This window comes from Rattus norvegicus, chromosome 11 (assembly GCF_021556685.1).
Source record: "Rattus norvegicus strain SHRSP/BbbUtx chromosome 11, alternate assembly SHRSP_T2T, whole genome shotgun sequence".
Lineage (NCBI taxonomy): Eukaryota > Metazoa > Chordata > Mammalia > Rodentia > Muridae > Rattus > Rattus norvegicus.
In genome coordinates, this window is record NC_141544.1 from 68,265,106 (window position 1) to 68,510,645 (window position 245,540).

The following is a 245,540-nucleotide window of genomic DNA, read 5'->3' on the forward strand; positions in this document are numbered from 1 at the left end:
AAAGCACTTTATTGAATCCTCAGCCCAAGTTTTTAAGTGAAGAAAATGGGTGAGCTTAACTTATAGAGCAGACCACCTGGATATAAAAACATCACTTCTGTCCCAAATCCTGCTCCTCATACTAAGTTACATGCAAACAAGGCTTTAACAATAATTGAAGACTGGGGAGGTGGCTCAGTGGGTGATTCATGCCATCAAAGCACGAAGAATAAATTTTAATCCCCAGCACATACATAAAAAATACTATTTCTTAAACCAGTTTAATATCAGTATTTATAACCATGTTAATACCAGTATTCCAGAATTGGGTGGAATGTCAAAGGCAGGTTGATTCTCTCTGACCAGCCAGACCAGCTAAATTAGGGAGCCCCGGGCACAGTGAGCAATCCTGTCTTAAAACATAAGGTGAAAAGCAATAAAGGAAGAAATATGATTTCAACCTCTGGCTCCCTACATGTATGCATAGATCTGTGCACCAGTGTACACAGTTCACACATATACTGTACATATATACACAGCACATACAAAGAAAATAGAAGGAAAAAGATTTGCATGTTACAGAGAAAAACAAATAGTCCATGATACATTTCTCAGATTAACAAGCATTTGTAGCCTAAAGTATTTTCCAGACATTTTTCTCCATATTTGGAAACTAGAAGCAGGTAGGGCATTCAAGCTTCTAAGACTACTGACATTTGGACTTACTCCATTTCCTTTAACCTATGGTTGAAAACAAACAAACAAGCAACAACCAAAAAAAATCCCACAAGCATTTCTTGTCTGATGTCTGTCTTGCACTGAAAGCATTTAAGCATTGAGAATAATCTGCATAATTTTACTCTGCTTTTTCCAACCATGTTCCTTGCTCTTCATCCGCAGAGGCATATGTCCTTTTGCAAATGATACACGACATGTTCAGCCATGCAGTATCAATACTATATGTGTCTAGCTTGCTGTATACTTTGTCCCATCTCAGGCTTTCACTGAGTCAGCATTATATTTCAGTGTGGATCTCTGTGTGAGACAGTATTATAGGTTAACTGTAAACCAGTAACAGCAAAGTAGCTGTAACTAATGCATTACAAATTAGAAGCATGGGTAGGGCACAGATCTAGTTTACTCAGACACTCAGGATGGTGTTTTTCTTCCTTCTCATGATTCTAGGATGTCATAAGCCTTATATCCATTGGTAGACTTCCTATATCAGATCGCATGTTATCTGGAAGTATATCATACTATCTACATTGTATTGGGAAAATCTCATCAAGCTCTACATCAAATTGCAAGTCAAGGTGGAAAATGTTGACTGCCAACATTGTGAAGCAAAAGAGGAAGTGAATCTGAAGAATCAGTTCATCATTGTACCAAGTATGTCCTGAGGTGTGAGGATGCCATCAGTCGTGTCCCATGATGTTACGTAAGATTGAGCATAGCTACAGAATGGAATGCGCCTCACTGGTAATGGACGTGAATCAGTCAGTGTCCTTGACATAACAGAGTCCCAGATTTCCACTTTGAGTTTATACTGAGTAAAATCTGTTGAGTACTGGAAAATCACTAAAAGTGAGAGATACTGCACTGATTCCAATAATAAACTATTATTCAAGTCTTATTCTGTAGAAATTGATTTGATCGACTTGGCCTTCTGGAGAGGAAATAAAGGAGTCCGTTTAAACATTTATTCTAGAAAATACCCTCCATGATTTCCCCATGACAGAATGTTCAGCGTGGAATTCATTGTCGTTCCTATGTTCTTGCATATACATGTTAAGCAAGAGATGTAGGAGTCTAAATTTAAAAAAAGAAGTCAGAAAAAAAAATTGGCCTACCATGAACAGAAGGTGATGTTCCCTGAATATATAGGTGTCATATGTACTCTGTTAAACTAAACAAACTGGAACCCATTTCTGAAGATTAGGCTTGGTTCACAACCACCTAAGGAAGTCTTAATGAGTCTAGTTTGCTAATCATTGGTCATTGAAAAACAATGCTGGCCCTGATAGGAACTAATTTGATGTTAGCAGCTCTGGATTGACCAGGTACCATAAGTCTTTGACTATCCCTGTGCTTTGAGAGCTTAAGGATACAGATATGATGGAGAACTCTCCTCCTACTTACATCTGTTTGAAGTCCTGAATTGTCTCCTGTACTCTCTGATTTATAACCTAAGCCTGTGAATTCTTATAAATAATTAAAGACACCCTTTCTGCTTCCTACAGAAGAACGGAAGTCTCTTTATGGGACTGGCATGTTTTAGAAAAACAAAACTAGCTTCTGGTCTGGGGTTCTCTCTATGTGAGGTAGGGTTAGTGGCTAATGCACTAGAAGCAAGCTACAAATTTGGAGCATTGCCTGCAGCACATTAAATAAAGTGAAAGGAAAATGAATGTCTTTGAAAGAACCCTGATCATGTCTTTTAGTGCTACAAGAGAGCCACTGGGTTAGTAGGAAGTTAATGTTTAGTCCGCATCAATCCATAAAAGATGGGGGTGGAGTCACAGGTTGAGTTTGTCAGAGATATTTGCATATCCTCCATTTTTTCAAGTTGGGTACAATAAAATGGCTTTGTGTGGTCAAAGGATCTACCTGACTCTTCTTTCTCTTGTTCCACTGCTCTTCTTTATTATTATAGGAAGAACTTTGGATAGAAAGTCAGAAGAACTGAACTCTTATTCTGGCATTGTGTTTGCCTGACTGTCACCTTGTGCATTTCACTTTAGATCTCTGGGAATATTCTCAATGAAGAAAGGTAAGCCAGGGCATTTCAGTGGTCCCTTGCGATTATAATATATTGCAAAAGCTCTTGGTTATTTTTGCTGCCTCCAAGATATCCTAAGTGGGTCTGCAACAACGACTATCTTAAACAGAACCAAACAGAACCATGATGGGGGGAAATGTAAATATTTTACACCTTTAAAGATCACAATCTGCAGGAAGGCATTCCAGAATTGTTTGTAGGCTTTTTTTTTTTTGTTGGGGCAAAGAATTGTCTTAATTTCTATAACCAAGAAGTTAAAAGGATTATGGGCATTTGCAACATAGATCATGTTTAGAAACTTCTTATGACATTAGAGTGCTAGTGCCCATTTATTAGTATTCTGCACAATGTAGAAAAGCCAGTCAGGGACAATTCCTCTGGCATGAGGTGCCAGATCATTTTCAGAGCAGCAGCGAGAATTAGACCCCTTGTCTTTCCCATCTCTTCAAAATATAAAAATCTCAGGCTGCCCTTCTACTAAGAAGGTAATCCTTCAAAGGAAACTGAGGAATTTCTGCTAGCACTTGGGTATACAGAATGAATAAAGAGAGCTGGGGTGGTGGGGGTGGGGGTGGGGGTAGGACAGAGAACACTCAAAGGAGAGTGGCCCGTTGCTCAACTTCAGACCTACTTGCCATAACTGTCTAATTAAGCGTGCACATGGTTGTGCTGAAGGACCTGGGCATTTATGGAATTAGAAAAGCCTGAGATGGGTTATTCCTTCATATACCTGAGCACTGGCCATTTAAAAGCATTTTGAGGCATATTCTGGATGATTGTACAGTGTATCACAGACACCAGTATGGAAATATGCAGCCCAGCACCTAGGAGAATTGTCTAGTGACTTCCTTAAAGAAACCGGACAGAAGGCAATTTCTCATTCCTAATAATTGAAATGATCAATGATCAGGCTTTAGAAAGGAATACAGGCATCATATGGAAAAATGGTGTCTGTTTAACCTTGGCGTTCAATCTCTAGTAGATAGAGTATAAAATTGGGAGAGGGTAGGAGGAAAAAGACTTACAAATAGTGTAGTTGGAGATTAGTTTTGCACAAAATCATACTCGATTTGAGACCAGCTTGTGGATAACCCTGAGTGATATCATACTGGTTCATGAGCTTGGTCTGGTAATACTTTCAGAAGCTGGATTAAGTGTTGTAGGAACTAATGCTAGGGTATAGCAAGAGGTCTGGAATATGAGTTAAGAAAGAACAAAATATATTTTGGTGTCAGACTTAATCTACAGGAGTCACCATGCAGGTTTCTAAGACTTACTATCTTCAACTCTAGAATGAGATTCCATTTTTATTTGAATTACATGCTTTGCCTCTAACAGCCTAAGGGCAGAGATATTGAATTACAAACACACTTGGCGGGGCCATGGTGTGTATTACCAAGGAGGAAGTTCCATTTGAGCCATAGCTCTATTGTTGAACTGATCGGTGTCTGAACACAAATAATCATTAGGGAGATGGCTGGCTGCCGCTGTGCATCACTGATAAAACAGTCTATGCTTTCCCGTCTTCTGTCCCTGGGGATTTTGCCAGAGGTACTGAGCAAGTGTTTGGGTAAGCAAGTGGGCTCTGCTCTCTGCTTCTGTTCACCCTCATGGGATTCATTGATTCTCTCATACCTGTAACATCAGGAATAAACACAAGTCTAACAGACCAGGATAAATAGCTGTGTAGAGTCAGTTCTGCCATGCTTTCTGTTGATAGGGAGACCAAGAAGAGTTTTTAAAAATGAGACCATTTGCATTGTCAAGATGGGAAGTTTGGGGGACTTCTACTCATGGAGGCTACTGGGAGAAGCAAATACCATAGAAATGATGACAAGGGAGGTGCCTTTTTCTACTCTTATGCTTATAGAGACCGACTGTTCTAACCACCAACAGCATTTCAGAATTTCCCTGCAAGACAGAGTCTGGATCTATGTGCTCTAACCAGCTTTTCAGTCTTGTATGATCAAATTTCCATTTCTTTATGATCATATAGCAAGCATGAACTTAACATGTTCAAGATGGGCACAGCTTTACTCTGGAATTACTCTTGCCTTTGCATTTTCTTCACAAATGAATGGAAGCACAATCCATTTGTCCTTGAAAGAGTCCTTTACGTAGTCACACACATGTCTGGAAAGTATTTATCTGACTGCACTTTTTGTGCCCAGCAATGTTTACTTGCTATTACTATAGTGGATAAGGAAGGAAATCGGGTCCTCAGGACAATGCATATTGATGAGAGGAGATTAATTCATAAGTGTGGTAAAAATGGTGATAACAATAAACTCAAACTAAACAGACATATAATAAGAAAATCCCAAGCAATAAGACCTAGAAGAACAATGAATAAAATAGAAGGTGAGGTGTGGATGTACAGACAGAAGATGTTATAGCCAGGGTGTCAAGTAATTGATATTGGAGTTAATGATAAAACTCTGAAATGTAAAATGAGACATATGTGTTTGTTTAGGCACACCAGGTGTATGTGTGTATATACACATACACACACACACATACACACATACATATATACATATATATACATTTTACATATTGACACATGCCTATGTGTTTGTATATCATATATGTACATATGTGACATGGAATGCTAGTTACATGTACACATATATTTTATGCATTATTCATATAGTACATGTGTTTGTACATAAATATTCATGAACAAATAACCTAAGTAAATGGGAACAAATGAAGATAAACTAACAGTGATTATATTAATGATATAATAGCAATATTTTAAGACCAAAGCCTTGTGGGTATGTTGATAAGTAACTATAGTCCCAACTATTTGAAAGCCAGAAACTGAGGATCTTTTAAGCCCAGGGGTTCTAGCCAGTAAGATGAGATCTTTCCTTAAAACCAAAAGTAAGACCAAAGACAACAGTCAACTTGAAACTATACTGGTGAGATCCTTACAAATGAAAATCCTATCTGAAAAAAATTCTAGTAATTGGACTGTTGGTATGTGCACTTGAAAAGGATAATGTTTAAATGTACTTTATAGGTAGCTAGTTTCCAATCACAGGGTATCAGAAAACATAGTAAGTGTAGGTTGAGGTCTATTGCAGATGAGGGCTGGCATGATAGGACAAGGCCATAATTGGACAGTAAAAATATAAGGTGGGGACAAAGCTTTTGTAAGGCAGGAGAGAAGGGGAATGAAGAGGAGAATCAAGATGGAGACAGAGAAGGACGACCCAGATCCAGGTGGTCTTGAATGGCCCTAAGTAGCTATGTATATTTCTTAAGGGATAGATTTCTGTGGGTAAATTTATCTTACCCAGGTGGGTGGTTTATATCTTTATCAATTGGTTCTGAGTTTATTGTGTGGATGTATTGTGGATTGAGAATGTAACATATAAATCTGATTGTTGTGATGTAGTTTGTTGAGTCTTGATTTTACCAGGTAGTTGGAACCAGAGAGTTCATGGCTAGTAGAGAACCACCAGAAGAGATACTAACCAGAGATAAATTATGGATAGTTCCATATGACCCCATGCATGCTGGAACCAACTCTAGGGACCAGTGTGGCAAGGTACTATGCTCGAACGGCTCATGGATCTGGGTCTGAGAGTATTTGGGGGGCAGCGTGAAGCCACTTTGATAAAGATACCCCGCAGTGCCATGTGGCCCTATGGGTGCTGGCACAACGAGGGATAAAAGGTTCCAGTATTTTTAAATATTTACCGCAACAAGTAAGTCTAAGGTAGTCTAAAATATTGATTATTATTGGGATGATTAGCTTTAATTGTTAACTTGGTCCGACATAGAAGAGTTGTACCTGAGAAAAGTCTCAATGAGGGATTGTCTAAATTGGTTTGGTTTATGGGCATGGCTGTGGTAGATTGGTTTATCAAGCTAATTGATGTGGAAAGACTTAGCCTACCATGGGCATCATCATTCCCTAGGCAGGAAGTCCTGAACTCTGTAATAGTGGAGAAATCAAGATAGACACACAGAAGAAAGCCCGTGATCATGCTCACTTTCATCTCTCTGGGCTCTTCACTGTGCATGCGGTATGACTAGCTGAAGTTCCTGCCTTGATTCACCCCAAACAATTAACTGTAACCTGGAATCTTAAGGTGACATAAACTTTCTTCTTAAAACTTCTTTCTTAAAAAGGAAAACTAGACTATAACACAATTTTAAAACTTATGGGTAAACTGAATTGTAGCTTTTTCCCCCTCCTTTTTCTCTACTTTGTAGGTTCTTGTCTCCTACCAATATCTTCTCTAGCTCAGCCCAGCTTCTCCTGCCTCAGTTGTCACCAACCGCCTTCTCTTCTCATTCTGCTTCTTGACCCTGCCTTCTGTCTTCTTGAACCCTGAATCCAACCTCTTTTCTCTCAACTTCTACTTGCTTTTTATAGCCTCTCCTGTTCCCAGAATTCCAAGAGGCAACTGACATCAAAGGACACAGGGTCCTTTAGAGGGCCAGGCACACAAAATAAACGCTGCTACACTTAGTGCTATGTTAATTAGTAAAATGAATCTATAAGTGAGGAATCATACTTTATGTTCATTCAGGCAGGATTTATTGTAAGTCTAATATACCTGGCACTGGATTGAATCCTGTGAGGTATATGAACACAAGTGAGAGTAATAGTCCTCCTTAAACAAAGTCAAGCAGAGCACTCCTGTAAGCTGTGGATACAAAAAGATTCTGGAGACTTATTGGCAAGCTAGTCTAGTGAAAATGAGAGCTTTGGGTTTACTGCAAGACCCTGACTGAGAAAATAAGGTGGACAGTGAAGAAGACATATTACCCTCTGACTTTTATATACACACTCATACATGTATATGCATACCTCCCCAAACATATGAACACACATACATAACACACACACACACACACACACACACACACACACACACAGAGAGAGAGAGAGAGAGAGAGAGAGAGAGTCAAAATCTAAGAAAAAAAAGGAAGAGGAAAGTTTTCTAAGTGGATATAATTTTAGATAGAAATAAACCTCTTAAAATTTTTATGTGGCTCAAAGGAGGTGCAATCAATTCTGTGTAACAAAGACAAGACTTCATGGAGGGCATGGCTTTGGGACAGATTTTATAGGTTTAGAAGGATTTGAACATGGACAGGAAGGATGGCTTTCCAGGAGACTGGAGCCATGACAGTAAGAATATGCAGGGCTGTGGCAGTCACCAGCCCACAAAGATACTCTGCTGGAACCTAGTCATGTAGTAGTACTGTGCAACTCTGCCCACTGGAAGTTCACCAAAGCCTCATGGCTAACTTTGCTGAGCTTACTGATGAGAAGTCTGAAGTAGGCATATGCACAAGGGAGATGCACATTATTTTGTGCAGGAACTACATACATACATACATACATACATACATACATACATACATATATACATGCCTCACCTAAGTGCTGACTAGGTCTGGGGATCATTGAAGCATGAACAACGATAAACAAGCATCTGTCACCCTATGTCAGTGAGCCTTGAAAGGGAGCAGAGTCCTCCCTTTCTCATAAACCTTAATAAAAGTGTCCCTTAAATAAGCGCTATTTAGTAGCATATTATTTCTAGTGCATCAAAGGCAAAAACCATATATGTAGTTCAATGTGACATATGCTTCAGATACAGGGAAAAGTGAGTTCACAGTGACACTGGCACATGAATGATGACAGCAACTCTGAGAAAGCTCCAGTCAAGGTTAGAGGCTCAAGATAGAAAGATATTTGCTATGTCACCAATAGGAGTCCTAGAATGCAAAGCAGGTAAGTGGGAAAGAACAGGTTCAGAGGCTTACAGAATTATCTATCTAGAAAGCCTATCAAATTATTGGTAATGACAGAGCCTTAAATATAAAAAGGGTGATATTATCTATCTACAAATTTAACGACATAGTATTTTAAGAATCATTGTTCTTCCATATTATTACTAGTGATGTATGTAAATTACAGAATCTTCCCAGGGACTATGGCATATATATGTATATATGTATACATATATGAATATGACTAGCCTTTCATTTACTTCAGCCAATTAATACCTCTGCCAAAAAGTTACTTCCTCACACCCATTCAGGACCTGTCCCACATGTGGCCCATACATATACAGCCACCCAATTAGACAAGATGGATGAAGCAAAGAAGTGCAGACCGACAGGAGCCGGATGTAGATTGCTCCTGAGAGACACAGCCAGAATACAGCAAATACAGAGGCGAATGCCAGCAGCAAACCACTGAACTGAGAATAGGACCCCCGTTGAAGGAATCAGAGAAAGAACTGGAAGAGCTTGAAGGGGCTCGAGACCCCAAAAGTACAACAATGCCAAGCAACCAGAGCTTCCAGGGACTAAGCCACTACCTAAAGACTATACATGGACTGACCCTGGACTCTGACCTCATAGGTAGCAATGAATATCCTAGTAAGAGCACCAGTGGAAGGGGAAGCCCTGGGTCCTGCTAAGACTGAACCCCCAGTGAACTAGACTGGTGGGGGGAGGGCTGTAATGGGGGGAGGATGGGGAAGGGAACACCCATATTGAGGGGGAGGGGGAGGGGTTAGGGGGATGTTTGCCCGGAAACCGGGAAAGGGAATAACATTTGAAATGTAAATAAGAAATACTCAAGTTAATTAAAAAAGTTACTTCCTCTATTTCTTATAAATAGAGTTATTTTACTTTATTTTAAAGTTGATGACATCAACCAAATACAGTGCATTGTGGAAGATTATTTTTTGCAAAGATTTGAATGTGCCTCTTAGACACTCAGGGAGAGCTGGAAAGCCAGGCTTGGAGAATGGCAGGAATCTGGGATTTCTGGTGTCTTATTTAGTAGAACAGCCCTTCTTTTAAAATGCTGCCAATCATGCACTGTGGCTAGAAATAACCCTGCCGTTATCTCCTCTAGGTTAAAGTTTCAAATTTAAAAAATAAATAGAGTTGTTTGGATCCACCATACCGTGTCACACGGATTAGCTCTGGTCTGAAGGCAGGATTCTGCACCTTAAATATAAATATGCAGCACCTGTTGGGGGGAGCAGTTGGTTCCCAGAAAGGAGTTCTTGGATGGGCAATTTGATATGTGTCCTAAGGGAATGTTCAGAAATGAGAACAAGGGTGTATGCAGAAGCTGCTTGTCTCAACATTATTTATAACTGCAGAAAAATGAATACTTTGATTCCCCCCTGGAAATGGCAACTTAGTAAAATGATGCCCAAATATTAATTAAGCCAGTAAAATTCTATTTCTGTACAGTTTGGTGATGCAAGTAAATGAAAACGACATAGTTAATTGTTTTTTTTTTCTTATAAAAATATTTAACAAATACTACCCACCCAAACCTTCAACTACAAATTGAAGTCTCATGCGAGTGGTAGCAAAGATTATCAAGTGAAATAATTCATTTTCTTAATTTCTCTAAGTTTACTACAGTGGGTGCATATGACTTTTATAATCATAGTTTGGAATATTCTAGAGATGAATTTGATAGGAGCAGTATTTTCTAGTGACTGACAGTCCAGAGTTAAGAGTTTTGATCATTTGGTTGGACTGACCACTTTCACCAAGAGGTTTTACATATAAAAGAAATTGTTTTTAGCCTAGGGCTTTGCAAGCATTGTGCCTATGTAATCCCTTAGCCCAAAACTGTTGAAAAGCTGATTAAAGGTGGCCCTTGTCTAAGTCTTTTCTATGTCTAGAGTTATACCTTATATAGGAGCCTTAGAGGTCCTCTTGGCTAATGTTTCAGTTTGTAGAGCAAAGTAGACACAAAGATGCTAAGTGATTTGCTCTGACCCTGTAGCTAGAAGTAAACTAAGACCTGAATATTTTGATTTCTAAGCTTCTGTTCACTTTATCATTTGCCCTGCCTTGAACGTAGAAGGCAGTGCATTTTATGCCTGGTTAGCAGCTAATTTTCACCTGTAAGGTCTCCTAAAGTCTATAAGCCAAGTGGGTCATAAACAGAATGGAACAAACAGGACACAAATGCAATTTATCTTATTCTCCTGCTTCTCTAGTCCTCAGACAATAGCTCTCAGTCTGGCCTTCGCATTAGTAACTTCTGGAAGATTAGTTTTCAATCTATTAAATATTACTGCAGCTCTCATTCTAGGCTTATTAGTTAAGAATCTCTGGATAACATATGTCTTTAAACATTTTGGAGTTGATTTTCTGTGCAATGACAATGCTGTATTTAACTTGTTAAGGAAACACCAGATTGTTTTCCCCAGTGGCCGCACCATTACTCATTCTGAGCAGCAAGATACTGGGGCTTCCATTTCTCTGTGTCTTCAGCAATGATTGTTAGCGTCAGTTTCTGTGATATTAGCATCCTATTTGCTTGAAACTGTATCTCACCATGGTTTGGTTTGCATTTCCCTAATGAGCACTAATGAAAATTTGTTCATGTGCATAATGGCCATCATAAGACATTTTGGATATATGTCTAGTAAGATGACTAGCCATTTTGAAACAAGTCCCTTATCATATATATCATTTGCTTGTAGTGTCTTCCATTTTTCTGGAGTGTTTGTCTCTCATTTTGTGATAGTGAGTTTTGAAGATGAATTTTTAAAAATTCTAATAGCCTGGCATTAGTGTTTTGCCACTTGTATTTCTGCTGCAATATCTAAGAATCTGTTTATGTTCCAAAGGTTTGACATCGTGGTTCCTTCTCTGAGCTTTATAGCTTTATCCCTTTTACTAAGGGTTTTAATTTATTTTGAGTTAAACTTGTATGTAGTAGAAGCCCTACTTCATTCTTTTGCTTCCTTTTGGCATATGACCACATAATTCTTAGTAATTGAAAAGTCTAATCTCCATGCATTGGATAATTTTGATCTTGTTATGAAAGAATAGATTAATTTGGAAATCCACTTGTCAGGAATTAGAGGGCAGTGTTGATTGTGAATATATCAAAATTTCAATGTATTTGAAATTTATTTTATGAAATGCTCAATTATATTTCAGTGAAAATATTTTACCCATCAATTCAGATTTACTGACCTTCTTGAGCAAGCATCTCAATCTGGTAGATTGATTCTTCTTTGAATATTTATCTCTTAGCAAGAATGCTTTCATAACCTGTTATAGCTTCTCATATAATTATTGGTGAAGTTCTCAAAGGTTTAAAGGGTGTGAGTTGAGAAGGATGTTTTGTATCCAGAATATCTATCCACAAAGGCTCTGTACAAGCAGCATTGCCATAGAGAATTTTCCCAACCCATGGTCCCAGTCCCACTATTCAGAAATTCTACCGTCAGTGTTCCAGAGTCAATCAAACCTGACATAAAAGCCCTAAGCTCACAAGAGTAGGACTATGCACCTGGAATGCTATTATATTAATTTAGAATGATATCTGTTGACCAGAAGCCACATGTGGTCCTTTTCCGTGTATGTACTAAGTAGAATAGTAAAAGACAAATTTGTCTGGTCAGTGCAATGCTGTGATCCAAAAGCTTGACACAAAATATATTCTTGTCAAAGAGGCTTCTCTGCAGGACTGCATCAGACAACACAATTGAATAGCCTTTGTGCTGTGGCTCCCTTTCATCTAAGAATTGCTTCATACCCATCGATCTTGATTCACAACCAGGAAACATTCTATCTATAACCTGACGTTTTACAGACTTCTGATCAAGCTCCTACTCGTCCCTCATGTGCTGATTTTGTACATTTATCCTAGAGATCAGCCTTTCAGTAGCCCCAGACAAGGCTTGATTTCCCCATGAGACAGTGAACCCTATAAGACAAAGATTGATTAACTGATCCTTGAACATTTTCCAGGACCCAGAATAGACTTGCATGTTAGAAGGAAAGTGAGCTGAACCTTTTGCTCATTTATCATCTTCAGAAGGACTTTTTCCTTTGCGTTGGTTTGTTTTGACAATATCAGAGATTTAATAGTCTGGCAATGTAACTAATGTGAATTTCCTGAATTGGAACGATAATCTGTCTCTAAATGAAGTCCATTTATTCTGAGGAATGTACAGTTGCCTTATGTAGAGCAATTCAAATAGTTATGACTCAGAAGCAGTTACCACATGAGCACTCTCTTTTTATTTGAACAATAGTAAGTATAGGTTCAAATCCTTTCAGGGGGTTAATAATGCACATACATGAGCCTCACCAGAGCATCTTATTCATATATCTGGGATAAGAGACACAGGATTGATAATCTGACAGGCTAGTTCTCAGCTAATAATGATATTAGTGACTGTGCACATGTGCAGAAAACCACTTTATCTTTCTTAGTCTCCCAACACTGAATCCAGAGTGTGGACTCTAAGCCCCTGGCAATGGCAGCATCTGACAGTTTGTTTGAGGTCAAGGAGGTTGAGCACCACCTGTGGCTCCTGGGTCAGAATCCTCAATGTAGATAGGTCCTTGGTGATTTATGTACTGTTGTTAAAATTAGAGAAAGCACTGGCTTAGAACACTGGGAGAGGTCACTCTCAGAACAGGACAGAGAGGACTAAAGAGAATGATGATGTAATTATGACAAACAGAGACCACACAGGTGTGCTGGTTTGTGCATCTTTGGAGAAAGCTGAGATGCTAAAGCAAAGTGGCTGAATTGAGCAGAGTCCTACCCAAGACACAGACAGGACCACTCAAAAGTGAACAAAGAAAAGGCTTGGTTTTTAAAAGACACTACTTGCAATGGTGTGGGCAGAATCAAACCTTTAACGAGCAGTAACACAGTTACCCACTAACAACACCAATAGGATCAGGAACGGACAAAAAAATAAAACATCCAAATTATTATGTTCTTTTCCTCTTTCAGGATACCTATGTGTCTTCTATTGGCCAAACCCACCCAGAATATCTAAGGCAGGAAGCCTAGCTAATACCATCTATAGAATCCAGTCTCCTGGGGCATACAGACCAACATCCAGTATGGTATAGACTCCTTCCTTTGAAAAAGATACTTACTATGCACATGCCAGTCAGAGTAAGTCAGGTTGAAAGTTATGCCGTCCATAACTTACTCTAAAAATGAAAGCTTGTGAGAAAAAAAAATCCCAGACATAGATAATCCTAATGTTCCCTTCTTACTTTTAACCTCGGGAGCCTCTAATGACTACCACTAAAGGAGAACGCACTAATGCAGTAAGAAATGGGAAATTAAATTGTGGGCTATGCACCAGTTGACTGTTCTTGCTATTCAAGATGCATTCAGGGCTCACCTGATGTTCCGGTTAGTCTTTGTTGTCAGCTTAGCACAACCTCAAGTCACATGCATGGGAAGAAGGAACCTCCACTGAAGAACTGCCACTGTCATATTGGCTTGTGGCCATGTATGTATGAGACTATTTTGACTGATTATAGACGTGGGTGGTGCTATCCCTAGATAGGTGAGTCTAGGGTATAAAAGAGAACTAACAGAGCCACTGATCAGAACTTCTCCATGATTTCTGCTCCAGTTTCTGCCTTGGGATCCTACTCTGACTTCCTTCAAAGATGGATTATGACCCTGGGAGTTGATTTGGTCATGTGTACATCACAGCTACTAGAAAATCTTATAAAATAAAGGGGTCATGGGTAAATGATCCTTTCAGGTAATTGACCATATCATTGACTAGAGAAAACATTGATGTAGGTTGAAGGTATGGCTTCCAAGTAATTATACCAGTAAGAAATACGGTAAAAGACATGTACAATGTCAGAACTAGGTCACAATAAAGTTGAAAAGCCAGTCAGTTACAAAGGGTATATGTGCATCCTTCCTCAGCAAGATGATATCAACTGTCCTTCCACAGTTTAATCATTCTAGGAAGGCCCATACCAGATGAAACTATTCTACTGGTACCAGATTCTAGCTTAGAAGCATCCTTATTGCTTCAAGAATGAGAAATTTCCTCTATTTTCAAGATTAAAACACCCTTAGAGCATTCTATTTTAATGTGGTACCGATTAAATTTAGAACAGATAAACAGACTGGAGAAACAGGTTAGTAAATATTTTACTGAATTATGGTAGTTTTGTTCACGGCACCAAAATATGTATGTTTTATTTCTTTTATTGTTGCTTTTTTTACATTTTAAATGTTATCTTCTTTCCTGATTTCCCTCCAGAAACCCATAATCCCATTCCTTGCTGCTATGAGGGTGCTCCCTCACCCACCCACTCACTCCCTCCCACTTCCCAGCCCTGACATTCCCCTACACTGGGGCATTGAGCCTTGACAGGACCACAGGCCTCTCCTTCCATTGATGCCCAACAAGGCCATCCTCTGCTACATATGCAGCAGGAGCCAGAGGTCCATCCCCATGTACTCTTGGGATGGTGGTTTAATCCATGCTTGCTTTGGGGGGTTCTGTTTTGTTGATATTGTTGTTCTTCTTATGGGGTTGCAAACCCCTTCAGCTCCTTCATTCCTTTATCTCCTCCTTTGGGGACCCTGTTCTCAGTTCAATGGTTGGCTGTGAGCATCTGCCTTTGTATCTTTCTGGCTCTAACAGAGCCTCTCAGGAGACAGCTATATCAGGCTCCTGTCAGCATGCACTTCTTGGCAACCGCAATAGTGTCTGGGTTTGGTATCTGTATATGGGATGGATCCCCCAGGTGGGGCAGTCTTTGGATGGCCTTTCCTTTAGTCTTTGTTTCACTCTTTGTCTCCATATTTCCTCCTGTGAGTATTTTTCCCCCTTGTAAGAAGATGTGAAGCATCCACACTTTTGTCTTCCCTCTTTTGAGCGTCATGTGGTTTCTGAATTGTATTTTGGGTATTCTGAGCTTTGGGGCTAATTTTTGCTTATCAGTGAGTGCATAGCATGTGTGTTCTTTGGTGATTGGGCTACTTCACTCAGCATAATTTTCTAGTTCCATCCATTTGCCTAAGAATTTCATAAAGCCATTGTTTTTAATATTGAGTAGTACTCCACTGTGTAAATGTACCACATTTTCTGTATCCATTTTTCTGTTGAAGGACATCTGGGTCCTTCCCAGCTTCTGGCTACTATAAATAAGGTTGCTATGAACATAGTGGAGCATGTGTCCTTGTTTTATGTTGGAATATCTTTAGAGTATATGACCAGGAGAGGTATAGCTGGGTCTCAGTTAGTACTATGTCCAATTTTCTGAGAAAACACCAGACTGATTTCCAGAGTGGTTGCACCAGCTTACAATCAGACCAACAATGGAGGAGTGTTTCTCTTTCTCCACATCCTCTCCAGTATCTGCTGCCACTTGAGTTGTTTATCTTAACCATTCTGACTGGTGTGAGGTGGAATCTCAGGGTTGTTTTGATTTGCATTTCCATGATGACTAAGGATGTTGAAGACTTCTTTAGGTGCTTCTCAAATACTCAATATTCCTCCGTTGAGAATTCTTGGCTTAACTCTGTAGCCAATTTTTTAAAAGGGTTATTAGATTCTCTGGAGTCTAACTTCTTGAGTTCTTTGTATATATTGGATATTAGTCCTCTACTGGATGTAGGATTGGTAACGTTCTTTTCCCAATCCATTGACTGTCATTTTGTCCTATTGACAGTGTCCTTTGCCTTACAGAAACTTTGCGATATTGTGAGGTCCCATTTGTCAATTCTTGATCTTAGAGCATAAGCCATTGGTGTGCTGTTCTGGAAATTTTTCCTTGTGCCAATGTGTCTGAGGCTCTTACATACTTTCTCTTCTATTCCTTTCAGTGTATCTGGCTTTATGTGGAGGTCCTTGATCCACTTGGACTTGAACTTTGTACAAGGTGATAAGAATGGATCGATCTGCACTCTTCTACATGCTGATTGCCAGTTGAACCAGCACCATTTGTTGAAAATGTGTCTTTTTTTTTCACTGGATGGTTTTAGTTCCTTTGTCAAAGATCAAGTGACCATAGGTATGTGGGTTGATTTCTGTGTCTTCAATTCTATACCATTGATCTACCTGCCTGTCTCTGTTGCTCTGTAATACAGCTGGAGGTTAGGGATGGTTATTCCCCAAGAAATTCTTTTATTGTTGAGAATAGTTTTCGTGTTATTCCAAATGAATTTTCCATTGCTCTTTCTAACTCTGTGAAGAATTGACTTGGGATTTTGATGAGTATTGCATCGAATCTGAAGATTTCTTTCAGCAAGTTGGCAATTTTTACTATATTAATACTGCCAATCCGTGATCATGGGAGATCTTTCCATCTTCAGAAATCTTCTTCAATTTCTTTCTTCAGAGATTTGAAGTTCTTGTCATGCAGATCTTTCACTTGCTTGGTGAGAGTAACACCAAGGTATTTTATATTATTTGTGACTATTGTGAAAGATGTCGTTTCCCTATTTTTTTCTCAATCTATTTATCCTTTGAGTAGATGAAGGCTACTGATTTGCTTGAGTTAATTTTATATTGAGACACTTTGCTGAAGTTGTTTATCAGCTGTAGGAGATCTCTAGTAGAATTTTTGTGGTCACTTATATATACTATCATATCATCTGCAAATAGTGATATTTTGACTTCTTCTTTTCCAATTTGTATCCCTTTGACTTCTTTTTGTTGTCTAATTGGTCTGGCTAGGTCTTCAAGTACTATATTGAATAAGTAGGGAGAGAGTGGGCAGACTTGTGTAGTCCCTGATTTTACTGGGATTGCTTCAAGTTTCTCTCCATTTAGTTTAATGTTGTCTACTGGTTTGTTGTATACTGCTTCTATTATGTTTAGTTATGGGCCTTAAATTCCTAATCTTTCTAAGACTTTTATCATGAAGGGGTGTTGAATTTTGTCAAATGCTTTCTCGGCATCTAATGAGATGATCATATGTTTTTTTCTCTGAGTTTGTTTATATAGTGGATTATGTTGATGGATTTCTGTATATTGAATCATCCCTGCATCCTTGGGATGAAGTCTACTTGATCATAATGGATGATCTTCTTGATGTGTTCTTGGATTCTGTTTGTGAATATCTTATTGAATATTTCGGCATTGATTTTCATAAGGGAAATTGGTCAGAAGTTCTCTTTCTTTGTTGAGTCTTTGTGTGGTTTAAGTATAAGTGTAATTTTGGCTTCATAGAAGAATTGGGTAACGTTCCTTCCCTTTCTATTTTGTAGTTTGGAGAGTGCCTCTGAATTTTATTTCATTTTTCCAAAAGCACTTATAAAGATATTGCTACAGTTAGAGAATCATTAGTGAGTAGCCTAAAAAGAGTCAATGGTTCAAGTTTTGAGTGGCATAACACTAAAATGTCATATTTCCTATTACACCAGAACAGAACAAATCCAATGTGGTTTGTATGGAAAACAAAAACCAAAAAAGCACACAACAGAAAATCCATGCAATGATCCATGAAGTTGACACAAATGCTAATGTACCCATCACAGTGATAGAGGAGAACTCCCAGGCTGATCTTATGCACAGTTCATCAGAGGCCACATCTGTTCTCCTCGCCACTATGTGACTTTGCTGTGGTCTGCTCAGCTGTCTCAAGATTTTATAGCCCTTTTATCCTTTCCCAATATAAATAGCAAGGGGAGGTCTTTTGACTTCACATTGGGAACTGTCAAAATCCAACAGGTGTAGACCTTTGATGACCTCTGGGGGCCCTTCAGCTCTCAAGGAGGGGACTGTCTGCTCCTCACCAAAGGGATTGCCCACAACCTGACACCACAAGATGACAGCTGGCTTTCCAGGTGACACACAGCCATGAGGAAACCTCACATAAGACAGCAGAGAGTAAGTCACACCAAGCCAACCTTCTTCGTCAACTACTCACCAACGGGGAAAACCCAATAAACAAACTAAACTGCTAAACATACTGGGCTTCTTATAAAGGCAAATAGATAAAAGTGAGGGATTTCAGGAGTTACTTGTACCCTCAGGAAACTCAATTGCTTAGATGTAAAGTTAATGTTTTCTTTTTAAAAATAAAAATGCAAATCAAAGTTGTTTAAAAACAAGAGTTCTTGCAGGAATACTTGAGATGGAAAGGCCACCTGGGTGTATTAGTTCTGAGCTCTTGGTCCCCAAATTAGGCATGCTAGATCATTCGAATGGAAGAGAGGTTGCTCAGGGAATCTAATTTGAGGTATCTCCTGACATGTGGGAGGGGCCACAGGCTTATACTAAAAAGCTGTCTGTTGTGCTACTTGAAATGCAAATTTAACTGAATGCTTTATATTTTGCTGAAAATACACGCACTTCCAATTCCAACAACCTATTTGGCTTCCTGATTGCTGATTGTCCTTCTTGAAGCCAACAGCATTGCTTAGCTGCCAAGTGAAACTTTATTCCAAGCTTTTGAGAAAAAACAAGAACCCTTAGCTACAGGATTCCAACTATGTAACTGGGGTTGCCCCTCTCTGTCAGACTTCTCACTCCTACTGCTTCTTCTAATTTTAATATGGACATAAAGAACTCATCTTTTGTTTTAGGCTAATTGATAACAAGAATCATTTTGTCCTGAGTCCTGTGAGAAGGATAGTATATCATATTTAGTCTAATTTGATCACTATCTATCCCGGTATGAGATAGGCATGATTTGGAAGGCAAGAGGCTAATGAGGAAGTCTGTCAAGAATGCTTTGTTACTCTACCTTGGATGGGCTATCATTACACAAAAGGTACAAAGAGAAAACAGTGTGGCTTGTCAGTCAGCACAAACTCATAAATACTTATTGCTCATTTGACAGCATCTTCTGTACTGGGTGCTGAAGATAAAGCAGTGGATAAATCATTGCCCCAGTGGTGGTCCTCTGAGAGGAAGTACATAAGGAAGAAAAGTTAAATTTAGCTGATAACATCCAAAAAAGGTTCAAAGATGAGGTAAAACAAACAAACAAACAAACAAACAAACAGAAGAGAGTTTGTCTAGGATGACAAGTGTCAGAGCTGGGTAAGAGATAATCTATTATCATAGGATCATCTAGAATTTCTAGTTACCTTGTAGGAATAAAAACCTTGCTGTTGTACTTGCACGTAGCCAACATTTATTGGTACATTTTCAAAAATCAATGAAGCATATAGAGCAGGGAATCAGATAATCTTTTCTCTGGCCTAAGAATGGGCATTTAGGAAGGTACAGTTTCCACCGGGATGTTTATAGCCTGAGAGTGCTCCTACCAAGACAAGCTCCAACTGCCTCCTCAATTCGGATGTAAACAATAAATACATCCATGGAGGTTCTGGTTTGCGGTTGGTGCCTCTGGAGTAACACAACTCACTTCCACATTTTCTCCCCATGTCTGGTTTCTGTCTTTCTTTCATTGCCTTTATATGCCAGCCATGTTTCCAGGACTAAGCCAGGCAGAGCGAGCCAATGATAGATTGAAATGCAGAAGCAATAGCCAAGTGAACTCTTTCCTCATCAAGTTGTTTTGCTCAGTGTTTTGTCCTAGAAACCAAAAGCAAACTAGAACATGCACAAATTAAGTACATTTATAAAATTTAAGGCAATATACCACGTATACTTAAATGTACCCTTTGTCCTACTTTTAATCGTTTGGATTTTCTTCCCTGCCAAGGGTATTCTTGTTCCCCTTTTAAAGAAGGCGTGAAACATTCACATTTTGATCATCCGTCTTGAGTTTCATTTGTTCTAGGAATCTAGGGTAATTCAAGCATTTGGGCTAATAGCCACTTATCAATGAGTGCATACCATGTATGTCTTTCTGTGATTGGGTTAGCTCACTCAGGATGATATTTTCCAGTTCCAACCATTTGCCTACGAATTTCATAAAGTCATTGTTTTTGATAGCTGAGTAATATTCCATTGTGTAGATGTACCACATTTTCTGTATCCATTCCTCTGTTGAAGGGCATCTGGGTTCTTTCCAGCTTCTGGCTATTATAGATAAGGCTGCGATGAACATAGTGGAGCACGTGTCTTTTTTATATGTTGGGGCATCTTGTGGGTATATGCCCAAGAGAGGTATAACTGGATCCTCAGGCAGTTCAATTGTACATGCCACTATTATAAAAGAAACTGTGGGGCTGGGACCCTGGAGGGGTTGTGTCTTAGAAGGAATCATCCCATATTTCAAAAGGATGGTAACAAGGTAGGCAGGATATTGACCATGGATGTGAGTTACTGTCTGGACTGTGGCATTAGCTGTAGTGGGTCATAGGAGCTTTGATATCAAGTTGTGTAATGAAAGAAGGAGGAAGGGAAGGAGGGAGGAAGGAAGGAGAAAGGAAGGAAAGAAGGAAGGAAGGAAGGAAGGGATATTGAAAAGTAGGTAAAGAAAAGTCATTAAACACTTCACCTTTAGACAAAACTATCAGTACTGTAGGCTTTCCATGGTTGGCCATTGGCTGGAAACTAGGAACCTAGATATGGATGCCTGGGTATTGTCTGCCATTTGGGCCTCTGTACAGTAGAGGGACCCTGGGTGGCCAGCTCCCATCAAAAACCATATGTACTGACTCTCCTGTCTGTGTCCCCAGTATAGTAACATTTCACATGTGTCATCAGAATTTGTAGCTGGAGGTATCAAATAGGTCCAGATCACATGGCAAAGAGAAGACTGTGGGAAACTTGGGCCAGATTCTACTACACTTAACTTTACAACTCCTCCCTTTGCTGATGCTTTGTACCTTTTGCATTTACAGGTGAAAACCACACACATGACAATATGCTGACTCCTGAGAGTGCTAATAGATCTCCAAACTTTCTATGGTCAGAGGCAGCCATGACACATTAGCTAACTGCCATTTTTAAAATAACTAACTCTAGATTTTACAATCACACCTCAACTTTATAAACTCACCAAGAGACATTTTAATTTGTCTTGTCTGGACTCATCTATTCTGAGTTTGCTTGAAAACTGAGATGAAAAGACATACCGTAGAAATATTTGGAACACAAGACCAGTGGGTGCTGTTAGAATTTTCTGGTTTGCGTTGCCAGTTAAACAGTTGACAACCAAAATATGAAGAGTGCAATGCCAACTGACCAGCAAGCTGAAGGTGTCAGAAACTCGGATGTGATGTTTGGCTTCACTAATTCTAATTTTCTGTCACATCTAGTGAAGCCTCAAGAGACGCCATTTTAATACCATGTTTGCCTACAAAGAATGAGCCTACCCACTAGAGACCTGCACTGTTCCAACCCTCTAATCCTCAGCCCAGTCACACTGCAAAGCTACTACTGATATCCCTGTAGCCAGCTTCAGGAAGCGGGTGGAGGCTAACATCCTTTCCTTTGAACAGTAATTACTCAGGTAGAGTAACTGAAGTGAAAACACATGACCATCAACCACGTGACCATGAGAAACCTCCTTGCTTTGCCCATCAGTATGCCTCTCTGTGCAATATATTAATTTAAAGATCTACTCTTCTCTACATTATTTGGCATTTGTCAGAAGTCTGCAGATAATATTGTGAAAACGCTTTGCAAATTTGCACGGTCAACACGGAACACTCCCAAAGCTCTGCTCTGATTACTTTTTTTCTAGGTGCCACATAGATTGCTTGGGTTTCCCATAGAAAGAAAGTGACAGGATCCTGAGATCCACTGACCCAGGAGATTCTCTGCTATGGCATTCTTTTTGAAAAGATACAGACCGAGACCTGGTGTTCATTTATAGTCCATAATGTCTAAATAATGAAGTTGCCTTACAGCTCTAGGTAGTCTACAGACAACGGAATCATTGCCATGGTATTTAATTGCAATAACAGATACTATCACGCTTTCTGTACAACAAAGCAGCACAATTATGTGGAATTGATTTATTGCTTTGTTGTGAAAACTTGGTTTTTATTGATTTTTTCCCTCATCAGCACTTTTCTTCGCTAATTGATTGATTTGATTGTTAGAGCTGTGACTCCTTCTCTGAAGATGGAGTGGAATAATTATTGCAGCCTGATGTTTAATCATTCTGCCACACAATTACCACCACTATTGTGCCCTACGCCAGCACATTATCAGCTCCAGTAATTGTGGTGGAGTTTAATAATTTAATAAGACACCTGGAGATGATCGCTGGGTCGTTTTTCAGGGATAGTTTTTATAGAACCTGCAGGCTTCTGAACAGATTAGAAGCTCAGGACCTTTTAAGGCGTACTTCAGCAGTCTACCCTCAAATCAACTGGGAGTTTCTAGAGTGGTCCAGGAAGTCATTTGTTCAGCATCCTGAGCCTGGAAGGTGATTAGGAGGAAGGATGAACTCGGTTCTTTGCTAAGTGCTAAGCATCTTGGTGCTTCTTTGATAAGCTTGTAGAGATATTTCATTCCTTGAAGTTCCTTTCTGTCTGAAATTAACATCAGCAGAGCTAGTTATCTCCAGCACCAGGGGATGTAGAATCCTTCTAATGCCCTCATCTTGATACAGAGATGGGTGAGTTTTCTAGTCATCCATCATTCTTGCACCAAAGTTGACCTTCACACTTCCTTTGGAAAGAGGAATGGAGCATGAGGCCTGGAACACACCAGGTCAGCTCAGAATCAGTCTATGCTTAGTGTTTGGCTTTCAAAGTAATGAAGACAACTGTGCTTGGTTGTACAGATGTTTGAGGTTTTCACTAAAAGGCATTGAGTTGCATTAATAGTCTAATGTATCGCTACTGCCTAGATTAGAAGTTGATTCTAACTTTCCTCTTTGTTCTCTACTTTAATTGAAACTATGATATTCACCAAATCAATTGAAATGGTTTTTAAGAAGTATTTCTAATAACCCTCCCCTCCCCAGCATTGACTTCATCATGTATTCCAATCACCCCATAGAACAGTACTGTCAAATTTGAAGTCTGATTTAGAAAGGTGACTTTCTTGCAAACAGCAAAGAATAAACTTCCCAGACTTGCTTTGGTATTGAGAACTGTAAGGTCTGTTTCACTTTGATTTTCTTTTTGGTTTCACATTGAACTATAGGAAAAAATGAAATATAAGATTTTTACAAAAACTCCTTTAAAGTAACATAGAAGATGTTGTCTTTGCAGAGTTTCTTTTAAGGCTAGAGTCTCTTGCTGATTTTTGGTATGCTTAAAAATCATTTTGCAATCAAAATTCATCACTATTGAGAAATGAATGTTGATGGGAGCACAAATTGATAAATTTGTAAGAAAATGCCAGAAACCTGGAAACAATTTGTAAACAGGACTATAAACCTTTCTACTCCCTCCCTTTCTCCTTCCATTCCTTTTTCCCTTTCTCCATTTCTCTCTATCCCTTCCTTCCCTCCTTCTCTCTCCCCTTCTTCCTGAAAGAAACAGAAACCTATCATCTCCCAGTTTCTCTTCATCAATAATGTGGGGCACAGGTAGATATCACTGTGATTTCACTATGTGAAGAAGAGAGAGAGGACAAACCTGTCTGAGCACCTGACCATGTCAGGTAGAGGCTCAGTAATTGTTCCTTCTCTGTAGTGAACAACTATTTCCTTTCTGGAGATTTTCACCAATCTTTAGAAAATATCACTGACTCTATTCTAGGAGAATACAACATGTTCTTGTCCTGTTGAGTGAAGTACGACTCTCAAGTTCATTCTCCTTTACTGTATGCTTTTAGTGAGGTTTTCTACGTCTGTGGCTATAGACTGCAAACAGTGTTTTCTAGAGGTATTATATATTCTTATTGGGCATTTATTTTGTGTATTACTGGCAATTACATACACCACTCCAAAATTCTAAAGGATTTTATTCTCCCAGTACCTTGATTTCAGTCCAGTAAAATCCATTGACCTCTTCTAGCCTCTAAGACTAGAAGAAAATAAAATTGTGTTGTCTTTAACCACCAAGAGAACGGAACTTTATTACAGCAGTGTCAGGAGAGGAATATAACTGGTTCAGTAATAGGAAATAAGTATTTTTTATTGGTTATTTTTTATTTACATTTCAAATGTTACTCCTTTTCCCAGTTTTTGCTCCAGAACCCCCTTCCCAATCCCCCATCCCCTTTCTTCTATGAGGGTGCTCCCCCACCCAACCTCTCACTCCTTCCCATCTCCCTGCCCTGAAATCCCCTACACTCGGGTGGGGGGCATCCAGCCTTGGCAGGACCAAGGGCTTCTCTGCCCATTAGTGCCCAACAAGACCATCCTCTGTACATAAGCAGCTGGATCCATGGATCTGTCTATGTGTACTCTTTGGATAGTGGTTTAGTCTCTGGGAGCTCTGGTTGGTTGGTATTGTTGTTCTTATGGGCTTTCAAACCCCTTCAGCTCCTTCAATCCTTTCTCTAACTCATTCAATGTAGACCCTGTTCTCAGTTCAGTGGTTGGCTGAGAGTATCCCCCTCTGTATTTGTCATGCTCTGGCAGAGCCTCTCAGGAGACGGCTATAACAGGCTCCTGTCATCATACACTTCTTGGCATCAGCAATATTGTCTAGTTTTGGTGACTGTATGTATATGGGCTGGATCCCCAGGTGGGGCAGGCTCTGAATGGCCATTTCTTCAGTCTCTGCTTCAAACTTTGCCTCCATATTCCCTCCTATGAATATTTTTGTTCCCCCTTTTAAGAAGGACTGAAGTATCTGCACTTTGATCGTCCTCCTTCTTGAACTTCATGTGGTATGTGGATTGTATCTTGGGTAATTCGAGCTTTTGGGATAATATCCACTTATCAGTGAGTGCATACCATGTGTGTTTCTTTGTGATTGGGTTACCTCATGAAGGATGATATTTTCTAGTTCAATTCATTTGCCTGTGAATTTCATGAAGTCATTTTTTTGATAGCTGAGTAGTACTCCATTGTGTAGATATACCACATTTTCTGTATCCATTCCTCTGTTGAAGGACATCTGGGTTCTTTCCAGCTTCTGGCTCTTATAAATAAGGCTTCCATGAACATAGTAGAGCATGTGTCCTTGTTGTATTTTAGAGCATCATTTGGGTATATGCCCAGGAGAGTTATAGCTGTGTCTTCAGGTAGTGCAATGTCCAATTTTCTGAAGAGCCTCTAGACTGATTTCTAGAGTGGTTGTACCAGTTTGAAATCCCACCAACAATGGAGGAGTGTTCTTCTTTCTCCACATTTGATTTGCATTCTTCTACATGCTGATCACCAGCTGAACCAGCACTATTTGTTGAAAATGCTATCTTTTTTTCCACTGGATGGTTTTAGTTTTCTTGTCAAAGATCAAGTGACCATAGGTGTGTGGGTTCATTTCTGGGTCTTCAATTCTATTCCACTGATCTATCTGCCTGTCTCTGTACCAATACCATACAGCTTTTATCACTATTGCTCTGTAATACTGCTTGAGGTGAGAGATGATGATTCCTCCAGAATTTCTTTTATTGTTGAGTATAGTTTTCACTCTCCTGAGTTTTTTTGTTATTCTAAATGAATTTTCAAGTTGTTCTTTCTAACTTTATGAAGAATTGAGTTGAAATTTTGATGTGAATTGCGTTGAATCTATAGATGGCTTTTGGCAAGATGGCCATTTTATAATGTTAATCCTGTCAATCCATGAGTATGGGAGATCTTTCCATCTTCTGAGATCTTCAATTTCTTTCTTCAGAGACTTGAAGTTCTTTTCATACAGATCTTTCACTTGCTTGGATAGAGTCACACTGAGGTATTTTATATTATTTATGACTATTTTGAAGGGTGTCATTTCCATAATTTCTTTCTCAGCCTCTTTATCCTCTGAGTAGAGGAAGGCAACTGATCTTTTTGAGTTAATTTTATATCTAGATACTTTGCTGAAGATGTTTATCAGGCTTAGCAGATCTCTGGTGGAACTTTTGGGGTAACTTAAATATACTGTCATATCATCTGCAAATAGAGATACTTTGACTTCTTCTTTTCCAATTTGTATCCTTTCAACTTCCTTTTGTTGTCTGATTGCGCTAGCTAGGACTTAGAGTATTATATTGAGAAAGTAGGGAGAGAGTGGACAGCCTTGTGTAGTCCCTGATTTTAATGGGATTGCTTCAAGTTTCTCTCCATTTAGTTTGATGTTGGCTACTGGTTTGCTATATATTGCTTTTACTATGTTTAGGTATGGGCCTTGAATTCCTAATCTTGCCAAGCCTTTTAACATGAAAGGGTGTTGAATGGATTTCTGTATATTGAACCATCCCTGCATTCCTGGGATGAAGCCTACAGAAATCCATCAATGTAATCCACTATATAAACAAACTCAAAGAAAAAAAACCACATGATCATCTCATTGTATACTGAGAAAGCATTTGACAAAATTCAACACCTTCAGGTCTACCTAACTTAGTAAGTCTGGGTACATTTGGAGGAAGCTACATTTATTGTACGGTCTTAATGAATAGCATTGGGGTGGATTTAAATAGAAAACTTTAAACCCAGTTTTTAAGGAATCTCTGTTAAAGTCTTCAAGGAGGATGTTATTGAGTGATCATATTGACTGGTCATATACAACGGTTTTCTTTTGCCTTTACATCCATAACTTGAGAACATAATAATCCTGCATCTCTTGGCTAATGTATGTTCCTGTCATTAACAAGTTGAATTATGTTCTCCCCAAAATGTTAGTCCATGCATGTGATTTTACTTGGAAGTAGAGTCTTCACATTTATTACCTAGTTAATATGGGTTAACAAAAGTGATTCCTATTCCAAAATGATTGATGGCCTTTTTAAGGGGAGAAGAAAGTCACGTGATAACAAATAGACTGTAAAAATACAAATGTAGATAAATGCCAAGGACTGATGGCTGCATATATATGTATAGACATATATATGCAGAGTTAAAAAAGGGGAGTCTAAAAACAAGAAAGGGGAGTCAGGGAAGGAGCTTGGCCTTGTTATACATTTTGGACTTCTAGCTTTCAGAACCATGAGAGCATAAATCTCTTCCTTTTAAGTGACTCATCACTCACTTTGTTACAATATTCCTGGGAAATCAATATACTATCATTTTCAGAAAAAAAATGGAGATCAATGGGACCAAATCTAGCAGCCTTCAGAACAGATGCAGAAAAAAATGTTTTCGTTCCATAAGCCATAAAACCTTCCGGGCTGGGGATTTAGCTCAGTGGTAGAGCACTTACCTAGGAAGCGCAAGGCCCTGGGTTCGGTCCCCAGCTCTGAAAAAAAGAACCAAAAAAAAAAAAAAAAAAACCTTTGCAGGGTGACTTCTATATTAGTCACTGTTCTATTGTTCAGAAGGGACACTGTGACCAATGCAACTCTTATAAAAGAAAGAATTTAATTGGAGGCTTGCTTATAGTTTTAGAGACTACTATCGTCATGGCAGAGGCATGGTATGGTGGTACTCATATATATATATATATATATATATATATATATATATACATATAGAGAGAGAGATAGATAGATAGATAGATAGATAGATAGATAGATAGATAGATAGATAGATAGATAGAGACTGGACTTGGTGTGGGGTTTTGAAACCTCAAAGCCTATCTCCAGTCACATACTTGCTCCAACAAGGCCACACTTCCTGATCCTTCTAATTCTATCAGATGGTTCTGCTCCTTGATGAGGAGCATGCATATATGAGTATATAGGGGCAATTCTTATTTAAACCACCACAACCATGGCTGCCATTTTACTAATTTACATGTTACAGTGTCTTAGCTGCTTTTTTTTGATGAACCTTGTTCCTGACTTATCCATGACTCTCCTCTGTACAATGCAAGTGCCCCATGTCAAATTAGCTATAGCAAGGAGGCTCTCATGTTTTTCATAGCATCATTTACATTTTTCATTTCCATAGAAACATCTCCACTGACTGAGAACCACCTCTTAAGGCAGAGATATTTATTTTTCACACCGTGGAATATTTGTGACACAAGATAGACAGAAATCAACTCTTCCCCTGCAGCCCCCCAACATGGAAGACTACTCTTTCAAGGAATTTGTGACAGCCTACCCTTAGGTTATTTATTTACATTTTCTTTCATGACCACTTTTCCAGTAATGAGTTTAAATATAAGCAACATAAACCCATCTGGAAATAAAATTATGCACTAGCTTCATGACAAAAGATAATTACGTTATAATCAAACTGTCAGTTTGGAAGATAGCAGGAGATGAAGCATGCTATAAACTGGCATGGAAAGTATATGCAGTGTTCCTTTGAATTCCTTGCACAGTGGCTGGGAGTACGAAGGTTCCTAGTACAGAACATCAAAATTGTAACTGAGAAATTCCTAGGTGTTGGCGAGCATGCAGTTTCTGAGAGCAATGGTGCTTGCACCTGGCACCTAAGGCCTAAAGACTTTGAACTTAGATTGGCTGCAATAAAAACTGCTTCCAGCACAAACTGTGCACCTTAATATTTTCATTTTTTATAAAGCTTGTCTTTACCCTTAGGCTATTGTTTTACATTTTAGTTTACTAGGCACATGGCACTGGGATTTTTCTAACAAAAATATGAATGGTTGGATAACATGGCAAAGGAAACTGACATTTTAGGGAGGAGAAGGGCTGTCATTGATGTTATTTTCTACCACTTCAAGCTCAGTTTTCCCTTGCAAGAATACGATGGTTCACTGATTTTTTGTGTGATAATTTTCCCCCTTTAATGACTCTGGATAAAAAGAACTCTTTCTATGTCCAATGGTGAACTTGGTTAACCATCAATAAGAGGAGAATGGCAACAGAGACAAACACAGAACAGAGGCCATCCTGTCAGAAGAGATGAAATGAATGTTGTCTTCTGTCAAAGATTCTGTGACAATGGAGAATCCACAACCTCCCAGCAATCTGATGGTTTTATAATCCCAGGAGAGTAGGTGTTTCTTGTTTACTTTCCTTGAGTCGCTTCCTCACTGTGCAAAAGGATCAGCTTGTGCCCTGTGAGGATGTCATGGCTATAACCCTTCACTCCTGGGACTCTAATCTCTATCACACACACACACACACACACACACACACACACACACACACACACACACACACATGCACGCACACACGAACAAGTCATAACATTCCACTGCATTCTGTTGCCTCTTGGAATTCTGGAATTGGATCTTTTTTCAGTTTTGAATAGGATTCCCTACCCCCAGTCCTCATTCCTATTTCTTGGTGAATCCCCCAAAAAAAGTAGGAGGCTCCCTGCTATTCAAAAGGTAGTCCTCAGCACAGCTGTAAACCATTATTATCTGAAACCTATTAGAAATGCAAGTGACAGACACAGAGATGTCTAGCTATTGTCAGAATGAGTATTTTTAACAACATCACCAGGCAATGAGTGTGCACACTAGGGTCTGAGATGCAGTGGTGTAGTGAATATATATACCAGATATAGTAAGACTTGCTGAACACTTTCATTAAGCCAAGCATCGGGTACAATGGGACAGATCTCTGTACACTGACTTGTGGCCTAAGTTTCTACTGCACCTAGAACACTACCCAGAAACCCAGGTTCTTTGATGGCGTCTGACCTGCATAGTTCATCACATTGTCCATGGTACTGTATTTGATGGTCCCTCATAATAGCCAGGTGACTAGAGACAGTAGCTGCCACTTAGTGGTCTTCTGATAGCATCTGCCATTTGTTGCTCTTCTACATGACTATCTCAAAATTGGTGTGCCTTTTATTTTGATAGCTGGTATTCAATCTCAGCTTGTCCTCATAACATCATGGCATTTTGGAAGGGTACTACTTCTGGTTATCCTGTGTTAATGGTCAAGTCAATATCTTCTATATAAAATCATGCTATCCTTGCTTCATTTTTTCCTAGAGCCAGAGCAGTTAATATGTCAATAAGCCTCACATTTATTTCTACATGAGTTTGGGTTGCTAATCTCCTGTAAGTCTATTGTCTTCAAGTGAAGGGTGGGAATATCTGGCCTCTGTAGCAGATTGATAAATATGTATTCCATTATGTCTTGGGAAAGTGAGTTTGAAATAACCTTTGGTGTAAACTATTTTACCAAGCGACCCCTCTATATGCATTATAATCAGTAGGTAAATGCTATTAGGACTAATGGTGAAATGATAAAATAATTTAAATGAAAATAAAATGAGAATGATCATTAGGGTCAAACTGTCCTGTGGTTTCTTCTTAACATCTTTTTGGTTAAAACAAGGTTGTGGGATTGAAGATATGGCTTATTGGATAAGAACACTAACTGTGAAAGCAAAGAGACCCGAGTTCAAACCTTCAGGAGCATATGAAAATGCCAGGAATGGTTGTTTATGTCTATAACATCAGCATTGAGAGGTAGATACAGGCAGATCTCAGGTCCTGGCTAGTCAGAAACCAGAAATGGTCAACTTCAAGTTCAGTGAAACAAAAATTAATGTAGGGAGTGATAAAGAAAGACCTCTTCCTGCCCTGCTGAGACTCTCCTCTGGCCTCCACATGCATACGCGCAGGTGCATGCAGTTCTCTCTCTCTCTCTCTCTCTCTCTCTCTCTCTCTCTCTCTCTCTCTCTCTCCCTCCCTCCCTCCCTCCCTCCCTCTCTCTCTCTCTCTCTCTCTCTCACACACACACACACACACACACAGACACACACACACAGAGGGGCGGGGGTGGAGGGAGGGAGAGAGAGAGAGAGAGAGAGAGAGAGAGAGAGAGAGAGAGAGAGAGAGATGGAGGGAGAGAGAGTTTAAGAAACAAAGAACCTGGGGGTTGGGGATTTAGCTCAGTGGTAGAGCGCTTGCCTAGCAAGCGCAAGGCCCTGGGTTCGGTCCCCAGCTCCGAAAAAAGAAAAAAGAAAAAAAGGAACAAAGAACCTATTAATATGTTATGAAAGTCCTATCCTGGGTGACATTCTACATTTCCTTAGCTGTAATGTTTTAGAGTGAGATGAGGTGAGGTGGAAAGAACCACACAGCCTCAGTGTCTTCCAGAGAAACTGGTGAGGATACTTACTATATTAGCACAGGATAACAAATACCATGGCTGACCCCAAGGTTTCTATTGCTTGTGGTTCTCGTGGATAACTCCTCATATTTTATTAACCTATCATGGCTTCACTGGTGATGAGAACTAAAAAGAGAAAGAAAGAATATGCTGGGTGAACAAGGTAAGTTTTTAAAGCAGCCATTTAAACTGAAAGAAGAAAACGCCAAAAGTTCCAGTGACTGAACACAAACACATTTGCACACACACACACATACACACACACACACACACACACACACTCTCAAACACCTACACACATATAGACACACTCTTAAACATACATTCAGACAAAAACACACTCACAAATAAACACACATGTACACACACAAATACACATACACAAAAACAAACACATGCACACAGACATACCCATACACATAGACACATGCATACATATACACACAAAATATACATGTATGCACACATACATGCAAACATATATACATGCAGACATACTTATACACACAGCCATGCATATACACATACACACAGGAATGCCAGTATACAAATACATAACACACAATACAATCATTGACAAACACACAGAAACAAACACATAAACACAAACATACTCACAAAATATATATGTATATAAAATATACACATACATATTAAAATATGTACATATAAGTACATATACACACATAAAGACAAATACACATGTATTTGTGTATATGTGTTATTACATGTATAAGTTTATGTGTGTGTTTGTATATACTTATTTGTGTTCATACATATATATTTATGTGTGTTTACATAAGTACATGTGTATATACATGTATATATTTATTTGTGTGTCATGTGAATCTTTAGTGTGTATATATGTATATTTATGTGTGCATACATGTGTAAAATTATGTGTTCATTCTTGTGTATATTTACATGTGTATGTGTTTACATGTGTATATGTGTGTACATTTATGCATATGACTACATGTATATACTTATGTATGTGTGCATGCATTTTTATAAACACAGATACACATATTCAGAGAAATACATGTATATTTACACATATGCACTAATCTACACATGTACACATATCCACATCCACACATATACAGGCACGGACATATATATACTCACATGTACCAACATACACACAATTATACATATACACACATATCAATTCACACATGTACACACTCACACATATATTATACCTTAACATGTACACAAATACACACATACATGATATGCATGCACACAAACATATGCATAAACAGAGATATACAAACACACATATACACATATATACACAGAAAAACACGCACATGGATAAAAATATACATGCATATACATGCATATACAATTGCACACATGTATACACATACAAACATACATATACACACATATGCATACGCATATATATGCAATGATACAAACATACTCATATGCACATATCCATACTTGCACAATCACACACATAAACAGATAGTCACATACATACATAGATGCATGCATATATACATACATATACACACAAGCACACATAGAGATATACTGACCATAAATACACACAAACACATACACACACACACACACACACACACACACACACACATGAATTACAAATTTATAGGTGGGAATTTAGAAATGATGGGGAGGTGGGAGAGGATGCACTGATTAGCCAGCTCAGGTCTCCATGAATGGAGTACCATGGGGTTGCCAGCCAAGGACTCCTGGCAGAAACTAGGGTGAGACACAGGCAAGGGATGAACCAATCAGTTCAGCTGGCTGAACCACAAGGTGGAGGCTCCTCTTAGTCTCTGTCTTGCTTTCCATTAGAGTTTCCAGGCAGGGTAAGAAATAGCAATGAAACAGGAATAGAACTCTCTTCTAGAGTCCTGGCTTCCAGAAAGGACATGAGGGAGCTGTTGCTTCAAGATTCTGCTCTATCTGACCAACTTCCGTCTGTAGTCCTCCACATACAGACTTAAGAATAAAGTGAGATAACATATACAAATTACCTGGAGTACGGGGTGAACCTACATGTTGTAAAGAATAAAGCATACAAGAAAAGCTAATGTTCTTTCTGTGTCAGCTCCAGACACTCAGCTAGTTAGATAAGACACCTATCAAGATAATTGAGTAAATTTTATTTTTGGACCTCATTTAGCTAAAAGTTCCTTTCTATCTTAAAAAATTGAACTTGCAGAGGATGATCCATTAGAATTGCAATTAAATAGCAGTCGTCTAAATAATTAAACAATAGGGTATCTATGTATAGTAACTACCAGACAGTCTTTCTCTATCTATTTTAAAGACTGGTGGGTACAAGCTATGCAAATGACTTTGCACAGATTATTTTATTAGCATAAATAGTCTGAAATTTAAATAACTTAAGCTATGCAGACACTGTGACTCATAGTATTTTCATTTTTCTTCTACCGTTGAGTTCTATGACAGCTCCTTTTCCAGAACCCAGGAACAATTGGGGCCTTTGAAGAACCCCAGAGATTTGAAAATTCCTTTCACAGAGCCTTGGCTGTTGCCTCAGATGCTTGGAACCACATGGGACCCAACCTCTCTGTGGTGGAATACGCCCCCTCAACTGTGGGGTACACCCCGTCTGCTCTCAGAGTCTAATGAACTGAAGGCATCTTTTCCTGTTCTGCATCAAGCATAAAATTGCAGACTTGCTGCTGCCTGTTCTTCTTACCCATAATACTAGGCAAGAAGTCTCTCTACTTAACTGACTGATAATTTATAATCAGGATTGCTCGGTGCAGAATTCTGATGATCAGGACAGAGGTCGGAATGCAAAGCAGATGCATTTCTCTGAGGCCTCCGAGCAGCGGATGAACTGGGAACTGCTCTGTCTGACACTGTTTTACTGTTCTGTCTATTTATTTGTAGTGATAGTATGACCTATATCATAAGAAGCAGGCAAGGCGACCAACGCACCTAGCCTCTGCCTTTCCTGTCCTTTCTTCCCTTTCTTTGTGCCTTTCCTACAAAAACTTGAATTCCCCAAGGCTTCCTGTTTGGTTGACATAAATTTACTTCTAGAGATTCCGTGCTCTCATGAAACAATTGTTGGTTTACCTGTACTACAAAAAGGGAGTGCAAAGCACAGGAAACGATGGCAGTTTTATACTGTATCAAGCATTTCATTTAAATAACTTTAACAAATACATTGAGCAAATGACAACCCAACGACTCTTTGTAAGCTTCAGCAGAGCTGCCAAAGTTGCTTGACTAGCCTTTTTTCTTGTTTTGCTGGCCCATTCCTTATTTCATTCTTTAGTCCGGAAGTTCTTTGAGGTCTTCCTGCTTTCCAAACTATTCTGTGAGCTGGTTGTTCTAATATTTGTGAGACGCAACGCCATATGTATTAGTTAGTGAAGGTTGGCACAACACAGATTAGAAGGCTTAAACTACAGAAATTTAAGTTTTTACAGTAATAAGAGCTCTTGTGCTTGGTCAAGCCTCTGGCAGATGTGGTCTCTTCCGAGGGCTCCTTTGTTAAAAAGGGATGCTTTCTTTGCCTCTTTATATGGTGATTAACTGCGTAGTCTCTCTAAGTCCCAACCTCCTTTATCTAAGTCCTTTATTGAGTCTCTCTCTCTCTCTCTCTCTCTCTCTCTCTCTCTCTCTCTCTCTCTCTCCCTCTCATATACATATACAATAGTTCAACTTTTACATTTTATCTTTATCTTTTAATTCCTTGATGTTGCCATATATGCATATAATGAATTCTAACCATTTTTCCACTCACCTTTATGTCTCAGACTGAACCCTTTCTTCATTCCAACAAGACTTCTCTCAACTCTCCTGTCTTTTTTGTGTGATCCACTTAGTATAGCTAGGGTTGCTTGCATGAACATGAGTGAGGTGTATTTATCGGAGCACGGGGAATCTTTATAGGTGGCTATGCCACTGAAGAGAATAATACCCCTTTCCCAGCAACCACTGGGTACCAATAGTTCCCCTGCAAGTGGCCTCAGAAGCCCTCTCCCAACCACCCACGATGGGATGTTGATAAACCCAGTCTTGTGCAGGCAACCACAATGGCCACAAGTTTGTGAGTACAACAGTCATGTTATGTCCAGAAGGGATCTTTATGTAGCTCAGATTCCCACCCTCTAGCTTTTACAACCTCCCTATTGTTGTCCTCTCTCTCTCTCTCTTTCTCTCATTGAGTCTGGAGCAGTGATATAGGTGTCATATTTAGGGCTAAGGACTCTAGAGTCACTTAGTCAGGGCAGTTAGGAGTCTCTGCACCAATCCCCTTGCTGCCCATGAAGAAGATGAATGCATAACGCTGCACTTATCTATGGCTATAAACAGACATACTTCCGGGGCAGTTTGACCACATGTCTATTTAGCAAAACAATATCAGTCTCCTTAGGGCCTTTGACGTCCCCAGGCACAGTCTCTTGCCAGGGTTTGCTGCATGCTTAGTTTGCTTTCCACGGTTGCTGTAGTCGGAATGGTGGTCCTAATGTTGACGTGGCAAGCACTTTACCAACTGAGCCAGCTCTCCCCTTCCTGTCACTCTGTTTTTCTTATAGGGCACCCATAGATTTGGGTTGGGCCTACCTCATAGCCTCACCTTAAATTCATCTTCTTGTTTAATGTCCTATTTCTGAAAGTAATCTCATTCTAGGGTTTCTTTTCTTTTTTTTTTTTCTTTTTCTTTTTTTCGGAGCTGGGGACCGAACCCAGGGCCTTGCGCTTCCTAGGTAAGCGCTCTACCACTGAGCTAAATCCCCAGCCCGATTCTAGGGTTTCTGACTAAGGTCTTCGAGGAATGTATTTTAGGCCTGTGCCTAAACACATGGATCCCCAAACACATGGATCTGGGGTGTACAAGACACCCTTGTTTTGTTCATGGAACAATCATGTATGGGTCTCCACCATAGCACTCCATTCTTCCCCTGAGTCTGCGCTCCTCTTTTCCATTTTACCTTTTATCTTGCCCGACTCTGAACATGTTCATATTCTTGTTTTCATTTTGTTTTAGCCCTCATCGCAGTATTTACACCACCAGAGAAGTCTGCTATGCTTGTATAGCTATTTCTTCGTTGATTTGATGCTTTCCGGTGTTTTCTTCCTAATCACCTGTGTCTCTCTCAGTTCAAAAAACCCCCTTTAGCATTTCTGACAGGATATGTTCAGCAATGACAAATTTTCTCAGGTCCTTTGCCTAGAAATGTCCTTATTTACCCATCATTTCTACAGGAAAGCTCCGACAGGCATGGGGGCTTCAGCTCCTCAGGTTTTTTCCTCCTTCATTAACTGTGAATACCTCATTCCATTTTATCTAGTCTACAGGGCTTAGGCTGAGATGTTTGCCATGAGTTCACTCTTACATTTTATTTACTTCTGTGCTTACACCTCTTTTAAACCCTCTTCCTCATCTTCAGCCCTCCATAGGTTGATCGCTATACTTTTAGAGCGGACTTGGTTGACTTGAACCCGGGCTGACTAGTGACACTTTGTGTGATATTAACCTTTCCTATACTGGCATATTTGCTTAGGAAAAGGTCCATTATGATTGTTGTACCTCTTTGACACTCTCCAGAACCTCATCACGCCACCTATTTGTTTTTCTAACACTGTCCCAAGAAGCTGTCTTTATTTTGAATATTTTCTCCCCATGTTAGATATATTTCCAAATTGTTATTGAGCTTGTGAATTCTTCCTTTTGCTTGATATGTTCTGAAATTTATCCTTTCTATCACACTTCTCATTCTATTTAGGGTATTTTTATTCCATTTTAAAGGGTTTGTTTGAATTATTTTAAAATTCAGTTTCACAGCAATTAGTTTTTGTTCCCTGACTTGTTTAGCTTCTTTAAAGTGTTTAACTTCTCTGTTCAGAGACTGTAAAAGTGGCTAGTGGTTAAGGGTGCTTGTTTCTTTTCCACAGCACCTACCTGAGTTCAGTTCTCAGCACCCACACTTAGTGGCTTACAACCTCCTATATCTCCCGCTTCCAAGGATTAGGTGTTCTCTACTGACCTATCAATGTAGGCACCCCGCACACGTGACATGCCCACACAGATATAGTCACATACACATAAATATGAATTAAGATAAATATTTAACCTCTTAGTCCAAGAACTCACTTATATAGATTGCTACATGATTGGCCCCTGGTGCCTTATTTACCTGTTAGGTAAAGTCATATTTCCCTACAAGTTCTTGAGGCTTGTTACAGATGATGACATCGACCTACTAAGAGCTGAGTCTTTCATTCTGTTCTTGGCAGTCCCTTCAGTGGTGCCTGTGTCTAAGGATGCTTACTTTCTCAGGCCCAGTGATGTCTGCCTCTGTTTCTGCACTAACTGGTCTCTAAGTCTCGGTTGTGCTCCTTCTATGGCTCATGTGTTTCTACTGCTTTTGTCTCAGAGGCCTCCAATGCCCATGTTTCTTCCACATTTGATTTTAGTCACATTTAGTAGTGACTAAAAAGACCATTCTCTCCCCACCATGAACCTCTAACTTGAATGGGATCAGCCATCATCTCACGTTCAAGAATCATGGGATTCTGACAGGTGCTGCGCCTCGGCACAGGGACTAGCTCTCAAGTCCTGTGCATACCTCATTGTTCCTCTTTCATATAAACAATGACTATTATTTCTTGTGTGCTTTGCTTCAGGGACAAGTCAAGTGTGAAGTCCTGTGATCACCAAGGCTGGAGTGCATATTTTTTCACCAGAAATCTACATGTCTGCGAAGCCAGCACAGCAGAGAGGCAGAACTCAGGTCTTACACCGTTATGGCCTGTCTGCTGCTGAGGCATGTGCACATGTATGATTCTAGATTGCCATAGCCAGCTACGAGTTATACTAAACAGAGTTCAGGTCTGCCAGGAGCCTTTGGTCTCTGCCTAGCACTGGGAAAAAGTTAGAGGTTCAGTCTTAGTCCTTGTCTTGGATAAGCAGCTGTTGAGGGGTGCTGAGAACTTGGTTCTTATCTTACCAGATCTGGTATTGGGATCAGCATCTAAAGATTAATTTTCTCTCCCATGCCTAGTGAGAGTTGGTGGGTAGAAAAAGAAGGGTGGAGAGGAAGATGGGGACAAGATTCTTGAAGAATTGAGGGGCAACAGGGGCAACATATACACACATACACAATATACATATATACATATGTGCATATGTGCATATACATACATATTACACATATACATCATATATATATATATACATATATATGACCAATGAATAAAAACAAAGAAATGGGAACTATTTCTCCCTCTCTGGTATTCTATAAGACTTTCTGTACTAATAAATTATTTGAAGCGCATTATGGAATTCTGTTGTAAAATATAAAAAATAAAAATGGCTGTCTTTTATCCCCACTAGGTCTGGCACTGCGGTGCCCCCAAGATATCTGCTGGATATTTTAATTCTCAATCAGCAAAGCCTCTCACCCGCTTTGCTCCATCCCATGTCACATTACCGAAGGCCTCTCTCTCTGAGCCTGGCAGCAATCTCTTTAACTATCTAGTTCCCAAGGCAGGTTTCCATGCCAGAAACACAGATCCCAACTCTGTGGCAGCCCAGACCAGCCGCCCCACACTCCATTACACTTAGATCTACACACAACACAATAACCTTTGGCCCAATTGATAAGATATAATTGCCCACCTAAACATACAAAGCCCAGTACCATCCATCCCTTAAAAACATTTGAAACAACCTGTAAAGGTACAGCATGGAATCTTAATGTCACCTGCCATATTCTCCTGCCATGTCTTCTCTCTCTCTCTCCCTCCTGTATCTTTCTCCTTTCTGTTCCAGTCTGCTCCTCTTCCTTCACACTTCTCTCCCACCCATCCTTCCTTCTCCTCCAATGACGGGACTCCTTCTATCCTGAACCTGCCCCTCACCTGTATTTTACAAATTCAATGGGGAGAAGGTTACCTAAGTCTTGAGCACCTGACTAGGGAGCTAGTCCTTGGGGCAGTGGAATTAGCATCAAAATACAGATAACTCTACGGCAAAGCACAACAGAATTCTTTAGTAAAGTTCTCTGAACCTGAATTTTCCTTGTAGTAAGCATGAAAAACCAAAACTCTTTGTTAATCCTAAAGCAACTTTAGGTTCACAGAAATATGCATAAGCTACAGAGATTTTCCATATCTCTGTGTCTCCACCTATACAACACCTCTGTTTACATCCCTCACAATTTCTTATCTCATTGACTCAGTACATTATCACTCCAAATCCATTGTCTATTATCTATCTATCTATCTATCTATCTATCTATCTATCTATCTATCTATCCATCCATCCATCCATCCATCCATCCATCCATCCATCTATCTATCTATCTATCTATCTATCTATCTATCTATCTATCTATCATCAATCCTCATCCTCTGTCTATCTGTCTTTACATTAATAGGACCCATTCCCTTATAAAAGAAATCCTAAAGAGCTATCTTGCTTGTTGACCTCATGAGGACATAGAAGGCAAGTGCCATCTATGAGCTAGAGTAGCCCTCAACCAGATTTGAAATCTGCTGCCACCTTGCTTTGAACTTCCAGGCACCAGGACTATGAAAAAAAGTTTTTGTTTCTTTGGATCAATATGGCCTATGATAATATAGCCATTGAAATAGACTAGCATAGGAATGCATCCACAGTGTTAGTACCATACAGATCATATTTACTATTCTAAACATCCTTTATGCACCCTCTATCTGCCGCGCTTTCAATCCTTTACACACATTACTGATAGCCTCTCTAGTTATCTGTTTTTCAAAATGTCATAAATTTAAATCATACAGCATCCTCAGACTGGATTTTCTCTCATTTAATACAGTGAACTTGAGTTCCTCCTTGTCTCCTAGCAGCTCGTTGGCTCATTTCCTTGTATCTCTGAATAGCATTCTATGGAGTAGTTTTATCGGTTTTTAAAACATATTATATGTTCACCAACTTAAGGACAGTGTAACTGCTTCCACATTTTGAAAAACAACACGATAAAGGAATTATAAACATCGATGCCTAAGTATTAGCATGGAGTAAGTGTTTTGATGCCTTACTTCTAGATTGTACGATAGGAGCACAGTGTTCTTTATAATAATTTTTTCTGGTTTTGCATTTTTATTGGGGTTTATTATGGACAGGAGGAGCTGCCACCATAAAGTATGCCCCTCCCACCAAGCAGGTCCATTCTCATCCTCCTCCCGTGTCTTCTGGGACTTTTTCTTTTTCTTTGTGCTGCTCTTTGTGCTCTAGCAGCAGCTTCAGGCTCCTCAGAACATTTCCTTTGCTTCTTAGGGGTATAATAATTTCTAATTTGCCTTTTAATAGGGCTTCTTTCTTGTGCACTCTGTCACAGATTACTGAGGGCTCCATCATGACCTGATGCCGGAGTTCCAGGTCTTCACCAGTGTAAGTGTGCAGGGTGATTTTACTACTTTAACTTTCATTTCCTTAGTAGCATATGAATGCAGCATCTTGGGCTGGAGAGATGGCTCAGAGGTTAAAAGCACTGACTGCTCTTCCAGAGGTCCTGAGTTCAATTCCCAGCAGCCACATGGTGGCTCACAACCATCTGTAATGGGATCTGATGCCCTCTTAGGATGTGTCTTCAGACAGTCTGAAGACAGCAGCAATGCATACATGAATGCAGCATCCTCTCAATCTTCTCATATACCAATCTGAAATCTATGCATCTTCTTGGATAAAGTGTCTAGTCAGCCACAGTTACTAGATCTTTGTATATTTGAGTGGTAGTATTTTTTTCACATATATCATTTACAAATATATGGTTTAAATATGTGGCTTGTCTTTTCATTCTCTTGTCAATATTTTTTATACATAGCATACTGATTGTTAAAAATGAAGTCCAGCTTTTTAATTCCTTCTTTTGAGGGGACATACTTTCCACAAGGTCATTTAGGATTTTCTCTGCTATCTTTTGAGGAGTGTTATAATTTTGCACTGGATATTTAAGTCTAGGATCCATTTGGATTTTAGTTTTTGAAAGACATAGAATCTGTGTTTAGGTCTTTTAATATATGGACTTATTCTTGCAAAAAATGATGCAACTTCTTTAGCATCATTTGTTTAAAAACTTGACCTTCTCCATAGGGTATTCCCTTTATTATCATCTCAAAAATAATCAGCTATATTCATGAGAATCTATTTCTGTACTATGTATTTTATTTTACTAATTTATTTGTATTTTATCTCACCAATAGCACATTGCTTTATTTTAGCTCTATAATAAATGATTCTTGAGGACAGTAGTCAATGTTTCAAATTTATTCTCGCCTCTTGATATTTTGTTGGTTATTCATTTTGCATCTTGATATGTACTTTAGAATGAATTTGTTAATATCTAGAAAACTACTTACTGAAATTTGATAGCATTGCCTTGAATTTGTTATAAAGTAACAGTAAATGCAAATTTTTATAGATCAAAGTTTTAATAGATCAAGGCCCAGTGTGCCATTCACATCATTGATTTCTGCTTGCGTAAGCAATGGAGCTCACGTATTTAAAGAAACCCATTTCATCAAAGTTGTAAGTTCACATTTCACTACTTCATTATCTATTTGTGTGTGTGTGTGTGTGTGTGTGTGTGTGTGTGTGTGTGTGTGTGTGTGTGTACATGCACATGAATGTGTGAAAGTCAGAAAACTAGAGGGCGCTGGTCTCTCTTCTCATCATGTTGGTCTCAGGTCATCAGGCTTGGCAGCCATGACTTTTACCTCCTTAGCCTTCTCACTAGTACTAAGTGGCAAAGTTCTCGCCACAGAGTGACTCGGAATGTTCTTCTCTATTTTTAGTTCTACAGGCTCTGAAATGGTGTCAGCAACATGATCTTGACATTTATATTTTTTTCTCTTTGCCTTAGTCATTCTGACTTATGGTGTTGGTTTTTGTAATGTTTTCCTGTTACTTGTGTATACTCCAATTTTTATTTATTTTATTTTGATTATTGTTTCATTTCCTCTTTCTTCAGTGTCCTACAGTAGAAGATGAATGCACTGATTTGAAATCTTTCTTCTAAAACATACAAACAGTATTATAGCTTCTTCCTCAATATTCATTTAGTTGTAGCCCCAAATTGTATGTTGTGAATTTTTATTTTCATTTATTTCAAATATTAAGCTCTTTGATGTCTCCTTTATCCCATTATTCACAAATATGTCATGTAATTTCCAACTATTTTAAATACTTTCACGGGTTTTGCTAGTTGCTGACTTTCATATGGTTAGATATTATATCTTGTATGAATTAAATCATCGTAAATTACTCAAGATCTCCTTTATTGCTCACAGTATCCTGTCCATGGTCCATGGTCCATGTGATTAGGAGAGATTCTTTGTGTGTGCTGCTTTGGAAAGAATGTTTGTAGTGGGCAGTTAGACCCCATTAATACCCTGTTAAAATCCACTGAGTCGGTATTGTGTTCTACAAATTATTAATGAAATGTTATTATTATATTTGTTTAATGATCTACTTTCCTTTGCAGTTCTATCAGTTTGGGTTTCATATATTTTGATGTTTTGTTAAGTTTAGACTGATTACATAATATTAAATGACTATATATTGTAATGAAATAGACTTTACCCTAATGATATTCTTTATTACATGTTGTGTTGACATCAACATAGTCAGTCTACTTTAATTTTCTTTTCATTGAATTAGCTGGAATATCATTTGCATCTTTCTATGCAATTTTCATTTTGAAAGATTTCTTTTTATTTTTAGTTGCACATAGGAGTGTGTCTCCGTGTGCAGGGAAGCCATGTGTGGTGTCTGTGGAGGTCATAGGGAGCATCAGAATGCCTAGAACAGGAATTACAGTCTGCTGTAAGCTACTAGACGTGGAGGATGGGAACCAAGCTCTGGTGTGTACTGTTAACCATTGCGCCATAATTTTCCAGTCCTAAAGCTTTTCCACTTTTAACCCATTTGTGTCTTTATATTTAAGTTGGCCTCTCATAGGCAGTATACACTCATGTCTTTTTCTTTTCTAAAATTAAAAAAAATATATCAAATAGTGTTCAATATCATTACCATTTTAAATGATATCAAATGATACCATATTAAATGATATCAATATCATTTAAGTCTTAAGTTTTCAACTGTTTTCTCATTTCACATGGTTTTTCTCTGGTTTTGTTTTGTTTTACTTAAACATATTTATACTCATATTTTATTTTCTTTTGTCTTATCAACTGCATTTTTTACTTTTTTTTGGTTCTTTGTGATTTTTACATCATGCACCCGAATCCTACTCATCTCCGTCCCCTCTCATACCTGCCCTCCACCATTGCAACCTGCCCTTACAACAGAGAAAAAAGTCTTGTGGAAGCTGTAGTGTGTCACAGTGTGTCCTACAGTGTACCCTCTTGTCCACACTTCTTTACTTACAAATGATCGTTGCAATGATTCATTGGTCTCTACAAGACCTCTGGCTTCTGTTACTCCATCGATGCTGGAACCTCAGTGGGACTCCTCTCAGATATTGTTACTCTGTGTCACAAAGATCCTGTAGTTTTTGATCTGTAGGACACCCCTCCACAGACTCCAGCAGTTCATCCATGGGGTAGATGTTAGGGTAGGACAATTCAAAGCTCTGGCTCTGTGTCTGATAGAATGGAATGCCCCCATGTGAGAGTCATCTGACTTGAGCTTGTGCCCACCTGGGCTTAATGATCTATACTGTATAGCTTTGTTAATCTCTACCTTAGAGTGATGTTTACAACTACATAGTGGTTGGAACTCACAATAGCACATTATACTCTGGTTCCGTCTATTGCATGAATCCTGTGGTAGATTATTTTAATTTAAATTTTTGAACTATTAGTGAAACTGCTTTTACACTTATCTCTGGAGTTTCTTGTCTTTCATTTGTATCCAGATTTCCTTCCCATATAATTTCTAGTGTCCAGAAAGATTGTAAGAGACATAAGTCTGCAATGAGATAGTCTTTTATATCTGACGGAAACTCTAGCTATGCAATCTTAGCAATATGGTCACCTACACAAAACCTGTACAACGACAACACTGGCTGACATCCCATTCCTTTATTTCTGAAGAATTTTCTTCAATATCTTCTTTGCCTTGGGTCACTTTTTGATGAATTTTTCTAGTTTTCATGTATTTTAAAACTCTTTGCTTCACCTATGATTTGAAAGATTGTTCTCGAATTAGAGATGGCAGGTTGCTGCTCTTGCCCCTCAGTGATTTGAAGGTATTTTCCACTGTCTTCTAGCTTGCTTGGTTAGGAGGAAAACTTTCTCACTCTTATCTCTCTCCTCTGCACACATTATGCACCCAGTGACTGTTTTTAAAATGTTCGATTTATGACAAGACCTAAACAAGTATTACACCAACAGATATGCTATCATGAAAGGGGGAAATATCATGAATCTCCAACTCTGGATAAGGGACTATAAGCAACTAAGAAATTCTGAGAGCAGGAGAAAATAGTCTTCCCCAAGGAATAGAAAACCCTCTCAATTAGTGATCCAATACCAAATAGTCAGCCCTGAAATCATATACATAAAAGTAACATTATACAAACTTAACAGGTAATATTAATATATTTAAGTATTACTGTACAGTATAGTTAAGCATATCTACACACCATCTGTCATCTATCTACCTATCTATATGTATACACACACACACACACACACACACACACACATACAATTCAAGAAAAGGGGGCAAGTGGCTATGACTTTGAGAAACATCAGGGAGAGGGGTCAATAAGTGTCTAGAGGAAGTGAGACTTGGGAGAATGAAGCCAGTAACTGAGGCAGATTAATGATTGCCTCATGCAAGAGCCAACAATATTGAGAGCACCAAACAATTTATACTCTGAAGGTTAAGAAAAATCACATGAATAAAGTTATCCGGAGTTCAGAATATATATATATATATATATATATATATATACATATATATATATATATGCCTATAAAGCATAGTTATAATATTTAATTGACTAGCAACAGCAAGCAATAATGAGTAATCTGAAGTAAACTCACTCTTATCTGCTACACTGAGGAGAAGGAAAAAAATACTTTCCAAGAAAAATTCTGTGTTTTGAAGAATTGAGAATAACACGATTCCATTCCTAGATGATGTTCCAACCCACAAGAGGATTGGATGGAGGAAAAGGAGAAAGGAGAAAATGATGTAATTATATTTTAACTTAAAAAATAAATTCTGTTTGTGGGTAGTTGTTTAAGGAGCCACATCCATGCAGCTGGGTTAAGCCTGCCAACTTTTCGGAGTTATTCAGAAACATAACTTTCTCTTTTTCATTTTTTAAAGGTTTTTCCGCCTCTGGAGTCTTGCTTGCTTTCCTAGATACCCTGGGCTTTCTCGTTTTCCTGATGATGTTGTACCCTGGTCCTTTCCTCCCTGTGGCACCTTATGTGGAACATGGTATGACTTTTGCTGCTGCTCCTGCTGCTGCTTTTGCTTCCTCTTCCTCTCCTTCTCCTCCTTCCCCTTCCTCTTCCTCTCCTTCTCCTCCTTCCCCTTCCTCTTCCTCTTCCTCTCCTCCCTCCCCTTCCTCTCCTTCTCCTCCTTCCCCCTTCCTCTTCTTCTTCCTCTTCCTCTCCTTCTCCTCCTTCCCCCTTCCTCTTCTTCTTCCTCTTCCTCTCCTTCTCCTCCCTCCCCCTTCCTCTCCTTCTCCTCCTTCCCCCTTCCTCTTCCTCTCCTTCTCCTCCCTCCCCTTCCTCTCCTTCTCCTCCTTCCCCCTTCCTCTTCCTCTCCTTCTCCCTCCCCTTCCTCTCCTTCTCCTCCTTCCCCCTTCCTCTTCTTCTTCCTCTTCCTCTTCCTCTCCTTCTCCTCCCTCCCCCTTCCTCTTCCTCTCCTTCTCCTCCTTCCCCCTTCCTCTCCTTCTCCTTGCCCCTTCCTCTCCTTCTCCTCCTTCCCCCTTCCTCTTCTTCCTCTTCCTCTTCCTCTCCTTCTCCTCCCTCCCCCTTCCTCTTCCTCTCCTTCTCCTCCCTCCCCCTTCCTCTCCTTCTCCTCCTTCCCCTTCCTCTTCCTCTCCTTCTCCTCCTTCCCCTTCCTCTTCCTCTTCCTCTCCTTCTCCTCCTTCCCCCTTCCTCTTCTTCTTCCTCTTCCTCTCCTTCTCCTCCCTCCCCTTCCTCTCATTCTCCTCCCTCCCCATTCCTCTCCTTCTCCTCCTTCCCCCTTCCTCTTCTTCTTCCTCTTCCTCTTCCTCTCCTTCTCCTCCTTCCCCCTTCCTCTCCTTCTCCTTGCCCCTTCCTCTCCTTCTCCTCCCTCCTCCTTCCCCTCCCCTTCCTTCTTCTCCTCCCCTTCCTATTCCTCCTCCTCTTCCTCCTCCTCCTCCTCCTCCTCACCCTCCTCCTCCTCCTCCTCCATTGCCTTCCAACAGATGCTGGGATTTGCCATTTGCCTACCCTCACTTTTTTTCTTAAGCTCAAATAAGATTGTTCCCCAGTTTCAAACCCAAATTTCACTTTATGATCTTTATTCTGTTCACTTTGGCATATCCAGTGATGTCATCATTTTTCACCTCACATATAGACAGTCATTTTGGTGAGACTTTATGGGTGTAGTTATGGCATTACTAAGAGACATAATCTTACAGCAAGCTCCCATATCTTATGACCATTTTTAATAGAAATTTGACATTCTCATACCCAAAGCTGAACTCAGTTGTACCTGACACAATTCCCAGTTCCAAAAATACCATAATAGCTAATGTTAGTGGCCAAAAGATAGCGCTTAGAGACAGCTTTCCTGCCCAGGTTTCTAGACTATACTATCCATATGCTTCCTTAAAGGAGGCCATTCAGACATCTGTTCATGAACTTAAAGTGGTCCCACAGAAGAAACAGAAACACTCCTCCGTTGTTGGTGGGATTGCAGACTGATACAACCATTCTGAGAATCAGTCTGGAGGTTCCTCAGAAAATTGGACATTGAACTGCCTGAGGATCCAGCTATACCTCTCTTGGGCATATACCCAAAAGATGCCCCAACATATAAAAAAGACACGTGCTCCACTATGTTCATTGCAGCCTTATTTATAATAGCCAGAAGCTGGAAAGAACCCAGATGCCCTTCAACAGAGGAATGGATTCAGAAAATGTGGTACATCTACACAATGGAATATTACTCAGCTATCAAAAACAATGACTTTATGAAATTCGTAGGCAAATGGTTGGAACTGGAAAATATCATCCTGAGTGAGCTAACCCAATCACAGAAAGACATACATGGTATGCACTCACTGATAAGTGGCTATTAGCCCAAATGCTTGAATTACCCTAGATGCCTAGAACAAATGAAACTCAAGACGGATGATCAAAATGTGAATACTTCACTCCTTCTTTAAAAAGGGAACAAGAATACCCTTGGCAGGGAATAGAGAGGCAAAGATTAAAACAGAGACTGAAGGAACACCTTCAGAGCCTGCCCCACATGTGGCCCATACATATACAGCCACCCAATTAGACAAGATGGATGAAGCAAAGAAGTGCAGGCCGACAGGAGCCGGATGTAGATCACTCCTGAGAGACACAGCCAGAATACAGCAAATACAGAGGCGAATGCCAGCAGCAAACCACTGAACTGAGAATAGGACCCCCGTTGAAGGAATCAGAGAAAGAACTGGAAGAGCTTGAAGGGGCTCGAGACCCCATATGTACAACAATACCAAGCAACCAGAGCTTCCAGGGACTAAGCCACTACCTAAAGACTATACATGGACTGACCTTGGACTCTGACCTCATAGGTAGCAATGAATATCCTAGTAAGAGCACCAGCGGAAGGGGAAGCCATGGGTCCTGCTAAGACTGAACCCCCAGTGAACTAGACTGTTGGGGGGAGGGCGGCAATGGGGGAGGGTGGGGAGGGGAACACCCATAAGGAAGGGGAGGGGGGAGGGGAATGTTTGCCCGGAAACCGGGAAAGGGAATAACACTTGAAATGTATATAAGAAATACTCAAGTTAATAAAAAAAAAAGTGGTCCCACAGAATTCCCCATTCGACTCCGTTAGTTACTACCCTCTCTTCTTGCTCCCTGACTTGCATGTGTATGACCCTAGGCATGCGCATACTCTCCAGGGTCTGTCCTAAGCTCTAACTCATTACGTTAAATCATTGAAAACTTGCTAGCAATTCAACACCACAAGGCCATGCTGAAGGACTTCACATAGGAAGATGCCTCTGGTAGCAACTGGGAACAGTGTTTATCAACTAGTTATAATAAGCAACTCAAACTGTATTTCTAGCTAAGCACTCTAGCTTGCTATTCTCTAAGCAGTACCACCAACTGGCATCCATGTTTTCAATTGCCAGAGTCTACAATGGACAGACGATGAGTGCAGTCTATTTGTTGCTAGGTTGATGCAATTGCTGGCCGATCCAGAATATGCATTCAATACATTTTTTGAGTGAATAAACGTAACCACTTGTAGGAATGGGTAAATTGATCAGTATAACAGGAAATAGATATCTGAAGCCAAAGAAACTCTACTGTGGACTGAGTGATAGATGGCTAACAATTGAGAAGATTATGCTACCCAAGAAGGAGCCACAAGGATCTAGCTAGAGCAGGAAAGTAGACTGGAATGACGTGTTGGGAATGGAAGGATAGAACACGCCTGGGGACTTACAAATACAAACCTTACAAGCACCAACCGAATGCATACACTCAGAGATGAGCAAAAGGGGAAGGAAGCATGGGCAGTCAAGAAGATAAAGGTGAAGGGAAGAAGACACTTCATTTGTAACCGATCTCACCATCTACACTCGACACCTACTGTCATATAGTGAGCTTGCCAGAAGTTCTGCCACTTTTTGTTTCTGTGCATCAGTCATAAATACAAGAAAGGTGATCATGTCCTCATCTTACTGGATTTTGTTAGCTTTTCCTGAAGCCTTTGAGACAAAGGCCGCGGAGTGATTTATATCAAACAACCCAGTTTCTTGTTCATTCTTAGACATTCAGATGTGTTTCTCCCCCCCCCCCTTGGAAATAAAGGCATAATTTAGCCAAACAAGATTCAGCCCTGGCCTTTCACTCAAACCCTTGAGAATATGAGCTGTGCTGAGTTCCGTGAGATTCCCTTCAGTGGGGCCATGACTCAGTGGCTGTGCTCCTAGAACACAGAGATCTAAAGGATAAGAGCACAGCTGCAAATTCATCCCAATGAGGAACAAATTAGTGATGGCTGAAGCAGCCAACAGGGTGTGATTCTGAAGACTCAACGCCTCAAGAAATGTTCAAATTATTAATTTTAGGTTTGGACAAGGACAAGCACCCCAGACAGACAAAAGATACTTTCACTGAAAAAAAAAAAAATAAGGATCTTAAACAGGGATATTTGGGGAACTGTCCTATGTCAGAATGTCTGACTTTCAATTTCATTTTGAACAAAGATGGTTTTCTCTCTGTGGGAAGATAACTACATAGCAATGGGAAAATAACGGTTTTTTTGTAAATCACCTTGGCTAGCTGTGATCTCAGCCAATAACACCACCAACACCCTTCCTTCAAATGACAGGCACATTATCTGGGAAGGTGCGGTGACACAGACAAGCATGGACAGCTTTGCCCTCGTCCTGTTAAGTCACAGTACTCAAGTCTTTGTAGACGTACCATGGGAGCTGCTGCTGTTCTGTGTTCAATCATAGACCCTGGTTTCTCTTCGAAGAGCAACTTGGATCTCAAAAGAGCTGAAGAAGTCCGTGGAGATCTCGCTAAAGCCCACTCAGCTTTTTCTCCCCAACAGTGTACCATGGGTTCCAGTCATGCTGAGCTAACCACTGCAACTTCTTTTTTTTTTTTTTTTTTTTTTGGTTCTTTTTTTTCGGACCTGGGGACCGAACCCAGGGCCTTGCGCTTCCTAGGTAAGCGCTCTACCACTGAGCTAAATCCCCAGCCCCCCACTGCAACTTCTGATCAGGCAGCATATACCCTTCTGGATTTCCCACACTGTATCTTTTCTGTTCTCTGTTGGGGTTCCCAGCTCCTTTTCCATTCCCATCACAAACAGGCAAAATTAATTAGCCTTGTAAGCCCTTCAGGCACCACCCCCTGAAAGACTATACTTACCAAGGCTTTACTGCTTCCCACTCTCTGTTCTATGCACTACCCTATTGCTTCAGGCAGGATACAAGTTGCACCATTCCCACTGTAGGGAATCTCACGGAGCTCAGCACAGCTCGTATTCTCAAGGGTTTGAGTGAAAGGCCAGGGCTGAATCTTGTTTGGCTAAATTATGCCTTTATTTCCAGGGGGGGGGGGGTGGTGGGGAGAAACACATTTGAATGTCTAGGTGCCCATCAGTAGATGAATAGATGAAGAGAACATGTTTATATGTACGTATGTATGTATGTGCACACACATACAGTGAATATATTAATTAAATTAAAAATACTCAAAGTTCTGAGAAGCTCATCTATAAAAATAATTATGCAACCTCCTTATGTGTAACTGCAAGAATAAGTCTCATTAAATTCTAAAATCAACAAAAGAAATCCCAAACAAGCTCTGTATTCCCCTAGACAACCTCAATTCTTATTTTCGTAATGTATATCAGAAGGCCCTGTGCACGCAGGATGATGTCTTACCTGGTTTTGAGTCTTATTTGTTTAAATAGCCATTCCATAACAGGTACTCAAACGGCCTCCTGAGTGCAGTAATGTCTAATGAGACATTATACTTGGATTTTATTGGATTTCGATTTCTTTTGGCAAAAAGTCTGTTTTCCAGCCCTTCTTTCATAATGCCACTTAATGAAGACAAAGTTCTTGTGTGTAATTGTATAAACTTTAAAATGGAAGCAAAAATGAGTGAAAATAAAGAGTTGGGTACAAATATAGCTTTAAATTCTGGGATCCAAATTTTACTTTATATTTTATAGCCTTGAAAGTCAATTCTGGAGTGAAGACTAATTCAGAATTTCATACGCATCAGCTTGCTGTGCTAGACTGTTCTCGTCATCATGATGACTACGTAGCATAGTTGAGGGGAAACTTCCTCTGTTTGTTAGCTTTTATTGTTAATCTGTCACAATCCCAAGTCAACTGGGAAGAAGGAGTCTCAACTGAGCGGTTGACCTGATCAGATTGGCCTGTGGGTGTGTCCCGAGAGATCATCTTCATTGATGATTGATAGATGCACAGTGGGGGGGTGGGGGTGGCTCAGTCCATTGTGGGTAGCACCATACTTAGGCAGGTGGACCTGAGCAGTAATGAAAAAGCTAACTGAGCACCAGTCAGTGAGCAAGTCAGTAAGCTACATCCCAACTGGAATTCTGCTTCAGTTCCAGCCTTTATTCCTACCCGGATGCCTCAAAGATAAACAAAGATCTCAAAGTGTTAGTTGAGATAAATCTTTCCTTCTACTATATTCTGTTTAGTCAAAGTGGTTTATATCAAAAGAGAGACTAAGACATTCTCAGAATGTAAAATTCTGCTGATTGAAAAATAGTCCTTGGTAGCAAATTGACAAAAGGGAAATGAGCATCTTGGAGTGAGTTGGGGACAATGGAGAGGAAGAGGGGCTAAATCAGCTGGGCCATGGACACAGATTTCCTATCACTTATTTGGAATATGATGTTACAGATTTTTTTAAAGGAATCTAGAGATCAGAGGTTATGCTCAAGCTCTGACTCTGCCACACTAAGTACCCAGTCCCCATATTGTTCCCCTGTATGTGTACCAGACAGAACATCAGGCATTTTACATGTACTGGGTTAATTGTTATTTAAAGTACCTGTAGAGGGGCATATTGCAATTACAATTATACAGATGGGTAGAAAAAAGGTCGCAGCATAGAAAAGCTGAGAACCACAGTTTTAGCTTAATTTCTATTGCTGTGAAGAATACTCTGAGTAAAAGTCATTTAAGAATGAAAAGTTTATTGACTTATAATCCTAGGTTACGATCCGTATTTGTGGCTAGGTCACAGTGGCAGGAGCTTAGGATCGCTGAGCACATCACAGTTACAGCTAAGAGCAGAGGAGAGCGGCTACATCCATGCTTGCTTTTGCTCAGCTGACTTTCTTCACTCACAACGTTCAGGGCCCAGATAATAAGATGGTGCTACCCATATTCAGGATGGGTCTTTCCTTTCACATCAATTAAGGCAACCAAGGCATTCTCCCACGGACACAGCCACCACCTAAACTGAGCCAGAAAAGTCATCAGTTGAAACTCTTCTCCTGGACATTCTTATCAAGTTGGAAGTTAAAACTCACCAGGACGCAGCACCTTGGATATTACTACTCACTTCGATACACGAAGGAAAACTCAGGAGAGGAAGGAATCCATAAACAGACACTTCCCAGAGACAAGCATCACGGCAGTGAAGAAACAGAGACTTGAACCCAGGTAATCATGTGTTAGTTACTGTTCTCATGGTTGGTACACCAAGTGGACTCAGAGGGCTTAAAAAAGTTAAGTCCACGAAACTAGGAGGGAAAAGTGGTTGGAAAAAGGGAGGAATTGACAGGATATTTGATCAAAATGCATTAAATGCATGAAACTTAAAACAATAAAATACGTAAGAAAACTGATGCTTGAAGGACAAGAAAATAGTTGACAAAGAAAGATGCCTTCTCTATTGACCAAGGCCATCCTGTAGAGTCAAGGATGCCTTTCCCAACATAAAAAGTGTAAATAAAAATTGTCCAGTAACATTATCAAAGTCATCTATTTGATCAAAATATGGAATATACCAAGATGACTGCTCACAATAGTTCTTTGATTTATATTTAAGGTGAAAGAATAAAAAATGCAGCCAAGAAGTCAGAAGTTTAGAAATGCTAAAATGCGATCTCACCCCTAAGAAGCCCTAAATATCTCAAATTCCAGACCCTGCTCTCTGCCAGTAAGAAGGTAAAAGGTCACGTTTCTTGAGCCCTCTCTGTATGGAACTAGGTGAAAGGGCATAAGATAGGCCCTTAAGTAAGTGATCCCAGCCTAGTAAGATAACAGGAAATGAGCTGACTAACTGCTTATCTAGCTTCTGTAAACTGCTGGCCCTTGTGACCAGTCTTAACTACAATCTGTCACACTCCCCAGGAGCCCGCGCAAATGCGGACCTCAGAGACTATAGGAAACTGATTGGTCCACGGAGCACGGCTCGGATAATTTGAATTGATTGGCCTAGAAACTATGGAGTGGTACAAATTGATTGGCTTGCACCGCGCGGGCTCTTGATGCTATGAAATGATTGGTTCGCGGTGCACGGGCTTTGTTGTAAACCCTATATAAGCTGTCCCGATTCTGCACTAGAGGTCCATAGTCCTCTACCCCCACGTGGCGAAGGACTGTGGACCCCAGCGCACTTGGAATAAAAGTCCCCTTGCTGATTGCATCGAATCTGGTTTCGGTGGTCTTTGGGGACGAGCAGATTTTTGGTGGTCGTCCGTCAGTCCAACAAAGTTAAAACACAGTTCTCTCATGTCTAAACCTAGGATATTTTAGTGGACTTCCACATTCAAGAAAGGAAATTTTACAATTGTATCTAGCCTCCCCAAAAGCAGAGGAGTATTTTATCACTCAGAAAATGGTATGTAGACTTAAAAGTGAGAGCTGTGTGAAGATGGGGTTTGGCTAAAAAGGGGTGCCCAGAAATACCACCTACCACAGGAGCTCCATGTGTGAGAACCAGCACAAAACATAGTTGAACATAAACACATTTTGTTTATTAATTTCTAGCAGGAAGTACATAGCCAGTATTTCTCCTTGACAGTGCTCTCAAAGTATCTGAGGTCTCTTCAGTGGTTCAGAAGTATCTCCTAGCATCTGCTCTTTAGAGCCAAAATAATATCAGAAATCTCTGGACTTGAAAAAAAAAATCCCATCTTTTTTGTAAGGATTATAACATGAATCTGAAAAAGTAAAACCTCTTGTTTTATGATGTTTTTTTTCTGCTGAGACATGAAGAAATATCCACTCAGCCAACACAGAGCACAGATGATAGGAAAAAAAAAAAAAGATTCCACCCAAGCCTAAGGAACTGGTGAGTTTGTGAAGTTACTTTAGAAGCATGGTTGAACAGTTCCTAACAGGAACACCAGTACCTGAAACACTTGTTTCATCATCATCACAAAGCCCACCTGAGCATGGGTTGAAGACTCACAAAAGCTGCCTTTCTAGAGCTCTATTCATGAGTTGTGAGTGGACCTGTAGGGTTGGGTGGGGTCCTACATCCACTCTGCCTCAGGGCACAGCCACAGGAGAGGCAGGACAGGAAGGACAGTGACTGTGCTTACCCCACACTGTCGCTGCAGGCATCAGGATAAGGGAAGCTGCAGGACACTGCCCTGGAATGGGGAAGCACAGTCTTGGGCACAGGACACAGCTAGAGCTGGCTCCCGGGTCCCCAGTCCTGCAAGGAGGCCAGGGCTGTCTGGTTCGCAGGCTCTAGGACACCCAGGCACTTCTGGAAGCCACAGAAGAGCTGAGAACAGACTAGAGGCCCATGGACTGGGGGCCCGCCGCTGGATCTAGCCTGGGGCCAAGCAGGCATAAAAGGACTCTGGTGGGTCCTGTGAAGAGAATTTTGGCTCGACCGAAGCAGGCTTGGTTTGATTTGGTGGCAGCCATGACTGGGAGTGCAGAGAGGCCTTCTATGGGAGATTAGATGGCTGGCTCTATAGGCAAAGACCTTCTCCATGGTTCCCTACAGCAGATCCCTGTGAAAGAGACAGTTTATGACTTTAAGACATTTATTGTCATTAGGGAACGTAGATGAGTAAAACCATACCTTCTCAGGGTGGTGTGAGTTTAAATACCTTTTGCAGGGAAGAATGTGTGGGAAGAAAAGTTTCAATGGCTAAGCCTCCAGGCCTTTAGGCACCTCATTATAATGAAGATCTGTCTTGAGCCTTTGTGACCCATCCTCTACCTGTGGAGAGGCTTGGGGCATTGCCCTTACGTGACTAGTGGCCATAAATCTATGGAAATCTGTGACTAGTGATGAGCCTGGTTCCCTGGGAGTCAGGCAAAACACCTACCATCCCTTCAGGGTCACCAAGGTTTCTAGCTTTAGCTAAACAGGAATTAGGGTGCTTTTCACAGTCTCATTGGACCAACCCATTAAAACCTCTCCTTCCCAACAATTGTTACTTCTAAGGATAACCTTGGGGTAAGGCCTTGTGAGTTGTGTTACTTTGGGGATCTTCCTTACCCTTGTAAGTTTCCTTTATCTCTAGGGTCTTGTAAGTTCTGTTTACTTCCTGAGTCTTATAAGCTACCTTGCTTCTCTAAAACTTCTGCCTTTTCCTCCTCTGTATTTGCTGAGATTTGCTTTGTTTTATGCTCTTTGAGCTGAAGTCAAATAATTTTGTCCAAGATTTAACTTAAGATATAAAAGGTTCAATTGGTTTTCTTTTGTGCCACTGTGATTACTGTCCTGTGCAATCTGACTCTTGGTATTATTTTATTTTGTATGGATGTTTGGTTGTTTGGGGCAATAGGATAATTCAGAAACAATCTTGGTTAGTGTGAGAATGTCAAGGACATCCTCCCAGACACTACCTTTCAGAGACTTTAACCCAGTCATTGCGCAAACAACTGTGACATAATTTTGAAAGTAAGACCAAGTCTGGGCTGGTGCCTTTCTCTGTAGAAGATGGGATAAAGGAGTTGATATGGAAAATGAATTGTTGTTGGGATATACCTGTTCCTCTGCTGACACTCTGCTGAATAGATGACCCAATCCTAAGAACAACTGTTGAGAAATATGGCTAACCATGTTGGGTTATGTGGCAGGGCCAATATAAGTAAGACCAATTTAATAAATAGAAATACTATAAAAAGTTCAGTGATGGTATCCAAGGTTATGCTTAAAATGGTAAAGAGTGTCACAGTCCAGATAATGTGGAATTGAAATCAAAATAGCAGGACGAATTGAATTATAACATTTCTTTCTAACGTCTCCTGTTTTTTATAGCATAGAAATTCAAGGGTGTGATGTGACGCACTGCATTACCAATTAAATTCTGGAAGCAGGTCTTAGCTCTCTGGAAACTGGCAGGCAATCCAATCCACAGGAAAAGAAATGATTATAGGTCTTTTTGTGCTTTACAAATTTATTTTCAAGATAATTGTAAACTATGCAAACTCTTCTAAATATGTCAAAAGACCTATATGGCTTAGTAAAATTTCATAGCTGATGATATTTATCCATAATTCATTGACTACCAATAGGAGCTAATTTGTGTGTGCTGTGCTCTAGAGACAGTTAAACACTGACATCATTTCTTGCAGTGAGCTAGGATGCCGGGTAATTTCCCCACTTAGTAGACTTTTTATTTCTTACCTATCCAATCTAATATAATTAATGCATTTATGGATTAACTGCCTCAGACTGTGAAACAGTTGGTCTAGAAATCCCAGTAATCACTAATTACTGTAGATTCTTTGGAAAATGATGTTCAATATGCAGACCCAGGGGTTTCTACTCTGGTGAAAGGCTTTTTGAATTGGATGTGCAGAACTTCAGCCAATCTGCACAAGTTGATGCTGGTGCAGCTAAGTGGCCCTGCAGTTTAATCAAAGTGTGCATCACTAGGGACTGACAGATTTATACGCATGCTCTGGATGGGAATAAAAAGAACTGTTTCATTGTGAGCTCCCAGCAGACTGACCTTGCTGGCTAACTCAAACTCACATTGCCACTGTTCTACTCTTATGTTTATTATACAAGTGTATAGTTTGCCCTGCGTCCTGATTTGTGCTCTATGTTTTTCAATTGCTTTTCTTTTTTGTTTTGTTTTTTAATAAGACTCTTTCCTCCCATAAGAGAAACAGAGATCAGGTCTTCAAGGGAAATAAGGCCAATTTTACATTGTGACTATGGGTCAAATAGAGATGTGTTCCTGGTACATGCTGCCCCATGACCAGAAGATGATGTTCTGTCTTCTATGTATCCCTGAATTACTTAAGGAAGTTCTCATCCCAGCCACCAGAGATTCTGATTTAACAGTTCCAGGGCAAGTCTTGACTTTTTAACAAGCTACTAGTTTAATTCTGGTGAAAATGGCTATAGACTGCTTCTTAAGAAAGATTGGAGACCCATTTCTCCCTAAATTCTCACTGCTCTGTAACTTTGTTTAAAATTTAAATGCTTTCCTTTAAAAACTAATATATGCAAATATTGTTATTATAAGTATAATAAATTCTCCTGTCTCTCATCTACATACTTCATCACTAAGAGAATCTATCCAATTCAACAATTCTGATCTTGCAACATCCCCAGAATAAATGAATAATCCCAAGAAAACAAGAGAGATTCAAATTATCTTTTTAATTCTTAATGCTGTGCCAAAATTTATCTCCTTCATCCTTCTGGTTCTATACAGCAACATCTCCCCTAAGGGATGCTTCTGGGTTCTTCCTCCCCATGGAGGCAGTCACTTTAGCACAGGACACAGTGGCTCAGGGAAGGTAGTATAGTGAAATCCAGTTGTTAGGTTACATGAGAACATTTACAGGTGTTTGTGGGTTATGGCAACTGTTTTTGACCTCTCTTTTCCTGTTTCTCCTAGCATTCCTTCCCTCCACATTTCCATAGTGGAGGGAAAAGTCAGGACATGTTTTTTTTCTATGTGTTCACTTTCCCTTAGGTCCCAGGGTTAGATAAGCAGTGGAGGGAAAAAAAGAAAACTACAGATCCAGTGTTTCCTCATACTAAGCCCCATCCTTCAATAACCTTATTAGCAAAAGAAATGATCTTTTTAAATTTCCATATACCTGCACCTTTCTCGTTCACTCCGTGTTTCTGAACTTCTATAATATTGTAATTGTATTTCTATTGCTTTGATAAAATACTCTGGTATAAAGCAACTTAGGGAAGAAAGAGGTTATATTAGTTCACAGTCCATCATAGCAGGGAATTTAGTGTGGCAGGAGCTTAAAACAGCTGGTCCCACCACATCCAGTTAAGACCAGCTAGAAATGAATGCACGCATGATTGATTCCGCTTAGTCTACCTATTCTACTCTTATAAATCTCAGGACTCCAACATGGGGAACAGTGCTGGCCACATTCAGGGTGAGATTTCTATACCAATTAACCAAATTAAGACATTCCTTCGCAGATGTACCCACAGGCAATCCTGATGTAGACAATCCTTTACATCCAATTGACAATTAAAACTGTCCAGCACATATATAGAGTATGGTATATTTATTGATACCTATCCTTTAGAGTCCAGTGTCCAGCGAACTGAAGCCTAATAGTACATTGTTGCCATCAGCCTTACACGATAGCCAATTTCTGATAGCCAATTTCTAGTTCATGGCCATTTAAACTTCAACAAAAATTTTCTGCTACTCTCAAAATATATAAATTACTTAAAATTCTAATGAGAGAGAAAATTTGAACATGGAAAGACTTTAAATTGTTGGGTAAATATGCCTAACTCTACACTCTCCTATGGTAATTTAAACCATGGCACCAAATTTACCTTAATGACATCTTGGCAACCCAAGAAAGAGAGAAGCAATCCGGTCTCTTCCTATTTTAATGTGTATGGGATATTCTCATAAAACCATCATGGCCAGGCCATAGTTGGGCAGCTTTGAGAGAAGAGAAACAGACACTAAGAAAAACCCATTCACCATTCCTGTCACTTGAACCCGTGAAGAGGAATTTCATGTGTGTGAACTGTTGAGAACTTTTCTTAACCTCTAGTCCTCTTTGTGCTAGCCTTTATTCCTTACAAATGCCTTCCTCTCACCCAGACCAGAACCTTCTCTTTGGTACCATTCGACTTGAGGACTTGTCTCATGAACCCTTTCTTATCAACACAGGTTTCAGAAAATGCCCCTGGCAGATTCTATAGCCCTGCCAAGATATGTGTTGTGTGGTATGTTTTATTTCACTCCAGGGTTGGGTTCCATGTCACTTCTCTCCAACAGGTCGCAGGAAAGTGGGGTAGATGCTACACAGGCAGTATAACATGATATTTCTTCTGGGATGTGTATGGGGGAAGTGGCAAACTGCTCAGAGGGCGGCCAAGGAGATCAAGGGAGAATAGTGAGTGTTTTGTCCCCTTGGTATCATGAAGAATGCACAGGAATCTGTGATGGATTAGCATAGCTCTCCATCGTCACTGCAACGATTTTGTGGTTTGGCATTTTTATGTTTGGTGCTCAGGTTGATGACACCCATGGTATTGTACCAGGTTTTGGAACAATTCCTATAGCCGCAGGCTCGGTTGGGAGATAGACAGGTAAAGAATCTGTGCCCTGGGGTCTGGGAGCTACAGTGCACAAGGTGCATGGCCTGAGACACAGACTAGATGTTGATCATTACATTTCATATCATCTGCCTCAGATTGCCTCAGAGCTGTCGCACATGCAGGTTCTGAAAACACGGTGTGCAGCCTTCATGCCTACCACCCCCTCCTTAGATGCTGTAACTCACATGAATTTTAAATGAAAAAAAAAAGTCAAGAAGAGAAATTAAACTGCTTTCTGAATACCCCCTCTCCCAAGCCCCCAAAGCAAGCAGCACACTAGAAAAGATCCTTGTATGATTTGAAGAACATCAATCAGTTTCATGGTTGGAGGCAAAACAGTTCCACTGAGAAGCATTTTTAACACATAACAAAATGCTTGCTTCTCATTGTTAAAAAGGAGAGACAAACTCCAGTCCTGTTCAGTTGCCCTACCTTCACGAGCTATTTCTCTCCTACTCTGTGGCTGCCATGATAGCAAGGAACAAAGACACGCCCAAAGACAATGGGAACCCACTCAGGATTCAAATGATGCCTTGTCTGTCTCTGCTTAGGCCAAAAAGAGCTAAATCCCTCGAGAAACCTAAAAAGAAGAACTAAGGCTATAAATAAGGTATGCCTTTTGATTTCCAAGAAATGGGTCTGTACCTATAGGCTAGACTTTTTCATGTCATCTGCGGGTTGCCTCAGAGCCTGATGTCTCATCACACATCTGGGTTCAAAAAAACATCAACAGCAATGGGGAGCCCTCATGCCTACTCAATTTCTTATCCGAATTGTAAGCCCATGAGTGCAATTAGACACCTCATTGGCAGAGTTCCCCCTTGAGAAGATTAATTTCATGGCACATTTGTGCTGGGTAGTTATACAAACTATACTTTCCGAGTTTAATGTGAGAGCATGGGAAAGAGCAATCCTACGTGGGGAACAAAGAGACGGTGCTTTACATTTCGGCGAGAGCTGTGATGACTATTGTTAACACCATGACAGGGAATGCAAACTCTCCCTTTGAGTAGGTTATGAATGGCACAGTTGTGCACACTCATGAAACCAGGTTGCAATGGAAAGGTTATTTCTTACTGAGGTCACTTTGTGTTAATAAGTCAAAATGAGGCTTGCTATCTAAAATAAAACTTAGTATCACATGTCTGTGTGTGCCTTATAATAGTAATATTTGAGTTGGCGATTTGGGCATAGAAGCTGCTCCCAGCTCCCAAGATTTTAAAAGAGTTCCAGTAATTGTCTCTCTTTGTCTTGGGAGGGAAGCATGATGGAGGTCCTATCTCGTGAGCTTTGCTTCAGCAGATGCAGGAGATTTCTGTCTTATTGGGTCTATGTCACACTCTTCTGCCCACCCAGACAACCAATTACCTTACATCCTAAGCCTTCTGTAAAGTGTTGCTTGACTCCTCTCAGGAACCAGGCTTTGCAACTTCCATTCTCTTTGTCAGACATTCTCTTTTTCCCTCTGTCTCTCTCCATTTATATATCGCTGTCTCTCTCTGTCTCTATATTTCTCTGTCTCTGTCTCTGTCTCTGTCTCTGTCTCTCTCTCAACAAAGATCAATGTAGTTTGGGGGGAGGAGTGATGAATCAGCAGTTAATAGCACTAGCTGTTCTGCCAGAGAACCAGGGTTCGATTCCCAGCACTCACACGACAGCTCCTAACTGTCTGTAATTCCAGTTCCAGAGGACCAGTCATTTTCTTAGATATGTATACAGGCAAAATGCCCATACACATAAGGTAAATAAAATACAATTTAAAACAACAAAAAGATTATAATTTGAAGAGTTTCACCTGGATCGGCCCAACAGTGATACTAGTGGTGATGCGAAGGGGTTTTGCAGTAAAGAGCACCAGCGTGGTCTTGCAAGGTTTTGCAGCATTAAGGAGGAAAGGGTTAAAAGGCTGAGGAGGCTGCTGCAATTACAGATGAGGATCACATGGTCTGTATCCTAAGAAATAGGGAAAAGGGGAGTCCCTCAAGATGCTTTTTATTTATGATGGAGATGTTTAACCTCATTCAAACATAATACTGTGTGTGTGTGTGTGTGTGTGTGTGTGTGTGTGTGTGTGTGTGTGTAAGCATTCCATGGCACACAAAACATATACAAATTTAATGGTTTTATGGATGAGAAGAGGAGATATAATTTCCTTTGCAGAAGTCTGAGAAGGAGCAGCTACAATAGAGCAGAGAAGAGGAAAGAAATCCCCTGAGATAAAAGGATGTGCCAACATCCCATGGTGCTCTGTGCACGGACACTTCCTCTAGTGCCTGCAGAAAATCTGCCTTGTAAAATCTGCCTGTGGATTGGGGTCCTCAGAACTGAGTAGTAGGCTTTTGTGAGAGAAAAAGCTATAATATTGTGGTTGCTTAAAGAGCTGAGGGCAGCCTCAAAGTAGGACTAAAGCTGAGGAGAATGCTGTGGGAGGGCATCCAATAGTGGTCCAGGCCCACTACCACTGTATTTTCTGTCCACCTGACTATCTGTCTATCTGTCCATCCACATATTCATTCATCTACCTATCATTTGTCTCCTAATTGGGAAGGAATAAATACGACTATGAAAACTGAACTAGAATAACTCTTTCTCTACCATGTATATAGCATTTCAAAAATAAGATTTTTACAGCTGTGGACATTAACCCATCAAGCCATGACTTATGTGTATTGAAACAATGGAGGCAATTTCTGCCTTGATGGATGGAGTGTCTCTCCAGGACCATGTGCTCTATATCACTCAACCCAGCGCATGGGCTGCAGCTGGGGAGGCTTCCTTATTAAGTGCTCCATCCCTCCCTTTGTCTTCTGGATAGAGCTTCACACACTTAAACATCACAGCTCTTTCATCAGCACAGTACAGCTAGGGTGCAGTCTTCTATAGTTGGGACAAAGAGTCAGGTAGATATATAGGCACTTCCTAAGCTTAAATTTCAAAAGTTTGTGTATAAATCAATTATTTTGAACTGTGGCTGCATTTTCCCCATTGAAACTATGTTATAAATTGTGTGGGAGACTTCATAAATCTCGGACCTAAACACTCTTTAAAATATATTCTCTTTACATGGTAGGATGGATTGTTTCCCCCCCTCCCCCTTCTTCTGAACTTGGCACACATTTAGCTAGGTCAATGGGATTAAGCCTTGAATATTATAACTCAACCCAGAGAAGGAGATCTTGTAGTAATCTTATGGGGAATTTCTGCCCCCACTCTATTCCACTTAGCTCCTGAGTAAATGGCATAGAGACATCAGACTTTATTAAAAAGCTGTTGGCACTATGCTGGGCAGATTTTGAGCTATTCTAACCTGACTAGTCTGTTAATAACCAAATAAAGATTCCATTATTTGCTGATTGAGTCTTGCTGTGTTTCATGCCTGTCTGTGGGGTGAGCTTCTCTTGGCCACATGTTCAGGGTTCATCATCTTAGTCCATCCCACCTTGTAGTGACTTTCTTTCCCTCTCTTTTGATCTTCTCTCTCCTCATGGTCCCTACCTGAGATTTCCTCACTCTGTCTGCAGTCTAGGTATCCTCTCTCCCCTGCTCAGTCACAGGCTCTAGCCTTTTGTTAACCAATCAGAGATTATCGGGGAGCATTCCTTACAACACATTGGTCAATGCAATGCCCATGTTCAGACTGCAACCTGATCTTGGGGCACAGGACTCAGCATCTGAATACACAGCACACAGCACCACTCTGACACGTTCTTATTTAATAAATAACCTGAGATTGGTACAAGGAAATCACACACACTAGAAGTGGTGCAGGACCTGTTATTCTATATAATCCACCTTGAAGGATAGCTTAGACCACAGTGAGACTCTACCATATCCCACTGCCCTTAACTTACAATTGAATGTAGGCTAAACTCAAGTTCAAGATGCTGTCTGTAAGCAGGGGAGCAATAGTGTGAAAGGAGGGATAGAGACGATGATGGCTCGAGGAAGAAGCTTGATCCTATTATTTGGTCATCTCAGTGTTCCTGTGAGCAAATGATGGTCAGCAGAGTTTACAAAACAGCAATATACAGCTTCCGAATAGTATGAAGGTACTAAAATAGTAGTAGAAAGGTACTAAAAAGTATATCAAGCCTTGGGGTTTTCCTGGAGCTTCTGTTCCTGAGTGAGAAAAGTCATATGGGGATGCTCCAGATGGAGAAGTGACACTCTGAACCTATCAATTCCTACATGAGCACTGAAGGACGAACAGCAAAGGGGAACCATGGACGGTAGAGATTAGGAGGCACACACAGCAGCAGCCAGAATCATGCAGTTTATACACAAATTAATTCCGATGACCATTTGTGTGCGTCCCATAGTGCAAAACCCCTAACATAGGCTTCATGAGAAAAGATGCAGACAATGCCATAGGTTCCGATTCATCTGAAAATCATCTTTGAATGATTGACTACCAATGTTTTCCAGTTAGGACAAGAACGTTGAGGGTTGCAAAGGGAAAAGTCACCTATATTTGTCAGCAATTTTATCTGCCAGGTTTAAAAAAAAATTAAAATAGAGACATCTGGTTATGATATTAACTCTATAAATGCGCATATTCATTGAAATTCTTGACACTGATACTATTTGGGGCTCTCCTGTAAGTGAATAACAGTAGGCAGAGTTTGAGGTATGGAATTCACAATTTCTGTCAAATAGGAGAAAGCTACTGAGAGAACATAATTAGCCCCAGGGCTTCTCTGGAGCTAAGTTTCCAAACTTCTTAACTCTAGAACTTAACTACCCTGGAAGCTGTGATCATGACTGTGAGGAATGTGAGGAAATAGAGCTTTTTTTGGTAGTTTATATATGATAAAAATGCTATTCTTTTCAGCTACATTGTTGGTTCATGTTAAGAGGCCCCCAGATCCAGGTAGTAGTATCTTGAAGAGCTTTCATACAATGCCCATAGACCATGTTCCTGAAGAGTAAGACAATGAGAAGCCCTTTAAAAGTCACTGGAAATCAATGTGATCCGAGTCCATCTGTGAAGATCGGCATGCCAATAATGCCCTCATTTATGGAGGATAAGTCTCTACTTGCTTTAAAGCCACACATTTTCCTCAATACCTATATTTAGATTCCACCCACCCTTGGGAGGCCATGACTTCCCAGGACAGTGTGGGATGGTGCTTAGTCCTGCCAGTGGTCACCAGGCTCACAATGCGTGAGGAATCTTTCCCCAAGCAGAGTTTCAGGCTACCATTGGGGACATAAAGGGTTCCATCTCTTAGGCCCAAGTAAGGAGTGACATGGGACTCTATTTCTCAGGTGTGAGGCTATCCTGAAGCTTCTGTACTTGCTTTAACTAGAGGATGTGGAATAATTGGTAGAAATTACAACCCAGAAAAATCATTTAAAGTCAAGTATCAATGCCACTGTCCTTTACTGTATCTAGTGAACCCCATCATAGCTGTTTGAGCTGGAGTTTGAGAGCAGAATCAAAGACAGGGAAGTATGCAGGATCGGCGTGTTCTTGTGGAAGGGAAGATAACAAAGCAGAAGCATACCTCCTAGAATAATTATTCTTCATAAAGGAAAAGAACCACCACTTGCTATAGTAACTGGATAAACTGAGAAAAGATTATGTTAGTTGTAGTAAGTCAGACACAAATTAACAATTACCTAAATACCTAAAGGCTAAACTCAGAGTGGTTTCCAGTGACTGGGCTTACAGAACTAAAATAAGAATATTTGTTGAGAGGACAAACTTTTAGTTTTAACCTAAGTAAGTTCTGGAGAGATATATACAGAATGATTATAGTTAGTAATAATATACAGCATACTTAAAATGCAGTAAGAGAGTGGCTCTTACATATGCTGTCTACCATGGACAAAGATGAGTCCATGGTGATACTGTAGGTTAATTAGCCTCACTGGAAATCATTTCACAAGCTTGCTTTTATTGCAAGACATGTCATACACCTTAAATACAATGATTGCCAATAAAGCTCAGTCAAAAAGTAATTCTTCTTATCTGGGGGAGGGTAGAAAAGGAGAGTTGATTAGAACACACACCTGCATGTGTGAAGATGTGGCAATGAAACCCCTTACTTTGTATGCTAGCTTTAAATTCCTTTAATATGAATTTTTAAAGGATAAAATTACTATACTTTTCCTTGACGATGAACTTTTTTTTTTACTGTTTCTTTCCTTACACTGAAATGTTGTGTTTTCTTTGCTTACCCTAAATTATAAATAAAAACAGTGGTCTGGGCCAATAAAGTGTCTCTCTTCTTCTGAGCAAATGTGATAAGTTTGTATGCATGCATAAATTTATTTCTTTTTCCTTCCTGTAATAAATAATGAATGAAAACATAATAAATGAAAGAATTTTAATATAAGTGCTTCATACATGTGTGTGTTTTATAATATATATATATATATATATATATATATATATATAACATTTCAATAGGTGATTAAGTATTTCCAATGGCTAAACTAATCCATTTAATTCTTCCCTTTCTTCTATACACAGAGATTTCCTCAAAACATTTTGGACCTAGTGCATTGTAGAAATAAATACTGTCTGAATTCAGAAATGATTTTATAGGTACCAGAAATGTTTATCAATACTGCATTTCACAAAGAAGTTGAAGAATATAAACAGCCATGTCTTAAGGTAGTACCTTATTCCAGTAACTGAGAATGTAACATGTCATTGAGTCCTCATAAACCCTCAGTGTAATCCCCACTGTATGGATGAGGGATTTGGAGCTCAGAGGTATTAACTTATTTCCTCAAAGCAGTAGCGATATTTCATCTGAAACTCACAAACCCTCAACAACATGGGCTTTCACCCTTTCTACCATAATGCACTGTGATAACTTGTCTTTAAAAAGCTGAATACTCCCGAGCCTTGGAATGAGCACTCTGGCCTTTTCAACCTTGAACACCTAATCTCTTACTGAAATTATTTATATCTATATATGCTACAAAATGTATGATTCTGTCATGCTGGGCCAGTTGATTTTGTATATATACTGAGTTTATTTTGAGAAGAGAGAAAACTTGACTCGGTAATTTTTCATGTCATTCAGCCCTAGTTTCAGCTTCAAACCTACTTAGGCATATGGGATAAACGTCCTGGTAACATCTCAAAATGTCTGTGTTCTTTTTTTTTTATGAAAAAGTAAAATGAGATTATTCAAAGTCTGCAAGGAATTTTATGTTGGTTCAATAAGTTAAGAGAAAATGTGAATCCATCCATTTCCTATCTTAATTGAAAGGACACCTGCAGGTTTTATTGATTAGGCTTCTTAGCAATAATTCTGCTTCCTTAATTAGTTCTCTTGCAATTACATGGAGATTAATTTTCACTCTGAGTATCAAATCATAGGAATCAAATAAAAATATTTATTGAATGTCTACTGAGTGTGAGTCACTGTGAAATGAAAATTAGGAAAAGCTAATGAGGTCATCCTGTTGTCCTCTATTTAGGGATGTTGTTTATCCTATCAAATGTTCTCTCTAGGTCTTGTCTGATGTGACTGAGACTAACTAATCCTAGGTAAAAATAGTTTCTGGAGAACTTTGTTTTCTTGGATGATCATGGATCCTTATCTGCCTGCATGGATCCCTCTCACTCTTGCCTTCAAATCTTCCACTAATTCAATACCAATTCCCTTAAATGAACACATGTTCAAGGCACATGTTGCTTTTCTTTTTTCCAATTCTGTTACCTATTCTGGTCATAGTTCTATGGTTTTCCCTGTGAAAATCTGTACATATCATTCCCAGCCAAAGAACATAAATGGGCCATTATGAACGGCACACTCTAGTGGAAGTCATCAAGCCCGAGACAAACTGGGTAGAGCCCCATTCACTGTGAATTATTTAGGCATGAGCATATGAACCACTGGGCCTTTTCTTGGGTTTTACTGGGTTCATCAAGCCTCTTCTTTCTGTTATCATTTCCTCTAGGTCCAGGTCTTCTGGAGGTCACTATGTAGATCATTGTGCGGAACAGAAAAGGCCTTGCATGAGTGGGTAGGGAAAGCCCTGAGAGGAAGCATTATTAACAAGAACCAATGGCACACCTTCTTCTTATTAATGTGTTGATGTTAGCAGTGGGTGTGCAAAGGCTAGTAACTGATTTCTCCTCATGGATGTTTAAGCATCTTCACTAAGGGACTAAAAGGCTACAGAATCTGGAAAATCTTGTGTCAAACCTTTGCTTTGATTGATTATGAGTTTGATATCTGCCCAGACCACCAGAAACGAGGAGTACAGGAGAGGTGTCCTACCTTGGAATCTTCTAAACTGCACAGTCCACTGTGCTTATCCTTCATGAAATAGTTGCAGCTGTCAGGTAAGACGTAATACAGCAAGAATATAATTAAGGATTTTTCACAGAACCAGGAAGATGTTGGCTGCGTCATAGCATAGGAAACCACTTATGATAGTTGTGGTTGAGGTGTTCTTCGCATAATGCACAGTTGTTCAAAAGTTTCTGGTGAATTTTATTCAGCATGATTCTGGTTTAAAGGACTTAAAGCTTTTCTGCAATCATGGCTCTTCTCGCTAGACTCTTCGTTTCTAATCATCAGTGACATAAAATGCTCAAAGTGCTTTGCTACTTGACTAAATGCTAAACAGGAAGAGAAGTAAAGAAGGGAGCTGTGAGTGATGTGAAGGCCGATTGCCAGCACCACAGACTTGTAGACATGGAGAGGAAATAAAAGCCCCTTTAGCCAGCAGATTCAAGATTCCACAGAGGATATATATGTGAGCATGGGGTATGTGTGTGGGGGTACCTGTCTTCGTCTTTGACTCCAGTTACTAGAAGCTCTCCTCCTCAAAGAGGCAAAGCACTGAGTCACTCCAGGTAGTAGACTGTTAACCTGTTAGATTCTCCCCTCTATTTAGACAGGAACACAGGTCCTATACAGGGAGAGGACGCTGAATGAATACCCAGAGGGTGGAGATGAACAGAAATGCTGTGACAACAAAAGCTGTCCCCAAAGGGGATGTCAAATGTGACACAGCCACAGTTGAGCTAATTAGAGACATTTCATCAATGTAAGGCTATACATACTTACATGGGGAACAGGCTCTAAGAGATAGAGGAGCTGGCAGAAAGTGTGAGTCATGAAGCTCACAGCTATGGATACAGGCATGGAGGAACCTGAAGGGAAGGAGCAATTATTCCATTCCATGGCCTGGGAAGCAAAGACAATGAGCAAATGGTTCATTTATTTATTAAATTACCAGAAATGAGTTACTCAACAGCCAGAGGATTGTTCGAGACTCACAGCCTTCTCCAGTCATGATGGGAACAAAACAACAGGAAAAGAGGTCCGTAATCTTCAATAGGTAGCTGCACTTGGGATAACATTCCAGCTATCACATAGAGAGCTCTTCCTGCTTCCTTCGTGGAAGTGTCTACCTTGCCTCTTCTTTTTTTTTTTTTTTTCCATCTTTATTAACTTGAGCATTTCTTATTTACATTTCGATGGTTATTCCCTTTCCCGGTTTCTGGGCCAACATCCCCCTAATCCCTCCCCCTCCCCTTCTATATGGCTGATCCTCTCCCCATCCTCCCCCCCATTACCGCCCTCCCCCCAACAATCACGTTCACTGGGGGTTCAGTCCTGGCAGGACCCAGGGCTTCCCCTTCCACTGGTGCTCTTACTAGGCTATTCATTGCTACCTATGGGGTCAGAGTCCAGGGTCAGTCCATGTATACTCTTTGGGTAGTGGCTTAGTCCCTGGAAGCTCTGGTTGGTTGGCATTGTTGTTCTTATGGGGTCTCAAGCCTTGCCTCTTCTGGACCCTTGCATCTTGTACTTTATTATCCTGGTAAACTACCTTAGAAACTTATTTAAACTGATGTGGCTCAGCTTCAGATCATGGGTGTAGCCTAGGCTCTGCACTGCTAAGTACAGAAGGGAAGATGATACTTCTTTGCGGTTTGTACCAGAAGCAAGAAAATGCTACCATTTAGCCTGCTTCAAAACCAGTGAAGTGCTGGGAGTGGAAAGATGGCTCCGTGTTAAAGTCCTGGACTGTTCTTGCTGAGGACCCAAGTTGAGGTCCCAGTCCCTGCACGGGGTGGCTCACTGCTGCCTGTAACTTAACTCCAAGGGACCTGGTGCCCTCTTGTGATATCCAGGGTCATTACACTAATATGCACCGCTCCCACATATTATATAAATACATAGGAATAATTAAAAGAAAAATCGAAAATAAGTAATTGGCAGGGCAGGATGTGGATCAATAGTAGAGTAACTCCTTAGTATATAGGTGACCCTGGATCAATCTCTAGCAACACAGGTATGAATTCATGCAATTCTAGCACTTGGAAGCAAAAATAAAGGCAGGATGATCTGAAATTTAAAGTCATCTTTGTCCACACAGCAAGTTCAAGACTAGCCTGGACTACATGATAGCCCCATCCTCAAAAGCAAAGAGGAATCAGCTGGTGAGATAACGAAGGAGATGATTCTTGAATTTCATCCCCATAGCCTCTAACAAACTTCTAAGATAGATTGGGGGAGAGAAGGTAGATACGAAATATTCCATGAAATTTATAACTGGAAAATGAAACAAATGCATTCTGGGAATTTTTAACTCTAATAAACTTCTAAGATAGATTGGGGGGGAGAAGGTAGATATGAAATATTCCATGAAATTTATAACTGGAAAATGAAACAAATGCATTCTAGGAATTTTTAAAACTACCTTAATCATACTGTATTTTACCACCATGTCTGTGTAACTATACTTTTAAATATGTTCATTTAATACAAGAGAAGGCCTGTCCCTTCAAAATTGAGGGAAAGTTGTCAACAAAGGTCATCATTGTCAAGGAAGAAACAAGTCACCTCAGAAGAGAGAGGGTGTGATGAAATGTATGATGCATACACATGCACAGACAGACACAGGAAAACACATGCATGCCCCCCACATGCACACACACATGCACACACATGTAAACACATGTGTGCACTAGCAAATACATGCACACACTCATGCATACATTACACTCATGAACACACATGTACACATATGCACATACAGGCACACACGGGCACACAGGTACACACATGCAAACACACTTGCACACACACATACACATATAGACACACACACCACCTTCTGAAGAATACAAATAAACTGATGGTTATGAATCTCTCAGTTTACTACTTTATTTTTATTTTAAAATTAACCAGAGAAGTTAAAGAATAAAAAGAAGGAAGGGAAAAGGAATTCTATGAGGCTTTCACAACAAGGCAAGGACTATGAGTCTTCCGCATTTTGGGACAACAATCCCCACTAATAGAGGGATGTAGACCACAGAACAAAACTCTGCATCATGCAAATAATGTATCTAAATCTTTGCAGACTTTAAAAGACAATAATTAATAGTTACATCCCGCATTTTCAAATTGCTCCTGAGGGCACAGGGATTTATGGAGCCATCAGAAACCAGAGAGGGCTGCAAGGTCTTAGTTCTCTACCTTGATCACACCCACACCACCCCGAGTTTCACTCATACACACAATAGTACATGTGAAAACTGTTAAGAGCAGTCAACAACATCATGGGAGCACTGACAGTTTGGAAGTCCCTCATCCAAATACATTTATTAAAAACCTTTTTCTGCCAGCAATTCCTGACTATTTGTCTTTCCAGCTAGCTAAGGCTAGACCTTTTGTGAGTCTCATCTGCAGATCAGGCCTCTGATGCCCCTCCAATCGTGCCTATGGCCGGGAGTCTTTCTGCACTGGTGCCTACATTCACTTGCGGCAAAGAAGTAGTTAAAGTTCACATAGGTAGGGCTAGGTAGGTACCTGGAGAGACACAATGAGGGCTCAGGAAGAGGGACTTTGGAATTGGACAGAGTCCATTTTCAACTCTGCCCTTCTTCTCTCTTTGATCTTAAGCAAACTGTCTGGTTTCTCAGGGTGACTGTCCAAATATGAGCACACAAATGCTCTTTTCAGAGTTGCTAGAATTCGAGTAAATATAAAGTAAACACACGACACGTCGCACAGCAACTCATATGCCAAAGACCCTCAAAATCTAGCAGGTCTGTTTGACAACGTGTGGCCAGCTAGAAACGCAGTCCAGCATGGGTGTAGATGGCAGTGTGTGTCGCAATGCCAAAAGGTCAGACGGTGCTGGAAGTTTTCGGCTGGTGCTCCAGTGTCCTTCCCTGCTCGACAACCTCATTAGGCTTTCCACACCCCCCACAGGTTTTGTGTGTAGTTCAGACTAGAATTTCAAGTTATTTGAAGACAAGATGTATTTTATGTGGGATGCCTTTGTTAAATGTAAAATATTTGACAAATCTGTCATCATAAAAGACTGGGAGGAAAGCAGTTAGTGTGAGTTTGAAAAAAAAGAAGAAGAATTTGAGGAAAATCAGACACCAAATAGGAGCTTATTATCTACCATAAATTTCAAAGAATCTTTACCAAAATTAGTGTCAATTTTAACTGAGTTATAAAATACGAATGTCAATAATACCTCATTCCAGTTTGAACTATTTTAAGTCCTTAAAAGGAATTCTTCAGTGACACTAGAGTTTCAGAGTCAGGTTGAAGGGGAGCTCGCCTTGATCTCTATTGTCTGATTTTATCAGATGTTTAGATCTTCCAGGCATTGTGCTAAGAGTTTTACCTATCGATTTCACGTTCGCATGCTATGACTCCTTGTGTCAAGTAGTACTGACATCCTTGCTTGACAGGGCTGGACCACCGAGGCTCAGAAGGTGAGGAACTACTTGTCTGTGTCAGCGACGGCAAAGCCTAAGAACCCCGTAGTCCACCTCCGACTCCAGACAAGATCAAGCCACCCCCTGACTTTCCAACAAGGCTTAGTCAGAAAATGCCATCAGCTCTTCTACCTCCTGCAATGGCCCCTCTGTGCCACTTCATCGTCTGCCTCATCTGCTCTCCCATTTAATGGCCATTTGACTCTCGATTGTCAGTCATTTGGAAAGTTAAGGACGGGTGAAGCTATTACTAATTGATTTTAAAGTAGGAGAAAGAATGGTTCAAGTCTGAAAATTGCATCCTTTGCCATAAAAATAATGGCTATCGTTATTGAATTATTTTCTCCAAGTGACTGGGGCGATGCTGCCTTTAGACCGCATCATCCCTGTGGGAACCGAGGATCGTAAGTTTGAAGTGAGTTGAGCGAGGTCACTGTGTTAGTGACTGTCAGAGAAGGACTATTAGCTGACAAAATCTCATCTTGAAGATGAAGCTGCCGCATCTAATCTTTACAACCACACAGTCTTTAGTAGCCCTACTTTTTTTTTTTCTTTTTGACAGGGTCTCTCTACGTAACCTTGTCTGTCACGGGACTTACTGTAGACCAGCCTGGCCTCAAACTCACAGAAATCTGTTTACCGAAATGCCGAAATTAAAGGTGTGTGCCACCAAGCCTGGTGGTGTCTTTAATTTTTTAAAAGAATTATTTGATTGTTGTGTACACGTATTTCTGTCTGTGAGTGTGGGCCCTATGTAGAAGTGCCTGTAGTGGGCAGAAGATGGGATGAGATTCCATGGACCCAGAGTTTCAGAAAACCATAAGCCACCTGCCATGGGTCCTAGGAATTGAACTTGGATCCTCTTCAGAAGCAAAAGAATGATTAATTGCGGAGCAAACTCTCCAGCTCGGTCTTCAGTTTTGTATGGGGCTTAGTTGGAGGACCCTGCTGCTGAAGGTCTCAGTCCACCATGTCCCGACAGCTCCCCAAACTCTGAGCAAAATGGAGGACTTCCTTCTCCCAGAGGCGTTTTCTACTCTCTGCCTGACCTTATTTGGAAGATGCGCAACTGGGCCTGGCTTATTTTAAGAGTAACCCATGACATAGTTCCCTTCAAACACTCCGCCTGCCGCCCATACGATAAAATTAAGCGTTGTACTTCCACCACAACGATGGGCTTGTGCTACTTAATGCAAACGAAGCCTACTGTGGACTCCTATCAGGCAAACCCCCAGCTGCTGCCCTCTTCCTAAATCTTCCCCTCATCCCTGAAATAAAGTTCAGCTGCTTCTCTGAAGCCGAGCCTGTCAGTCTGTCATCACACAGTACTCACAGACTTCTGAATCCTGTCCTTTGACTCTTCTCCCTCAGCTTTGTGGGCCAGTGATCCCCTGATAAAAGGGGAGACCCATAGGCATATATATATATATATATATATATATATATATATATATATATATATATATACATACATACATATATATATATGTGTGTGTGTGTGTGTGTGTGTATGATATATCATATGATATATCATATAATTTACATTTGACTTTACATTTGACTTTATTAGATAAGTGCCTTGAGATGATTTAATTTTTTCTTCTGCCCATTTTTGTTCTCTTTCCTACAATGTATATTATAAAACAAGCCACACAGAAAAAGCTCAGAGTAACAGAAGCTCAACGGTCTTCTTCCAATGAGAGGCTGCGGGTGTTATGCACAAGCGGCCCAATACCACCAATCATGTTTCTTCTGTCCTGATGCATTGTACTGAGGAACTCTCTCTTATGAAGAAGCCCCATAAACCTTCAAATCTTTGCTACCTTCTCTATTGGCCTGGTACTTCATCAGCGTGGGTCATTCTTGTAACTGTTTTGATACCTGTTGTACTGAGTAGCACAACTCTCTTGAATGCTTGAGGTTACTCTTAACGAAGGCTCAAGTTGGGGGTGGTTCTCTATGTGGAAGAATTGTGGGCTATAATCTGTGCCATCTGGTTACTTGTTATTAAAGCCCTCATCAGCAGAATTCATCTTCTGTCTCCACACTGTCTGGTCTGCATTCTGAGAATTTATAAGGTCCTGATCAAAAGGCCAGTGACAGCCAAGGAAACTGTAAGCAGGAGAGCAAGAGACTTTACATAAACTCTGCCTACAGTTGAGCGCCTGTTTATGATAGCCAGTGGCGACTTGCTCGTGTAGTCATACTTTATTTTAATTAGTTTGTTCTCCCTCACCAAACACCTTCAGAGAAACTGGGCCACACCCCAAGTTAAAAACAGACATGGTTCTCAGCATCGTGAAATCCACAGCCTAGGCAACACATGCGCCTTCTTACAGCATTGAAAAATTCACATGTAAAAACATCTCCAAATGATGTGTGTATTATTTACATACTGTTAATAAGTAGAAATTGCCAACATTTTCTATACAAATAATTTCTTCTAATTCTCAAAATCACACAGGTAGTTTAGAATAACAACAATGTTGGCAGGTTAAGAAAGTGAAGATGAAGCATCTTTTTAAAAAGGATTTGCTTTTGTTAGGGATTTAGCTCAGTGGTAGCGCGCTTGCCTAGCAAGCGCAAGGCCCTGGGTTCGGTCCTCAGCTCCGGAAAAAAAAAAAAGATTTGCTTTTATTTTTTTATCACCCCCCTCTGTGTGTGTGTGTGTGTGTGTGTGTGTGTGTGTGTGTGTCTGTGTGTGTGTGTGTCTGTGTGTGTGTGTGTACTTGCATATGTGCAAATGTGTGTACTGGTGCCTGAGGAAGGTTGAAAATAGTAAATAGTGTTAGATCCTCTGAAGCTGGAGTTACAGGTGGTTATGAACAAACAACCTTGTATGGGGACAGAGAACAAAATTTAGGTCCTGTGGAAGAGCAACACAAACTCTTGGTTGCTAAGCCATCTCTCTAGCCCCATAAAATGAAGTTTTCAGGCATAGAAACCTCACACAGGTAAACCAAATGATAAGTGATAGGTATGAATTTCACCCCAGGTCTTCAATAGGAAAGCTCATTTTATTTCTCAGGATTACTATGATACCACGGTAATGGCACCTTGAATTAATATTTATATTGTCACTGGACTTATAACATCTTTTCACTTCACTCCCCATATTGTATAAACACAAATATTGTATGCATACATATCGACACAGCAGCAATTAGTCCTAGTAAACTGTAACGAGTTGGATTATCTTTTGTCTCTCACTCTAGTCCTCCTCCCCATCACCTTGACTCACCACAGCACTTCCCTGCAACCACAAGATGCAGATGCTCATGATGCTATGATGATCTGAGAAGGTATTTGAATCTGTTTTGAAAGATCTTTCTAGTTGAGTTTAGTAGTAAAAGGAATGTAGTCTTCGTTTACACTACACTTGTTTCTATTTGTTTGAGGGTTTTTGTCTTATTAAAATGGTCTTCTCACGATGCTCCGGGTGCTGGAGTAACAGATGTCACCATGTCTGGCTAGATTCATATTAAAAATAATATCAGTGTCATCCAGTGGATGCAGTCCCTTGCATGTGTAAGCAAGCTGCAGAAGGAACAAACAGATTGGCAGCCGATATCCTAAGCCTCTTGAAGGTTCTCTCTGTAACTTGATCATGTCTAGACAGTCATTGCAGACAGTGTTATCATTAAAACATCTTTTGCTAACATAACAGTATAAACATATCTGAAAGTACTAACACAGCATATTTAGAAACCCCAAAATGTCACATAGCAGGAATTACACGACACATCCCACACTTTTGATAATGTTTAGCAGGATCAGAATGAAACAGATTTCTGAAACTTTATATGTTTTCTGATGCAATATGGGAAAATAATGAATTTTAATTTTTTTTCTTCTTGAAGCCTGATTCAGAAGGACATCTTTTAGCTCATTTTTAATCAGTGTTTTCTAATGGAATCTGTTGATCCAGTAGCGTAACTGTTTCATAGTTAAAACATGAATAAATTTTAAGTACTTATTAAAACTTAATAAGTACTTAACATGAGGTGAAGTCAAAACATGAGGTGATCTCAGTTGAAAGTGAAGGGACTTCTGAAGAGCATGCGTTTCCTGTGAATATACTGTTTGCATGGTGTGGTATTTTTTATTATAGCAAATGTTATTTTTACATCCTTGTAAGTATGAATAATATTATTTTCCATTAAATTTTTGGACTGGTCATTGCAGGCACATAGGGAAAAGCCTATTAATTTTTGTTTATGTTTTACAATATGCAATCTTATTTCCATTACTTTTTCCATTTAATTCATCTGGACTGTCTGAGTAGGCAGCCATCATAATCTGAAAATTAAGACATTTTGCCTTCTCCTTTCCAAAACAGATTTCTCTTGAGACAGAGACAGCGTTAAGCATCTTTGGTAATAGCCAACATCCTTATTTTAATGACATTACTGTGAATTTTTTGCTGACTGTTGGTTTAAAATAAAACCTTTAAGTACAGAACCCGTGGCTGGATGAATCCATCCATGAGCTCCCCCTGCCATGTTGAGATGATCCTCACTGAGAAGGAACAGATTGTTCCAAAGCCAGGAGAGGACGTTGCATGGAAGAAAAAGATATCGCAGAAGAAACTGAAGAAACAAAAACTCATGGCATGGGAATACATTCAGCATAAAATAAATGCAGATAAAGTAAAAAAAAACCCTTTAAGTTAAGGAAATATGGGCTCATCTCTAGGTTACTTGGGGATTTAAGAAGTGACAGGTACTTATTTTGGGGGGATGAAGATTTTGGGGCATTATGTGGCTAAGAGATAGACAGAATAGAGCTCTGTGATTGGCCTAGAGTAGAGAGGATGGTGTCATCAAGAGGGCTACAGTAACAGCGGGCATACAGACCTGAGTAGAGGCTCTGATTCAAAAGGCAGATTGATGCTGATGAAGAGAGAGATGTGAGGAGACTAGATTGTATAGACTTGAGCAGAAACATTGAATTTGAATTCTAAGCTCTAGGGACCTAGACTATACCGGGAGAGGACACAAAGGGAAAACTTAATGAATGGTTTGGGGAATTTCTGACTTCTGGTTTTCTTCTAGTCCTCTGTCTAGAAATCTTGTGTGTAGGCCATGATAATCATGGAATATGAAATAATGAAAGTTTGGTCAGTCAGTCACTCAACCACTCTGTTTGGGAAGAGTCTATGCAGGAAGCCAGTCCAGTAATTCCATGAGTATGAAGTTTGCACGGCTGGTATGTGGAGTCAGATCCAGAATGGAAAAACTGATGTCTGTTACATAGAAATGCCAGCCCAAATGATGACAACATGTGACTGAAAGCATGTGACCAAAGCAAGGAGAGCCTGAGGGAAGGATTACAGGATAGTTTGCAAATATAAGAAGAGGTCAGAGAATTGGGGCAAATAAAATCAAATGGACTTCATCAAAAATAGAGAGACAAAAGGTAACTGAGGTAAAATAAACTCTTCTTAAACTGGCTGAGCTAAACTGGAAGGAACTGAACAGAGCCAGCTGTGGCTCAGGAGACAGGTACAAGTTAGACATGCAGATCTGCAAAGGATGCAAAAACTGCAGTAACTCTGCAGCTGGGAGGCAATGCACCTTTCACGGATCCGGCAAGATGACCAAGCAGCAAGCTCAAGGATGCTTTCCTTAAAGGGGTGGGAGTCTTGACTCTTAGGGGAATGAATGAAAGAGGGGAGATTGAGAGGAGAAGGGGGAGGGGAGGAGGGAGGAAAGAAAAGAGATATTCAAAAAAGCCAGATATAAAGGATTATTAATAGAAAACTTTAAAACACTGAAGTGTAGGGAAATTACAGGATTGGAGATGAAGAGTCGATTGCAACAAAAGGGCCAGATCCTGCACTTAATCTGGGAAAGAGGATGGGCACATAAGCATATATAGAACTGTGCCTAAGGTATATACATAGATACTTTGTGGGAGAAGAAAGGAACTGCCTTGTTTCTCTTTAAGAATAAGTAGAGTCGTTAGACTAAGACATGAAACCAGGTATAAGAATAGATGAAAAAAATAGTTCAATAGTGACTTTAATGTGAAATTTTCCAGAGGCTTAATTAGGAGAAGAAAGAATTGCTGAACATTAATTGGAAGCAGCTGCCTGATCCTATCAAGGGTTAGTGGATGGAGAATGAAGGGCACTCAGTGGGAGACCACTGCCTGCTGGTCTCCAGGGCTTGAGGGATCAGGAGATGACTGACTGGAAAGGCAATGGGATAGAAATACAAGGAGACAGGGGCCTGAGGGTCATGGTAACTCTGCCATCACAGGTGGAGTTTTATACTCAAACCTTGGTAAAAATTCAACAATAATCCAGTTGGTTATTATAGATTGTGTCTGTTCAATATTGATATCTTACATATAAATTAGAAGGAGAGAAGCTAGTGTCATTTCTGTAATATTGGGCACTTGCCCTCCCACACATAAGGAATCTGCCCTGCCGTCCACATTCTCAGCATCAGGGGTTCAGCGACCCATGGTTTATGGTTCAGTGTACTTTCTGTGGCACTGCTGGATTTTCCCCACCCACTAAAGTGAAATGAAGGGAAATTGAGCTGGGAATGAAGAAGTCCAGGTGTTTAGCTTTATTCCTGACATAGAAGTGAGCAATTTGGGTTAGATTGTATCGTCTTTTAGATCTCAATTCACAATAGAAAAAAATATATGGGGAGGGAAGGAAAGAGGAAGAGAAATTAAAACAAGTTTTAAAATGTCTCCACCTTCCCTGAGCTCAACAGGCTGTAATCACATGATTTTCAGATTGAATTTTCTTATTTTTCTTTGGGTGCACATATCTATGTCTGCCTGTGTCTGTGTGTGTTTGTGTGTGGGGTGGGGGTGGGGATGGATGATGTGAGTGCCGTCCATGGCGAAGCCAGACGGGGCTGGCAAATTCCCTGGATCTGAAGTTACAGGTCGTTTTGAGCTGTTCAATGTATGTTCTGGGAATAAGATTTAGGTCCTCTGAAGGACAGGACATGCCCATAATTGCTGAGACATCTCTCCTGCTGCACAAAAGTCCATTGGGAATGGTCTTTAACATTCTTTTTGGATGAGTACTTAAGATGCTCTTTTTCTTCAATTTATTCCATGAGAATTGTTCAGCTTGTTTCCAACAATATCATTCCTTGTTCAAAAACATACTTGTCTTCTTTCTCCTCCTTTCTAACCTTCCATAGCACATGCTTAAAAGGATGAAGACCAGGTTATTTTCAGTACGAATTATTTTCATGATAGAAATATTTGTTTTTCTTCCATGGTTCCATATTATTATTAGGATTGTTCTTCTCTCTCTCTCTCTCTCTCTCTCTCTCTCTCTCTCTCTCTCTCTCTCTCTCTCACTCTCTTTGAGACAACATTTCTCTACATGAGAAACTCACTATGTAGAAGAGCTTGGCTTCCAACTCAGAGATCCATCTAAGTGCACGTGTGAGCTGCCTCCTAAAGCTGTGAGCTACCACTGCCAGGTTACATTATTGTCATTTTGGATTTCTAATTTACTTAAGTCTTTGTTTGTGTCATTTGGTTTTCTGTCACTGTGTCAAATAATCTGTGATAGTCAAGTCAAAAGGAAAGAAATTGTATTTTATCCTATGGTTTTAGAAATTTCATTCCATGGTAACTTGGCAAGACTGATTGGGGCCTTTGTTGGGGCAACACGCAAGGTGGTGTTGGAATCTGTTTAATTCCTAGCCAAAGTGATATCACCAGTTGGTGAAGGTAAAAACAGGGGAAGGTCATTTCCACACCCAGTTACATCTGGATACCTCTAATTGCATCCAATGCGATATACTTTAAAAAGATAAGGATCAATGAATTAGGAAGGGGGTGTTTGAGGGGAATTGAGAAAACTTGGATGGGAATCTGGGGTAGATATAATCATAAATATTTTATATATGTATGAAATTCTCAAAAAGAAAATGAAAAGAAAAGTTCTTATGAAGAGAAAAAGAGAAATTATCCTAAAAATGTCACCATTCTTTAAGAGCAAAAGGATAATTCATTTCAAATTTCAACTCTGAGCAAAATAAATAGACCACTGGAACTCAAGTTTCATCAGAATTAAAGAATCTTAAAATTTAGCATGCAAATATGTAAATTATCTGTCAAATCTTCAGCTGCTCAAAGATGAATTAATGAACATAAGTATATGCCTGAATGGTAAGATTCTTACTGCATGTATGAAAGCACAGAACTTAATCTGTCTACAAAATGACAGGATCTAAAGTGAACACAAAACAAGGAACCACATTGTTTATTGATTTCATTTCATTGACTTGCTGACTTGCTAATACTTTATGCTATATTCTCGTACTCCCTAGCTTTTAATATATATGTATATATATGTATATATAATAAATATAGATGTCCTCTGAGTAATAGGATAATATTTTTTCTAAAAACTATGTGTGTTTCCATTCTATGTGCATCTTATCAGCAAATATAGCATAAAGCACACAAAAATAAAAATATATAAAGAATAAAATGAAGTAAAACAGAAATTACTGCCTATAATGCATATTCTTGAGTTTCATCCCTTTTATTAATAGATTCTCATCACAAATTTAAGGATTTTTCTACTAAAAAGGAAAAATAACAAGACATTGATCACAAAGTAGTTTATGGTTATCAATTTATCCATCTCTGAAGAGAGGAGCCTTAAAATTTGTTGTTGATACTTGAGAAACATTTTATTAAAGAAAATGCAGTACAAAATTCTCTGGGAAGCCAGCCCGATATCCATAATGTACACTATAGATCTGATGACCAGGCTTAATATAGATCTAAATTTTGAGTGTCTAAAATAGTGGGTATACTATTTATTTTTAAAGAAATCTTCTCTAAGTATTTTTTTATTAATACATTAATTTTTTCCTCACAAACCTTGAGGATATTATAATCTAATTCTATCAGTTAATACTTAGATGTAGTTTATTAAATCAATAAAGGTAAAAAAACAAATAAGTATAATTCTGTAGCCACTTGGAAAAACTTAAAGGCAGGTGCACAGACAGAGTGACATAATGTTCCTCAGAGGTTGGGAGAAAAAGCATATCACTCCAGGATAACCACTTGTTATCAAAGAAAACAAATGCCAACAAGTGCTGGTGAGGATGCAGGGAAAGGGGAACCCGTATTCACTGTTGGTAGAAATGTAACCTTGTACAGCCACTGTGGAAGTCAGGACAGGGATTCTTCTGAAAGCTGAAATTGAACTCTATGGCTCAGCTTTACCATATGGTTTTATGTCTGCGTATAGTTCTAGAAGACTCTAAGTCAGCACACTACAGAGACTCTTACTATCCGTGCTGACTGCTGGTCTGTTCACAACAGCCAGGAAACAGGACCAGCCTAAATGTCCATCATCAATAGACAAAGAAAATGCATACACATAATAGAATTTTATGCCAGTCTAAAAATATAAAATTGCAACACGTTGAGAAAATAAAAGCAACTGGAAATTATTATTTTATAATCTGGACACAGAAATTTACTCAGCCCCAAGAGTTAAACTATACACATAAGCATACACACAGACATACATGCATATACATATATGTACATGTGTGTTATAAAACTACACATGTATGTATACATACATATATACATGCATACATATATACACATACATGCATATACATATATGTATATATGTGGTTTATGTGTATCTTCGTATGTATGGGTAGGTCATGAAAAGGAGATTATGAGAGGAAAGAAAGATCTTAGAAGAGATCAGAAATCAGTTGGTAAAGGACTATTTGGGAAAGAAAGGAAGCAAGTCGTAAGTGAGATATAGGGGAGGGCAGTGGAGGAGAAGAACAGTGGAGAGCAAAATATAATGATGCATATATATGAAGACACCCCAATGAAACCTATCACTTTACATGCTAACCTAGAAAATTAATGTGTATGGTTTTAAACATTGAAAACTCATACCACATTTGCTCGTGTACTCTTCAGAATATGCCCACCAGCTTTCATTTCTTTTCAACTTTATTTTCTCCATATATACATTTAGCATACATTTTAAGCTATATTTTTTAGTCAGCACACAAAACAATGTTTCAGTTTGACATTTCCATACATCCATATCAATGTGCATTGTATTGTCCCTATACTAACCTCCTCGTCCTTCCTTTCCCTACTAGTACAATTCTTCCTCCCAAATGTATATACTATATAGTACATAGATGTGTATACATGTGGTATATCTGAATTTAAAATTCTGCATAAAAGAGACATTTCTCTTTCTTATTCTCTCCTTAAGTTCCCAACTTCCCTTTTCCTCTTCTACCTCTAGCTCTTTCTTCTCCCCTATACAGTGTGCCTTCTATTTTCATTGCTCTCTCTTGTTCACCGTCTCTGTCTCCTCTCTCATACAACACACACACACACACACACACACACACACACACACACACACACACACACACATCTTTTGGAGGTAGGCCAGTACTCTTTCCTTCTTGCACAACAAGCTGGCTCACAATTGTTGTCTAGTTTTCCTACCCTGACCCAAGAATCAGCTATGTTTTCAAGAAGCTCTTGAAATTCCTTATCTCTGAATCTTAGTAAGATTTATCATCACATAAGTGCCTGGAGCTAGTGCCAATTTGCAGATGGCCCTTTTTATGCATTTGAATCTTCTCATATTCATTTACCTATCACGGTGCCCACAAATCAAGTCTAACAGTGACTGTAGAGCTCATCAGTTATCAGTGTCATGTGTCTCACCAGATGTATGCCATTTATATACTATATGCAGTGTTCAATATTATTCTCTTCTAATCAGAATTCTGGTGGTCAGAAATTATTTAATATCTCTTCTACAAAATAGGCAATGAAACCCTATGGTTCTGAACCTAATATAGATTAGTGTATATTTCTTAACCAGTACTTTCTAAATATATTTTCTAGCTTATCTAGCCTGAAATATGTTCCAACATTTTTAGACTTGGACAGCTGGACACAGCTAAATGCAAGCTATTCCCCACCCCCATGAGCCATATGCTCTGGGAATTACCCTGTTGACAGATTTATAGCCTTTTGCTGTGATCAAGAGGAAAGTAGGTGAGACTCTAAAGTCTGCCTCACATAATCCAGGCACAAGGAGGCAAAGCAAAAATTTATTGCCACTTCTCTGGTCTTATGAATACAAAATAGAAAGCAGATTGTTGAGATGGTATTTTTGAGTGAGTACCTTTTCCTAAAATGCCCCTTTGTTTGATTCACATATACATTTAAAATATTACAGTTATTCCAGGAGCACTGAGTTTGTTTATGGGACTCCAACATCTGAATACTTCAGCAAAATCCTAACACTGAAAACCTTGAGAAAGGGTCTTTTTGCTTTTACTAACCCCATTACCTCTGTACTGCAGTGCATTCTCTTCAGTGATAGGTTTCTTCACTAATGGTCTAAAACACGAGTTTTCTTGTCAATTTTCCTAATTTTAATGGATTATATTCTACTAGAAGACAAGAAATGGATGCATATAAGAGTCCAGATGTGCTGGGGAAGGAGCTCACTCAAAATTATGTCTGAGCATGGAGAACTGCTCTGCTGTTTAAAATCAAATTCTTCAAACCTTTATTTCAACAGTTCTGCTTCTGCGTTATTGAAAAGAAACATCTGATAACCTTATTTTCTGTGTAATCCGAATGGGTCACACTGCTCACGTTTTCCTCCACTTGATCACATACAGTGTTTGTAGCTCCATTGACCCAAGTGAGATAGAGAAAGGAAAAATGAAGGCTCACAATAAAAATTGTAGCAACACTATTGGGTGTCACGTGCCTATCAAATGTTTCCTTGTGTTTTATTTTTTTTAACACACTGAGTCCACTTACCGCTGCCTATATGTGTATGTATGAATACAGGACTCTCTTTTGGAACATGGGTAGCCTTTCAGGGTTTACATATCTGAATAAAACTAAACTAATTCTCTCTTCTCCAGTAGCCATCAATGACTCCTCAACCTAAGTTAGAACATTAGGAGAACTTGCTCTATCCAAGCTGAGATTTTGGCTGACTTTGTCTCATGCAGGTCTTGTGTAAGTAAACAGTAACAATTACTGAGTTTGTGTATGCAATAGTATTCTCGTGCCTAGAACATACTATTTTGTTCTATGTGATCATTACCTTTGTTTTTTACAGACATTTTATCTATCCCCTTTTCTGAAATATTCCCTGAGACCTGGAGGTAGGGTGCGTGCTATAGCTATCCCATTTAAAGCTGAAAAGCCCATAGTCTTTTGTTCTCTGCACTCAGACTACTCCTGTGATTCTCTATTCTAACCATAGCTCACGGTCAAAAGAAGTTTCTCTGATGAGGGTTGAGAGCTGCCCTAATCTTTAGGTACAAAAATAAGAACTTTGGGGGTTAGTTTATTACTATGTCCAACCAACAGTATAGTAGTACTAGGTTCTCACCTTGACCTTTGATCTAACCAGCCATGAAGGTTTAGCCTAGTTAGCGATACTAAGCATGGATTCCATCTTGTGGAGTGGGCTTTAAATCTAATCAGGAAACGGTTTGTTACTGCTACAATGTTCTTGCCACTATTGCACCAGCAGACACATCTTGTCAGAGCATCCACCATTATAGTTCCCAGAGATCACAGTGGACTAAGAAAGACTGTTGATGGTTTCACTCCCCCAGCAGCATGCATAGCAACTTCTGGCATTATGAAAGCCAGCCAGAAGAAAGGGAAACTTTGGGTTTGTTCTACCTTGATCTCTTCATTTTCTGTGATTCAATTATCTGGTGTTTTTAGGAATAAAGTCTTACTATTAAGCTTTGGAAAAATGTTAAGAAAAATGGCAATAGCCTGAAATGTTTGGTGTGTGTCTATAGTATTCCACTGACCAACAACTAAACAACAGGTAATTCACAGCTATGAATAGTATATAGCATCTGGAGAAACACTGTCTTGATTATAGGTTAATGCCTTTAAACTCTGTTGTGTGTGTGTGTGTGTGTGTGTGTGTGTGTATAAACTTCTATATCAGTAGATTTCCATATGGATTTTTTAAAGGTCTTCAGTGTTTGTTTTCCTTCTCCTTATGCTTTTCTCTTTTACTCTCATCTCCACCTATTTAGTTCTTCCTGTGACTTCACTCCTTATTTCCCTTCCATAAGATTTGTATTCTATTCCCCTAAACTGGAAATCTACCCCTCATAGTTCCTTACTAATTCCCTGCCTTGTGTGGAGGATCCGAATTAAACACCCATATCTAAAGATTCTAATTTAGCATCCACATAGGGAAATATTATTTCTAATTACATCAGTTGCCCTGAAATTTTTGTAATTTCATTTTCTTTATAGTTGAACAATACACAGTTATATATAGTGTCACATTTTAATAATCCATTTATCAATTGCTAGATATCTAGGCTGTTTCTATTTCCTTGCCATAGAGAATAGAGCAACAAATGTGAATGAAAAAGTATCCCTGCAGTCTGACATTTCTATGGATTTCTCCCAGACAATGAGTCAAGGAGAAATTCCTGAGGGTACTTGCAAATGTTTAACTTCTTTCACTAATAATGGCATCAGAACATCAAGTAAGGATGTGCCATAAGGCCTTCCTTAAACACGCAACCCATCAGAGGACTTTAAAGGCAGATGGTGATTTCTTATTGCAGATTTGTACACAGGGCATATAGTCAGAAATGATAGAAAAGAAGGAGTGTACAAACACAAGCCTGGGTAGCAGCAACTGCAATGGAAATCTGTGAATGCAATGGCTCAAATATAGAGGCTTTAGAAAGTCATAGTTTTGGTATTACTTTCGGTCTTATCTATCAAGTTCAAAGCCCAAGGAGCAATTATAACAGAACAAATGGCAGAGTGTGCCGTTGTAAAGTTCTCCTAAAGCTCCACATTCCAGCAACACCAGTTCCAGCCAAAGGCACAGTCTGGTGGAGGTATTAGTGTTCAAGCTTAGAGGCTCAGACATTTCCTCACTCCATAGATGAGGACTGAGAATTATTAACTTATTCACTCTAGCCAAACACGTTTCCTTCTGCTGGATTCCTTCCAGAGACCATGACCATTTACCACCAGGTCAATTTTCCTAATGTCTAGATCCAGCATCTTGATATAATTTATATATTTTCTCTTGATCAGAACGAATATACATTATGTAATAGTAATATTAGACTATATAGTAGTAATATGATTGAAAGTAGTATATTCTTGATTGTGCATCTTCCTCTGTCAAGGAAACACTATTGAATCAAAGGCAATAAGATTTTAGAGAATACATTTTCTGAAGTAAAAATACATCTTGCTGATTCAACCACATCAACCCTTTTATTACAAAAAGGACATTTTTGTGTTAATACTAAATATTATAAGTATAATATTATAGTTTTTAAATGTAAAGAATGGGGGACTCTTAGCCAGGTGTGGCAACACCTACCTATAATTTCAGCTCTAGGTAGAGAGAGTCAAGAAAATCACCTTGAGTTTGAGACCATTATGGGCTACACAATGAGCAATGGGATAGCATAAACTATAGAATGAGGTCCTTTCTATCTCCAAACTAATACAAGAGAGGTGGCTCTTTATGTGTATTCATGTACGTAGAATTTTTTAGATGATACTGAACTTAATTGTACCCCAAAAAAGGCGTTACAAAAAAATTTCCCTCTTTACAGATTATTGCTCTGCAAAATGATAGCATTTCCTCCACAGAACAAGGAAGGCTCTATGGAGAAAATTCTGCCTTTGGACAGCTTTCCTGAAAACCACATCAACACAAGGATGATTGGCAACAAATTATCTGTGGATAGAAAAGGCAATGCGACTGTCATGCAAAATGATGGCATAAGTTAAACTTCTTGTCAACAACGTCTAGATTAATTATGTTACTTCGCACATAAGGCCATATGTTATTTAGAATGAAATAAGGAGAAATTTCTCACTCTAAAGATATTCTGCCACATTTGGTTTAATGCATTTGCTAACATAAGTGCTTGGTAACACACTCACTTTCTGGGAGTATCCAACTATGGTGTGGTCTTCTATTGAATTGTTGTTATAGGCATCACATAGTTCACAGATAACAAGTAACTGAAGTACCCAAATGTGGCTGCTTACACTCTTTGATGTCTTGTTAGTCAAAACCCTGGGTACTGAGAACAGTATCCTGCTGGTATAAAGGATGCCTTTAAAGCATTTTGAGTATATTATTATCTTTCAAGTTAAAATTTAGTGTGTGGAATTATGCAGCTGTTGCTGTTTGGCCAACAAGCCTTTTGGACAACATTGATGAATTTATCTTCTTTAACTGCTTCTGTTGTCTTATGTTGCTGGAATTGAAGAAATAGTTGGATGTTATTGGGTTTGATCATCTCTTTTCTTAGATTAAAAAAACCCCAAAAGGTGGTCAAAGTGCAGAGAATATGTATAAATGGTGTGTTCAGCCACAACTATAACATTTATAATCCACTCACTGTAGTCTTATTACTCTAAGCCCAGCCAACTCAGGGACCATCATAGAAGGAGGATGGAAAGATGGTAAGAGTCAGTGGTCAGGGAAGAGCAGAGTAAAACAGTGTGTTCGGGACATGACAGAAACATTGCTTTCATAAACTCAAAGCAATCGTAGCTGCCTGCAAAAGACCTGCAGAGTATCAAGCCAGTCAACATTCTAGTGTGGAATGGGAAGTGGTTCATAAGATTGCACCCCAACTTAGACAGTTAATGTCTTCTGGGGAACAGAAATCAGTTTTCTTTAAGGGTGTGTTTCATGATATGTCTATCATGCTCCAGAGGATTGCCCTACAGCAAGGAATGAAGGCGTAAAACCATCTGGACTGTATGGATTAATTTTTCATCTTTTTTAAATAATTTTATTTTTCTTGGATATTTTATGTAGTTACATTTCAAATGCTATCCCCTTTCCCCGCTTTTCCACAACCCCTCCCCCCTTTCTCTGCTTCTGTGAGAATGCTCCCGTTCCCACCCGTCCACTCCCACCTCAACACCCTGGCATTACCCTACATTGGGGAAACGAGCCTTCACAGAACCAAGGGCTTCTCCTCCTATTGATGCTAGACGATGCCATCCTCAGCCACACGTGTGGCTGGAGCCATAGGTACTTCATGTGTACTCAGTGGTTGGTGGTTTGGTCCCTGGGAGCTCTGGTGTGGTTTGGTTGGTATTGTTGTTCTTCGTATAGCACTGCAAACCCCTTCAGCTCCTTCAGTCCTTTCTCTAACTCCTCTACTGGGCCCTCATTGTTCAGTCCAATGGTTAACTGCAAGCATCCTCATCTGTATCATTAGGGCTCTGGCAGAGCCTCTCAGGAGACAACCATATCTGGCTCCTGTCAGCATACACTTCTTGGTATCAGCAATCGTGTCTGGATTTGGTGGCTGCATATGGGCTCAATCTCCAGGTGGGGCAGTCTCTGGATGACCTTTTTCTTCAGTCCTTTATTTTTTAAGGCAAGAAATTGGGATCTCAGAGGTGTTAGGGAAGATGAGGGAGGGAATTATAATCAAAATATATTTCATGACATTCTCAAAGAACTAACAAAATATTCTTATAAAAGAATTCATAAGTGACAAATGTAGACTCAGACTGAAATACCTGGTCAAATCTCTCACCTTGCTGCTAGTGGAATCGTTTCTTGGCCTTGTGGTTAAGTTCAGGTGTTTGATAGAAAAAGTTCAAAGAAAATTATTTCTACTCCTTTTTTTCTGTTGCTGGTGATTTTTTTTTTTTACCTCTTGCTCTTGTTTTGAGACATAGACTCACTCCACAGCCCAAGCTGTTCTAGAACTTACTGTGTAACCCAGGAGAGCTGAGTGGGCCCTGCTTCAGCCTTCCATGTTCTGGGTTACAAAACAAACAACAAAAGATTATTATACCTGTCATTTTTTTCTTTAAAATGATGATGAGGCTAACATCATTTTGTATACTCTGAACTAAGGCTCAGGAGAGAGCAGGAGGAATGTTGGTTCATATCATTATGAAGGACTACCGTAACCTGCCATCTTAGGAATGTGCGGCTTTGGGGAAGAAGGGGGAGGAAGGGGGAGGAAGGGGAGGAAGGGGGACAGACAATGAGGACTCAGAAAACAGTATGAGGCTGGTCTTTCGAATGCATGCACAGAGGAGGGACCAGTGACACAAGCACTCCTCTGTGGCTGGCAGTTAATGTCTGCCGGTGAGCAAAAATGAATGAATGAATGAATGAATGAATGAATGAATAAATAAATAAATAAATCTATCTACGGGACAATGACATAACCATAATAGCTGGGAAAATGAAGGCATATTTAAAAAGAATAATGGCATCATACAGGAAGAGAAAAATTCAGAGAACTCCTCAACAAAAGGAAAGAAAGCAAGTGTCTAAAAACAGCTCATTCTCAATGTAACAGGGTATCCAGAGGGCAGAAGAATTACAAACAAATCCTCCAAAAAATTGAATTTATGGTAATATAACGTGAGGACATCATCACAAAGGGACTAAGTACTCAACAACCAGGAGAGGAGGAGGAAAGCTGTGCTCTTCAGAAATACATTAAAAAAAAAAACCTTTAGGTAGCAAAAGTTGAGAGATTTCTTGATGAAAACTGCCTCCAGCCCTGCTATCATCGTGTTAGCCTCTATGGTTGGAGATTGAAGGAGTCACTGATACCATCCAGACATCAAAGCAGAAGGTGAATGCCCCAAGTCTGATAGAGTGTCAGACACATGAGGAGAAGCAAAGGCATGTTTTCTGTGAGTGCCAAGGGCACGCTCCCTTGGGTAAAGGGAGGACAGCTGTCTAGTGGCTCCCTGATGGGGTTATCCTGACTTTTTTATGTTTTGCAATCTTCTCATCTTTATTGAACTGTAGGATAAAAATAGCAGTGCCGTTAGGACTATACAATCTTTTTTAATCCTTCACATGACATGGTTTTTAATAGACTGTGCTCACGCTCACCTCATGTGCTCATGTGTTCGTACCATTTGAGCAGCTGTGTGCCACAATAAAATCCACTTTCACTTTGGCCCCAGCTATCCGTCAGTTCAGTGTGATCCCAACTATGTTACCTCCCTCTAGGCTAAAACCTGATTTGGTCTCTAAGCGTCAGCTCTGCTTGCCATTTTAGTGCCTCCCTCTGCTTTTCAACCTTTCTAAGGCTTACTTATTTCGATTTTATGCATATGAGTGTTTCTCTCTCTCTCTCTCTCTCTCTCTCTCTCTCTCTCTGTGTGTGTGTGTGTGTGTGTGTGTGTGTGTGTGTGTGTGCCTGCATGTGTACATTTGTGTAGAAGTTAGAAGTGAATGTGTTTTATCCAAAAAAGCCAGAAGAGGGTGTCAAATTCCATAGAACTGGGGTTACACTGTATTGAGCCACCATGTGGGTGCTAGGAACTGAACCTTGATCTTCTACAAGAGCAGTAAGTGCTTTTAACTACTGAAGTGTCCCTCCATCCCCCTCTAAACATCTACATGAGTGCAAAAAAAAAAAAAAGGGTACATGCTCCAAAGTTTTCTGCCTTGTTCTCTGTGCTTTTTTATACTAATCCCATCATTGAAAATTATCTTATAGCTCTTGAGATATGTTGGACGTAAACTCTAGTATTTTCCTGATTTCCCAATATCTTGGATGAATTCATACATTAGATAAGAAAAATGGGGGTAACCCAATCACAGAAAAACACACATGGTATGCACTCATTGATAAGTGGATATTAGTCCAAATGCTCGAATTGCCCTAGATGCACAGAATACATGAAACTCAAGAAGGATGACTAAAATGTGAGTGCTTCACTCCTTCTTTAAAAGGGGAACAAGAATACCCTTGGCAGGGAATAGGGAGGCAAAGTTTAGAACAGAGGCAGAAGGAACCATTAAGAGCCTGCCCTACATGTGGCCCATACGTATACAGCCACCAAACTAGATAAGATGGATGAAGCAAAGAAGTGCAGGCTGACAGGAACCGGATGTAGATCTCTCCTGAGAGACACAGCCAGAATACAGCAAATACATAGGTGAATGCCATCATTAAACCACTGAACTGAGAATGGGACCCCTGTTGAAGGAATCAGAGAAAGGACTGAAAGAGCTTGAAGGGGCTTGAGACCCCATATGAACAACAATGCCAAGCAACCAGAGCTTCCAGGGACTAAGCCACTACCTAAAGACTATCCATGGACTGACCTTGGACTCCAACTGCATAGGTAGCAATGAATAGCCTAGTAAGGGCACCAGTGGAAGGGGAAGCCCTTGGTCCTGCCAAGACTGAACCCCCAGTGAATGTGATTGTTGAGGGGAGGGTGGTAATGGGGGGAGGCTGGGGAGGGGAACACCCATATAGAAGGGGAGGGGGGAAGGTTAGGGTGATGTTGGCCTAGAAACCAGGAAAGGGAAAAATAATTGAAATGTAAATAAGAAATACCCAATTTAATAAAGATGGAGAAAAAATGGGGGTAAGACTGAAGCAGAAGTCGAGATCACATATCTTAGTAATGCCTGGATTGTAAACTACAATCTATTGAAACTGTCTCCAGTGGTCAATAGTCATCATTTATTTTCAACTCAACACAAAAGCAGCCTTCTACCCACTTTGCATGGGATGGGGTCATAGGATGTTTCTATTTTCAGTTTTGCCAGGAACTCTTTGTTCTTCAAAGAGTACTAACTGCGCTCTCACTGACTTGTGTAAGAGCGTTCTTGGCTCCACTTCTGTGCTGTTGTTTCACTGCATCTTGTTTTGCCTCAGTTGTTCTAGCAGGGATGAGATAACACCCAGTTGCTTTGATTTGAATTTCCCTCATCTCTAACAGTACCAAGCATTTTTTTTCCTTTTTGCCATCCGTATACTTCTTATAAGGATGACTACTTGGATCATTTGCTTCTTTTTAAACTTTTTCGGTTAAATTTTAAGTTCCTTATATATTCTGGATATTAATCCTTTGTTGGACAACTTTTTTTTCCTTTTTTTCTTTATTAACTTGAGTATTTCTTATTTACATTTCAAATGTTATTCCCTTTCCCGGTTTCCGGGCCAACATCCCCCTAACCCCTCCACCTCCCTTTCTCTATAGGTGTTCCCCTCCCCATCCTTCCCCCATTACCACCCTCCCCCCAACAATCACATTCACTGGGGGTTCAATCTTAGCAGGACCAAGGGCTTCCCCTTCCACTGGTGCTCTTACTAGGCTATTCATTGCTACCTATGCAGTTGGAGCCCAGGGTCAGTCCATGTATAGTCTTTGGGTAGTGGCTTAGTCCCTGGAAGCTCTGGTTGCTTGGCATTGTTGTTCATATGGGGTCGGGAGCCCCTTCAAGCTCTTTCAGTCCTTTCTCTGATTCCTTCAACGGGGGTCCCGTTCTCAGTTCAGTGGTTTGCTGCTGGCATTCCCCTATGTATTTGCTGTATTCTAGCTGTGTCTCTCAGGAGAAATCTACATCTGGTTCCTGTCAGCCTGCACTTCTTTGCTTCATCCATCTTGTCTAATTAGGTGGCTGCATATGTATGGGCCACATGTGGGGCAGGCTCTGAATGGGTGTTCCTTCTGCCTCTGTTTTAATCTTTGCCTCCCTATTCCCTGCCAAGGGTATTCTTGTTCCCCTTTTAGAGAAGGAGTGAAGCATTCACATTTTGATCATCCGTCTTGAGGTTCATGTGTTCTGTGCATCTACGGTAATTCAAGCATTTGGGCTAATATCCACTTATCAATGAGTGCATACCATGTGTGTTTTTCTGTGATTGGGGTACCTCACTCAGGATGATATTTTCCAGTTCCCTCCATTTGCCTATGAATTTCATAAAGTCATTGTTTTTGATAGCTGAGTAATATTCCATTGTGTAGATGTACCACATTTTCTGTATCCATTCCTCTGTTGAAGGGCATCTGGGTTCTTTCCAGCTTCTGGCTATTATACATAAGGCTCCTATGAACATAGTGGAGCATGTGACTTTTTTATATGTTGGGGCATCTTTTGGGTATATGCCCAAGAGAGGTATAGCCGGGTCCTCAGGTAGTTCAATGTCCAATTTTCTGAGGAACCTCCAGACTGATTTCCAGAGTGGTTGTACCAGTCTGCAATCCCACCAACAATGGAGGAGTGTTCCTCTTTCTCCACATCCTCGCCAGCATTTGCACAATTTTTGGACAAATGTTTTCTGACAGTAATTTGGTTGATTATTTTCTTGGTGTGTAGGAGCTTTTTAATACAATATAATCCATTTTTTCTATTCTTGACTTTGTTTTTATTTCTTTTGAGAACATATGGCATAGAAATATCATTGCCTAAACTGATGTATTGAAATGTTTCTTCTATATTTTCTTCTAGTACCTTCATAACTTTAGTACACAGTGTTAAATTTTTTATTCATAGTGGCATAAAAAGACACACAGCCAGTGGAATAGATCCCACAAATAAAACCAGGCAACTACTGCCAATTGCTTCTTGACAAAAGTGCCAAGAATATATTTCAGAGTGAAAAGCTGGAGCTGGAGGGATGGTTCAGTCAGTGCCTGATGTAAAGATATGAGGACCTAAGTTCAGAACTCCAGAACCCATGCAAAAGCTGGGTGAAAGGAAATTTTCTATAACCCCGACTACAGGAGACTATGGATAGAGAGTATAAGGACAGAGGGTCCCTGGACTTCATTGGTCAGCTGGCCTAGCCAAGAAACCTGTCTCAATAAATAAGGTGGGGTCTATAGAGAAGATACCTGTGTTACTTTTGTGTCTTTTCTGATAAAAAGAAAAATGGCCTGCAGAAGCATGGGAGATATGGCGGCCGAAGAATGGGGCTGATCCATTGCATTGCAAAATGAGACCAGAAGCAGAAAGAAAGAACAGGAAATAGGGCCAGGTTATAACACTTTCATGACCATCTCCTGGAACTACTTACAGAGTCTCCATTTCCTAGGAGTTCCATGAGTTTCTCAAATGAAGAGCAAGTGCTACAGTGGAATTACACATCCAAATCACATCTGACATTCACTTCTAGCTTCTCCTCTCTCTCTGTCTCTCTCTGTCTCTCTCTGTCTCTCTCTCTCTGTCTCTCTCTCTGTCTCTGTCTCTCTCTCTCTCTCTCTCTCTCTCTCTGTGTCTCTCTCTCTCTGTATGTGTGTGCATGTGGGTGTGTATACACACCCACATGAACATATAAACATAAAACACACATAAATGAACACACTCATTCTATTTGTGTACACACCCACATGAACACATAAACACACATACACACACGCACACACACACACACACACACACACACACTCACAAAGGAAAAGGAGAGCCTCTTTAATAAATGGTGGCTGAGCAAAATGGTTATCTATATGTACCCATCTCTTCCTGCAGAAAAAAAAGGAACTCTAAGGCCAAAATGAGTTTACTTTTTATTTCAATTTATTTTCCTATTAGGTGCTTTTAGACATTGCCTTTCCTTTAAGACTACATTGAAAAACTGATACATTATAGTTACATTTGATGGTAGCATCCTCACAGTTTCTTTGGACACCTCCTTTTTCCCAGTACCCACAATGTCCTCCTGCCCCACAATGTCTACTGCTGTGAGTTCCCCTGGGCATGATCTACCTGGTGATTTTCACTTGCCCCGGGGCAGCATTTCAAGGACTAGATATGCCTCTTTTTATTTACAAATTAGACAGAAATTTCCAGCTTTCTCTTCCCCTTTTCACCTAGTAGGTGATTTACAACTTCTGATTCATTTAAAGTTCTAGCATACATTACGGGCAGATTGAGTCATTTCTAGCAGCACACATTTCAATACAGAATGTATGATAGATGTCTCTGCCTGGTGTCGCAGAGACAAGAACTTGTTCCCTAGCCATTGGGATTTTAAGCACTCTGGCAGGTGATGGCAGCAAGAGAACGCCTTCTTGACCTAAATAGAAAGGCTTTGTCTGCCCCAAAGTTACTCCTGGTTGTGATCAATCAAACTGTCTCTGGTGTTTCATATAATAGGGAGATTTTAAGTGAGGCTTCATGTACTAATCCAAATTTTATTTTCACAGGAAAAAAAAACACTTTAACAAATGACAATCTTCCTTTCAATTTCCCTAGATATAAATGATGTTCACTTACTGTTTCTAGGTTGCACGACCATACGTACACCTATGTATATATGGGGGTATGTAGGAAACTAAAGGCAGGTCTGCAACATTCCAGGGAGAGCTACAAATGGCCAGTTTAACTTCTGTGGTCTGTCTTGGATGTTGGTTGTCTCAGCAGATGTGTGGGACTGTGCACTGTGGCATACTGCTCCTCCCTATTCATGGCTTCCTTCTGTGCTGACTTTCTTCACTGAAATCAGCTCTATCATAAAAGGCTATCAGTAGCCGTCCATGAACTTTACCCACAGTCCATTACCAATCTGAGTTTGCTTCCCCATAAGTATATACAGTACTACCCTTCAAGGACAGGGAAAAGACTGATTCTCCTCTTGACTGGACAGATTCCTATTTTGGAAACTTAGGAGCTTGTGTGTTGCTATTGAATGAAAAGCTATGTTCTGAACTTAAAATTCCTTACCTAAGGTTTCTAGAGAATAATTTTAGCCTCTTTCTTACTAGGGCTACTGAATGAATGAGGACTAGCTATTGATTTCCCTCATGAATTCTTCATTGATCCATCAATCAATCGATTAATTGAGTCATCAATAGTCACAAAACAGACATTAAATGTCACTCACAACCCAAAGAGATGCTGCATTTTAAGATGTTGCAAGAGAATTTGATTCAGTGCCTTTAGTACAACCTCACCTTATGAGGAAGATAGACCTGAGTGAGTCAGTAATTATAAGCACGATGAAAGGTTTTATGGTAAAGTTAAGAAAAAGTGAACAGAAACACAGGGGAGAGGCAAGCTTAAGTGGAGATCCTAGTCTTTAAGGAGAAATCAACATAAACCAACTAGCCAGACACCTAGAAAAGGCAAGTTGGTCCAGAGAAAATTAAGACACAGAAATAAGAGAGAGCAAACACTTTTGAGAAACGACAGTTTACAAGGGATGATTTTTTTATGTGTATGTATGTTCAAGTTGCAGGGCAGCTTGGAAAAGGAGGTCAAGGTGAAGTTTTAAAACTGAACCAGGACCTGCTCAGGATACCTGTGTTCACATATTAAACTGAGATTTTTGTTTTGACAATTTTTTTTTAAAAAATTATCTTTAATCTGTTTTTTTTTTTTTTACAATTCAGTCATTATGCTCTTCCCGGTCCGCCCCTCTGTTCTTCATTCCATTCCTCCTTTCCCCCAAACCCCCACACCCCCACCCTTCTCCAAGAGGATGTTCCCATCCCCACCCCAGCCAGGCCTCCCCACTCCCTGGGGCCTTTCAAGTGTCTCAAAGGTTAGGTTAGGTGTATCTTCTCTCACTGAGAAGACCCAGCAGTCCTCTGCTGTACATGTGTCAGGGCCTTGGACCAGTTAATGTATGCTGCCCTGTTAGTGGCTCAGTGTAGATATAGGAGGTCCAGGTTAGTTGAGACTGCTGGTCTGTCTATGGGGTCGCCCTTCTCCACAACTTCTTCCAGACTTTTCCTAATTCAACCACGGGGTCCCCAGCTTCTGTCCATTGGTTGGGTATAAGTATCTGTGTCTGTCTTTATCAGCTGCTTGTTGGGCTTCTCAGAGGACAGCCATGCCAGGCTCTGGTCTGTAAGGACATCATTGCTTCAGTAATAGTGTCAGGCCTTGGAGCCTCCCCTTGAGATGGATCCCAAATTGAGCTGGTCATTGGACTTCATTTTCCACAGTTTTATTGTTTTTGTTTTTGTCAAGTCAGAGTTTTTCTATGTGGTGTTGGCTGTCCTGGAACTTATTCTATAGACCAGGCTGGCCTCGAGCTCAGAGCCCCACTGGCCTTTGCTTCCTGAGAGCTAGAATTACAGGTGTGTGATCCTACTGCCAATTTGTTGTTACATTTTTTTTCATTTTTTAATTGGTTATTTTTTTATTTACATTTCAAATGTTGTTCCCTTCCTATTCTCCCCTCCAAGAATCCCATATCCCTACCTCTAAGAGAGTGCTCTCCCACCGACCCACTCATTCCAACCTCACTCCTCTAGCATTTCCCTACACCTGCTAGGGCATCAAACTTCCACCAGACCAAGGACCTCCCTACCCATTGATGCCAGATAAAGCAGTCCTCTGCTACATATGTAGCTGGAGCAATGGACAACCAATCCAGGTATGCTTTGGTTGGTGCTTTAGTCCCTGGGAGCTCTGGGAGGTCTGGTTAGTTGATATTGTTGTTTTTCCTGAGGGGTTGCAATCCCCTTCAGCTCCTTCAGTCCTTCCCCTAACTCTGCCATTGGGGTCCCCTGGCTCAGTCCAATGGTTGGCTGAGATCACCCGCATCTGTATTAGTCAGGTGCTGGCAGAGCCTCTCAGGTGACAGCTATACCAGGCTCCTGTCAGCAATAACTTCTTAGTATCAGCAATAGTGTCAGGGTTTGGTGACATATATGGGATGGGTCCCTAGGTGGAGTGGTCTCTGAATGGCCTTTCCTTCAGTCTCTGCTCCAATTTTTGTCCCTGTGTTTCCTTTAGACAGGAACAATTCTGGGTTAAAATTCTTGAGATGCATGAGTGGCTCCATCCCTCAACTGGGGGCTGTACCTATCTACTGGAGGTGGTCTCTATAGATTCTATCTCCCTTTGTTGGATATTTTGGCTAATGTCATTCCCTTTGGGTTAAGGGAATCTCTTGCTTCCCTGGCATCTGGGACTTGCTAGTGGCTATCCCCAGCTTTCCACCCACACTGCTACATATTCTATTTCTTTTCCTGATCTTCCGAAGGACTTCTTTTCTGTCTCTTCACATACCTGATTCTGCCCCTACCTTTTTTTTCCCTCCCCCTCCACTCTCCCTCCCAGGTCCCTTCCCTACCTCACATGATTATTTTGTTTTCCTTTCTAAGTAGTATTGAAGTGTCCATTGTTCTTCCTTCTTGTTATGCTTCATATGGTCTGTGAGTTGTATTGTGAGTATTCTGAGCTTTTGGGCTAATATCCATTTATCAGTAAGTACATAACATGTGTGTCCTTTTGTGTCTGGGTTACCTCACTCGGGACAATATTTTCTAGTTCCATCCATTGTCTTTGCATTTTTAAAGAGCTCTAAAACAGTTTCAAGGAAGAAAAAGACAAACTCATGTTCATCTATTTTATATGACAAATACATGGCTTCATTTCTCTGTAATTCACCTATGGACTAATCCCACCAAGCTTAAGGTCATGTGCAAAAAAAAGTCCAAGTCCTGAAGTGCTTCTCAAGCCATAAGACAAACAGGATCATCTTTAATTGGACAAATTATTACCAGCATCTATGGTAGTATCTTCTTGGAAATCTGTAAATGTTATACAAGACCAAAGTTAAATCAAATTACAGGGAGAAAAATATCTTAAATCAGATATGAACTCTGGGGTTATTGAACCATTTTCCATCTTATTTTTGGAATAAAATTGAAGAGAACATTCTGTATTGTACACCATTTAATTTCTATTGATAATAGTACCCTTCTGGAGATGTCCTTGGCTGACTTAGCATTGTCTACCCAAAGCAGAGAAATAAATAACAAGTTGATTATTCATTAAATGACATTGCTTTTTTTTTTTTTGAGGAAGCATACTGCCATGGGAGGCTTAAAAAAGTTAAAAGTCCTGAATTGTCTGTGTTGTAGTTCTCTCAGATGAATATATAATAAATCTTCCTACAAGTCTCACTGTATAAACAAATAGTTTTTGTTCTAAAAAGGGTTTGCTCCGAGACCCAGAGACTCAAAACAATTTTTATAGAAACTAAAATAATACTGTCAGCTATTATGAATTATTACCTGCTCACAATGACAAAAAGAGTAGTGCTTAGACTTAGACGAAAGCAGTAGCATCTGCGTCTGTACTTCCTACCTACAGGTCCCAAGGTTGACTGTGGCGTTAAAATAAGCAGGATGTCAGGCAGCCAATCCAAGTAAAGAAAAGTGTGGGAAATTCCTAGATTCTGTCCATATTGTGTGCTTGACCCTAGCACACAAGGACTGTGTAAATCTTTGTTAGTACTCAACAGAGCAGGGAGGTACCCATGAGTATGGGAAGAGTTGTAGCTTGATGAAGCAGGAAGAGCTAATCTGTACATTAGATGCAAAGAATGCCAGGAGAAAGCATTTAAAAGTCTTTTGGCTACATTTACTATGTCTCCCATGTCACTATGGATGAATACCTTCATGGTGATGACCAAGTCCCATCTTGTCTTACATAGTAACAAACACTGGTAGGATGTGGTTGCAAAGGAACCTTTGTTTGCCATTGAAATGCACATCCAGGCAACTCTTTTGGAAATCAGTATGGAGGCCCATCAAAGACTTACAAATAAAACTCCCATAAGACCCATCCATACTGTTTCTAACCATGTGCTCAAAAGAATCAGTCTGCTCAGCAGAGATCCTCATGTTTAGCAGAGTCCTGTTCACAAGGACCAAAACACAAAATTAGCCTTGATGCTCATCAAGAGATGAATGGCTAAAGAAAATTTGATATAGATAGATAGATATAGATAGATAGATAGATAGATAGATAGATAGATAGATAGATAGATAGATAGATGACTTTCAATACACCATAAATAATTATGGTTTTGAAAAGAAAATGGGTAGAACTAGAGATCAATGTGTTCCTTGCAACAAATCAGCAAAGGGCCATGTGTTTTTCCTCATTTCTGGAAGATTTGTGGGGCAATAAAAGATAATCCAATCGTGGGGTTTCTAGAGATGGAAAAGAGAAAGGGAGGGAGAGGATGAGACAGACCTATGAATTAGTAACAATGTTCAAAATACTTTGTACATGCTTGGGAATGTCATAATAAAGTCTCTTTGAAAAGGGAACAAAGCCCCATTGGCAGCTCTCAGAGAGTGCTAGAAACTTGATTAATCCATCCTAGAAAATCTCAGGCTATCCTAGTTTGCTTTTCTATTCCTGTGATCAACATGACCCAAACCAACTTGGGTAGTAAAGAGTTTCCTTCACTTTACAGAGCAACTGGGGTAGGAACTCAATAGGAGCCTGAAAGCAAGGACTCAAGCAGAAGTCATGGAAGAATGCTGCTTGTTGGCTTGTTCCTCATGGCTTCAGAGTGGTTGAGGTCATTATACAGGTGAAGGCAGGTACAGGATAGAACGAGGCCTGTAATTGGATAAGAAGGAAAGATGGGCAGGAGAAAAGTTTTAGAGAAGAGTAGACGGAAGCAAGAAGAGGAGCAGCCGAGGCTAACACAGAGGCAGATGTTAAGATTTCTCTCTGCACATTTACAGGTAGTTATGACTATTCTTAAGGAATAGATGTGTACAGGTTTTTGTATGTCTAGATGAGCAAACTATATCTTACCTAGGTGGGTGGTTTATATCCTTATCAATTGGTTGTAAGTTAATTGTGTGGATGTATTGTACATTGAGCATTTAACACATAAATCTGGTTGTTGGCTACTAGTTTGTTGAGTAATGATTTCACTAGGTAATTGGGAATATGGACAGAGTCTGTGCTAGGCTATAGAATGCTTGGGGCTAGAATGGCCTGGGGTCATGCTAGCACAGCTGATGGAATGTGATGGTAACAGGCATGGCAGCAACCCACTGAGGGGACAGTGTGTGAAAGAAGTAACAGAGAAACAGCTAGAGCAAACGGATACTGTGCAGAGTGGGAACTCATGGGAACCAGGTCAGGTCCTTTTTTAAATACACCGCAATACAGTTTGCCTTTTTATATAGCCTAGAATCACCTGCTCAGGGGTGGCACTACTCACAGTGCACCAGGCCTATCTATCTTAATCATCAATTAAGAAAATAGCACACAGGCTTACCTAAAGACCAAATCTGATGAGGGCATTTTCTCAACTGAGTTTCCTTCTTCTCAGATAACTTGAGTTTGTGTCAAACTAAAAACAAAACAAAACAGAAAATCCTAATCAATTCAGTTGTCTATTGATATTTGAACATGTCTTTGAAAGTTTATCCCTCAACTCTAAGAGGTTTATCTGATTCATAATTGCTTCTTCCAAATAATCCAATTGTCTCCAATTTCTCCCTGAATAGGAGTTTTTAGAGCACTTCGTGGCAGTTTAGTGTTCTAGGCAACTTCCATATTGATGGTTCCAATTGTAGCAGAATACTATGTCTCAGAAGAAGCTGTACAAAATCAATAAAGCTTATTCCTATGTGCATGTTTTTATAAGTTTATTCAAATAGCTTATTCATTTGCACTCCTTTTCAGCATAGAAAGGGTGAGTCTATGCAAAAGCTCATATATGGCAGAAGTGAAAACTCAAACTTCAGTTCCAAGAATCCAAGCCATCCTTGATTCATCAATTTCCAGACTTATCAATAAAGCTATAAAGCAAATCCCTGTGCCTGGAAAAATGTATATATATGGAAGGAGAACAAAACCAAGAAAAATAAAAACGGAAACTTTACCCTTAAAGTGGCCATGCTACAAATGAAGGAGGAGTTTCAGCAGTGATGGGATCTTGGCTGATGCTCCAGATGTGTATGATGACCTGAAATAGACTCTGTAATATCAATTTTCATTTGTCATTAGATAACTGTGATACTGATAAAGTCAACTGTCAGACACTGATGCGCAAAGGAAGGAAGATGCATAAATAAAGTGGATATTTGCTGGAACAATCCGTATGTGTTGGGAGCCTCATTAACCCCTGCTTTCCTCCAGACAATAGTGGATTGACAAAGGCTAATTGGCTACATAATGCTATCACCAAGCTGAGCGCCTCACCATATGCTCAAAACCACTTGGAATATTGAACTAAAAGGACATCCGTAGTTAACAAGATTATGAATTCTACATCTTTAAAACATCTAATTTATTTATAAGTTGGCTTTTATTTTAAAATTCAGACAGTTATACCAGGAAAGGATTTGTGAAAGTCAAAATTCTGAATAATTGAAATATGATACACGGGTTTATTTTATGACTTCTATGTATTCATTGTGTGTAGAAATAAAGTTAAAAAGTTCCTCGCCTGCATAGGTTAAATTCTTCCCACATTCAACCAACCACCACTAACAACAAAAACCTGAAGATGCCATTTAGATCCATACTCACAGGAAACTTAAAGAATGCCTGTATTAGTTGTATGTGGAAGTTAATAGTTGAAAGACTTGAGATGCTAATGACAACTTTCCTAATTTTTTATTAAAGTAGTCTTAAAATAAATACAGGAAATTTGTTTTTAAAGCTTGTAAAATCACCGTTAACTCAAGATAAGAGAAACTCATATGCCAAAACCAAGTAGAATGTCAAGCAATTTCATTAGCCCCAGGGATGAGCTTAAGAAATACATTCTTGAGCTGTAGGACACATGAGTCCATCTCTGACCCTGAACAAGACTGATGAACTTGGAAAGGTTGGAAAGACTTTGATTCCCCTTCTATGGAATCACTGAGCTCTGAAAGACAAGTTAGAAAAACAAGCAACCATTCTCTAGATCCAGAGGAACTAGTTTGTAGCCAGAGAAAACTGGAATCTTTTGCCATCTACATTTACCAGGAATGCATACAAGAGAGACACGGGGGATAGGAGAAGCTCATTTATTTTAGTTCAGTCCTTTAAATCTAGACAGAGGTAGGATGGAGGCTAGAAAGGCCAGCGAGTACTTGTAGCTTTTCACAAGATCCACTATGAGAAAGCTACAGATTATAACATGGCTCTTTGCTTACTGAAGAAATTTGATAAATGAAGAAAAGATACAAGGGCTGAGTACATACATGGCACAGCATTAGGCTCACTGGCTGTTCTTCCAGAGGACCTGGGCTCGATTCTCAGTACCCACATGGTTGCTCACAACCATTTGTCATTCCCAGTTCTAGGAGACATTCCAGCCTCCACAGGTATTCAGCATGTACATATGCATAGATTTATGTGCAGGCAAAACCCCCATAGTCATATAAAATAAATTAAAATAAAACTAAACCCTTCTCGCTGAACTTGTCACTAATGGGGTAAATGCCAGGCACAAAGCAAGTCTTAGTAGTTTCAAAAGGATCAAATCATTCAAAGGTAATTCTTTTAAAAGAATAAGTTTTTAAATAATAATAATAATAATAATAATAATAATAATAATAAAAATAGAAAATACCAAATACCTAGAAAATTTTTAAAAACTAGTTTATAATAAACTGTGGCTCAAAGGCATAAGAAAATCAGAATATGCTTTATCTAATGATCATAAAATTTGTGTTATTGGGTAAAGTAAAAACACATACAACTTTCAAAGATATCCAAGCTACTCACTATGACCTGCAATCGGCCCCAATGAGCTATGTGCATTGCCCAAAACAATGTCAAAAGTTTACTTGAAACACAAGATGTTTTCTGAAATATTTTAGTAACTAAACCCTGTAGCTCTCAGGTTTGATCTTTATAGATAACAATGTCAAAAGATCAGACAGGCCTATAAGAAACATAGTCAATAAAGGCTTTCTTTTATGAACACAAAAATGAATAATAATAAATCCAAGTAAAAAATAATAAAGAAAAATGAAGGTTTAAGCAGATGGAGAAGAGAGGAAATCATATTCACGAGTGGTTTATTTTAGTAGATCTAGGGCAAAAACAATGCTTTATAATAGTATTGCTTTCCTTCTTTATTTCACTTGCTTTTCTGTAGAGAATCTGTTATTTTCATAAAATATCCATCACCAACAGCAATTTTACTGAGATGTATTTTATACACTATAAAATTCATCATGTAAGTGAATAATTCAATCATGTTTGGTAAATTCATTGAGTTGTATTATTTCCACATAATTGTTCAGATCATTTTTATCATCCACTGAGGGCCCTTCACATTCGTTTATAGTTAAACCCATTCCCACGTCTAGCTCTAGGCAAGCCATTAATTCAATTGCTGTGTTTATGTTTCTCTATTCTTTGGGGGTTTTATATTAATTATTTATTTTACATCCCCATCCCAGCTCCCCCTGCCTGTGCACCCCTGCACCTCCTATTTCCTCTTCTTCACTCACCCTGCATCTCTCCCCACTTTCTAATCAGTGAAGGAGAGGCCTCCCATGGATATCAACCTCCCTTGGGATATCAAGTAGGACTTAACATGTAGTCGTATTATATAGGACTTTTTCTCCTGAGGCTAGACAAGGCAGCCCAATTAGGGGAAAGGGATCTAAAGCCAGGCTACACAGTCAGCAACAGTCCTGCTCCTGCTTTAGGAGTCCAAAATGAAGACTGAGCTGTACAATTATTACTTATTTGCAAGGACCTAGACCCTTCCCCTGCATGCTCACTGGTTGGCAGTTCAGTCTCTGTGAGCCTCTATGGGCCCAGGATAGTTGATTCTGGAGGTTTTCTTGTAGTGTCCTTGACCCCTCTGGCTCCTTCGGTCCTTCTTCTCCTCTTCCGCAGGATTCTCCAAGCTCCACTTAATGTGTGTCTGTAGGTTTCCATCAGTTGGTTCCATCAGTAGGTTGCATCAGCTTCTATCAGTTACCTGGTGAAGCTGCTCTGATGACAGCTATACTAGGCTCCTGTCTACAAGTATAGCAGAATATCATTACTAGTATCAGGGATGGGTCCCCTCTCTTGGCATGTGTCTCAAGCTTGGCTAGTCATTGTTTGTCCTGTCCCACATTCTGCTCCGTCTTTACCCCTGCATATCTTGTAAGCAGGACAAATTGTGGGGGTAAAGTTCTGTGACTGTTGGTGTTCCAGTCTCTCCAGTGAAAGTCTGGCCTGGTTACAGGAGATGGCTGATTCAGACTCTGTATCCCCCATTGCTAGGAGTCTTAAGTAGGGTCATCCTCACTGATAGCTAGGAATTTCCATTATCCTAGAGATGCTACCCCCAATCCAGTCATTTCTACCACTACTGTCTCTTTCCTGTTCCCATTTCCAGCCCTAACCCCATCCAGTGCCCTCCCTCCATCTACCCCTGATGTCTAAGCTATTCTGCTTCTCAGTGAGAATCAAGTGTCCACCTCTGTCTGGCCCCTTATTGTTTCTTAGCTTCTTTGGGTCTGTAGTTTGTAGCATGGTTATCCTGTTCTTTATGACTAATACCCACTCACTACTGAATATGTAACATGTTTGTCCTTCTGGGTTCCAGTTATCTCATTCAGGATGATCTTTTTTTCTTGTTCTATCCATTTGCCTGCAAATTTCATGATATCATTGTTTTGAATGGCTGATTAACTATACCACCTTTTTCTTTTTTATCCATTTTTTCAATTGAGGGACATATAGATGGTTTCCAGTTTCTGGCTATTATGAGTAAAGCTTCTCTGAACATGAGGACAGTAGGAGAGCAAGTGTCCTGGTGGGATAGGGGAGCATCTTTAGGGTATGTGCCCAGGCATGGTATAGCTGGGTGTTAAAGTAGATCTATTACCATTTTTCTGAGAAACCACTAAATTGATTTCTAAAGTGGTTGTGCAAGTTTACACTCCTGTCAGCAATGGAGGGGTGTTCCCCTTGCCCCACATCCTTGCTGGCATGACCTGTCACTTGAGTTTTTGGTCTTAGCCATTCTGGTGGTGATGGAATCTATGGTACATTTTGATTTGACTGGGGTTCCTAGTGCAAAAGTGGCCTCTGGGAAAATGGAGTCCAGTGGGTAGGGTGAAGTTTAAGACTATTGAGTGTGTTTTAATGGGACTTGACAGCCAAGGGCTTGGAGCAGGGTCTTACCTGGTTGTCCCCCATGCAGGCAGGCCTCTGGGAATGCAGGCAGAGTTGTAGGCTGTGAAATGGAGCACAAGGAAGAGGGTACAGTTTACTTCTGTGAATGTGTTTAAGGATCTTTTTGTCTATTTTTGATCCTCTAAGTCCTTCTATAATTGGAGTTATAAAATTATTGGTCTTTTATGGCTGATTTCTCTCCTTTCTCATAATGCTTTCAATGTCCTTTTTTGAGATGTGTATATATTTTCACTAATTTTCAATTGCTGAGTAATATCCTAATATGTGTACATATCACATTTTGCTTATTCATTTAAAATGGGTGGACATATAAGTGATGACACATTTCAGACAGTTATGAGCATTTCACATGTAAATTTGCAGTACATGATGCTTTTTTTCTTTCTGTCCTGTGGCTATAGGAATTGAGTTTCTGTGCTATGTGGTAAGTTTACGTTTAAGTATTTATTGAACTAAAATTTTTTAATGTGGCTGGTGCCCTTTATATTCCAATTGGCAGTGAATGAAAAGCTGTTTCTAACATTGCACCCCAATGCCAATATTTGTTTATCTCTACCTTTTGAACTATAGTCACTTTAGTGAAGTATTGCCTCACTGTGTTCCACTCCATGACTATTAAAGTTTTATTAGTACACAGCAACATGGACTTGCTTACATATTGCCTACTGTTTTCATTCTGCAGTAGCGGGCCTAAGTGGGTCTAATGAAAACCATATTGCCCACAAAGCTTGAAACATTTCCTCTTTGGCTTTTTGCAGAAAAAGCTTACTGGTTCCTTTTTCTTTTCCTTTTCCTTTTACATGCATCAAGATCCCTCTCATCTTCCTGTTTCATATTTGTAGCAGAAGGAAGGACAAGAAATGCACTTAGAAAGTTATAGAACATGAACACAAGATCACGAAAACATTGGAAGCTAAACACAGGATTGTAGAAGACTTCCCAAAACAGACTTCACACCAGATAGATGGGGCTCCTGCATAACAAGGACAATGAATGAACACAGTACAAACCTTGGATTCTGCCTGACAAGAGATTTCAGGCAGGAAAACCCTAATACAACAGAAAAGAAAACAAAAGCATGAACAAACAAAAAAAACAAAAATTACAGAAAAAATTAACTATTGACACCTGTAGCTTCAGTAAACACAGTCTAATGTGTAGCCAACACAACTGCAAGGTATTTCCTTCATTTCCTCTTTTCTCTCCGTGACATTCAGCTTCTAACAAAAGTTAATAAAGCAAGCCAAAAGATAAATAAATAATATAAAATAGAATCCAAGCTACACAGAGAGATTACGCTCCAGAACCAGGCAGAGATTTCTGAAGTTGCCAGAGCAGAAGCCTAAAATAGCCAAGATCGATACTCTCAAAGCTGTGATGGAAAAAGTTACATCAACAGCACATTGATAACATAAGCAGACATATGGAATGTCTAAGAAAGGATCAAGAGGAACTGCTAAAAATGAAAGCTCTCTGCTGTCTAATTTGGTCAAAGCTTCTCACAGTGGGGAGTGGTAATTGCTGACACCCATAACTGATCATACTTCCGCTGAGAACAAGTGGCTGTTTAGTGCTCAGCCAGAAATGAGATCTCTGTAACACCCCGTCCAAAGCCCAGGGAATACTGCAGGAGAGATACCAGAGAGGCTATAACAGCTAAAGGATGCTGTGGGGTGAGAGAGACTACTCTGTAAGGATGACGTGACCATAACACTCTTGAGCTTGTAGCATTCAAGAACTGTGATTACTGCCCCAAATTGGGCCTGTTAAAATCCTGTGAAGGAGGAAAGAGGGGTTCACAATGCCCCAGCTCCCTACGAATATGTAAGCAGCTAATGGTTGTTGGAGGAGGGAGAGATATTTTCTTCAAAAAGTGTCTGCCACATTGCCGTTAAAGTAACAAAACCCAGGAGAGTTGATGGGGAACTAGTTTGGAAAAGTAGTAAATTAGTAGGAGGCAGGGAAGGAGACAAAGGAGAGTAGCTGAGGAGGACATGATGGAAATACACAATATGAATTCATAACATGTCATAATGAGACCTATTACTATGTATAATTAATATGCCAATAAAAACCACAAAAGTACCCTAATAGCAAAGAAGATTTTGATGGCCCTTTAGTGGACTGGACAAAGCCCAAAGAAGATGAAGATATTTAAACAGAAACTAGAAAGTGAAGAGAAATGAGAGTAAATAGCCTGTCCAAAAACCATGAGACAGTTACACAAGACACATATAATGGAAATATCAGAGGACAGAAAGATAAAAAGTTCTATCTTCATTGGCCACTAATTAACATAGCTTTCCATCTATGAGTGGGGCCTTTGAGATTTTGCCCATTCCTGTTGGCACATTAACTGGTGAAGTCATTTTCCAGTTCTTGTTTAGGCAACTGTATTGCTGCGATTTCCTGGGTATAGCTTTCCTGTTCTATCTAGAAGATGCTATCTCGCAGCACACATCTGGGTGCTCTGTCTCTTACGATCTTTCTGTCACTCCTTGACATTCTCTGAGTCTTAGATATGGTGGTTGTGTTGTATCGGTTGGGGCTCGACCACCTACCACCAGCTGTGTTCTCCTAATTTGGCCAGCTGTGGATGTCTGCAAAGATTTCCTTCTGCTGCAAAAAGATACTTCTTTGATGAGCAGTGAGAACTCTGCTTACCATGGGTGTAGGATAAGAATTTAGAAGGCAGCTAGGAATTATGCTGGTTTAGTGCTGTGGCAGGATAAACTGTGATTTTAATATGGAAACCGAAATTGTGCTTCAAAAGGAAGAAATCTGATCTTATTTTTTTTTTCATCTCTAGAATTTAGTAGCACGTAGTATATAGAGCCTCACAGATTCTCAAGGAATCACAGGAAATCATTTGGGATGAACTAACAAAAGTTATTGAATTGACAGACAAACCTTTAATTAAAAAATGTCATTAGGGGTAAATGTATCTCTAAAATCTAAAGTAATATGGTCTTACCCTAAACAAAGTTGAAGGTAAGGTGGACTAAATGACACGTGGCTGAAGAATAAAGGGGGGATAACGCCCATATGTGGGAAAAGGCATCATTCTAGAGGTTTGCTTTTCCTATTCTTTATCCTTTCCTTTCAGTAGCTGTTTCAACAAGTCTGCAGAGTCCTTGATAACACAGCCTTAGGCTATGCTAAATAAAGGAACAATTATAAACTCAGTCAAGGTCTCTCTGACACGCCATGCTCTCTCCAGGCAGCAGGTGGAGAGGGAGATGGGAAATAACATGATTACATTTTTTCTTATTGCCTCTTTTTCTTTTCGCCCATTGTGTGCCTTACAATCATCCGTCAGGGTTAAGTCACGAGCAGGCTCTTCCTAAAATAGCTGAAAAGTGGCATTGGCTATCACTTACCTCTGTCAGCAAGTCAATTTAGAACTCACTGTCTTCTTCTAGGTCACAAAGAACTGCTAATATTTTTAGAGGGCGTGATGGATTGCACTTAGGATGCTAACAAAAGGTGACCAAAATAAAACATAAACATTATTTTGTGTCTGAATTGGCTGGAAGAAGAATGGGACAGCCTAGATAACATTTCTCAGTCAACCTTCCTTGCCACTTATTTTAAATGAGGGGACAGAGGGCAATGGGGATAAAGTCCAAGCCATCATTTAAATCATACCCATGGGCCATTGTTCTTGATGTGACACAGTTCCATGCTCCTTGATAAAGTTTAAAATGCATTTCCTTTCACCGAGTCTGATTTAAGTTTCATTTTCTGGTCTCCTCCAGGGATGCCCTACTCTTTGGGTCTACATTTTTAAGGAACATGAAGTTGACAAAAATTTTTTTCACAGATTTTGCTTTTATAAATCATAGAGAAAAGAAAAATGGTGATTCGTGGGGTCTGATTCCTCATCCCTCCCCCAAAGCATCTCTCTGACACTCAGAAATAATTGCAGCTGAGTCGGAGCTGTGTTCACTGCTATCCCAGCCGAGGAGCCATTCAATATTTGGCCTTTAACAAACGACCTCAACTGTACCTAGTTAAGCTCTGAGCTTTAGTACCCATTCTCCATAAGTAGCACCGTAGTTTCTAACCTGGTGAGCAGGCAGTACTCAGGAGGCCAGGAGAACAGTAATGAGCATACTTCACAATTGCAAAATCTCTCTCTCACCTAACTTCAGCCCCGAACTCCTACCTTTGTTGGCTTTTTATACCAAAGTTATTCTTAAAGTCCTGCATTGTAAAACTTAGGTTTAAGAAGTTGAAAGACCGCTGCTCTAACCCATTTAGAACAATAAGACATGGATAAAATCATAGAAACAGAGCTGGAGGAGGCAGTCAAGTGCAATCTTCTGAGTACATGAGAAAGTTGGATTGGAGAGGTTAAAAAAAAACACATCTAGAGATGTGCAGTGATTTTTCAGATGTAGATCTATTGATTTACAGTTCAATATTCTTATTGTTCTGTGATGCTGGATGGAGACTCCATTATATAGAGATGTGCAGTATATTTTCCATCATTAACTCTGTTTTATCTAATTTAAAGATTTTTATTGAGTATTAAAATGGATTAGTCCCATCAACCTTTCCATTCTTTGCTCCTCTATTCATTCCACCAAGGAGAATAAGCCCATACTAAAGAGTCGATGCAAGTAATAGACAGTTTTCTATACTACACAAATACTACATTGAATCTATCTAATTCTCAAATGCTCAAAGTCTGGAGGCCAGGATCATGGTGTAATGAACCACCTAGAGTGGTCATGGTCCAGATCCTCTAGTTAGGAGCACACTGAACTAGATAGCAGATGGGCATATTGTATAGGGCTTCTAAGCACGGATTTCTGGGTCCTTCAAAAAAAAAAAAAACAAAAAACTTCAGATTACAATGAGCTAATTTCTGCCTGCATTTTGCTAGGAAAACCTGAATAATAATCCCGCCCTTTCTCTGTCATAAGTGGTTTATGTGTTTTCAGACCACACCCCTTCACCTTGGGATTTTTTGTTACTTTATAACATGGAATCAAACTACAGGTGGAGAAAATGGTGACACAGAGGAAATGATCTGCATTGATTCTAACTGCCTTTCCCTTCATGGAGTCACTAGCTCCATACCAATCCCTCAGTTCTTAGAATGCACCTCAAATTTCAAGCTACCGTTTTCTTATGCTTCTACTGCACACCTACTCATCAGTGTTGGGTTTGAAGAACTCCAATTGTTGTGGACCAGGAGAAGGAGCCCTGCATCAGTCAGCTCACAGACCCTCCAGTGTATCTCCTACTGGGTGCTGTGGGCCACTTGTCACCTCTACAGGGTGCTACATGGCACCAATGCTACTCCTTGGCATAGTTTCTACCTCTCTTGTTACTGCTTCTTTCACAATACTGTCAGGTGCCTTGCTATAAGATATTATGGGTATCTCAGTGCACTACCATGGACTCTGGCTTCCCTTACTTTCACTGGGGTTATTTTTGCATAAATTCTCTTGAAGAACCTAGTCTACACCTGTATTAGGATCTGGAAATCTCTCTCTCTCTCTCTCTCTCTCTCTCTCTCTCTCTCTCTCTCTCTCCTATTTTTACCTTCTCCCTCTTTTCTGAAGATATAACAAATGAAATCAAAGAAGATGAATCATTAACATGATTAAGTAAAAAAATAAAGTGTGGGAGGGTAAGGAGACACACTGTTTTCCCAGAGGAGCACATCATTGTCTAATGCATATTGTGAATTCTCTATGCAGAAGAGCTGCTGGACCAGAACACTGACAAGATTATATAGATAGGCTATGTCTGCTAGAATGCAAGAATGAAAGAATTCCGAGAATCTGGGGATGCTGAGAATTGGAAGAAAACCGCATGTTTACATTAAAGTAGGAACAGATAAAGTTCCTCTACTCATGCAATGTCCAAGCAATGAAAACATCAGTGTCTAACATTTCAGACTCAAGCAGCTGTGGGTTTACACACTACTTCCACATTTCAGTACTTTGTACTGAACACCACATGATCGTCATGCAATTTCTCTCCTCTTCATGGACTAAGGCAAGTTCACAAGGAATACATCAAGAGAGACAAATCTGAAGAACAGTCCTAACATGTATACAGAATTCTCACCTTTTCCTAAAGCAGATAATTTGCCATAAATCTGAGCATTCTCTTTCTCTTCTCATGAGACAAATACTCTCTAGGATTACTCCTAGAGCCATGATGATGCAGTAGATTCCCTTCTGATGTGCGAGCTGCTCACTCTTGCCATAGCCAAGAGGGAACAAAGTTCAAGGTCCACTAGAACCATCTTTCCTTGGTTTCAATGAACAGCAGAGTTGTTCCTCAGGGTAGTGACTCCTGTGCATGGTCTTGAATTTTTGGGGTGCCAGAATAAGTGGACATGTTCATTGTTCCCTGCTCTGCCATTCCAGTTTTATAAATCCCCCAATTAACTCAAAGCAGTTGTTGATGAATCTGCCTCAAAAGATTGCATGTTTCCCAAAGTATCCCAGTTGATTTAAGAGCTGATGTCTGGTACACAGCTTTTGGTCTAATTTGCTTCCCAGAGAAGCATCTGTTTTTTGTTTAATAACCACTGGCTGAGCCCATCTGAGAAAAGGAAGGACACATGGAAAGCCAAGGGGCCACTTGTTCTTCTCCTGAAGTTACACCGTATGTTAGACATTTTATCTTGTGAAAATTTTGCTCAAGAATTAAGCCTTGAAATTCTCTGGCAAAGTAAATCTAAGTTCTCAGTGACCTGACGATTTCCACAGTCCTTTTATAGTTAGAGCCTAGATGATGTCATATTGATAGCAAGGAGCTGTGCTCAGTATTTATTGGATTTCTATCATACATAGTGCTACTAGTTAAGAGGATCACTGAAGACTAGTCAGTCTATAATCTCCACCCCAGGACAAAACACAGAAAAGTGGTGTTTTATCAGCCTAGGATTGAACTAAATCTCTTACATGTGGGAAGTGTCACTCCTGTGGAGTTTGGGGTAGGGCATTCCAAATTCCCATTGTGAATAGAGCAAAATGCTAAGGAAATGGTCTCAGAGTAAAAACTTGGATTCTGATGGGTAAACAATGAAGTTTGACTGAAGAGGGAGAAGTTACTTATGAAGGGCAGACTGCAATGAAGATGCTAACCACACCTTTTCACGTCACCAAACCTGTTCCACAGAGAGATTCTCTCAGCATTGAAGCCTTTATATATGCCTTTGGTAGTAGTTTCTTCTATACCTTTTCAACACCTCCCTCCTTGAATTACTGTAATGATCCCATATCAAAACATTTGAGGCACTTTTACGAAATAGATATGCTTAAGCCTCACCACAGGGTGACTGACATAAGGTCTCCAGGGAGGAACCTGAGGGGATCCTATTTCTTAGAAAGTTCTCTTGAGGAGCCTCTTTGGTTGTACAGGCAGCCAGCCCAACTCAATTGTTCAGCCTGGTCTTGGAAACCACTCTTAAAAATACCTCAATTAAAGTCTGCTGTGGTCCTCTAGTGGGTGAGTGGTTCCTAATGTGTGTCACATATTATGTGTTCTAAAATTTTGGCAGTGAGCCCAATCTGAAAAAGAGATGTCTAGGAAAAGGTTAGTGGATGCTAAACTTGGAAGCCCCTCAAATCTATTTTGATATCATCCATTATGTCTAGACTCTTAGTTGCCACCATCCGGTAGAGCTATTTAGGATGGAGTCAGTCAGACCACTATAGGCAATATGGAGAAGTACTTGGCGCCAGAGCGGTTAGCTTCCAGGTCAGCTCTCAGCTCTTCCATAAATTCACTGTCATTCAGACTGTGTGTTCCCTCTGTTCTGTGATTTTGAACACATTCCAGGTTTAGCTATTTTCTCAGACCAAACACTGAAAACACTCAAACTTTTTAACCTCCAGATTTGTAAGGCACCATGGCTATGTATATATGCCCTGGCTAGTTTTATATCAACTTGACAAAAACTATAGTCATTTGAATAAATGAAACCTCAACTGAGAAAATGCCTCCATAAGATCCAGAATAAGGTGTTTTCATAAGTGGTGACTAACGGGAAGGGCCCAGCCCAGCTTTGGTGATGCTGTTCCTCAACTGGTGGTCTTCAGTTCAACAAGAGAGCAGGCTAAGTGGGCTCTGGGGAGGAAGCCAGAAAGCTACACCCCTCCATAGCCTCTGAATCAGCTCCAGACTTCAAGTTTCATCCCTGTTTAAGTTCCTGTCCTGACTACCTCTAGTGATAAATCACAGTGTGAAAATGTAAGTCAAAGAAATGTTTCCTCCCAAGTTGCTTTGGTTATGGTGTTTCACCAAAACAATAGGTGACATAAGTAGGACTAACAATAACCCTAACGAGGAGAGCATGGATCCTTGATATTGTAGTGGCAAAACAGCATCATGATGCACATAATGCAAGAGTTTCTATCCCTGATGAATCACCATGCATCAGTTTGACCTTGGGTGTTATACCATACTTCTGTAGGGGAGTCTCCTGGTCCACAAAATTAGAGAAACTAAAACATTCTCAATGTCAGAGCCATTTTCATGGATACATTATGAACAATCATGCTTTGTAGGGTGTCATAACATTATTTGCTTTCATGTCTCTGAATATGGCATAAGTGGCCCTAAAGGAGATCCCAAAATCCATTCTTTATTGAGAAGAGTCAAGCTTTCCTTAATGTCCACTGCCTCAGGCTTTGGATTGAGTCATATGCATTTGGTGAGTCAACTAAACACCTCTAAAAACCCGAGAAAATTCTTGTTACAATTTACAAGACCCTGAAAATTCCAACACCAGATGAGACAGCACAGAAGAGTGAAGCCATAACCTGCTGAAGTTCACACAACTACAAATGGCAGAACAAGGAGTCAAGATCCAGTTTTGTGACAGTAAATGCAGACTTCTTGACAGTTCAAATTCAGTTTTAAGCCTGGGGGTTATGGTGAGAGGAAGGCTCCTCTCTAAATGATCTGGTTGCTCTACTTACATGAGTGACATGGGTAACAACACAGGAGCACATTGCTGTCCACCCTGCATTTCATGCTTTCCCCCAGGGCCTCATAAGGCCTTGGTTACCAACTCAGGCTCTCACAGAATTACCAAGTAAATGTCCTTGTCCCCTCTCAGAATGCACCAACTCTGTCTTCTTGAAAGAGAAAAGTACCACTAAAGCACATCAGTATTGAAGCAAAAATAATGCTGTTTTTAACCACGTAGATACTAGCAACAATGTGACACTTAAAATCACAAAGCAAATACAGCAGATCCCATTGTACCACTATGGAAGGAATTCATGCTCCACAGATTAACGAAAACTCCTCTGTATTGTTTAAAATGTTGGATAGGCACAGAATAGGGAGTCATAACTGTACATTTTTTTGTGCATGACAAAAATGCCAATTTTGACACTACATTAAACTGTTATTCACTCCTAGTCTATGAAAAATTCTTTAAAAATGAAGTCTCATTATGAAGGCTCAAAATGTAAAAAAGAATCACATAAGGATTTTATTGACACAAGTAACATTCATAAAGGATGAGAAAATAGCTTGCAATGTCTCTGAGGTCACACAGTAGGGACTTTAGCTTGTCAAACCTCAGCTTGCACTTGGCACATGGCAAACACTTTACACATCTGTGGACCATTCAGCCATTCTTTTGAATAATAGAAATGCCTCATCTGGAATCTTCTTTGGCAGATGAGCCAGCCTTGCAATGCACAGGGGTCAGGAGGAGCACAAGCGTTGTCTTAGGATGTGGAGAAAGCCCAGCACATTCTGGCCTCAATGTCTCTGGCCCACAGCATCCTCTCATTTATTTAATGCTCTGCTCACCTTCCAACACCACCATTTTTTTTAGATATCACTGAGATCAGAGAATTGGGATCAACTACTGGTATCTAACCTGGCCCACCCAGAGCTGATGAACTTTGTCTTCACTTAATGTTAAATGCATGCATGCACACACACACACACACACACACACACACACACACACACACACATACACACACACGGAGAGAGGAGACTGATGAGGAATGATTGGATGGTTGGATGGATGGATGGATGGATGGATGGATGGATGGATGGATGAATATATAGACAGGAAGATAGATGGACTGACAGACATAAGTCGTCATCCACAGATGATGTTGGTTATAAGAAAGATTCCCTCTAATTTGCAGTTTTGAAGTTTATGAGATTCTACATGTATATTCTTTTTCTGTTTTTGTTCTCTAAATTTCTCCAGTTTGGTTTCAATCTAGACTTCTGTCCAGTCAATAAACTATGTATCCTATCACTGGCTTGTGAGAGTAATTGTTTTAATGAGGGGTCTGACAGACTTCTCTTGGTCCCCAGGAAGCATGGCAGGAGAAATCGTGTTTATAATCAACTTTAATCCATTCTAATATTCCACCTTAACCTCATTAAGAATTAAGTGATTGATTTTTTTGGTCTCCTGAAAGAAAATAAAGAGGTCCTGAGATGAAACTTGGCAGCCTTCCAAAGATTAAAGAGACAACTGAGGGCTGGCACCATTTGTACTTGGATGTGAAACTTGTCTTGGCAATTTCCCTCCTGCCATCTCTTAGCTCCTAATTGAACACTAATGTGATGCCAGGTCATGTTTCACAGAAGGAAGACTCTAATCACTTCTTCACCTTGGTGACAGTTACCTGAAGACACATTGTGGGGCCATGTTGTTGTTCTGCCTCCTGCCTCCTCCAGGGGGCAGCTCACACTCTGTAGGGCCTAAGAATACAGCCAATAGATCCCAGTTCAGCATTCTAGGCTATGGTGATGTGTTTTTCGTGTTTACTTCACTTAGGAAGACAATGGCATGTGAGGTGCTTTTCATGCTCATGAAGGTACCAGCCTGGATAGCACTATGCTGTTGGGACAAGAAACCACTGAAGTATAATTCATCTGTCACTCAAACAAGTGTTCATTTGTTAGTTCTCAGTGAAGCTGGTACTGAAATCATGCACTGATGAGTACGGAGAATAATATGGAGCTTCAAGAGAAAGCTGGCCTTCCCTGACCCCACCTCATGTCCCTTTCACCCTAAGCTTAGCCCCATTCTTTTGCCACTGTCTGCAGTTCCATTTCTCCCTTTGTATACAACATTCAAAACATGTCCTCCCTCATCTCTTTGTGTCTGGTCCTTCACCCCCCTGGCATTGTCACCTTGTTTTGCTGTGCTTCATGATCCAGTGAGCATTCTTCTCTGCCACAGCCTGACATCAGGAGCTACTGCTGCCAGCAGAAGTCCTAATGCCATTTTCTCCACAGTCTCAAAGCTGATCAGGAATCTTACCTACGTAGCCTTCTTGTCCCCATTGTCTCAGTCACTAGTCAAGAAATAACTTCTACATTTTCTCCGGATCTCCTCTTCTGCCATTTTTCACAACTAACATGCCAGGGACTGAAATAAAAACTTTTAAAAATTTGTTAGTATTTCAATTTTTGCCACAATCTGTCTTGTGATCTCCCTTTCACAGAGAAAAAGACTTCTGCTAATAGTCTAGTCACTCCATCTGTGTACCGACTCAGCTGCTTCATTGCCCAGATACTTTCCTAAGTATTTTCATTTCACTGCCTTTAAAGTGGGGCAGTCCATGCCCACTACCCATCTCCTATTTACTCACATACTTCAGACCAAGAAATTCACTTTAACAACTCTAGTTATCTGTAGTTTTTGTTCTTAAAGATGATATATATACTCTTACTTTAAAATATTTTTCTTTGCTTCTGAGAATTACATACACAATGATATTTGATTTCTGCACCACCATTTCTCTCCTCCAAGTCTCTATATCCATGTAACACACCCCCCTCCAGATGTTCTGTCCCTATTTTGGGATCACCTACTCGTCCACCTGATGTTGCCCATCTGTGCATTGGTAGAGGATAATCTGCTGGATCATGAGAAATCTACCAGGAATGATTCTCTCAGCATCTATCATCTGCCAATAACTCCTCAGAAAGAGTGGAACTTGAAAGAATGTCTTCCCCATCTATGCTGAAATTGTTGGATGGCATAGTCTTATGTAGGTAACCATAGCTGCAGTGCGTTCCTAAGTGTAATAATCATATCATATCTGGAAGATGCATTTGACAGTCTTCTTCCTGTCTCAGTTAGGGTTTTACTGATGTGACCAAACACCATGACCAAGACAAGCCTTATAAAGGACCATTTAATTGAGCTGGCTTATAGGTTCATCATCATCAAGGTGGGAGCAGGGCAGCATCTAGGCAGGCACAATACAGGTAGGGCTGAGAGTTCTACATCTTCATCTGAAGGCTGCTAATGGAAGACTGACTTCCAGGCAGTTAGTATGAGGGTCTTAAGACCATGCCCACAGTAACACACCCACTCCAACAAGACCATACCTCCTAATAGTGTCACTCCCTGGGCCAACCATACACAAATTATCACACTTCCCCCACCCTCCAGTTCTCACATTATTTTGAACAATATTTGGTTTTATCATTTTTCAAAGTGTGTGTGTGTGTGTGTGTGTGTGTGTGTGTGTGTGTGTGTGTGTAAATGCAGGTGCCATCAGAGACCAGAGATTTTGGATTTCTAGATTTGGAATTACAAACAGTTATGAGCTCCCCAGCATGGGTTCTAGGAATTGAGCTGAAGTCCTCTGAAAGAGCAGTACAATCTCTTTAACACTGAGACATCTCTTTAGCCTCAAGATCTTACGTCCTTATTTGTTCTGCCTTGATGATCCCTTAGCCTTGGCATCAGGGGTTGGGGGTGGAGTGTCTCACTTATGGCTGAGCTCTCAGACTCTTATTCTCAACACACTGACCAGTTATACATTTCTGCATTGACAGTACCCATGCAAATAAAGCTTCTCTGCCATGGTTGAAGAGCAGATCAAGTCAATGGATAGAAACATAATCTTTAGAAGCAAGACCATTGAGCATTGTAACAGGAACACGTTCAACTCTGGGCTATGACTTCCTTAGCATGGACTTTTTGACAATGTCTACAGAAAGTAGAGAGAGGAATGCTAGGGAGGAATAAAGGTATAAGCAGGGAATGGTAAAGGTGTATGGAGGGAGGGGGCATCAGGGAGCTGAGGGGAGGGATAACCCAAAGGAAGAATGTGTGAAAAGCCATATAAATGCATACTATCCCACAATCCAATTGAACGTATATTAGAAGGGTAGTAGGCTACATGTGATGTGAGGGCATTCTGGTGTCTCAAGGATTAAGCCTGGGTGAAGCAGGGAAATAGGGTAGAGGACGCAGTTGTGGATGTGTTATCTAAAACTAAGAATATGAAAAGAAGTTTATGGACACCCACGAGCTTGGAAAGCTAATGTCAAATAATTTAAAGAACAACTTTGAGTGGAATTTTTATTGCATGGATGAACAACACTGCTCCCAGAAGTTAAAGTTCATTAAATACAATAGGAATGGGAGGCCTGGGGTATCACTCTACAGTCTAGTGGTTAGGGAGTCTCCAGAGGTCACCACAACAACTAAAGAAAGGGTACTTGTCATTGACCCTGCACTTGCATTTCCCAGCACTTACATCAACTGCTTTTCTTTTCTTTTCTTTTTCCTTTTCTTTTCTTTTGAAATAGAATCCCATATAGCCTAGGCAGGCCTAGAACTCAATATGTAACATTGCCTTAAACTTCAAATCCCCCTTCCTCTATCTCCTGACTTACAGATTGCAGGCACACATTACCAAGACTGCTTTTATTCAGTGCTCGGGTCAAACCTGAGGTTTCTTGGATGCTAGACTACCAGCTGAGTTACATTCCCAATACCCCTTTCTTCTTGTTAATGGAAGACATGATGTCCTCAGTCTACTAGCCAACTTTAGTACATGCCATCAAGCTTACAATTATAGGAAGAAATCCCAGACTGTGGCCCTCTAATGATTCAAATTAAAGTGAGCATTTTATTCTTTTTATCACACTGAAGCCTTGAGCAAGAGAGATCAAATTTATGTCTGAAGATATCAGAGAACCAACTTGACAACATGTGGACTGTAGCCATATGTCAAACTTGATGTGGGAAAGAGAAATACCTCACAACTGGGCCAAAGGGGAGGGCAAGTGCTAAGTAGACAATGTGGCTATTGTCTGGGATAGGCCATTGTCTGAGAAGATGAGGGAGATAACACGTACACATCCCTTGAGTCTTTCTCAGACACACAACAGTAAATAACATTTGTTAGGACATGTATCATTGTAGTCACATTTTCTTTTCTGCAACCAATTTTCTGAGGCATTCCTGTCAGGTCTCCATAAAGTCCTAATCATCACTAGTACATAAACGCTCAATTGCTTAGGGGACTCTAAAGGCAGAAGAGTCCAAGGTAATTATGTCATCCATTTAAGATGTTTTATGGCATAGACACTGCTACCCAAGGCCACCGCTGACTCCCACCAAGGCAATAAGGGACAATATGTGAAGTTGGGAAGAAATTCAATAACCAAGCCCAATATGAGATTTTTGAGGCCAGTCTAACACAAATAGATTCATTTGGTTTTATTCCTGTTTGGTCGCCTGTTTTGTGAAGAAAGTTATTGTAGCCTATTAGCACTGACTCATCCCTCTCTAGACCCTTATAACAAATATTTTAAAACATGAATATGTGGTGGAGACTGAGTTGGTTGACTATACCCTCCTCTCTACCACAGTGGAAACATTAACAGCTTCTCCAGAATTGCCTAAAGACTCAATTGTTGAGTGCTCTGGGAACAATTAAAATTCTGAATGGGGGAGGATGAGAGAACTCAGTCTGTAGAAGTCTGCCACATGAGCTTGAGGACCTGAGTTTGATGCCCCAGAACTCATATAAAGAAACCTGGCCATAGCAGTAGGCAATTGATTACCCAGGCATGGCTGTAGGCATTCATAATCCCAGGACTAGTGGGACAAAGACAGCATGATCTCTCGGTCTTGTTGGCCAGTCGATCAGGCTAAATCAGTGAGCTCTGTATTTAGGAGACACCTTGAATTAAAAGGAGCTACAGAAGAAGATACCTGATAAAATCCTGTGTCCTACACATGTACCCATTCATACATGTGCACATACAGGAACACAAACATGCACACACAATCATCAGGAGAGAATTTAATGGAAGTATTAACGTTATTCTAGTCTACACTATTTCAGGAAGTAATTGAGGCAGGTGGCTGCAGGCTTTCCAGCAATTTTTTACCCTTTTAATTTAAATATTTTTTTGTAAAATGTGTGTGAAGGCAAATAATAGAGGATTCGAAGTCTCAACTTATTTTTAGAGGCATGATTTCAAAGCAATGAATTTATTAATTCAATCTTAAATTTCTTTTATAGAACTCCTATGTCTAACCCAGTAGTTCTGTGCATAGGGTAGCAATTTGCTTTCAGCTTTTATATAAGTCCTAGTAAGATCTCCCATTAATCCAATCACTACAGCAGGATATGATTAATTCACTCTAACATTGATTTTAAGGTCAAAGAAAAAGCTTCCTTACAGGAGGGAAAAAATGCATTAAGGGATTATAGGCTACAACTGCCAGGGCAAAGGAATTTATCCATATAATTTATTGTAATTTTCTGCTTTACATTGGCTATCATGTGTATATTTCATGGAAATCTCATATTTTATACCTTAATGGCAGACCAAATCATTTAGTGATGACCATTAACCTGTCTTGAGTCAGTGAACTAGAAAGCTATTTTCATTTGTGTAATCTTTAGCCATTTACTACTTTACTAATGAGGAAATGCAAGCCCAGAAAAGTCAGATGGCTTAGCTGTCCACCATCACTGATTTGTACAGAGGCCTATCTTGAAACAATCTTTACCTTTTCCTCTCAGCCTTTGTTCTGTGCATTCATAGACCTTGCTGTGCTATTGCTGGCGGAAGTATGAACCAGACTCTGAACTTTCATATACTTACCCTCAGAGTCTCCACAGCAAACCCAGAGGACAACTATTGTTATTATCCTTATTTGATAGTCATAAAAGTAAAGTTGTGACATGTTGTTCACTGAGGTCATTCACTTAACAGTAGAGCTTGGTTAAAAGTTTCAATAGAAATGAAACGATTGCTTTATTCTCAACATCAAACTTCAAACCAGGTCCTTATAAACATAAACGATTGTTGCTTAGGAAGATAATACTAAAATATTCTTTCTCACTTTGGCCATTTGACACCATCTTTCTTAACAGAAATGGTAATTTGTCTCATAGTAGAATTGTTGGGATGTATGTTAATTTTTTTTTTATTTTGGGGGACTTTTCATAGCTATGCTAATTTACATTCCCACCAATAACAGGTAAGTCCCCCTTTTCTCAGCATCCTTACTAGAATTTATTGAGATTATGTTTTAAGCAAGAAGTGAAAGGAAAGGCCTAGAAAACTGAAGACAACACATGGAGAAGGAGGTCAAGTGTGGATGAAGACAAAGGATAGTGGGTTAAAAGTGAGGAAATAAGGGGTCTAAATGAGTCTTGAGATGGGGATTTTTGTCTCCATTCCTCTGGAACAACAGTATGCATACAGAATGTTACATGTCTGCATATGAAAGCAGAGGCATGTAGAATAAAATTTTCCTGGTGCCTTTGTAAGAGTTCAATTTTTTTTTTTATTTACCATGGAGAAGAGGAGGCCATGGAACATCTGCTCTGGCTTCAGGACACCTCTTGTTCCTTTTCCCTATCAAAAACTTTTCAACCAGAGAGTAAAACCATTATGTCATCACTTCATTGCACTTCTTGCTTATGACAGTACTTTTCACATTAGCCAATATGAAATCGACCTGTTTGCCTTTCCATAAATAGGTAGTGTGACAGATTTACACAACAAAATACTATTCATCCATAAAGAAATGCAATCTTGTCATTCGCAAGTACATGGATAGCAATGACGTTAGCATGAAACTGAAGTTAAACAAGACAAAGACAAATCTGCATATTATCATGCATTTAGAGAAGCCAATAAGTCAACTTTGTAGAAGAAAAGAATTGGATACTAGTCACCAGAGACTAGAAAGAGAAGTGGGAAAAGTAAAAAAAGAAATACATAGACGCGGTCTTTTCGACCATACTTTCTTCCCCAAACTCATCCCATTATCCCAGGCTCTAAGACCAACAGACATTCACTAGGAACATAACAGATACGCTGAACAGGAAAACAGTATCCAGCCTCCAACAGGAGCAGGTATTTGCTGTGGACACATCAAGAAAACAGGCAACATACAGCCACCAGTCTCGTGAAATCAAAAGAGTTGATCAAAAGAGTGAAACCAAGAAACAAAACATCCAACGAACAAAGAGAAATCCAGCAATTATCATCTAGATCTATAATCATCTCACACCCTGACACCTAGATGCCAGGGTAAAAGCATAATCAATAAGAGGCAGTGCAATATGTCTCTACTAGAGCCCAGCTAGCCTATAATAGCAGGTCCTGAATATCCCTACATAACTCAAGCACAAGGAAAGGGTCTTAGGATCAACTCTATGAAGACGGTAGAGGTTCTAAAAGAAGAAATGAATAAATTCCTTAAGGGAAACACAGTTGAAGGAAATGAATTAAACCCATCAAGACCTAAAAAAGGAATTATAATCAATAAAGAAAACACAAAATGAAAGAATTATGGGAATGAAAAATTTAGTAATTCAAACAGGAAATATAGAGGAAAGCTTCACCAGCAGAGTACAAGATATAGAAGAATCTCAGGCATTGAAGATACTGTAGAAGAAATGAGTTCATCAGTCAAAGAAAATGTTAAATCTAAAAATCTCCTGACATAAAATATCTAGGAAATCTGGGACACTATGAAAAGACAAAACCTAGGAATAGAGGAACGAGGAAAATCTCAGTTCAAAGACCCAGAAAATATTTTCAACAAAATCATAGAAGGAAAGTTTCCTATCTTAAAGGAGATCCTACTAAGATATAAGAACTATACAGAAAACCAAATAGGCTGGACCTAGAAATGTATTAAAAGCTGCAAGACAAAAATACCAAGCACAGGGCTGGAGAGATGGCTCAGTGGTTAAGAGCACTGACTGCTCTTCCAGAGGTCCTGAGTTCAAATCCCAGCAACCACATGGTGGCTCACAACCATCTGTAATGAGATCTGATGCCCTCTTCTGGTGTGTCTGGAGACAGATACAGTGTACTTACTTATATATAATAAATAAGTCTTTTTTAAAAAAAAATACCAAGCACATACAAAGACATACCTAGTAGAATTACACCTGACTTTTTAATGGAGACTCTAAAAACCGGAAGGACCTAGACAGATGTGCCTAAGTCTCTAAGAGACCACAGTTACCAACACATATTACTATACTCTGCAAAATTTTCAATGATTACACATGGAAAATTTTAGTTATTACATAATAAAGCCAAATTTAAACAATATTTGTCTACACCTATAGCCCTAGAGCTAGAAGAAAAATTTCAACCTAATGAGGTTTACCACACCCATAAAAACACAGGAAATAAATAACCTCACAGGAAATAAATAAATAAATAAAATCAAAAGTATGTAAGCACACACCCACCACCAACAGACCAACTCTGCCAATAACAAAATAAGAGCGATCAACAATCATTGGTGATTGATATCTCTCAATATCAATGGTATTAATTCTCCAATAAAAAGACACAAACAGAATGAATTATAAAAAGGATCTCTCCTTTTGCATTAAGGAATATACCTTAGCATCAAGAATAGACATTACCTCAGTCTAAAGAACTGACAAAAGGGAGGAAGCATCCCTGAAGGCTTTCATCACCCTGCCATCATCTCTAAGTCAGAATCTCTCAAGGAGCCCGAACAGCTGCGGAAGCTCTTCATTGGAGGGCTGAGCTTCAGAACAACCGAGGAGAGTCTGAGGAGCCATTTCGAGCAATGGGCAACACTCACCACCTGTGTGGTAATGAGAGATCCAAACACCGAGAGATCCAGAGGCTCTGGGTTTGACACATACACCACTGTGGAGGAAATGGATGCTGCCATGAATGCAAGACCACACAAGGTGGATGGAAGAGTTGTGTCAAGAGAAGATTCTCAGAGACCAGGTGCCCATTTAACTGTGAAGATCTTTATTGTTGTTTGTCTTAGTCAGGGTTCTATTCCTGAACAAACATCACGACCAAGACACAAGTTGGGGAAGAAAGCATTTATTCAGCTTACACTTCCACGCTGCTGTTCATCATCAAAGGAAGTCAGGACTGGAACTCAAGCAGGTCAGGAAGCAGGAGCTGATATAGAGGCTATGGAGGGATGTTACTTACTGACTTGCTTCCCCTGGCTTGCTCAGCTTGCTTTCTTATAGCAAGACCGCCAGCCCAGGAACAGCACCACCCACAATGGGCTGGGTCCTCCTACCTTGACTACTAGTTGAGGAAATGCCTTACAGCTGGGTCTCATGAAGGTATTTCCACAACTGAGTCTCCTTTTCTGTGATAACTCTAGCTTGTGTCAAGTTGACACACAAAACTAGCCAGTACAGCGGTATTAAAGAAGACACTGAAGAACATCACCTACGAGATTATTTTGAGCAGTATAGGAAAATTGAAGTGATTGAGATTATGACTGATAGAGGCAGTAGAAAAAAGAGGGACTTTGCTTTTGTCACCTTTGATGAACATGATTCTGTGGATAAGATTTTTATTCAGAAATACCACACTGTGAATGGCCACAACTGTGAAGTAAGAAAGGCTCTGTCAAAACAAGAGATGGCTAGTGCTTCATCCAGCCAGAGAGGTGAAAGTGGTTCTGGAAAATTTGGTGGTAGTCGTGGAGGTGGTTTTGGTGGCAATGACAATTTTGATCGAGGAGGGAACTTTAGTGGTCGTGGTGGCTTTGGTGGCAGCCAGGGTGGTGGTGGATATGGTGGCAGTGAGGATGGCTATAATGGATTTGGCAATGATGGTGGTTATGAAGGAGTCGGCCCTGGTTACTCTGGAGGAAGCAGAGTCTGTGGAAGTGGTGGACAGGATTATGGAAACAGGGCAGTGGCTATGGTGGGAGTGGCAGCTATGACAGCTATAACAATGGAGGAGACAGAGGCAGCTTTGGTGGTGGTAGTGGAAGCAATTTTGGAGATGGTGGCAGCTATAATGATTTTGGCAATTACAACAACCAGTCATCAAATTTTAGACCAATGAAAGGAGCGAACTTTGGAGGCAGGAGTTCTGGCCCTTATGGTGGTGGAGGCCAGTACTTTGCTAAACCATGAAACGAAGGTGGCTATGGAGGTCCCAGCAGCAGCAGTAGCTATGGCAGTGGCAAGAGGCTCTAATTACAGCCAGGAAACAAAGCTTAGCAGAAGAGAGCCAGAGAAGTGACAAGGAAGCTACAGGTTACAACAGATTTGTGAACTCAGCCAAGTATAGTGGTGGCAGGGCCTAGCTGCTACAAAGAAGACATGTTTTAGACAATACTCATGTGTGTGGGCAAAAACTCCATGACTGTATCTGTGACTAATTGTATGACAGGTTATTTTAGTTTCTGTTCTGTGGAAAGTGTAAAGCATTTCAACAAAGGATTTTACTGTAGACCTTTTTCACCCATGCTGTTGATTGCTAAATGTAAGAGTCTGATCATGACACTGAATAAATGTGTCTTTAAAAAAAACTGACAAAAATTCTTTTTTAAAAAAATGGATCTAAGAGGCAAGCTGGTGTAGCTCCTTTAATATCTAACAAAATAGACTTTAAACCAAAACTAATCAAAAGAGATAGAATCAAAAGAAAAACCCACCAAGATTACATTTCAATTCTTAACATCTATGCTCCAAAGAGGACACACACTTTTGTAAAAAGAAATCTTACTATAGCTTAAGTCACATATTGACCCTCCACACTCACAGTGGGAGACTTCAGTACACCATTTCCAGCAACGAACAGGTCATTCAGACAAAACTAAACAGAGAAACAATGGAGCTAAAACATATTCGCCCAAACACACACACACACACACACGCACACACACACAGACACACACACACACACACACACACACACACACACAATACTTTCTTCTCTACATTTCATGGAACTTTCTCCAAAATTGCCCATAATACTCAGACACAAAGCAAATCTCAACAAATCCAAGAAAATTGAAATAACTCTCAACAATCTATCAGACCACACATGGACTATGGCTAAGCAGAAACAACAGGAACAACAGAAAATTTGCAAACTCATAGGAACCGAACATCTCTGTACTGAATGGAAAATGGGTCAAGATAGAAATAAAGAAATTAATGACCTTACAGAATTCAATGAAAATGAATAGACACTATACCCAAACTTATGAAACACAATGAATGCTGTGCTAAGAAGAATGTTCATAACACAAAGTGCTTAAATTAAAAAACAAAAAAAGGAAAAATCTCATGCTAGCAACTTAACAATGCATCTGAAAATTAAAAAATACACCAAGAAAATCTTACAGCTGATAAAAACTTTCAACAAAGTGCCTGGATATAAAATTAACTCAAACAAACAAACAAACAAACAAACAAACAACAGTAGTCCTCCTATATTCAAATGACAAGCATACTGAAAGAGAAATCAGTGTCAACATGATAGACAAAACTTTATCAACACTAACTTAAAGGTGGAGACAGATTGCTCAAATTAGTAAAATGAGAAGTGAAAGGGGGGAAATGACAATGGACAGAAAAGAAATCCAGAAAATTACAAGGACATACTTTAAAAACCTGTACTACACCAAGTTGGAATATGTAAAATAAGTGGATAATTTAGTTGATAGATCCCACTTACCAAAGTTAAATAAAGATCAGATAAACAGTTTACATAGACCTATAACTCCTAGTGAAATAGAAACACTCATTAAAAGTCTCCTAAAAACAACAGCAGCTTTAGGCCAGATTGTTTTCCCTCAGAATTCTACCAGACTTTCAAAGAAGAGTTAACACCAATACTCCTCAAATGATTCTACAAACTAGAAACAGAAAGAACACTGTCTAGTTCATTTTATGAGCCCCCAGTTACCCAGATGCTCAAACCCAAAACTCAACACAGAATTACAGAACAAATTCCCTTATGAACATAAATGTAAAAATATTCAATAAAATACTTGAAAATCTGAGAACACATCAGAAATATCCACCATGATCATATTCATCACACAGATACACGGATAATTCAAGAATTGAAAATCAGCAAATGTAATCCATTATACAAACAAACTAAAAGAAATAAAATGACATGATTATCTCATCATATACAAAAAAGACCTTTGACAAAATTCAGCACCCCTTCATGATAAAAGTACTGGAGGGATTAGGGACACAAGGGACACACCTAAATATAATAAAAGTAATTTACAGCAAGCCAATTGCCAACATGAAATTAAATGAAGAAGAGTTCAAAGCAGTTCCACTACATAAGGAACAACACAAGACTGTTTACTTCATATGTACTCGATATACTACTTAAAGGTTTAGCTAAAGCAATAAGAAAACTGACAGATGAAGAGGATAAAAATTGGAAAGGAAGATATCAAAGTATTGTTATTTATGGATGATATGATAGTATACATAAGTGATGCTTAAAAAATACACCAAGAAAATCTTACAGCTGATAAAAACTTTCAACAAAGTGCCTGGATACAAAATTAACTCAAACTAACAAACAAAAAACAAACAAACAAACAAAAAGGTAGCCCTCCTATATTCAAATGATAAACACACTGAAAGAGAAATCAGGGAAATAACGCCTTTTGCAATATCCTCAAACAGTATCTGTGACCAAGCAAGTGAAAAAAAAAAAAAACATGTGATAAAAACTTCGAGTCTGTTGGGGATTTAGCTCAGTGGTAGAGTGCTTGCCTAGCAGGCGCAAGGCCCTGGGTTCGGTCCCCAGCTCCCTCCCCCCCAAAAAAAAACAAAAACAAAAAAAAAGCAAAACAAAAAAAAAAAAACTTCGAGTCTTTGAAGAAAGAAATTGAAGAAGATATTAGAAGAAAAGATCTCTTATGCCCATGAACCATGAATCCATAGGATTAGCATAGAAAAGATGGTCATACTACCAAAAGCTATTTACAAATTCAGTTCAATCCCCATCAAAATTCCAACATGGTTCTTTGTAGACCTTGAAAAGAGAATTTTCAAATTCATATGGAACAACTAAACAAATAGAAGGTAGATAAAACAATCCTGAACAGTGAACCACAAGAAAACCTGCTGCCCCTGCTGGAGGTGTCATTAACCCTGATGTCAAGTTGTACTACAGAGCTATAGTAATAAAGTTTGCATGGTATTGGCATAAACATAGACATGTTGAACAAGGTAATCAAGTTGAAGAACAAGACATAAATTTAAATACATATTGATGACTGAATTTGACAAAGAAGCCAGAAATGTACACTGGAAAAAAAAAATCTTCAACAAATGGTACTGGTCTAACTGGATGTCTGCATGTAGAAGAATACAAACACATCCATATTTATTACCCTGCACAAAACTCAAGTTCAACTGATCAAAGAGCACAACAGAAAACAAGATTTACTGAAACTGACAGAAGAGAAAGTGAGAATAACCTTGAAAGCACAGGAGACAACTTTCTGAATGAAACACAGATAACAGGGGCAACAAGGTCAACAATTAATTAATGGTATCTCATAAAACTGAAAAGCTCCTGTAAAGCAAAAGACATCATCAATCAAAGCAGCTGTCTACAGAGTGGAAAAATAAATTTACCAAGTCCATATCTGATATGGGACCAGTATCTAAAATACATAAAGAACTCAAGAAACTAGGTATCAAAAACCCAAACAATTCAATGAAAATGGGGTAAGATATAGAGAATTCTCAGTAGAGGAAACTCAAATGGCCGAGAAAGGCTTAAAAGTTCAAAATCCTTAGCCATCAGGGAAATGCAAATCAAAACTATTTTGAGATTCCATCTTATGCTTGTCAGATGGCTATGATCAATAATATAAGTGACAGTTCATGCTTTGGAAGATGTGGAGCAAGGAGAACATTCTTCCACTGCTAATGGGAGTGCATACTTGTACAGCCACTATGGAAATGAATATGTTGGTTTCTCAGAAGGTTGGGAATCAATATACCTCAAATTCCAACTATATCACTCTTGGACTTATATTGAAAGGATGCCCCATTCTGCCACACACACACACACACACACACACACACACACACACACACACACACACACAAAATGAATGCTTGTTCCATTATATTTATTCTCTATTCATAATAGCCAGAAACTGAAAATATTTACACAATAGCATATTGTTCACCTGTTAAAAGTATTACAGGTAATAATTTGCAGGTAAGTGGATACAACTAAAAGTTATTTATGAGCCATGCATGGATTTCCCTGGGAAGAGGGAAAAGCGTAGATTTTGTGTAGACTGGGACAGTTGGGGACAGAAGCAAGAGGGTTCAGGGAAGGCACAGAATACAGAGAAAGACAGAAAGAATTGGGGGTATATGGTTAATGGTCTGAAAACCTAGTACAGTGGAAGCATTCTGGGATCTGTGAAGGTGATCCTAATGAAGACCCCTAGTAATAGGAGTCTTATAACAACGCAGGCCTTCCAATGACATGCCTGGATTGCATTTCCTTGACTTGCTGGCCAAGGTGGTCCCATGAAAATCCTAAACAAACCAGGCTGATACTAAAGCAAAGTTTTCTCTTCACAAATTGACACTGGCAAGGACAACATTCATACATTTCATGTGAAGCAGTCAAGCTGATGACTACCTGGAGCCTTGAGCCCTACCTTCTAGTCTTTTTAGTGTGGAAATGCATGCTGTAAACAAAAGAAAGAGAACTGTGTACATCAACACAGCCACAAAACCTTTGACCTACAATTTGTCCTGCCTGAAAAATATGCAAGGGCAATGGTGGCACAGAACTTGTGGGAGTGGCCAGCCAATGACTGGTTTGACTTAAGAACTATTCTACAAGAAGGAACCCATACCCAACACTGTCTGAGTAACCAAGAACCAGAGACTAGATAGCACAGAGACCTAAAATCAATTAATCAATCAATCGATCGATCAGATGAATAAACAAAAAACGCAAACATTACTGGTCAAAGAAAAAGTATCAGTAAAATGATAATGGCTCCTAATTATATTCTGCTATACGCAAAGATCAGTGCCATACCTAGTCATCATCACAGAGGCTTTTTTCAGCAGATGGGGACAGATTCAGAGAGCCACAGCTGGAGGTCATGTGAAGGAAGAGTTTAAATAGGAGGTCTGCATCTAATCCCTCTCCTCAGAGCTCAGGAAATCCTGTGGGAGAGGGGATAGAAAGATTGTAAAAGCCAGAAGGGATAGAGAATACCAGGAGAACGAGGCCCTGTGAATCAACTAGCAAGGCGCTTATGAGCTCACAAAGACTGAAGCAGCAAACTCAGGGCCTACGTTGGTCCTACTCAGGGTCTTCTGTGTATATATTATAGCTATTAGCTTAGTGTTTTTATGGGAATTCTGACTGTGAGAATAAGTGGGTCTCTGACTTTTGTGCCTGCTCTTAAGACTTCTTTCCTCTTTTTGGGTTGCCATGTCCAACTTCAATATTATACTTTCTGCTTCATCTTATTATATTTTATTTTGTCATGTTTGGTTGTTCTCTCTTGGAAGTCTATTCTTTTTTAATAAGAGACAGAAAGGGAGTGGCCAAGCAGGAAAGGGGAGGTGGGAGGAACTGGGAGAGGTGGAGGAAGAGGAAACTATAATCAGGATGATATATATATATATATATATATATATATATATATATATAAACTGTAACTGTATGAGAAAAAATATTTTTAATAAAACTGAAAAAAGAAATTTATAATTGTACTATAAAAATTCAGTGAGTTATAAACAAGGCTCTGTGCTTTTTTTTTAACACAGTAGAGCATATTTATACAAAATATCTTGAAATATATTTCAAAATGACTGAATGTCCAGTACATAAATAATTAATGGCTAAATAGATTTAAATGTTTGCTATATGATTCAACTAATCCACATTTTAGACACGATTGTATCATGTAACCAATAAATATGCATATTTAAAATACAATAATTGGCACTTTTATAAGTGAAAAATGAAACTACTATGAACATGGATAAAGTGAGGGCAGTGAGTATATATAGGGGTAAAATTAGATTAAAACAATAGCTTCATTTCTTCTATAGAACAGAGGGACAGCTATTATAGATAGCAGTTAATTGGATATTTCCAAATGACCAGCACATATTTTCAATGTTTCAAATATAAGGAAATGATAGACATGTGTGTACCCTTATTGAGTTACTATAAATTGTACATATGTGATAAAGTGTCACACTGTGTGCTACTAACATTAAACTATGTGCTGATCGAAAATTAGAAAAAATTTTAAAAATACCAATATGATCAAAGTTTTGCTTAATTTCTTACTACTACTACTACTACTACTACTACTACTACTACTCCTCAAAATCTGCTAGTCATCTTTATTTCTGTTCCTTTTTAAAAAAGATCACTCTAGCTTGCAAAGCTTTCAACCTTCTCTTTTTGTGTTTAACTTCTTACAATGAAGGGTAAAAGCTTCCTTTTCTTTCATAATTTTGAAAGAATGGATCTCCAACAGCCTGCCTCACTCAGAGCTAGCGAGATTATTGTCCATTTGTTCAAGTAAGAGCTTATCTTAGATCAGGATCCCAGAAGAACCATCCGTTCTGATTTCAATGGAAACTATGCCCCACCTTTCCCCCAGTAGGTGCTGCTGTCTACAAAGATTATGCAACTGCAAGGAGGTGAAGCTTTGCTGGAGGAAGTGTGTCACCGAGGGTGGGTCTTGAGGATTTATAGCATAGCACAACTTCCTGTTTGCTTCTGAACACAGATGCAATACAACAAGATAGTCTCCTGTTCTGTCACCAAGTCCTCCCTGTAACGTGTGTGTTTCCCTCCCATGAAACTGTAAACCTAAACAAACCATTTCTCCTTTCAGTTTGTTGTGTTGTGGTGCTTTTATCACGACAACAAGAGTGGAACACACTTCGTGAGCTTCATGTTCAGGGAACTCACTGAGGATTGCTCTCAGGGACAATACTTAGAAGCAGATGAAGGAAGCAAGATGGGGCGCAAAGAGATCTTGTTCTGTATGAAAGGTGCCACAGAGCCTTATGGTACCATCATCGCTCAGGAGCACGGTAGACACTGTAGTTTCCATAAGCAAGGCAAGTACAGAAGCCATTATGCCTTGGCTACTACCATCCACTTTTCTAACTGTGGGGAAGCATTGACTTGGGAAAGCAGTTTTATACAGAGAAAGAAAATTCTTGGAGAACAGCCGAACTGTAAGCCACATGACTTGCAAAAATGAAGGATTGGTCTGAATTTTAGAACTCCTCTTCATAATCTTATTTCAATGTTGTAGACAGTGTGAGGAGAGAATATTATATTGTTTTAATAGATGGGGCATTGTCTTAGAGTTTTACTAAAAATTATTCATATAGGACCCATTTCAGACCTGTGACTTTTCTGAGTATTGTGGACAGATCGATTAGGGCGGCTTATCGTGCACAATCTCTCCTTTTTTGGTAAAGGCTCACTGCTCTTACACTGTGGACAGCTCTGCCAACTTCCTACATCGACAAGAATAACAGAAATTCTCAACAGGTCTTCTGTCTCCCTTTTTGAAAATCAGAACAATTGATTACAGTCTGTGACAATTTTATACATGTATACAATATATTCTGATTACCTTCTCTCCCCTACTTTTATCATCTTCCCATTCCTATCAACATCTCCTCTGTATGTGTCCTTTTCCCAAATTCATGACTTTGGTTTTGTTCTATGACCCATAGTTTAACCAAGACCATCTATGTGACTGATTTGACCTATCTATTGGTGCTCAGTGAGGACACAACTGAATGCAATGACTTTCCATCTCTCTCAGTTTCTCAGTAGCAAATACTTCAGCATTGAGGTTTGGGGTCCCTAAAGTCCTCTTCTATCCATGCCTGGTTATTGGCGAATCCATTCTTATACAGTTCCAAGGCATTCTCTTATCTATCCTTTCATTTATTCAACTTGCCTATGCCCATCTTGTTCCTCTTTTTAAATGTTTCTTTATGTTAAAGCAATATCACCTTATGTAGTTGCTGGAAAAACAAACAAACATACAACAACAAAACCAAACCTATACTATTTATTTTCCAAGTGGAGAAAAGAAGAGAAGTCATGCTTCATAGCCTACACTTGAAAGTTCTCTGTAGAAGAGAAGGGCACAGCAGCATCATGCAGTGATTTAGGCATAGGCTCTCGCTAAAAGACAATCAAGAGCTACTTTTGCTAGTTACATGCATATCAGGTCTCAGTTTCCTGCACTTCTATAAAAGATTTTATGTCGACAATAATCACCTTAGACTAGTGGTTCAAAACGTGCAGGTTACAACCCCTTTGGTTTTCAAATGACCCTTTCACAGGAATTGTCTAAGATGATCTGAAAATACAGATATTTATATTATGGTTCATAACAATAGAAAAATTATGGTTATGAAGTAGCAATAAAAATAACTTTATGGTTGGGGCCATCACAACATGAGTGTCACAGCATTAGGACTGCCTTAGACATAAAAAAAAAAAAAAAAAAAGAAAGTTCTCTGTATTTCAAACTCTCTGTACCTTTGCTTCTCATCCAGCTACTGCCTCAAACCGCTTTCTCTCTCACACACACACATATTGATTCTGTCTTGAACTTCAGTGCTCCCAAATGTTGGCATCTCCTACTTCCTCTGCCCGGACTCACTCAGCAGTCTCTTCCAAGATGACTTCTGTAGCATAAGGCCAAGTTTAGATTCCATACTTGAGATGATCCTAGCCACTCCCTCTCTAGGTCTCTCCCCCTTTCCTCCTGCAAGTTCTGTGTTCCTCAGGCAGAGTTTTATCTTATCCAGGTGTAACTTTTGGTCAGTTTGTTCGTTTCATTGTCGGACACAAAAGGATGCTCTTTCCTGAGAATAATGTTGAACAGAATGTCAAGTTTCTTGAGAACAAAGCCTGTGATTTTCCATTATATTTAAAATGACCTAGAGGTATGTGTCTTTAGTGATTCCTGAAAGGTCACAATAAATATTTTTTTAATTAACTGAATCTTTAAGTGCTATGTTTTCAAGCACACTGGGAAGTGCTCACAAAAGTTTCATTTGAAAATAATTCATGTGCGTAGGTAAAAAAAATCTGGTTATGGTCACTGTAGAAACCACAAAAAGTAAGTTTCCCTCTTGTTCACCTTTCTATTTCTCAAAGCATCTTCTTCCAACTGAGTAATTTACGTAGGCTGTTTAAAAACTTTGTCCAAACACAGTCCTGGCTTGCTTCTCTAGCAGAAGTGAATGTGTGCTCCAGCTCCCTTCGTAAATAATCGAATTTGTCTCTAAGTTCAAGAAGTTCAAGGTTGCTCTTCGCATCGTGAGACTGACAGCTTCTGTTTCATATGCAGCAGGCTGGAATATAAGGCAGAAGAAAGGTTGTGTTGCGGTTTGGGATTTGGTGAGCAGAGAGGATAATAGGGAAGATTGATATGGCTTCATAGAAGAGTTATTTTTAAGTACAGAGAATGCCTATCCCCCTGCTGAAAGAGCCTTTAGAAAATATTACCAAGACAAAAAAAGCTGTGGGGGCCATTCCCACCACTTGGGATAGCCAGTCTGGTCTGCAGGCTGTTGCTGCCACCTGCTGCAAGCAAGCAGCCATGGAGGGGCTGCCACTTGGGTCTTGCCTCTTCAGAATACCAGATGCATTCAACTAATATGCCTTAGTCATGTGAGCATTGTCTTCTTAAGAGTCTAGATGGATCCCCAGGGAAAACTGGTAAAGTTTGATGGCTTCAGGCCATAGAAATTCCTAGGTGTTAGAATCATGAACCATGAGTGCAATAAATAGCTAGCTAAGATAGATTCAGTCAGCAGCCACCTATAAGTGCCTCTGATGACCCACCCTAGCAACATGCAGGGATTCTGTCACAAGTGAACCTCTAGCTGTAAAGATCACACTCTCTTGTTTTAATAAGACGTTCTCTTGTTCTCTTTTGAAATTTTCCTCATTTTAAAGCAATAAGAGGTGTCTAAATACTCCAAGTCAGAATTCAGTAAATTTGGTTTTTTATTGGATTTTTATGACAGATGTAATGAGAGGTGATAAGTTCCTCTCCAAGTATGTAATCTGTCTTCATCTATTAGGGACACCATGTCGCAGATCAGAATCTTTCTAACACATCCAGCAGGTTTTATTAAGTCCCATCACTGACTTACCAGAATTCTCAGCTTCCATGAAGAAAAGTACCCTGGGCAGTTACATTCCTTTCTGTCCTCCCTTCAAGGATCTGAATTGCTAACCTTCCCTGAAAAAGTTGCGAGGACCAGCTGACTTAACATACCCATGAGTACACTATATAGTTAGTTCTTTATGGGTTTGACTTAGCCAAATAAAGCTCTCAGCCCTCCATCTAAAAAGGCCACTTGCTAGGACAATGAGAAATTTCCCCATCTGGCCTCCAAACTAAGGAGGACATGGGGCAGAGAAGACCCCCTCACTTCTCCCTTCCACAGAAATGTGGATTTACCTACAGGAAACTAAACAATGGATTCGGTTAGATAGCTGACATTACTCCCTGTTATTCTTCAGATTTTATTAAAATCAAATACTTTAACTATTGTTCTTTCACCCTGGGGCTATTCAGGAAAGGAAATATATCTTAAGATTAGACTGAAATGCTACAACGAGAGGTAGCAAGCTCGTGTTTGCTAAATGACTGCGTTCTTGAAAGGAAAGGTATAAAAGCACAAGGAGACCGCTCTACACGATTTCCTTTGTTTCGATTTTAGAAGCAGCTTGACTGACAAAGAGACTGAAAGAGAGAATCTTGGGATATAAAAGTCTTTTAAAGGTGAGACAGGCACAAGGTTTCAGAGAACAGTTTCTACATTGTTCTTGTGAAGGTTATACTTAGCCCTGAACCACACTACTTTCCTGTCTGCATTTCATTTCCTGGGGACTTGCCAAGCGATCAACAGCCTGAGCCCTGTGGTAGAGTTGAGGTTTTTGAGCACGAATAGAGTGGCTAGAGTTTGCTTAGCTAAAGACAGCAATTGCCTCCTGTGATCGTTACAGAAATGCTGGCATGAGCTCTTCAGGAGACCATGGGAAGAAAATGGACATACTGTGTGGTTTACGCCATCATCCAGATACAGTTTTTCAGGGGTAAGACTTCCAGTCACACTGGTCTTCTCAGATGGTTGCTTTGGGACCCTTTGCTCCTTTGAAATGCTTCAAGACTCCTGCAGGAGTTGATCACTAAAGGACAAGCTCTTGCTAAGGTTGTCAGTTAACTGCTTAAGTGACAGCTACGGGAAAGATGCTAGAGTCGATATTGGATTCCTAATGCGCACTAGACTAAAGCTAAGAAGGGAGCAAATGGTTAGTGCCTCCTGTCTTTACCATTTTTCCTCTTCTAAGAGTCTTGAGTTATGAGAAAATTGTGTGTCTTGGAGAGGAAATGTTCCCGGATCATTATAAAGGCAACTTCAAAATGCTAAGATGCCTTACAATTATGTCCATGGTCAGAAAGCCTTGTTCACCCTTTAATCCTCCCTCAAGCAATTCTTTTCTTTTCAAATTAGCAAGTGTCTCTCCTCCCTAATACCTGTGTCATTACTGGCTGGATTTATGTTAAGTCTAACTCAGTCACATACAAGAAGTACTTTGCAAAGCCAATCAGAGTTCTTTATGACCATGAGGAACAGAACCTGAAAGGCCCATTTCAAAATGGAAGGAGAAAAGTTTAGTTCTGAACACCACGGTACAAGAGTAGTATTGAAAGCCTGAATTTCTAAAGAATTATCTATGTATGACTACGATGATTGTAAGAGTTTCTGAATCAAAGACACATTGGAACTAGTGATCTAGATAGGCTCAGAGGCATGCTATTGGAGAATCACTCCTAGGGAGTTACATTCAGATGTGTAACCTCTGTCTACACACACTGTGTGCATCCACAAACCTATAATAATTCCTAACCATCGAGTGCCTTTGTTTCTTCTCAACAACTTGTCATCTTTTTATCCATTCCCTTTGTGAGCTCTGGGGGACTTGTCACAATAATGTATCACTTCTGTAATGGTAAATTCTAAAGGGGCATCTGAAGCATTTCTGAAGACACATCAAAGGCTCAGTGCCGAACAAATTTTGAGTGGTCTGTTCCCTGCAGTCAGGTTGCTGATGAGAGAAGCCTTTATTTCTAGCATTTCATGAGATGGTTAGAGATGATACCCTAGGGAACATCGACCTGAGGCATCTGCTCCTTTCTCCTTGGGAGACATAACTACATGGAGATGAAGGTCCCTTCATCCTCAGAGAGAATGAATGTCAAGTTTCTTACTCTACTGAGCCAGACTGAATGCAGGAGGCAGTTTGGAGTAATAAAGTTCATGTTAAAGAAAAAGTGCAGGTGTGACTAATTGTGAAGAGAATTCATGTTCTCTTAAGGGAGTGCATCTCTGAATACTTCTTTTCTCACTGCTTCTCTTTCCTTTTTGATAAGTAAAGAAAGACAACAACATTATCTTTTGGAGCATGAAGATTAAAAAGATAGCACATATAAAAGCCTCTTTTAAACATAATATCTTAAAATACAAGCCACTTTATTGTAAAAAACTTGAAAATAAAGTTTGAAAAGAAAACTATTATACTTAGACTAGTTATTACAGATGTTGATGCAGAAAGGTCAACAATATTCATGTATTATGTGAACAGCTTCATGCTAAGTTTGCTGAGGCACTTCTGTCTTTAAACAGGCCTAATTTATGGGGCTGAAGAGGGAGTTAAACAATTAAGAGCACGCTGCTGCTCTTATAGTTTGGTTCCCAGAACCCACATCTGGCAGCTAATACCTAGCTGTAACTCCAGTTTCTGAGTTCTGTGGATCTGTGGGTATCTATGTGCGTGAACATTCATGCGCACGCGCGCACACACTCATGCACTCACACAGGCACGCATCGAGACCTAAAAGACCATTCCAAGGGAATAATGCAAACTGATTATTCATATCCTTCCTTTCTAGGAGCATGGGAAGAACTATTCAATGCTGGAGATAACAACGTGTATGCTCTGCCTGGTTCTGATGTCAACTTGACCTGCCAAACAATGGAGAAAGACTTAATGGTTCAGATGCAGTGGTCCAAGGTCACAGATGAGATTGATATGATTGTTGTTTATCATCCCCAATATGGCTTCCACTATATGCAGGGGGTTGCCTGTGAGTCACGAGTGGCTGCGGTAGAAACTCTGAAGGATGCAACGAAATGGACTCTGAACTTAAGGAATATCTCTTCCAGCCTCAGTGGAAAGTATGAGTGCAGCTTCACTATGTATCCAACAGGCACCAAGACTATAGTCTACAACCTCATTGTGGAACCCTGTAAGTATAATTTACCTAAGGAAGGACTTTCATGTACCTTTCATTCATTTAGGAAATACACAAAGACAACAGGCACATTCTAGATTTGGTATTGAACATGCAAAGACTTAGCAGAAAGAAAACTTGTCTGATAATGGAAAGTAGCAACAGATCAAATAATGCCCTAGATAAATGTAAAGTCACAACAGTGGTAAGTGTTAATAACAAGGACTACAGTAGTTGAGAGCATAGCAGAGACTGGGGAAATGGTCACTGTGAAAGAAACACCTAAATTGAAGAATGAGGAATGAGTAGTCGTCAATGCATTTTAGAAAAGGTAGAGGTTGTGAGTGACCTAGAAATGTGGTGGGGACCACCATGGGAAATGTTTTGCAAAGTTTAAGAAAATGAGTTGTGCAAGTATGGATACAGTAGAGACACAGTGAGCACAAGATCATGCCAGACTTTGTTGGCAATGTTCGAGTCTATGACGTCTACATAAGAGTCATAAAAAGAAATGCTTTTTTCCCCAAAAGAGTTTAAGATCACGTTTGTAGTTTGATTGTGTTCATGTTATAAAGAGATGACCCTGGCTTCAGTATGAGAATGCCCTTACAGTGGACAAGAGAAGATGATGTGAACATATTAAAAGATCAATTTCAGCTGTCCAGAAGAAATGTAATGACACTCAGGTAGATATGAAAGGGAATGTATACATTTTATATATTGAGTATAGAGTACACATGACTTGATCATAGAGTGGATGTATGATGAAAATAGAGTGAAGAGGAAGACACTTAAAAGGCAACATTGGATTTCTGCTGTGTGTACCTGTATGGTGGTGACAGCAGCTGGGATACAAGATGAAGGAAGTGGAGTGACTTTGTGAGTGAATTTACTAACGTGAATCGGGATATTTACCATAGGGCGGAGAAATGGGCCATTGAAGCTCCTGAACATTCAGGAACATTCAGATGGTTCAGGTTTCAAGGCCTGCATTCATGATGAAGCCCTGAATGTAAGCTTTATGGCCATTCTGCCTAGAAATGATGCTGGTTTGGAACCTGTCTTCTAAGTTCTCTGAGCCTGTTTCAGAAACTGTCCTTTTAATACCTGTTCTACATGACCCAGTTCTAAAGTAAAATGATTTCTATTCCTACTAATGAGAAGAGATGAATAAATAAAATACAGCAAATGAGAAGGGCACTGGAAATTGAATGTTTGAAACTCAGAAGGGAAATAGCCTGGTAATATAATAAAAGATTAACAAAAACTTGCTCAGGAAAGGCTTGCTGTAGGGTACTATTATCTTGATAATTAAATAAGGTAATTGGTTAAAAGCACTTACTACAGTTTCTATCAAAAGGTACAAGTTTGGCTATAGAGATGTCTCAGCAGTTAAAAGCACTTGTTTTTCTTACAAAGGACCTAAATTCAATTCACAGTATTTATATGATGGCTTATAGCCATCTCTAACTCCAATTTTGGGGGACCTGATGCTTTCTTCTGACCTCCTCAGGCACCAGGCACAGGCAAACATTCATATACATAAAATAACAAATAAATCAAAATAGTAGTAGTAGTAGTAGTAGTAGCAGCAGCAGCAGCAGCAGCAGCAATACAGGGAGTAACTTTATTTCTTAATTCATATTAAAAAGATTTAAAACTTTATGGAGTGGTCTAATTTGGAATTCAATGAGATATTGTCAGACCTTAACACAAGTACACCTTGACTTTAGATTTAGACATAGTTTTGGTATATTGTATCAATCCCAATAGATTATTCTATTACATCTCTGAGGATCTGATCAATACTTCATTGAGAAGTAGCCACATGGTTGTATCTGCTATGACTGTACTTAAAAACCTACCACCATCCATCTTCTGGACAACTGGGGTATATACTGTAAAAGAGATGATATATTATAGTTCCAATGAAGCCAAGAGTGGAAAAGAGGTAGTATTCAGAAGTGAGTGACGTTGACTTTAAGAAAAGAGAGAGCAATACAAGGCAGTTAAGTTTGTAACTACTTCAGCTGTCAATAGTTGGAGAATCAGAGCCAAATTCATGTTTCCTGTGGTTGGAAATTTCTTCTTTCTGAGCTTTTGCTGTTGATCCTCCATATCAGATGGGAAACAACAGTGTTAAATACAAAGTGTTAGTATTGAGTATCCGGTACAAAAGGATCACAATCTATTAAAGAATAAAAACAAAGAAGAGGAGAAACAAAGTAGATATGAAACCCAAGACTTAAAATGGAGCTGAGGAGTTGCTAGAAGAGTAGAGGACGTGCCTGTTCTCCCTGACAGTGTGAACAAGTCCCCACCCAATGGCATGTTATCTTCCCACTGTACCTTCTGCAAGACATTCATGTTGCTACGGCAGATGAGTAAGCAAGCCACACATATGGAGTGTAAAAAACGCATGAAGACCATGAACCAGTGTAAACTGGAGTGATACGTGAGAGACTAGGAGACTCAAGGGTGGGGAGGTTCATCACCTCTTCCTGTTTTCTTTCTCTTGCCATCTGAGTCATTCTTTCTGGCCATTTATAAAACCAGAAGTGCCTAAATCCTGTTCTTGTGTCCCCTGAGGGCTCAAGGAAGAAAGGCAGCTAGTTGATCCCTTCTCATAATATTTTGTCCCCATGTGTCTTAGTGGGTGCAGAAGCTGTGGATATAAAAGGAAATATGATGAATAATTAATTTAGTATTTGCTTCATTTTCATTTCAACTTAATATGTTTCTCCCTGAATCAGGAGTCTTAGAGTTATTTGAAGGAACATAGCTCCCTGAGTTAGTCCTTGGTTTATAATAATCTACGTTTAGAAAATTTGAGTTCTACTCGGTCTATGGTACTTCAGGTAGTACATTCCTAGCATATGAAATGTAGTTATTATAATGAATTGTAAGAGTACAGCATGGCTTAATTTCCCAAATTGCAATCAAAGCCCAGAGGTTGCTAATGTTGCCAAAAGCAAGATTGGTAGAGAAAGAATTAGATAAAGATGTAGCACTAATACACGCAGTAGAAATAGGTGGGTTTGTATCGTAGCTCAGTGGGTGCCCAGCATGGGGGAGGCACGGAGTTCCATCACCAGCATCACAAGGAAAAGAGGAGTTGATGATAGCCATGGATAGGAACGTTCCAACCTTGGAAACATAATGGTGAACAATTGTAGTTGCTTGCACAAGACCAAACCAGTCAACATTCCAGCATGCATGGGGACAGCCGCGCAAGCTCCCACTCAGCTGAGAAGATACTACGGGAGACAGTTTTCTTTAAAATTCTGGGCCTTGATATATAGATCATACTTCAGTGAATGTCTCCACACCTATATGTAGATATGAGAGCACAAATTGGGCCCTTGGTTAGAAAAATAATTTAGAAGAGGGCACAAACATGAGAAAGGATGTGGGAGGTGGATCGGGGAGGTGCAGGGAATGAAAATAATTAAGACACGACACTGTATGTGTCTATAAATTTTGCAAAAAACATTTAAATTTATTTGAATATTAACAAATATTGTTATATTAACATTAACAAATCAATAAAATATTATCGAAAAATAAGTGATCACATAGCAGTTTCAGAACTATAGAGAAGGATCATTAAAGGGTAGAAATGTGGGCAGGCACTAAATAGTGACAGTGTATGAAAACAGGCAAGCCAAAGGATATAGCATTGTAAATTCTAAGCTTATCACCATTTTCCTTTTAAAATATAAAGATGTCAGTAAAGAAAGAAAATTCAGTTCTGATAAGCTAAGTCTTACCTAGGTGGATAAGCTCTCAGTTGACTAATTTGTCATTGAACCTGAATACTGACTTTCATCAGTGTCCTTGTTGTGTGTGGTCTTTGTCCAACACATAGATTTCAAGAGATTATATTGCTGAGTATAAGAGACTGTGGGTTACAGCCAGAATACAGCAAATATAGAGGCGAATGCCAGCAGCAAACCACTGAACTGAGAATAGGTCCCCTATTGAAGGAATCAGAGAAAGAACTGGAAGAGCTTGAAGGGGCTCGAGACCCCAAAAGTACAACAATGCCAAGCAACCAGAGCTTCCAGGGACTAAGCCACTACCTAAAGACTATACATGGACTGACCCTGGACTCTGACCCCATAGGTAGCAATGAATATCCTAGTAAGAGCACCAGTGGAAGGGGAAGCCCTGGGTCCTGCTAAGACTGAACCCACAGTGAACTAGTCTATGGGGGGAGGGCGGCAATGGGGGGAGGGTTGGGAGGGGAACACCCATAAGGAAGGGGAGGGGGGAGGGGGATGTTTGCCCGGAAACCGGGAAAGGGAATAACACTCGAAATGTATATAAGAAATACTCAAGTTAATAAAAAAAAAAAAAAAAAAAAAAAGAGACTGTGGGTTAGATGTGATGATGTGGGATGCGGACAAGAGAGCCTATCTTGAAGCATCTCCAAGCCTAGTAGAACACATATATCAATTAAATGTTAAACAACAACAGTGAGTTCTGGTGTAGGAGCTGTATAACAAAAAGGTGTCCTGGGGAATTCAGGAACCATTTCCTAGGGCCCTCCCATACCTTGGAGCCATTATTAACTAAGACTGGAGGACCCAGAAATTACTATTAGCAAACAGACTATGCGCAGACTCTGTGGTGCAGAAACCACATTAACCATGGGATTCTAAAAAGGATGACGACTAGGCAAAAAGAATGCAGTTAAAGCAACTGAAAGCAAGGCAGGTCAACAAGATTAGCGTAGTCAGGAACCATAGAAACTAATTGAAGTGGATTTCTTTAACACTTTTCTTTTTGCGTTTCAAATACGAGGTGTGTTTTTATTTGTTTTGTGTTTTGTTGTTGTCTAGGGAATGAACTGAGGAAGGATAGTTTAAGTCCAACCAAGTTAGAAAATCGTATAATACCAGAAATGGAGAGGAGGCATGACGGCAACTCTGAGTAAGGGGCAGAGATTGATGGGGAGCAGTATCCAGATCAGGGCCATGTTTAAGTAGCTCACCCATAATATCTGCTGGTATAGTGCATTGTGGCAATTGAAATTCAAATCATGGAGCATGATATTTGGCTTTCAGAATGTGCGACTACTCGTACTCACTGTGTTAGGGGACGCTGGAATCTGACCAGATTGTTCAGACATCATGTGAGTTCTATTTCATATGTTTAATTTAGGTAGTAAGTTGAGAATAAGGACACACACACACACACAGCTGGCTATGTGTCCCTCAACTAGCACAGAAGCCTAAGTCAACCATTTTAGTACATTTTCAAAACATAGGGTACAACTGAATTTCTAGGTGTGAAAGAAACAATCTAGGCAGAGAAATCAAATGAGAAAAAACATGTGGTGCTTCAACCCAGAGCACAGAGATGAGTGGAGAGATATGTCTCCACAGGACAGCGAGGAGTAGATAAAAAGACAGACAAGAGCGAGAAGAGAGAACCAGATCACAGAAGCCTAGAAAGATAATTGCATAAAAGCAGCAGCCGTCAGTCCTGACACTTCTGGGAAGGCAAATGGTTATTGGATTGTATTTAGGAGCATGAAAGGTATTGACCACTTATTGGGGGCTTGTGTTGGTGGCATTAGGGAACAGAAAAGGAACCGGATGGAAGAAAGAGCAGAGAGTGGGAGACAGGGGAGGGGGAGTAGGGAGTGGGAGACAGGGCTGTGGGGACAGCATAATTGATGCAGCTTCTAGCCCCTGATCCATAGAAACAGAAAGAGTGCGAGTGTTGGATGAAGCTTTGTATTGGTGTTGTGGCGTGGGTGCTTTTAAATAATTCAAGGCACCTTACTATACTCCAAAGCCAATGGACAGAATCTACTTAAAAAGAATTAACAATATCAGAGTTTGTAAAAAAAAAATCAGCTGTGGTTTCTGAGACGATAGGGGGTACTTAGATCCATAACAGACAGTAAAACTCTTCAGAAATAGAGGATGCTTTTATAACGTTTGTAACAGCATACATTCATTACACATAGTTATGTTTCATCGTGATGTTTTATACACATATCTAATAATGTATGCTGATCATATTCACCCACATTGCCCTCTCTTGTCTCCCTCCTACTCCTGCTAGCAGCCTTTTTTCTTCCCAACTAGCCTCTTTTCTACCTTCGTGTCTTTACCAAACCCTTTTAAAAGTGTACTAGTTGGGAAGGGAAACAAGATGACTGCCGTTGAGTTCCAAGACTCCGGTTTTCTAGCATTGTTGTCGGATATTTTAGTACTTTCTATTGCTAATCTATTCCTCCAGGAAAGCTAAAAAGGTTGAAATAAGGTAAACACAGACACATCCGCCTAGACAGTAATTATGTAATTCTGAATGTCAGAGAGAAAGTAGCACATAAAATAAGTAAAGCACAGAAGCAGAAAAAACAAACAAAGAAAAAACTCATTCCTCATGGAGCACCCAGAAAACAATCAAAAATATCTCTCACCAGTAACACCAGGGATCAGAAGACTTGTCCAAAATACTAAAATGAGCCACAGTCCACCAAGAGGTTCTATATTTACTGAAATTATCCACTTAATGTATAAGAACTGAAATAAACTACCATAAGTATATCTGTTCTCTTATATCCTAGGATTTGAGTGTAACCTCTTTTAATTACAGAGGCCAAGCATTGGGAATGGATAAAGTCACTGGAGTTGGGTTCTCATGCTAGCAACACTTATAAGACATCTAGACTACCATCTTCAATGTTCTCTACCCAGAGATGTACTTTCTCAGTCAATCTAAAATATGTGGACACCTTACATCAGTCCCCAGACTACTGTTCCTAGGTCGTCTGCACTAACTGTTATGCTGGACATTAGTACAACACCCCAGGCTGGCCAGTGAAAGTAAAATGTATTCTCTCACAGTTCTGGAGGTACGAAAGCTAAAACCAAGTCCCGAGTGTGCAGCAGTGACTCTGGGTAGGAGAAAAGAATTGCTGACTTTTGCAGATGGCTTTATGCTGGTAAAGTATTTCTCCATGACCGAGGGTGCAGGTGACAAAGTGAAGAGTCATAGGTGTCAAGACTGAGCATTACTTCTCTTTTGATGGAGGCAATAGAAGTTTTACAAGAAAAATATCTTTTTTCATTTCATGTCAATGCTCAGGGGTATTAAATTTTAGTGTTTTTTGTCCAATTTTGTACTTGTCTTTTATTTTCCTAATGGACCTCTTTTTTCCCCTGTAAGCCAGTCTCTCTCTGTCATACCTATTCATTTTCTAGACCTTGATTGTGTACCCACTAGAACTCTCATAAGTACCTAGTTCCTTATAGCAATTATTAGTCAATAATCAGCACTAACTGTGAGGCTTTCTGTAGTCATTTTTTATTTCAAATAAATTTTTAAATTATGGTTTTCATCATTTGTGCCATTCTCTCTCTCTCTCTCTCTCTCTCTCTCTCTCTCTCTCTCTCTCTCTCTCTGTGTGTGTGTGTGTGTGTGTGTGTGCGCTCACGCACGCATGTGTACCATATTATTTGAGTATCTTATTTTAAAAATATTTAAATATTGTTCTCATTTGATTTGTAAAATTTCTCTCAGTACATCAGCTCTTGTGCATATATAGCTTCAGCCTTGCTCTAAATTCATCTCGTTCCGAGCCTGATTTTTGAAAATGATTTTGACTAGCACCGGCTATCTCTCACGAGTCATCTTTTCTTTGGTGAACTCATTTATCGGTCTTTTCAATTTTTCTACAGTTTATATCGTCTTTATTCTTTCATCTCCTTTTGAATAATGAAGTTGTAGCCCTATTTATGTATGTGTGGACTCGTTGGCACTCTGCTTTTATTGTCACGTTAATGCTATTTTATCCTCTGGCCCTTTTCTCACTGTAGCTTAACAGCTCATCCTACCACAATCATCCTTCCATTGCTTAAGTGTATGCTTATCCTTACCATGGAAGTCAGCCTGGCTGGCTCCTCTGCAACCATTTTTGTATCCAAAGCCGAGTCCATTGTCTTTGAGGTATCCCACAATGCACTGCGGGACTGTTGGGATGGGCTTCCTTTCCTTTTGTCTCCCACTTTTATCTGAATTTCCTCTTTGATTTCCCAGATTGGATCCATCTCATTTAATCTGAATTCTTCCTCTAAGGGTTTCTTCACAGCACTGAAGACATTCCATGGGCCCCATCTGTCACCAGATGGGGGACCTTTTCTCTTCCTCAAGAAGAAACTGGTAATTGGAGCCCTTTCCCCATCTCTGCTGCTGTTCTCAGATTAGTCAGCCTGTCTGTGAAGTGATCAACCACGGGGGCCGGGGTGGATTTCTCTGTTCTAAAGCCCGTAGGAAGCTGTCCACTTTCCTCTTTTCTTTTTGAACAGTTGCCATTACCTGGTCTACTAGTTTGTTCCCATTCTTATGTTGTAGCTTAATGTTCTTGAATATATTCTCTAGGTGATTTTAATTTACTTTCTCGGTTTGTCAAAGTTATATTTTAAAAAGTTATGGCCAGAATGAAACCAACTTCTAAAGTAAAGCTAGGTGTTATGACATACAGAGGCAATCCTTATTCCTGAAACCGGAAGACTGTGATGAATTTGAAGTACTAAGGAAGTCAGTGATATATAGCAATATCAAAAAATCAAATAATAAATAAAACCTACTACCACCATTTATAATAATAATAATATTGATAATAACAATATAAATTTCTAACAGTAAATTTTAGTGATGTACATTCAAACATTATTAGTGTATGAATTTATTTTCTTATCATCATAAATGATAATAACTGAATTACAATCTGTTTAAACTATCTTTAAGCAAAAACAATTTTAAAATGTTTCTAAATAAAGTTAAGTAGTAATAGAGGTGTAAAATGTGCTAAAATTTTGATGGTGCTATACAGATAACTCAAGTTGAAAATATTATGGTAATTAAGTTCCCATAATATTAATGGACAAGGACCTTCTAAAAATATATGGGTTTGGAGTAATGTAGAGGACTGTCCATATCTCTAGGTTCCATAACTACAACTTCAGATGGGGCACATTTGGAAACAAATTGCATGTATAATTAGCATGTACACTTTCTTTGGCCTAGTGGTAAAAACATAATAGACCTATTTGCTTGTCATTTACATTATCTCTATCATAAGTTATCTAGGGTACACTTGGCTCATATGGAATTTGAGTGCCTAAGGATTTTCTCCTGAGACCAAAGCCCTGCAGAATGAAGGGTGAGAAGTTTCTAGAGCAGTAAAACTACTCTGTTTACTGTAAGCACATATCATTATACACTAGTCAGGACCCACAGGGTGTACTTCATGGGATGCTACAGCATGCTGTGGGCTTTGGGAGCTAATGTTTTGTGAATGTAGGTTCATTTCTTATGATAGATGCACTACTCTTCTGCAAGATGCTGACAGCAGAAAACGCCATGTATATAGAGGAAAGAGGTATGTGCACATGGAAGTTATCAGGATTTTCTTCAGTTTTGTTGGGAACCTAAAACCGCCGTGAAAAAAAGTCCTGATAAACTTAAAATATAATTAGAAACTAGGTTATAAGACGTCATATTTTTTCTAATTGAGGACATGTAGCCTCAAGATGGATGGACTGACTTGGGGTTAAAGCAGAAGAGCATGTCAAATTCTGAGCGGGGTTGTTAAATAATTTTTCTGTGGGTTTTCAGTGATGAGTAATTGCCCAGGCTTCCCTTGGCTCAGTTTTGCCATTTAAACAATGAGGACTACAGTGGGGTTCTGCCTCTTTACTTCAGAGGTGTCTCGAAGATAGATGAATCTCTATTCCAAACTCTTTTTCGTCGCTTTGATAAAATGCACTTTGTATGCCGAGATCCATGAATCTTCCACCTTGTGCTTTGTTCCAGATACACAAGATGAACACAACCGTACAATAGAAATAGAGACAAATCGGACTCTGGAAATACCATGCTTTCAAAATACCTCCTCAGAAATTTCACCTAGGTTCACCTTTTCATGGTTGGTGGTAAGCGTTGCCCTTTTCAGTGAATAACTGTAATGATCTTTAAATATTAATGAGGTGAAATGAATAGCAAGTAATAATAGAGAAATACTTGATGAGACACAGGCATTATGCCAGTGGCTTTGGAAGGAAGTAAAGGGCCCCGAGGTGTCTTCTAACAAGGCAAGCAGCGATGTATGCAGTGGGACTCTGAAATTAGCTCCTAGAGGTAGATTTCTATTTCAAATTAGAAACCTGACCACGACTGCAAAAGAGACAAGGTATGGTGCTGCCCTAGTGAGGAACCACTTACAGAAGCCCTTGACCACAGATATTTGTTTTACAAATAACATTTATGGAGATATAGACCCCACTTCCCAAAACCTGCATTGCCACCCTCTTATGCTGTTTTAATCAAGAAATGCAAAACCAATTCAATGCTTACAAAATACAAGTATGGAGATAGTGCAGCAGTCAAGAGTGCTTACTGCTCTAACAGGGGGCACTAAAAAACACACCCTGCCTGCTGACCCCCATAAATGCCTACACACACACACACACACACACACAAATAAAACCAAATATCTTGTTTTAAAAACACATCTGTATATGGGAGAATCAGGCTTTGGAATGACTCGTCATTATTCAACTCTCTTCCTAAAGCAGGGGCTCCAGGCCTCTGGAAACCATGACCTTTAGAGACCACTACAAGTCACAAGAATAGAGACTTTTGAAGGATTTATTTATTTATTTATTTATTTATTTATTTATTTATTTATTTATTTATTTGGGGGTTGTGCGAAGTCAGAGGACAACTTGCCAGAGTCACTTCTCTTTTTCCACCCTGTAGTCCCAGGGACAGAACTCAGGCCGGCCACCTTTTCACCATGTTCGTACTAAACTGATGGTCTCTACATCTGTGCTGTTTGGGTGGTCGATGGGAGCCAGCTGGTTATGTGTCAGATCCTAAATAACCTATAAGTCTCCTTTATCTAGTAATGTCCTTCAAAGAAACTTGGAAGGTGGTATAAACATTTTCTATAGGTCCCATCCACACATTTAGAATAAATTAGGGCCAGGGAGGGTGCCAACCACTTAGAGAAGGAGGGTAATTCTAAAACATCAACAGACCCTCAAGCCAAACTGTCATTTTTAAAGACCAGATTGTAATAATGACAAACTGAGAGATCCCTTTGAGAGAGTCCTTCCTTCAAAGGGAATATTGTGTTGGCAATATGCTGATTAAATTCCCACTGTGCACTCTCCTTTTAAATGTCAAAATCTGTTTGCTTCACTGGCTTACAGCCGTGCTCTAACTACTGATGACTCTAGGATTTACTAAGTCTGGTGTGAAAATATCTAATGCCCCTATATTAAGAAATAGAAGAAGCTTCTCCAGTCATCATTGCTAAATGTCTTCAGAGGTCACACGAATTCTTACAAACAGGAAATAGTGTGGCTTTAAGTAAAAGGGTAAAGAGCAGAAATGATGAAGTTAAACTCAGCAGGACAGGAACCCGCCGTGCTGAGCCCAGAAACTCTTGAAGAGATACAAAGAAAAGGCCTCCTGCCCCGAGTGTTTCATTAAACCCTAAGAACAGTTCTGCAGACAAAAATCATCCAAGTCCCCAGAAAATAAAAGTCATGTTGTTGTGCATGTGGAATTCTGAAATCTAATTAACTCGGTTGTAAACCTCAGGGGGGAAGTTATTATTAGGATTCTCAATATCATTGAAAAATATATCTTCTATGCGTACATGGTCTCATGGTCAGCTATGGAAAGTGGAGCAGATCCTTTGCTTTGGGGGAGTTATATTTCAGGTCTGTACTACACTGAAGTCCATAGTCAGACACAGACACAGTGTGTGTCTAATGTTCAGTGGTCATGAGATAATTCAGTTACCTAAGAAAGCACAGGTCAACTTGTGAGCATTGATGTGAACAGTGGAATGATATATAAGAAATCAAGGACTATGTGGGAGTATTTGGGATATGGGTGGGTAGATAAGTGGCAAATTCTAATTTCGCTACTTAATTCCTAGGACACATACCAGCATCAGGGAAATCCTTCAGGCTTATTCTGGGAGTTTCGAAATGCATCCTAATATTCTGTTTTCATTACAAACTATCATCCTGTGATTTCCCACAGTATAAATTTTAATTCAATCCAATAAACAGATGTGAATCCGATGTGAGCGTTAGATGCTACAGGGATTGAAAACTATATTAGGGATATTTTCTATCATGTCATATGTTTTTAATAACATGTAAAAAAAAATTAGTAGTACTCAGGGAAAATAATTTATCGGATAAATCCAGAAAAGCTTTTTGAAAAGTTACATGGAACCACATAATACAAGACAGCTAATAGCAAAAGACAGACACATGTTGCAGCAAGATCCTGGAAATCATACAGACAAGTTAGTACTATACACTGGAGAATGTCTTAGGGAAATACTCTATCCCACAGTCAATGAACTAAACAGAGATCCTTCACCACCACTTACAAACTCACAGTGGATTGTGATATGATTTGATATGATCAAAATACACAGACTACATATATAAAATTCTCAAAGAATAAATAAGATGTTAAAAGAGCTTCAAATTTTTCTCTTTCAAACCAGGAAGGGTTGAAACAGGACGTTTAATAGTGTTTAAACATTTCATCCTATTTTTCTTTAGTTTTTGCGCTGTTTTATAATCGAGGAAGAAGCAGTGGTTTCAGATGCACATATGAAACCTTGTGATTTAGAAAATGCCTTCTCTCTTAACTGGTGGCAGCTGTACATCATTGTCCTGGATGTTTTCAAACTACAAAGTGTGTGTGAGTCAACTATGCTAGTGCCTGCCTTTAGACTCAACAGTTGGGAAGCAAAGGCAGGAAGATCTCTTATGAGTTCAAGGCCAGCCTGATCTACCAAGCAAGTTTCATGACAGACAGCCAGGGCTACAACAGGGTTAACAGCTAATGGTGGTAAGAAATATACTCAGCCTTTGCTCTGCAAATAGATGTAAAGAGTGTTGCAAGCAGACTGCTTTGACAGTGCTGGCAGGGTGGAGAGGATGTGGAGAGAATGTGAAGAATCGAGTAAACTAGAGATAGAGAAGCAGGAATCAATACAGTCGGCAATGACCACAAAAGAGCTCAGAGCACCCAACACCTGCTAAGTGCTCTGATCAATGCGGCCAGTGCTAACTCAGAGCTGGCTCCGGGCATCTGAAGCCAGCCAGAGACAAGACAGACCACTAAATGTAACAGCACCAACATCCCTCTGCAGAACTGGAAATCCTGATCCCACTACAAAAACTGACAAACCTCAATGGATGAATTTTAGCATTAGCTGCACTTGAAAGGAATATGTAGCAGTGATTTTCCATGACTTAATATGACCTATCCAGTCGCCACCACACTAGTTTTGCTACTAAATCATTGTACATAATTTAAATTCATATTCATATTCCTTCTTGGAGCCTTGAAGCCTTTGAGAGAAACTGATGTGTTCAAGTCCTTATTGGTTGTGCAACTAAGGGCTAAATTTTTTTTCTTTTTTTTTTTTTTTATTAACTTGAGTATTTCTTATATACATTTCAAGTGTTATTCCCTTTCCCGGTTTCCGGACAAACATCCCCCTCCCCCCTCCCCTTCCTTATGGGTGTTCCCCTCCCAACCCTCCCCCCATTGCCGCCCTACCCCCATAGTCTAGTTCACTGGGGGTTCAGTCTTAGCAGGACCCAGGGCTTCCCCTTCCACTGGTGCTCTTACTAGGATATTCATTGCTACCTATGGGGTCAGAGTCCAGGGTCAGTCCATGTATAGTCTTTAGGTAGTGGCTTAGTCCCTGGAAGCTCTGGTTGCTTGACATTGTTGTATTTTGGGGTCTCGAGCACCTTCAAGCTCTTTCAGTTCTTTCTCTGATTCCTTCAACGGGGGACCTATTCTCAGTTCAGTGGTTTGCTGCTGGCATTCGCCTCTCTATTTGCTGTATTCTGGCTGTGCCTCTCAGGAGCGATCTACATCCGGCTCCTGTCGGTCTGCACTTCTTTGCTTCATCCATCTTGTCTAATTGGGTGGCTGTATATGTATGGGCCACATGTGGGGCAGGCTCTGAATGGGTGTTCCTTCAGTCTCTGTTTTAATCTTTGCCTCTCCCTTCCCTGCCGAGGGTATTCTTTTTCCTCATTTAAAGAAGGAGTGAAGCATTCACATTTTGATCATCCGTCTTGAGTTTCGTTTGTTCTAGGGATCTAGGGTAATTCAAGCATTTGGGCTAATAGCCACTTATCAATGAGTGCATACCATGTATGTCTTTCTGTGATTGGGTTAGCTCACTCAGGATGATATTTTCCAGTTCCAACCATTTGCCTACGAATTTCATAAACTCGTTGTTTTTGATAGCTGAGTAATATTCCATTGTGTAGATGTACCACATTTTCTGTATCCATTCCTCTGTTGAAGGGGATCTGGGTTCTTTCCAGTTTCTGGCTATTATAAATAAGGCTGCGATGAACATAGTGGAGCACGTGTCTCTTTTATATGTTGAGGCATCTTTTGGGTATATGCCCAAGAGAGGTATAGCTGGATCCTCAGGCAGTTCAATGTCCAATTTTCTGAGGAACCTCCAGACTGATTTCCAGAATGGTTTTACCAGTCTGCAATCCCACCAACAATGGAGGAGTGTTCCTCTTTCTCCACATCCTCGCCAGCATCTGCTGTCACCTGAGTTTTTGATCTTAGCCATTCTCACTGGTGTGAGGTGAAATCTCAGGGTTGTTTTGATTTGCATTTCCCTTATGACTAAAGATGTTGAACATTTCTTTAGGTGTTTCTCAGCCATTCGGCATTCCTCAGCTGTGAATTCTTTGTTTAGCTCTGAACCCCATTTTTTAATAGGGTTATTTGTTTCCCTGCGGTCTAACTTCTTGAGTTCTTTGTATATTTTGGATATAAGGCCTCTATCTGTTGTAGGATTGGTAAAGATCTTTTCCCAATCTGTTGGTTGCCGTTTTGTCCTAACCACAGTGTCCTTTGCCTTACAGAAGCTTTGCAGTTTTATGAGATCCCATTTGTCGATTCTTGATCTTAGAGCATAAGCCATTGGTGTTTTGTTCAGGAAATTTTTTCCAGTGCCCATGTGTTCCAGATGCTTCCCTAGTTTTTCTTCTATTAGTTTGAGTGTGTCTGGTTTGATGTGGAGGTCCTTGATCCACTTGGACTTAAGCTTTGTACAGGGTGATAAGCATGGATCGATCTGCATTCTTCTACATGTTGCCCTCCAGTTGAACCAGCACCATTTGCTGAAAATGCTATCTTTTTTCCATTGGATGGTTTTGGCTCCTTTGTCAAAAATCAAGTGACCATAGGTGTGTGGGTTCATTTCTGGGTCTTCAATTCTATTCCATTGGTCTATCTGTCTGTCTCTGTACCAATACCATGCAGTTTTTATCACTATTGCTCTGTAATACTGCTTGAGTTCAGGGATAGTGATTCCCCCTGAAGTCCTTTTATTGTTGAGGATAGCTTTAGCTATCCTGGGGTTTTTGTTATTCCAGATGAATTTGCAAATTGTTCTGTCTAACTCTTTGAAGAATTGGATTGGTATTTTGATGGGGATTGCATTGAATCTGTAGATTGCTTTTGGTAAAATGGCCATTTTTACTATATTAATCCTGCCAATCCATGAGCATGGGAGATCTTTCCATCTTCTGAGGTCTTCTTCAATTTCTTTCCTCAGTGTCTTGAAGTTCTTATTGTACAGATCTTTTACTTGCTTGGTTAAAGTCACACCGAGGTACTTTATATTATTTGGGTCTATTATGAAGGGTGTCGTTTCCCTAATTTCTTTTTTGGCTTGTTTCTCTTTTGTATAGAGGAAGGCAACTGATTTATTTGAGTTAATTTTATACCCAGCCACTTTGCTGAAGTTGTTTATCAGCTTTAGTAGTTCTCTGGTGGAACTTTTGGGATCACTTAAATATACTATCATGTCGTCTGCAAATAGTGATATTTTGACCTCTTCTTTTCCGATCTGTATCCCCTTGATCTCCTTTTGTTGTCTGATTGCTCTGGCTAGAACTTCAAGAACTATATTGAATAAGTAGGGAGAGAGTGGGCAGCCTTGTCTAGTCCCTGATTTTAGTGGGATTGCTTCAAGTTTCTCTCCATTTAGTTTAATGTTAGCAACTGGTTTGCTGTATATGGCTTTTACTATGTTTAGGTATGGGCCTTGAATTCCTATTCTTTCCAGGACTTTTATCATGAAGGGGTGTTGAATTTTGTCAAATGCTTTCTCAGCATCTAATGAAATGATCATGTGGTTCTGTTCTTTCAGTTTGTTTATATGATGGATCACGTTGATGGTTTTCCGTATATTAAACCATCCCTGCATGCCTGGGATGAAGCCTACTTGATCATGGTGGATGATTGTTTTGATGTGCTCTTGAATTCGGTTTGCCAGAATTTTATTGAGTATTTTTGCGTCGATATTCATAAGGGAAATTGGTCTGAAGTTCTCTTTCTTTGTTGTGTCTTTGTGTGGTTTAGGTATAAGAGTCATTGTGGCTTCGTAGAAGGAATTCGGTAGGGCTCCATCTGTTTCAATTTTGTGGAATAGTTTGGATAATATTGGTATGAGGTCTTCTATGAAGGTTTGATAGAATTCTGCACTAAACCCGTCTGGACCTGGGCTCTTTTTGGTTGGGAGAACTTTAATGACTGCTTCTATTTCCTTAGGAGTTATGGGGTTGTTTAACTGGTTTATCTGTTCCTGATTTAACTTCGATACCTGGTATCTGTCTAGGAAATTGTCCATTTCCTGAAGATTTTCAAATTTTGTTGAATATAGGTTTTTATAGTAAGATCTGATGATTTTTTGAATTTCCTCCGAATCTGTAGTTATGTCTCCCTTTTCATTTCTGATTTTGTTAATTTGGACACACTCTCTGTGTCCTCTCGTTAGTCTGGCTAAGAGTTTATCTATCTTGTTGATTTTCTCAAAGAACCAACTTTTGGTTCTGTTGATTCTTTCTATGGTCCTTTTTGTTTCTACTTGGTTGATTTCAGCTCTGAGTTTGATTATTTCCTGCCTTCTACTCCTCCTGGGTGTATTTGCTTCTTTTTGTTCTAGAGCTTTTAGGTGTGCTGTCAAGCTGCTGACATATGCTCTTTCCTGTTTCTTTCTGCAGGCACTCAGCGCTATGAGTTTTCCTCTTAGCACAGCTTTCATTGTGTCCCATAAGTTTGAGTATGTTGTATCTTCATTTTCATTAAATTCTAAAAAGTTTTTAATTTCTTTCTTTATTTCTTCCTTGACCAGGTTATCATTGAGTAGAGCATTGTTCAATTTCCACGTATATGTGGGCATTCTTCCCTTATTGTTATTAAAGACCAGTTTTAGGCCGTGGTGGTCCGATAGCACGCATGGGATTATTTCTATCTTTCTGTACCTGTTGAGGCCCGTTTTTTGACCAATTATATGGTCAATTTTGGAGAAAGTACCATGAGGAGCTGAGAAGAAGGTATATCCTTTTGCTTTAGGATAGAATGTTCTATAAATATCCGTTAAGTCCATTTGGCTCATGACTTCTCTTAGTCTGTCTACATCTCTGTTTAATTTCTGTTTCCATGATCTGTCCATTGATGAGAGTGGGGTGTTGAAATCTCCCACTATTATTGTGTGAGGTGCAATGTGTGTTTTGAGCTTTAGTAAGGTTTCTTTTACGTATGTAGGTGCCCTTGTATTTGGGGCATAGATATTTAGGATTGAGAGTTCATCTTGGTGGATTTTTCCTTTGATGAATATGAAGTGTCCTTCCTTATCTTTTTTGATGACTTTTAGTTGGAAATTAATTTTATTTGATATTAGAATGGCTACTCCAGCTTGCTTCTTCTGACCATTTGCTTGGAAAGTTGTTTTCCAGCCTTTCACTCTGAGGTAGTGTCTGTCTTTGTCTCTGAGGTGTGTTTCCTGTAGGCAGCAGAATGCAGGGTCCTCGTTGCGTATCCAGTTTGTTAATCTATGTCTTTTTATTGGGGAGTTGAGGCCATTGATGTTGAGAGATATTAAGGAATAGTGATTATTGCTTCCCGTTATATTCATATTTGGATGTGAGGTTATGTTTGTGTGCTTTCATTCTCTTTGTTTTGTTGCCAAGACGATTAGTTTCTTGCTTCTTCTAGGGTATAGCTTGCCTCCTTATGTTGGGCTTTACCATTTATTATCCTTTGTAGTGCTGGACTTGTAGAAAGATATTGTATAAATTTGGTTTTGTCATGGAATATCTTGGTTTCTCCATCAATGTTAATTGAGAGTTTTGCTGGATACAGTAACCTGGGCTGGCATTTGTGTTCTCTTAGGGTCTGTATGACATCAGTCCAGGATCTTCTGGCCTTCATAGTTTCTGGCGAGAAGTCTGGTGTGATTCTAATAGGTCTGCCTTTATATGTTACTTGACCTTTTTCCCTTACTGCTTTTAATATTCTTTCTTTATTTTGTGCGTTTGGTGTTTTGACAATTATGTGACGGGAGGTGTTTCTTTTCTGGTCCAATCTATTTGGAGTTCTGTAGGCTTCTTGTCTGTCTATGGGTATCTCTTTTTTTAGGTTAGGGAAGTTTTCTTCTATGATTTTGTTGAAGATATTTACTGGTCCTTTGAGCTGGGAGTCTTCACTCTCTTCTATACCTATTATCCTTAGGTTTGATCTTCTCATTGAGTCCTGGATTTCCTGTATGTTTTGGACCAGTAGCTTTTTCCGCTTTACATTATCTTTGACAGTTGAGTCAATGATTTCTATGGAATCTTCTGCTCCTGAGATTCTCTCTTCCATCTCTTGTATTCTGTTGGTGAAGCTTGTATCTACAGCTCCTTGTCTCTTCTTTTGGTTTTCTATATCCAGGGTTGTTTCCATGTGTTCTTTCTTGATTGCTTCTATTTCCATTTTTAATTCCTTCAACTGTTTGGTTGTGTTTTCCTGGAATTCTTTCAGGGATTTTTGTGTCTCCTCTCTATGGGCTTCTACTTGTTTATTTATGTTTTCCTGGAACTCTTTCAGGCATTTTTGTGATTCCTCTCTGTAGGCTTCTACTTGTTTATTTATGTTTTCCTGGAATTCTTTCAGGCATGTTTGCGATTCCTCTCTGTAGGCTTCTAGTTGTTCTCTAAGGGAGTTCTTCACGTCTTTCTTGAAGTCCTCCAGCATCATGATCAAAAATGATTTTGAAACTAAATCTTGCTTTTCTGGTGTGTTTGGATATTCCATGTTTGTTTTGATGGGAGAATTGGGCTCCGATGGTGCCATGTATTCTTGGTTTCTGTTGCTTAGGTTCCTGCGCTTGCCTCTCGCCATCAGATTATCTCTAGTGTTACTTTGTTCTGCTATTTCTGACAGTGGCTAGACAGTCCTATAAGCCTGTGTGTCAGGAGTGCTGTAGACCTGTTTTCCTCTCTTTCAGTCAGTTATGGGGACAGAGTGTTCTGCTTTCGGGCGTGTAGTTTTTCCTCTCTACAGGTCTTCAGCTGTTCCTGTGGGCCTGTGTCTTGAGTTCACCAGGCAGCTTTCTTGCAGCAGAAAATTTGGTCTTACCTGTGGTCCCGAGGCTCAGGTTTGCTCGTGGGGTGCTGTCCAGGGGCTCTCTGCAGCGGCAGCAACCAGGAAGACCTGTGCCGCCCCTTCCAGGAGCTTCAGTGCACCAGGGTTCCAGATGGTCTTTGGCTTTTTCCTCTGGCGTCCGAGATGTGTGTGCAGAGAGCCGTCTCCTCTGGTTTCCCAGGCTTGTCTGCCTCTCTGAAGGTTTAGCTCTCCCTCCCATGGCATTTGGATGCAGAGAACTGTTTATCCGGTCTGTTTCCTTCAGGTTCTGGTGGTGTCTCAGGCAGGGCTCCTGTCGCTCCTGGGCCCTCCCCCACGGGAGCCCAGAGGCCTTATACAGTTTCCTCTTGGGCCAGGGATGTGGGCAGGGGTGAGCAGTGTTGGTGGTCTCTTCCGCTCTGCAGCCTCAGGAGTGCCCACCTGACCAGGCGGTTGGGTCTCTCTCTCTCTCACGGGGTCTGGGAGCAGAGAGCTGCTGCGGGCCGGGATCCGCGGGTGTGGGACTTCCCTAAGGGCTAAATTTAGGGTGAGATGTGGAAGGCCCTTATTCAGGAAAGCCACATTCAGGAAAGAAATATAAGTCAGCAATCAATATAAATATTTTAATACAATATTTTTAAAGTATATAAGGAAAACTCATGGTGAACAAAACATCAAACTTTTAAATAAAGTTGCACACTTGGTTATTTGCTATGAGACCTCATTGTATTTGTATTTCCAGAGGACTAGTATGCTCCAAGCAACCTCTGGTTCTTGAGTCTTCGAGGTTATGACGTAACCTGGTGGTGGGTTAACAGAGGCAGGGTAAACAGAGTTATGCATGGTTTTATAACTGTCTTAGTCCACTGTGTGTTACTGTCGCAAACACCTGAGACCGGGGAGTTGATGAAGAACAGAGACTTCTTTTCTCACAATTCTGAAAGGTGAGAAATCCAAAGATCAAGGTGCTTGGTTTGGGGACTGTGCCCTCTGCTTCCAAGATGGTTGCTTGAATGCTGTCCTACAGATGATGACTGTGCTCCTACATGAGTAGAAGAGTGGAGGATAGGAAATCTACTCCCACAAACACCATTTTGTTTATGTGCTTGCTATGGGTGTGGCCTTTTTTGTTTGGTTGCTTGTTCAGTTGGTTGTTTGTAGTTATGGTCGTGTTGGCAGTGAGCTATGCCCCAATCACCGAATGTCCCTTCAGTGGCTCGTTCATGTGGGAAGAGATTTCATAGGCCAAGTGCCTCCGTCTGGGCAGCACTTTTAACACCGTGACTGTGGGAAGACGTTTTGCAGGTACAGGAACAAAACCAGATAAGTCATAACAATAATCCTCCAAATGTGGGTAGAGCATAAATGTTCATAAAACCACAGAGTGACTGGGGTAGAACTAGGGAGGAGTGAACTGAGGGACCACCTATTAAGTGGTTATCAAATTTACATGCCACATTGAAACATAAGGGTTCATCAAGATGTAAACCCATAATGTTTTTGAAGTATTTATCAACAGTTTTAAAAGTAGACATTTTTTCTTCTGAAGAACAGAGAGAAAAAAGTAGAAGTAAAGTCTCTCTATGTGTGGTTTCCTGCCAGTCTGCCGGCAGAGGGTCAGCTGAGATCATTTATACCAAATAGGAGTTGAAATGTACTCTGTTGCTGGTCACCACAGATGGGCTGGTAAAACATGACGCCCTTTCAGTCAGCCTCCTGCCCTGATTCCTGCAGCCTACAACCTGTATAAAGACTTTCTGGAATTTGTCCTAAATTTCTCATTCTAGATATGCTTAAAGTTTTATATGTTTTTAAATTATTTAGTGCCTCAGATTTGTTCTGTATGTATAGCCCTGAGGCATGGTTTTCCCTGATTCTGAGCATCCCTGCTGTAAAATCCTTTGATTTGAGAACCTTCTGATTCTGCGTGGCCGTGAGAAAGTTAATGTTAATTTATTGAAGACTAAGGTAAGGGGTATGAGATAGGCTTGAGTAAGCTTTACAGTGCTTAGAACTTAAAGTGCACTAAACAGATTGAAGCGCACCAAGCGGTTATCTAGTACCCAATGGTCGGCCTGAAAACATACACAAGTAATATTCTATAGAATAAGCAGAGTGCATGCATGGATTTTAGAGTGTGTCTACGTGTGTAACAATACTAAAAGTAGAGGCCATGAATTTGGAAATAACAAGGAAGGGTATATGGGAGGGTTGGGAGGGAGGAAAGAGAAGAGAAAAGTGATATAAATATATTATAGTCCCAAACCAAAAAATACCAGTTTAAAATAAAAAAGCTGTAACAATGAAAATCTAACCTTTTATTTGCAGTCATGATTATAAAATTATAGAATCCACCCCACCCCACCCTACCCTCCACCTGCCACCACCCACCCCAGCTCTAGGTACCGGATGGTTTATCTGAACTAGATTTGCTTCCCCATTTGCTCTGTGATGGCAGCCACTCACGTGCAGGTTTTTGCCACTCTACACTCCCTCGGGATTTCCTTCTGTTACAGGCTTCAGGGCATGTTGTAGCTGAGTTCCACCTTTATAAAAACAAAGCTGCCCTCTCCCTCTGCAACTGCCAAATGCCAAGGGAAAGCAAAAGAAACAGAACGCCTGTTGGATACCCTGGTGTATGTAGATGTATGGTATCCTTCTCAATGGAAGTCTTAGAGCAAGCCATACCCTAGTGTATAAAAGCAGAAGCAGTTTTTTACCAGTTTCCATCCTGTGTCTACCCTCTTCCTCTAACAACGAGACAGATGGAAACGTCCCAAATAGAAAACCACATGGAGAAACAAGCAAGAACACTTTAAAAGAACTTTTACTAAATTTGTTCTTCAACAGTTTCATACATGTATGCAGTGCACTGAAGTCACCCTCACCCACTTGGCACTTCTTACCTCCCTCCCTCCACCCCAGTCAACCCTTTTCTTCCACAAGACCCTTTCCCACATTCGTGCCTTTTTGCTTTACTTTGTGAGCCACTAAATTTAACCAGAACCATCTGTGTGACCTTTGGCTGGCTCATCCGTGGTTACACAAGTAAAGACAACTATTACCCTCCCATTAGAATCCATCAATAATCAATAGTTCAGTAGGGTTTTGTGAGTCTCTTTCTGATTCATGATTGACAGTTCAGAGGCCCAGAACATTTTTCTTTTATTTTTGAGATATATAATGTAATTATGTAACTAGCTTCTTCCTTTTCCTCTCTCCAGTCCCCTCATATACTCCTCCTTGTTCATTTTGAAATTTGCGGCCTCTTTTCTCATTATTGTTTTTTATTTGTAAGCCTAGCTTTTTATTCCTGAGTCATCTCTCAAGCACTCTTTTTACATTAATTGATGTTACATGAATTTATATTTGTCTTTAGGGCTAGCTATTTGGTATTTGATACTCAATTAGTATGATCTTCCGAAAAGGAGACTATTTTTCTCACTCACAGAATTCTTAGTTTCCCATAGTTCTTTATGTAGGTTTAAGGTGTTGTGACCTTCCCTGTCCATCCTGTCTTGCCTATTCATGTCGTCCTCATTCAACTCATGCATAGGCAATCATTTGTCCTTATAGCCACAGATAAGTGTAGTCCTCAGCCCTCAGGAAGGAACCTTCTCTTTGCAACAGTCAGAGGCAAATGCAGAAAACCACAGCCAATCAAGTGCAGAGTTGCAGAGCATAGTCCCAGTGTCCACATCTACTAAAGGCTCCAGACCTAAGCCTCGGGGAATGTTGCAGAATAAGGGACAGAAAGATTGTAAGAGCCAGAGCCAGAGGATCAGAGTCAGCTGTGAGATTGTGTCACTTAGTAATGTTAGAAGCTATACCCATGAAAGTCTCTCCAAGAACATTTTGAACTCCAAAATCATCATAAGACCAGCCCTTATACAAGATGCTGTGAGAAGTACCTTGTGCTGAGAGCCCTGCAGAGGGAGCCAACTTCCTTAACTATTACCTTCAGATCTGTGATGTTGAGGGAAAAGACTTTTACTCCATTCTCAGGGCTCTCCTGGGCCCCAACCTTGGGATTACATTCTCCCTTTGCTCTTCTTCAAAAGAAAGATGAAGCCCACACTCCTAAGACTACTTTATGAAGACGTAGAGACACAACTTGTTTCAGGGGAAAGGTTTATGCAGGCTGTAGTTCTTCTCAAGAAACCCCAAAGTTTCATTGGTATATGACACTGTTAATGAACTCAGCCAAATTCAGCCAAAGAATTGGGGTTTATATAAGAACTATTATTTAGTAGACTGGAAGTTTCTATATAATTACTCTACTAAATTTGCCTGGGCCAAATTCACTCACCAAACTCGATTCTCCTTCTACCCCAAATCTAACTCTTTAAACTAGAGGTTCCAAATCACAGAGAGTTGCCTGCATTATCTTGTATCTTTTCAAATGCTTTCTCTTCATGCTTCCCACATTATTTCTGCCCATTGACTCTGTGCATAATGACTTATCTGGAAAGTTTAGGTTTAGACCAGCCATTCTCAGTCCCAACTCCCCTGAGGAAAATTGTTCTTCAATTCCAGATTAGGCCTATGCTTAGACAGATTGAAGGTGAATCTCTAGACAGGAAATGTGTGCCAGGAACAGAACAGTTCCCAAGCATATAACTGAGAGGACTGAGTTAGACAGGTGATTTAACCAGCACCCAGATTTGGTGGTTTTCAGGAGTCCTGTCCTCCCTAGGAAGCTGCTCAACACCATGCTGGCTAGAACAATCATTGTGACTACAAGGCCTGCCATGAAAATCCTGAGTAGGGGGAGAATAATATGGAGTATTCTTCATCAGTACATGATGGACATGAAATAGAGGAGTCGAGTTCTCCCAGTAAATGTCAATGAATGAAAGTCATATTAATGTTTAAACCCCTTTTCATGAGTTCCCTTCATGTGCAAGACTCTGAAAATGTTACATTCCTACATTGTTAGCCCTATTGCCTCTACTTCATCCTACTCTTGATTCTAGGCTAAATCAGACCTTTTCTCAGAGAATTCTGGGAAGAGAAGATAAAGTAGAAATATGAAGTTGACAAAAACGTCTAATTATCAAAACCCCAACAGTGTCCCCAGCACTTCTTTTCTTTTTCATTTTTAAATTATTCTTCTCTCATACCTTACAACCCAACTATAGTTTCCCCTCCCTCCTCTCCTCCCAGTTGTCCACCTGCACACCCCCCCGCCCCACCTGAGGGAGGGGGAGTGGATCGCCAGTGCATCTGAACAGTGAGCATTGGAGTGTGCTATTAGCACTCTCTCCTACCCTGAAGGCAAGGCCCGTTTAGAACCCACTTCTATTGTGTTATTCAAGTGTGAGAGTAGCATTGCGTTCTCTAGTAGCATACTCAATCACTCCCCATTTTAACACTTGCTTAAAGTCCTGGTTGCTCTTCCAAAAGAACTGAGTTCAGTTCCCAATATCCACATGGGGTATCTCATACCAGCTCAAGTTCCAGTGAATTCCATGCCTTCTTTGGGCTCCCATAAGCATCTGCTGTCACGAGCACCTGCACACAGACACACAGGCACATAGTTGAAAACAAATAAGTAGTGTTAACGAAGCAGTGAGTTGAGGCATATTGACGCATTCTGTGTTCTGTAACTGAGTATTGTCTCTCTCTCCCTAGGAGAAAGATGGAGTGGAAGACGTTCTCTTCACCTACGATTACCACGTCAGCAATTCCACAGCATTTAAAGGCAGAGTTGGGCTGGGTGCAGACTATGGACTCCGCCTCTCCCCAGTCCAAATCCAAGATGATGGCAGGACATTCTCTTGCTTTCTGAGAATCAGTCCTCTCAAAGTCTGGAAGACATCCACCACAGTCAAGGTTTTTGGTAAGGAGTTTGCCCTGTGATCTCTTTGCCACTCCAGTGCCAATGCCTCTGGCCATGCTCTTCCCATGAGAGGAACCCCCAGCCCTACTCTGGCCCCATCTTAGACAGCAGCCACATAGGGTAACTCCTGCAGTTCTGTTTGCCTTGATCCTATCATTCTCATTGGGGGTGGGGACAAAGGTGGAAGACTAAAGAATAATTATTCAGCTAATAGAATGAAGCCACCAGAAAGCCACATATAGGTCAGCTTCCCTGGTGGCCTCTATCTTGTTTGCAGGCATAATGTTTCCCAAGGGTACTGGAAATCTCTTTAATTATAACTGCCAAAGTCTAATTGCTGGGCTGTCTAATTGTGTGAGTTATTTTCTGGTGCAAAGTGTAATAAGGCCATGATGGGAAAAAGAAGCTGGTAAATACAGCCAGAGAAACTGCAGGAGGCCCCACCGCAACCCTGCCAGGGCCCACTGCTATGAGAGGCCACCAGGGGCTTCTGAGAGTGGAGCTTGCAGGCTCTCTGGCCTGATCCTAGTGCCACTGACCTGGGAAATCTACCAAGACCTCATTCAGAAGGTAGGGACACTGCAGGGTACAATCTGAAGAGAAAAAAAAAATAAGCACTGTATTTTGTCCCCTGGTGCAAGAAAATATTACTGAACAAAAACCCCAGGCTTTGGCTTGTTTTTCATTTTTGTGACCTTGACCTGTAATTTTTAAAGTCGTTCTAAAGGAGGGCAAAGGGAAAAGCAGCCATGTGAACGGGCAATCAATTGTTTTCTTTTTTAATGAGGTAAACTAAGAGAAAACAAACTTTATACAAGATAAGGGTGCAGGCTGCTAGATTTCTCCTCAATTTTCTAAATGACAGAGCAGACAAAGTAAAATAAAATATAAAAACAGTCTTTCCTGTTATTTGTTCATTGCATTGCTTCATTGCATTAGTGGTCAGAAAACGTGGTCAGTGGAGGAAAACAAAGTCATTTATAAAGACAGAAACAGCTGGGCAAGATGTGTTTCGTGAGGAGTTCCGTGCATAGAGCTTTTCTCCTGTGCCTTGTTGTCTTCCCCAACATCCACAGTCCCCCTTTTCTTCCTTCTTCCCCTTTCTTTTCTTCTACACCACCCTTCTCTCCCGTGTCTCCTCAGGGGATGGACTAGATCCTCATCATCTATCACCATCAGTTTCCCATGAAGACTTGCAAGCAGGCTGCTCCTTGCTGTTGTTGAATCAATAACACTGCTAGTTCACTTCCAGGGTGTGACAATCTTAGCACAAACACAAAACCGACTCATCTGGCCTTACGACTGCCAAGCCAGTAAGGGCAGACATCCAGGACGTGGGAAGAAATATGCATTTTAAGTCAGGCGAGATCTTTGTGCTGCAGCATACTCTGATTGCCTTGTAAACATATAAACCATGACTGTATGTCTTTACTGTCCTCAGACTTCTCGATATTGGTCCGGGAGATGCATATTCTTACTTCCCACACTTAGAACACCCTCTGCTTCTACATTTCTCTGTCTGAACTTCTTCTGCACTTCTTCTTTAAACTCTTTCAGAGGGTGCTTAGAAATATAGAACTCTGCTAATTTTGCAACTAAGTTTTAACTGCCTAATGGAATTCTTTAGTAAATATGCTGAGTTTATAAGACATGCTATAAGCTGCAAAGTAGGTTTGGGTAAGATTTTGCTGTACCTCTCATAGGTATATTTATTTAGCTTGTAGGTATGGGGAACTCAGGAGGACTGTAAGTTTGAGCTCTTGCTACAGAGTGAAACTGTCAATCAGTGGATGATAAAAAATAAATAAAACCTGATTTTCATTCAGTAGTGTTTTCCTGCATCAAATAAGCCAAAACCAAATTTGAAAACTTTTAAGTAATGAGTGTATCACCAATCCATCCATCAAGCACTGTACCACTTAATTCTTCCCAAGCCATCTCTGCCTCATCTGTCCTCTCTGCAGAGCACAAACCAGAGGCTACCAGTCCCTTTGCATCCACCACAAACTTGCTACTGAGGCTTTGCTTGCTCCGCCCTACTCAAAGCCTGGAAATTTGACTGCTTGGAGCTCATCACTAGCGCTGTGACTTTCAGTCTCTTTCAGGGCCTTAATTTTATTTACATTTGTCTCTTCTAGAGACTCAGAGACATCCTTTCATCCATCAAATTCAGGGTTGTGTCTTGGTTTGGATACCCCCTACCCCCCCCCCATAAAGAAGACATCGAGTTAATTTAATTTATTTGTGATGGGATCCCATGTTCTGAGGTGGAGGAGTAGACGGGGCTCCCATGCCTAGATAATTCCCTAGAAGATATCGGCAAATGGCATCTGTTTGCAAAGGAAAATTTAGTTTTGTCCAGTGGAGTCTCACTGGTTATATTACCCACCCTTAAGAGAAGGACTCCAAGTCCAGATGTGTAGATGGACAACACAAAACAAACTAAATAATATCTTTGAAGACTTCTAGTCTCATATTAGTTTGTTTGGGCATTTTTGGGGGGTGTCTTACTGGTTTTTTGTTTGTATATTACAGCTTTTAATTTTGTGCTTTTTGGCTGTGCATGTGTTATTTTTTTTTCATTCTGGATATTTGTTTTGTTCATCTGATTGTTTTCTAAAGGAAGAGACAAAAGGCGGTAGAGCAGGTGGGTAGGATCTGGGAGGGGTTGAGGGAAGGAAAGTATGATCAGAATATAGTGCAAAAAAGTATCTCCAGTTAAATTGTATGTGGACACTAAAAATAGTACTAATAATGATTAGAGAGGTCATCCTAGAAAGGCTGCACAGGAGAGGAACCTAAGCCCAGGAGGGGAAGGGGGATAATGAATATGCATGATCAAACCAGTCACTTCTTCAAGCTCACAGATCAGTCTTGCAGACAGCACTGAACACACATCAGGGGCTGGTGAGATGGTTCTGTGGGCAAAAAGCCCTTACACACGTAAACCCAGTGACCTGAGTTTGATCCACAGAATGTAAGGTGGAAAGGGATTCAAACTCCCAAAAGTGGTCCTCTGACCATCATAGCCCTCATGAGACAGCTTGCACTCAGACACACACACACACACACACACACACACACACACAGAGAGAGAGAGAGAGAGAGAGAGAGAGAGAGAGAGAGAGAGAGAGAGAGACAAACACACTCGTGCTCACACGCATTAAATTAATCCTATTAAAATAATCCAATGTCTCGCAGGGCAATGAAGTCAGGATATTTTCCCACTGACTTCCCATCTGTTATTTATCTCCTTCTCCCCTCATATTCTCAGTGAATCCTGAGGCAGGGGGTCATAAATAGACCCAGCAGCAGCTTTCTGCAACTAGAAATCAATGCTAAGCAGGCCGGCAAACCACTTGAGATAGAGAATTGCAATAGTCTTTCAACTGGTTCATAGAAGGCTTGGTCGGCTTCTCTAACAGGAACAGGCTTGAAGGTGCTTCAGTCTCCAGTGTCCAAGTGCAAAGCTCTAGAAATGAAGACTTTGAGGAACTTGAAATTTTTAGCATGGCAACAAAACCATTTCCTGATATTTGTTAGTGCCAAGAAAGCCAAACAACTATCAAGTGTTTCTCTGATTTCTTTGGCATGCACACACACACACACACACACACACACACACACACACACACACACACTGTATAGATTTTAATGACACTAACTGTGCTTTGTTTGCTTTTAAGCTAAGCCAGAAATCCTCATGACTGTGGAAAACACCACCATGGATGTCTTAGGAGAGGTGAGTCATGTTGAATCCTTTGAATATTCATATTATTACATGCCAAGCTGTGTCAGATTGCATGGTTGCCAGGAACATTCCCTCAAAAGACCTTATTCCTTGGCCCTTAGCCAACTGCTGCTGTTAAGGAAGACAAGCTGGGGTGATTGGGAAGCTGTGTAGAAATCCTTGCTTTGACTAACTGCTCTCAGAAGGTGTGGCTATTGCCTTAGGCCTTACTTCTCTGGTGTGTGTGTTTGAGGGCTGGGTGGGGGGGGGGGTTCAATTGTTTAAATGTCTCTGAGATTAAAAACTGAGGGAAAGTGGGACAAAAAGCAGTGTGAATCCTGGTAAAGTCCTGGTAGGAGAAAGAGTTTTGCTCAGCTGACATTTAATTTGTTGTTCTCCCGAGTTCTCCTTCCCAATGCTTTGAGAAGAGGAATGGGGCCCTCCTGTCCTCCTCCCAAACCTGCCTATTTCCCTGGCAATAAGAGGAAGGGTGGGAGAAAAGGGAAAGCAAAACAGGATGAGTTCACCCCTTCCGAGTAGCCTTCAGTCATTGGATCTGAACACACTTCCCAGCTGGGTGTGACCCAGGACAAATCACTTCATTTCTCTGTAGTCAATTCTCCATTTATATGACAGACTCAATAATAATATCTGCTTGTTGTGGTTTCATCCATGAAACCAATGTCTGAGTAATTCTTAAAGGAGTGTGTGGCTTGAGGCAAAATGGTCAATACATATTGCTGCTGTTACCATGGCTACTCCTGGGTGGTGGTGGTGGTTGTTGTTGTTCTTGTTGTTGTTGTTCTTGTTGTTGTTGTTTTGCTTTGTTTGGTTTGGTTGTTTGGTTTTTTAATACACATTTTCTTTCTGTAGCTTTGCTATCCTGGAACTTGCTTTGTACATCAGGCTAGCCTCAAGCTGCCTCTGTCCCCAGTGCTGCGATTAAAGGCTCGTGCCACTATGACCCACAACACTTACCTGATTTCATTTGCTATCTTGTGACTTCCTTCCCCTAAACTTTTCCAAACCCAACGTAAAATAAAATTTCTCATGCATTTTCTGTTTCATGGTATGGGCAGATTATACTTTTGCTGCTTTTCACCCCAAGAATATTATGATTTTTGATCTTCTTGGATATCAGTCATTTAATTTTATAGCTGTACATAAACCATGACTCAAATTCTGTCTGGTGATTTCGAATGACCTTAAACATGTATTATCCAAGTAGCTGTGTCTAATAATTGGTAGTATAATTTTTAACATAATAAAGACAGATTTAATTATTTATGTTCTGTTCCAATTAAGTTCTAAGTTTATCAATAAACTTCATTCTTTTTAGTGTCTTAAATAAAACAAATAACCCAACAACAGAGCTTTCCATAGATGTTTTTGCTTCTTCTTAGAACCTCCTGCAGATTCTTGGAGCCAGTGATTCTGAGTAAGATGATGTCAGAGCAGATATGAAACAATAAAACCAGATCCAAGAATCCCAGTTGAAAATTTAAAAAGGAGTGCTTTGCCTTGCATCCCACAGTTGTAAAATTTCCTCTTCAGTACCCATGCAAGCCAGCTAAGGAAACAAAGGGGCAGGCATTATTCCCTGAGAAATCAGTGAATATTCATCTCCTCTCCAACTCCACGTAACCATTGCAGATCTGGAGATGCTTGAAAATCTTGCCAAACATTACTAACCACTTACTCTAATATAGTTTTGGTGTTGCATCTTTAATAGCTCACTAACTATTCCAAGCATTTAATATGCTCTTGTTTTGCTTTCATCCAGGCTCCAAAATAGAGCATCTGTTATTTTATAGATGGGAAATTGAAGCCTGGAAACACTGAATGTTTGGCTGAGTTACTAGAAAGAGGCTGAGCTGGAATGTGCGTTTAAGCATACATCCAGGGAGGATGGGACAATGAGAAGTGGTGCCTGGATCTGATGGATGGTATATTAAAGTACCATCCAACTACAGCAAATAGTTAACCACTGTGAGCCTCCAAAATGTTGGGACAATAAATATTTGATAAGATTGTTAGGAGAATTAAAGCTATATACAGTTCCTGAGTCCATGGCACACAGTAGGTAGCTCAGGTATATTTTCCCTAATCACTTATGAGTCTCACCCTGATTCACCCATCGCTTCCTCGACTTGCGCCTTTCTACATCTGTTCTGTGATCAATTCTAGGACACAAAATAAGGCAAAGAAATGGAAAACTAGGACACATGGTAGAATCCACTGGAACTGGGTTTGACATCTCCCCGTCTAATAACCTGAGAAACTAGAACCTTACTTCCTTATCTTCCTCATCCATAAAAGGAGGCACTGGGTAACTTCAACCTCATAAGCACGATGGAATGATCAAATGGCAGCCACAAGGGTGGGTGATAATTCTATCCTCTCATTTCCTAGAAAGGAATTAAGTTAGAATCCATATATTACTTAAGGTCCAAGCTTAGGAGCCCTCGGTGTAAGATTTTGCTCAGAACGCGATATGTTATGAGATGTGATACATAACTATTTGTAGAGGAATTTTAATCCAGCAATATGGCTGCTCTGGCAAGGAAGCACATCTAAAGACCTGCTAAGTCTATGTGATCTGACTGTAAGATAGACACACCCTTAGTACACACCTTTAATCCCTAACAATGAAGATTGGTAGTTTGTAGAAGGAAGCAGCCTTGTTTAAAAGTGACGTCTAATTGAGGGGCAGACAAAGTGATGAATTACAAAAATATTTGAAAGAATGAGTCAAAGATAGGATATGCCCAACTCTCATAAGAACGGCGCAGGAAGAATAAGTTACTAAAGAGCAAAGGAGGAAGAGAAAGGTAGGTAAGTAGATGTGTGTGTGTGTGTGTGTGTGTGTGTGTGTGTGTGTGTGTGTGTGTGTGTGTGTGTGTTTTACCAGGACATTTTTAAAGAAAGTGATTGAAAAAGAGAACAAGTTGGACATGGGTGAAGACAGAACATACCAGAGAATGAGAAAAGGCCAAAAATTAGAACATATTGCCAAAGTTAGTATGAGACCAAGCAGAGCAATTCAGTGAGCAGCCAAGAGAAGTTGGATTGAATCAGTCAGCATGGAAGGTTAGATCATATTGAAGTTTCCAGGACTTAGTCTAGGGATAGTTAGAACAGAGAAATGCTCGGGGCTTAGGCCAAGCCATGTATTCACATAACTTAGACATGGCTCTCATCTCATGCCTTTATCTGAGGAAATAAAATTCCACATTTACAGTTATTAGTTAAATCTGCAACGTTTGTGACTACTGTATCTTTTCTGTAAAACAGACAAGACCCAGCATTACTCTAACAATGATGCCTTTTAGACTCAGATATACTAGCGATGTCTATAGAGAATAGTCTATCTGTGCATATTATCTTCTGTGTTCTTGTGGACATGACTTCATAAGGTTGTCACACAGCATCCAGATTCACTCCTTCAGCTGACAGAGGTAGATTTACCCTAAAGTTTAGGGTCCCTCCATGTAGCATATTTTTTTCATTAAACTAAAAGATACGAGGCCAAACAGTTCCACACTTCACAGCTGCTAATGCACCAAGGCAAGAGAATCCCCAGAATTTATTGAGCAATTTGAACTTTCCAAAGCCACAGTGTCTCCTTCAGACTTGTGCTTTTTGCTTTAACCTGGTGATCTCTATGGGCTCTGTCCTTATCATTACATTCTTTTATTATTTTAATAAAAAAAATCTAGAAAACTGATGTGTAAAGCAAATGATAAAACACAACCATAGGAAATAAACACAGGTTAAGGTTATGGTATCTAGAGAGGAAGAGAATATGCATTCATGAAACCCATGGAAAGCAGACCATAACGAAAAAAATAAAATGAATACGGCAGTTAGATTCTGACATTAGCAGAACTTGGGTGGCTTTTTGTAGAATTCAGTTACTTGTGTTTATTTAGTTTGAGTGTTGCAAAGCTTGTACCCTTATACGTTCCTCAATGTTCTTAAGTCTCATGCATGTGATTTGTTCATTTACTTGTTTTTAAGAGATTGGGTGTGACAACCTCTTTTTGTGACACAAAATGGCTCTGGCTCCAAGTGTCTGGGCCCATGACTTCCAATAGCCATCATCATGTGCACTGCCAAATACCTTAAGCTTTAGCCCAGACAGATAGACATGGCCCTGAAAGCGGCCTTAACCTTGGGAAACCACTTGGGCAGGAAAAATTCAATTCTTCAAAGGAAAACCAAATTGTATTGTAGGGCTGCAATGTAGCCTGAGTTTCCACAGGCCTGGTATCCAGACTTCTGTTTGTTCCACAGACAGGTATAGGAAAAATCAGTCTCACTATCACCACTGCCTGACAAGTCAGTAAGAGTCAGTCATACAGGAAAGGACCTGAAGACATGAGACTTTCTAAAGCAGCGGTTCTCAACCTTCCTAAAGCTGTGACCCTTTAACACTGTTCCTCATGTTGTGGAGACCCCCAACCCTATTTTTTTGTTGCTACTTCAGCTGTAATTTCACCTCTAAAATACAAGCTGCATAGTATGTTAGCAAAACTGTAATTTTACTACAGTTCTGAATCAAAATGTGAAGATCTGTTTTCTCCAATGGTTTTAGATGGCTCCTGTGAAAGGCTCATTTGACACCCCACTCCCTTCCACCCCACCAAAACAAAGGGATTGTGACTTAAAGGTTGAGACCCACTGTTTTAAACCAGTACCTCCATCAGTTTCCAGAAGACTGATACTAGAGCATCTATTGTCAATGAGATTAGGAGACACTGTCTTCCCCTCCTCTTCTCCATCCTTAGCTCTCTGCCAATATTAGCTACTTTTCTCATTACTATAACAAAATATCTGGCAGAAACAATTTAAAGGAGGATGTGTTGCCACTTAACGGGGATACAGTCATTTTCTCAGAAAACCACAGCGGCAGGAGGGGAGTGTAAAGTTGCTAATCACCCTGTGTCCACAGTGAAAAAGATGAATGTTGTTGTTCAATTACCCCTCTCCCTCTCTCTTTTGTGTCTCAAACAGCCCAAGATGACCTCAACCCCACTATGTCACCAATCACTGGTGACCTTAAGCGATACATCCTTCTGCTTCTACGTCCAGAGTGCTGGGGTTACAGACGTTAGCTCAGCTCCTTTTCCTTTTTGTCCAGTGTGGACCTTAGTCCAGATGTTGTCACCCACATTCAGGACATGTCTTAGCTCTTCAGTTAAACCTCTTTGGAAACACCCTTCTAAGATACAGCCAAGGTGTGTTTCCAGTGAGATTCTAAATCCTATCAAGGTGAAAATGAGGATTTATCAACTCATCCAAAGGAGGGAGAACACTGAGAGGAGTCAGCTCACTAACATCTCATAACAGGCAGTCCCAGCACAGAGGCCACAGTCCCATCTGGAATGGCTTTATTCTTTTCCTAAGTTAATATTTTAGACATAGCCTCAGCAACGCAGGAAATTTTCACTCCATGTGGACTATTAGAGTCTTTTTCATTTCTCTCTTTTTTTCAAAGCATCTATGAGCATTTGAAGATGAGTCTTTTAATAAAATATCAGAGAACAATGGCTTGCCATGAAACTAATATTTTAGAGATACAAGGAAAATCGAAAACCTACTTCTCAAATAAATGTCTGGTCTCTGGGCGTGAAACAAAGTCAATGCATTAAAATTGTGCCTTGGGGACCTAAAAATGTCCTCTTTTGTTCAGTCTCCCTAGTGATCATAGTCTCTTTTCTTTATTCATAATGAAACTTTCTTAAAGCATCACTTCTCTTCCCTCTCTTCAGACTTCTGTTTAGCACATTTTCTTTATAATTATCTCTCCTTCACTTTTCCTTAGACTGCCTTCCTTTATTTTCCTGGGTTTCACATAACACTCACTAACTCTTCCTCTCTTATACTTTGTGGTGATTTGAATAGGTTTGTCTCCCACAGACTTATGGGTTTGAATGCCCACAGGGAATGATACTACTAGGAAGTTTGTGGCCTTTTGAATGAACTGTGGGCGTGAGCTTTGACAGTCTTCTGTCTGGCCCTGGGTCGAGACTTTGGATTCTCAGCTCCTCCAGCACCATGCTTGCCTAGATGCTGCCATGCCTCAGTCCTTGGTGATAACAGACTAAACCTCTGAACATGTAAGCCAGCCCCATTTAAATGCTGCCCTTTACAAGACTGCCCTCAGTCATGTGTCTCTTTACAATAATAAAACCTAACTAAAGCATGCCTTAATGTGGAATTAGATTAAAATTTTATATATTTGTGAGAAAATTATAATATTTTTATTCTTTAATTTTTATTTTAATTACCATTTGTGTGTGTGTGTGTGTGTGTGTGTGTGTGTGTGTGTGTGTGTTATGTATGTGTGAGTACAGGCACACTTGTGCCATGGTGCACATATGGAAATCACAGGATAACATTCAGGAGATAATCACCCCTTCCTCAGTGACTTCTAATGACAGTACTCAGGTCACCAGGCTTGTCCAGCAGGTGCCTTTGAATTTCTGACCCATGTTGCCAACATACAATTTTTACTCAACATTTAAGCCCAGTGAACTAAGAAGTATTTTTATTTTCTCTGCCCTAATTATACATTAATTAGTTTTAGTTGGATTGTTGAAAATCTCAAAAGATGCAGAAAGGTAATACAGCTGAAATACCTTTGATGTGGGAACAAAACAAAGTCTTAAGGCCAGAGGAGAAGGAGATCAATGCAAGGTCCAGAGAACTCAGGTAGAAGGCTGAGTCCTCCCATCATTGTGTCACATGGAGTAACCTGTGTCCTCTGTCTTGGGTGACCAGCAGAATGTAAGCAAACGCTCTATCCTGCAGCAGAGTCTCTGCTTCTCTGGGGGTGAGAATCTCAGGTATGCACATTCCATTCCCATTTTCCACACCACTGAAACCAAGGGCCGAAAATGCTGACCAGCGCATTCTGAACTGAAACAACTCAGACACCCACAACAAAGTAACCTGTGTGTCTCATTAGTGACTTGTGAAGTCCTATCCATGGGTGAGCAAACCCTGGGAAACCTGTAGATAGGTGTTTGGTCTGCCCAAACCTGCAAAGATTACCTCAAGTGGTTGCTCATTTCTTCAAAGCATCCCATACAGTATTTTGCTTCATAGTTGAGCAAGAACCAATATGGTGAAATGCAGTGTTTTCAGAATGCCTGTCCACAAGCAGAGTTTAGACAGAATGGATGGGATGTGTTGCTGCAGGCAGGCCCTTTTCTGGCTGCAGGCATAGCTCCTTCGCAGCTCTCCCCTACTTCATCTTCCCTCTTCCTCCAATGCTTGTTCCTTTCCTCTCACACTCCTCTCCCACCATTCTATGGTCCTCTCCATCCTTAGCACTTCCTTTTTGTAGGACATCATACAGGTGAGGATAGAACAAGGTCTGTCATTGAATGAGAAGGAAGGATGGGCTGGAGAAAAGTTTGAGGGAAGAGGAGGAATGGAAAGGACTGGAGACAGGAGAAGATTGGCAGAGTAGCCACTGAGAGAATATGGAGTCTAAGGTTAAGACTCCACGCTGTATTTTTACAGGTTGTTATGAATGTTCTTAAGGGATGGATGTGCACAGGGCTTTGTATATTTAGGTGGGCAATTTATCTTATCAATTGGATCAGAGTTTATTGTGCTATGTGTTCTTTCATGTGGCGGTTTAAATAAGAGAGTGTGCGTCGGCTACACACACAGGGCCGCCATGGCGTTGGGATGTGTTTCTACCAAGATATCCAGCAGATATCTTGGGGCATTGCAGTGCCGGATCTAAGCAGGGTAAAAGACAGCATTTTTTATAATTTTACAACACCTTTTCCCTCTGGCTGGCCCATAAAGTGAGGGCATCCACCTGCTCCAGGAGCTTGCTCCAGTCAACCTTCATATTTGTAGGGAGCCAGAGGCAGGAGCATGGTGCTGCCCCATGGGAATGTAGCCACCTTAATCCAACTCCTCTCTGCCAGTGCTCTTCAGATGCTTTGACAGGGCAGTGGTACCCATGGTGACCCTCAGGCCATGACTCACCTGCCTGACACATAAGTGACAGATAGCATATTTGGGATGGGGCCCAAGTGACAGCAGTGGTCAAGTTGGAATACGGGGTCACCCACTTTACTGACTTCATTCATCTCTCAAGCTCCATTTGGCAGAATCCTGGTTCTAGTCTTTTCCTCATCCTCTCCTGGCCTCCCCATGTCTCCTGTTCCACAGCTGTCATTAGAGTGTGCCTAGTTGTATGCAAAATGTTTCAGTGGAACAATGAGGTTGATGGATGGTTGGAGGGACTGGAAATTCACAATAATGGTCTAAAGCTGGCTACACCTGCCGATGTGAAGTTTTCAATTTTCTGCTTTACTGGAATACTGGAATGAGTCGAGTTCTAGCAAAATAGCCAACTTACTCATTATTTTCACCCACCCACCCCCATAGAAGCTGGTCTCCCCTCAACACAGATTTCTAGCAACAAAGATATTCCCTGCCCCACAAGCAACAAGTACAACTTTCTTGAGTGAATTCAGTGTTCTTAGACACCCATTACAACAAGCACGTTTAAATATTCAAACATCAGACTTTCCCTTGATTTCCCCTCTTAGCTGCCTCCTGCTCCTGTGCCTCTTGCCAGATGATTGTATTTTAGGGCAGGAGGAAGAGGCTCCGTGCTGACAGTGTTCAGGGTGCTCGAAGGTAGGCCCTCACAGGTGAAAAGGCACACAGCCATGCTGACAGGAGGAGACTCTTGCTTTTTAAGAGTTGCTACAGTGTGGAGACTAGAAGCCAAAAGGCCTCTTGAGATATAAGTAAAATATTTCCCAGTATAAGTTTGCCCTCTGAGGGCTCTCTGAGGTTAAGATTCTCAACAGCAAACTTAGCTGTTTTTAACAGGAGCATCTGGCAAGCTAGGAGGAGAAGGGAATGGGCAAGTCCTCAGACTAGGCTTGCCTGGTTGTCCTTCTGCCCCAGCCTCCCATACCTCTCCTTTCCTGACACAATGGCCTGCAAAGCCAACAGGCACCCAAACTTTCCCTAAGCACCTTCACAACAGGTGTTTTCCTTATTTGACCCATTTCAAATTCAGATAAATAAACAGAAAATTACACTGCATCTTGAAAACCCATCTGATGTCTCTCTCCTTATTGGGCCATTTCATAAATGAATGAGAAATATATTCATTCATCCAGGTCGAAGCCCTCGACAGTCCCCAAACCCCCTGCTGTAACTTTAATTTTTCAAATTCTATTTTTAATGATGGTTATTAAATGCTTTAACCTCCTTTCTAGTCCACTATCCAGCAGACATAGTGGAAAAGAAAGGATATGGGGGGAAGTGGACCTGTTTAAAAACAGTTCTTTGGAGTAAACCCATCTGCATTATCAGGAAATTGAAAGTTCAGTTCATTGGTCAGCAGTGGCAGCTGGATCCCCTTTCAAACAATTTTACTTTCAGCAGTTGAATTCAGTAGTGTCCGAATAGCAGCCGATGGCATTATCTAGCAGGAACAGTCAGGGAGGAGGGATTCAAACCAGTGGTACCCATGGTGACCCCTCAGGCCATGACTCCCCTGCCTGACACACAAGCAACAGGTAGCATATTGTTTGGAATGGTTCAGAAGGTAAGCATGAATAATAAGCCCTATGGTCCTAGTGTGCGTGGCTGGTGACTACTCAGCTCCAGGTCTTGCAAGGAGGTCTCGCAATGTCCCTCACTGTTGTTACATGAAAGGAATAAGTTGGTTCTCATGAAATGCAGAGTTCTCTCACAGGGTGCCCTGCCATATTGATAGCCCTACCCATTGGGGACTTCTTTGTCCTGCAAGGCTCACTGATGCTCATCCCCTTCTCCAAAAGATGATCATTAATAGGTTCTGTCTCCTGGGACCCAGGGTAACTGCAGGAAACACTGACACAAGGAGAAAATTAGATGGTGAAATACACAGAGAGACAAAATAGAGTTAGGCCAATAATCAGTGGCTCTATTTCTAAGTTTAAAATTTTACTGTGGGCTGGAGAGATGGCTCAGCAGTTAAAAGCACTGACTGCTCTTCCGAGGCCCTGAGTTCAATTCCCAGCAACTACATGGTGGCTCACAACCATCTGTAGTGAGATCTGATGCCCTCTTCTGGTGTGTCTGAAGACAGCTACATTGTACTTATATATAATAAATAAATAAATAAATAAATAAATAAATAAATAAATAAATAAATCTTTTTTTAAAAAGCAGTAAGCTGGGGTTGGGGATTTAGCTCAGTGGTAGAGCGCTTGCCTAGGAAGCGCAAGGCCCTGGGTTCGGTCCCCAGCTCCGAAAAAAAAGAACCAAAAAAAAAAAAAAGCAGTAAGCTAAGTACATTTAAAAAAAAACCTTAATGCTTTCAAAATTATTCTTAAAATAATCCATCACAATGGAAAAAACTGCCATCACAATGCATTTATAGTAATTAGGATATATTCATAGATGATAAACAAGACATTTATCATTTCAGTATTTCATCTGTGCATGAATTGTTACTTAGCCTGTCCACTCACCTCTCAAAAAAGACAGTCGTAATGGAGTGAGGAAGAAGATTTATTTGGCAAGTCAACAATGCCAAAAACATGGCAGTGGGCTGCACAGTGGAAAGCCATCTTAACATGGTGTGTTTGATGCTTTTATTTTTATTTTATTTTTTTTAGCGAAAACAATTCTTTTTTTTTTTATTAACTTGAGTATTTCTTATTTACATTTCGAGTGTTATTCCGGGCAAACATCCCCCTAATCCCTCCCCCTCCCCTTCCTTATGGGTGTTCCCCTCCCCATCCTCCCCCCATTGCCGCCCTCCCCCCAACAATCTAGTTCACTGGGGGTTCAGTCTTAGCAGGACCCAGGGCTTCCCCTTCCACTGGTGCTCTTACTAGGATATTCATTGCTACCTATGAGGTCAGAGTCCAGGGTCAGTCCATGTATAGTCTTTAGGTAGTGGCTTAGTCCCTGGAAGCTCTGGTTGCTTGGCATTGTTGTACATATGGGGTCTCGAGCCCCTTCAGATGCTTTTATTTTTTATCTCTAGGAAGAAGGGAGCTTAGGAAATAACTGATGTGCTCCAGGCATCTCTTTGGCAGTTCATCTGTCCAGCAGAGATTAAAAAACCTAGGGGATGTTAGCATTCTATGAGTTTTACATACAATTGTGAGGCTATCATGTTCCTGTAGATCTTGAAAGTCTTAGAATCATCAGTCTTAAAGGTGAGGCGAGAAATTGGGGAGATTTTGGCTCAGTGCTATTTTGTGCTCTTTTTAGACAAACATGCCTTGAATGATTAATAAAAGCTGCCTAGAGGTGTTTTCTCATAATAGATCAGAGAGATGTGGTTATATACAACACAGAGGAGGTGGGGCCAGATTCCTTGGACTATACACCCAGCTACAAAATGAGCAATCATACATTCAGTCATCTACCAGAATTTCCCAGATTCCAGGACCACATTTCCAATTTGTATTTTTTCCTCTTGGCTAAAGAACCCATTTTACCTATCCAGGCATGTATTGCTCACCACTTCCTAACAGGCATACCCAAACTATCTAGGTCCATACCTGTCCTGTCTGTGAAAATAATCTTTGTGTGCATGTGCGCTGTTATACATAGTTACTCCATTTTTCTTTCTGATTTAATTAGCATTTCTCTTCTTACTCATTTAAGCCAGGTCTTGCTGGGGGCTGGTCCGGTGCTGTGCATTCAAATGTTAAATGCTGGCCCTCAAGATCTAGTTTCCCCCAGTGAACAGATCCTCACATACACCAAGTGATGCTATATAAACCTTGCTCTCCAATCTAAAATCATGGTTTAAATAAAGGTGGTTACAGCTAATTATTGGGGAGAAAAGAGAGAAATGGAATTTGAGTTACTGGGCTGGGGGTTGCCAGAAGGAGAAGAAGAAAGAAGAGAGGAGGGAGGACAAAGGAGGACAAAATGGGGAAAAGGAAGTCTCCATTAGGTATGATGGACCAGCAACACATGCCCAAATGCTCCCCTGTCCCAGAATGCCAGACTGCTGAAGGAGAAATAACCCAGAAATATTCAGACAGCAAGTATTTGGAGTTCACAGCTAGGGAAGTAGCCATTTCATCCAGCTGTTACAAAAGTGGATTAGGGGTAATGCCCCAGTAATTATCAAGCCAAATAAATAAACCATAATCTGAGACTCATTCATTTGTAAGCTAAGCAGAGATAAGCATTAACCAGTTATTTTACAAGGTCCTTCATAAAGACGGCACCTCTTCCCACCAAGAGTATTTGTGTTTGTTATCCCCTGACGCACTTCAACTAAGATTGAACTCTTATACCCTCCACCATTTCAGTTTGAAAGATGAGAGGGATTTTAGAATAAGACCCATATTCTTGAATCAATCATTGGAAGGCAAATCTGGGGGTGATTCTTCCTTGAGCTCCTCCCTTGACTACTCCCAAAGGTGGATTGCAACCTGTAAAATGACTTAAACCTATTCCTCCACAAAGCTGGGTTTTGCTCAGTGTTTTACCACGGGGTAAATAAAACTCAAACAAATATTTAAAATCTGAATCATTTCAAGTTCAATAGATTCAGCTACTTTTTGGAGTTGGCAGAAACTTCTTCAGCAAATCAATGATCTCAGCAGAACTGTCTCTTAACGGTGGTGTTCCTATTCCCCATCCTTGGGCATTTGGCTGATGGTAGAAGACATGAGTCATGGGAAGGTCAGGGGCATTGGGTTTAACACAAAGTGTAACCACTTTGTTGTTACCATTTCATTTCTTAAATCACTCTACTCCACTGTGGACCAGCAGCGCATAAAAATCAATTTTTGGTATCTTGATAAATTAAGTAAACTAAATTTTTCTTATTTAGTACAAGTATATAATCTAGGGGACCTAGTTTTAATTTTGATGTTTTAAGAAAAGGGAGAAAAGTAGCACTTCAAAACATGCTGGAGATGAAACAAAGAGTGCCGGATGTTTCATGTAAGCACTCTACCATGGAGCTTTGTCCCCAGCCCATAATTTTCTCAGTTCTGCAACCCAGTCACATGTATGAAATTATCTGAAAATCAAAAGCAAATGTTTTCAAAAATCAGAAATACTGAGAGCTACAGTATTTCTGCTATCCAAGATATAAAAGTCAAACCTTTGGAAGTCTTTTTTTCCTAATTAACTGCAATATACTGAGGGGCAGGAAACTGCATGTAAAGAGGTGTCTACCAGAAAGATGTCTCCTGGTACCCTTGAGTTTAGCTTTCCAGCTTTAAAGGTTTGGCTTATTTGAGAGTAATTAGTTGGTAGATTGGCATGCCAGCATTACAGAGAGTTCACTGTTCTTTACTAGTTAACTATTATCAGATTCAACAATTGTGGGAAACATTTAGGTACAAAGAACAGGACCAGGCATATGCAAAATTCACACATTGGTAATAAGAAAATAGATAATTAGAAGTGGGATTACAATTTTATAGATCATAAGACAAAATCATGAGAACTAACAAACATACTTGGGTATGTTCACCACACATGCAGTAAAATCAGCATGTTCCAAAACTGAAAGGTGTTGAAAATGAGATCTAATTAACTCTGTGCCTATTTCTCTGCTTTAATAACATAGCTACCTATCTTAATTACTTTTCTTTCACTGTGAGGAGATACCATGACCAAGGAAACTTATTAAAGAAAGCAGGGGGCTTGTTTACAGTTTTAGAGGGCGAGCCGGTGACCGTCACACTGGGGACCATAGCAGAAGGCAATCAGACATGAGAAGTAGGTGAGAGCTTAAATTTTATCCATAGGCAGTAGCAGAAAGAAAAAGACTGAGCCTGGTGTGGGCTTTTGAAATCTCAAAGTCTAGCCCCAGTGACACACCTCATCCAACAAGGCCACACCCCCTAATCCTTCCTAAACAGTCCACCAACTAGAATGTATAACTGGGGGTGGGAGGCATTCTCCTACAAACCACTGTGCTACTCATCTTTCCATGTGTTGTTTATTTCAAACCAAAATGTTTTACCAAGGAACCTGTTGGACTGAAAGACCATTAATTAATCGTAATTCCTTTATCCACATGATACCTTGATTTTTGCTCTTTGTTACCTATCAATGGAAAACATGCACACTCTGCCTTAGAGAATCGAGACCAAAGGCAAGAAGTATTATGAAGACTTTTAAACTCCAAAATGATATATTCCCTTAAAATTGTTTATACGACCATTATTACAGATTGTATTTTATGCTATTTCAGAAACAAAAATAATGGCTCAATTCCCTCTTGGTCTTGCAACATTTCCACTCTGTTCTGTGCCTGCTGTGGTCCCTTCCTTCTACACTTTGATTTCCATTTAGTACTAACTTAGGACCAGTTCTGATTTTCAGAAACCATAAACCTCATCTAACATTAGAATAACCTTACATTCCTAAATTGACCTAGGATTCTAGCCAAAAAATTGCAAAGACCCCTAATGGCAATAGCCCTTGTATGTCCTGTGCACAAGTAAAGGTAAACAGAATCATTTCTTGCTAATTTGTCTTACGTAAATGGAGACATCGTGAGCATGAATTTCTTCCAAATGTACAAATAATCCTTTTTCGGTCTATTTAGAGAGTATTTACCTGCCTTCTGAAGAATGTTTTCCCCAAAGCAAGTATTACCTGGTTAATAGATGGAAGACTTTTTCAAGGCAATGAAGAAGGTAAAGAAACAACGCCCTGGGAATGGATTGGCATTACCAAGGGTTAGAAAGACATGGTGTCCAGGTTGACCTTGGCATTTAAAAGTAATTGTTCCAAGGAAAACATCATCTTCCCTACTAGGTGTCACTTTCTGATACATCATCTTGTTCCTCCAAGAGAGGAGAAAGCAACATTTTCAGAATAAAAGTTGATTTCTTCAGACAACGCACGCTTTATTAACTTTGTGTCACTAAAAGCAAATATCCCTTATGAGGACAAAACCATTGAAATAAACATAATTAGTTATAAAAAATATCTCTGCCTTTGTAGCATCTCTATCTGCTCTCATGTTTCTTTATTGTTTTAATATATCATCTTCAATTTTCCTGACACCACTGAAATCAAGTGATAATAATTCCCAGTTTCTTATAAATATCTGGGCCAGGACCTAAGGGTGCAGCAGGAGCGATGGCTATAAAAGAGTTAGTTCCTTTACAAGGAACAAATTTACTGGAAAGGATTAAGTCCCTGGGGCAGGAATCCACACTGAGACAATTTCACGGAGTATTTTCATAGTACTTCTCATAGGTGCTAACCATGGCAGCATAACATCCAGCATCTGTGCCTGGACAACAGGCCTCCCACTGACTCATTCCTTTACCACGATGAAAAATAACTGAGTCACGACGCTCTTGGTTATTTATGTCTTTTAATTTCTAAAATTAAAGCTTCTGCTGCTGGGTGATTATATCGATCCCCTTGACGAACTCTTTCCTGGTTAAAGAGTTCACTTGAAAAGCAGTTTATGCCAATGATAACACAACACCCTCCCAAAATTATGTGTTAAATGTTATGGTAAGTGTATTTTCCCATTAAGTAAACACTGTATAAATGAAGCACCCAGATAGGATACGCCTATTATTTTCTCAAATAAGAGGCCAGATGTTGTGATCAGAATTCCGCCAGCATACAACTGCACTTAGCTAATACTTTTCCAACTAGTTACTGCGGAATTGGCAGCAAACGCCTTTCATGTGAGCCAGGCACGTTGGAATAGACCTACAATCCTAGCATTTGGGAGGTAGAGAAAGGGGGAATCATGAGTTCAAGGTCATGCTAGGCTACATAATGAATTTGAGGCCAGAGATACACCAAACCCAGCCTCAAAAAATTAAAAAAAGGAGCTTTACTGTAAAGACTTTGCGTGAGTTCAGAATGATCTGTCCTGCGGGGACAGATAATTTTTATCATAATTTACTGCTACAGTGCATGCAATTTGGAAGTTATCCTAACAGTGATTGTTATAAGATTCTAGAGAAAGCTAATGGGACCCAAACTGGAAATGCTATCAATATACAGGAAAAGAGTATGATATAGTACCAGAATTAGAATACACATCATCCATTACATTTCGATGAGGATGAGGAGGGCCAATTCACACAACACACTCTTCCTTCACTCTAAGAGAACCACACTCACACACACTTCCTTAAATTAGGGAACCAATATACACAAAGCAGCACAAAAGTGGGAGGCTCATATCCAGGATGTTAGCTTTTATATTGTATTAATTGTATATATTTGGTATATTCTTACTGTATGAGCAGTCTACAGAAGAGCCCTTCACATGCTCAAACCAATTCAAGTACAAATCACCAATCTCACCATTACTAAATGGCACTAATGGGTTATAATAATCTACCCGCAAGTCCTTGGACCCATAGTCATAAGGAAACGCATATAATGAATGTATATTACAGCCTGATTATGGGTCAATAGTAATAATAATGGCTCAGATTAATTCCAGCTTTAAGAAGTGGGCCTTGCTTCTCAGAAGCTAAAGGCTAACTGCTTGAGAGTCTCCATTACTATAAATTAATTGTGTGTTGCAGAATAAGTCTGTGGGCTCTCTACTAGGACAGAGTGGGACGACACCTTGAGCCATGAGTTAAAGGCCAGTGTGGGCAACAAATGGAGATCCTCATTCTAAAACAAAGTAAAAGCAAATTTTATTTTGCAGAGTCTTGGCATCATTGTCTGGCTGATCCAGAAAATCTCCGTGACTAATCAGGTTTCATTTGACTTTTGCAGGAATATACATTACAAATGAAGAAAAAAATAGCAGTAGCGGATTTCGGGAACTGAAGTCGGTTCTAACAAGGATGCACAATAGAACATCCCAATCAAACAATATGACAGTTTGGTGTATGGCTCTGTCGCCAGGCCCTGGAAATAAAATGTGGAATACTTCATCACAACCCATCACATTTTCCTTGGGTGAGTTGCCTGTTGAGTAAAGTCAATAAGAGTTAACCAAGAATGCCACATGACTAATTTACAAAGGATAGAAGTTTTTCTTTTTCACACCAGTACAATACCAGAAAGCTCTTTATATAACCCCAAATTACTATATTTCTAAATATTAAACGATTCATATGTAGAATCTAAAAATAATTTCTTCAAAGAAAAAATCAGATGATTTCCTTTTCTATACAATTACAGTGATTTTTTATCATTATCATATTCATTTTTACTTTCTTTCTGTTTTTTTCCCAGACAGGCTTTACAGTTTGTTGCCTACAGTAGCCTAGAACTCAGTATCTAGCATAAGCTGGTCTCTAATTTCTATCAATCTGCTTGTTTCAGCCTCCCAAGTACAAGAATTAGAGCCATGAGGCAACACGGCCAGTCAATCATTTTGTTTAACAAGCTAGCATTCTGGTTCACTTATCATCCAATGAACATTAATAACACTTATGATTAATTGAAATTTAAGCTATCTTAAAACTCCTAAGTCATAAAAATACATAGGACTGGTCAGTGACTCAGGGGGGCGTCAAGGCACTTTGCTATGAAGACAGACAGTGGAGTCCCATCCTCAAACCCCATGTGGTGAAAGAAGAGAACAGACTCTGGAAAGTTGTCCTCTGATCCTCACATGTGTGCTATGACATAAACAAACACTCAAATAAATAAATGTAAACAATGAAAATATTTAAGTAATCACAACATGCATAATTCACTATTTAGATATGGGCAACACATGCAAACCATAATAACTTCATTACCCTTGCTGGAAGCATGGTATCTTCATGGAGACTTTTATGACTAGAAAAATTAATATATTCAGGCACTCCAGTTATTACAAAATTTGAAAAACCAGAAGACTTACTACCCTGAATCACATAAAATACTTGAGATGTTATTATATAAAATATAACAAATGTCTCGGCAAACACAATGACAATGGCTATGACTATTTCAGAAAGCCTGTAAGGATAGCCATCAAATGTGCATATTTAGTAGTACTTGGACCAAAGAAAACAGCTTTGTAAATCACTATTATAGCTCTGTAGGACTTTAACTGTTATCCTATCTTCATAAATGTTGTCTATATCATATTCATAAAACCATACTAATTTATACAGGAAGGCTTTTACACAGGACAGTTTGCATAGTGCCCTGACAGAGTCCTTACAGATACAATGGTTGGTTACTGGATCTTTAGACGAAGGACTACATGTCTTAACACAAATCCTTTCCCACTACTCACAAGTAGGCTCCATTCCATGCTGAGTCAAAGCCATTATCCCCTGTGACTCTAGCTGTGTGCATGTATTTAAACATAAGAAAGAATCACTGTGAATTCCAAGGCACTCCTTCAGAAATTATGATGAGTTTATATGAAAACAACCTTCCTCGACTTTACCTAGGTCCCTAAAGAATAAGCATAGGTTTTTCCTAGAAGACGACACATAAGGAGGGGTGCAGTCTTGGAACAATATGAAGTTTACCATGCTGCATGTGGATTTGCCGAGAGCTTTGGCAGAATCTGAAGCCATGACCTAAAAGACTCTAAAACCTTTGGTTTCCAAACAAAATACTATTCCCATGTGTCACCACCACCACCACCACCACAAACCAATGTCTTTTCATATTAAACTCATGCTTTGTTTAAATATCAGAAAATAACGAAAGACTTTAAAGTAAAATAGAATACCGATTTTCATACCCTGAACTCATTGTAATTCATATTTTTAATGGAAGCCCTTCTTATTGTATAAGTTTAGACTCAGAGCCATGAGGTAAATTTTAATCACCAAATGAACCTTTAGCCTGTGCCATGAGATAGTGAACACAGTAAATCTTGGAGTTTCGCAAAACTATAGCTCCCTTATGATCCCATTCAAACACAAATCACCGTGAATGAGTCTAAAGGCACAATCAGGGCTCCGTACAGCAAAGGCATTCTTGAGTCATGTTTCATTATGAGTTCCAGGTTCGTAAGCACTGCTGGCAGACACGATCTCTGGGGTAGTCCTAAGAGATGCTTTCTGAACTCTGGAGTACACCCCTGGTGCCTGTCACATAAATTATTGCTTTGCCAAGTGTATCAGTTACTTTGCTGTTGTTATGACAAACTGCCATGACCAAAAGCATCACTGAAAAGGAAGAGTTTTGAGTTTTAGATGGGTAGAGACCATCAGTGGTGGGCAAGACACAGCATGTTGGCAGGAACGGGAAGCTGACTGAACACACCAAGGCTAATCACACACAGAGAGAACAGAGAGAATGGGAGGGGTGGAGGAAAACAGAAAGCACAATAAAGTGAGGTGAGGTGAACCTTCAACCTCTCTCCAAGGTGATGGACTTTCTGAAGCCAGGCTCCACCTCTCAAGAGTTCTGAAAACCTTACCCTAATAGCACCCTTCAATGGGGTAACAGGTGTTCAAATACATGAACCCCTGGGGGACCTTTCTCATTAAAATTGCCACACCAAGCTTTTATCGATGACAAGATACTGAAATGAAAAGAGAAGAAAAACCTACCCTCTCAGGGCCAGAAGAGAGAAACTGAGAGACTTTTCTAGAAAAGAAAAGAAACTCAGTGGGGAAATGGGAGAAGTTTTCTCCTTGTTCTAGGAGGTTTTGTCCTTTGGTCTAGGACAAAGATCATAATACTGAAGGCTGAGAGGTAATATTCCTCTGAGATGCTCCTCTTATTGGAGCATCTCTAGATTATTTGCTTCTTTGAGAAGGAGGAGAAGGATATTTTGTTTGCTTTTAACCTAAAAGTTGATTATAAAATCTCTCTAGTTTTGTAAATATCATAGCTGTCATTAACACTGATCAGGGTTTAATACCAATTATAACTGTTGAAATCAAGCCATCTGTGATAGAGCTGAAGGTTGACTAGGGATATGTGTGTGTGTGTGTGTGTGTGTGTGTGTGTGTGTGTGCGTGCGCACGCATGCACGCGCACTATATGTGTTCTTGATGCATAATTTCTATCATGTACCATTTTGGCATATAGAGAAAGCCAGAAATATACCCCTATAGCCGAGAGAAGAGGAACACTAAGCATTAAAATGGAAGATTCTAGATAAACACTTCTTGCCTCATGACTTCCTGCAGTGAGACAAGCTTCCTATTTGTGACTGCTCCCAGGGTTCTTGAAAACCTAAATTAAGAATTTAATATGTATATAAATCACCGAGGGAGCTTGTTAAAATGTAGATTCTCATTCAGTAAGTCTGGAGCTGAGTTCTACATTTCTAACCAGACCCTGAGAGGAACCTCTTCCACTTGTCTGTAGGTGACACTTTAGGAAGAAAGGATCCAACATGCCCAATGATTTAGCTCATTTCTTAGGTAGAGCATTTAAGGTCTGGTACACTGATATTTGTTCACAAAAAGGCACAAAACTAACTGACTCAGTTCTTGTGGCCTAGACTCAAGGCTGCTGCTGTGTCTGAAGTGATTTCTGAGAGTTCCTGAGCCTACAGCAGAGTGACTTCACACAGTAGAGAATTCAGAAAGGATGGAGTTGCTTAGGACCAGAAGCCCACCCCTTCCAACACTGCATCCCATGCAATGACTGGAAAGATACATGAGGCAACTCTGCAGATTGTACATCCAAGTGTTGGGAAAATCACTTTTCTCTGTTAGGCTAGAAACATGTCTTTTTTACAGCCCTGACTTTTATTTTGACCAAGGCAATGTTTCTACTTTTCAGTCCAATTTGAAACCAGACAGACACTTTCTGGTTTCTTGTAGGATCTAGACATGGGTGAAAGAGCTCTTCTCAATATGCAATAAAAATCAATATGTAAAAAAAAATCTTCAAAGTGAACTAAGAAGCTAATCCTCTCAGCTTCTAAAGATATTTGTGTATTATATACAGAAGACTTATATTCTAAACAAAAATGTTCATCAATGAAATATCAATGCCTTGCACTGTAGAACACTGGAACTGAACATAATCAATACCTTTAATTCTAGGAATTAACTCTTCATCTGTAAAAGATGAGACAATAAATGTTTCAGTTTTTTAATCAATAATATTAACTTGGTCATAACTCTCCACTAAGGACTACAGCACAAAGTCTGTAATAGACAACATGTAAACAAAGTAATATGAGTATATCCAAACATACTTTATCCATGAGCATAGGGCATGGGTGGGATTTGAGTGTTGGTATTGGATTACAGGCTTTGTAAAAGCCTTCCACTGAGGAGCTCATGTAGGCATTTATCTTGTAGCTCCACACTTCATCTTCTCAGCTTGCTGTACTAGAAGACAATGATGATTATCTAAAAGCAATCAGACAGACACATAAGGTTGACCTTTCGCCACTTTTATATACATCATTTCCATTATCAACATCTGCAAATACAGCGAGGGACAAGCCCATTGTTTCATTGGAGGGGCATGACCCATGGAACATAGTGGCAAGATCGTTGCTAGCACTAACAGTAAGGGAAAAGAGCATATCACAAAGATTCCTTAGAACTCTGCAATCTTAAAAAAGGTTTATATTAAAAAAGCTTGAAAATGAGAAAATGTCAGAAAACAGCACAATGACCAGTAAGTCTTCATGAGTTTACTGTGTTTGAGCTGAAACATCTGCCTTTTGGATAGAATATGCAGCTCATGAGAAATGGAAACATGCTAATCAACACCAAGACATAAAGTTGGGAATATGAGATGGCCCCAAACTGGGATATCATTTGAAGAGGTCAAACAAATCCTAGATGGCAAGCAAAAATAGAGTATGATCCTTTTATTAATCTAATGATTTTCCTAAGCAGTAACGTTGTGTCTAGAAAAGTCATGAAAATCGTCCAGAATAAAAAATTAACCAACTACACTTAATATGTATTTTTTAAAAGTCAAGAAGTCCTTCTTATACTTGTAATTAAAAAAAAAAATCCTTCAGGGGCAGGAGACTGGTTCAGCAGTTGGGCTATGCTGTTGGTCCCGAGGACCTGGATTTGATTCCCAGCACCCACGTAGTGGGCAACTCTCTCCACTTACATTACACTTACTGGGCTACAATTCCAGATCCAGGAGCTCCTGTGCCTCATCTGGTTTCCCAGGGAGCTGCCTGGTGCACATGGTGCACGAACGTGCAAAACTCCCACGTACATAAAACAAAATGAGTGTTTAAAATCTTCTCCAGTAGGACTATTTGTAAAGCACACTAACGGTGGTTGAAGGAAATAGAATGAATATAAAGTGTAAATAAAACAACACACCTTAGCTTCAATTTACATGCATACATGCAAGCACACCAATGAAAAACATTTTACTGCCTTCCCCACTCACCAATGCATCTCACTGTCTGACCCATAGCAAGTCCTCAATACTGATTTGCTAGATAATGAGGAAATTAAAGTATTTTAGAGCTGAGTAAGTATTTTTTTTTTACAATATTTTATCCATTGTAAATATCTGCTTTACACTTTCAGATTCTGGGACTGCCCCAACAAAACGTCTACCCAATGTGACAGGTTCTACCCTGGGTGCACAAACCTTTCCAGATGCCGAAGTATCTCCTACAAGTAAGAATGTTCTCAGACTACTTTTAATTTACATAATCAATTAATCCTTTAATTAATTGGGTGGTTGGAACTAGCAGATTTGCATCATTTATGCCCTTCCTTGCTATGGAATTTGAAGCAAAGTAATTGTTCTCAAAGTTTTCAAGAGTTAACACTTGAAGCTGTGGAAAAATTGAGTTTGGTAAATATTCAATGAGGAATTTAAATTCCGTATTCATTATTAAATAGTTAATACGCTGATGATCGTCCACAGCTGTATTCTCACTGGGGAGTTAAATAAAACAGTCGCAAATCGGGATAGTGGGAGCCCAAGACAGAGCATTTTATGTTAAATTTGTCTGGCCTCAAATTAATTCACCAAGATGGCTAGTGAGTGTGGTGAATTCAGCCCACCCAAGTATGGCATCATTAACAGTGGGAGCCTTTGGTCAGCGTTGCTATGGTAAAGTCATAAATGGCAGGGAATCTCAGAGGTAGGCATTGAGACAAATAAATCTCAATCCCCATGTCTGTGTCCATTGTACATTACAGAGATGCATGGCGACCTTCTCTGATTTAAAAAAACTAAAGTATATGTATGACTTTCATTTCATATTTAATTAAAACTATCAATTTTGTCTGGAAATGAGAGCCGAAATGGAGTAAAATAAAAGTGGGCTGCTGGAATGAATAATTGCTTTAGCTGGTAGCATTTTGCATTTCGCCTACAGACACTGTCACATACAGCTACCTTGCAGAAAGTGAGAAGCAGGTGGCAGGTGAGCAAAGCCTGCAACTCACCCATCAGAAGCTTCAAAGCCAGCGGACTTTTTCTTGTTCTTAGTCTTTCATTATGCCGTTCCTCCCCTGCTCCTCCTCTCCTTCCTCCCTGTCTTCACCCTCCTCCTTCTCTTTGAAGCTACCATTTTCCAATGGCCATTGTTTCACCAATGAATTGCAACAGACTGAGACATGCATGTTCATTAGCAAACATCAGCAGATTCAATAATAAATAATAATAATAATAATAATAATCATACATATCTTAAACCTCTGTTATATCCTGTGTATTTTTTATATTGCTATGTGAAAATTACTGACATTTAATAAGTTATAAAGCATCTCAAATGGTTTCAGGAGCTGGGAATCCAGGAGCAACTTAGGAATTTTAGTGTGGTGAGTCATTGCTAGAGGGACTGCCTGGTTCTCTCACTAGGGTTGCTTCCAGTATAGCTGCTTGATTCCCTTTGACAAAATGCTTCAAGGAATAATGGCTACCAAAACGTGCCCTTTTAATGTCACATTCTCCCTGCTAGTGATTGCATGTCACCTCTGCCTTATTCAACTTATTAGAAACAAGTCTGTTCTCAGGGAAGAAGGCTGAGACGCCATCTGTTGAAGATGGGAAGAGTAGGAATTGTGGACAAATTTAAATCACTAGGCTGTATCATTTGAAATTTTTTTATATTAATGAAATTTTGTTTGCCCTCTTTTGCATAAATGCATAATAGAGAAAGCAAATGCCCTTCCTTACCCCAGACAGGACACAGAGACACTGAGAGTGAACACGATCAACACCTAGTGGTGACAGAGGCTGTATTTATGCCAGTCTGCTGACTCTGAATCTGCTTCTTACTGCATTCAGTAACACTATTTTCCAACCAATATAAATACTCAAATAGCCCAGAATATACTTGTTTTGTCTTCTAACGCATACCTGGGTAAGATATCTAGGTGGTCATAAATATTCATTGAATAACTCAACAAATAAACAATAGAATATCGTACTTTAACATGTCATCAAATATTTGTAATGCTATAAATATAATAGTATATATAATAATCCTATGGTGTTAAAATAATGGCATTTTTATTCTGCCTTCAGGAAGTTTGAAGGCTACATGAAAGAGATGATATGCACATAGGGCCATAATAATTCAAAGCAGGAAGTGCCATGCTTTCAGTAATCAATGGCCCTATCGGTCATGGGAAAAAACATAGGGGGGTGTGGAATCTTGTGTGTACCATATTTATTTGACCAGATGAAGACCTTGAAATTTTTCTGAGAGAAAATGACATGATTGGGATCATGTGAGAAAGTATCAGTAGATAAGCTTGGTCAAGGAGATGACCCCATACATCAGAGAAGCAAGGAAGGAGACTGGAAAATACAGACTAAAGATAGTATTGAGTCCCACTTAATCACTCTAATAATATTTTAGGAAATGGGATGGATCTTATGTAAACAGCTTTTTTCATAAGAATATGATCGTATTTTAATTTAAAGTATATTTTAAAAATAAAGTAACAATTCATTCACCAGTTATTACTAGCATCAAGTGTTCTTCTAGATGTTGGAAAGCAGCAATAAATAAAATAGAAAAAAATACTCTCTTGGCATTTACATCCTGAGAATTCCTTCTCTTTGGCTTGTTTGTGGAGTTAGCCAACATGTTAAGTGTCATGTTTGACCAAACACTCTTATATTTGAAGAAATATAAAACAGAAAAAGTACAGCTTCCAATTTAATAGAGAAGTTGCAGTATACTTATTTATGTGTACTGTGTTGGTGTGTGTGTGTGTGTGTGTTGTTGTTGTGTGTGTGTGTGTGTGTGTGTGTGTGTGTGTGTGTGTGTGTGCGTGATCAAGTAAGGTGCTATAGTTGAGAAGTTTATGGTGAACCCATGCCCTCCTTCAAGTAAAGTGCCGCTTCATGGGCCTGAGAACTTCCTTAGAACAGAGTTTAATAATTTGTTCTCCTCACAATGAGGGAGCATCTGGTAGTGTCCAGACAGATTTGGTGTTGGCCCAGTGAGGTGGGAAGATGCCACTAGCATCTTGTGAGCAGAAGTGAAGATTTCTCTTTGCCATTGTATAACACAGGATGGCACAGTCTCACCACAAAGTAGGGTTTAGCTCAAAATGCTAACAGAGCCAAGTGTGAATCAGACTCGAGTGTAATTAGAACAGATACCTTTTGCTTTACAAAATTCAATTGAGAGCTCATCAAGGTAGACGGACACTACAGATTACGTTTGCAACAATTTTCTGCCGGAGTGTTATATGCCAAAGAGACCGTGTTAAATCAATACCGATCAAACATACCCAAATTAAACTTCTCTGCTTATCCCAATCATTGGATTACTGTGAAGAAATCCCCATTTCATCTTATCACCATAGAGGGTCATTGTAAAAGACCCATGATTGCTGAGTCAGAATCTCATAGGAGCCACCTTTGAAGGTTTTTGCAAGAAAGGAATCCAGACAGAGCACAACACAGAACTCAACTTCAGAAGGTTCTGGTTCACTCTAAACTCTAAGATGTAAGGAGCTAGGAAGTTCAATCAGCATTACAAAGCATCATGTCTGCCTGCAAGCATACACGTCTTACTCTTGTAGCCAATGAAAGGCAATTTTTTAAAACAAATATAGGGGGTCAAAGATACAATACTCTTTACCTCCAGAAGAACAATGTAGCTCAAATAAACCTCAAGAGCCACCCAGGGAAGCCTCCTTCAACTTCGTGATAGCCAGTTAACACTGCTGAGTCCCAACTGCAGTCTCTGTGCCGATCACTCAAGTTATTTATTCATTCTACAAACAATACAGAGTGCTTACAATATACTGGGGTACTCTTAAGGTGCCATATTAGGGTGATGAAGGAACTAGACAGTGGCTCTATTGTACAGAGCTTATAGTTATAAGTTATAAGCATGAGTCTTTCCTTGACTCCCTTCGCTCTGCCCATTGGGCCATAGGCTCTCTGGCTCTGCCTCCTGTTTCTATGTCTACACCCAACCCTTTGACCCAATGACACTGGTTTTGATGCTATGCCCCCTTCAATCACTTATCTGGTCCTCGCAGTCTGGTTTCCAACTCTGAACACTTTGAGTAAAATACTAGGTCAGCTCTGACTCCAGCCCTTGGCCTGTTCTTCCTGTGGCAACAGCCAGTTTTGAGAAAGTGGATGATCATGTGTGGGAGGCAAAGAGTGAAGAAATTAAGTACTCAGGGAGTGCAACAAAGCTGGAGACTTACAAACACAGACATCATAAATGAGTGGAGAATAGACCTGGGAGACACACTACTGGAGATCAGAAGGAAGCATCGTGAAAGAGCACCAGCAGGTCAGGACAGAGTTCTAAAGCAAGGCAATTCCAGAGAGAGTTGAAAGGTGGTAGAGGATACTGGGGATCCATGTGTGATGGCAATTCCTTTAGTTTCTGCCATCATCATACATATATAGATACAGAAAAGGGATACCACAGAGAGGGCTTGGGTGTGGCTTAGAGGTCTAATACTCGATGGACATATGGATTTCATCCTTCCAGCACCATCAGTACCACCCCTCCAAACAACTAGGACAGCAATACTCAGAGTACCACGCTAAGTAAGCAAATGGGGTTGAGGAGGTCTGCACACAGAGTCTGGAGGGAAGGATAGGCTCAATAAAAGGAGATCTTCAAAAAAAAATTATCAACCTTCAAAAAATTGCTCAACTTTATTATTGAAAAGTTTATTTATTTAAAAACTACACATTGGACTTAACCAGTTCCAAGGATTGCATTTGTCATCTTAAGCACAGACATAAATAAATGTAACACAGAGAAGAACAGAAGCTGGAGATGAGGTAAACCAATGGGCTGTGGATTTAGACTGCTGGATGCCAACAGTTCCACTGTGGCTTCTTGCTTAGTTTGTGAGGAAAACGAAGAGGAAGATATGTGTGTAGTGAATGGTAGCTTCAAGAACCGACCTGGTGATGCTGATTTAAAGTGACCTAAATTGATGACAGTCACAGCAAGGCATTTGTAGAGATGGAGAATCCCATGACAAAAGATGTACCAGGATTGTCCGACTAAATAGGGCATTAAGTAAAAGCTTTTAGGCAACTGTCACACAAGTGCCTTGCGGATTTCTCCTAGCAATAATCTAACCATTTTCCCCCACTGCCATGGTTATGTCAAACAGCTGATCAGTGGCACTAATTTTGGTTGAGCTCTTCCATTGTGTCTGGGATGATTCTAATGTATAAATGCATTGCTTCATTTCACCCTCCCAGTAGCATAAACTTAAAATACTATTACCCCCTACATTACAGGAAAAAATACTAAGACACAAAGAGGTTAAATAGCAAAAGCAAAGTCATGCAGAAGCCAGAACAGAGCCTAGACAGTCAGGTTCTGAGGCCTACTGCCTCTGTCAGTTCAGATTTTGGCTCAACCAATAACTTTTATGGTGGATACACCCAAACTCATTTGAAGTTGCTATTGCTGCTGTAGAGAAGTCACACAGAAAACCTCCATTAATCTTTCTCTTCTGCAAACCCGTGGTTCCTGAGAAATTTATTCTCAGGAAGTGTGGCTCATGTTTCCTTTGTTGGTATCATGTCAGAAGAAAGAGCTCCCTTTCATTCTTTGCCTCTTCCTATAGTAATCTTAACACAATCCTTGTTCTAGGTATGACTCTATAACATCCATACCAAAAGGAAGGCAGGAAGGCAGGAAGGCAGGAAGGCAGGAAGGCAGGAAGGCAGGAAGGCAGGAAGGCAGGAAGGCAGGAAGGCAGGAAGGCAGGAAGGCAGGAAGGCAGGAAGGAAGGAAGGCAGGAAGGCAGGAAGGCAGGAAGGCAGGAAGGCAGGAAGGAAGGCAGGAAGGAAGGCAGGAAGGAAGGCAAGAAGGAAGGCAGGAAGGAAGGAAGGAAGGAAGGAAGGAAGGAAGGAAGAGAGGAAGGAAGGGAGGGAGAAAGAGAGGGAGGAAGGGAGAGAGATGGATGGAAGGAAGGAAGGAAGGAAGGAAAGAAAGAAAGAAAGAAAGAAAGAAAGAAAGAAAGAAAGAAAGAAAGAAAGAAAGAAGGAAGGAAGGAAAGTCAGTGCTGTCTTTTAACTCTAGAAAATTCTAGGCCAAAAAGGTGTCTCAGAGGTCAGGATAGGTTTTGGAAGTTGATTCTCTTCTTTTACTCTAGGCCCCAGGTATTGAACTCAGGTCACCTTGACTGCATGGTGGATACCTTTACTGCTTGAACCATCTTGTCAGCCCCAAGCGACCAACTTTTACTATTATAAACACTTATCCTGTCTACAATTATACAGCACATGTGGAGAACTCTGCCGTAAGTGCTGTAATCTTTTCTGAGTTGGTCTCAAACCATTTTCAGACCAATAATATAGTGTTACATGGTCCCTTTAACCCTTTATTTAACATCTGTTAGGCAAGCCACCTCCCTTGTGACATCTTGCGATGGTTTTAGGACATCTACATACGTGTCTTCTTCACATTTTCTGAAGGGTAGTTTGCACCTCACGCCGACCACTGGGATGGGTAAGGCTCTTTTGAATGTGTTTATATGGCCCAGATACTCTTAAGTACAGGTCTACCGTCTCCCTGCTGAATTTAATGGCAGGGGAGCTGATGGGGAGTAATTCCCCTTTGCACAGCAAATAAAGCAGAATGGTTCAAGTTCATCCAGTAGATGCTCTAGTGATGAAGTAGAAGGCCAAATGAAAACACTGTAATATAAAAACAATTTAATTTTCAGCCAATATCGCAGGAATATAAGGAAAGTCTTAGATAAGTGAGTTTGACAAACCACATTGTTCCAACAGAACTTGCAAATCATTTTTATTCCTGTACTTGGTTGATTATATAAGCTGGACTGAGTAGCAAAAAATATTTTTTTTCTTCCATCATTTTCTGTTCAAATGAGCTCTGTTGGGTAGTTTCTTGTCCTCTGGAAGAAATTTCAGACAAATTGCTTGGCTTTGGGGGGATGGATTTCATATAATAAATGTCGTCTGGTCCTTTGTAGACACTAGAACAGACGTATGTCAATAATTTAAAAGTCTTGTCAAATGTAGTGTCAAAACTTGAAAAAGCTCATTTAGTCCAGAGTTTCTCTTCTCTCCCTACTGCAAGTGTGGGTCTGCCTCAGCTGCAAGAGTGGATATGAACTGGCTTTGTGTTTTATGTCTGTGTGAGGTGAATTTGAGGAAACAGCTCTGTCATGCCTTGGTCTGCCTCCAGCACAATCTTTGTTCCTGGCTTAGGTCTCTCCTTTGGGGGACATGAGTTAGGGAAAAGAGAAGAGGAGCAAGTAAGAAGGGGGCTCCCATTCACAGGCTAACTCTAATCTGGTTCAGGATATAAAACATAAAATGGCCACTGTCACCTCACGGACACTTAGGTAGGAGGTATATTTCAGAATTTTCAAAAAGTTACTTAACCACAGAGCTTCTGACATATTAGCCATCTTCCCTTTCTCCAGCAGGCAGGTGGTCAGTCTCTAGGAAGATGAACAAGGAGGTGAGCTAAGAAGCAGTAGACAAAATGCCAAATGACAGCAGCATTAACTCTTATAGAACATATTTCTGTTTCTTCTATTCAACCCAGACCACGGGAATAGTCTACAGAAATTATAAAAGAGTGAGATGATTTTAAAGAGTTAAAACAAAATGGACTGGAAGGCTTTAAACCTCATTTAACCTCATGGAAGGTTCTGAAGAAGTATAAACAAAACAAATTGGATGAGTGGCTGCTCGGTTTGGTTTGGTTTTTTTCCTAGAAACAACAATCAGAATGATGTATGTCTGAACAATTGCAAAATTTAATAACAATGAGTCTTCACATTGAAGGAAAAATAAACAGCCAGAAAACATAGCAATCATTTGCGTTGTCATATTTTTTGTCTATATGATGTGTTATAATATAAAATCAGTCACTGACAATCAAGAGGTTTGTGCTGAGGCCTTCTTACCCTTGAACCAGAAAAGACCGCAGTCAAGTGCCCCATCCAAATCCTGAGAAATAGGACTGGTGTTCATGTTTCAAGAAATGAAAAGAAAATTCTGTTTGGGCTGATATTGAGATGCAAAGTAAATAAATAAATATTTCCCTGCTTATCAAGAGACAGACATGATTGCTTTTTAAAACTATGACATTTTTAAATTTTGATAATTTCATATATACATGCATACAATGAATTTTAATCATTCATCCTTGACTCCTCCCCCTAACTCCCTTAAGAACTACTCCTCACCCCCTCCCCCACCCCAACCCTTCCAAACTCCTCTGTGCCTTTTTATTTTTAATTAGCCAAGTGATTTCAGTTTGTGTACACACAGGTGTCTGGCCACTCACTGAAACCTGGTCAACCTATCAAGGGCCACACCTTTAAAGAAAACTAATTTTCCATTCTCAATAAGCCATCAGTTGTCAACCTCAGCTAGAAGTGAAGGCCTATGAGCCCTTCCTCCCTTCAAGCACAGACACTGAGTGCCTTGGTCCTGTGCAGCCCATCACAACTGCTGAAGGTTCATGAATGCAGTGGTCCTGTTACCAGACATCATCTCTTACAGTTACTAAATCTCCAGGTTGGGTTATAGGACAAAATGACTCTTTTTATTGGTTATTTTACTTACTTACATTTCAAATGTTATCCCCTTTCCCAGTTTCCCCTCTACAACCCCCCATACCCTCCTCCCTCCCCCTGCCTCTATGAGGGTGCTCCCCTACCTGCCCACCCAACTTTTACAAACTAATTCAAATCCAAAGCCTTAAAGGGAGAAATGATGTTGCTATCACCAGTAGCCTGGGTTTGAACTGTGCTCTCCTGTTGCTGTTGGCATTGGGGATATGCCTTGTGATGGACCATCTTCTACACACACACAAGAATGACAAAGCACTCCTGAGGAATGGAAGGCATCCAACCCTGGGACAGGCAGGTGCCATAAGCTTTCCAGACCACTCAGGTAGGGGGAGTTTCCACCTGCCCTTCCCTGGTCCAATTATCCCAATGTCATTTCTGGTCTGAGAACATAGGTTTATGTGTTGCCATATTTGGACTCCTCAGTTAATTATCAAACTCATCCATGTCTGCACCAATTATTCATGTCTCCTCCATGAATGTAGGCTGCAGATGTGTAATTGTCCACATTTCAATTCTAGTACCAGAAGGACAGAAGCTTGCAAATAATTGCCAATCCGAGTGCTTGCAGAGGGTTGACTGTTATGATGTAGTCCTAGAGCTGGATGCCCCCTTGAGCCTGTCCCTGGACTTTCTTTTCCTCAGGCTCTTTGCCATTTCCATCCCTGCAGTTCTTCCAGATAGGAACAATTATGGCTCAGAGTTTTGACTGTGGGATAGCAACCCCATCCCTCACTTGATGCCCTGTCTTTCTCCAGAAGGGATGGGGTCTACAAGTTCTTACAGCAGAGGACTACCAGATCTGGGTTCAGTCAGAGAAGATGCACCTAACCCTCAAGAGACTGGAGGTCCCAGGGATTTAGAGGTCTGTTGGGGTGGGTGGGGTGGGTGCATCCTTGTGAAGATGGGGGTGGGGGTGGGTAGTGGGAGACGGAGAGAAAGTATGGACTGTGGACCAGTCAGAGGGTGGACAGGGAGGGGAATAAAATCTGGAGTGTAAAAAAAAATCAATAAATTTTTTAAAAAAGAAATAATTAAAAATTCCCAACCCTAGAAAGCCATATCATAAATACAGGAAAAAATGTAGTCCAAGAACAGAAACAGATATTAATCCTAAGCCATGATATAAACTGGCAGGAAAGAGAATAAATTGAAGTTATTTAAAAATCAGCTATTTTCCCAAACAGATTCAACTCTACTTCTATGTGATTAATAATGGCTTATAGTGAATGGTCATTCTTTCAATAACCTATGAGAAATTGTACAGGCCAAGAACAAAAACAAAAATTCAGCAGAAGACCAATAAACTTGAAACCGCCTTGTGTGCCCTGGAGATAGGGGCTGGGTTTCACCGATCCTTTTGTTTCCTGGGACTCGTATGTTCTAAGTCCTTAACAAATGCCATAGTTTTGCCTGTGAATAGATGCTGGAGTGGCCCAGATTCTGAATGAGTTCAGAAACATTAGCATAAGTCAGTACACATGGCCGACCTGAGGTCCTTCCCAACCCTAGGTCTTCCTTTACTGATGTTGCTGCCTATTCAAGTTTCCAGGTAGCATAAAGCATCTCCTAAGCGATCCCCTACAGTTGACAGTTTGTATGCAGTGATACGTGATATTCCATCTCTTTGGACCTCACTAGCAGGCCACATTACAGAATTGATTACTGTAGATAATTCTGCACGTGAACCATTGGTAGATGTACAAACCATGCACCATTTATTTACTGTACACATTTTCCCAAAAGTTTCATTATCCATGTTCTCTAATTGAGAAGTTTTCTAGGACTTGAGAGATGGCTCAGCAGTTAAAATTTTTTTCTAAAAAATTGGGGCAGGAGCTGGTGAGATGGCTCAGTGGTTAAGAGCACTGCCTGCTCTTCCAGAGATCCTGAGTTCAATACCCAGCAACCACATGGTGGCTCACAACCATTTGTAATGGGATCAGATGCCCATTACAGATGTGATGTGTCTGAAGATAGCTACAGTGTACTCATATATACTCATATATATGTATATGTGTACGTGTGTATATGTATATATGAACATATATGAATTATATATATGTATAATTGAGACACTTGGAAATCTGGGACACTGTTCTCTACTCTCATGAGCATGAGAAAACACTGCTATGATACTGCAAGGATGTTCTAAGGACATCATACAACTCACACAGCATTCATCTTATGAAAACTTGGGAAATCTTTCTTGTCTATTATGATAAAAAGAATAATTTATAAATTTGACTTAGTTTATCTTATAGTACACATCATGCAAACAACATGCATTCTTTATTTTCTAACATTTGCCCTAGAAAATCCAGGCCAAATGTGGGATTCTATTTGCTAAGAGAACAAAATCACTAAGTGATGCATACTGTGCCCTATCCTTATTCTGGTTTCAATCGAACTCAACTTTTTCTGTTCTTATTTCCCCTGCTCTTCACTGTTTTGTTTCTTTTGCTGCATATTTATGTAAGCCACCTTAGGTATGTTTAGGAACAAAGGAAAAAATACACACAAAAATATATTAATAGTTCATCTCTCAAGGAGATGCAGACATGGTTCCAATAGAGTGTGGTTGAGTATTTTTTCCTCCTGCATTTCTCTAACCTTCTCTCTAGAGAAGCATTCACTTTTTAAGTGAATTTGAAGCACACTTTTGTGATGGGGGAGACAAAAAGAAAGAGAAAGGGTATGATGCAAAGATGAAGAGGACTTCGTAAGCTAAGAATGGAAAAAATATGAAACCATAGTTAGTATGTAAAAATACATTCCTATGAAAATCCATTGTAAGCCAAGAATTGAAATAAATATGAAACCATGGTATGTTGGAATATATTCTTATGAAAATTTATTGTAAGTTAAGAATCAATATAAGTATGAAACCATAGTTAGTGTGTATAAATGTTTGATCCTTGTGGAAATTCACTGTAAGGTCGTGAAGACAGAAACTTTGGTTTCACTTATTGCTACTACCTTTGGACCTCAAACAGTGTTTGGTACAGAGTAGACACTGAATCAATATATGCCTCAAAGATTGAATATAACATGTCTAAATTTAACAGAAGAACTAAGGAATGATGTGCATATTTGTTATATAACTGTAAGCATATAGTCTCATGTGATGGTTTTCTTTCCATTTAGAAAATGAAGTCATTAGACTCATTGACTTCAAACTACGATCTTGTTAAGTTTAGTGTCTTCATTAAATATGTGGCAATAATTACTCATAGCAACTTCAAAATTTTGTTTTAAAAATAGGATATCTAGCTACATCTTCAATGACAATTGTAGATGAAAATGTGTTGACACCAGACCCAACTCCTCAAAGTGAGTATAGTAAGTCTTTCCTTCTATGTATCATTTCCAACAAACTCATACATCTTACTCTGCTATCTAAAGGCTATGTTTTTCATTTGGTGCTGGAATTTTGACTTTGAGTTTGCCTGTAGTGACTAGGTATGGATAAGATTATTATTGTAGTCTTAGTAGTAAAAGGTGATAGCATGTATTATACTATACCTTTTCATTTGTCAAGGGACTTTAAGATAATATAAGTAACTGAGTTACAAGGATAGAAAAGGAAACACATCAGTAGCAAGATGGCATTAAACAAGAAACACAGAGCACTGACCTCAGAACCACTAGATCTGAGCAGAGGACATTTGCCTTGTTCCCAAAGTTGCACATTAAAAGCAGTACATCAAAGCAAAGCTAAATTACAGCTTTATAAGGGAATAAAAAGGTGGATTCTAAAAATAATTTTGTCTTTCAGCCAGCAATTCCAGCATGACTACTAAAGATGTCAACTATTCCCAGCCCTCCAGTGGGACAGATGCCAAGAACTGTTGAGTATTACCATGGGTCTTCCATTCATTCACCCCTACACATGTATTCAGCTGCCACTATGCCCTGTGTTCATAACCATATTGTTGAACATTTATAAATCATCTACCATATCTAAATGTAGATGACTAGAATACACGTATGGGCATGGCAGATCTAAGTTCCAAATTCTTTGTGAGGAGAGACAGATATAGGGTAACTGATGGTACAAAGAAGACAACTCAATACACAGACATGGGGAGAGTCACGGATGGGCAGCAGGGACTGCCATGGCACCTGGGAAATGGTCATGAAACTGAGGAGCCTAAGGTAGGTGCAATGGTACACACCTGTAATCCCAGCATTTGGGGAGTGGAAAAGCAAGGATAAGGACTTCAAAAACAGCCATGCAGCTAATTCCAGGTCATCTTCTGCTGCATAGATCATTCTTAAGACTTGATGTACTACTGCCTGCCTCTTGAAAGGAATGGGAAGGAGGAAGGGAGTGGGAAAGAGGAGAGGTGATAGAACCAAAAACCAAGGAGTATGTTAGAGAGCATTCGTAGTACATGTGTAGGAAAGCCCAAGCTAGTCAGGATATGCATATCAGTAATAAAAAGGAAAGCGAATGAACTCTCAGGCCTGGATGAAGAGCTATTGACAGTTGCTGGCTGCTGGGGAGAAAGACTTGATTTTCTTTAAGGGTGTGGTCCATGATAGGTGATCATCCATGAGTATGGGCAGTCCATACTTATGCGTCTATGGGTAGCAATAATGAGAGAGAGAGAGAGAGACAAAGAGACAGAGACACTGAGACACAGAGAGGGAGAATAAAAAGGAAGAAGAGATATATGATAGATTAGTTAGACTGTATACATGTATGAACTTTTCAAAGAATAAATTTCAACATTATATTTTTTAAATAGAAGATATTATCCAAGGCATCATTGTAATGAGAAACAACCAAGAGGACACATACTGCCTCTTAATTACAAAAGACAAAGAGCCGCACAGGGGAGGCAACATGAAAGCAGAACAAACAGAAGCGAGGGCACGGCTGGCCTCCTCCGGTGCAAATTAAGTTTAACTGGTGGCACCTAGAACACCCACATTGAACAGCATTTAAGTTATATATCTAAAACCTATTAAAAAAAAGTCTGTACTTCCTGGCTCAGTCATTAGGTCACTGGATGTTTGTCCTCAGGAAATGAGAGAGAAAAAAGAATTCATACAGTATCAGCCTTTATTTATTTCTTTTATCTCTTTGGTGGACCTCAGGCCCAAAGCTGGATTAATCATAATCTTTCATTCTCATCGCATGCTTCCATCATTAGGCAATTGAATACCCTCCATAATTTAATGTTTATTTTATTGGATATATTATAATTGATACCCATCTTTAAACTTGGTGCCCCAAAACAGGGCATGAAAATGCAGTACCAAAATGGGGGAATGTTGAAAGAGATGCACAGATATGTAGGGTTTAGATGACGTATGCCACAGTGGACGATGGTGAAAAGAAGGAAGTTTGCAGCAAACATACCTGCAATATTGGTAATTTGTAAGAAAAGAAGCATTCAAATGCACTCTTACCCTGCACATTATGCAGGAGCAAGTTGCATATTGTTGAAGGTATTTTTTTTAATTTTATAAACTTTATTATTAAAAAAAAACTATAGAAACCAAAACCTCACAGACCAAAACTAACTAGTCTGTACAATTCAACGAACTTCTTCACAGTAAGATTAAGAATAGTTTGAGATCGTGATATCAAAATAAAAATATTAAAATAGGTAACAAAAGTATGGTTTTTCTCCTAGCTCTAAAAAGGAATGATAAGTTAGGGTAGAACTAAGAAATCTGGTTCACACCAACCAAAGAATAAGGATGGGCTGGACCTGCCCCCCATATATACACACACATATAGCAGCAGATATGCAGCTTTGTCTTCATGATGGTACCCCAACAACTGGAGCAGAGGTTGTCCATGGCTCTGTTGCCTGTCTATGGATCCTACTCCCTTAACTGGGCTGCCTGGTCTGCTCTCAGTGGGAGAGGAGGTGCCTAGTCTTGCAGTGGCTTGACCTGAAGGAGTGGATTGATACTCAGCAAAGTCCTCCCCCTTCTCAAAGGAGAAGGGGATGGGGGATGGGCTGTGTGATGGGAGACCGGGGAGCTATAATTGGGATGTAAAATGGATAAATAATTAATTACAAAAAGAAAAAGAAATATGGTTCATGAGAAGATATTTTTTTTAAAAAGTTTTAAATGCAAGATTCGCTGAGGGAGAAGATGCTTGTCACAAATCTCACAATGGAAAGGGCCCAATAACTTTATATCTGTGTATGGAGAGGCAGGAGGGGCTGGCACAGTGGGAACCAGTATGCGCAATGCGGGCAAGCATGAGGACCTGAGTTCAGATGCCCCTTGTTCACAGCAAGAGTCAGGCATAACTATGCATGCCTTAAGGTTGCCAAGGCTTGGTTACAGGCCAGGGGAATAGGATGATAGAGGAGGACCCCTGACTGACATCCTTCTATGAGAAAAAAATAAAACCCTCCCTCTTTAAATACAAATTCAAGAGACTAACAAAGGTGAAACAGTTTTTAGTATCTGCTCTGCAGAATGGACCCCAGCATAGAGAAGAGGCAACAACGGCCGGCATGCTGATTCAGCAAGAGACAGATGTGGTTTTAAAATCCATTATCCCAGGAAATTGCTGCACTCCATTTCCCATAGGCTGGTACTCTAGCAAGTTACAATCTTCATGCTACTGGGGCATTATTTTTTTTTGTTCTTATTCATTATTCTCACTCTTTGTTATGTGACTGCCCTGTGACCAAATGCCTTGATCCACTTTTTTTTATTGGATCTATTTCTTTATTTACATTTCAAATGTTATTCCCTTTCCCAGTTCCCTGTCCATAAGCCCCATCCCCTCCCTCTCCCATAAGGGTGTTCCCCTCCCCATCCATCCCCCCTTACTGCCCCCACTCAACATTCCCCTGCACTTTTTTTTTAACTTGTAACCTCAGTCCCTAAAGTGACACCTGCACAAGTCCCTGGAACACCACTGAAAGCTATTCAGACATTCAGATAAACGAAAGAATACTCGTTGGTTACAGGGTAGAAATTTCATAGCCGTGAACATAAAAGTTTATTGAGGCTGTTATTGGAAAAGACTGAATTCCAAGATAAACTTACATTGTGCACATAAGCTATTTTATATTTTAATTCACACCATAATACTTTTTAATGTGTGATCATTTCATTATTTATAAAGTTTTCTTAAATTCTACTAGGATATAGAATATGGAAGAACATGAGCCTAGAACTTTTGACCTCTTGTGCACTGCCTTACGTAACCTCCTATCTACAGTGACAGGCACACAATGAATGACTGAATAATTGCTTATGGAGACAGACGATGATTCAAGCAGACACACAGAGAGACACAGAAAAATGAAAGGATTTACTTAATTGGAAAATGTGTACCTTATTTTTGAAACAATGTTTCTTGTAGCTCAAGTTGGCCTCAAACTCACTATAAACCTGAGGATGACTTGAATTGGACCTCAGCTCCTCCTGCCTCGTGGGCGCTGGGATTAGAGGCATGTGTACAACCATACCTAGTTCTATCTGTGGTGGTCCTGGGGATCAAACCCAGGGCTTCATGAACGTTGGGCTAGCACTCTACCAAAATGAACTACATCTCAGCCGGTAGTTGCATTTATTTATATTGTTATTATATTAGACTGTGTTAGGGATATGGGTACAGACAGAAGGAAGGGAGAAAGGGAGGAAAGGAGGAAGGAAAACGAAGAATAGAAAACTCTTGCTATCCGATACATCAATATAGGGTAGGGCATAGCGGTGATCCAAGGCAGTTTCTCTCTCAGAAACTAGGAAACAAAGATCCCATGTGGCTTTGCCTTGATTTATGGTTTATATACTTCATTCCTAGTCTTTTTTGTTTTCATGCAGTTCATAATGAAACAAACTGCTGTGATCTTTCACATTTTCTGTTCTTTACCATTTGAAAACTTCATTTGTCCACAGACATCTCCCTAGTGTTCTTATTCTCAAATGAACTCAGAAACAGTTAAGGTCTAGACAGGGACTCTGACATCTGTCCGACAAAGGATGTTTCACTGTCAGTGCAGACCCACATTCTGAACACTTCTCAAATAAAATATGATTGTTCTCTCTGTGTAAGTTTAAAAGGAGAAAAAAAATCCCCTACAGTGGGTTGCTCAATTTATAATCATTCACGAAAATCCATTAGAATCCAAAAAGCTGAAATTGACTGCTCACTCCTCGACTCTTTTGAAACACGTCGCTGCCAGTTGAATCGGGCCGTAATGTGACATGCAATATTGGATGATGCATTTGGCAAGGTCGGGGACAGGCATTGGTAATGGGATTTTTTTTCTCCTCTCAATATGCTTATTTCAATAGATTTATGAAATACTTACAAGAAGAAAAAGAATGATAATGGATAGATTTCTGTTTCTAGGTCCTTTGCTGCTTGTGAACATGGTCTTGGGAGATTTACTTTATGAACCTCATGTATATTTAAATGCTGCTACCCTTTTGATTGCATTGCATTTATCTGCATTTATAAGAATATGTGTAATGCAGTCTTGTGCTGTCATTTTGTGTATTAACTTAAAGAGATCTATGCTAGGATTGAAATTTTTTGGACTGTAATCCTACTTTACTTCAGCTTCTGGATTCCTGGTATCTGGAACTGAAATGCCTATTTTACATTAAGGGCCTATAAAATGGGGCTATTCTGCCAGGCCACCTTCACAGCACCATGGGTGAGGTTAATCACTTCTTGGGACACATTTTCACCTCAGTGCTCAGGTGATCAGGCCATGGAGTGGAAAATTGAATCTTAATTACTTTCTTCCTGATTTCCCTTGCCATCCACCTGGTCTAGTAAAGCTTAAAGCCACATTGAAACCAGTCAATCTGAGGAAGACTAGCAAAAGGGCATTGCAGGTCTCCATGCCCTGAAGCGTATGACTCATCACAATACCAAAGTCAGCAAGCTCATGCTCAACAACAGACACACGTACACACACACACACACACACACACGCCCCTGTACACATGTGTACATACACACATACACACGCACATCACACACAGGGGTGCACACACACATACATACACACACAGACATGTGTACACATACACACATAGACATTTGCACACGCATATATATACACACACAAAGATTCATGTACACACACATACACATGTGCATATATAAACATGCATACACAAAGACATGTATATACATACATACATACACAGTTTCATGTCATGGGACTCAGAGTTACCACTACTGACTTTTATAGATTTTATTGTGCTCTTTTTTTTTCTTTTTGAGGTACAATCCTTATCGGACTCACACCCGGAGTCCATTAGGACCTCTGTAAACTTGCTGATTTTTCTTCTCCATGTTCCTCTCTTCTTGTTTCTGTAGCCTCAAGAGCTGCTTCTTCTTCTGATGGTGGATCTCGGCCTTTTCCTTCCACCTCTCCTCCCAAATGGCTCTCACTGCCTCATACTTCCACTGGACCCCAGGAACCAGACTCCGCAGGTAAGCAAACTTTCTCATAGACTTCAGTTGCACAACCTTGAAAGGAGTAGGACCCATTGTTTGCCTTTTCTTGTCATGAGGCCGAGAGATCCTATCCAACACCTTGAGGTATTCCCAGACAGCCTGGCCTCACTTTGTCTTGTGGGACAACATGCCTCACACAGTGTGCCAAAAAGTGGGGCAGGCAGCTTGGGGCTCAGAAGTGGTAGGGGCCAAGAGAGGAGCTGGTGTTCATTAGCTTTCGAGGAAAGACAAGGTACTTTAACTGGTTTCTGTAGAAATTTCCATTTGGGCTAACATCCACTTATCAATGAGTACATACGATGTGTGTTTTTCTGTGATTGGGTTACCTCACTCAGGATGATATTTTCCAGTTCCATCCATTTGCCTATGAATTTCATAAAGTCATTGTTTTTGATAGCTGAGTAGTATTCCATTTTCATAATACTTTACTCTTATTAGATTACTTGATAATAAAATGAAAAAAAGAAAAGAAAAGAAATTTCCAGAAATGTTGGTGCCCTCACAGCATACAGCCACCAGCTTCCAGCCTAATAGTATTTGCTTGGCCACCAGGCTGTCTAGAGCTGCAGCTGTCCATCACTAGAACCTGCCCCCTCCACCCTCTTTACCAGATGCCTGAAAAATTTTGTGTCCGTAGACCATAAATTACTTAACTTTTGAATGTTATGCTGTTTTCTTCAGTTTTACAAATGTATTTCTTACTCTGCCCCTAATCCTGGCTAGACTTTTTCAGATTCTTGTTATTAATACAGCTTACGGATTGTACAGCAGTCTTTTTGTACAGCAGTCCTTCTGTGGTCCTCCAGCAGAGGAAGATGAGGAGACTAGACTTGAGTCATACTTACAATCGCAGCACTTGGGGAGATAAGGCAACAGGGTCAGGAAGGAGGATCAGGAGTTCCAGACTTTCCTGGGCTATTTAGTGAAAGCCTCTTTCAGAAATGAAGGGGAGGAGGCTTTCAATGAGTCAGTGGTGGCAGGATAAAGTCATCTCAGAACCTCAGGAGTGATGCAGTGTCCCTTGTAATCCTTATTGTGTTCCTTGTTGATTCGGCTGTCTAAATTCTATGTTCCTGACCTCCACTTTTAAAGTTTCACTCTTGGCTCACATCCCATTCTACTCTCTCTCCTCTAAAGCCTGGTCTACTTCCCATCCCTCCACTGCTTCCTCTGAAGTCAGTCTCAAGAGAAAATATTATTTCTTCAGTTGAACCTTCTACTTTATTAGAATGTCATTTCTTGCAGCTGCAAAGACTGTGGGTACTATCTTAATGTTAGGGTTGGGTACCTTGTGAGGCTCCCATCTGTGAACTGACTGGCCATGGCAAAACCAGATGCAGTAGTTAGCACCACTGTGTAGGACGACCCCATATCCATACATGTCCCTCTTGATTGGAAAAGCAGGGCAAATGAAAGACCACCCAGATCCCTGCATCTCTCTATGGATGTTCTTTGCCACCTCAGCCATTGTTCTGTACAAAAAATCAAGGACTTAAAAATACTCCCTTGTCAAAAATTTGACAGCTGAGAAACAGCTCATTGAAAGTCAACCATGGGTACCTGCCTACTATCCTAGCACTTGCAAGGTGCAAATAGGAAGATCAGGAGTTCAAAGTCATCCTAAAGTACATAACAAATTCAAGGCTGACATGGGATTTGTGAGACCCTGTCTCAAGAGTGAAAATGAGGAAAGTCATCTGTATGTATAAAATGATGCAAATATCCTCCCACATACTCAGTTGACATCGACAACCCTCTACGACTAACAGAAATTATCTGTGGTTTCATCAAAAGAACTGCAGACATTAGAACAAAGTCTAATGGCACATAGGTATGCAAATGCTTATATGCCAACTTTAGACAGTGGTTTAACAAAACTACTTCTTAAAAAGAACTGCAAGAACTCAGAAGATAATGGACGTAGATATGACTCAACCTAGATTTAACCACAATTGGAAGCAGTTGCTAATGTGCTATAATTTCCTAGACAACTGTCAACAGGACTTAAGTAACTAGCAAAAGTTACGGTACCTAATGAAGTAGGATCCACTGAAATTGATTAAACTCTTACTGTAGATGAGAAGTGCCCTCTCCTGATCAACAGACTTTACCAGGAGCCACTCAAGAAAGGACATAAGGGCTTACATGAGCTTCTACAACATGGTATCCCTATGTTCATAGTTGTGGCTTAATATTGGTTTCGTACAAGAGAATGCTATTGACCATTCTGGTGTTTGTTATTCCCACAACAAAGCCATGCTCATTATGGATTTCAATGAATACAGATGTTCAAAATATTTAAAAGGTGATGAACTCATGTATTTACCAAACATGATACGGTCTTAACATAGAGCATTTTGTTCAAACACAGAACTCAGCATCATTATACTAGAAGACTCCCCTGGGGAGACTAAAAACTGGAAAGTGAGATAGCTAAAAGTTGGATATATAAGTGACACGTCTGGGTGATCTTTCATAAATCTACCAGTTTAATAAAAGGCAGGTCATTGGAGGAAGCCAACTCTGCCTTATAGAGAATTCGGTACAGAAGCATGCTTCAGGAAGACTATTATCTCCCGGGAGAAATCAATATAAAAACTATTTATAGCAGTGAGAGGAAGGGTTCAGTTGTTAGGTGCTTGCCTTGTATGTATGAAGACCTCGGTTCAAACTCACAGAAACCATGTACGTATAATATGGGTGTGGCACTCTGCCTGTAGTTTAGCATGGGAAGGAAAAGGCAGGTGCCCAGACCCAAACAACAACAGCAAGCCAGCTAATTGGACCAGCTGTATCAGAAAACCCTGGACTTCAATGACAGATCCTGACTCAATGACTAAGGGGAAAGAGTGATTGAGGATAATTTCAAAATTAAACCCAAGTCTCTGTATGCAAACACACCTCCGTGTAAACACACATCCACATGAGCGTGTGCCCATGCCACAAGCAGACATGCCAAATACACAAGAGGAAAGCAAATAGGAGAAGTCATCTCTTCATCTTGCTGAAGGACTTTGGTGTTGAAATTCGTTCATTACCCATTTCAAGTTTTTTAAAGACATGTCACATCAAATGGAAGCTTCTTTTTCTTCACTTCTCTCACTACCACTAAATTCGTAACACAAGTAAAACCTAACTCTTAAAGCAAAAAGCAAGCAAGGTGGTGTGGTGGCTCATGACGCTAATGGCAGCATTAGAGAGAGAGAGAGAGAGAGAGAGAGAGAGAGAGGAATCAAGACAAAAATGAGGCCAGTCTGGTTTATAGAGAGGTCCAGAGACCAAACAAACAAATAAAATAAAATGCGTAAAAATAACTCTCTCCTTTTCCAAAGTGGGTTTTGCATTTTAATTTTATTTTATTTTATAGTATGTTTTATTCGGGGAAGAAATGTTACACTGGTGGAAAGTTACGTTTATTGAATCACCAATTTGCATAATTTTAAGTACCACTACTTATATAATTGGTGTGGATTGTGATGATGATTTTAACCATCTTCTTGAATTGTATTAAGTTTGTTTTGTTTTTTATTTAAGAAAAAAATCAATAGTGATAAGAAACAAAATTCCTTTCCACATTTAGGACAAAATCGTTAGTGTTCACTGATTACTAATTATTATAGAATGTTCTTCATTGATTCACTGACAATAAACACACAGTGAAAAAATATTTTTGCTTAAAATACAAATTTGTCCTAAATTGATAAGTTATTCAACCATTTTTACCTTAGCATAAAATAATACACTCCATCCTTTCTTGCAAATAGTCTGAAAGGATACTACAAGATTCCAGGCTGTGAAAGCAAGGTATCAAAGCAGCACTATACTGAGAAAAATTCGTTTATCCTGAAGAGAGAGAGAGAGAGAGAGAGAGAGAGAGAGAGAGAGAGAGAGAGAGAGAGAAAACAAATCTGCTGTTACCTTTACTTTGCAGAAATCCTGACCTGTTCCCAACTGTTTCTTAATTAGTCATTGCGTGTTTGTCAATAAAATTACTGTCTAATAATCGCTTAACCACAAAAATTGAGCATTAAGCAAATGATCAGTCGATCATCTGTAGATCTCAGCATACTCCCTAGAACAAAGTTTATTCAAGGTCACTGCAGAGGGTCGGAGGGTTATACAGCAGTAGACACAGCTTCTATATGCTGCTCTTATCAGTGGCAGCTGCTGTTGACCAGCACAGGAAACAGCAAGAAAACGTTTTGGTTTCATCCATTCAACTGCTTAGGTCTTGGCACACATTAAAGACCCCAACTAGAAACATTACACCAGTAGTATTTTAAATGAATAAATACAGAGTGTTTCTATTGACAGCAAGCATACACCTCTGTAGTCGTCTTCCTTTACATTCTTCTGGATGCTTATTTTCCAAGTCAAGTGCCAGTCAAAACATAAATCTTTTTTTTGTCTAGAGATAGAACAATGAGTGAAACTGTGTTGATAGCTCTGTTTCCAAAAGCATGTAGGCTGTCTGAGTTCACTGCCATCCTCTCAAAGGAAAGGCTTGCCTCTAGGTGCCTCATAGACACCGTGCCAGGGCTAACGAGGCCAGGCAGTGGCCATGGACGTCTGTTAGTTCACTACTGACGCGGTTAAGTGTTAACCAGAAATGCCAGAGATCCACAAGCACTAATGTCTTTCTTCTTCACAAATGCTCCAGTAGGGTGTCCAAGTTCTACTGACATGTTCACATGACCAAAGCCACCGTAACACATGGGGGCCTTCCTTTCTTCCCATCTTTCTGCTTCTTCAAGGGAGGAGCATGAAAGCAGTTGAAAGCCTCTCTGCATGCTGGGAGAGTTTTCTTCCATTCTTTCTTGTTTCAAAATGACTAATGCAGTCCACTTTCATTCTTATGGGAGAACTAGACCACATGTTTTACAAAGACAATGAATATCTTTTCTCTTTTCTCATGACTCTAGAGACTAAGAGCTCAAGGTCAAGATACAGGTAGGTATTTGATGAAGACCTTACTAGGTCCTCACATAACACAAAGTTGGAAGACCAGGATGAGCACGATAAGAAGCCTCTTTCATAAGGGTCTTTAGACCCTTCATCAGGGGAGAAGCTCCTGTAGTGTAAAGTGTAAAGACACTTCTTAAAGGCTCACTTCTTACCGGTCTAGTATTGTCAACACCTTTTAGAGGAGGCACATCCACTCAAGAGAAAGGCTTGCCTCTAGGTGCTGCGTAGACACCATGCCAGGGATTGAATCTCAACACGTCTGTCATCAAAACTTTTCCAACCTCCCCACTAATTTCCCAATTAGGTAGGCTTAAAGCCATTAACATCCCTTCAAACTGCACTCTATTTGGAATAATCAAATACTGCAAGAATGCTCATTATATTAAGTGTCCATTAATACACTTTTTCCAAATTGTTAAATTCGATTAATTATTTAGGCAAAAAACTATGACTAGAAAAATTGACTCTGCTTTTCTTCTTCCACGAGCAGTTTCATGGATACCAACAGATGCGTACACTTCAGGCTCTTCAGATGCAAGCTTAACTTCTCACGGTGAGTACCTGCGAAAGATGGAGTGACACAGAAGAGTCTCTGAAGACGACCTTCTACTCTATTGGAGCATGGCGAATCAGTACTTTAATTAGCTGAATTTCAGCTAACATGTGCGATGATGGCTGTCATTCAGAAATCTACAGATACATTTCTTTAAACAGTCAGGAAATTTCACTCATGGGCAACTGTTAGATAGATCCCAGATCTCCAGCCTTGCTTTGTCTAGGTCTTTAGAATTAAATTGAATGTAAAAACATTTCCTTAGCCCAGTCAGCTATTCAGAGACCATTCAAATTGAGATATTTTTCCTAGTAATACTTGAAATTCAGTTATGAGTTTGTGTCAGTTGATCTTATTGAAATGACTTCAAGATAGATTCATTGTTGCCTTTATATCTCTAGATGTCATCATCCGTACAACCAAAGAATTTCCAGATGTCCTCACAACTACAAATGGAACTACTAAAATTAAACATGGCCACGTCACAGGTGAGTTCTTTGTCTTTTATTTTTTGTTTCTTTTACTCAGCAAATACTTTTGAGCCCCTTTTCAGACACTCTTGCACTTGCTGAGTATGCAGTGATGCTGGTGTCTGACAGATTATGGTCTACGGTCTTGTTTGTGACAAGAGTTTTGATAAAGTGTTTTCACAATCTAACAGAAGGACATGGGTTCAACTAGAGAATAGGAGATTTGATGAAGTGCTTATATTTCAAGTCAAAATCTGGAGGAGGAGAAAGGGAATAAGAATTAGCTAGTTGAAAAGTAGAAGAAATATTATGAAAACATAATTCAATTCATGAAAGATTGTTGCAATAAAGAGTACTTCTGGAGCTCAACTAATAAAAATTATGTCAGTGCAAAATTGAATTCCCTGTTTTACATCTAGAAAGAGCGAGGGCTTCAGTGAAGTTTGAACCTTCACAGAAAGCACGATCATTAAGCCATAGGGACATGTGTTCATGTAGTCCTAGAATGTTACTCAACTATTGCCTGTCGTCTTCTATAAGAAGGAATGTACGGGCACAGTAGATGAACACCCCATAATACTTGGGGAAAATATGTCTCTTTCATATGAAATGTTAAGGGTTTTACGAAGTCAAGGATCAGACATGGCACCTTATGCATGCTGAGCAAATATTCAACTACTGGGCTATAAAGAGCTACAGACGTTCCCCTTCTCTTTTCGGCAGTAACCTTCATCTCTTTTTATGCCTACTTCAGGAATCACAGTTAATAAACCCAGAGATGGAATGTCCTGGCCTGTGGCTGTCGCGACTTTGCTATTTTTCTGCATACTGTTGTTTGGGCTTGGAGTGAGAAAATGGTGTCAGTATCAAAAGGAAATGTGAGTATATCAAGATATGTAGACACTGACCATTTTCCATCATAAAATATTTACATGGTACAAAAACTATAGGGTCTTCCTCTCACTATTTGATGAGCAAGCCAGGCTTCTAGAACCTCAGAGAGGATGCACAATCTTCCCAAGATCATTCAGTGAGGGCTCAATGCACAGATCCTGACTTAGTCTCTCTCTGTCTCTCTCTGTCTCTCTCTCTGTCTCTCTCTCTGTCTCTCTCTCTGTCTCTCTCTGTCTCTCTCTCTGTCTCTCTCTCTGTCTGTCTCTGTCTCTGTCTCTGTCTCTCTCTCTCTCTCTCTCTCTCTCTCTCTCTCTCTCTCTCTCTCTCTCTCTCTCTCTCTGCACCAGCTTGCTTCTCTAGAACAGCAGATGCTGTGCACAGGTCAGTAGGCATGAAACAAGAACGTAGCCTCCCCTCACCACAGAGCTAAAACTGATTGTTTCCTTTTAATCTTCATTATTTTTTCATTTCCATGCATTTTTAAGCTGACTAGATCAGCTGGGCCCAGATGCTCTAGTGTGAGATTGAATAAGAGACATAATTTTTAAGACCTTTGCAGCTGCTCTCCATTGGGGAGGGTGTCTCCTGCCTATCTCCCCTTTGCCACAAGAGGGGGGAAAAGGCTACTTTGTTTTCCTAAATTCTCTCTTCAGGCGTCTGAAGTAACATGCAATGGTAACGCTCTTTTCTGATTCAGCGTTTGGGGATGAGTTTGAACCAGGCCATGATTCCAGGAGCCCGCACAATACACAGTGCTGCTCTCCTTGTGTCTGCTCTCTGATAGCAGCCATTGCTACACCACATCCTCTTCCCAGTGTATCCCTGCAGCCCATCACAGGTATGCCGAACAGGCATCCTGCCTACCACATGCATCCAGGAAAGTTATAAATATGACCCAACATGTTTGAAGATGGGAATGTCATGTTATGAAGCCAAAGTGAACTCTCCTCCTCTGTGACTATGTATAACAAATATTTCATGTTAATTAAAAACAAAATCAGCTGGCCAGTGGTGCCTCATATCTTTAATCCTAACACTAGGAAGGCAGAAGCAAGAGGATCTCTATGAATTCGAGGCCTGCCTAGTCTACGGCATGAGTTCCAGGACAGGTAGAGCCACACAGAGAAACCTTGTCTCAAAAATAAAATCAATATTCTATTTTTTTAATCCAAGGACTGTATCTTAGCCACTCTATGACCATAAAAATTCATATTTTTTCTAAAAAATGTAAGTCCACCTTTTGATATATTTCCAAGCCTCCCTTGGAGCATCCACAAACAAGGTAATAAGAATTAGAGACTAGAGGAATGGAAAGATGACCTAGTGCTTAGGGCTTAAGAGCACTTGCTGATCTTGCATAAGGTTAGTTCCTAGCATCTGTGTAACTCACAAACTCATGGAGCAGTTACTTTATTGCCTCATCTGGTCTTTGAGTGTCCCTGCACTCCTACTTGGCATGAACAAAAATAAAAATAAATCTCTTTAAAATTAGAGACATTTATATTAAAATAAATGGGAGTACAAAATAGTAAGTTTTTAAATTATTCTCTGTTCAAATGTATTATATAAGGACAAAATATGCAAAATGTTCTCTCTCTCTCTCTCTCTCTCTCTCTCTCTCTCTCTCTCTCTCTCTCTCTCTCCTTCCCATTCTCTTTGCCAAATCTCTTTCTAAGTTGGGATGCTATTGACCGCCAGAGCATAAACATAAAAACAACCTAACAGATATGTACCTATTTTCTGCTATCAAAACACATGAGCATTGGCACAATAAAACCCCGCACTAACCCGGATGTTGCAACCCGGAGGTGCATTGTGCTAATATGAGATAGAACTTTGCACAAAGACAACTTCAAGAGTGCCTTCTCCTGCCAACTAACCCAGGAGTAGGAACACTGTGCCTCCCACCCATACCAGATCCTCAGTGTGTATGTGAGTCTATGCATAAAGGTTGAGGGTAGAGTTAGCAATGTTGCTGTTTGAAACAGTCCTCGAATTTTATGTTTCTGTCTCCGGAGGGATGTTCTACCCATGTAAGAGTAAAACTCCTTCCATTAGGAGGCAGTTGCCATGGAGATTATGGGATCTGGTTACAAGACTTCAGTTGCTGGCCTGCTTCCCTTCAGCAAGTGTCTTGAAACCTCTGTGCTTCAGTTCTGTCTGTGGAACAGTGATTATAATAATTCTTAGGTACAAAATAAATAATGCCAGGATAAAAATCACTTTGCAAACTATAAGTTTCCACATTAACAATAATATATATGTGTGTGTGTGTATTTATCATTATATTGTATTACTATATGTTATATCACATTTTATATTATATTTATTATATGTACAATTAATAGGTGATAAATAGAACTCCATATTAATTAATGGTAAGATAATTTGCAGAGTTAAGCTCCCCAAAATTCTATGAAAATAAAGATTGTATCTCTTCCTCATAAGTATATCTCTAATAAAAAAAATACCACCTCATATTCTCAGCACTGAAAGAGAAATGTTTCCTTCCTAGCATGGAAAGACCCCCACCTTTCAAGCCACCACCACCTCCCATCAAGTACATGTGCATTCAGGAACCCACTGGACGTGGCATGCCTTGTCATGAGATGGAGGTCCTCTAAGCTTCTGAGCCTTGCGACACAGTGCAGCAGGACTGGAGTCCTGTAGGAGGGGGGATATCGTACGATATTAATATCGCCGCCAGCCAGACATGCTCTGCTTCAGCTCAAATGAATGTTGGAAATAAAAGAGTTGTTTCCCAGCACCTTGCCCCCGTTTCATCTGCAAATACCTGAGATGTAAATAAACATTAGAGAATAAAGCATTGCCCACACCCAGTGGAAGTTCTAGAAACCCGCTTGCTTATGGAAGAAGTGTACATCAAGCTGCTGTCATCTTTTTCAAAGTTCAGTCTCTCCGTCATTTATTTTAATGCTCTGACTGGAGGAGGACAGTGATTTCCAGCATGTGTTTTGTATTGGTTGAATTTTCTTGCAGCAGTGACCAAATTCCCAACAGCAAGCAATTTAATAAAAGAGAGGCTGATGCCAGCTTGTCATTTGGGGGATGCAGTCCACCACAGAGGTGAAAGGCAAGGTCCCAAAGGCATGTGACAGCTGCTTGTTACATGACACTGGCCAGGAAACAGAACTTCAGCTGGAATCAGAGGCAACCTGTAACCCCTCAACCCCTCCCCTCTCCTCTTACATCTTCCAGGCAGATCCCATGTCCAGAAGGTTCCATGACCTTTGACATGGTCAGCAGCTGAGGACCAATTGCATAAGCATAAGTTCTGTGAGAGATATTTTATAAACAAGCCATAGATGTGTCCACACAAAATCTTCTGAATGCCTTCTATCATCCTAAACTAGCTGCCCAAGATTGCCATTCTCTCTGACTTTCGTCCCCATTCCAGATAATCCCAAGACAAAACATCAGAGTTCTAACAGTAATTCCAAATGTTTGAGAAAGCTACTCATGCTGAAATTCTGTCACTCGCTTTCACTGAAGGATAATACATTACCCTGTATATTTCCAATCCTCATTGACCCTTTCTCTCTATCGTGCTTAGCCCAAGCTCCTGCCACATGTACCAGAATGGAGAAAGACTAGGAAGACAAGCAGCCTGCAAGCCAGATGCATTCTAGATATAAAATTCCCTGATGCCTGAAGCTAAGAGCAATTGTATTATCTGTTCTGACTGTGGCTGTGTTTGGGTACCCATGTGAACACACGCATGCATGCATCATTCTGCCAAGACACTCTTACATAAGTATACAGGCAATCCAACTTCTGTCCAACTCATCTGATTTCCATTAGTCTGGCTTTCATTTGGAGATGGTCATCTTCATCCAACCCACTGCTTTGACCAGTCTTAAATCAGAGTAGATTCCAAGGGAAGGGCTGACCCTGATCCTACCAACCTTTTCTGAAACACTTCAAGCACAATTTATGAAGAAGGAGGAAGTGGTCTCCTTAGCCAGACATGCTGTGCTCAGCAGCACTTTGCAACTGAATAAATTCAGATCTCCCTTTCCACCTCAAACTCTCCCCCATTCCTTGCCCCAGGAGGGAAGAACAGATGTTGTTGACAGATACGAGAGGAAAATATTGGGTGGACTTTAGTCCCCAGGAGAACCATTTTGTTCATTGGCAATGTGCTTATCCCTGACTGCACAAGAAAACAACTTCGAATTTGTGCATTCCAAGACCATCTAATACCATTCCCAATCCATTAAACCTTCCTCTCTATGGAGAGTGGTGCCAGCATCAGCTCTCTCTGCTGACTCACGTGGTAAGACAATGATTAGAACCACAGATAGTGCAAGTCTTTGCTCACAGATCAGAACCTTAGATGCTTGGCTCTCATGGTGTTCAGCCCCAAGATGACCCCAGGCATCGTCCTTCCTGAGATCCACATTCTCTACAGGCATCTTCAACTTGTGACCTATAGGCTGCATTCATCCCACAACGGCTAGGAATGTGACCCAACAAACTCACTTAGAGTTCAAGGTGTAAAATCACAATGTCAAAGGGGTTCACACCTCTGCGTCCCCACCAACACTAAGTGCAGCTGGCTTCTCGGAACCAGTATTGAAGTAAATACCTCACCCTAGGGATGCAGCCTTTGATTGATGTAACTGCATTCGTCCTCATCCACTTGCACAATCCCAAGAGTTACTGACTGGCCTAAACCTGGTCAAACCAATAAGATACTTCAGAAATAGCCATCTCTAGAGAAAGCCCAGTCTCATGCCATGGTGACAAGCAGCTCTACTGATAGCTACCTGCTCTAGAACAGGGCCTTTTGTTAACACAATCCATCAATTTACAACCCCGTAAGCAAGCCATCCTGATACCAGAGTCCTACAGCTTCAAAGGCTGCTACGACTCACGAGAGACACAGCACCAAGCTATGCTTCTTCGAAATTTAGGGCCTGTTAGTATTATAAGAGAAAGAAAAAGCTTAATACCACCAAATTTGGGTCTAATTTGCCTCATAACAGTAGATAAGTAATACAGTTCAACAAATGGAAAAGTAAACTGTTTGCCTCTTTTAATTATTCTCAATTCCTCACGGGTTCTGAAGTAACAAACACTTGCCTCATATGTAACTATTGTTTCATAATTATTATTTTTATTTAAAAACTTAATCATCAGCAATGCGTTTAAATTTGATTGTTCATTTGGTTTGTTGCTCTACTTGGAGACATGAATACAAGCATTTATGTCAAGATAAAAAGTGGTAGAGTTGGAGACGCATAAATAATTTCAGTAGCGGGAGAGATGATATTACAGTACAACACAAGTCTATGTAACTTTTAAGTTCCATAACAGGTGTGCTGGTGTTTTTATGTTATCTCTCTTTTGAAGTGCTTAATTTGGTCTTGTTTAGTCTTATTCTGGTCAGTCTTTGCAAATTCTTCTGCCGTTTGACTAGCTTGATGGCCCTCATTTGGGCAAAATGAAAGTGTTCTGAGATACAGCTTGAAGTGTGCATAAATAAAACTATACAGCCAGTCTCAAACAGCAACATTACTTTCTTAGAAACAGATTCAGAGTCAGGAGTAGGAGTGCACACCTGTAATCCATGTACTCAGAAGGTGACAGCAGGAGGACAAGAGTTCAAGACCAGCTTTTACTACGTAAAGAATTTGGTGCTAGTCTGAGCTACATGAAGATCCTGTCTCCAAATACACACCACACACACACACACACACACACACACACACACACAAACACACACACACAAACACACACACACATACACACCACACACACACACACACACACACACACACACACACACACACACTAAAATATCCAGTTATGTTCTACAGAAGTACCAAAGTTTTAACTCCATAGTGTACATGTCTTCACCACCTTCATTTTCACTAGGAAAATGCCATAGACACATGTTATGAATCGATTTTGAGTCACCCTGTCTTCTATAACATTGCTATACGGACAAAGCAAGTTTCTCAGCTCTTTGTACCATTATCTCACCTTGACAATGATCTTGGCCATGTGACTTGTTCTGATCAATGGAATATTGTAGTATGACTAACTCAAGGTTGGAAACTGAATCTATGTTGGAATTATTCACTTTTTAAAAGGATTTATTTGTTTATTTTATTACACAAGTGCTCTGTGTTCATACAGATGATTGCGATCTACAATGCGATGGCTGGGAATTGAACTCAGAACCTCTGGAAGAGCAGCCACTGCTGTTAACTTTGAACCTTATCTCTCCAGCCCTATTCTTTCAGTTTTTTGCATTGCTGAAAGACATACAAGATACCTTGCTAATACCAAGAGTAAGGTGAGAAACTCATGATGTAGAACAGACCCATTAAGCCAAGCCTAGGTTAGACCATCCAACTTCTCAGTTATGAGCTCATCAGGCACATAAAGGAAATATTTGCATATCACAGAAATCTTATAATTACCATATAGCACTGTTGTAGCAATATTTAACTTGAACATACAGATCAGGAGATGTGTATTTTTATTAATGGCAAATGCCCAAGTTTAGGGATAAAGAGCATTCCCCAATCAAAGAAGAGCTTTTTCTCTGATTTAGCCTACATTTTATTTCTACCTGAAGAAGATATGGTTGATCTCACCAAATTCTCTTTACATTCTAAGTCTTTAAAATCATAGGATCCTTGACAAAGATGGATGGTAAAGGTCATTTTACAAATAAATAGGTAAAGGATCTATTCCATTGACTTGCCCAAGGTCACACAACTGGAAGCAGCAACACCAGTCCAGTGGCCCAGTTCTCACTTTCCCACCTATAGCGCTCCCTGTCTTTGATTGCTTCCGTACCCCCTTTTTTATTTTCACTACAGAGACAGCCTGTTTCAAGTAGGTTTAAGTTACTACTGATTTTTTAACTGTCTAGGCAATATATTTCAAAAATTGTGACAGAAAACAAAACAGAACAAAGGCAGAAATAACTGATCCCCAAGGATAGAATGGCCTAGAAAGAAAGGGGAAATGAGTAGCTAACACAAAAAAAGAGTAATTAAAACCGGAAGTGAGCAGAAAGTCTAGAAAAATTTACCAGTGTCATAGACGATGAAAGGATGTTTCTAAGGGTTTCCAAACAAAAGAGATTCTTGGAGGCAGATTGGCCTTGAACTGGGAGGCAGACTGCAGAAACATAGACTCTCCTCCAAGGCAGGGGCATAAACAGTGCGGCTGGGCTTTTGACAGTAGCACCCAGGACCATGCCAATAACAACAGGATGAGAAGAGCCTGCAGAGGCGGCTGCAATGGCAACCGAGAGTTGACACCACAGGACAGAAGCCACAAACTAGCAGAAACGAGCTAATGCTCCAGCTGGAAACACAGGGCAAGAAAGCAATTCAGCTCCAGTTCCTACAAGGCAGCTTCTGTCCAGATGATACAGTTACTAACAAGGCTGCATTCTGCATCCAGAAAGCATTGCGGTCAAGTGGAGAATAGGACAGCAGGAACAGAGAATGCTTCTGTAACTTATTCCACCAAGTTCAGTTGTCTGTGAATCTGCGTGTGTGCACGGAGCCATATTGGATTTGGGCCTAGCCGCTTTTTGACTGCATGGTTCAAAGTGACTCTGGGCTGTTTGGCCACAGAGACTCACCCCTAAGATGACTGCCATAAGTCTTAAGATTGTTGGACAAAGCCTCTCCCATGAATTTACGGCACAGGAAGATAACATTCAAGGGATGCCTCAGCTCCCTTAGCAGATACCAGTTATCTCCTCAGTCTACACCCAGTGTCTCCACACCTGACCTCATCGCCTGACTTCTTTGCCTCCAGCTATCACTGCCTATACCCTCATCTCCCCCTCCTTCATATTTCACAAAGGTCACTCCCCCTACCTGAAAGCCTTAAAAGCTGCAATGTTCATCCCAATAAACGAGACCTTGACAACAGAACTTTTGCTTGGTCTCCTTCTTCTCTTCACCCCCATTTTGGCCCACAGGTAGAAAGCCTCTTCGGGACCCTGAATAACTGGGTCCCCGCTGGCGGGGACACGTGTGTGCTGAAATTGTGATGAGGGTTGTGAGAACCCAAGCTAACAAAACCAAAAACAATAAACCAGATATCAAGGTGTAAACGAAACAACATGGGGGACCCAAACCAGACACTCTTGATAAATGCCAGCAACCCACACCCATTTCCCCTGAATTTTGTCAAACTTTTTAATATATTTTCTCAGGAAAAATAAATCACTAAATAAAACTGATGACAAGAGCCAGGGATGTATTTAGCTTGTACAGTGCTTGTTCAGCATGCTGTAGGCCCAGGGTTTCAGTTCCAAGCAATGCATAAACAGAATTGTGGTGGTGCAAGTCTAAAATCCATTCACTTAGGAAGTTGACAGAAGAGGATTAGAAGTTCAAAATCATCTTTAGTACATGGTGAGTTTGAGACTAGCCTAAGCTACTTTAAGATCCTGTCTCAAAACAAGCAAAAAGAAAGATGACATCAGAAGCAGCATTTTGGCACTCATCTATGAACGAACAATATTCAGAAACACCAGAACAGATTAGTCAAAGGAGATGAGAAAATGTGTCTTACATCTTAATTTGTAAGGACCCACTAACCTAAGGCTACTACACAAGAATTGGTGTCTGTGAGCTAAATTTCTTCTTACACGCACGCACACACACATACACACACACACACACGCACACACCACTGTTTATAATAATAATAGTAATAATAATAATATGGGTGATAATTAACAGCATGATAATTAATGTACTTTTAAATTAGAAAAATGCCCCATAGAGATGCCCACAAATCAGTTTGACAGAAGTAATTCCTTAACTGAAGTTGCCTCTTCTCAGATATGTCAAGTTAACAATTAAAGCTATCAAGGTTGGAAAGGTGGGCACATTCCTGTATTGCTGAAGTTAATAATAATAATAATAAGAAGAAGAAGAAGAAGAAGTCAATATTACTATAAAATTATGTGTGTAGTAGTGTGTGTGTGTGTGTGTGAGTAGTAGTAGAAGTAGTAGTAGTAGTAGTAGCAGTAGTAGTAGGAGTAGAAGTAGTAGTAGTAGCAGTAGAAGTAGTAATAATAGCAGCAGCAGCAGCAGTAGTAGTAGTAGTAGTAGTAGAAGTAGGAGTAGGAGTAGTAATAGTAGTAGCAGAAGTAGGAGTAGGAGTAGTAATAGTAGTAGTAGAAGTAGTAGTAGTAGCAGTAGTAGTAGTAGAAGTAGTAATAGTAGCAGTAGTAGTAGTAATAGAAGAAGAAGTAGTAGTAGCAGTAGTACAAGTAGTAGAAGTAGTAGTAGGAGTAGTAATAGTAGTAGCAGAAGTAGGAGTAGGAGTAGTAATAGTAGTAGTAGAAGTAGTAGTAGTAGTAGTAGCAGTAGTAGTAGTAGAAGTAGTAATAGTAGCAGTAGTAGTAGTAATAGAAGAAGAAGTAGTAGTAGCAGTAGTACAAGTAGTAGAAGTAGTAGTAGTAGTAATAGTAGTAGGAGAAGAAGTAGTAGTAGTAATAGAAGAAGTAGTAGTAGTAGCAGAAGCAGCAGTAGCAGTAGTAGTAGTAGTAGAAGTAGTAGTGGTAGTAGTAGTAGATGTACACATATACATATAGAAGCAAGAGCACAATGCTGGGTGCCTCCCTCAGCCACTCCCATGTTATTTTTAGAAACAGTCTCTTACTTTAACCTGAAGTTGGCTGTTTGGCTAGTCTTCCTGACCAGCACACTCATGGGATCTACTTGTCCTCCCCAAAACAATGGAGACACAGCAAGTGCAGCCATACGCTGTGTTTTAATTTGACTTCTATGGCTGTAATAAAGACCATGATCAAAGGCAACTTGGGGAGGGAAGGGTTTATTTGGCTTATACTTCCACATTATAGTCCACCACCAAGAGAAATTAAGGCAGGAACTGAAGGTGGGAATGGAGAAGCAAAACTGAAACAGAGAGCATGGAGGAATGCTGCTTACTGGCTTGCTCTCCATGGTTTTCTCAGTCTGCTTTCTTCTGAAGCCCAGGACCACCTGCCAAGAGGAGCTCTGCTCAGAGTGGGCAGGGCTCACCTACATCTATTAGAAATTAAGAAAATGTCCCATAGACATGCCCACAAGTCAATTTGATGGAAATTAATTCCTTAATTGGGGTTGCCTTTTCCCAGGTATGTCAAGTTAACAACTGAAGGTAGTGAGATTGCTATCAAGGCTGGGAAGGTGGGCACATTCCTGTGTTGCTGAAGAGAATAAAGAGTGGCACAGATGTTTTTGATAGGTATTTGACAACATCTAGCAAAACTGTGTTTTCAGTTCTCCATTGACCTGGCAATTCCTCAGGAGGAGCTCTCCTGAGGCTCTCCATGCTGACAAACTATATAGACAGGGCTTCTTCTTGGCATCACTGTACTTGCCAGGTATAGGAAACCGTCTGAATGTCTAAACATGTGAGATTGGCCGGATGAACTATTATAAATACTTAAAATGGAGTAATGCTGTGCCTGTCAGACTCTTGTTTGTATGACAAGTATCTGTAATAATAAACTAGCAAAGAAAACAGGCTTGTTCTGGCTCACAACGAGCTTTCCGTCCATTGCTCCTGGGTCTGTGATGAAGAAATGCATCACGGCAGGGGTGTGCGTGTCATGTCACAAATTGCTCCCTCTTTAACCAAAATTCAAAAGGCAAGCAGAAAAGGGGCATCTGGGGAATTAATCCTTTATGAGGAGCATAATAGTTGAATATGCTAGAGTATTTCAAAAGAATGAAGGAAGCAGCCTCAAGGGACTCCACCAGACAGTCCACTTAAACACTAGCATAATTAAGCCTAGTAATAGTTTCAAAACCATTGGGTAAAACAAGAATTCATAACTCTCTTACCAGTCAGCTGACTGGGGTATTTTGTACTCTTTCAATGGAAATTGTGTTTGGGCAAAGAGCAGCTTCCTCAGGTTTGGGAGTCACTCAGGCCACTTGAGTGACAAGGACTCATGAACTAAACTAAGAGACTTAGAGGCTGAGGCCTCTGAGTCCTGAAAACCAGTGACAGCTGATGGCACTTCATCCCTTAAGAAGGGTCCAGTTCTCCTTGAGACCTGTCACACAAAACATTGCCAGAAATAGGCAATGGCATACGGGAGGTGAGCAAGTGGAGGCCTACAACAGACTACGAAGGTAGCCTGGGAAGTGTGATGGGTGCCTTAGCATTGGAAGGTTATCAGTTTGTAGTCATCATAATCATTGAAGCACTGTAGAACCATTCACAGATGCTAAACCAACGAGGAAGTCTGAGTGAAGAACAGGATATTTGTATGGTTTCTGTCTTCCTGTAGATGCTCACTAGAGGTAGCAGAAGAAAAGGAAGCAGTAGAGACATCAAACAACTACCTGACCACAATATGTCTCCACTGAAGGGCACAGGGACACGGTGCCCCTCCCCGTGCCTGTCTAGGAGGCACACATCCCCCATGCAGTCTTAGGACAGAGAAGGAAAGCACTAACTCCGGACACAAAGTAACATCCCATTAAGACATGAGAAACAACGAGTTAAGAGGGAAAAGGTGCTTTGGTTTTGTCTTTCACATGACCAAAGAGCTGATTGAAAGAGAGTGAGGGTTTATTTAGCTCATAGGTTCACAGGTCTGCAGCCATAGCTGTTGGCTACCATGAGTCCATGCCACAGAAGGCAGAACTTCATGGCAAATGGGAATACTTGGCAGTGGCTCGTTTCATGGCAGACAGAAAGATTAACAGAGGTGAATGAGTCCAATGAAAGGCATTCCCAAGCACCCACCTCCTCCAGCTCGTCCTCACTCCCGAGAGTTTTAGAACATCCCATAATAACACCACCAGCCAGACACCTAAGCTTTGATACTGGAGTCCATGGGAGATGTTCTTATTCGAATCAGAATACAGGGAGCTGTAGTTTTCAAAAGTGTCACTATCTAAAAGACAAAGAAAACTTCTAAAAATATTTTAGATGGAAAAAAAAAAAGAAGAGAGAGAGAGACATGATAATTGCTGTACCAGACTGGATCTTCTACTAAAGGGGGGAAAATACTATGAAGAGCGGTGTTAGAGCAGCTAAGAACAATTCAGTGTGGGCTGAAAACCTGCAAGACTAGCTCTTCCAACTCAACTGTTGCTGTGCTAAGAGAGCATTAATATTTGTAGGAAATACATAGTGAGATATTGAGCATCAAAGGCGTATATATCCATATACACAAATCACCACATGGGTGTGTTTGCAAATGACTGCCTAGACATATATAAATATTCATATTCACATCAGAGAAAGGAAGCAAATGGTAGTGTGAGGGGAGTGAATTATTAAAAAACAGTTTAATCCAGGAACAGGAAAATAATGTCTTGTGTATACTTATTTATTTCAGTCTTGTTCTAAGTTTGAAACTATTTTCAAATACAAATTTGTTTTGTTTTGGTTTCATTCCAAGATAGGGGTCTCAATATGCTACCCAGGATAGCCACAAAAATTTAATTCTCCTATCCCCAGCTCCCAAGTCCTGATAGAAAGTTTAAATAAAAGTGCCTAAGTGAGGACCTCAGAGAAGATGCTTGTTGACTCACCAACAGCCTACTTGTCCGACATTGGGAGTCAAGCACGAAAGCCTGTTTCTTGGGGCCAAGGTTATGAGGGAGAATTCCCTGTTTTCTGAGCATGGCTTCATCTGAAAGTTCAGAAGGAAATGAAGGAGGCTTTATCTGGCAAGTTCACTCCTTTCATTTTATTTCTGAGACTTGTTCTGCCCTAGGTACTGGCTGGGATCCACCAAAACTTCAATCATTTTTTTCCCTTTATTTCTTAAAAAAAAAAAAAATGAATAAAGTTCTTTGATTTCCCTAAAACTCCAGGACAGACTTAGCCCCTCCCCCCATTAAACTATTTCATATCAAAAGAAGTTATGCTGTGTCTGGCCAGACTTCAACCAAGAGTAAAACCTCATTTCTTCACCCAAACCCTGAGGCAATGCTTTTGGTTGCTACCTTAGTAGGAACCATGGAAATAGTGCACAGTTTACATCAGTCTCACAGCAAGATTCCTACACACACGCACTCACACACGCACGCACGCAAGCTCCCACGCACAGCACAGCACAGCACAGCACAGCACAGCACAGCACAGCACAGCACAGCACAGCACAGCACAGCACAGCACAGCACAGCACAGCACAGCAGAAGTTGGCTGCAGTTCAGAGCACCTTCGAGTACCCAAGTGGAGCTGGAACAACAGGCTCTGTACTCACTTTCCCTTCTCCTCCTAGAGACCTGGCTTAGTCACAGTGTTCTGTTGCTGTGAAGAGATACTGTGACCACAGCAACTCTTATAAAAGAAGTATTTAATTGAGACTTCTTTAGAGTTTCAGAGGTGAGTCTAATGTCATCATGGGGATCTTGGCACTTGATAGCAGACAGACATGGTGCTGGAGAAGCAGCTGAGAGCCACATCCTGATCCATTGCCAAGGACCAGCCTCGGCTTGGAGATGGGTTCTGAGAGAAGGGGTGTCTGGGAATGGCGAAAGCAAATTGAAGTCAAATTGTGGGTACAAGTTGACAGTCTATTCTCTTCTGGAGACAACTTTCTAGCCTGCTTTCTCTCTGTTCTGTATTCTTTGTCTCTGATCTGCTTTCTCTAGAGACCTCTAAACAGCTCTTTATCTATGTAGTGCTTGAGACAGTTCTCCAAGCAGTTCTCTCTTGCTATTGTAAAACCTTTTTTTTATGGATAGGTCATCTCCTGCAGATCATAAATCCAGGTCTTTATTTTACATATCAATCCAGTCATTTAATCCACATTTCCTTTTGATTACCCTAAGAATCAGGGTCTGGTGACCTAGTCCCTTAGTTCTTAAGAGACAACAAGCCCACATTTTCTTTCAATATTGCAAAAGAAGTCAGAGATCTTCCTGACTCAGAGATACCTGGGTGGGACTCTGTCCTGAAATTACCATTTCTATCAACCCAGGCCTGGACTAACTGTGCCCCAGGCTGACCTTGAACTCAGGAATTTGCCTATCTTTGTATCTTTCTGAGAAGGTAGCTCATACTGTAGCTTCCTCTGTTCCTTTAGATTATTGAAGCCCCTCATAATTCATATTGCATACTTATTTTTGAGTAGTTGAGAAATTATATATTTTCAAACTCATGTTTTTAGAGTTCTTTTCCACAGCCTTAAGGGCTATCCTGAAGGTCCCAGCATTTCCCATTTTGCTGAAACATTAGCCACACATTCATCTCCTTGACTGGTACTGTCAAATTCTGGACTCTGATCATGAAATCGATAACAGGGAGGACATTCCTTGAAGGAAAATTGTAAAGATATGTACATTATTATACAAACAAGCCTTATGCCTGTGGCAGCCATTGACACTCATGGAAGCCCACACTGCTGTCTCTGTCCCAGGGGCAGGAATCATGTCATTCTCTCCCCACCGAGGCCATGATGAACTCAGTAATCCTGATCTGTAGGAAAACACAAAGTCCACACCAAGTAACTTGCTTCCTCTAACAAAGCACCACCAATCCTTCTCAAGTAGTATCACTCCCCGATGTCTAAACATTTAAATACATGAACCCATAAGGGCCATTCTTATTTAAACCACCACAAGACCTCTTACCATCACCTGTACATTTGGGAATGGGGCTTGACCATTATTTACTTATACAACAAATACTTAAAACTTCAGCGGCTGGGAATGTGGGTCAATTGATAGAATGCTTGTGTAGTATGCATGAAGCCTAGATTCAATTTCCAGCATCTCCTAAACTGGTGTACACCTTTAGTCCCAGCATTTGGAAACTGAAGTCAGGTTAATGAGAAGTTTAAAGTAATACTCAGCTATATATTGAGGCCACCCTGGGATACATGAGATCCAGTCTTAAATAAATAAAGAAGTCAGTAAATAGGTAATAAATATTTAACTTGCATTTACTCTCTATTCTACTAAAATGAAACTTTTGTTTGCTATTGATTCTTTGGAATTAAAAGTACTTGTTTATTTGTATCTCTGTCCCTCTGTGTATATGGTGATAAGAGGGAAAAACAGAAGCAGGTCTTAGATATCCTGGAGCTGGCGTGAGCTGTCACTTGTAGATTCCAGGAACTGAACTCCAGTTCTCAAAGAAGCATCACATTCTCTTAACCACCAAACCATCGGTTCATCTCGAGGTCTAACATTTAAATTAAAATTTGCAAGGCCATACCAGCAAGCTGGTTAACTAAGTCATGTACCCCCAAGATTGAGAACCTGAGTTCAAGCTTCAGAAATCACAAGGGAGGAGAGAACTGACTCCAATGAATTGTCTGGGGACCCCACGTGCACACTGTGGCACACCGCACCCCTCTACACAGACACACGAAAGCAAGGCATTCTATTAACAACAGCAAAAAGAGTGGACTCAGCCATTCTGCACTGAGGAGGCTGCCCTTGGACCCCAGCTTAGGGTCAAGACCTGGACAAGTGTTCCACAGAAATGCTATGGGAGTGAATGGCAAATGCTAAGAGAACGAATGATTAGGAGGAAGAAAATGCCTGGTGGAATTAAATAATTAACAAAAAAGTAAACATGTCTTACCAACATAAGCTGAGCTCTGCTACTTTGGACCGAATAATAATTGCTTGCTCTGTCTTCCTAACTTTTTCTTTCTTTTTTTGTTTTCCCAAGTCTGAATTTGTTTGTTTTTTTCACAGGTTCAGTCTCAAATATTTAGGACATAAAACCCCCCAGGAAGTTTACTTAGAGGATAGGAAGTGTCACCCCCAGGATTTGAGCATTTGAGCTAGGAACCACAGGAAGCATCTCTCTGGCTCCTGGTGCTGGCGGTTTAGACCTGGTGGTGTATTTGGAAACTGCATGGTAATCTCTACGTGTGAAGTGAGGCTTCAGTACCAGCAGGTGGCTCCCTAGCACTTGAAATCGCAGTGTCTGTCTAAGTGCTAAGGGCTTTCAAGCATGAGATGTTGGGTGGGTCTGCCTGCAGGGATGAGACAGAATAAGAGGAACACATGTTACAAAAACAAACATTATCACCATCAATGTGGGGGAATCTCCTTTAGAATATTCTATAGCAACATTGTTATTGCTAGAGGAAATTCTCCATAAAACAAAAACTTGTCATGCCAAACACATTTGAAAAGCACAAAAGCTCAAAGGCTCTGATTAGATCCCGAGCTTACGAATGTAGCCAGCCACTGGCACATCTGTCTCACTATGCGGTCACAATGGTGGGCCACAAACACAGGGAGGGCACATGGTAAGAGACTATTACTATCTCCTGCTTAAGACTCTGCTGTCTTACCCAGTTTCTCCAGTGGTCAGCCAGCCCCTGGTGCAATCAGGGTTGGGCCACACAGCCAAGCAATGGTTTTTGGCTCCAGATCTGACAACAAAATAAATGGACCAAACACAGCTCCGCTGCCTCATGGCCAGGCAGGTATGTGTTTCCAAGATGGAGTACTTCTGTGCTTCCCTTTCTGCTTCCGCAGTTGCTACAGTGTTGACATTCTTCCTAGAAGTAATTGCCACTGTCTGTGTGTCCCCAGCACCACCCCCCGTTGGAGACTCTATGTAATAGAGACTCTGTAATAGGGGCCTCCTGTTGGATGTCCCTATTGCACAGCAGATTTTGCTGTTTCTTTGAACTAGAGAAAGAAAATTGGAAATGATTTGGAATAAACCTTACTGATGTGACATGACAAAACCAAAAAGAAGCTGATACTACATTCTATCTTTTGCATCCTGCATCCTCACCTCAGTGCCTTATCCTCTTCTCATACCTTCACAGGGGGAAAGACATATATGTGAAGGGGGAAGAAGGGGAGAGGGAGGAAGAAAGGGAGGGAGAGAGGGAAACACAGACAGACAGACTGACAGATTGAGTGACCCTGACCAAGAGACACACAGAGACAAAGAGACACACAGAGATAAACAAAGACAGAGAGGTAGAGAAACAGACAGAGAGATAGAGAGACAGAGAAAGAGACAGGGAGAGACAAACAGAGACAGAGATAGACAGAGAGGCACACAGAGACAGAGAGAGAAAGAGACAGAGACAGAGAGAGACATAATGACTGACAGGCACACAGGGAGAGGCAGAGAGAGAGAGAGAGACAGAGACAGAGACAGAGAGAGATCACTGTAGAACTCAAAGCATCACACAGCCTCACTCACCTCAAGCAATAACTCTGGACCAGACATACCTGGTTCCTGATTCTGTTGAGACTAGAACTTTCTTTCTTTTATCTAGCACAAAGCCTGGAAGGTAAGACTACATGGTATCTTACCCTGGAAGCTAAAGACAGCCCTAATACCAGTAAGACAATATATTCCTCTAAGAATCATCGAATGGTTTCAGTTATGTAAAACTCAGGCTAGGTATCCTGCCAAACAGACTTAGCCGAATGGTAAGCCATTAGGCAGCTGTCCTGAAATGCCCACGCATCATTTATAGCCTGGATTCAAACAAAGCAAACACACTGGCTTCAGAATACAGATATTTTAAAATATACTGTAGCCTTTAAGGAGGGTCCAAGTGCTCTAGTCGTCTTCTCAGGACTCCATTAAGTTCCTTACTCAAGTCATTTCAGAAAAAAATTTGTAGATGGAATCTGTGGGGTAGGAACAGGTTTAGCTTATGAAAGTTTGATGATGCTTTAAAGTAATGAAATATAATTTAAGAGGTTGTCTGGCTGCCCACCCAGGTCCTAGGATTATAGGTTCTTGGAAGGAATGTGTAGGCCAAGCAGCGGAGTTAAGGAAGCCCATGCGTTTGCTGCCAAGCTCTCCCACTTATTTTTGCTTAGATAATTGATTTCAGTCATTTCTCTAAATGATTTTTTTTGTTTTCCCATTATTTACCTCTTTGCCATAGTAATCTTTCTACAATATCATGTAATTTTATTTCCTTTTGTTCTAAAAACTCACAATCGTTTCTTTCATCCAAAGAAAAGGGCTAACTTTTTAATGCACTTTGGTCATAAACGAGCCTTGCCTGATTTATGATAATAATAGGTAACACAGAGTGAAGAGCCCTTGGCGTAATAGTGGAGAGCCTTGGAGTCACAGCTATGCTCCCAAGGCACTGGGAGGCATTCAGCCTCCAAGCGAGAGAGCAGCAGAAGTCTGAATTCCTTAGTCTGCTGTGAAGGTTAACTTGAAAGCACTAGTGTTGTGTGTCCATTTACTCTCACGTGCTATTCCGGTGTGACTTTGTTCTCTCTCCTATACTCATTGTCCTAGCTTGGCTTATGCTTTCCCTGCAAGACCTGTCTTTCTACTCCACCCCACCCCCACTTTCCAGAAACAGCTCTTCATAGAACCCAACTTCTTCCTTGAATGTTTCCTACATCCTTTGGCTTTTCCCTCCTCTCTGTCTATACCCCTTTACTGTGTCCTCAAAAATCTGGGCCATCTTGTGTCATCCCAGTACTTAGCAATGAACCCTGTTTAATACTCTCTCTCTCTCTCTCTCTCTCTCTCTCTCTCTCTCTCTCCTTTCCTTTTTTTTTCCTAATGATTATGCACTATCTGGAAGTTGTTTAGCTTTTTTTCTAGTCCTGAAATCTGTCAGAATGACTTAGACATAGTAAGCACTCCCGTGGGCTGTAATTATTCACTAGAGTTAACTGACTTTCGATTATTTCTCCTACAAGTCTCCTGTTCCCCTTGACAACTTTGACAATGCAGAATCACGAAAACATTAACTACTCGACTTCTGAATACTAATTTTTTTAAACTAAAAGTTGTGTTTGTGTATGTCTATAGTCTAGTTTGTGTTGTTGCCACCATTGTTTTGAAACAATCTCTCACATCGTATAGCCCTTCATGACCTGTAACTCACTCACTATCTAGCCTACACTGGTCTTAAACTCTTTGTCCTACTGACTCAGTCACCCAAGTGCTGAGATTACGGGCATGATCCTCCTTGTGGAGATCATTGGTGCTTCCTTAACATTTCTTCTGACAAAGGATAGAAGAAACTCAAGTAACGGGCCACTCAGAGCCTGCCCCACATGTAGCCCATATATATATATATATATATATATATATATATATATATATATATATGTATGTATATATATACATACATATATGTATATATATATATATATACAGCCACCAAAACTAGATAAGATTGATGAAGCTTTAAAATGCATGCTGAAAGGGACCAGATATAGATTTCTTCTGAGAGACACATCCAGAGCATGTCCAATACAGAGGTCAATGCTAGCAGTAAACCACCGAACTGAGAACAGGACCCCCTTGGGGGGAATTAGAGGAAGTATTGAAAAGTTGAAGGAGCTTGAAACCCCATAAGAATAACAATGCCGCCCCACACCTGCGGATCCCAGCCCGCAGCAGCTCTCTGCTCCCAAACCCCGTGGGAGAGAGACCTCACCGCCTGATCAGGTGGGCACTCCTGAGGCTGCAGAGCGGAGGAGACCACCAACACTGCCCACCCCTGCCCACATCCCTGGCCCAAGAGGCAACTGTATAAGGCCTCTGGGTTCCCGTAGGGGAGGGCCCAGGAGCGGCAGGATCCCTGCGCCTGAGACACCGCCGGAACCTGAAGGAAACAGACCGGATAAACAGTTCTCTGCACCCAAATCCCGTGGGAGGGAGAGCTAAAACTTCAGAGAGGCAGACACGCCTGGGAAACCAGAAGAGACTGCACTCTGTGCACATCCAGACGCCAGAGGAAAACACCAAACGTCATCTGGAACCCTGGTGCACGGAGACTCCCGGAAAGAGCGGCGCAGATCTTCCCAGTTGCTGCCGCCGCGGAGAGGACTTGGGCAGTACCCCACGAGCACACTTGAGCCTCGGAACCTCAGGTAGGACCAACTTTTCCCCTGCAAGAAACCTGCCTGGTGAACTCAAGACACAGGCCCACAGGAACAGCTGAAGACCTGTAGAGAGGAAAAACTACACGCCCGAAAGCAGAACACTCTGTCCCCATAACTGGCTGAAAGAAAACAGGAAAACAGGTCTACAGCACTCCTGACACACAGGCTTATAGGACAGTCTAGCCACGGTCAGAAATAGCAGAACAAAGTAACACTAGAGATAATCTGATGGCGAGAGGCAAGCGCAGGAACCCAAGCAACAGAAACCAAGACTACATGGCATCATCGGAGCCCAATTCTCCCACCAAAGCAAACACGGAATATCCAAACACACCAGAAAAGCAAGATCTAGTTTCAAAATCATATTTGATCATGATGCTGGAGGACTTCAAGAAAGACATAAAGAACTCCCTTAGAGAACAAGTAGAAGCCTACAGAGAGGAATCGCAAAAATCCCTGAAAGAATTCCAGGAAAACACAATCAAACAGTTGAAGGAATTAAAAATGGAAATAGAAGCAATCAAGAAAGAACACATGGAAACAACCCTGGACATAGAAAATCAAAAGAAAAGACAAGGAGCTGTAGATAGAAGCTTCACCAACAGAATACAAGAGATGGAAGAGAGAATCTCGGGAGCAGAAGATTCCCTAGAAATCATTGACTCAACTGTCAAAGATAATGTAAAGCGGAAAAAGCTACTGGTCCAAAACATACAGGAAATCCAGGACTCAATGAGAAGATCAAACCTAAGGATAATAGGTATAGAAGAGAGTGAAGACTCCCAGCTCAAAGGACCAGTAAATATCTTCAACAAAATCATAGAAGAAAACTTCCCTAACTTAAAAAAAGAGATACCCATAGGCATACAAGAAGCCTACAGAACTCCAAATAGATTGGACCAGAAAAGAAACACCTCCCGTCACATAATAGTCAAAACACCAAACGCACAAAATAAAGAAAGAATATTAAAAGCAGTAAGGGAAAAAGGTCAAGTAACATATAAAGGCAGACCTATCAGAATCACACCAGACTTTTCGCCAGAAACTATGAAGGCCAGAAGATCCTGGACAGATGTCATACAGACCCTAAAAGAACACAAATGCCAGCCCAGGTTACTGTATCCTGCAAAACTCTCAATTAACATAGATGGAGAAACCAAGATATTCCATGACAAAACCAAATTTACACAATATCTTTCTACAAATCCAGCACTACAAAGGATAATAAATGGTAAAGCCCAACATAAGGAGGCAAGATATACCCTAGAAGAAGCAAGAAACTAATCGTCTTGGCAACAAAATAAAGAGAATGAAAGCACACAAACATAACCTCACATCCAAATATGAATATAACAGGAAGCAATAATCACTATTCCTTAATATCTCTCAACATCAATGGCCTCAACTCCCCAATAAAAAGACATAGATTAACAAACTGGATACGCAATGAGGACCCTGCATTCTGCTGCCTACAGGAAACACACCTCAGAGACAAAGACAGACACTACCTCAGAGTGAAAGGCTGGAAAACAACTTTCCAAGCAAATGGTCAGAAGAAGCAAGCTGGAGTAGCCATTCTAATATCAAATAAAATCAATTTTCAATTAAAAGTCATCAAAAAAGATAAGGAAGGACACTTCATATTCATCAAAGGAAAAATCCACCAAGATGAACTCTCAATCCTCATCTTCGATTGGTTTATATACAAGTGTGCAATTTCTAGGCTTGAAAGTAAAATGATGCTATCTGGTGCTGGATAGAGGAGCCTTATTTTTTATTATGGCAGCTTGCTATTTTTGTAACATGGTGATTTGGTTGAACACAATAAAGTACAGTAGTAACTGATCTCCCCCTCTTCCTGGATGAGTGAGGAGATGATTAAATGTTGATGTCAGCATCCATGAGCATATTCAGATGAGCTTCTGCTTCTGTTGAAAAGGATGCTGTGTTTGATTGTGGTCCGAAGCTTTGAAGCACTACTTGGCATCTCCTTCCTTGGAGGTCTCACTGTTTAAACATAACAGATTTGATAGCTTGTTGGTAAGGTGAGGTCCAGCTTGTCTCCACTAGGTCATCTTCATGTGAATCCGGTGGTTATACGGTTTTGTTCTAGGGATATTTCATTTTTTTAATAACGGTTTTAGCTGACATTCATGGAGAGAATGAATCCTTAGAAGTGTGCCACTAGTGAAAGGAAATCCTGTCTAGAGTATGTTTCTTTACAAAGCTGTGTCACACCATCCTTTGGGCCCTCTGCTGGAAAAGTAGAATCAAGTCTCAAATAATGCCTTTTAAATTGTATCCTCTAGTATTATAGATGTAGGACAGTACTGTATCATACCTCTGTGGATGTAAAATAGCTTGCACCTGCTTTATGATACGTAGTAGTGACCGTGCTTTATCAGAGCTGTTTTTAATGATGTTGCTCAGAATGTTTTCTTTCCAGATGATGATTGAGAAGCTAATTTAAAAAAAAAATGGTGCCAGGTACCACAAGAGTAACAGAACTGTGCTGTTTTCTCGGGTTTTGTTTTTTTACTTTTTTTTTTTTTTAATGGAGTGTGCTGGATGTCTCTACAGTTTTGTTCAGATGACTGCAGAACCTGGAAAAGCTGTTGCTGCTGTTGATGCATAACACACTGCTATTATTGGTCTTTTTATATAAATATAAATATATATATACAGATATATAATTTGAATTTTTTGAAACTTTACCTGTGCTGTCAACTGTCGAAAAAAGTATCCCCGTTTACTGTGTTGAGTTGGCACTGTACAGAAATTAACAGCCATATTGGTCTAGAAATGTTGAACTTAAGTTTTTTCCATTTGTACAGGGGTAACACACTGTATTAAATATGTAAGGTCTTATATACGTGGGTTTGATTACAAAAACTAATAAAGTATTCTCTAAATTAAAGAAAAAAAAAAAGAAAGAAAGTGGTACTATTAGGAGGTGTGGCCTTGTTGGAGTGGGTGTGTCACTAGGGGCAGGCTTTGAGGTTTCAGAAACTCAAGCCAGGCCCAGTGTCATTCTCCCTTCCTGCTGCCTGCTGATTCAGATGTAGAACTCTCAACTCTTTCTTCAGCACCAGGTCTGCCTGAGTGCCACCATGCTTCCTGCCATGATGGCAGTGAGATGAATCCCGATTAAATGTTTTTTTTAATATAAAAAAAAAAAGAATAACAATGCCAACCAACCAGAGCTTCCAGGGACTAAACCACTACCGAAAGACTATACATGGACTGACCCTGGGCTCCAACTGCATATGTAGCAGAGAATAGCCTTGTGGGGGCCCCAGTGGAAGGGGAAGTCCTTGGTCCTGCCAAGGTTGGACCCCCCCAGTGCAGGGGAATATGGGGGGGCAGTAAGGGGGATAGATGGAGGGAATACCTCTATGGGGGAGGGGGAGGGAATGGGGGGCTTATGGACAGGAAACCGGGAAGGGGAATAACCTTTGGAATGTAAGTAAAGAAATATATCTAATAAAGAATTTTAAAAAGAAAACAGCAAAGAACAGGAACCCAGGAGGGGGAAGAGACAGCTTCCTATGCTGCTTGCTGGGAATCAAGTATGGGGAGCCAGACAAACCGAAGATTTTCTCAGAGGCTCTCATGAAAGGACAAAGAGAACTTTAGGTCTGTGCCCTCGTTCAGGAATGGACTTGGCAAGGCTAGTCTGATGAGGGAGATAGCACGTCACTGGAGTCAAGATTGCAGCTTCTGGGGACCTGACTGTTTCCCCTAGTCCATTGCTATTTCTCATTTCTTCTCCTCTGTGCCTCGCCCTCTCAACACCTCACCATTCAGGATAATCAAGAAAACCTTATTCTTGCTGGTTCAGGATAATCAAGAAAACTTTACAAGCTGGATATGGTGGTCCATAGCTGTAAAACTTGTGAATGGACACTGGAGAGTCATGGGGATCAGGAGTCCAAGATCCTATTTAGCTACACAGTAAGTTCCAGAGTATGCTTGGCAATTTGTGACCCTTTCTAGAAAGAAAATGGAAGGGATAGGGGAGGCAGGAAGGAAGGAGGGGAAAGAGGAAAGAAGAAAAAAGAAAGAAAAGACAAAGGAGGTAATGGAGGGAAGGAAAAGGGGGAAAGCTTCAACACAATCAGGATTGGAACCAGCCTGCCTGGCAAGAATTTACTAGTCTAGAGATACATGTACCTGTCTCTTGGGCTATCAGGCTATTGAAGCAATGTGTCCCAAAAAATATAATTTTCATCTCTGGAGAAAGATGTACAACTTGCCAGATGACCTTGCAGGAGAAATTTGGGGCTGAGACCATGCAGAAGAATGGGAACACAGAGCTTGTCTGGACTACGTAGTGGTGTATATTTCTTACCTTCTATTTATACCTGATCCTTGTTAGGACCCTGAAGATGGACTTGGTGGGGGTCAGGGGGTATCACTGTATCCCTTTTACATCTTCCAATGTATATGGTCTCACTGAATAAATCTTCTTTCTCCTCTTTTCATTATTATTTTGGCTTGTTTAATTAGTTTGTCAAGAACAGGGGCTGAACTTGGCTTGTAAAGGCATAGGCTGTGACCTGACCCTACGCACAGTACAAGATTTGAACATATTTAGAGTCAAAACAGTGTATTGATTTCTATGATGGGTAGTTTTAATTGTTACTTTGACACAGTTTAGAATGATCTGGGAAAGGAGTCTCACAGAGGAATTGTCTTAATTAGGTTGGTTTATGGGCCTATCTGTCCAGAATTATCTTGGTATTGTTAAGTAAAGTGGGAAGATCTTCCATTGTGGGTGGCACCACTCCCTAGGAAGGGAATTCTGAATTGTTTGTGAGTAGAAAAAGAGTTGAATACTGGTATGCTTGCATTAATTAATTCTTTGCGCTCTGCTTTTGACTATGGATATGTGACCAGTTCTTTCTAGCTTTTGTAGCTTTCCTGCTATAATGGGATGTAACCTGGAATTCTTATCAAAAAATAAACCCTTTTCTCCTATGTTGCTAAATACCCCTTTTAAAAAAAATCTAACTTAGTATATTTTATCAGAGTAATAGGATATGACACTAAACAACTTTCTTATACATAGTGAAGTTTTATTAATTTTCAAAAAAGTCCTAGCTGGGTATGGTGGTTAATGAGTGTGAGCCCAACACTTGAGTGCTGAGGCAGGAGGACTATCTTGAATTCAAGGCCAGTTTAGGCTAGTAGTAAATTCCAGGATAGCCCTACCTACAAGTGTTAAAAACCATTCCTTAAAAAGGGTGTGTGTGATAGCTTTCTCAGTGGTTAAGTCACTTGCTCTGAATGTGTGAGGAACATAGTTCAGATCTCTAGAATCCACATAAGTAGCCAAGGAGACGAGGCAGCCACCTGTAATCCCAGCACTAAGGAGGCAGAGACAAAGGCTTCTCAAGCTAGCTAGGTAGCTGGAACTGATGAGCAGCAGGTCCAGTAGGAGACCCTAACTCAATGAATAAAGTGGAGAACAACCAAAGAGGACACCAGTGTTAACTTTATGTGTGCATGGCATTTGTACCAGTATACACAACTGTTCCTGTATACACAACTGTGCCTGTATACACAACTGTGCCTGTATATACTCAAATACATATACACATACAAAACCAACAAACAAACAAACAAAAGGAAACAAAAAGTGAAAATAAGGACACAAATGCTGGATAGTTTTATGTCAACTTGACACCAGTTAGAGTCATTTGAGAAGAAGAAACTCAATTAAGAAAATGCCTCTATATGATTTGGCTTTAGGCAAGCCTGTAGGGCAGGGTCCAAACCATTATGGGTGGCACCATCCTTGGACTGGTGGTCCTGGGTTCTATATGAAAGCAGGTTGAGCAAGTCATGGGGAACAAGCTACTAAGTAGAACTTTGCCATGGCCCCTTCATCAGCTCCTGCCTCTAGGTTTCAGGCCTCCTTAAGTTCCTGTCCCAACTTCCTTCAGTGATGGATTATGATAAGAGAACATAGGCTAAATAACCCTTTCCTCCCCAAGTTGTCTTGGGTTGTGGTGTTTCATCATAGCAATAGTGATCCTAACAAAGACAATACCAAACCAATTTTGATTGATCTTTAAAACCTTTTGACAAGTATAACTTCAAAAGCCACCAAAAGTCAATCGATGTATTGACTTATCTATTGATTCTAGTCAGGAGACTGAGGCAGGAAAAGTGCCAAAAAGTTGAAGGCCAGCCTAGGCTACATAATGGGGCCCTTGTCTTGAAGAGGTTCTTATTCTTAAGAAACCCACACTCAGTTTTGGGTACATACAACAGTTTTTCCTAAATGCTTTTGTCTCTTTTCTCCTCATTTCGGTTTTTTGTTGTTGTTGTTGTTTTGTTTTGTTTTTGTTTTTGTTTTTTCTTTGGTTTTGTTTCTTTTTTTGTTTGTTTGTTTGTTGTTTTTGTTTTTTTTTTTTTGACGTAGGGTCTTGATGTAGATTAGACTGGATTCCAATTTGGTATCATCTTTTCTCAGTCTCCCAAGTGCTTAGATTACAGGTATGACCTACAATGTCCATATACCATATCTTTCTCTCTTAATGTTGGTGTTTAAATCTATATTGAGAGAGAGAGAGAGAGAGAGAGAGAGAGAGAGAGAGAGAGAGAGAGAGAGAGACTCATTAACCCGGGTATCCTAAAATTCACTATGTACCTAAGGCTCATGTTGAGATTATCTGGCAAGTTCATAAGTTCATGATGAGGTCATAAGCAAGGCCATTTTTCTTCATCTTCTGGAGCACTTAGGATCACAGGCATTTACCACCATACTTGATTTATGATGTGCTATAATTGGAACTCAAGACCTTGTCCATGCTAAGCAAGCATTCTTCCAGCTGAACTACATGCCAGTCCTATTCAAATTTTATTAAATATCAGCTTTGCTACATAACGACTTGTCCTGAAGTTTTTTTTTACAGTGTAAACCAAGAATCCCTGCTTATAAGGAGCGTTTCTGAGCAGAAACCCTCAACTCTTTGTTAATACTGTCACTTCATTAACAAACTACAGGAGAAAAGGTGTTTTAAAGGACATTTTACAGCTGAGTTTAAAGAGCACATTTTGTTTGTTTTAACAAAAATGATTTACATCCGGAAATTAAATATATACACATATATTCAAAGGCAGACCAGAAGGTGGAGTTTCCAAAACAAATCTTGAGATATTGTTCCACAGAGGGACTTTTGTTTTATGGGAGGGTTTTTGCTGAGTCGAACAGCTAGTTGACATTTTGCTAATACCTTTTGGCATCATTATAAGAACCTTATATACTTCAATGTTCTTTAAACACCAGAAGCCACAAGACAAATATTATATACTTCCTTTTAGTGATCTGTCAAACAACACTCCTCCATGAAGGGTTAGTAATTTTATGCAGTGAAGCTTTTTTAAATGAATGTTGAGAGTAGCCAAAAACCTCAGCTGTGAATGCCAAAAGGCAGGACTGTGCATCTGGAGCTACAGCTGTGGGATGGTAGTGTGGTGGTTTGAATATGCTTGGCCCAGGGAGTGGCATTATTAGGAAGTGTTGCTTTGTTGGAGGAAGTGTGTCACTGTGGGGGTGGGTTTTGCCAGTCTTCTGTTTGCCTTCAGAATAAGATGTAGAACTCTCAGCTCCTCCAGGGGCTTGCCTTCCTGGTTACTACTATGTTTTCCACTATTAAGATAATGGACTGAACCTTGGAATAAATAAGCCACTCCCAACTAAATGTTGTCTTTTATAAGAGTTGCCTTGGTCTTGGTGTCTCTTTACAGCATTGAAAACCGTGAGACAGAATTTGGTACCAGAGGCCTGACCATGTTTTTGTTTGGAGAAATGTAGATTTGGGGACTTTGGAAAGCAGCAGAATGCTAAGTGGGACCTAATGGGCCATCCTTGTAGGAATATAGATGACACTGTTGCTGAGGGTGGTTTGAACTGTGGCAGCCTGGCTCAAAAAGGTTCAAAAGGGAAGAATGTTAGTATGTGACCTACAGACTATTTTTGTGAAGAATTTTGGGAAGATATTTTGGTGAAGAATCTGACTGTTTTTTGCTCTTGTCTGAAGAGTCTGCATGAGGCTAAGGTGAAGAAATTTAGACTAATTGAATTAGTGAAAGAAATCTCCAAACAGGCTGATGTAAATTCTGTTGCATGGTGATTAAAGTTCACTGTTATGAGGAACATTTTGATGAAAAGGAGCAAGCTGAGAAAGGAAAAATACAAAATGTATGGTTCAAGTATGGAAGGGGCACCAGGAAGTGGAACAGAGCTGAGTGCTGTGTTCAGGGAGATAAACAGATTAGGGAATGGTGACTTTGGGGCAAGATCCCACGCAGCTAAACTTACTGCTTGTCCATTTACCATTGAGCAAGGAATAGTTATATCATGTTGGGCTTTACTGTTACTTGGTTTTTTTTTTTTTTCCTTTGGACTTTTAGTCTGGAATGAACTACAGTCCAGAATTGGAAAATATAGGCTTTTGACCTGGAACTTGAGGTAGAGTGGCCATGAAAAGCTTAGGCCCAGGCATGCTGGTATGCACCTTTAATATCAGGAGGCAGAGGCAAGAAGATCTCTGAGCTCAGGGCCAGCCTGGTACAGTGCAAGTTCCAGGTAAAGAAAAGTTTATGTCCAGGGATGGTGGTACATGACTTTGATCCCAGCATTTGAATTCGGGAGACAGAAGCATGCAGGTCTCTTAGTTCAAGAGTTCAGTCTACATGGCAAGTTCCAGGATAGCCAAGTTTAGGCAGTGAAGGAGTTGGAAAACAGAAATACTTTACTAGAACAAGGGGGCCATGTCCCTGGAAGCAATCGAAATCAGCAGCTATGTCCATGTGTCTCTGGCTTTTGTTAGAGTCAAGAATACAAGGGACTAATGGGACAATTAATGTTGATTAGCTAGAGGTAGGAAATTAGCAGTGAAAGTAAAACACCAGCATCACTGAGGTGAAATCTCTGGGAAGTGTTTTGTGAGAGCACAAAGCAACTATGTTTCAGAAATTGCCAAGACTATACCTTGTGCTGCAGCTGGACTTGATAATACATAAGAATCACACAGATAGTATTGGTTTTGAAGGCATGAAAGGGTCAGGGAGAGTAGTTGAGGCTTGGCACTGTGAGAGTCCAGCAAAGGCAATTGGTGAAGGTTGATGGACCAGGACTGAAGGGTCATGCAAACAAGTTGAGGCTTAGCACCATGAAGCCTTGGCTATTGGTGAAGCCTAGTTGCAGGGGAAGAGCCCAACATATTGGAGATGCCAGTACCATGGGATGATCACCTACAGCAGCAAAGGCAGGGGAGTGGATCAACCTGAGCTGAGAATGCTGCAGAGGGCAGAGCTGAAGAAGTGGCACCAGCCCTTTGGAGGAGCCCAGATCATGTGTGGATCTCAGACATTGAAACAGAAGCTATAACGTTGAAGTTGCCTTGGAGGCCCCAAGATGTTAGAGATGCCAGAGCTAAACAATATCTGCTGAGAAAAGCTACTGAGAGGAAGTGGAACCAGCCCAGGAGAAAGAAGTTTGTTACAGTCAACAAAGATGAAAAAGGTGCTGAAGCTCTGAAGACTGCTTTGATATCGACATGGGAGATGCAGAGTTTGGAGTTTGTGCAGTTGGTTTTTGTCTTGCTTTGGGGATTATAGTTAAATAATTGGATGAATCTCAGAAGACCTCAAGATGTTAGAGGTCCCAGAGCTGTGGGATGCACGTCAATACATGCTGAGGAAAGCTGTTAATAGGCAGAAGAAGTGGTCCAAAAGAAAGAATTGTGTTGCAGTCAACACAGATGAAAGGAGTTGGAGCTCTGGAGAAAGCTTTGGCATCAGATATGGAGATGATGACTTTGGAGTTTGCCCAGCTGGTTTGCAGTCTCGCTTTGGAAAAATATTTCCTCACTATAATGTT

General features: G+C 40.1%; 1 protein-coding gene and 2 pseudogenes across 4 annotated transcripts; 2 read left to right on the forward strand and 1 right to left on the reverse strand.

The window, feature by feature from the left end:
• The first annotated feature begins 72,728 nt into the window (after positions 1-72,728).
• On the forward strand, positions 72,729-126,331 carry Hnrnpa1-ps30 (heterogeneous nuclear ribonucleoprotein A1, pseudogene 30; annotated as a pseudogene).
• A 10,573-nt stretch (positions 126,332-136,904) lies between these two features.
• Positions 136,905-218,651, forward strand: Cd96 (CD96 molecule). 4 transcript variants are annotated; one of them, XM_087576758.1, is made up of 15 exons: positions 136,905-137,282; positions 139,141-139,497; positions 149,320-149,438; positions 164,617-164,824; positions 168,511-168,566; positions 183,133-183,223; positions 185,295-185,480; positions 190,955-191,047; positions 202,712-202,789; positions 203,226-203,297; positions 208,773-208,889; positions 214,369-214,431; positions 214,833-214,919; positions 215,656-215,779; positions 218,311-218,651. In XM_087576758.1, the coding sequence occupies exons 1-15, from the start codon at positions 137,222-137,224 to the stop codon at positions 218,417-218,419; spliced, it is 1,821 nt and encodes a 606-aa protein (XP_087432884.1). In that variant the 5' UTR covers positions 136,905-137,221; the 3' UTR covers positions 218,420-218,651.
• On the reverse strand, positions 175,729-176,828 carry Zbed2-ps1 (zinc finger, BED-type containing 2, pseudogene 1; annotated as a pseudogene).
• Positions 218,652-245,540: the final 26,889 nt, after the last annotated feature.

Excerpts from the sequence above, each read along its gene's own strand:
- Cd96 (XM_087576758.1), top strand. The coding sequence starts at position 137,222 with ATGGGAAGAAAATGGACATACTGTGTGGTTTACGCCATCATCCAGATA. Across the intron at positions 203,298-208,772 it reads TGGGACAGATGCCAAGAACT|CCTCAAGAGCTGCTTCTTCT; the intron begins GTTGAGTATTAC and ends TTGTTTCTGTAG. Across the intron at positions 208,890-214,368 it reads CCAGGAACCAGACTCCGCAG|TTTCATGGATACCAACAGAT; the intron begins GTAAGCAAACTT and ends TTCCACGAGCAG.